The sequence below is a fragment of the Crotalus tigris genome, unplaced genomic scaffold (assembly GCF_016545835.1).
Source record: "Crotalus tigris isolate CLP2741 ecotype Arizona unplaced genomic scaffold, ASM1654583v1 scf7180000020955.813331, whole genome shotgun sequence".
In the NCBI taxonomy this organism is placed as follows: Eukaryota; Metazoa; Chordata; class Lepidosauria; order Squamata; family Viperidae; genus Crotalus; species Crotalus tigris.
This window is the reverse complement of record NW_024098276.1, coordinates 235,499-485,459: the sequence shown is the minus strand read 5'-3', so window position 1 is coordinate 485,459 and position 249,961 is coordinate 235,499. Positions and strand designations below refer to the sequence as shown.

The following is a 249,961-nucleotide window of genomic DNA, read 5'->3' as shown; positions in this document are numbered from 1 at the left end:
TAAAATAGTTCAGTTCCTCAGTCATAAAATTTTTATATATAATAATAACCAATGCATTGAATTATGCCTAGAACTACACCAGAAAAAAAGCATCTCTGCAAACTCAGCCTTTCACAAGAAGACAGGCTGTTAAAAGTAATGAAGAAAAGGGTTATGTTTGGGGACATGGCGTGCTGAAGGTATAAGTAACCAATAAGATTCTAATTATTCTCAATTATTCCAACCATTGCTATTCCACTGAGAATATCAGTCAATTCTGTCAAACTATCCCATCTTTGTTTTAACCAGAAATCTTTTAAACTGGACTGGATCTTGAAGTTTGGCTTCTCCTTCAATCCAGAAATCTGACAATTAACCTAAAATAGAAGTCCTTGAATTATTTTAAAAACAGGTCCACCTGTATATAAGTCACTAAACATTCTATTGATTGTTTATAGACATTAATGTACATTGCATTGATATAAAATATGTGCACTTTGTTTTGTGACTGATTGATTACATTCATATACTGCCTTCTTCTGACCTCTGCTGATCCTCTGTAAATAGTTGGTATGTAACAATGAACACCAGTCTTGCGTCATTGACACCAGTTAAGACATCAGGTTAGAAATGGGGAGATGGTGAGTTCTAGTCTTGCCTTAGGCATGAAGTCAGCTTAGTAATTTTGGGCCAGGCACTCTCTGTCAGCCCTGGGAAGGAAGTACTGTAAAGCAAATCATTTCTGAAAAACCCTGCCAAAAAAACTGCAGGGACTTGTCCAGTGATGGGATTCAAATATGTGAACAACTGGTTCTCTGTGTGGATGCTGCTTCCGGAAGTCTATTTTGTGCTTGGGCAATAAAAAATTAGCTACCGGTTCTGCCGAAGTGGTGCGAACCGGCTAAATCCCACCACTGGACTTGTCAGATAGTCTTTCAGAACTGGACATGATTGAAAGGAACATTCCATTTTTTCTTGCTTCTTTTCTTACTGAGGAACTGAACAGAATTATTCTGCATGAACTCAGTTCATCCTCACTAAGGAATAAAGGTCTGATTCATACAGTGATTCAGATCTCCCCTTCTGACCAAAGCTATTTCAAATATCAATTCAATACCTCCTGACATGAGTGGGAAGAGTTGACTGAAAATGTAATTCATGGTGCATTGACGTGCAAGCAAAGAAAAAGCAAATCTGCTTGCATTGATCAGTGCAGGCTCAGCAACATGGATATGGTTGGAGAAAGACTAATTGTGGATTCCAGCTAAGGCTATGTTTAGTTAATTGCATTAGGTCAGAAAAATTCTGCCAATATTTTCAGATTTAAGTATTTGATCATTGGAACAGCAACACAGATGCTGTAAGATTGACCAGTTTCTCTCTTTCTTGTGTTAGAGAGCTATCTGATTTCAGAGAGATACCTTCACAGTCAGTTCCCACTGACAAACTATTTCCAAATTCAGAAAATTCCAAACTTGGAAAGCTCCAAAGAAGAATAGTGGTAGGATCTGGACTAAGCAAGAGGTGAAATTGCTCATTAGTAGCAACTTGAGAGGGATCTCGAAGACCTAGTGGACAACAACTTAAATATGAGCCAGCAGTGTGCTACAGCTGCCAAAAAAGCCAAGACAGTGCTAGGCTGCATTAACAGAGAGATAGAATCAAGATCACGTGAAGGATTAATACCACTTTATAACACCTTGGTAAGCCACACTTGGAATACTGCATCCAGTTTTGGTCACCATGATGTAAAAAAGATGTTGAGACTCTAGAAAAAGTACAGAGAAGATGAATAGGGGACTGGAGGCTAAAATATATAAGGAACGGTTGCTGGAATTGGGTATGTCTAGATTAATGAAGAGAAGGACGAGTGGCGACAATATCTCAGGGGTTGCCACAAAGAAGAGGGAATCAGGCTATTCTCCAAAGCACCTGAAGGCAAGATAAGAAGCAATGGATGGAAACTAACCAAAGAGAGAAGCAACCTAGAACTAAGGAAAAATTTCCTGACAGTTAGAACAATTAATCAGTGAAACAACCTGCTTCCAGAAGCTGTGAATGCTCTAACACTGGAAGTTTTGAAATCATTTGTCTGAAATGGTATAGGGTTTCCTGCCTAATCAGGCAGTTGGACTAGATGACCTCCAAGGTCCCTTCCAACTTTAATAATAATAATAATAATAATAATAATTGAGGCACTACCTTGACGTGGTTGTGGGGCTTGTGTACTCTGAGGAAGATGAGAGCTATGCCAGAGGTTCAACCATACTGGACAGGTCTCATCAGAGGAGTCAGACAAAGAGTGTCTCTCCCATAAAAAATATGGTGAGACGTAATTTCAGAATGCCATACCGGCTCGGACGTCGCCCGGGTTAACAAGGTCCGCAGCTAGATATTGGAGTTCCTGGATATCTGGTGAAAAATGGGTTACAGGACTCAGGACTGTTGGCTGAGCAACCAGGGCCAGCAGCTGCAGAACTACTGGAAGAAAAGGTGTTTACCCGTCGCAGATAAACAGTGATGGAAAACAAAGAAATAATGATCTGTTACTACAGATCAAGTCCAACAAGAAGAGGATATCTAAAACGAATGCACCAGTTCTGGAAAGAACAACATCCAGAATCAGAAATAACAGAACATAGACTAGCAGATCAACGCCGATTTATAACACGAAATAAAATATTCACAGAAACAGAATTGGACGAACTGCAAAGGTTTACCCAGGGCAAAGAAATCAAAGCCTTACCAGAAGTAATTCAGAATGTAGAGGCAAACCAGGGGGAGTTGGCAGTGAAGGAATCTAGCAGAGATATACAACTGTTCTCATTTGGAAACCAGGCACCTCTACCTCAGGAAGAACACAACCCTCTAACTAAAGAAATAAAAGAATTGAAACAAAGAATAACTGAGCATCTAGAACAGCACAAAAACAACAGAATAAGGCTACCTGCATTGAAGCTTGTTCCAAAGAAACAGCTAGCACAAGCATTAAAAGATGCCAATATTGCAATATCAAGTATAAGCACCAATTCATTGCAAGAAACAAACCAACTAATGTACAGCACAGCTGCAGTTATAACAGAATACCTGGGGTGCAAAATCAACAAAGAAGAAAAACAAACAAACAGTGCACCAGACAAATGGAAGGTTAGACGAGAAAATAAGATCAGCAAGTTAAGATCACATGCAAGCAGCTAGAACAGATGAAAGAAAAGAAGCTGAAGAACAGAATACCAAAGAATCCTAATCAAGAAATACCACTTAGAAACAAGGAAGATCAAGGAAGCACTGGAATATAAGCAACAAATACGCTATAGCCAGGAAATCAGTAGATATGAAGCTCGAATTGCAAATCTATAGGCAGAACCTCCAATTTCAATCCAATCAGAAACGTTTCTACCAATCCATCAAGGGAGAAACTGCAAGGAATCAGTCAGTACCTGACAAGGAAGAACAGTGCAGTTCTGGAAGCAGATATGGGATAACCCAAAGAAATACAACAAGGATGCGGCTTGGTTAAAAGAGGTGGATGCAATAAAACAGAAGTTGAAATGAAAGAACTAGTAATAACAACAAAAATGGTAGAAAAAAGAGCAAAGAAAATCAAAAATTGGTCAGCACCAGGTGAAGATGAACTGCATGGGTTTTGGTTGAAACATCTAACTGTTATACACCCACTCATTGCCAAACAGTTCAACAATATACTACAAGGAGGAGAAATTGAAAAGTGGCTAACAACTGGGAAAACCTACCTAATAATGAAAAATCCAGCAAAAGGGGCAACACCAGGTAACTACAGGCCAATTACCTGCTTACCAACAACTTTCAAATTACTAACTGGTGTGTAGCTGATGCAGTACAACAGCATCTAGTTGAAAACAATCTCTTTCCACCTGAGCAGAAAGGAAACCGCCCCAATAGCAGAGGAACAAAAGATCAACTCCTAATAGACAAAATGATCTTGGAAAACTGCAAGAGAAGGAAGACCAACCTGAATGTGGCATGGATTGACTACAAAAAGGCATTTGACTCTCTGCCACATGATTGGATAATAAAGTGCCTAGAAATAACAGGAGTTCAGTAGAAACATCAGAAAATTTGTGCAAAGATCGATGGCACAATGGAAGACACAGTTGCAGATCAATGGTGAGAGGCTGGGAGAGGTTAATATCAAGAGAGGAATATTTCAAGGAGATTCATTATCACCATTACTATTTGTTATTGCACTGTTTCCTCTGTCAACAATACTGAATAACTCAGGACATGGCTATCAAACATCAAAAACATCTGCCAGACTATCCCACCTCCTTTATATGGATGATCTGAAGCTGTATGGAAAAACATCATCTGAAATAGAATCGCTGCTCAACACTGTCCGTATATATAGCCAAGATATTGTAATGGAGTTTGGCTTGGACAAATGTGCCACACTTACTATCAAACAAGGAAAAATAGTGAAAACTGAAGGAATCAAGATGCCCCACGAAAATAACATTAAGAGTCTGGATGAGGAAGAATACTACAAATACTTGGGTATCCTTCAAGCTGACAACATCAAGCACACTGAAGTCAAGAAAAAGATTAGAGGTGAATACATCAAGAGAGTGAAGAAGATCTTAAAATCCAAACTCAATGGAGGAAATACCATAAAGGCAATCAACACCTGGGCAATCCCAGTCATTAGGTACACAGCTGGAATAGTGGACTGGACTCAAGCAGAACTAAAAGCAATGGATAGGCAGACCAGAAAAATAATGACAATGAATCATGCCCTTCATCCACGCAGTGACATTGATAGACTTTATCTACCAAGGCAAATAGGTGGCGTGGAATGCTACAAGTACATCAGATGGTTGAAGAAGAAAAAATGGCTTTGGAAGAATATCTGAAGAACAATGATGAAGATGCACTGAAATTAGTATATCAGGAAGGCTTACTAACTACTGGAGAGACCAAACTGGCCTACAAGAAAGACCAAATGAAGAACAGAATAGAGGCATGGGAAGACAAAGCACTACATGGCCAATACATGAAAAAAATAGCTGGGAAAGCAGATAATAATAAAACCTGGCAATGGCTAAGAGCAGGAAAATTGAAGAAAGAGACCGAGGGACTAATTCTGGCTGCACAAGACCAAGCCTTAAGGACAAATGCATACAAAGTCAAAATTGAGAAGACAGCAACAGACAGTAAGTGCCGCCTATGCAAAGAAGCTGAAGAAACAGTGGACCACTTGGTAAGCTGTTGCAAGAAGATTGCACAAACTGATACAAGCAGCGGCATGACAAAGTAGCAACAATGGTGCATTGGAAGATCTGCAAAAAATATCATTTGCCTGTAAGCAAAAACTGGTGGGATCATAAAATAGAGAAAGTCATAGAAAATGATAAAATTAAACTGCTCTGGGATTTCAGAATTCAAACAGACAAGCACCTGCAACATAACACCCCAGACTTAACAATTGTCGATAAGAAAGACAAAAAAGTCTGGATAGTGGACGTGGCAGTGCCTGGAGATAGCAGAATAGAAGAGAAAGAACTGGAGAAGATAACAAAATACAAAGACCTACAAATAGAAATAGAAAGACTGTGGCAAAAGCAAGCAAGGGTAGTACCAATAGTCATAGGCTCCTTGGGTGCAATCCCAAAACAACTGGAGCACCACTTGAACACCATTGGCATTGACAAATTCGCTATTAGTCAATTGCAAAAGGCAGCCTTATTAGGAACTGCTTCCATCCTGCGACGATATCTGTAATACCATCAAACATCCACATCTGCCTATCCCAGGTCCTGGGTAAGGACTCGATAGGTAGACAAAATGCCAAATCCAGTCTGAACATCTGGCTGACTGTGCGATGATCGATAATAATGAGGAGGAGTTTTAGAACAATTAATCCAAGGCTCCAGATGGAAGCTGTTGAAAGCTTCTGGATTGTGGCATGGTACAAATGTGAAAAATAAATAAATAAAAGCTCTTCCAGATGCCCACTATATCCCCTTCCAGGGATGAGGAATGTTGGATCACAAATATCACTGGCCTAATAAAGAAATTCCTTTCTACTTTGAGCCATGGGAAAGATATTCTTGTTTGTTTAAAAATATAAGTGGATTTTTATTCAAAAAAACAGTAGATGGTTTTTCAAAATGCAAATATAAATGATCTGGCAAGGAAGGCATCCTAGTGTGCGCCTTGGACTGCATATGTAACAGCTAGGAAAAGTGGGATTTCACAACATAATATCTAAAAAATCTTCCACAATGAATAGAAAAGCCACTCCCTATGTGATATCTTTTTCTTGATCTAACTATGATCTTGACTTAAGCTGGCCAGCTTGCTAAATAAGAGTCATCTTCCTGTTTTATTTTATTCTTTTTCTTTAGTTGCTTGATTTCCTATCTTCAGAGCCTTTGCTAACATGCTGTCTAAGGAGACTAGAAATGGACAGGGGCTATGGGCATGTAGATTTATCTACCTGTTAGACCTTATCTTTCCTGGCCAGTCAGGACTTCCCAAAAGACAGTATATGCTTGAGTCTAGATAGTGATAAATTCAGTCTATCAATTCATCAAAAAACATCACTGGACCAAAGAGTACTGGGAAATTTTATTCCACTCTCCAATTTTAGATTTAAAAAACCATCAAACTCTTACTCTAAATTTACAATAGTCTATATTTCTATGGTCCCATAGAATTCTAATCATCAAATTCCAAAATCAAAAATTTATTTCAGTTTCCTGCAAAAAGTGATTTTCATGTAGAAATAAAATTAGTCAAAGCCTTTTCTTTAATCAAAGGCATCAATTTTGCCATATTTGCCAAGGTAATTGTTGTCTACTTGAATTAAAGTTCTAGATCCACTTTGGTGGCTGAAAGTTCGTTCTTGAAACTTACAAAACTTCAGATTTGAACAAGTTTGCATTTCTTACCGAAGAAAGCACATATTTATTTCTGGTTAAATTTTGCAGAAGTTCTGCAGCACTTCTTCAGTACCAGTAAACAATTGAACCCCCCCTTGTCCCCATAATAGGTGCAAATATTCATTGTTTCCTAGAAACTTGATAAGTTAAGGCAGCCAGTTCTTGACTACAGAATGACTGCTACAAGCTATAAATCTATACCGATATGTGAATTTTTCAGCCTTTATCAGATAACCCTAATTATATCAGATATTTAGTTGAGGGACATTTTTCTATAGGATATACTAGGATATTTCATAGTTTTTTTTAAAGAGTTGAAATAATTTAGTCAAAGTTCAGCACATGAAGTTACATTTATTACCAAGAGCATATGCCTAACTCTCAATTGCAAATGAACTGTACTTAAACATTGAGTTGCAGATGGCTTATGCTTGGGGATTTTACATAAGCAATTGCATTGCTCATTTCAGCTCTTAAACTATGCCACGTTTACAGTTTCAGAAAAAAAAACCAAGTATGCCAGATATGCTAGAACAGATTGTCCTGAGTAAAAGGTCTAATCCTCATGGGAAAAAGCAGTGATTTTTTCTAAATATTAGAGCCCTGCTTTTCTTTGTCTTCCCTTTTGATTTTCAACAAAGAAACTTGCCTCTGCATCTTAATCCTGCAAAGGGTAGCATTTTCCATGCCCCAAGCCAAATAATAGTCTGAAATATCATTGGCAGAGATCTGTAAATGCACTAGAGAAGTATAGGAAGAGTCGGAGTCAAAATGCTTTCCTAACTCCATCTGACACAAGAAGGGCATTCAAATATAACTTTGGACAAAAGATGGCTGCTTAGCAACCAAGTCTGTGAAGCCTCCGTTGATCATAGAGGAGGATTTACATTTTAATTCATTAATTTGAAAATGAGTGATTCAACTCCCCATACTGGTTTAATTTTGGAATGGATAGTGGAAAAATCCTTCATGTCTTTATTATTTCCTCTGGCTGCAACTTCAGAGTTCAAAAGTCTTACCAAATGAATTTACATTAACAGTCCCATTAAATCCCTGCATATGGCCAATATTTTTGCAGTCTTTAGCAAAAAACAATATGCTTGAACATCCTACTAGCATTTCTATGCTCCCCTATTCTACTTATTCCTGATCCTTCTCAAAAAAATAGATTCTTTTAAAAGCAATATGCAGTTGCAGAATATGTTATTGATTATTTCTGGATCACTTCTGAAGGCAGCCTTTAATTGTCAATTTGGTTGTCTTTAATTCCTACTTCTCCCATGTTATCCATAGAGACCTTATTAATTGTTCATTAATTTATAATTTTTAAGAATATACTTTTGCAATTCCAAATGCAATAAAATAAGAATGTTCAAATAGGTTAAGGATCATTTAAGAACACCATGACCTTGATAAATAAGCAAAAGGAATGGAAGGGCAAAATAACTTTAAAATGAAAGGGTAAAGAAGCAGCCACACTATAAAACTACCTTTAAATACCGATATCCCACTATTTTAAAATATTTAACAGAATAACAGAGTTGGAAGGGACCTTAGGGGCCTTCTAGTCCAGCCCCCATCTGAAGCAGGAAATCCTATACCATTTCAGACAAATGATTGTCCACTCTTTTCTTGAGAACCTCCAATGTTGGAGCATTCATAACGTCTGGAGGCAAATTGTTCCACGATTAATTGTTCTAACTGGAAATTCCACCTTAGTTCTAGATTGGCTCCCTCCTTGATTCATTTTCATCCATTTCTGTCTTGTTTCCTCTGGAAGCCTAGGGTGGTGTATGGAGGGATCTCAGATCTCAGACATTTTTCTCTATAAACTGATTCATAATCATAAACTGTATCTCTTGAGTGACCATAAGGTCCATAGTTTCATTTCTCTTATTTTCTTTCTCACTTAAGCTGTGCAGACTATTAACAGGAAATGCTACCCTGTCTTTTTTCCACTATGTTAATAGTCCTGTAGTAATACAACAGTAGTAACGCTAAAGAGAAACCTTCTAAGAAATGTAATCCTCAAAGAACACAAGTTACAACAAGGTAGCTGGAAAGACTTACAATGCTAGTCACCTTGAATGACCTAAGCACTTCAGGGATATACCGTTCAGTTCTCAGCACATAGCATGTTTTCCAAGCCTTACTGTATACTGTAAGCACAGTTGCCACAGTACTTAGTGAGAACTTTGCATGCGTTGTATAAAATAGCACCTATTACTGTGTCTCTGCTCTTCCAGCCCTGGCCTTTGCTTCATCTGAAGAACAGAGAACCAGACCAGGTTAAATCAAAAGGAATTGCAAGGTTAGGCTGGTTATACTGGCAAATGATAGAAACTGCAATGCAATATATCTGGCTGGTACTTGGTGGAAAAAAGATTGCTTCAGAGTGCTCACACATAAAGACAAAAAAGCCTTCTAGCCCTGTTCTTTTTATGTTTCTCTGCAAACTGCTTAATTACTTTTTAGCTGCAGTGTCCTTCAGAATGTGTTGATTACTATCATTTGCTGATAGTAATTAACTTTTCAGAGACTGTAAGAGGTTGTTAATTTCATTACTTCAGTCAATTTCATTCTGTCCCTTGCCTTCATAGTTTCAATTTAGGGGATGCAGCACACATAAAAATAGTCAGGGATATTATTATAGGAGCCTAATGAAGGCAATTTGCTTTTAGGTTGCAAGAACATGGGACAATAAAATACTGCAGCTTTTTTATAGTATAATTTATCTTTTATTTATAATATAATGTTATTTATTTATTTATTTATTTATAATATAATTTTATTAAACTTATTAGAGTGTAAAATACAAATGAAAATGAAAACAGTGGGAAAATATAAAAGGGGGAAAGGGAATGGAGGAAAGTGTAGGATAAAGGGAGGGAAAAAAATGATTAACTTCCAACTCTTTTCAATGCAGTAGAACAAACATAAAACACTTAATGTGGGTCTGTTCCCATCATGTAATACATATTGGTCTGTTCCCATATAGTAAATGCAAAGAGGAAAATCTAAATATATTCAATTTAAATAACCACAGTTCCCCAAGGTATCCACTCTAAGCGAAAAAGTTATTTATTTAAACTCTAATTAATGAACAAGCTATGCAACTGTTTCAGTTCCTGATTTCAAGCAAATCCTAGTTGTCTAAATCTGGACATCAGAAGAAACAGTAATTATAAATTGTAAGCCCCACCCTGAGTCATTAACTGAGATGGATGATCATAGAAACTGAACAAACAAAAATTAGTTGGAAAGGTAGAAGCAGCAACCAGCGGTGGCGAACCTATGGCATGTGTGCCAGAGGCGGCTCTCAGAGCCCTCTCTGTGGGCCTGCGCGCCATAACCTCTTCTGTCTCCTTTATAGGCCAAGAACTCTTTTGAACTTCTTGCCTTGTCTATATTTGTGTTGTGTTGTGGGCTCAGCTGCCTTTTATCTGATCATTCCATTGGTTGCATCGTTTCACCCTGTCTCTCAAGATATTCCCACATACCATTACAATATTTCGAACTTTAACATATGTTTTGACAGCCCTATAGGATTCTATGGTGGAGACAACAATTTCACCAATACATTTATATTTAACATTCCTATCACTATGATTGAATAAATATTAAGAATGTAAGTATTCAGAGCTATTCAAATTGTGTATTATCTGATGCACATCTCAGAGAATGGGATGTTTAATATACGTTTATTCTGAAATTCTGCCTAATTTGTAAAATGAATAGAAAACTAAACCTATTTATCTCCCTTGCTTGTCCTTTGCTTTATTATCTGGTCACATTATTAGATAATGGTCACATTATTAAGCTGATGAACCAGTCATTACACTTAGTATAACCCTATTTCCAATATGAGAGCCAGTTTGGGGTACTGGTTAAGCCATCAGGTTAAAAACTGGGAGACTGTGAATTCTAGTCCTGCCTTAGGCATAAAGTGAGCTGGGTGGCTTAGCCCAGTCACATTCTCTCAGCCTTAGAAAGGAAGCAATGGAAAAGTTCTTCTGAAAAACTGCAGGGATTTGGCCAGGCAGTCTCCAAGAATTTGACACAATTGAACAAAAGGAAAAAAAAAAGCTATATTATTCCCAAATCTTAAAGAATTTTTCCACTACGGATAGATTTAGCAGATTCCTGCACAAAGAAGGTTAGGTTCATCAGAACTAAATATTCATAAGTAAATAGGAGTTGAGCTTAATATGAAGGAGATGATCTCTTTTATATCTTTTAAAGAGCATCATTAGCATCCTTCAGTCTCGAGAGACTATGGTATCATGCTCTGGAAAGAGGTCCCAAGGCAGCATCTGGTGTGGCTAAAAAGGCCAATTCGAGAATGGCAGTCCCTTCCACATTGAGGGCAGATACAATCTGTCCCCTGTCCAGCCCCCAGATTTCGCTGGTTCCGGGACTGCCTCTTTGCCTCAGCCTGCCGCACAAGTGTCTCTTCAAATTGGAGACGGCCATGCTGCGTCTTTAGTCTCCAGGCTAAACGATCAGAGGTCAAGGATTCCCAGCTGTTAATGTCCATTCCCAAGGCCTTTAGGTCCCTCTTGCAGATATCCTTATATCATAGCTCAGGTCTCCCTCTGGGGTGCTTTCCCTGCACTAGTTCTCCATACAGGAGATCTTTCAGAATTCGATCATCAGCCATTCTCACAACATGCCCAAGCCAGCATAAACGTCGCTGTTTCAATAGTGTATACATACTAGAGATTCCAGCACATTCCAGCACTGCGCTATTTGGGACTTTGTCATGCCAGGTGATGCCGAGAATACATCGGAGACAGTGCATATGAAAAGTGTTCAGCTTTCTCTCCTGCCATACGTGAAGAGTCCAAGACTCACTGCAGTACAAGAGTGTGCTCAAGACGCAGGCTCTTTAAAGGGCACTTTGTGCATTATTCCATGCAAAAGTAGAATTAGCTATAATTTTTTAAAACACATATTTTTCAACTTTCGTTCTGCCTTTTTTGGCTCTGGCTGATACTCAGTGAAGCTTACATTCATAAAATAATTGCAATCCATTCAAAACACCCAATATAAGATGAGGTAAGAAAAGTGCTAAAACATAAAAATTATAGCAAAACAGTGCTGAGAATAAATTTCTCTACTGAATATTATAACATGTTGCCTTTTGATATGTCATTTATTGTCTTCATTCATAAAACTTAGAATGGCTTACTCAGAATACCAGATGGGCTGCCAACAGGCCTAGCTGCAGCAAAGTAACTGCATTTTTTGCATTTGGAGCATAATGTAAAACAAACCTGGACTAAATTAAGAATTCATATGCAATATTGAGCCAGCATATGAAAGCTGAAAGCTCAAAACACTGTGAGATAGATGGTCCCAGAAGTGCTTTCCAAATGGCAACTGGACTATTTTAGATTTTTTTTTTCTTGAAAACATTTTGCTTTTCATCCAAGAAGCTTCCTCAGTTTCTTGGATGAAAAGTGAAAATTTTTCAAGACATAACAAGAAAGTCCAATTACCTTCTGAAAAGCACCTTTGGCACAATCATGATCTGGATAATTGAAAATCTCCATAGAAGATTTTCTATGTTAGATAGATAGATCACATTGTTCCTTTTAGTAGTCCCCATGTAATGATTGGAAAAATGGGATCTGTGTTCATGCAATGACCGTGTGCTGCATTCCATAGTAGAGTGTGATGCATACTCCAACACAGTGAACCAAGTGGGGCAATCAATGAACATCTTATTGGGAAAGAATAGATAACAATACTTATTCACTGAGGAGGAATCAAACAAGAGCCTGGCATCCATGCTAGTTCCCTGGAGCATGTTGGAGGAATTTCCAGATTTTGTGGCATTTTTGAGCTGGTGGTCTGCCTTCAAATGGGGAGGGCACAAGCTGCACAGACTTGCTAAAGACTTCAATAAATGTCTAGGTCACCTTATAACAGGGTAGCTATAAATATGTTCTTAGTGTCAGTGCAAGCCCTGAGCATAAAGGTTAAATCCATTCTTCCTTGCTAAATAGCCAGATATTAATCTAGCTTTACAGAGGAAAGGTGTGCAGTGAGAATATGTGCCAGGATGACCTCATTCAACTCCTCCAGGGCTGTTCATGTTGTGACAGCTATGTGTGAAGAAATCAATTTTCATTTCAAGTCTGATCCCAGGGACTGCTTAGCTATAAGATGTGCTAATGAAAAGGAAAGTTTTATTAGAAGATATATTTCAGCTGCTTATGTGTTCAGATATAGGGAAGAAGGGAGGGAGCAAAGGAAATGGTGATCAGTAAACTTCTACTTTGTTGTAAAATTCAGTCTTGGTATTAAAGCAAGAATGAACAAACATGGGCAACCTGTGGCTCAGAGCTGGCATGTGATTCCTACCTTTTTTCATAATACCCCCAGGGATCTCATATATTCTTGCATGAAATTCATTGGCAGCTACTGAAAATCATCTATACTTTCCTTCAAATAGGCTGTACAACTATAAACACCTATAAACAAAGAAACAAAAACTTACCATTAAAATATCCAGTTTTATAAATTCTGACAAGATCACTCTGTCTTCTGAACCTAGATACTAGAAATAATACATAACCCAAAATGTTGTTCTGGTCTAAAAAAAAAGATTGCTTCATCCCATACCAAAGCATTTCTTCCTTTATTTAACATGCTGCTGCTTCAAAAATTCTATTATTATCTATGTTCAATCTCTGAATGGCCTGCTGTTCCTCTGAATGTTCAGTTATTCAGATGATTGCTTAGGCTTTCTACTAGAACAGCCTTTTTTCAAGTTGGCATCTGGTTACAGGGAAACAAATGCCCATAATTATTCCTACCAGCAAAGCCCTATGTTTTGACATGATGGGAATTGTCATTCAACAGGTATGGCCTGGCATTTGTGTTCCTATAAACTGTCTCTTCTACCCAGACTTGGTCTGCCTTGTGTATTTGCTTGAGCAGGGGGTTGGACTAGAACAGGGGTAGGCAAACTTGGCTCTTTTATGACTTGTGGACTTTAATACCCAGAATTCCTGAACCAGCCATGCTGATTCAGGAATTCTGGGCGTTGAAGTCCACAAGTCATAAAAGAGCCAAGTTTGCCTACCCCTGTTCTAGTCCAACCCCCTGCTCAAGCAGGAGACCCTATATACCATTTTGGACATATGGCTGTCCAACCTCTTCTTGAAAACCCCCAGTGCTGAAGCACCCACAACTTCTGGAGGCAAATTGTTCCACTGGTTAATTGTTCTCACTGTCAATGGGGATACAAAATACAGAATAACAGAGTTGGAAGGGACCTTCTAGTCCAACCCCCTATTCAAGAAGGAGATCTTGTACCATTCTGGACAAATGACTGTCCGGTCTCCTCCTCCTCCTCCTCCTCCTCCTCCTCCTCCTCCTCCTCCTCCTCCTCCTCCTCCTCCTCCTCCTCTTCTTCTTCTTCTTCTTCTTCTTCTTCTTCTTCTTCTTCTTCTTCTTCTTCTTCTTCTTCTTCTTCCAAAACCCTTTTTGTTATCTGGTGGGACCAGAGAAATCACTCCTTGCTTCTCCAGAGAAATGGGAGGGGCTTCATGTGCCTGCCATATTCCTGCCTGCCTGTTCTGAAAAACAGTGACAATCTAGAGGGTCTACAACTTTTGTGGGATGATATGAGTGCGGGCCTGGAGATGTGCCTTCTTGTTGATGATTTCCACTTTATAGAACAACTTGCTTCCTCACTTTTCATAAGGTGAAAAAACAACCCTGTTTTGGCAAGCTTTCAACTAGAAAAGTGCACCTGGGCTATCTTTATAAATGTTATAGAGATTATTTATATTTATTTTCTTGCCTACTGTGTTTTTGTTGGTGAATTTTGTGCTATGTCTAATCTGGTTAATTGGTGGTATAATTTGGTAGTACAATTTTTAGATGTTCATCTTTTCTGTTTTTATTTGTGCTGTTATAAAACAGCCTGAGTCTGTCAAAGTAGGGGTGGCTTATAAATAACTAAATAAATAAACAATATTTGGAGAATGTCAGTGTTTGGCAAGCCACAGCTTTTTTAATAAAAATAATTTGTTCTTGCTCTAAAGCAATGTTATTTGCATGATGGGACTACTACTGGGTGAGGTTTCTTTTGGGGGGGAGTGCATGTGTGTGTGCTAAGCAGAATTCCTTATTCTGTCCAAAGCACCAAATTGTCATCGGTGCTTTCTGTGGTGTCAGACACTAACCACCACTTGCTATTTCAGTTACCACAGTGCTGAAAAATGGGGGGAGGGGGAGGGACGGGGGGGAGGGAGGAAGAAGTAAACTGCAGTGCAAATTATTCATTCGACAAAAATGGAGAGAGAAGGCATAATGGCTCATTTTGTCTGAAGTAAAGCGAAGAATCTTAGTTTAGTAATAACAATAATCTTCACCTCTCAAAAGGTAAATTGTTTTAATTATCATGACCTTTCCCCAACAATTCTGGGAATTGCAGCTTTAGGAAACCCATAGCCGAACACAAAATATTTAATTTTTATTTTCCAAGCAATTATCTCACACATACTACTACCTGGATTATCCAAGCCCTCTTGTCCTAACAAACATTTGACCTCTACTTCCTTATCCTTGTTTTGATCAGAAGATGTAGGATTTTACTTGCAATGAATTCCCCTTTGTTTACAAAAAAAAAATCACTAACAATTTACTAGAGTCAAGAGTACAATGGACTTTTAGAATGCTTTCTTTTACATAGTGTTTTAGTGAGGACTGTTTCCATGGAGATCATGAAGAGTTGTGCCTAATTATACCTTGCCTTCTTGGCCTAACTGCCTAGTGACGTTGTTATGTGAGTAATCTGTTGTATTCTGCAGGCCCAGATTATAACAAGAAATGAGATTGGTTCTAGTCTGGGAGGATTGTGGCTGTTCTAGGGATTGTGGTAGAAGTACATTCTGTAATGCAGGGGTTCTCAACCTTGACAACTTTAAGACTTGTGGACTTCAACTCCCAGAATTCAAGCTGGCTGAGGAATTCTGGGAGTTGAAGTCCACAAGTCTTAAAGTTGCCAAGGTTGAGAACCCCTGCTGTAATGTCTGATAAGTGACATTTTCCCAGAACATCCCATATTTTAATATCAATTTCCCATCAAAGTATGATGCTCAGTGTTCCAGCAGTAAATGTTCTATTTTAAGATGACCTAGCTTTGAGGGTGTTTTTCCTGTTGGATCTTTTTATGAGGATTATCTTCCATTTGGGTTTAATGTTCTTTTCTTATGGTCTTCCTTGTCTGAAGCAATCTTTCTGATTAGTCATTTCATTTTCAGCCTCATAACATTCTGTTTCCATTCTTGTGAACGCTGTATGTCATTTTCAGAACAGCCATCTCTGGAAACTTTTATAATATCTGTTGAAATAAATTTTTTACATTTATTAAATTTTCAGTGAGATTATGACATTACCAGATTGATGCATGTCAACAGCTGCATTTAGGCAAATCTATGATTTAGCCAGTGAGCAATTTCTGGCCTCAGACTAATTTGAAAAGCTCTTCCCCATTCAGGCTACTAGCAAGACTGATCTGTCTATTCCCTGAAAACCTGCTATATGACAAAGAAGAAAGAAAAGAGAGTGACTGAAAGAAATAATAAAATAACAAAAACTATATCAGAAACACCCAGTGGCTGACTTTAAATGAACTTGAAAAACTAAGAAGGATCAGACTATTGAGTGTTCATATGGAAGACAATAAGAAGCAGTGGAGAAACGACCAGATAGACAATGACATTTCCATGTTGTTGTCAAAAATAAATATCTGTAAAGTTTCCTGCACTGAAATTTGATTTGAATGAATCTGTACATTACCACAGGGGTCCCCAACCTTGGCAACTTTAAGATTTGTGGACTTCAACTCCCAGAATTCCTCAGCCAGAAGCTGGCTGAGAAATTCTGGGAGTTGAAGTCCACAAGTCTTAAAGTTGCCAAGGTTGGGGACTCTGCGTTACCAGATAAGGAGGACATAGGAGCTTCAGTCATTTTTACTGTGGTCTCACCAACTGCTTCCTTCAGCCCAACCCCATTGACATGCAATGCTGTCCCAAAAGATTATTCCTATAGGATTGTGACTCTGAAGAGAAAAAATAATGCCTTTCCTTTATTTAGCATGATGAAACAAACTTAGGTGGCCTTGGACATTTCCATTTCCTTTGCCTCTCCTCCTTTAAAAAGTAATCCTTCCATTCCAATCATAGTCCATCACAATTTAATGCAGTCTTTCCCAAGCTGCTACCTTCGAAATATATTGGAATTCCAACTACCAAAAGTCACCATCAACACAAGAAGTTTCTGCTAGTGATGAATTCTGAGAGTAGCAGTCCAAGTGCATCTGGAAGATCATATGCTTGATCAGTCATTTTCAAACTTCAAAATTCTGGCAGTTGAAGTCCACTCATCTTCAAATGTGCTAGATTTTGGAAGACTGATTTAGTATGTCATTAACTAAACTAAGGAAACATATATTCAAGCAATCTTGCTGCCTAGTCCATAGTTTGACTTGTTACAAACTATCTGTAATTAAAATTGTTAAATTTAGATAACATTACCAACTGCACTGTAACCAACATTTTCTCCATCTGCCAAGATCTCTGCCAGACCAGGAGAAGAGTATAAGTGTACCTAAAGTTTACTGTTTCTCATTTTTTTATGGAAAATGTTTGTTTTTAAATTTGATTAAGTGCAACTTCCCATCTCATTTGTAATTACTCTTTACTTTCATTTGTTTGAAACAAGTCCCTTTCAAGCCATGGATTATGATGGAAGAGAAAGACTGTCCTGGTGCTTATTGAAAGATTAATCAATAAGGTAGTCTTAATGTTGAGCTTAATGCTATAATTTCATGAACACATTTGTACAGATTTTTGGGAACAGTACAGAAAAAGTAATTGCCTTTTCCCCCTATGCTGTTTGACTTCCAACTCTAGCCTAAAACCCTGATATTTCCATGTAACCTTGCATCTAAATGATAACCAGGACCAAACCTGTTTAAGCAAAGTCTTCAAGTGCTTCATAGCTAATTATGCTGGTTAAATAGGTCCCTCAGTTAGTTCCATATTTTCCCAAAACTTTTGCAATAGACACAACCTACTCTCTAGCATTGCTGAGGCACTCTGAACAACACAATTATGTCAGGAAACCAACATAACTGGTTCAGTAAAGCAATATAACATAGTCAGCAAAGCAATGCATTATGTCTGTGAATCTGTAAATCTATAAACATCCAGTAAACACCGTACTATGGTGTTTAATATCAAACACTGACAAAGCTGCTTTAAAATTTCAAGGGGAAAGGTGGCTAGAGCTGGGGTATATTTGCAGTACTTTCCTTATAAAGGTATAATGTGTGTGGGGTGGGGGAAGGAGGTTAATTTGAAAGAAGTCTTAGCCTACAAGGTTACTGTTGTAGAACTAAAGAAAGGGAAATGACATGAGCCAGTGGTTTCTTAACCTTTTTTTCACCACAGACTGCCTTAAACTACTTTTTGTGCCATTGACCACCAAGACATAACTCAAGATTTAAATCATAAAATTTCTTCAAGCCTTTGCAGATCCCTGTGATGACAGTGCGCCCTGCCCCCAGGAGTCCGCAGACCACAGGTTGAGAACCACTGCCATGAGCTACCTTGAATTCTTAGAAAAAAGGTCATATAAATCTAATCAATCATGGTTGGACCAGGATTCCTCAAAGTGGTCAGTATCAACCCCCAAGAGTTGATGTGACTACTCATTATTATTGATGGTCACAGAATTATTATTATTGTTACTCTTATTCATATTACTAATGGTTAATGAAGTATTTATTAAATTATTTTCACAATTGGGATAGACAAGCAATCTGAAACTTCATAAAGATGTCAATGAGTGTTAGACACTCAGGGTCACCTTTTAAAATTAAATGCAAAAAACAATTATTTACACAATGGCTAGCTAAAGTATAATTTGGTGCCATTAGATGTGATTATGACCACCAATTTAGATGGCTTAAAAGAGAATTGAACAAAACAAGGAGGATCAGGCTATCAATAGCTACTCATTTTGGTTTTTGTATACTTCATCCTGATCCAAAGAAAGAACACCACAAATACCAGGTACTATGAAACAACGGATGAGATATTATCCTTCAGCCTATGTTTATGTTTTTTTACACAGATCTGCTCTAGCCCCACAATTATTTTTTGTTTTGCACCTTTTCCAGCTTTGCAATTGTTTTCAAGTGTGATAACTAAAATTGTGTAGTGTGGTTCATTATATCATTATATGAGTTTTTTTTTAAAAAAAAATCCATATATAAAATAGGCTTTTTTTTTCTTTTAAAATTCAAAGAATCTTGTTTTCAGAAAATCTAAACCAGTGTTTTTCAAATTTTAAGATGTATGGACTTCAACTCCCAGAATTCCTCAGCCACCATGCTCTAAACCCTCAAAACATCCTAGACATCCCAGTTACTACCATGGTACCGGATTTTATTACATAACCACTTTTGTGCTGCAGTCCTTCAACATTTGTTTTAAGGCTCTTTGTAAGCAGTGAAAGGCTGTTTCTCCCGGGTTTGTAATGGGGATTTTTCAAGCATAGATTACCATAGCCTCTTATGTTAACTGACAGCTTCTGTTGCGTATGAGAAGCTAACATCACTTTGGAAGGGGACATTCTTATAAATTACTTTAGTAGATGAAGTTCGATTTGCTTCTTGAGCAGTTTTGATTTAAAAACGCAACTGTTCTCACCACTGCAAGTTAAAAGGCACCTACTGTCTCTGATCCAGTGAAAATGCAATGATTTATCCATTTTCAGTTTCTACATTTGGCCTTTAAGAATCCTTGTGACTAAAATGTCTGATACAGTTAAACTAGCAATATGCATATAGCACTGCCCCCTGCTGTGAATATAATTGTTTCACATTCCTGGATCACAAAACAGTTTTGTGAAAAGAATTTTGTATAATGCAAACTGTTTATTGCTGTCTGCATTATAATTTAACTTTATGGTGCTAGTTTATTGTATTACAATTATATGATCTCTTTCTACATAGAAATCTGAAAAAGTTTACCTTCAGAGGCCTTTTTCCAGGTCCTTCCGTCTATCAAACAAAGGTATTTTTTGCAATGACAGACAACAGTGAAATGTCTAATCTGTGTTTCGCAAACACGAGTCTGCTTTCAGAAGTTTCAGTTAAAACTGTAATTTAGATGCATCCAGATACTTTTAATTTCTTCCTCCAAAATTTAAATTCATCTTACTAGCATTAAAAGAATTGAGCTGCTGTGAGCCTTGGATTTGCTTATTCCTCCTTTCTCCTCTGAACAGATTGTTTCCTGGGTCATAATTCCATTTAAAACCCTTTCAGCAGAGCAGTGGGAGAACTCCAGTCCTCTGCTCTTCTCCTGAAAGCCAGGGGAAGTAGTTGATAGGAGACCAACCAGTACAGAATAGTGGCATTTGAGATTTTAAATAAACCAGTGTTAGATGGCTAGAGTATTCTGGGAGTTGAAGTCCATGCGTCTTAAAAGGCTGAGAAATACTGGACTAAACCACAGAAGTGGTTTCCATGGTTGAGGGTAGACTTGAAACTGGATTAAGTTTGTCCAGCCATGCCCCAATCTTTAACCACTATACAGGCAATCCTCAATTTAACAATCAGAACTGAGTCTAAAATTTCCATTGCTAAGCGAGACAGTTGTTAAGTGGGTTTTGCCCCACTTTAGGACATTTCTAGTTAAGCAAATCATTTCAGTTATTAAGTTAGTAACACAGAATCTGGTTTTCCCACTGACTTTGCTTGTCAAAAAGTCACAAAAGGGGATCACATGACCCTGGACACTGCAACCATCGTAGGTGTCAGTTGTCAAGCATCTGAATTTTGATCACATGACCATGGGGATGCTGCAACCATCGTAGGTGTGAAAAATGATCATAAGTCACTTTTTTCAGTGCTGTTGTAACTTTGGTTACTAAATGAATGGTTCTGAGGACTACCTGTATCACATTGCCTTCTACTGCTTAACAACTATATTGGAGGAATTAGACTTCTCCTTTGCTAGGCTGGCACAATAGTTTTTGTATAGTGGAGCAAAATAAAATGAGATCCACTCACTTATTTAACATTATATGATCGGTGTATATCTTCTGTCTCCTATCTTCATTCTTAAGAGTACAGGAAGCTGCAGGAAATCCTTGCAAATGGGAGCCCCAGAAAAATGCATTAATTTCTACCTGATGGCTATTAAAGATAATCTCATGACCAATGATAAAATTTACTCAATGACTTTTTAGGAATGGAATAATAGGATAGATAGATAGATAGATAGATAGATAGATAGATAGATAGATAGATGATAGATAGATAGATAGATAGATAGATAGATAGATAGATAGATAGATAGATAGATAGATATGGTACAAATAAAATACGAACACCAGGAGAGTATAAATATAAAAATATACTTTACTAAAAGCTGCCAAGCTTTCGTTTGGAAACTCCAAACATCATCAGGGCTAAGGAGCCAGTAAACAATGATGACTTAAATGGGTTTTGCCGGCATCTGCACCCGGCTCATGGACCGCGTCACCGGTCCCGGCCAGTTAATTAGTGTTCCAGATGTTTCTTTATTACTCTCCTTGCGCTTCCTTCTATGGTTCTTCCGGATCATTCCTTCCACTATCTCATTACTGACATTCATCTCCTCCACCACCCCTTTATCCTTATTTCCTTCCATAGTACTGACCCTCATCCCCTTTTTGTTTTCATTTTCCACCCTGGGGGTATCCGTTTCTCCTCTATCAGTGTTACAACCTTCCCTGGGCTCACAGACGCTCCCCCCCACACACGCTTTTCTCAATCCCTGCTCCACACCCTTTCTTCTCACTCCTCCACTGTCATGAGTAACTTTCATATGGGTGTTGCATATTTGGGGGTCTATGCCCTCCTCCTCCGTCCTGGCAATCTTCGTGTCGACAGTTCTCCACCGTTCCATTTGTTTGCTGCGTGATCGAGTGCTTACTCCGCCTCTCAATTCATCATCCCCCCTCCTCCCTATCGCACGCTCTTCCCCATTGCTGATAGGAACAGCATTCAGGCAGACACCAGGTCTCCGGATCTCTGCATTCTGATTCCCCGCGTTCTCACTCTCCTCTCCTGTGCTCGTCTTTGGGGGGACTTCAAAGTGTTCATCCTGGGGGGGGGCTGGATCGTTGGTGGGGGTATTCCTTATCTGCAGAGGGTCCAGGCAGAAAACCATGTCTCTCCCTTTCACCGTATGCCTAGGCAATCGAGCCGTGCTTTCGTTCTTCTTCTCCCCCCCTTTTTTCTTTTGATCTCCGTCGACGTTCCCCACAGCATCGGGCTGCAAACTCCTCATGCTGGATCTTCCACACTCTCCACAGTTGTTGTTAAGTTCCAGGGGTGGGGGTCTATCATGGTGATATTGGAGAAGGAGGAGGTCTTCCATCGGTGGATGATTACGTGTGTTTGACAGTGGTGGCCTCCTCAGACGTTCATTAGAGCGGTATTGGTGTTGATCGGGGGAAACGGGGCGCCCCTGGAGTGTCGAGGGTTAGCCAAAGTTCCATCTATCTGTTCAGGATGGAGGCCAGGTATCCCGTCACATTTACAGCTATACAAGCATTGTTCAGACCGCTTATAATGATTGGCATGGTGTTTAAAATCCCATTTCCTCAATGCTTGTTGTGCTGGATGTAAGTCAATGTGACGATTAACCACGTCTTTGTTGGAATACCACGCCTCTTTCAATAGCCGGCCTCCCTTAGTGGCATCCTCAGACATAACACGAACATTCACAAAGTCAAACTGGTGGCCATGTTGTGCCATATGCATCCACAATTGAGAATGCTGTTCGCCCCTTCTTATAGCTTCATGCAGGCGAGATCTTAAACACTTAGCTGTTTCACCCACATAATTGCCATCGCAGTTCTTGCAATTGATTTTATAGATTACTGCTGATCTATCCATGGCAGGGAGTGGGTCCTTGGGGCGAACGACTTTGGACCGTAATGTCTGATTGGGTCTGTGGGCCACTTCTATTCCATGGGGGGCCAGCAGTCTGGCTGTTGCTTCCGAGACGTTATTAATATATGGCAAAGAGACACACATTTTTTGTAATAATGGTTCCTCTCTCTTTTGGTTGTTCCGGGACTGGGGTGTAAGACCGTACTTACGGTTATTTGTACCATAGACATGCCCAGGAGTCGTATTTTTATGCAAATTTTCCAGCACACACACACACACACACACACACACACACACACATATATATATATATATTTAGGTTGCTAACAAAGAATAAAGAGAGAATTGGTATAGCTATTTCGAGTTCCGTTAACTCTCTTCAGCCAGACTTACTCTTCTGAGATTCGAACCTGGGCTTATCTGCATGTTAGGCAGTTGTTATAACCTCTAAGCCACAGGTTCTCTCCCACTCTGTTAGCTATCAGGAGAGAGACAGGGGGAGGAGATTTTTACCTTGAATGTACACCCTGTCAGCCCAAATATGGGAGAAAGAAATCTTTCTTTTTCTTTTTCTTTTGCCTGTATCAGCTCAATCTGTATCAGCTCAATCTCTCTGGCTGAAGAGAGTTAACGGAACTCGAAATAGCTATACCAGTTCTCTCTTTATTCTTTGTTAGCAACCTAAAAATGTAAAATGATGTCGCAGTTGGCGACTGCTGCTTGTGGATGGCTCTAGATTGAGCTGATACAGGCAAAAGAAAAAGAAAAAGAAAGATTTCTTTCTCCCATATTTGGGCTGACAGGGTGTACATTCAAGGTATATATATATATATATATATATATATATATATATATATATATATATATATATAAGCAATTAATAATTTATGTTAGTTTTAATTATACCACGTTTCATTGAATATGTGAATGACATCCACTATATCCAGTAAATGAAACTTATTTCCTAATAAGCATGATTTACATTAGGCTAAACTTCCTACTGTTATTTTTTTTAATAGGAACTTCTTTCATTAACTTTCATTACTATATCTGTTTTATCCTGGTCCAGAATGAATTGTAAGGCAGCAGCTATGAGATTATTTACTTAGGCTATTCAGTGTTTAATTCATGTGAGAAATGGATTCAGGTTGTTTGGGATGAAAATAATCTATTTGTAATCTTGAAATGAGCCTATGTAAACTATTTACAGAATGTGGAGGCATCAAGAATCTGCTTGATTCATGTACAGTTCAAAAGTCTGCATTTACATGTAAACAGCAAAGAAAAGAATCTTACTTGATGATACCATATGGCTTTCCTCTTAAAGTTTACCCAAATAAAAAAGTCTGAATAAACAGCATCTCTTGGGAAATATATTTTTAATTTTGTTCGTTATCAGAAATAGCTGCTTTATAAGACAAACCAGTGCTCTCTTCCACAGCTAGAACCTGATCTAGAAGCTAACAATTTCCAAGTAATGGAGAGTCTAATAGAAATCCTAAATTTAGCATTTGATCAGTACATAATATTGACAAAGAATCAAGATCACTTAGTCTCTGGTTCTGGATTTTATGATTGAGGTGGGGGAAAAATAAAACTTTGACTAAATGGCTAGTATAGTATAGTATAGTATAGTATAGTATAGTATAGTATAGTATAGTATAGTATAGTATAGTATAGTATAGTATGTAAAAGCAAAATTTTGAGACTGTATGTTACTGCCTTATTTTACTGCCTTAAAAAGAGTCAAAAGTCAATGCTTTTCTTTCTGTTTCCCCTTTTACGCTACACTTTTTCCTCTTCCCTTTTTTCCTCCCTTCCCTTCCCTTCATTTTCATTTTTCTTTGTATTTTATATTTTGATAAATTAATAAAAAATTAAATATGAGTAAAAGACCTCTTAGTCTCAGCATCATTTTGCAACTTGTCATATTCTGACATGACCAGCTTGTTTGGGCTCCTCCTAAGAGGAATAGCTGCAACTACTTGTGATTTCTGAGGTTGTTGCACTATTTGAACATGACAGAATGACTTTTTGCAGCTGGAACAAGCCTGTATGGAAACTGAAGTTTTGTTTTAAGTTTCCTCTTGTTTGCTTCTTCTTGCAAGAACAAACCACTTTGGTGAATTTCAGTGTCAACACCCCTCAGATTTAAGCACAGGCAGAGGATGGAGTTGCTATCTGCAATATCTTGAACTGCTGAAAGAAAGGCAAAACATAAATTTAATAAATAAGCTCTAATAAACATGTTATGGGCATTTGCTGTCTGCTTTAGGTTGTATATAAATGTCTGCCTTTCCTGATATGATTTAATTGCACATCAAAATGTAAAGAAAAAAATTATATAAACTGAAACATTATGCTACTGTTTGCAAAGCTTACAACAGCTAAAACTGATGCAGTTGGAATATCCAAGTTCACTCCATTCAAATGAAGTTAATCAAGTTCTGCATAATTCTAGATTCAAAATAGCCAATGAAGCAGAGTCCCTGTCTATTATTCATTACAACTTGTAGCCTTAAATATTTTTAACAAAAATAAAATGAAGTAAGTATATTAGGGCATTCAGGAAAAGTAAATAATGAAATAAAGAAACCAGTTCACTTAGTGATGTTTTGTCTGATGATATTTTATAAAGGAAGCAAATATAATGTATAAAGGAACAGTTCAAAGGGTGGGATTGTTTACTTCTTATAAATGCAGAGAGAATAGTTAAATGGGACCAAAGCCCTTGCTGTATTAAGCCCAAATATCAACTTTTGTCTGCCCTTCCCCTTATTCAACTCATTCTGTAGGTTGACACAGAAGGCCAGGAGAACATAATGGGTGAATAGGCCTATTGTTAAGTCTACCTCAGAAATTTGAACAGATTGCAGTTCATTAAGCATCCTTCTAGTAGATGGGGGGGGGTCTTTTCTTAAGCAGGCACATGCTCCTCTCTGCTTTTGTGACCTTCAACTGTTTGATCCTGTCCCTCCTGTTGTCAGCCAAGAATATTTCTCAACATTTTATGGGTGCTGAATGTCAGTGCTGTCAGGTTTAATTTTCCCAATCCTCCACACTATTATTTTTTGTAAATCAAACAACTGGGAAGAAATGTTTGTTTTAAGAAATAAAATATGGCCTGGATCAATAGCTAGGGATACAGTTTGCTTTCAATGATCCATCAAGAATCCATCATAGGCTGTTTTGCTTATACATGAGTCAATTAAAGCAGATTTAAAGCAAGAAAGATAGAATAAATATTGGTTACTCCTAACCTTCCTCAACAAGAAACTGGCTTCACTAGTCTACATGTTTCAACAAAGTAAATTTGTCACAATTTCAGAAGCCAATTTCCACTCTCACTTTAACCTCTGGAATGTCAGGAGCATCTGCATGAGGGTACAACCCCCCCCCAATATGACACCATGTAATCAAAAGCCTGCCCCTTTGAGGGTGCCCATATGTGGTGTGAAATGCTTCTATTCAGTTTGCACTTTATTCCAAGTCTTCTTCCAGCTATTGCATCCTTTTTTTTATTCCATCATATAGCAACAGCTTTAGGATTTTCCTGAACCTACAGATAACATCATTTTAAATGTGAATTGTCCAGTTTGACTACATGAAGATTGGCATGCTTTGAACATTTTAGTTTTAGGAATATTTAATGATTCCTGTGATTCAGACATATTGGATAAACCATTCTACATGACTTAGGTAAGCAGTAGTAGTCAGTTAAATTGTAGGCAAATATACATCACTTGACTTGAAAGGAAAGACATCCCAACAAAAGCAGTCTGGTAGTTGATCTAGAATTAAGGACCTGGCCAATCAATACTCAGGTTAAAGTGAGTTGCAGTGTGTATCTATTGGATAAGCAAGCATTACTATTGCAGCAGCAATAATAAAGTTACAGTATCATTAAGTTGGTCAAGTAAATAGGTGGAAAATTAAGTCCCTTTTAGGATGAAGTTGTTGAAGTGCATTATTTGAGAAGAGTTGTGCTCTTATACCACCCTTCATTTTTTTCTTCTGCATATTCATTTATTTTACCCATTCCTTTATCTATTTTTGACAGCCCTCTTACCATTTTTCTAGCCTTCTTCTGAGATCACTTCAGTTTGCCAATGTCCTTTCTAGACTGCAATACCCACAAAAGGACACAATAATGCAAGTGGGACCTGAATAAGACTGAATAGAGTGGGACAATTACTTCCCATGATCTGGACTTTATGCTTCTGTTAATACATTCCAAAATAGCATTTGTCTTTTTAGTCTCTGTATCATGCTATTCCATCATGTTTAATTTCTGAGCTACTAAAATATCCGGATCTTTTTCATATGTACTACTGTATTGCCAGACAAAGTCTCATCTATCCTTTACTAGTACTTTTTATATTTTCTGCCAAGATATATAGGGTATTGTATTACATCCTTATTAAATATCTTCATGTTCATTTCAGACATGTTGAAGCATGCCTAGATCTGCAAAGTTGATAATTAATCTCAATCTTACTGAAATTTATTCAGGTCACTAATTAATTAAAATCTTAAAGGATGTAGGACAGAGCCCTGAGGTATTCCATTTAATATCACTTTCTATATTGAAATAAAATAATTTATGAGCACTCCCTGGATGTGGCTATTTAGCCTATTATGAATCCATCCCTATCATATTTTACCATATTATTAATATTTATAGTATGATCACTTTGGCAAATGTTTTGATGAGTTCAGAGTACAATATTTTCATGGTATCCCCCTGATCTATCAAGCTAATGACTTCATCAAAAGAGGAGAAATAAAGGTTAGACGGATACAACTTGTTTTGACAAATCCATGTCGGGTATTATTGATTCATTTCTATGCAAGTGCTCACAAACATGCTTCAAATAATCTACTCATGGATGTTGTTCTCTTAGATATCTAGCTAACCATTCTGACATTTTCTGGGTCCTCTTCTTTCTCTTTTTTGAAGATAATGGCGACCTTTGCTCTCTTCTGGTCTTTAGCACTTCATCAGGTTTGCAGATTCTTCTCTACCATCATTTCATCTGCTGAAATTTAGTCCAGGGAGCCACATGCTGCAGGGATTAATATAATCACAGTTACAGAAGACCATCTTGTGCTCTTAGTAGGAAACTGGATAGGTTTGAAATTATTCTTAAAGTCATTTACATCCGCAAGCAGACTGAAGAAACCATTAGGGAAAATGGAAGGGGGGATGTCAAAGTATTGCCTTATTGGGTTAGGTTTTGCCTGAAAGTGGACAAGGTGCTCCAGTAAGTTCAGGCTATTACATTATCACTGGACCCGGTGCAGTTTGGCTAGTTCTGACTTGGAAAGATCTATTGGGAGAGATGTTACATTTTACAACTCCCTCTCCCAGGGGATGATACTATCTTGCTTGACCTCCCGCTGAAAAAAAGTCTGTTTGTAGAAGTTATACACAAAATTCTAATCTACCAATCTTTTTCAAGATGGTTGAATGGGCAAGGCTGAACAATTCAAAGCACTCCTGGATAATACTGATATATTGCAGGTCAATTTCATACCAGGATATGGCATGAAGACAGTTTTGATTGTTCTAAAGGGCAATCTATTGGAAAATCACAATTTAGGAGGAGAGGGCTTCTGTTTGATTCATTTGCGCCTTTTCATAGAATCAGTCAACCAACCCATGTAATCATCCTGAAGTACTTCAGAGAATCGTTGTTTTGAGATGGTTTCACTCCAAACTTGGCAGCTGGCTTTAGACGATAATATTGAGAGGTTATAGTTGTTCCCTAAAATCTTTGGGCTGGGGATTCTGTAGAGTTCTCTTCCATCCTCCATTTCAATATTTATACAAAGTAACTGACAGGGAATGTGCAGTTGGATACATCTTTCTTTCCCTTCTGTTCAATTGTATCCAATTCATAGAGACTGCCTAGACAAGTCCGTGAAGTTTTCTGGCAAGGTTTTTCAAAAGCGTTTTCCATTGCTTCCTTCCTAGGGCTGAGAAATATGACTGGTCCAGTTTCTAGCCTGATGCCTTAACTACTACAACCAACTGGCTCTCTACAAGAGTGATACCCAGAACTATTTCTATTTTTCATCTTCTCGAGGTGTTGGTTACAGACTGCCATACAGATAAGACGTAATAGACTAAAGCTGAGTCCAAAGAAATGTGGGATGTTAGCAATAACTTTATCTGAGAGGACTTTACCAGCTCTGAATGAGAAAGCATTCCCTCTCAAAGACTGAATTCGCAACTTGGAGTGCTTCTCAGCACCCTGAGAGCTCAGCTAAACACAACAACGATGGGCACCTTCTTTTATCTGTACTTGATCTGTCAACTTCGACCTTTGCTGGCAAAATCTGACTTAGCTTCCAGGATCTACACACTAGTTACCTCCTGAATAGGTTATTAAAATACATTTAAAGGAATCCCAGAAACTTGCTACTTTAATAATTGTACTGAAATGTTTAAGAAGTGAAAATAATAATTAAGTACAATCTTTATTTTAACCTGTTAAAGAAGAAACTATATACAAGAAAGAGTTTAAAGGAAAGTAGAAAATACAACAATAATAGTTTAAAACCAATAATTAAACTTTTTACAAATGTCACTATTTTTCTGTGACAAGAAAATAGCAATTTTTTGATCATACTAGCAGGTCAAGATATTTGATGGGAAATATCTTAATGCATATGCTTTAGAATTATCCAGTTCCTTCTTAGTTAGATAATAATAGCATGGTCAATTAAGTATGGTTATATTTTTATTATTCTTTATTTTGTATTTTATTTTATTTTAATGTTTGCTATAATTTTTACTTTTACCTGAAAACTGTCATTGACATCCTACACTTGCCCTGATAGATCTTCTGTCATAGTTTGAAGGAAATAAGTGTTGGATCTGAACTTCAAAAAGAGACCTTTCCCACTGCAGAAGTTTTCTATTTGTGCTTGTTAGATGCTTTGTTAAGAGCTGCGGAAGGACAGCTCCCTATAAACTTAGCTCCTGCTGGACAGCTCCTCAGCTGATTCAGGCTTTTGAACTCAATGTGTGTTTTGTGTTGAGATTGTGTTAGACAGCTTCGGAGTAGCAAAAGATTATAGGATAAAATGGTAAGGAATAATACATACACATGACATGCATATCAACATGCATACTTATCAAATTATTCCCTTTTGAGGTAAGCAATGGAATGCAAGGCACAAAAAGGGAATAAAAAATAAACCAAAGAAAACTAAAAGCATGAACTAAAAGGGAAAAAGACAACTGCAAATCTTATTTCCACTAACACCATTCAGTATAAATCTCTATGCTTTTTTATCCTTTCAAACTGTCCTTTCACATCCACACACCAAAATATTTATTGCCTTTGATCTTTAAGTTTCTCAACTCTCTTTTGGGAAATCTCATCAATAGCATCCATGATTTCTCAGTCCCTTCCCCTTCTGATTCATCCATTCATTCTTCCTCTTTCATCATCCCAGTAAGGTTAACCCACCTTTTGTACCAGTCATGACTCTATCTCTTTTTGTTTTAGCATGCACACTTCTTTACCATCCCATTTAATACATATAAACCTTGCATTTGATTTACTTTTTATATTTCTCCTGACAAATCCAGCTCCTGTGACTTGTTACTTCCATGTAAGAAGCTGGGCAGAAGCATGCTGTTATATACAGCCATTTGTTGCAACATATTACATACTACCCACTACCTTTCTACCAGCATTTGCATATGTTACAATATCTTCACCCACATTCCTGTTTTTAATACCTAATCTACCAAGATACACACTCTAAGTTATTAAAACTTATTGCTTTTAATATAATTGCATGAATTAAACATTCAAAAATGGGTATTATCAAACAATGAGATAATAAATGATAAATGTATTAGATGATCTTTTTAGGAATTGTGTGCAGATAGTACAAATAAAGGAATATGTATTTCAAAAAGAAGAAATATATACCTGCATTTTTTGGTTCATTTTTTCCCTCTGGCCCCTTGATCATGGAAAGCACATTTTACTTAGTTATTTAGTTATTGTTTTAAAGGTACTTTCCATTTATTTCATTTACTGCTCTGTATTGGATTGGTGTGCCAGGAACATACAGACTGTAGAGTCTCCCCAAGGAGTTGTAAATGTTATTTGGAAACTAGCTGTATAAGAAGAGAGCTTTATGATTCATGGGCAATTTGCTGACAGAAAACCAGTAAGACCATTTTTTTTTTACATTTGTTCAAAAAGATGCAGTTCACATGCCTCTTTAGCTTTGATAACTGCTCAATCAAATTTCTCTGATGATTAAAACTCTATAGAGGATGTAAACTGCAGAAATCTATTAATGTGAGAAAAAAACATGCCTAACAACACAAACAAGGAACAAAGCATCTTAATTGTAACAGACCAAATAATATTTAGTCCATCTTTTTTTATTCACAGTAGCTAACAAAAAAACCTCCAGGAATTCTAAAATAAGGACAAGAGAACAGTACTTGACTCCTGATGTTGTATTGCTCTGATTAGTATTCAGCATCATATTGTCCTGGACTTCAGAGCTAGCATATGGCTATCACGACCAACCACCACCGATTAGCTTTACTTTTTATGAATGCATTTAATCCCACTTCTACACCTTTTGGTGGCCATCACCATAGCATACAATATGCTAATAAATTCCATTGTTTAATTGTGTGGAGATCCACTTCCTTCTTATCTATCTTGGTTTTCCCATAACTTTTTTCATTGGCTGATTATAAGTTGTACATAATGAGTAAAGGAGAAAACCCTCCTCTATCTATTTGCTTCACATCCAGCATTAACAGCCCACGGTTCAATCATATATTTTTCCCGATTCATCCTTATTATAAGCTAGAAAGACCCAACTTCTGAAACCTTGTCTCATAAAAGCAGCATCTCAACCTGTTGATCTTTTAAAAATGACCATTTAAGCCAGGGGATGTCAAACTGCCGGCCCACAGGCCGGATGCGTCATGCTGAAACCGTGCCCACCCCATTGCGGGCAATGGAAAAAAATTCACGACACGACACGTCACGTTGCAAGTTTAACATCCCTGATTTATGCCATTGTAAGAGTCTTTTTGTTTAAGTTTGCAAAACTTGTAAAATAAAGAGAAAATTCTGGAGAGCAATCTATTAAAGCAGCGGTCCCCAACCTCTGAGCCATGGCCCACTAGTGGGCTGGGAGCTGTTTGCAACTGGGCCACGGAAATGCCAGGCAAGCTCTCGCACATGTGCATCCCCATTTGTGCTAGCAGTGGGTGAGCGTGTGCATGTGTGCTCCATTTGCATAAGTGGTGGGCATGTGTACATGCCGCTCGTGCAAATGGAGCTGTGCAGCCACTCACATGAAATCATTCACACACATCCCGTTGGTCCACAAAGCCAGAAAGGTTAGGGAACTCTGTGTTAAAGGGTTGCTGGGACTTTTACCTAAAGGAACGGGATGAGTGTGTATGAGTCATTTGGGACAAATTCACTGAGTTAACTATTATTCACATTAAACTCTTTATAACAGCCAAGAACCTCTATTTTTCAACTTCAAGATTTTCCCGCTGCAAATTGCAATTACCTGTTGGATTTTGATAGTATGTCATCCAGAACAAGGCCAAGACCTGTCCTCTCATCTCAGAGAGCAATCCATGGAGTAACAGATTTAAGCTGCTAAAAGACAGAACCCAACTGAATGTTAGGGGGGGAAACTGCCAGAACAGTTTGACAGTGGAATTAATTACCCAGATAGGTTATGGCCTCTCCTTCATGGAATGCATTCAGACAGAAGCTAGATAGCCATCTGTCAGAAATGTTTTAAATTGGATTTCTGCACTGAGCAGGAGATTAGGCTCAGTGACTTAAATAGTCCTTTCCAACATTGTGAAAGTAAGTTATTTAACAGCATATTGCTTTTTAAAAAATAATATGGGGGGATAAAAATAGGAAGATCTTTCAAAATAGAAGTCAACCTTCAATTTATTCTAATCATATTTATCTCATTTCCAAATACTTAAAGTAATTCTAGAACATCTGTCTAAGACTTGTTTCATTTGTGCCAAAATTCAATTTATCAGATGAGAATATTTTGTATAAATCCATATCAAGATAAACAAAGGAATGAGAATGCAGCTGTTAAGTCCTCCGTTTGCTTGCGAATGATGAATAAACATGGCGAAATTTAACAGCTCTTTATTCTTTAACCAACACACCCCAAACAACAGCAAAAGGCGCGCAGGCCTCTTTTAAGTGTCCAGAGACCCAGAAAAAAGCAAACAAAGTAACAGAGCGTTTTCGCGCCTTGCACATGCACACAAGACCGGCGCCGCTCAGTCTGGTCCCTGACAGCTTTTGGAATGCCCGGGACCAATGCAACATCCCAAGCCTGCTTTTGCAGGCTCAGGACACAACACCCCTCCCCCCTAGATGGAACATACCTGCGCACACACATGTACTTCATATATTGGAAGAGTGTTATATAGTTTCATTAATTAAATGCAAGGAATGTGGAATACTCGAGTCTGCCCTCAGGCAAAACCCCTTCACTTTGTTCATGCAATAAATGCATCCAAAATAAAAAAAATAGTCTGCTCGTTATTCAGGGCCTCATGAACAGAACCCCTTGTGGCTTGACAGCAACTTCACAAATTCTCTAAGATATTTAGGTGGGCACTTGGCCCGCTGTGACCTTCTAAGGCCAGGAGAGATTGCTTGGTCCACCTGCTCGCCTACCAGGCGAGGCAGGCCAGGGTGTTGCTGCCTTAAATTCCCAGGTGACCCCGGTGAGGGTGCCTGGCCTACCTGCTTGCCTATCAGGCTAGGCAGGCCAGGACTTTGCTACCCCAAATACCCGGTTGTCCTGCCCAACTGCTGGCTGGCTGGACCCTCTAAGTCCAAGCCAGCATACCTTGGAGGGGTGGAAGTCCCCGGGTCCACAATGGACCCTTCTTGGGAATACTGTCCCTCGAACCCAAGGCTAGCAGATGGAGAGTGCTGGGTAGCGGAAGTGCCCCAGTACTCTGTGGCCCCCAAGCACATGCCCAAGATGCCAGAGTCAGGAGTCGCCTCCATGGCAACCCCCCTTGCTGATGACCTCCTTTTGGGAGCAATTGCGGAATAGGGCAAGTGCCCCTGCTGGAATTCTTTTTCTCTTGCTACTTGTAATTTGTGTGGATATCCCCGGTCAGTCTCCCTGTATGGAGCACTATCTGACATATATGAATACTGTGGATACCCCCGGTGTGAATCCCTGTCTGGAGTAAATATGGATGTGTGGGATGACCCTCTATCCAGTGAATTACTGTTAGGAGCACTTACGGAACCTTGGGATGAATCCCAAATAGCCTCAGCAGCGGCTAGTGATGGCCTGTGAAACTGAGCCTCAGCATGCATGTTATGGTCCTCCTCCCCCCCCAGAGCAGAGCCAGGAGTGGAAGGGTAAGAGTCCAGTCTCCAACGCAGTTGATCTATGTGTCTGCAAAGAACGCGGCCATCTCCCAAGGCAACTTCGTATGACAACGGCCCCGAGAACTTGCAGACCACAGCTGGGACCCAGAGATGATCAGGCCCATAGTTTCATGCCCAGACCAGATCGCCCACTTGGAGTCTCCTAGGTGCCCGCAGTTGTGACACCTGTGAAGCCACCTGGTCAGGGTGCAGCCTGTCCAGTTTAGTGATAAGGCGGTGACCCCAGAAGGAGTGCTCCTTCCCTACTGCCAGCATGGCACTACAACGGACTTCTCCATGCTCTTCTACTGGGAAGTGGCTCCCTGCGGCATCCAGAGCCCTCCCCCGATCTCCAGCAACACAGGAGGGATGGCAGTGGTGAGACATGCCCTCCCGATGTCCAGCTGGCTTCTGGGAATTCCCCCCTGCGCCCAACGAGAGGGAGAGGCAGCCGCGATGGGAGGCGATCCCTCCGACCTCCGGTTGGCTTGCCTCTGATGCCCAGCCAGTTTTTGGGACCTCCCTGGCATCCGGCAACATGGCAGGAGGCGGCCGCAGTGCATGGCAGCCTCGCCGACTCCCAGCTGGTCCTCGGGAATCGGGCGGTGCATGGCAGCCTCGCTGACTCCCAACTGGTCCTCGGGAGTCAGGCGGTGCATGGCGGCCTCACTGACTCCAAGCTGGTCGGCACCTGTACGTTGGCTAGCCACTGGCTGCTCCTTCCCTGTTCCCCACCGGTTCGTGTCAAGCCCAGGGGCTTGACAGCCACTATGGCCAAGGCTTCTCTGTCAATTTGAGTGTAACTTCGCTCTGCAGAAGACAGAGTTTTTGAATAATAGGCCACAGGGACCTGTGTCCCATCAGCCTTCAGATGGCTGAGTACAGCTCCAACCCCATAAGGAGATGCATCGCATGCAATGCAAACAGGCAGTTGCTCATTGAAATGTGCTAAAACAGCATTAAAAGTGAGCAAGGCCTTAACCTCATTGAAACTCTTGTCATGGACTTTAGTCCACTGCCAAGGAGCTTGCTTGTCTAAGAGCCTGTGTAATGGCTCTGCCACTGCAGCTTTATGTGGGAGGAATGCATGGTAAAAATTTAATAGCCCCAAGAAGGCTTGCTGCTCACTCTTAGACTTAGGGCTTGAAGCCTGCTGAATAGCTTGCAATTTAGTTTCAGCAGGGTGAATGCCTTGAGCATCTATCCTGAATCCCAAGAATTCAGTAGAAGTGACTCCTATCTTGTATTTATCCTTCTTTAGTTTAAGGCCTGCTTTTCGAAAATGAAGCAAAACAGCCCTTAGTCTTTCTGCCAAATTTTGGGATGACTCCCCAGCAATGAGGACGTCATCGAAGTAGGGACAGACCCCAGGAATACCTCAAAGTGTCTCTCCATGACACTTTGGAATATGCCAGGGGCTACATTTACCCCAAATTGCAGTCTTTTGACCTTGAAGGCCCCCCTGTGAGTTACAATCGTCTGGGCCTCTGCAGCTGCCTCATCAACAGGTAACTGTTGATAGGCCTGTGCCAGGTCAAGCTTCACAAAAATGCGCCCCCCTTGAGGGAGGCCAGAATGTAACTTACCACAGGCACTGGATAAGTGTGCTGTTGCAGCACCTTATTCAGTGTGCATTTATAGTCTGCACATATACGTATGTCCCCATTAGCTTTTTGAGGCATTACTATGGGGGTTTCCCATGGACTTGAATCCACAGGTTCTAGAATGCCCTGCTGGAGCAATTTGTCCAGCTCAGCATCAATCTTGCCCTTGAGGGCAAAAGGTACTCTCCTAGGCTTAACCCTAATGGGCGTGATGGTTGGGTCTAACCGTAGAGAAATTGGAGGCCCCTTGTAGGATCCTAGCTCTGAACTAAACACATCTGCAAACTCCTTGCAGACTTCTGCAGGGCTCAAAGTTTGCAAATGGTGCAGCCCAGTGACCTGGATTCCCATTGCCTCGAACCAATCGAGTCCAATAAGACTCGTATGTTCACCCCCAACAACCACCACCTCTAGGGGACCCTCAAAATCCTTATGCTGTACTCTAAGGGTGGCCTCCCCCTTAACACACACCATAGAATTCTGAAAATCTGTGAGTATTAGATTGGATGGCCTGAGTTTAACTCGAAGGCCACTACAGCTGCATATCCTCCTGAATGTGTTAAGAGAAATAATAGAGAGAGCGGATCCAGTGTCCAACTCCATTGATAAGGGAACCCCTTGCAGCCTTACATTAATGGAAAGCTTCTTCTTAAGGGGCCTATGTGTCCCTGTCCTTAAAATACTCTTGCGCGATGCACAGAAACCCACCCTATGTTGGCTGGGGACCCTGGTACCTTTCAGATGCAATTCTTCACGAGGTTGAACCTTCTGGCGACCCAAACAGATGGATGCAATGTGGCCTTGCCTGCTACACGCTCTGCAAATGGCAGAGTGGAACCTGCATTCAGCTCGCTTGTGGCGTCCTCCACACCCGAAGCATTGAAGAGATGCTGGGGCCTTGTCCGGATGTTCCTTCTGCCTCCTTTCAGCTGGCTGGTGAAGTCTATCCACCTCTTCTTCAGGATCCGCTTCCGATCCTTGTCGAACGTCCTCTTGATGGATGGTAGCTGTCTCTGGAGGGCTCCTGGTGGGCCATAGGGTCTTCACAGCCCCACCTGCTGCTTCCTCAGCTGTCACCTCTCATAGCATATCTTGGAAAGAGACATCTTCTTTAGCAAAAATCTTCTGCTGCAAGTCTCTGTTCCTTAAACCGCATGCGAAGCGATCTCGCAGCCTCTCTTCCGGATCCTTGAACTCACAAGGTCTGGCTGCTCGCCTTAAGGCCGCAATAAAATCCGTAGCAGATTCACCTGGCCTCTGGTCTCTCTGCTCGAACGCGTGCCTCCAAGCAATAACGGATAACTTTGGCTGGAAGTGTTCCTTTAACTTTTTCTTCGAGTCAGTATATGTTACTGACTCCAGAGGTGCAGGGCCACCAGATTCTCTGTGATTTCAAAAGCTTCCTGTCCACAGACACACAAAAGAGTTGCAGCCTTCAAGCCATCTTCTCTAACTTGATTTACTCTGAAGTAATTCTCCACCCTTGCAATGTAGGAATTCCATCTCTCTGGGTGTGAGACATCAAAATCAGACAAACGACCAATCTTCGCCATCATACTTCTACTACCTTCACCACTTGCTCCTCTGCAAACTTCTGTTTGGGGAAAGGGTCTTTTAGCCAAGGTCACCCTCCAGCGACGCTGTACTGGCAGGCTGGGATGCTGATTCAGACGCTGTCTTCCCTCTGCAGGACTTCCTGGGTAAGTCTTTAAAACTTTCTCTTTAGTTTGCAAAGGATCCCATCTTCGTCGCCAGTGTTAAGTCCTCCATTCACTTGCGAATGATGAATAAACATGGCGAAGTTTAACAGCTCTTTATTCTTTAACCAACACACCCCGAACAACAGCAAAAGGCACGCAGGCCTCTTTTAAGTGTCCAGAGACCTGGACAAAGGCAAACAAAGTAACAGAGCGTTTTCGTGCCTTGCGCATGCACACAAGGCTGGTGCTGCTCAATCTGGTCCCAGGCAGTTTTTGGAATGCCCGGGACCAATGCAACGTCCCGAGCCTGCTTTTGCAGGCTCAGGACACAACAGCAGCCAGCAACAAATCAAAATTGTTAGTGAGACAAAATGGCAGCATATTTTTTACAATTTGTAAGTAATCAAATGTAAGTTATTAACAAGTTAAGATTATTTTAAACCTTTCTGGTTTATCTATAAAGTCTTATCTGCATTCAGCAGAATTTAACTCTGCCTTTCTTACTGTAATCTCTTTCATTTTTTTTAGAATGTCTTTAAAATGTACATATTGATTTTTTGAGTTCCCCCTTTCAATTTTTAATTAGTTCCTTCATTCTTTCAAAGTTTTTTTTCTAAATTTAAAAAAAATAAAATATCCAAATTGCTTCTCACATTGACACTATTTATAAATCCACTAACCATAATTATTGGAACTTTGTAATTGCTGCATTAGTCAAGTTGCCTAGTTTTGCACAACACACTGAGCTGTAAACTACCACATTGGTTACACTGAGATATCACACTGAGCTGTGAACCAGACAACCACATTTTTGTGTAGCATGTTGTCTGAATTGAACACTGGATTCCACACTGAACAACACAGTTTAAATATTGTATAGTTCAGTCAGTCTGAAAGTGAAGGTTCTTACTTATAGTTGCTCTTTACTCTGTAATAAAGAATTGTGTGTGTTGCAGTTTTAAAAACATTGTTAGATTTTTTTAGATTAGATCACTTAAACCACACACAAATCCAAAGAAGTTTACTGGAATCCAGATGCAACTATCTGTACTGTATAGATTTAATAACTGAATTCACAATCACACTAAAATATGGTTTATTTCTGTATTGAAAGAATTGTACATTGCTTGTTCATACCCTATTCAAACAAACCATGTTATGGCTTACTGCTGGGCATAAATTGTCAATACATTTCTAGGATGTTTTTAGATGAAGTTTCTTTGCAGACTTTGTACTCATGGTTTTAGCAATATTGCTCTTGCAACTAGTCTAGATGTGGGAGATTAGCATCACAACCCATTAACCACCAGAAACAGCAGTTGGAAAACAGGAGTATGCAGCTGTTACACATGGCCTAGCATGAAAATAATTAAGGCACTGGCACATGCCACAGATGACACTGCAAACTCTGACTGACAGCAATTTGCAAGTCTGGTTCCTTTTTGGCATCTATCCCAGTAAACTTTGCAGGGTTTGTTTCCCAACACTTCCTGTTTATTTTACTCTATTCTGGATTTTTGCAAACAAATAAAAAAACTGCGTGGTGGCTCAGACAGGGTCAAAGCTGGTACAAGTGGATTGGAGAAAAGTGATCCTTCTCCCAACCCCTTTATTTTCATACACAGCATGGGTCCTTACAAACTGTTAAAAAGAAAGGTGGAGGAGCAGATACACAGCTATTGGAGTGGATCCACTTTGTGACCCTCATTACCCCACATTGTTTTGTTTCTGGAGGAATAATAGAGCTGCTTAGCCATAAACTAATTATAAATCTAGTTCAGAAACACAGGAAGTCATTGTCAAACAGCAACTTCATCCCACATGAAGCTTGCAAATAACTTCAGTTTGATTTGGGATACATGGGAGTTCATGTTAAACTCTAGTCTAGTGTATGCTTTTTTTTTCTTTTTCTTTTTTTTACAATAGTGAGGCTATTCTAAATTGGACCTATTCCAAAAGTTCCAGAAGTCTCAACATCTGGAGAAAGCAATGGGTGATTGAAAAATTAAGCAAAAGATAGAATTTATGCCATTAAGTGGAGAAGGGAAAAGAAAGTAGTTGTTTCCCAAGGCACCAACAACTTCTGCTTGACTCAAAATCTTTTTAACTTCTGACCCATCCCACTATTCATATCACACAATGTAGCTTTACTACTTGTTTTGATCTGGAAAGATTCCAGCCCCTCATTTCTCAAGGGATAGAAACAACAGATATACAGATAGATGTAAATATATGCTTCTGATAGGCAAAGGCATCTTGCCATCCAAACTTAAATGGTTTACCTAGTTGTCTTAAATTTGTTGAGGGTATATGGCATGTAGAATAACTAAGATGTGTTTATTTAGTAGGAAGAATTTTATGTTAACTGAAAAGAGGACAACAAATTCCAAAGTTCTTATTACAGGCATTCTTGATACCTACAGTTAGTCCTCATCTTACAATCACAATGGAGTCTGCAATTACATCATAAGTCATTGCAGTCATAAATCAAGGTACCACATGACCAGACTCAATTTTTTTTATATTTTTTTACAATAATCATTAATCACATGGTCATTAACTGAAATATCTGGTTATTAAACAAATCCAGCATATCTAATAGGCATCTAATGTGGTCACAAATTGCAGTAAGATGACCACAGGACACAGGACAAGCCAGTTGCCAAGTGCTTAAAATGTGATCATGTGAGTATGAGGTGGCACAGCAGTCATAACTTAGAAGACAGATCATAGGTATTGTTATGTCCCGAGCCTTGCAAACGGGCTCGGGGCGTTTGCAGGCAGTCCCGGGCAGGTGCAAGCTGCCCGGGACCAGACAGGCTGTCGCCAGCGCCTGTGCGCATGCGCGGGTGCTGGCGCGGGAAAAGTAACACATTGACCCGGGAACTGCCTATATAAGAGGCTGGGAGCTTTTGGGCGTTGCTGAAGCCTTCACCTGTAAGCTGAACACAGAATAAAAGAAAACCTGAGAACTACAACTGCTTCTCGCGTCTGCTTTTCGCCAAGGACTCAACACTGGCGACGAGGATGGGATGCCTTACATCGCCTGGAAAGGAAGAGGTGTAAGCTTACCCAAGTGAGTCCTGAGCGGCGGAACAGCGTTGACTCGGCAGCTACCCGCCAATCCAGTGCGCATTCGGGGGTAGGCTGGCTGATAGACCCGTCTCCTGAAAATGGCAAAAGTCAGAAGGCTTTCGGAATTCGACGTCTCACATCCATAGCGGTGGGAGTCCTACGTAGCCAGGGTGGAAAATTACCTCAAGGTAAACCAAGTGAGGGAAAATAGCTTGAAGGCTGCCACCCTGCTCTGCGTCTGCGGCCAAGACGCCTTCGAAATCGCAGAGAACCTTGCAGCACCTGTCCCATTAGAGTCTGTCAGCTACGCAGATCTAAAGAAGCTATTGAAGGAGCACTTCCAGCCCAAGATATCCGTCATCGCATGGCGCCACACCTTCGAGCAGAGGGATCAACGATCCGGAGAGTCGGCCAAAGAATACATCGCCGCATTGAGGAAGGCCACCAAGCACTGTGAGTTCAAGGACCTCGAAGAACGACTGAGGGACCGATTCGTATGCGGCTTAAGGCATCGAGAGCTACAACAGAGGCTTTTCGCCAAAGAAGAATTGTCCTTCCAAGATGCCTTAAGAGAGGTCACCGCAGAAGAAGCAGCAGGCGGCGCCGTCAAAAACATGCGGCCGATCAGGAACAGTCCAGATGTTGCATCCGTGCACCAAGAGGACGTCCAAGGGAACTCCGAGGAGGACCCGGACGAGGAAGTCGAACGTCTCCACCCCACGAAGGAAGGGAATCAGAAAGGAAGCTCTGCAGTTCCCCTTAAGTGCATCGGCTGTGGAGGTCGCCACAGGAGAACCGACTGCAAGTTCCGCTCCGCTATCTGCTGGGCGTGCGGGAAACAAGGACATATTGCAGCTGTGTGTCTGGGCCGACGAAAGGTACAACCTCAGGAAGAACTGCGCCTGAAAGGTACCAGGGTCCCCAGCCAGAATAGGGTAGGTTTTTGCGCTTTGCGAAGAAGCATCTTCAGGACAGGCACACACAAGCCCATCAAGAAAAAGCTGTCACTCAAGGTGAAGCTACAAGGGGTTCCATTAACTATGGAACTAGACACGGGGTCTGCCCTTTCAATCATATCCTTACATACATTTAGGAAGATTTGTTCCGGCAGTGGAACTCAGGCTAAATTAAGGCCTTCTGACATTGTGTTAACAGACTTTCAAAATTCGAGAGTGTGTGTTAAGGGGGAGGCCACCCTTAACGTACAGTATAAGAATTTTGAAGGTCCACTAGACATATTAGTAGTAGGGGGTGAACGAACGAGTCTCATAGGACTCGATTGGTTTGAAGCCTTGGGGATACACGTCACGGGGCTCAACAGCTTACAAACACTCGACCTACAGGAAGTCTGCAAAGAATTTGCAGATGTCTTCAGCCCCCAGCTGGGCACATTCAAGGGACCTCCTGTGTCCTTAAAACTAGATCCCGCTGTCACATCCATTAGAATTAAAGCAAGAAGGGTCCCTTTTGCTTTAAGGAGTAAAATTGACACTGAGTTAGACAAACTGATCCAACAGGGAATCCTAGAACCTGTTGATTCCAGCCCTTGGGAGACCCCCATTGTCACGCCTCTAAAGGCAAATGGGGACATTCGCATTTGTGCTGACTACAAATGCACTCTTAATAAGGCATTGCAGCAACATGCCTATCCTGTTCCTGTGGTCAGTCATATTCTGGCCTCCCTCAAGGGGGGGCGCGTTTTTGCAAAGCTTGACCTAGCTCAAGCGTATCAACAGCTGCCTGTGATGATGATGCTGCTATAGCTCAGACTATTGTGACCCACAGGGGAGCCTTTAAGGTAAAAAGGCTACAGTTTGGAGTGAATGTCGCTCCTGGGATTTTCCAAAGCGTAATGGAAAACACACTACGGGGCATACCGGGGGTTTGCCCCTACTTTGATGATGTCTTAATTGCAGGAGACTCCACACACATTCTAGCTGAAAGGCTAAGGGCTGTTCTGTTAAGATTCAGGAAAACAGGCCTCAAGCTCAAAAAATACAAATGCAAATTGGGGTGCTTTCTACTGAATTTCTGGGATTCAAAATTGATGCTGCTGGGATTCACCCTGCTGAATCCAAACTAACTGCCATTTTAGAAGCACCTAGGCCAAAGTCTAAGGCCGAACTTCAGGCCTTTCTGGGCCTCCTGAATTTCTACAATTCCTTTCTTCCACATAAAGCTAGTGTAGCTGAGCCTCTTCACAGGCTATTAGACAAACAAGCAGTGTGGCAGTGGTCACAAACACATGAGGCTAGTTTCAATGAGGTCAAGGCCTTACTCACTTCTAACAGTGTACTTGCACACTTCAATGAGTCCCTTCCTGTGTGCATCGCTTGTGATGCTTCCCCTTACGGGGTAGGAGCCGTCCTGAGCCACCTCAGGTCTGATGGAACTCAGGTTCCTGTTGCATATTACTCCAGAACACTGTCTTCTGCTGAGCGCAACTACGCTCAGATAGACAGGGAGGCTCTGGCTGTTGTTGCTGGAATTAAAAAATTCCATGATTTCTTGTATGGCAGGCATTTCACGGTCTTCACTGACCATAAGCCTCTGCTGGGACTGTTTACCACACGTAAACAAACTCCCCAAATCATTTCCCCTAGAATGCTTAGGTGGTCTATTTTTCTGTCTGCATATGATTTTTCCCTACTCCACAAGCCTGGGAAAGAAATGGGCCATGCTGATGGCCTCAGTAGATTGCCCCTGCCAGTAGTAGAAGCTGACCCTGCGCCAGCTGTCAACATTCTATCCATCCAAGCCTTGCCCGAGTCCCCTCTGAATGCCAGGGATGTTGCCGCTGAAACAGGCACAGATCACACACTTTCACGTGTCCTTTCTTGGGTTTTGTCTGGATGGCCTGAGCACTGCCCTAGTCCTGAGTTTCAGAGTTTCTGGTCCAAAAGGAACGAGTTGTCCACTTCTCAGGGTTGTCTGCTTTGGGGAAACAGAGTTGTCATTCCCACCTCAATGAGGACTAGGATCTTAGAGTCCCTCCACGAGGGTCATCCTGGCATTGTTCGCATGAAGGCCCTTGCGCGCAGCCACTTGTGGTGGCCTGGTTTAGATAAGGACATTGAGGCTAAGGTGCATGCATGCCACCTGTGCCAGCGCTCTCGCCCAGAGATGCCCCAAGTTCCTGTGCATAGATGGGAAGAAACACAGTCCGCATGGTCTAGGGTGCACATTGATTACGCTGGGCCCTTTCAGGGCCAGTTCTTGGTCCTCGTTGACAGTCATTCAAAATGGCTTGAGGTTGTACCTGTCTCATCCACCACCACTGCAAAGACTATTCAGGTACTGAGGGGGATTTTTGCTGCACACGGGCTCCCAGATGTCATCGTGTCTGACACCGGCCCTCAATTTACTTCCTCCGAATTCCAAGCTTTCTTACAGGCTAACATGATTCGTCATGCCACGTCTGCACCCTTCCACCCGTCCACCAACGGTATGGCTGAACGCATGGTCCGCATCACAAAGGACGCCTTGAAAAGACTCACCTATGGGGACTGGCATCACAGGTTGGCTGACTTTCTCCTTTCTTACCGCACCACACCGTCCACTTCTACAGGGAGAAGCCCAGCTGAACTTCACTGGGGGCGCAAACTTACTACGAAGCTTGACCGGTTGCATCCGGACAGACTGCCTTCATCTACCTCACATCCTAGGGCACCTAGACAACTACTTGTGGGTGCCCCGGTTTGGACTCGCAATTACGGGCCTGGTCATACATGGGTCCCCGCTTCTATTTCCAGGGTCACAGGTCCTCTATCCTACGAGGTAGCCCTGGACAACGGTCGTGTCCTGCGTCGGCACATCGACCAACTCCGCCCTAGGCGGGATCTTTCAGATGAGACTCCTGGGTCTTTTCCAGGGGGGGGGGGGACCCTTTAGAGCAAAGGGAGGGGCACGAGCTGCTGCCCACCTCCAACGATGGAGCCACAAATGGCCCATTCCAGGATTCCGCGAGTGCCCCAAACAGGAATTCTAAGAGCCTATCCAACTACCAGGCATTCACGCCTACTCCAGCCAGGGAGTCACCCCGGGGGTACAATCACTATTCACCTGCACAGCACAGTACTCCAGTCAGGGAGGATACCCGGGAGCATCCCAATAAATCATACCCCGCAAGAGAGCTGGCACATAATCCCCAGAGTTGGCCTGACCTTACCCCAAGTCCTACAGGGGGTCAAACATACAGGGAGGTGGTCGAGGAACCAAGTCCCGACCGCAACACCTCTAGCCCAAATCAGGGAGTAACTGAGTTTTGGGAAGGTACAGAAACCCACACGAGCCCGGACACAGAACGGGGTTTAGGGAATGGACAGCCTCCTGACAGGTCTTGGACGGACCTGGGAGGTTCTACAGAGACGCCCAGCAGTGGCTATCACTTCAAGGGGCCCGAGGGCCTACAGCTAGGCAGGTCAACCAGGTCACAAAGTGACAGAAGCCCTGGCCTGACGAGCCTGGTGGGCGAGCAAGCAGGCCAGGCATTGGGGCACAGTCCTTGGAAGGCACCAAGGCATGATAAGGAGAACAGGCTCACGTCTCCCCTCAGTCAGGGAACACCTGTCAGAAACCCAGAGCTGAGAAGGTCACAGAGAGCAAGGAAATCTCCTAAATACTTAGAGGATTACATAACATTGCTGACCAAACAAAAGCCAGTAAACAGTAGGAGCACTGGGGAGTAGAACACTGCATCAAGAAATAATTGTATGTTGGTAGTAGTCTTAGCCGGGGGAAAGGGGTGTTATGTCCCGAGCCTTGCAAACGGGCTCGGGGCGTTTGCAGGCAGTCCCGGGCAGGTGCAAGCTGCCCGGGACCAGACAGGCTGTCTCCAGCGCCTGTGCGCATGCGCAGGTGCTGGCACGGGAAAAGTAACACATTGACCTGGGAACTGCCTATATAAGAGGCTGGGAGCTTTTGGGCGTTGCTGAAGCCTTCACCTGTAAGCTGAACACAGAATAAAAGAAAACCTGAGAACTACAACTGTTTCTCGCGTCTGCTTTCGCCAAGGACTCAACAGGTATCCTTTTTGAAAGCCATCATAACATGGAACAATCATTAAGCAATTTGTCACAATGTCACACTGGCCAATATAGCAAGCTATGATTATTATATTTTGGAACATCCTTTTGCAGGAACGTATTTCCAGGCTCTAAACAGGCATTGTCTGCTCAGGGTTTCTCTTGGGCATAAATATCTATAAATACTTGTACTTTAGACTGGAAGTTTCACTAAACAATAACACTTTTCTTGGCATAGTAAGCTTCTCAGCAGTGAGTCATTAACAGAACTTCCAGTTCTCCACCTCCAATAGACACAGCTGAACCCTGACACTATGACTGTCAAGTAATTTTTTTTTTTTGGATTTTTATACTTCCTTTTTTTCCTCATATACAACTCAAGGCAGCAAACATACCAATGCCCCTTCCTCCTTCTATTTCCCCATAACAACAAACCTGTTAGGTGGGTTGGGCTGAAAGAGAATGGCCCTAAGTTAGTCATGCCTAAAGCAAGATTAAAACCCATAGCCTCATGGTTTCTAGGCCAGGCTCTTAACCACTACACCATACTGGCTCTCAAATTCAAATTATTATTTAAATAGCCAATTTAAATAATCAATTAAATTTGAACTTCACTCAAAGAGCATACAGCTATTTATATCCTAACATTTTTCTAACATTCATCGTTAGAAAAAAACCCAGCCATAATTTAAAGCCAAATAAAGCTAAAAAAGTAAACTAATGTTAATTAAAATTTGTGCTACTGATTAATTCTGTAGTAAATTGCAACAATTTGAAACAATAATGTTTTTATTCAAACCGAACTTTGCAAATTAATCAGCTAAACTTCAGCTGATAGTCAACATCGTATTAGTTGTCACAAGGGAATAGTCAGTCCAAAATTTTTGCATGGTGAAGGGAAGTTATTATCAGGATTCTACGGGTAATTGAGTTGACAGTCTAATTGTAGAAGAATATTCAATTGTGTGATGATTTGGCAAATGGACATTACACTGAATGGGGATTTCTTGGTTGTTAATGATTGGTATCTAACCTAAGCATTGTCAAATGTTCTGCTGCAAACTGGATAATTATAGACAATTGCAAACTTTGTTGCTTCAACAGGCCAAAATATTGTTGATCCCCATTAACGGCTGTATATGCTGGTCTTTAAAGCAGATGAATACTACTATTCCTTTACTTCATGTCACTCGAATGGCAGAGTTCAGAAGCTTTTTCTTGGTAAGAGCTGACATGATTTATGTTTAATAAAGGTTACTTGGCTTCTGGAAAGCAGACTCAAGCCAAGTCTCAGGATTCTTCTATAGTCCTGTCTATTATCTTCTACCTCTGAGGTTACATCTCTCATCTTGGTAAACAAAGGGGCAGCTGTACGCTTGGCCAGCTCTGATGCAGCCCTTTGTCCAGCACTGGTACTCTGCTCACATTATTCATCACACTTGAATAAAAATGATCCCTTGGAGGACAAATCCAAGGGACAAGGAAGGGGGAGAAAGAGAGAAGAAAAAACAAAGCTTCTTTATATTTGCTGGCATTTGAATGGGGGCAGTAACAAAGCGACTGGTCCTCAGAAACCAGAAGCAGTAAAAAGTAAACAAACAAACTGCAAAGATTTTCCTATAAAAAGCAACTTCCGAAAGATTCTGTGTTGGAAGTGGGAGGAGACTCAGATTTATGCAAGAAGGCTGAAAATCAAAGATGCCAGAGAGAGAGAGAGAGAGAAATCTCTGTTTCTATTCCTCCTACTCCGTGGTGGGATTCAGCCAGTTTGCACTAGTTCTGCAGAACCAATAACTAATTTTTTGTTGCTCAGACCCAGAACAGACTTCCAGAAGCAGCATCCACACAGAGAACCGGTTGTTCACATATTTGAATCCCACCACTGCTTCTACTAGAGGCTGTTTGCCAAGCTGTACATGTTTTACATTGTCAGAGGTATATTATGATGTAGAAGGAAGCAGAATTAAATAATGGATATATGGAGCTGAAAATGAAAGCCTATCTATCATCTCATATTATATTACAAGTCTGCAAGGTCAGTTCTGTGATAGGTTGCTTTTCATGCACAGTGTGCAAAGCTATAGTACAAGGTATGAAACTCTAGAATACGTTTGTGCATCATGTTACATTCTTACATAAGGAAGGAGACAATCTGGGTGACATTGTGGAAGAATTGACCATGGATTCTGTTTCCAGCCATTCATATCCTCCAGCATCACATGTAGGCATTTGCAGACACAAACAACATGCTGCCTTTCCTGTCTCCTGTAAGCCTCCAGCCTTGCTGAATTGCTCAGATTTTTTGGGGGGAAGGGGGAGGAATCTACCAAGCAGGTACTTTTGGGCTTCTGGGGGGGCCTACACAGAGCTAAATCCTTGGCCTAGATAACCTTTCTGTGGTTTGGTTGCATGTGCCTAATTTTCTCTTTGGCAGCAGGTGCAATACTATACGCAGTGCTAGTGTTACATATTTTAATTTCAGGATTTTACGCAGTAATGAAATGCTGAGAAGCACACAACACGGAGTGGGTCTCTATGAAAACAGTTGTTTGAGCAACATGCATTGCCTCCCACATACTCCCTTGTCCTACTGCATCCTGATCAGGTGACATAGGGAGACTGGGAAAGACAAGAATTTCCCATAGATTATAGTTGTGTGTATTTAATGGAGGGTCTTTTGAATATTCCCTCTGCAACTTTCCTTTGTTTCCTTTCTTATCTGAATTCTTGAAGCCCTCTATCAAGCATAACCTCCTTTGGCTGTTACGTTGCAGGATCAAACATGATTTGCTGCAAGGCAGTGAACTAGTTATCTTTGGTTTATTTATTTGTTTGTTTATTAAATTTATATGCCATCTATCTCACTCCCAAAAACAATTCTGGGTGACTTGCTATTTCAGAATTGATTTCCTTATTGTTTCAGCTTTCTTCTTCTTCTTAAGTTTTCATTAATTTTTTCATACAATTCAGTAGTACTTGTTCAACAAACATGTTGTCTGAGTTTATCATTCACTAATACAAATTTAATTCCTAATCCTTTATTCCTTTCTCCAGCCATTGATAAAATAAGTCCCAAGTTTGATAGTATTCTGTTTCTTGTTTTTCTTTCAGCCTCAAAGTAAGTCTATCCATTTCCACACATTCTAGTATTTTTTTAATTATTTCTTCCTTTGGTGCTATTTCTTCATTTTTCCAATGTTGTGCAAATATGATTCTTGCCGTTGCTATCACATGTAGAATCAAGTATATATTTTGTTTGTCAATCTTTTCTGGCATTATACCTAATAAAAAAAAGTTCAGGTTTAAAATCTACATGTTTTCCCAACATTTTTTGTAGCCAAGTATGTATTTTTGTCCAATACCTCTTTGCTTTAACACATGTCCACCATACATGATAATAAATACCTGACTTGTTTTACATTTCCAACATCTATCTGACATATTTTTAAACATTTTTGCTAATCTTGCTGGTGGCAAGTGCCATCTATGAAACATTTTATATAGATTTTCTTTGTAAGAAGTTGACGTTGTCAATTTATAGTTTCTTTCCCACGTATTATAACCAAAATTCTTTGCCCGTGTTATCATTGTTTCTTTAACTTGTTCATTTTCCATTTTCAAATTCAATGAAAAGTTATAGATTTTCTTAATTAATTTCTCATCAGAGGTTAATAATATCTGATCAAACAAGGTCTGCTCTTTATAAAATCTGTACAGTTTAACATCTTTATCGTATCTAACTTGCATTTGTAAATATGCCCACTATGATAGATCAATACCTGATTTTCCATCTCTTGTTTAGATTTTAAATTCCCTTCTGAATTTAGAATATCTTTATATGTCCATATTTTCTCAAAACTGACTAAATCTGGATATACAAATGCTTCCACTGTTGAAAGCCATCCTGGAATTTTCAAGTATATTTTACATTTTATTTTTTTCCATGTTAGTAATAATGTGTTTCTAATATAGTGGTTTTGAAAATACTTATGAATTTTATTTTTTCCATACCATAAGAAAGTGTGCCAACCAAGTTGTAAATCATGTCCCTCCAAATATAACAACCTTTTATTTCTAAGAGTTTAAATCTTCATTTTATTTAGATTTCATGTAATACATTCTAACAAGCGTACCCTGGATATTGGTCAATTTAGATAGCACGTTTTGTCCAATCCATCTATCTCTTATAGCCTTCCCTTTACAGTTGCTTATATACATGCTATGATGATTAACAATTAAGAAACAAAATTGTTTTTCTTTCTGTACTGCTGCAGCAAACCATCCATTCATACCCTAGGCTATTTTCCTAGTCCCTTTTGGTGGTGCTGGTGCCCCCACCAATAAATGTTTGCTTAAAAAAAATTGGTTGCTGACGAAGCATAGTATCAAGTAGTGGGATTCAGTCAGTTCAGCAGAACCAATGTTGCCCAGGCCCAAAATAGATTTCTGGAAGCAGCATCCACATGGAGAACCGGTTGCTCTAGAACAGGGGTCCCCAACCCCTGGTCCGTGGACCAATACCGGGCCACAGCATACTAGCACAAACAAGCAAAGCCCCATCCCCAGGATGCAGGCAGCCCCCAAAACCATGCACCCTCTGGTCCACAGAAAAATTGCTCTCCGTGGAACCGGTCCCTGGTGGCCAAAAGGTTGGGGATCTCTGCTCTAGAACAGCGATGATCCTTTTGCAAACACATAACAGATGAACTTGTAGTGATGTTAGCAATTGGGTGACACTGGTCAAGTTATAAACTTACCTCACAGTTAGGCAAGTACATTATACCTAGCATAGGAAACTAGCTATACTCTGAATCAGATGCAGAATATAGAACATAGAACATAGAATAATAGAGTTGGAAAGTACCTCAGAGATCCTATAATCCAACCCCCTGCTCAGGTAGGAAGCCCTATACCATTTCAGACAAATGGTTGTCCAGTTTCTTTTTGAAAGCCTTCAGTGATGGAGCACCCACAACTTCTGAAGGCAAGCTATTCCATTGGTTGATTGATCTCATTGTTAGGAATTTTTTCCTTAGTTCTGGGTTGCTTTTCTCCTTGGTTAGTAATATATTTCAGCCTGTGATCTTGAGCATCAAAAAGATTGTGTGAGTAGCATCACAAAACTTAAAATGCATGAGGTATAGTATAATAATATAACTGAATTTCTGCTTTTAAAGGACAAAAACGTTTGACATCTAATGATGGTAAGGGAATAGAAGCAGAGGTTCAGAAAAATAGAAAAGGGGGAGGTGGGAGAAAGAAGAGAGTGTTAAATTATATGGTGGGAGGCATAGAAAAAGAAAGGAAGGACTCAAGGAGGGAGAGGAGATACAGGTAGCTGCCCCACATAATGTAAGGTGACTGCACAACTCATACACACATATGCAAATGCCCCAATGTTTCAAATTTGTTCATCTTCTGTCTATCCTGTTTGCTTGAAGGGATTGCATGTTGTGCTAATAGCAAAAGTCAATGTGTCATTTGTATTGTATGCATTATGTGTGCTCTGCTCTGGTCTGCTCTATAATGAATAACAAAACAAAGTTGTAATTCAGGTGCCCCAACAGTTATACAAATGAATCTTTTATGACACATATCTAGAGGTCTAATCAGCCACAGCTGTCTGATGTTGCAAAGTGAAACTAAGAGAAAAGCCATTTTGCACTTCTATTCCACAGTATGAAACCAAGAATGTTCTATTTTAAAATAGGGGGAAACTTACACATTGGTAAGGAGTGTGAACAGTAGAAATAAAATTTTCCTTTTATGGCTATTAAAAAAGAGACTAATTGTTGTGTCAACTTTAAAAATGAGCATGGCTGCAGTAATTTTCCCTACTCATTTTCGATTGACACATAGCACTGGAGGGAAGGGGGTTTACCAGATGCTTCGCTAAACTAAACAGATTTTCTCCCATCGGAACCAAGGTCATCGGCTGCTCCCGGGACTGCAGGCTGGGTGTTTCGTAAAAAGCTCACCAAGATGATGTATTGCGGAATGTAGTAGCTTGCATAGTTTTAGGGGTGGGATTTCTTAACTTTGTACTGTGGATTGTTACGTGTCTATTCAGACTTGGTTTCATTTTTGTTGTGCCGATACTTTGTATCGATAAACATGTTCTTTGAGGAACTTGCAAGCCTCGGAGTTCTGCTTTATTTCTCTCTGTCTGTCAGAACCATGACATGTTGCATACCTAATAAGACCTATTCACCATGTAAAATAATTAGTAAACATATTGTTCTCATATTCTGTTGAAACTCCTATCAGAAATACTGTAAATAGTTAAACTAAAACTTAGTCACATGCCCATCTGCTCTCATTTGTGTGAGAATGGCAAAAAAAAAATTCTACATAAGAATTGGTAGGTAGGGAAGATTCATATATCCACTTGAATTTCATACGTTCCCTCCAGTGACTTGCTTTACTTTAATGCACATGTAGGAACAATGAATTGGGTGGGACTAGAGGATGTTTGTTAGTTTCATTGACCCAAAACATCTATTACTAAAAAGCCCTTCCTGATGTCTTTCAATAGAGCTGAATTAAAACCTGTGAAGCCAGAGAGGTTGCAGAGCATTGATGTGATGATCATAAATGTTTTATTTGCACACATATGCAGAAGACACCTGAGAACTAAAATAAAGATAATGGCATATCTCACATTCAACCCATAAAATTTTCATCTGAAAAAAACAAAACACCTAAAACAAATGTTCCTTCACACATTTGAATGAGAATTGGTAACAAAAATAATGAATTTCTGGGACCATTGCAAATCCACTATTTTCTGTAATCTCTTATCATTTTAAAACTATTCAAAATTTAAAATATTGTTTATGTCTGTTTAACAAATCACTGAGCAAGCAACAGGTCTGGATCTTGAAGGAATCCTAATTTCCAGAAAACTTCCTGAGTCCCCTTTTAGGCTTTTGATATTTCAGAAGTAATTCATACAGCCAGGTACATCTTTAAAAACCAAATGACTAGAAATAACATGTATAAATCATTAAGATTTTCAAACAATTAAATTTGCACAAGGGCAGATCTTGTGATTGCCTGGGCTCCTATGAAATCATGGCATATATTTGGTCTAATGATGGCTGAATCTGCCATGTGCTTTTCTGCTTCTTCTGCTGTTGCTTTTTTTTTAATGGTCATTATAAAAACTACTGGCACAGGAGAGTTTAATGTTAAGAGCCCTTTCTGCACCCGTCAAGCCTAAGTGAAATAGCTCAACGAGCTCTGATTAAAAGCTGCTGTTCCTCCCACCTGGCCTCTTCTTCCTCTTCCTCCTCTTCCTCCTCCTCCTTTCACAAAGCAGCACTACATGCAAAGATTTGGTTCAAGGAGCATTCAAATCACAGCTGTCAGCTTGGAAACAAGAGCTTGGGTGAGATGAAGGGGGAGAAGTAGGACACTGACATTGTGAGGGAGTTGCTATGGCAATTCAAACAGAGGGGTTGCTTAATAGGTTTTATTCCCAGGAAACCAGGAGCATTAGAAGGGAAATAGTAGAGCTAGCACTCCACAAAAGCATTACCACATAGTTTTTAATGAATAGCATCTCTATGGAGAATATCTTGGGCTTCTTCTTCAAGAATAAAGGAAGAAGACCTCCTAGTGGCCATTTTAGATATAAACTAGTGGCTCAGAAAAGAAAAGTCCATTCCAGAGCAGAGCTACCTGGAAGTATATGAACCATGCACCGCAGTGTAAAGCTCTCCATTAATTTATGGCTGAGAACTCTTGTTGTGGCCAGAGGCACCCTGAATGGGTGGGGAGAAGCAAGGGCCCAGGAGATCAGGGAGTTATGCCAAGAGGTGGAGTTATATATTTCTGTTTTTGTTTGAAGGAAGCAAGAATTTTGATTTTTATTGTGTTTAGCCTAATTCAGGGGTCTTCAAACTTGGCCCTTTTATGACTTGTGGACTTCAACTCCCAGAATTCTTCAGCCAGCGTATGCTGAGGAATTCTGGGAGTTGAAGTCCACAAGTCATAAAAGGGCCGAGTTTGAAGACCCCTGGCCTAATTTAAGGGGCTTGACAGAGGAATGGAAGACTTTGCAAATTTGTAGCTGAAGGCTGCCCATCGGTGACATAACTGATGAGGCCACTTATTTTCCAATGCAACCTTCACTCCATATGAATTAGTGATGTGATTATTTGTCTAACTGATTATTCCATCTTTCTGCTCAGAAGCAAATTGGATGTTTTTAATTTTCCACAAAATTCAGCTTACCCTAGCCTTCTTAGCACATACTGAAGAATCCCAGATACTGGGACTTTGGCCTGATCTAACAAGGATGTTCTTATGAAACATTAAAATGTGGTTTTATTTATACGTTAAATTTATATTTCACCTTTCCTCAAGGTTTTCAAGGTTGTGTACTTAATATTGCCTTTTCCACATTTTGTCACAACAAATACCCAGTAAAGATTTTCTTTTTAGAAAAGTAAATTTCATTTCCACCTAGTGCTAAATTTAATATTTTATAGCCCAACCTTCATAAGCACTGATGGCAAAAAAAAAATATTGCGATAGTCCTCGACTTATAACCACAATTGGAACTGGAATTTCCATTGTAAGTCAATGAGGTCAAAAGCAAATTATCACATGACCAGACCCAATTTCATAATCATTTTTACTACAGTTGTTAATCACTTACCAACTGTATTAATCATGCCATCTTTAAGCAAATTTGGCTTCCCCAATTTATTTTGCTTCTTGGAAGCAAGCTGGAAAGGTTGCAAATTGCCATCATGTGACTGCAGAATATTGCAGCCATTGTAAATGCAAGCCAGTTGCCAAGTTCGGGAAGAGTGATCACATGATTGCAGACTTGGTATGACAGTCGTAGCTTCAAGGATGGATTGTAAGACACTTTAACTGAGACTGTCCTAACTTTGAACCATTGTCAAATGAATAGTCATAAGACAAGGATTTCTTGTAGTACCTTTCTGCTACATATAACTATAATACAAGAAACCACAGAAAGTTCTCTTGATTAGCATCTTTTTTTGTGACTATTCATTTATTGGATTCTTATACAGGATTACATCCTCATGGGATTTGGGGGGGGGGGCGATTAGTATCAGCAATGAATCCACCATCATGGTTTATGACAGAGTAGCACAATCAAACGCAGGGACTGAAATGTGGCTTCCCAATATCCCCAAAAGCTGTAGAAAGCCATGCAGTGAAGCTGTTACAAAGGTTCGGTGGCACGGATGTTGCAGCCATGCTGAAAATGATCTGTGAGTTGCCCATCCCTAATTTGCATTTTAGCCTGTTATGTAAATCTTGTGAATTTTAGATTATTCAATAAAGCATGATGAAACAAATAACTTAGAGGAAATATGATTTCTTCAATTGCCATTTGGAGGTCAGAAACAAGTGAAAATTGTAATTTAAATATTGCAACCAGTCAGTCAATCAATCAATCAACATCATAATTTAAAAGGAAAAACATCCTCCCTTTGGGGCAGGATATAAGTACTGAAAATGTTTAGATCCCTGCCTTCCTACTTTCACTGCTATGCCACTTTACATCTCTAAACCCAAAGATGTCAGGGTCACCTGAATAGTGCAAACGGGTGTGGAGCCTTCTTGGAACTGTTGAAAGGACTGTGTTGTAGACTGGAGATAGATGATGCCGGATCCCTCCACCTCTGTTGAGAGAGGGCTGTCAAAATTGAACAGCCCTCTCTCAACAGAGGGGGAGGGATCCAACATCATCTATCTCCAGTCTACAACACAGTCCTTTCAACAGTTCCAAGTAGGCTCCACACCCATTTGCACTACTCAGGTGACCCTGAAGACATAGATAAACCTCCAGGTGGCCTCAACAACTCTCTAAAAAATGCAAATGAACAGCTGTCTGCAGGAGTATAAATCTTTCCATTCCCCACCATCCAGTCAGGGCTTCTTGGATGAGAAGCGAAACATCTTCAAAGAAAAACAAGAGAGTCCAGTTGCCTGTGAAAAAAGCGTCTTTGGGATAACTATGACCTGGATGACTGAGAATCTCCATACATATCTTTAAACCCAATTAAATATATTCAGTACATTCCCAATTCAACAAATTATCTCATGTTAGGGAGATTTCTTTTCCCTTTTCTTGAAACCAAATTCTTTTCTGTTGGATCTACATACAATGGATTCTCAGAATAATTTTTTCTACCCTACCTGAATGGGAAATAATAGTGTCGTTAAATAAAAAGCCTTGAAGCAATGATAAAAGACACTACCAATTATTTTTTGCAAAAGGACATATGGGATAATCTGCACTATTATTACATATCAGTAAATTAAAATAGCTCATGTAGTATATTACCTCTTGTACCAGCATGCAAAGTGACCCTTTTTGCTAAAGAAAAGATTTATCTTCTCACCTGAGCTTTGTAACAGTAACACGTCAAATGGATGGTTAATTGAGTTTTGAATAGGGTATAAACATGCATGGGAAAGAGGGGGTAGATGCCTATATTTAATATTATGATGCAAATTCCATTACTTACAGTATTGCCTCTGGCATTTGGCAGAAGTATGAAAGACCCTGGATTTTATTGTGATATGCACATTTTCATTGTTTTTTTTACTGTTGTAGATGCCCAAGAATCTGATTTGAATATTTTAGATTCTATTACATTGATAAAATACCAAAATATACATATTCATTGGTTTTACATATACTATCAGGGAATCCATCTTGAATCTTTGAGGTGTTAACGGATTAGCATTTTCTCTCATGGAAATCCTTAGTGGTTATCTCAGTTAAACTGTTTACAAACAGTGCCATCTGGTGCTAAGAATTCTCGATACTGAAATTCTTCATGTTTAAAGTTTAAGTCTATAGTGGAATTATCTCTCAGAGATGGGGTTCACACAATAGATCATACTCTTGCATGATCATTATGCTTCACTACTGTGCTTATGCGTTGTATGTTTTTAATTAACTTCACACATTTATTAGGGAAGTTTTAATTTCTATCACAAACATCGTCCCCCTGCAGTTATTTTGTGAACTGATGGACCAAATTATGATTTAGTACAATATATGAACACAGCAATTAATCTGAATATCTACAAGACCTCAAAAGTGAAGCAGTCATTTATATCACTTTATCATATTAAAGTTGCTGAAGTACCTTTCCCACATCAAATTCTGCTAGATATATCAGAAGTTAAGTTTCCAGAACTTTTGTGACACATATACGAGGGCAATTTGAAAACAACCTCTGTTTGGTTATCAATGATAGACACTCACAGATACAAACTTTTATTATACACATTGGAAAACTACAATATTACATTACTTTTTGACATAATCGCCATTAAAATTGAGGCACTTGTCATAATGTCTTACAAGGTTTGAAATTCCTTAGTAATAGTTGCTCAGAGCCAAATCTGGGATATGAGGGAGGGAGTGATCAAAAACATCCCAAAAGAACTGCTTCAAAAGTTCTTGGATGCATCTAGTGGTGTGCAGGTGAGCATTATTGTGAACCAACATCACGCCGGAAGTGGTGCCATAGAAAATCTTGCCGAATGTGAAGATGCCAGAAGAGTACTGCTAGTGAAGTTCATGGACCGTGGTTTGACCATCAATTCAGAAGTCTACTGGAAACATTATGAAAACTCAGATGAGCCATCCATAACAAGTGTCAGGGCATGATGACTTCTGGTGTGGTGTTGGTTCATGATAATGCTCGCCTGCACACCGCTAGATGCATCCAAGAACTTTTGAAGCAGTTTTATTGGGATGTTTTTGATCATCCCTGCCATAGCCCAGATTTGGCTCCGAGCAACTACTACTAAGGAATTTCAAACTTTGTAAGACATTATGACAAATGCCTCAATTTGAATGGCGATTATGTCAAAAAATAATGTAATGTAGTTTTCTAATGTGTATAATAAAAATTCTGTATCTGTGAGTGTCTGTCATTGATAACCAAATGGAGGTTTATTTCCAAATTGCCCTTGTATATGTGTCACAGAAGTTCTGGAAACTTAACTTCTGATATTTCTAGCAGAATCTAATGTGGGAAAGGTACTTCAGCAACTTTAATAATTTCTAATGTGTATTTTAAAAGTTCTGTATGTTCGAGTGTCTGTCATTGATAACCAAATGGAGGTTTATTTCCTAATTGCCCTCGTAATTTTATAAAGCTGAAACAATACTGCAGCAAACAAAAATCTTATTGGGCTTTTAGAAAGGAAGGCTGAAAGGAACATCATAGCTGTGTATAAATCTGGTGAGGGAATTTTTTTTTTACTTAGCAAAGAGCCCTTTCTTTCTTTGCTGAAAATTGTCCATTTAAATTTCTGGATAGGCTCCTTCTAAATCAGGGCTTTTCAACCAGTGGTATGGGTACCACCTATGCAGGTGGTACACGACCATCCTAGAAAAGTGGTAGTGGGGGTGGGGAATGAGCTGAACCAATGGCAGCACCGCACAAGCCTGAGCGAGAGATGGCTGGAGATGCAGGGCTCAGTGGAAGCGCCAGGATCAGTGCCGCTTTCCAGCTGATCGGTGCTTCTTCAGGGCTGTCAGGGCTCAGTGGAAGCACCAGGATCAGCACCAGGCTCCAGCTGGAGCTCGGCACTGATCCTGGCACTTCTGCTGAGCCCAGAAGAAGCGCCGATCAGCTAGAATGTTGCTGCCTCTCCAGGGTCTTATGATTTCCATTCAGATGCTTGGCAACTGATTCATATTTATGACGGTCACAGTGTCCCAGGGTCATGTGAAGTGACCAAAACCTGCTGCAATCACCCAGCAGACGGGTGGAATAAAAACCAAACAACCCCCACCCCATTTCCTCTGCCAATCCCCAACAGAAATGCTCACAACAATGAAAACCTCGGACAGGAGGAAGAGTGCCGCCGGGTGGGCAGGCAGGTGTCTTGCTCAGCTGTGGCTTGGAGGGCACCTTTTTCAGTGCCATTGTAACTTCGAACAGTCATTAAGTGAACTGTTGTAAGTCGAGGACTACCTGTACTTTATCACTTTTTTCCTTCTTTTTTTTTTTGGTCATCAAGTTTTTGACACCTTGCTAGGTGACTGGTGGTACTTAGATGTTGCCATATCCTAAAAGTGGTACAATGGGTGAAAAGGTTGAAAAGCCCTGTTCTAAATGCAAGTAAAATGAGCACGATATTGTTCTTTGCTGATGTTATTGTGAGATATTGCTTGAATCTCAGGACAAATAACTATCAGCTCTGCTCCTAATCCTTTGGAATTCCTTTCCAATTAGCAGAAATGGCTAACCAAATGACTAAAAAAATTAAAAAGTAATTTATTTGAGAAAAGGAAAAAATGAAAAGAAAAAGTAGCAATCTGACCTTGCTTAGATTTCTGAGTTCAGCGTAGGCTATTAGCTACTATCATCTAGTTTGGACCCAAGGCTTCTGGTGTCCGAAAAAGAGATTGACATAAATATTTTACAACAACAATTCTCTAGTTAGAGTTTGTTATTTCCCCCAAAATGTTTGCTTGGTAATGATATAGCTATATGGTACATTGCTATCAGGAAAAGAAATGTATTTTTTGTTTAACAGTAAGTTAGTTTAATTTGCTTGTTTAAGGTTTCATCTGCTTTTATTTTTTGACTTTTAAATTTTTTCTTTTACATTTTTTTACAGTTTACTAATGTAAATGGATTCCTTTCCTTGAAATTAAATATAATGAAGGGAATTATCCAACTATGTTAAATAAAATTAATAAATACATTAAGGTCATGCAGCATCTTGCTTGTGATTTTATTTTTGAAGTCCACGACAAACCAGTTTAACACTTCCATGTCATCAGTGTCAAGCCACTTAAGATTCCAATCTTTACTCATAAACCTTAGGGACATAACTACATAAATTGTACTCTTTGAAGTAAAGCAAGTAATGTGTTATGCTAGATGTTTTATTTTCACAGCAGACAAATGTGTGGACTGTCAACTCTGACATCATTAGCAAAGAAGCTGCAATTGCCTGGCAAACTAATTGCTCATGATGTCATACATAGTCAAGGCAGCTGACAAGAGGTCAAGAAAAATTCACACCTGACATCCATCACAATCTGAATCCTTTTAACATTCTTTAGTACTTCTCTGCTAATGACTCAGAATTTGTTTGTTTTTAAACTCCTGATCTACTTCACATTCCCCAGTATACTGTTTGATTTAGATCTGTTCTGTTATCCACAATTAAATTCTTGGTCCAGGAAGGGAAAAGTATTTTAAAACAACTGTCAAATTTCCTTTGAATTGAATTTGACTCCCAATGACTTCATGAACAAGTCTATTCAGTTTTTGTTGTTGCAACAAGATGGAAAGTGGTTTGGCACTGCCTTCCTCAGGGTGTTTTTCAACTACCCAGTCCAACCTATAATCCTGATATTCCCTGGAGGTTTCCTATCCAAGTACTCACCAGGCCCATCCCTTATTAGCTTCCAGACCCAGATAAGATCAATTAGGTGCCGCTTGTTGAAATTATTAATTTTCTGGATAAGAACTGCATGAAAAAGAGGCTCCGCAGGTTTAAGCTAGCCTTATATGTTTGTAGAAAGTTTACCACCTTACCATACAGTTACTGTAGTCCTTGACTTACAATAGTTTAACAATAGCAATTAGGATGGCCTTTGAAAGGGTACTTTACAGTCTGTAATTATGATAGCCGTAAAGCACCTCTGGCTTTTGCAAAACATTGCACTACCACCCTAAGGTCACAAGGCGACACTCTGGTTGCTTGGTACCTGTTTGCACATATGACTTGTTGCCAAGCGCCTCACAATCCTGTGGTCACCATTTGCAATGTTCTCTGCCTCCCCAGAAAGTCAGTGGGAACCCATCAGGATAAGTTGTAAGCTGTTGTCACGTGCCATCTGCTGAGACAATTTCCTCTTATTTCTGGGGGCTGGCTGAAAGAGCTGCTAACCAAGGGGAACTGAACAACTCCTTCTCTTCCTCCTGTGCAGAAATACAGCTGTAACCCTGAAGATTTTGGTTTCGTTCCTGCACACCATTAAAAGAGTTTATTTCTGTGTGTGGAGTCAGCTGGGACAATGGCTGTGTCAAACCCCATATTTCATCCCCAGAAAGGGATGAGATAGAAAATGTTGAAAAATGGTTACATGCTTAGCGTCATCTAGAGAGCTTCTTAGAGTTTACAAAACCAAAATGAAGCAGAAAAACAGCTTATCAATTTTTGTCATCTCAATTCCTTCTTCACAGCTAACACTGTTCAGACAGCCAAAATGCCACCACCCATACATGGACACAGAATTATTGCAAATATAGTAAGTGGAAATCTGACATTCCAAACATTTGCTTCTTCAATTCTATGTTTATAAAATTGAATAGAATATAAAGATCTTTTTTTCCTGTATATGTTATTTTAACTCTCCCTTGAAAAATATTTTCTTGCTCCTAACTCCAGCATTTCAACTATTATATTATATTGGTTGTCAATTATGCCAAATAACATTTTCACTGGCATAAAATGTCAATGTTTTAATGAAATATTTTCCACATTTTCCTGACGTGGTATTACAGTGGTTCTCCTCTTTCCTTCAAGACTGATTCCAATTGGAGGTCTATGGAAATTCTCAATCATCCAGGACATGGTTGTCCCAAAGGTGTTATTCAAAAGGCAACTGGACCCCTCTTTCAAACCAGTGGCCCTCTCTGTCCAGAATGTGAACTTCACAGTAAATGCACAGTACAACACAGGAGAACAAACCCATCAGGATAAGATTCAGCAGTCCATCTGAAAGACAAAGTCCACTCTTTTAAAGACAGCAAAGTCCACATTCTGGACAAAGAGGGCCACTGGCTTGAAAGAGGGGTCAAAAAGGCCATTTATATTAAAATTGAGCAGCCCTCTCTTAACAGACGAGAAGGATACAACATCACCTATTTCCTGTCTACAACACCGTCCTTTCAGCAGTCCCAAGAATGTTCCATACAATTTGCACTCTGATTCAGGTGACCCTGAGGATCTAGACAAATCCCTAAGTGGCCTCAACTCTCAGAGAATTAATGACCAATATTCAGAGAACTGAAGAAGCTTCTTTGAAGAGAAGTGAAATGTTTTGAAGGAAAAAAACAAGAAAGTCCAGCACCTTTGGGATTCCAGTCAATGTTGATAGGTAGTGTGGTCAAGACCCCAGTCCCTGCTTTGTGGCATACCTCTGGGCTCAATTTTCTCCCCTCCTCTTTTTAATATCCATATGACACTGCTGAATAGGGTTATCCATCAGAATGGATTTATATATTATCAATATGCTGATTACCCTGTTATAATCTCAACCCTTGTCTATCCACACAATGCTGTTGAAGTTCTATCTTAGTGTGAGAAACCTGTGAGGATCTGGATTGTGAAAAATAGGCTCAAAAGTAACCCTACCAAAGGCCAAGTGTCTGAATTTTAGGGCCATGTAGATCCAGAGAATTTCTATCATTCATTTCATTCTGCATTAATTTTAATTATTCAACCAAGTGTGCAATTTATTGATCCTCCTGGTATTATCGCAACCATGGCTCAGATTGTCACTGCAGAAATCCACTGAAGATCAGCCACAAACAATAGGTGGTCTGGAATGCAACAGCATAAGAAATTATGAGCTATGATGCACCCATGTAACACTTACTCCATAAGCTGTACCAGGTACTGGTATCCTGGTCACCTAAAAGACCTTCATGGGACAAGAACTGGCAATTCACAAGATCACTTGTTTTCAATTACTACTGCCCATTTGATAAAATCTGGTAGCTCTGGGTCATAGCAATAGTGATAGTAATAGCACTTAGACTTATACCGCCCCATTGTGTTTTACAGCACTCTCTGGATGGTTTATAATGTCAGCATATTGCCCCCAACAATCTGGTTCCTCATTTTACTGACCCTGGAAGGATGGAAGATTGAGTCAACCTTGAGCCCATCAGGATCAAACTCCAGGCTCTGGGCAAGGTTGAATCGCTAAAATGCCTGCTAACTTCTATCGCTACTCAACTTGCCATAGAAACAGAGGGAAGGATAGAGAGCCTGGGGAGGAAACGGGAGTTTAAGAAGCCATCCACAGACAGTGACAAACTACAAGAATGCCAAGGTCACTAACACAGGTGTCTGATGGAGAAATGGACTGTCCTGATAACAAACCAAAGCTATATGATTGGCCAGCGTGAACACCTGGTGGGTATGGGTTAAGGGAAGCTATTAGGCAGATTTTCACATGGGAAAATCAGAGCTTATCTTGTTTCTTCAGTTCTGAAATATGTACTCAATAAAGATTTATTTTTAATGGCACTTCAAAGCCTTGAAGATTCCTTGTTTTTGAGTTTGTTAATCAGAGAGTTGACATAGAGTTTGCCTGCAATACTGCATTCTAACCACTGCACCACAAAGGCTGTAGGATCATGTCATCTCAGTGGTATTATCTGATGGACCCAAGAGACATGTCTTTTCTGTTACCACATGTACAATATGAAATAGTATTTCCACTGAAATCTGAATGGCTCTGACCCCACTTGCCTTTTGAAAGACCTGGTTTGCGAGATTATGTATCTGTCTTGATCACTTTTAAGTATTTTTGATTGATTGAAGCCACTTCAGGCATCCTTTATTGTTTTTATGTGAGACCAATTGTTACATTTGTTTTTATTTGTATAGGCTGCCTTGAGTATGTTGTCAGTTGACCAACAATATAAATTGATTGGATAAATAACATATTAATAAAAGTTAATAGTAAGATAAAAGCAGAGTGGTCACATCACTGAAGGATTAGCTTTCCCTAGAATAGCCAATTTTTAATGAATGCAACTAACCACTAAATCAATTATTCAATTGATTTGAGATATATAGATATGGATATATAGATATGGAGATGGAGATAGACATATATATTACAAATGAAGCACATCTATCATTAATAGCTTTTGATTCATTAAATATTTTCTGTTTTATTAGTACTATAAAATTTTGCTTCTATAAAAGAAAACTTTAAGGTAAAATAGGAGATCATGTCAACTGGAGGGAAATGTTGGATAGTGACTACCAAATATATAAATTGAGTTTTTTCAGCAATTTTTAATTTTATTTTGGAAATAAAAGTTTGCTTTGTGAGATATATCCTAAATAATAAATACTTCAACTAGGTACTCTTTAGATTAAAATTGTTTTAAAGTAAAAGCTGTCTTAAATATCAAGATGAAATGGTCATGCTAATTTTATTCTTTATGAAGCATAAATTACACTATCCTGACTAGTTCTAACTTTGAAAACTCAGGAATATGATTATAGCTTATGGTATTGTGAACTAGACAGCTTATATTGTTTGACTCAGAAAGATGAAAGACAAAAGATGAAAGCAAAACTGTCTGAATCTTGGATCTGTGTAATAGGTGCCAGAGAGTCTAATTCTTATTTATTTATTTTTTATTTTAGCTTAGGTTTAATGGCAAATTTAAAGATTTTACTCCACTGTGATAGTGACATCAAGTGCCAAGGTTGAAGAAATGTATGAAGCTTATTGCATATCCCAACATCAGTACACTGACTACCATAGTTAATTAAATTACTTAAAACTTAATTACATGCACTTACAGGAAGGAAATGCACGTTAATTGTATCATGAAGCCATTAAGGTACTCTCCAAAAAAAGCATAAAGTAAAATAAATAGGCATTCTTCATCCACGTGAACATGTTTTCTTTCCTGCCTTTGCAATTTTCTAGGGTGTGGGATTGTGGACATTCCACGGCATTATTATTGCTAAGAATTATTTACTAAGCTAGAATACATTGTGGGAATGAAAACATTGGTCTTTGTTATTATACTCTGTTATTCCACAGAATTCTTCAGTGATATCAGGGATAAATATGGTATTAGCATTTTCTACAAGACGGTATAGTTGGTGAAATCCTTGTCAAGCACAGAATTTTATATTATTAGTGGATGCTATGTTTAAGTTTTATTTTTATAATATATAGTTCACATAGTGAATGTACAACATAATCAAGTTTTATCTTTATATTTGAAATATTATTTGAGGGAGCATACAGTTACTTCATGAATCAAATACCACAATATGTTTATAAAATATTTGTAGTATATAATCAACTTTTCTTCAGGCATGGCTGGAAAACAAATTTTTGCTTCAGAACAGATTTGTTGCCAATATTAAGTAATACAATAATTTGTACTTTGTCAAGGCAGAAGATATATGTATTTCATGGATAGAGCGTTGCCCATGAGAAACAAGAATTTTAGGAAATATGTGGTGGGCTTAACTAAAATAAGCTCAATTACTACAAACCATATGCGTGGTAATCATAAAGATAAAAGATCTCTCCAAACTGGTATTTTTTTTAAAAAAAACAAACCAACCAACCCTGATTCTATCAAACAGAAGCCAATAAACTTTGTTCTTCAAAGTTGGGGGAAAGATGTGAGATATTTGTTTTCTATCATATTTAAGATAAACTTTATTGTCACTTTTTTAATGTGGGCACAACGGTACACATCAAAAATGAAATTTAGTTGCCCGCTCTCAAAGTGAAACACATACATGACACACACCTAAACATACTATGAACAACATTTGTATAGACCCACATCATCCCTATATATATGCAGCAAATAAATATTAAATACTGTCCATTTTGAATATATAACGGAAGGAGGAAGCTTGAGAGTTTGTGACATGTTCTCTTAGTACATGAACGTGGGGGCTGGGGCGTTATTTTTTTTATGATTGTGTATTGTATTGTGTATTATTTTTGTAAGCCACTCAGAGTCACTGAGAGAGAGTGGGCAGCCATATAAATTTCCTAAATAAGTAAATAAATAAGTAAATAAGTAAGTAAATAAATTAATTAATTAATAGTATGCTAACATCGTAGTAAAAAAATAGGTAAAAGTTTCCCCTGCCAGTCATGTCCATCTATAGAGGTGGCATTCATCTCCGATCATAGCCAAAGAGCCAGCATTGTCTGAAGACGCTTCTGTGATCATGTGGCCAGCATATATGCTGAAGGCGCATGAAATGCTGTTAATTTCTAACAGAGTGGTATCTATTTAACTACTTGCATTTGCATGCTTTCGAACTGCTAGACTGGCAGCAGGTGAGGCAAGAACAGGAGCATCATCTCCATCATGCAGTACTTGAATCTCAAACTGCCAAACTTTCAGTCAATAAGCCCAGCATCTTAACCGCTCAGCCACTGTGCCCCCATCATAGTACAGATGGACAAATAGTGAGAAGAATTATCAGTGAAATTATGAAATGGCATTACATTTTATCTCATTCTTGTATGAAATAGAAGTAGATTATTCATTTTATGAAATCTGATGGTCGTGTAAACAGATCCTACCTTTTTGCCTCACGTTTCTATACTCTGTTTATCCAATTGGCTTAGTTCTAGTATCACAAGTTGTGGATGGGACGGAAGACTATTTGGGCAATTGGACAGAGAAAGACAAGATATAATGAAATAAATTAGTGAGCATTTTCTTATACTTATAGGAACAAAAAAAATCCTTATTTCCCTAAGTTTAAATTGCTAAGTAGTTATAGATGCCATTTTTAGTTTTATTCAAGAATATATATTATTTTGACATGGTAAGGTTTCAGTGTGATGCATCTGGCCCATGGGCCGGCAGTTTGATATGCCTGACCTAGACTATTTCCAGTTCTTTCAAAATCTTACAATTTCCAAAATATATATTGATAATCATTGTATTAGCTACATACAATAATGTAATTAAATCATTCAGCTATAGAATATTCAGGGTTGCTTTCTTAGCTGCATAGTCACCATGTATTTTTTTCTTCTGGAATGAGGAAACAATATTAAAAGCAACATATGACTCCAACTTTAAAAGAAAAATAAACTAAGGAGATATGTATTAAAGTGACATATGGAACTATATTTTTCATATTGTGATGAAATTGCTACAGGAAATCGCAACAAATGAAATAGGAGAATCAACTATCTAAGATTATGGTAATCTTGGTTTAATAGGATATATTAATTATAGATTGGATAATAATAATAATAATAATAATAATAATAATAATGAGTTGGAAGGGACCTTGGAGGTCTTCTAGTCGAACCCCCTGCTCAGAGATGAAATCTTATACCATTTCAGACAAATGGTTGTCCAGTCTCTTCTTAAAAACTGAAGCATTCACAACTTCTGGAGGCAGGTTGTTCCACTGATTAATTGTTCTGACTGTCAGGAAATTTCTCCTTAGTTCTAGGTTGCTTCTCTCTTTGATTAATTTCCATCCATTGCTTCTTGTCCTGCCTTCAGGTGCTTTGGAGAATAGCTTGACTCCCTCTTCATTGTGGCAGCCTCTGAGATATTGGAACACTGCTATCATGTCACTCCTCGTCCTTCCCTTCATTAAACTAGACATACCCAATTCCAGCAACCGTTCCTTATATATTTTAGCCTCCAGTCCCCTAATCATCTTTGTTGCTCTTCTCTGTACTCTTTCTAGAGTCTCAACATCTTTTTTACACTGTGGTGACCAAAACTGGATGCAGTATTCCAAGTGTGGCCTTACTAAGGCATTATAAACTGGTATTAACACTTCATGTGATCTTGATTCTATCCCTCTGTTAATGCAGCCTAGCACTGTGTTGGCTTTTTTGTTGAGCATATTTTAATGTCGATTTTTGGTGCTGAGAAAGAGTCTGAACTCTAAACTATTGAGTCTTCATCTAACTCTGATTCCTTGAAGCATTCCCTTAATATAGAGAGATTACGTTGTCTCCTGTAAGAGCCTAGCACAAGACACATAGAAAATAGATTTTTGGAAACAATTATTGGAAAACCCCAAAAATGTCATGACTTGGATGTAATACCAGGTATCACTGCTGAAGATTCTTTACTTTTGACAATAACAATCAACAGTCTGTAATACAATTAGTCCACTTAATCATTATAAAGTTATTAGTGATTCTCAGAGTCTGTGTTGAATCTATATTGTTCTATAAACAAATATTAAGAGTCATTTTATTAACTATCACCATATCCAATAATGAGTCTTTAAACCAACCAGATGGTGTAGAAGCTCATTTATAGCATGAAAGATGGCCAGGTGCTGATTGTGGAACAGATCAAAAACTCTTCATGTGTAAGTTCCAAGGTAATAATAATAATAATAATGTTGGAAGGGACCTTGGAGGTCATCTAGTCCAACCCCCTGCTTAATTAAGCTAAAGAAGTTAAGCTAAAGAAGAAGAAGAAAACCAACTATTTTCCAGAATATGATCTTGAGCATATACCAACTTTTGTGTCCTGAGCCTGCAAAGGCAGGCTCGGGATGTTGCAATGGTCCCAGGCAGTTGCAAGCTGCCCTGGACCAGACTGGCTGGCGCCGGCTTCGCGCACATGCGCGAGGCACGGAGTACGCCAAATGTTGCCATTTGGTCCGGGGAAGCGTTCTTAAGAGAGGCAGAGAGGCCTGCGTGCCTCAGAGCTGAAACGGAGCTGAAACGGAGCTGAAGAAACAACAATAAAGGCTTCTTGACACTACAAGATGCTCTGTGATTTATTGCCATTAAGCTGAGGACTCAACATGGCGATGAGGATGGGATGCCTTACAATCAATTAAAAGAATTGTAAGCTTACCCAGGAGTCCGGAGAACAGCTAGGAAGACGGCGTTAAATTCAGCACCTGCCTGCCAATACAGCGTCATTGGAGATAAGCTGGCTGATAGACCCTTTCCTTACAAAAGAGAAAATGGCAAAGATAGGAAGGCTCTCTGAATTTGATGTCACGCACCCAGAAAGATGGGAGTCTTATGTGGCCAGAGTAGAAAACTACTTGAAAGTAAACCAGGTAAGAGAAGATGGCTTAAAGGCCGCTACTTTGCTCTGTGTTTGTGGTCAAGATGCATTTGAAATTGCTGAAAATTTAGCAGCCCCTGCACCTCTTGAATCTGTTACCTACACAGATTTAAAAAAATTACTAAAAGAACATTTTCAGCCCAAGTTGTCTGTTATTGCACGGAGACATACTTTTGAACAGAGGGATCAACGAGCTGGTGAATCAGCTAAAGAATACATTGCAGCTTTGAGAAGAGCAGCTAAGCCTTGTGAGTTTAAAGACTTAGAAGAAAGGCTGAGAGACAGATTTGTATGTGGGCTTAGAAACAGAGACTTACAGCAGAGACTTTTTGCAAAGGAAGACATATCGTTCCAAGATGCCTTGAGAGAGGTTACTGCAGAAGAGGCAGCAGGTGGGGCAATCAAGAATATGAGGCCTATCAGAAATACTAAGAAGCTGTTTCCGTGCACCATGAGGGAGTCCAGGAGAGCTCGGAAGAGGATCCTGAAGAAGAGGTGGATCATCTCTACCCAGCCAAAGAAAGGAAGCAGAAGGAAGGCAAAGAAAAATCTTCAGCTGTACCCAAGTGCTTCGGGTGTGGAGGTCGCCACAAGAGGACCGACTGCAGGTTCCGTTCTAGCAGTGGGTTTCAGGCCAAGCTTAGGCCATCCAATATAGTTCTAACAGACTTTCAAAACTCCAAAGTGTGTGTTAAGGGGGAGGCCACCCTTAACGTACAATATAAGGATTTTGAAGGTCCATTAGATGTATTGATAGTTGGGGGTGAGCGCACGAGTCTCATAGGACTCGATTGGTTTGAGGCCTTGGGAATACAAGTTACAGGGCTCAATAGCTTGCAAACAGTAGGTCTACAAGAAGTCTGCAAAGAATTTGCAGATGTCTTCAGCCCACAGCTGGGTACATACAAAGGGCCCCCAGTTTCCTTAAAATTGGACCCCACTGTCACTCCTATCAGAGTAAAAGCAAGGAGAGTACCTTTTGCTTTAAAAGGAAAAATTGATGCTGAATTGGACAAATTGATTCAGCAAGGAGTCTTAGAACCTGTTGACTCCAGTCCTTGGGAAACTCCCATAGTCACACCTCTTAAGGCTAATGGGGACATTCGCATCTGTGCAGATTACAAATGCACCCTAAATAAGGCATTGCAACAACATGCCTATCCTGTACCTGTAGTCAGCCATATTCTGGCTTCCCTCAAGGGGGGGGGTGTTTTTGCAAAGCTAGATTTAGCACAGGCTTATCAACAGTTACCTGTTGATGAAGCTGCTGCTGTAGCACAAACCATTGTAACACACAGGGGGGCATTCAAAGTCAAAAGACTACAATTTGAAGTAAATGTGGCTCCTGGAATTTTACAAAGCGTAATGGAAAATATCTTGAGGGGTATTTGAGTGGAGCTGGAGACTCCACTCAAAATTTAGCTGAGAGATTGAGGGCTGTCCTGCTGCGGTTCAGGAAAACAGGCCTCAAGCTAAAAAAAGACAAGTGTAAAATTGGGGTACCTTCTACAGATTTCCTGGGATTCAAAATAGATGCCAATGGGATTCATCCTGCTGAGTCCAAATTAAAAGCTATCATGCAAGCTCCTAGGCCTAAGTCCACAGCTGAACTACAAGCTTTTCTGGGCTCTTGAATTTCTATAATGCATTCATTCCTAACAAAGCTAATGTAGCTGAACCACTTCATAGGCTTCTGGACAAATAGGCAGTGTGGCAGTGGTCACAAGCACATGAAGCAAGCTTCAATGAGGTTAAGGCCTTACTCACATCCAATAATGTGCTTGCACATTTTAATGAAACTCTCCCTGTGTGCATCGCTTGTGATGCCTCCCCTTATGGGGTGGGAGCAGTACTTAGCCACCTTAGACCTGAGGTTCCTGTTGCGTATTACTCCAGAACCTTGTCTTCTGCTGAGCAAAACTACGCCCAGATAGACAGGGAGGCCTTAGCTGTTGTTGCTGGAATTAAAAAATTCCATGATTTTTTATATGGCAGGCATTTCATGGTCTACACTGACCATAAGCCTTTGTTGGGGTTGTTTACCACAAACAAACAAACCCCCCCCATATCATCTCCCCTAGGATGCTGAGATGGTCCATCTTCCTGTCAGCCTATGACTTTTCCTTAATTCACAAACCTGGTAAAGAAATGGGCCATGCTGATGGCCTCAGTAGATTACCCTTACAGGTAGTGGAGGCTGATCCTGCCCCTGCCATCAACATCCTTTCCATTCAGGCGTTGCCTGAGTCACCTTTAAATGCCAGGGATGTGGCTGCTGAATCAGCCACAGATTTCACACTCTCTCGTGTCGTATCCTGGGTTATGTCTGGATGGCCAGAGAGTTGTCCAGGTACTGAGTTTCAGAGTTTCTGGCTTAAGAAACACGAATTATCCACTTTTCAGGGTTGCCTGCTGTGGGACAGCAGAGTTGTTATTCCTATCTCAGTGAGGTCTAGAGTCTTAGGTTCCCTTCATGAGGGCCATCCTGGCATTGTAAAAATGAAGGCGCTTGCGCGCAGCCATTTGTGGTGGCCTGGGTTAGACAAGGAAATTGACGCTAAGGTGCACGCATGCCACCTTTGTCAGTGCTCACGCCCAGAAATGCCCCAGGCTCCTGTGCATAGATGGGAGGAAACACAGTCACCTTGGTCTAGGGTGCATATCGATTACACTGGGCCCTTTCAGGGTCAATTCTTCTTGGTCCTGATTGATAGCTATTCAAAGTGGCTGTCTCTTCAACCACCACTGCCGAGACCATTCAAGTATTGAGGGGGATTTTTGCTGCACATGGGCTTCTGGATGTGTTGGTGTCTGACAATGGCCCTCAATTCACCTCTTCCGAATTCCAAGCTTTCTTACAGGCCAACATGATTCGTCATGCCACCTCTGCACCATTCCACCTTTCCACCAACGGTATGGCTGAACAGATGGTCCGCATCACCAAGGATGCTTTAAAGAAACTGACCTATGGAGACAGGCACCACAGGTTGGCAGACTTTCTTCTTGCGTATCGCACCACACCTTCAACTTCTACTGGGAAAAGCCCAGCTGAACTTCGCTGGGGGCACAAACTGACTACTAAACTTGACCGGTTGCACCCAGACAGACTGCCTCCTAAGGCTACACAACCCAGGGCACCGAGGTATCTGCAAGTGGGTGCCCCGGTATGGACCCGTAATTATGGGCCCGGTCACTCGTGGGTTCCTGCTGTAGTATGCAAGGTTACCGGTCCCTTGTCGTATGAGGTCTCATTGGAAGACGGTCATGTCCTTCGGCAGCATATCAACCAGCTGCGTACAAGACTGGACTCACCCTCAGAAACTCCTGAGCCTTTTCCAGTGGGGGAGGGGGACCTCCATGGGCAAAGGGATGGGTGTTGGCAGCAGCCGGGCCCAACAGAGAGGCCACAGATGGCCTATTCCAGGATTCCGCAAGTGTTCCAAACAGGAATCCATGGGAACTAGGAAACACACAGGCACCAGTGCCTACTCCAGCCAGGGAGTCACCCAGGGGGCATACTCATCATTCACCAATATCATTCAGCACTCCAGTCAGGGAGAATAACCGGGAGCATCCTAATAACTCAAACATTGCAAGAGAGCTGGCACACAACTAGTCTAGTTGGCCCAGTACTGCTACTGTTTCCAGGAGGAGGTATTCACACAGGGAGGTGGCCGGAGAGGCACATCCCAATTCTGACACCTCCGGCACAGATGGGAGGGCAACTGAGTTTTGGGGAGACACTGAAGCCCCAGACAGTCCCGTTATGGGACTGGGGAGCGAAGGAATGCAGCCCCTTGATAGGTCCAGTGTGGGCCTGGGAAGCACTACAGAGTTGCCTAACAGTGGCAGTTGTATAAAGGGGCCAGAGAGCCTGCAACTAGGCAGGTCAACCAGGTTATTGGGAGAACAAAGTCCTGGTCTGACGAGCCCAGTGGGCAAGCAAGCAGACCAGGCATCGGGGCACGGTCCATGGGGACCATCAGGGTCCGAAAAAGGGGGCAACTTCATGTCACTCTCTGGGCAAAATGAAATTGGGGATTATCAGGGTCTAAGGAGATCACAGAGAGTTAAGAGATCTCCTAAGTACCTTGAAGACTTTGTAACTCTGCTGGCAAAGCAGAAACAGTGAGAGGGTGTCTGTTGTTGGGAACAATGGAAATACGGGCATTGTGTATTAATCCCCGGAATGTTGAGGTCGCGTGTAACTATTCATATAGTTTATTAGTCTTAGCCGGGGGGGAAGGGGTATTGGGTCCTGAGCCTGCAAAGGCAGGCTCGAGACGTTGCAACGGTCCCGGGCAGTTGCAAGCTGCCCGGGACCAGACTGGGTGGCACTGGCTTCGCGCACATGCGCAAGGCACGGAGCGCGCCAAATGTTGCCATTTGGTCCGGGGAAGCGTTCTTAAGAGAGGCAGAGAGGCCTGCGTGCCTCAGAGCTGAAACGGAACTGAAATAGAGCTGAAGAAACAACAGTAAAGGCTTCTTGACACTCTGTGATTTATTGCCGTTAAGCTGAGGACTCAACACCAACATTTTCAATTTCATCAGAAATTGCTTTGAAATCCAGAAACTCATTGATAGAAAACTAGAGGAACTATGGAATAAACTTAAAGATGCTGTTAAGAATGAACATGATCAGGTTGCCAAAGATGAAGAAACAGAAGAAAGCAAACTGAATGTCAGGAAAAAAGAAAGAAAAGAAACTGCCAAAAAGAGAAGAGAAGCCGAAGCCAAGAAGGGCAAAAATCTCAAGAAAGAACATAACAGTCTTGGAAGGTTGTCAGAAGAAACAGGAAGTAATATTATAACTGCATATGTAAACATATTGAAGATGGAAATAGAGACGGAAAAACAAGGAAAGTCTTTCACAAGACATTTGAACTCAGAAAAAGGTTCCAATCTTAAATTGGTATGCTAAAGGACACTTATGGACAGTAACTGATTCAAAAACTAGCATAGAAAGATTGAAAGAGTATACCGAAATATTGTATAATAGAGATGTCAGCATCCAAGATGCCATAAACTCTAGTATAGAAGAAACTAGACTAGCACTTTGGTCATTACTGGAACTGATAAAATATCTACAGAAATACTGTATAGCAAGCAACAAATAAAAAATTTGTAAATTATGTCAGTAAATTTGAAGAAAGAATCCAACATTGGAAGAGGTGAATCTAAATTCCAGTAAGGGAGAGGGAAAGGAAGAGGCAGAGAGAAAGGGTGGGGAAAGAAACTTAACAGTGTGTAAACTGTCATACAATATATTTATCTTTACATGCTAGCAAAATCATGCTTAGGATCATTCAGTGCAGATTGGAGACTTTAATGGAAAGGGAGATCTCAGATATTAAGTTGAGCTTAGAAAAAACTGAGGAACATGAGATATAGTATTATTGCTGATGCACATTGGATAATTGGGAAAGCCAAATATTTAAAAAGTCAGTCCGTGTTTTGTTTATTATAGAAAGGCCTTTGATTATCTCAGTTATATGAAGCTGTGGCAAGTGCTTAGAAAAGAGGGAATCCCAGAACATCTTACTATCCTCTTCCAAAATTGCACCTATATAAGTACAGTATGGATAGACCATGATGAAATAGACTGGTTCCTTGTTGGCAAAAGATTGAGACAAGATTGTATACTCTCCCCTATTCTATTCAGCTTATATGTTGAATATATATTAAGGGATGGATGTACTCAGTTAGCGTCAATAGATGCACACTAGGAAGATCTAAAATAGCAGTCCCCAATTTTCTGATTCCATGGGTTGGCAGCAGCAGTGGCAGTGGCAAGGAGGGAGGGAATGGTTTCTCAGGTGCAATCTAGTTCCCACACATGCCAATGGAGCTTTGTGTGCTCACCCATCTCTTGCGCAGCCCAGTTTCCAACAGGCTGTGAACCAGTACCAGTCTGTGGCTCAAGGTTGGGGACCCCTGACCTAAAAGATTAGGGACAGATCACGATGGAGAATATCAATGTGATTGCTATCAGTTGATGCCATCGTGATAGCTCATAATCAAGAGCACCATATTTATTTTATCAGAGTATTCTGAATATTTTCAGCTTACAGTTTAGAGTGGGGTTATTGAATTGAGCAATAAAAATCAGGCTATTCTACTATACTCCATTGTATTTCCTACATTTTTATATGTATTTCCATTGTCCTTTCCTTCGTTTTTCTTTTTCTTCTTTCTCTCTTTTTCTGTTTTTCTGTCTTTCTCTCTCCCTTTCTCTGTTTCTTTCTTTTCTACATTCTTATAGATACCTTATTTTAAACCAGTATGTGATGTTTTCATTGTCCAGTCCACTCCCTTAAGATTTCTGGCTCTTCTTGAAAAGTCACTTACTGCATAATAGTATAACTATTCTTGCTTTGTCAAGAGTTTTTTGTATGCATGCAAATTGTGCTAGAATGGCTTGATTATCTTGCTTCTTTGTTAGAGTTCTAACTTGGCAAATGAGACTATAAATGTAAGCTAGATATAATTTATGCCTTAATTCTTTTAATAAAATCCTTTTCTGTGTAGTTTTCATAAGGCAGATTTTCCTAGAGAACCCTGCCGAAACCTGATGGCTGCATGAAAAAGTGGAACAAAACAATCAGTCAGTCAGCCAATCAATCAATCTGCTCCAAGACTTCTGGCACTAATAAGAACCATACAATAATAGTAAAATATTCATGCTAAAATACCACCAAAGAGTTATATAATATAGCTGCATAACAGATGACAAAGGTCTCCTAACATCTCTAAATACTCTATGGAAGAGCTCCATTTTAACTTGAAAGGCAGGTCTGGCCAAGAGAGGGTATATTTGGTTCCTGGACTTTTCTCTTTTACTCCCCATCTACTCTTGCAAACGGAGCACAAGGTGATTGAACTGGAGTTGTATTTTAAGGTTTTCCAATAAAGAATTGAAAAACCGAGGCCGGAGGGAAATTATAAATAGCATCTAATATTCAATATATGCGGTTGAAGGAATCAGAATCCCAGAATATAAGGATGTCCTTGAGGAGGAACAAAGTTCATTATAATTACTTTGGTAATCCAATTCTTCTAACATATTTCCCAGGAAAAATGACAGTGCATGAAATTGGTTTAAGGAAGCCACTCTTCTTAATATACATATAATTAGGCTGATTTTAAAAAGGCACTTCTGTTTATATTGTCCCAAGGTGGTTATAGGTATATTTATTAGCATACCAATCTCTAAGTGAAATCTAGTTTCCAAATCTGAAAATGGTCTGATCCATGCTATGTTGACACTGCATAAAATTAATACAGAACTCCTAAAGCACCAAATAAATGAATTATCTGCCTTTTTTTTTAGTATTTTTCTTTCTGCCAACTATCTATAGTGCATTAAATAGAAGGTCTTAACTATGCAGGACATGCAAATATAAATTCCCCTCCTTTCAGTAAAATTTTATTCTGATAGGATCATTAAAAGAGTAGAAATAATTTAAATTTCACCCTATTCTATTTCTTATGCCAAATTCCATGGGGGGAAAAGCAGAAGAAAGGAATGTTTTAGAAAAAAGATGGAATTAGAATTAATTACTTCATTTGTATTCTGTTCCCCTTTTGAAAATCTTTTTGATTGGGAACGCCATTAAATTGCATATAGTTATTTGTTATAATCACATCATCTCTTCCATTCAAGAGTTCAAGTAGTTAAATCCTAAATAGTCTGATTCTAAGCTTACAATTTTACATTTTAATTTTAATTTTAATAATAATAATTTAATATGTGATGGTTGCTCACTTCAGTAATTTCTGGGCAGCTTACAAAATCCAAATAAACAATGAAAACAATTAAAAATATAAACAACCAACAGTCCAATTCCAAAACAACCAAACAATAAAAACACAAGCAATTAACCCAAAGTGTAGGAACAGAGTCAGGTCATAAGGGCTTTCCAAAATGACAGAATGGCGGTGTCCATATTTTGAGGGAGGGAATTCTTTTCCAGAAGTAGGGGGCAGTGACTTAGAAAGCATGCTTCATTGGTCCCACATGTTTAATTGAGGCGACCCAAAGCCTACCCACTCAGCCCAAACATAATGGGTGGGCAGAAACAGTTGGAAATGAAGTAACTCCCACAGATAACCAGGCTCTGTGCCATTAAGGATTTAATAGATAACAACTCGTACCTTGAATTGCAATTGGAAACCTACTGGTATCCAACACAACTTGGGACTCATGGGCATAATGAAAAGTGCCTAATAATAATAAAGATAATGATAGTAATAAAGTTGGAAAGGATCTTGGAGGTCATCTAACCCAACCCCTTGCTCAGGCAGGAAATCCTATACCATTTCAGACAAATGGCTGTCCAATCTCGTCTTAAAAACTTCCAGTGTTGGAGCATTCGCAGCTTCTGGAAGCAGGTTGTTCCACTGATTAATTGTTCTGTCAGGAAATTACTGCTCAAGTTGCAGCATTTTGAACCATTTGAGGCTTCCAGATGGTCTTCAAAGGCAAACTCATGTAGAACACATTGCCATAATTTAATCATGAGGTGATCAGGGCACTTATGACCCTGAGGAAAGGCTGCACATTTCATTATATTATTTTGTTACGTGTTATTTCTAAAACTGTATTTCTTAACTAAAAAGAAAAGGCCCATTTTTGATAATTACATTTTTATCAAAAAGAAGAAAAACCTAATTTAACATTCTAATGCCATCCATATATCAGTAATGGCTACAGACCATTATGTTGAAGTACAGAATTTTATACACACAACCCACCATACAACACAAGGAATTATTCTGTCCTGAAGTGAATTGTCAAGAAAGCAACATCCAGATAATTTATTGATTTCTGAATCTGTATATACTGAACAGTGCAATACATAAACATGAGATGATACACTTAATCAAAAAACAGCAAGCTCCAGCCATGTGGTAGCTTGTTCTCAAATTTAACATACAACAGAATATGTACCAACTACAGATCTAGTGCCCAGAGAAAGCTTAATTATAGAAGCTGATTACAATGGTTTGCCAATCATATTGGAATAGTTAATTTCAAACTGTTCAAAACAAAATTGTTTCATGTTTGCTAGCAAAAACATCAGAAAGCTATCAGAAGTCTTTTTAGAGCAACAGAATATCTAAAGCAATACAATCAAAATCATGATGTATTTGAATAGAATTACATGTTTCTTACCCTAAATACTATTGCACTGCGCAAAAGCCTTATATTAAAAAAATCCTCCAATCTGGTCCAATGCAGAACTGCAGAATAGACTGTTAAATCATTGCAATGGAAAATATGTGCTGTAACCTACTTGCATCTTAAGTAAAAAAAGAATATTCTTAAAAGTGCAAAACAAATTTGTAATGTTTCATTTTGGTTTATCATATTTATCATATTTATTCATGCAAAAATCAGTTCTATAGTTACACCAAGTAACTTTAAAATATAGATCAGCAAAGCACAAATTTGCTAGAGATTATTTTTAAATAGAAAAATGGGAAATTATGCTTTTACTACAATATTACTGTAATTTTATTACACTTTCTCTCTAAAACTTGCACCTTTTACAAGATACAAGAGTTATGAGAACCTTAAGAACGTCTCTGTGTACTAGAAGCCTACATGTTGAAGTTTAGAACAATAGCATTGCAGTTACATGTAAAATATGAGCAAAAAGTTAATAGAAAAATTTAAAGTTAAAATAACAAAAAACATCAGATGTATGTGGTGCAAAACAGAATGGCCTTCAGTTGCATCAGGGAAAGAGTTCTGAACTGTTTTTACAGTTTTCTATTCTTTTTAAATCATAAATCACTATGTGATTCTAGAAAGTTCCCCAAATCATTGCTTGACTTCTTCAGAACTGCATGGGAATGAAGAACTTTCTCCTCTTCTACTACAGTTGTTGGAATTTACTGAAGATTTTTTTTCATGCAAGTTGCTAATAACTAGTAACCAACATTAAGAATCTGTGTCTGAAGCATAAACAGCGTAAAAACTAAATCCAAATATAAACTTTCTTTTTGCTACAACTGCCAACACCACATTTAATGCTGCTCCCTAAACATTGGAGCTTATTTTATGGAAACCAAGGAGGTAAAGAGAGAGGAGAATCAGCAGTAATCATCTTTCTCTTTCTTTTACAAAAGTATCTTCTGGTGAAGAGTTTTCTGTGAGCTGAGGGATACACAGTAGATACACAACCAATTACTTATTTGTTCCCTAAAAATACATGTCTAATCTGCCATCTCATTTCAGAGTACTCAGATAAGCAATGGCTTCCACATGGAAGTTGAAGTCCTATATAGGGAAAAAGAGACTAGAAGAAAAACACTTGTATTATTGTTTTGAAAGTTATATTAATGGGGAATCCAAATCATGTGGAAACTTTACATATGCAGAGTTGGGAATCAAAACCATGTAACTAGAATGAAAACTTTCAATGAAAGTGAAAATATCTTAATGAAATACGCTAGACAATTTACTAAGGACCCAAACTAGAACAGTTACAAGCAGGTAAAATTAATCATTTTAAACAATAAGAAAAGGGACTAAATGAAGTCACTGATGATGAAGCTACTCAAATGCTTATTAGTTCATTGTGGACTCTATTAACTGTTCATTGACAAAGATACACCAAAATATCAGGACAACAAAAATACATCAAGCTTTAAAAAAACATTGTACAAGATCAAAATTAATTTTAAAGTAAATTGAGCCACTACTCCTTTTTTACGTCTCACAGAAATGACACACACAAGAGATCAGAGAATTGAGCCAATGAGACTAGGTCAAGGACAAAACTAAGCAAAATGGAGGTTGCAGTCATCAAGGTTTTAGGCGTTTGCTAATATCATAGTAGAGCCTTACAAATATGAAAAATGATAACTAATCCATAATACAGAAAAAACTTCACTGAAAAACACCATGAAGTCAACTACAGCAGTAAAAGCTACAAGGTGCTACAAATTGAAAGGTCATTTAAGAGGCACTTGTTTCTCAAGAATAAGCCTTATGCCTTTTAATTCTATACTAAAATTTTATTCACACACATCAATGTAATATCTCATCATGCATTAATCATGTATTGTATAAATAATCTTCTACAAGCCAATTTTGATTACTATATGGAGTTTGGATTAGAAACATGTTATTCTATATATTAATCGACTGCAGATTTCTGGATGATACTACTAATGCATTTTAAAAATATGATTGCTGTTGATTTCTCCTATTCCGAATTTATAAGCAACAGGGAAAAATTATAGTTAAACTGACTTAGGTTTGGTGTATTCAGAAATATTATCAGATACTGTTAATAAATTATGAAACTTTAGTGAAGACAAAAAGATGTGGAGGACAAAATGTTAAAAAACTAAAGCAACTTTTTCTTTTATACTCAGGAATAGTACATGTAACCTATTCAAGATAGTTAAAGTAATATATAACAATGCTTCTACTTTTTAAATTCTGTTTTCTGAAATGTTTAGTCATTCTGATGGATTGAAAGATAAAAAAGTCAAAAGAAATATCTGCTGTCTTATTAAATCATAAACAGCATTTGGAAAAAGAAAATTTTAAACAACACTCTAAGCTATAACAGCAGCACATGAAATCTTAGAAAAAGTAACAGTCTGCAAAAAGAAATGATGAATCTATCAAAAAAATGCAAAGGAATATTTGACAAGTTGCCAAATATCTACCAAATCACCACAAAATTAAAGGAAAATATCTCCACAGCTATTAAGATCCCAAATTCAGGATCATTGTTTGGTTACTGAAAACTTCACCATAATTCAGGAAATATATATTGTTCAACCTATGCTATGCATTCTATTTTTAAAGTCGAACCATTTCTATATCCTGGTGTTCCTCTAGTTTACATAATGAGAACTCCAGAATGTGCAAACTGATTGACTGTCTGTTAATTTTGAAATAATCCTATGGAAGTCAGAAGAAAGTACACAATTACAAATTTATATTTCAGATATGTTCATGTTTCATATTATGCCAAACTATTAAAAAAATCTCAGATGAAAGATCAGCAATATTAAATCAAACACACAAAACAGCCATGAGTAATTTGCATTTAATCCTTTGGATTGCACCTGGATTGAAGCAGTCAACTGCAAATATCTAAACTGGTTTAAGGCTGACTGACATTTGCTCTGGATTTTCTCATTAGTTTTACTTTGATTTTGCAAGACTGTATTTTGTCTTGATGTAGAATTTTATATAGAAAGCTTTAGGTAACAGCTGGAGATGCAGTTTTGGGAGTCATCTTCACAAATCATGCAAGCAACTGAAAACAGGCTATGACAAAAATTGTAACATAATTGGTACATGGACTGCCTTCACTGCCTGATTGCACAAGCAGGAAAAAAGTTGCTGCTTAACCCAATCCAACTTTTACTCAACCTCAAAGAGATGAGCAAATGATGGAACCGTTAGTCTTGTAGTTATGGGAGACTGACTGTTATAAAGTGCAAGAGAGAAACCAACATCTAGCACATAAGACCAATATTATTTTAGTACTCCCATTCATCAGTTTTCATGTCCAAATAGTAAAGAATGTTCTGTGCAAGCTTCACTGCCTGTTTTCTGGATACTTTTGAACACTCATCTCCTTGAGGATCTATAGCATCAAGTGCTAGAAGCTGTTTGGTGAGGAGCTCCTCTAGCCGCATGTAGTTCTTATCAGTTCTGTTCCCATCAAAAGACAACACCTCTTGTTGAATCTGAGCCACATTTCCAAGAATATTCCAGATTGCTTTTTGTGACGGGATTTCCATTTCTGTTTGCTCTACAAAAGTTTGTTGTTTAAGAAGTGCCTCCTTTAAGTCAGTATAAGTTATGAGGGTTTGCACTTCTATCACAGCTCGCCTCCTGGCTTCTCGGATGCAGGGATTGTTGCCTGGGCTTATTTCATCCAACTGGGCGATTAATCCCTGCAGCTCTGTCTTTGACTTTAAATACAAATCTGAAGCTTTCTCTATTTTTAAAAGGGAAGCTTTAACTTCTTTCATGTTCTGGCGTATTTCTTCTATTTTTATAATGGATCCATTTTGTGCCAAGTCATAAGCATAAGTGGAATCTGCTTCTTCTTCCAGATCCAGATATGTTTGCAATCTATTGATCTCTTCCACTACTTCTTTACGATAGTTCCTTATTTCTGGGTGGCCACATACATCTAAGGCATCCAGATCAGCAATCAGACCTGTGAGTACACAGGATAAATGTCTGCAGGTCTCATTGTTATTTACTCCCATTAATACAGCAATAAGAGTCCCTTTTGCTTTGTTCACATCTCCTATGACAGAATTAATTTTGGAAACAGAAGGATGTGCATCACTGGACAATGGCAGGGAAGGCTGCTGCTTTGTACAACGACTTATAATTTCTTGAACAGCACATATTTTGGTCAGGGTGCGATATCTGGCTTTCCGCAGAGAAATTTTCCCTCCAGTTTTTACCTGAGTGAGTCTAAATATTATATCCTGTAAACCTTCTTCAAATTCCTCAGTTACACAGTTGCCTCCTTTATAAAAAGCAGTGATTTCCTGTTCCACCAATGCCTGTGCCTCGTTAAATATGGATTCTATCTCCAGCCTTTGGGGATGGTTTGCATTCTGCTCCAGTTCCTTAAGCAGTTTCTCAGTTTCTTGGGCAGCCCTCTTTCTGGCTTGCTGAACATCACCTCTTCCTTCAGCATCCACAGAATCGATTTCAAAAAGCTGTTTAGTCAAAGTCCTTTCTAATTTCTTGTAAGCTCTATCACTGGACAAACCACTGAAGGCTACTACTTGAGATTCAAACTCTTTGACTTCTTTTTGTATTTCTTGCAGCCTTTTGATAGATGGATGTTGGTTACCCATATCCATTCTTTTTCTTCATCCAGTTTCAACAGAACTAAAAACAATGGAAAATACAATAAAATGTAACAGAAGGCTTGAAAATATTCTTAAAAAACATATATGAGCAGTTGGAAGTACTCAAGAAATATTCCACTATTGTTTTATTCGAGAGACAATATAGTACAGTAACATAACATCTTTTTGAAGATATAATAGCTCTAATCTTCTTGAAAGATTGTGCCAGTTGTTTGAACTCTGATGCATATTAATTAGGAACTTACAATATGCCTAACTAGTCTATCCCTTGCCAAAAGTAAAAAGTATGAACTAAAATGTTCCAAGCAGGGTGGTTTCTTTACCCAATCTCTTTAAATACCACAAGCAAGTCATAACAAGTGCTTATGTATTGGGAAAAAAACAGTAGCAACTGCCTGCCCAAGCATTATTCTAATATCAAAAGCAGGTAAAAGAGGGACAAAAACAGACACATCTCTCATTACCCTTCTTTGGTCACCCCAGGGAAATACAAAGTTATATTTTGCCTCTTTTCTCCAGAAATAAGACAGTCATCCTCTTAATTTCAAACTGTACTTTAGCTACTCAAGGTGACAATGCTTTGAGTCTGGTCCACCGATCCCATTCAAACACTACTTGGTATACTATAGAGCGAAGCTGCAACTCATTCTGTCTCACCACTTATACACACCAACCCTCCGTCCTATTCTTACCCGGTGAGAAGCTCTTTGGGGGAAGCGAGTACCCGTGCACAGAGCTTGATCCCCCGGCCCCCGTTTCAATCCTACATCCCTGCAGGAAGGTAGCCAGGAATCAGCCCCGAGCTCGGGCCGCTTCCCCCAGGTAGAGCGTGCGGACAACCTCCCCGCCGTCCTCAATCCCCTCCCCCCCACTCCGTGACTTCACAATGCTGCACAATCTAATTCCGCTTTGACCACCGGGCGCTTCTCCGGAAACGGCTGGAGGAGGGGGTCGCGGGGGAGGTCGAGAAGGCAAACGGGTTCTGGAGGAGACGAGAACAGGAGAATCCGGCTCACTGAGCCCCGCCAGGCCTAATTCGTGTTCCTCGTTCCCAAATACCCTTTATAACCAGGAGCTATTTACCGGGGGGGGAGGAGGGAGAGACCATCCACGCCGTGACAATCTCCGGCCTCAATTCGCCACCTCCAGACGCGACTGTTCCCAGTGGTGCTTCAATCCATCTTTCCTCCCCGCCGGGACTCCGTCGCCGTCAACTACGCTACGCTTAAATAATCGCCCGCCCCCTGCTTCACACCTCCAAGTAGTGCGGACTAGTCGCCTAATCTGACGCAGAGCGGTCTTCCAGGAAGCCCGCCCGCCCCGCTGCACTAACGGGGCTTAGACCCAGCACTACACCTCTTCGCCGCAGCCGGTTAGCAGGAACACGCAACGCGAGGCGAACAGCCATTTGGCCTACCCGCCTTGGGAGACCAGGCACTCCCCTTGTCCCCCCAACCCTTGCCTAATCCAGATTCGTCCCTCCACCGGCCCCAATAAACGAGGACTTCTACAGCCTTCTCCCTCAGCAGCCCATCTTGACCTCTGGAGAGAAAAAAAGGCAGGCTGGCGTAAGGTAGGACGCCACAGACCGACGGACTCGAAAGGGCGACAATTGGGGTTGTGTAGTGGAGCTTTCAGTCCACCTCATTGGCTGCAGGGCTGTTGAGCCTTTCCCTCTTTTCGATTCAACCGGTCTCGCCAACTTCACCGGAATGCCAGTCTCGCTGCTCTTCACAATCGCCCAGCAAGCAATCTTACCAGGCTGGCTGCCTTTGCTTTTTTCAGTTTGAGAAGCCTGGACCCACTTCCACGCTTCCCAATAAAAAACCATTGCCCGGGCGTGTTAACTCGGCCAGTTCCTTCGCCCCGTCGGCAAGGACCGGCTGCCCAGCTTTCCCTCCTTACTCGGCAAGTCTTCTCCCCTTCATCCTCACTCCATACTCCCCCCCCACCAAGACCCCACGAGTCAGGTAATTCCACTAACGTCGTCCTCTAGCTCCCTTCTTTCGAACCAGCGTGCGGACTTTCCATCATTCCCTCCGGCGGTCCAATCCCCACGATTGTCCTTGGGAAGCGCACAGCAGGCTGGAGCTGCCCGTAGCACCTTAGCCACCGCGTCCCTCCCTCTCCGCTCCCTTTCTCACCTCAAGCGTGGCTCGAAAATGAGCTAAGCTGGTTGCAACACTCCAGCTCCCAGCCCAGCTCGCGCACTCTCCCGGCGTTCCCTAACGCCGGCGCCATTTGAGGGAACGAGGAGAGCGCGCGAGAACTGATAGGGAACTCTCCCTCCCCCGCCTTTCACGACGTTGCCGTAAAGCAACGGGCGCGTTCAGTTCTTGGAGGCTGTGAGGGGTGTTTATCCTTGCCTTGGTCTGGCCTGGATGGCGATTGTCGTTAGTAGCCGAGGATTTCTATACAGCCTGAGCGGCTGCCCGTACCTAGTCTCGAGCTGTTTCGGCTGCAGGTTTTTGTCATCCTCAGTCTCCGGGGGATCTTCGCGTGGCGAAGACCCGGAGAGGCAGAGCGCGCCCTCGCCTCCCAAGAGAAAGGTAACGCGAAGGAAATAAAGGGCTACGTATCCGTGTGCCCTGCCAAGGTTTCATGCTTCCGTTCGAATCTTTCCCAGCCAGCGTGACGAGATCGTGGGAGGGCACTGGGTAACTTTCTGCTGTCATAGAGTTGGTGGGTTGGTTCACATAGCAGATGTTTTAACGATATTCTGATCGCTTTTGCGTGTTCTGTAAATCGAGCCAATTGTGATTTATTCATCAAATCTTTGTAAGCAAATCACAGAAATGAAGGAAGCTGCTTGGAATTAGTAAAATGATTGTTTCTTATCATGAACAAGGCACTGTGCATAACTTGTGCATTCTGGTATATTATTCCTTTTGGTTTTCTTTCTGTGAAATAAAAGGATCTGGTTGCATCTTTTGTTGATGTGAGATTCCTTTTTTTTTCATTAAATAAAAATGCTTTCTTCTGTTTAATGCACTTTTAACCACTTAGGTTGGCTTCAGTAATCAGTGCTCTGATAGCTAACTGCTTGCCTAGATTACCATTTTGCACTTTATGTAAAGCTGATTTTGAAGACAGTTTGGAAACTCTGATAGCCAGAGAACTACCTGGGACTGAATATTCACTTCATCATCAGCATGACTTTAATTTAAGAAACTGATTTTAACTCCTGAATCTCTTCATATTTTGGAACTGCCTAAAAAATACTTAGAATAGGGGTGTCAAACTCAATTTCATTGAGGGCCGCATCAGCATTGCGGTTGCCCTCAGGGGGCTGGGTGGGTGTCACCAGGGCAAGTGTCAAGGCATGGTCCACTGGAAGAGCCTCACTGTTCCTCTCAGGGCATGCAGGGTGGGGGCTTATGGAGCTAAGACTGAATGCGTTTCAGCATAGATGGCCACCACAAAATTGTACATTGGCTCCCAGCTGGCGTGGGCCAGGGCCAAGGCAGAGGGGGCTGTTCCCTCACTGTTTCCAAGATGGCTTCACGGGTCACATGAAACCACTTCGTGGGCCGCATCCGGCCCCCGGGCCTTGTGTTTGACATGTCTGACTTAGATCTTTAAACCATCCTTCCCCACCTGAGGCTTGACAAGAAATGAATGGAGCATACCTACTCACTGTGAATTCTGTGGGATAGTGGATATGGCATCATAATCTAAGTTCTGCCTTCTTTTCTATATGTGTGTATAAGAGGATGATGACTTGGGTCACCACATTAAGTACATTATTCTCACTTCTGGCATCCTTCTCCACCAATGCTACTACTTGGTCCATAGTAGTCCCTAGATCTGGAATGAGGCACACCTACTTTGCTAGCTTTTGAAACTTTAATACAATCCCCGAAACTAGGAGTAAGAGTCAATAACTATATTGCTGTTTCCATTTATCTCCAATAACATTTTGGTTGTTTTTGACATGTTAGATTAGTTATATTAGTCTCAAAATTACAATTTCAGAAAACTATTACAAGTTACCTGGAAAAATTATTTTGAAGGGCAGCTTACAAAATGATTTTAATATCCCCACAATTCTTCTTCTGCAGTTAAAATTACAAACAATTGCTTCAGTTTATCAGCCTTACATGAACTTTACTCCTTTGTAGTATTCTGTTTTGTAGTTTATTTTTTTTTTTTCTGATTCAGTTACTTCTTTATGAGGAGATCAGTTTTTCACTTGAAGTTTTCTTGTTAAAAAAAGGACCTGAAAATTACAGTGGGGATGTCCAGTAACGCATGATATCATGGTTTTGGAACTGCACATTTGGGCGTTCGGGGGATTAAGGGCAAACTAGAGATATTAAGTCTTACAGAGACATATCACAAATACCACAACTGTTTTCTATCAGGGAAAAAAGGGATCTATGTATGAAATTTGGAAAATTGTGTGCATTGTATTTTATTTTTTTTTAAAAAATTGTTCTGATTATTTCTTCATTTCACCACCTATTTGATGTTTGCTAAACTACAAGATAGATAGACATAAGATTGAATTTTGCCCAGTGTGAAATGTTATTCTTTAAAATTTTGCTTAATCTTATCTCATCTTTATAATTGTTTGTATAGCCTGCCTCTTTTCTTTGGGCAATATAATGTTGAAATAATTTGTGATGGTTTGTATTATTAATCTCTCCTCCTCTCTTTTTAAGGTTTCACATTTTCAGCCACCTTCAGATTCTTGCTGTGATTGGATTGGACCTCCTGATCAGTATTCCAACCTTCGACCAGTAATATTTTATATTCCTAAAGATGAAACTCCATTGGAACGAAGACTGAGAGAACTTAGGCAGGAAACTCAGGCTTGGAATCAAGAATTCTGGGCAAATCAAAATTTATCATTTAGAAAGGTAGAAATATAAAACCACTAGATGGCACTGGTTGTTCATTTAAGTCTTGTAGGAAAATTTGTTTTAAAGCAGTGATACTATTCAACTGTTCAATATACAATTCCTATTTTATATTTGTAATATTTTTAACTTATTTTTCATTTCTAAATTTCTCCAGTGCCAATTATGAAGTCTTACTACCGTAAACTTACTTATCTGTTTACGCTAACCTAGAGCCAGTGTATTTTTTTTTTTGTAGGGGGAAATATTGCTGTACAAGTGTGTTCTTCTCTCAGTTTTAATAGTCATATCAAAATGAATAGATAGCTGCTGAATTTTATGTTACATAATTGCTTATGTTGAAGATACCGTGTTTTCCCAAATATAAGACTCAGCCTGAAAATAAGCCCTGGCTTGATTTTGGGGGGTTGATGTAATATAAGCCCTACCCCAAAAATAAGCCCTAGTTTGGGGCGAGGCGCATGTCTAAAAATCAAGCTAGGGCAGGAGTGGGGAGGGTGGAGCTGCCCCACAGACCCCACACCCGCCTACCATTACAGCCAGGCTTCCCATGAATCAACACCTGCCTCGCCGGCCCACTTATTCTGCAGTGCCCCCCCAGCCTGCATTTCACCATCAGAGGCCTTTCCAGAAGACCTCTCATGGCGAAATGCAGGCTGGGGGGGGTGCCACGTGCATAATTCAGGAGCTCCACTCTCAGCTGCAGCAGCATTTCCTTCAGCCGCAGAAGAAGTGGGCCAGCTGAGCAGGGCTGTTGGTGCCGCTGCCACAAGGTGATACTGTGGGAAAGATCCCCCCCCCGAAAATAAGACCTGGTGCCTCTTTTGGAGGCAAAAAAAAAAGGACCGGGTTTTATTTTATTTTATTTATTTTTAAAATTTATAAGCCGCCCCACTCCCGGAGGACTCTGGGCAGCTAACAATAAAAACACATAAAACATAACAAAACAAACAGTACAAGAACAGTCATCCAGGGGTCAGATTTTATAAACCCCAGGACTGCCGGAAAAGCCAGGTCTTAAGCAGCTTACGGAAAACCAACAGGGTGGGAGCGGTCCTAATCTCCGGGGGGAGCTGGTTCCAAGACGTGGGCGCCATCACAGAGAAAGCCCTCCTCCGGCCCCGCCAAATGGCACTGCTTGGCCGACGGGACCTGAAGGAGGCCCAGCCTGTGGGATCTAACCGGACAAAGGGAACTATGAGGTAGTAGGCGGTCTCGCAAATAGCCTGGCCCTGAGCCATATAGGTAATAACCAACACCTTGAATTGGACCCGGAGACCAATAAGCAACCAGTGCAGCTCACGGAGGATAGGTGTAACGTGGGTGTATCGAGGAGCACCCACTATCACTCGCGCGGCTGCATTCTGGACCAACTGTAGTCTCCGAATACTTTTCAAGGGTAGCCCCATGTAGAGCGCATTGCAGTAGTCCAGACAAGGGCATTTTCAGGGGGACATGGTAAATTAATCTCTAATTGTTTTGAAGAGTATCTTTCTCATCAGTTAAAATATTAGATGGAGTTGATTTTTCAATCATAAACTATTATGATTGATAATTGTCACTTAATAAGATGATACCAATACTCTAAGAACCAATATATTGTAATATTATTGAATCTTATTTCAGGAAAAAGAAGAATTTGTTTGTTCTAGACTGAAAGCCAAAGGTATACAGCCAAGAGATGAAAAAGGTTAGATCATTGGTTTTACCATTTGGCATACATTCTTAAATGATTTATGTTACTTGTGGATTTTAAATCATAGAATATAGTCTAAGTCAAATACTTATATCCCACTTTTGATCAAAGAAATCATGCATATCTGACTGTATTTAGTAAAGCTAAAACAAAAATGGCTTGGAATATTTGCTGTAGCATAGCTTTATTTTATTATAGTGTTTCTAATCCTCAAATTTCATTAGTAATTTAAAATAGATTCTATTGCAGAAAGTTCAGTTTTGGAATAAGAACATTAGGCTCCTTGAGAATGAAGTTACAAGTTAGAGAGAGAACTCATGATAGGGAGTAATATAACTAAAATTTAATTACAGAGAAGCCTGGAAGAAGTCTATAATTTTCCATGAATTTGGAATGACTCTTAGCTACAAAAGAATATTTTTATTTCTCTGCTTAGTACTATATTATTCATTTAACCCAGGCATCCCAATCCATGGCCTATAGGCCACATGCACTCCTGAACAGCTAGTAAGGCATCCCCACAAGATTGCAAACTTTTAACAGGAAGTTTGTTATTTATATACACTAACTACATTATATATTTTATTTGTGGCCCAAGACTATTTCTCTTCACTCAGTGCAGTCCAGGCAAGCCAAAAGTTTGGACAACCATGATTTAACCAGTTATTACTAATGCTACTGTTTGTAATTCATACAGCATTTCCATTTACAGAGTTCATACAGATCTTTAATGTGAACATCCTTAAAATAATACAACTAATTTGTGGAGAGTTGTTTGTGTATAGAAGAGACAGTATATAGCCATAAATCCATAAATATGGATATCCTGGCTTCAATTTTAATTTGATATTAAACCTGTCATAATAAATAACAAAGAAATTAACGGTTAAGATTTTTTCCCCTTATCTATAGGCTGTGATTTTATTTCCCTTTCAGGTCAGAAAGTATCACTGACTGCAGAAGAAATGGCTGAATTTTACAAAGATTTCCTAAGTAAAAACTTGGAAAAAAATGTATACTATAATAGGTAAGAGATATTTTTCAGGGTAGTTTTCTTTCCTTATTTGTCAGATCAGTTCTACCCTTCTCTTTCATTGATTTCTTTAAACAATTTATTTAATAAACTTTTTGGAACTGTTTCCAAATCACCAGCTGACTTTCTTTGTTTCTCTGTTGCTATTCACTCACCTACCAATCTGCACCGTACTTTCTATATTCTTAATATTTCTTCATTGACTGCATTTCATCTAGCACAGTAGACAGTGTATCAGTCTCATACTCTACCTAACTGATCATAGAAGGCCTTGAGGCAGATACCTTGAGGCCTAAAACACTCAATTGTATTCACTGAGATTTGCAGCTAAGTGGGCATAAAATTGTAGATTTAGAAAGTAGTAGTTTGCATGCTTCCGGGTAAGATGTTGCAATCTTAAATAAACTGCATAAGTTCATTTGTCATTTAGAAACAGGATTTTAATCATTATTTGCATACAGTACAGTATTGCTACATGATATACCATATTAAGGTTAAAATATATAATCCTATTCACAATTTTAATTTAATAGGACAAAGATAGGCAATAAGAGTTACATTAAATATTGAACAGGAAACAATATAATTTATCTGGACATATTGATACAGCACTTCACATTATTACAATACAACTCTGAACATAGTCGGAAGAAAATCCAGATGAATTAGGCAAAGATACTTTTGAACACACATAAGTATAGCTGCTCTTTTAAACAGTTACTCTATTTTAAAAAGTATATTTTCAAGGTAGCTAACAAAATGAAAAAGCAAAACACCATTTTGAAAGAAATGTCCTAATTTTCTCTTTAGAAAAAATCCAGTGGTGTTTCTTGTATTACTTTAGTGGCTCTGTGTATTAAGATAGTTACATTGTAAGGATGCCCAAATATTAATTATAGACAAAGTATAGTCTAATTTCTCTCTTCCCTCACTCTCTTTAGTTTAATTTAAATATTGTATGCAATATTTAAAAAGATAAAATTTATCTGAGTGATAAAATCATTTATCTTATCTGTATTATCAAATTTTAATAATACAACATTTTTGTATTAATTTAATAAGTTGTTAATTTGCTGTTTATCAGCTAGGGCTATGCAACACCTTCAGAAGAGGACCGTACTTTGATCTTTTGATAAATTTGTAGAGTTAGAAACTCGTTTCAGAAATAAAAGAATGTCTCTTAACCTAATTTGTATTCACTGCATTGGTATATTACTGCAGTTTATATAAGCTTTATTAAAAGAGACCTTTTTCGGATTACAGAAGCATGTTAGCCTAATAAAGTAAAATAAATAAAATGGTGCTTCAAATAATGCAGCGTATGTTTTTGCACATACCTATATGCATATGGTACAGAGTAGAGTATTTTTCTAGAAAGGTACTTCCAACAGTACAAATTTGTTAGGGTTCACTTGAATTATGCAACAGAGAGAAAGATTTTTCTAAATATTTATCTTTAATATTTTTTTCAAGATGACCATGATTTTGTTATGTTCCCTTGCTTCTAAAATGTAGGGAATGGTACAAACGGAATTTTACCATCACATTCCTCATGGGACAAGTAGCATTTGAAAAAGCATGGAAGAAATTTGGACTGAAATGAAGTGCAAACTAACAGGCAGCAACATTGGGTAAATTTGATTCTTAAGTTGCAGCTTTGTCAATAATAATAATAACAACAACAACAACAAGGAGAAGGAGAAGTGGTAGTAGCAGTAGTAGTAGTAGTAGTTGGAAGGGACCTTGGAAGTCATCTAGTCCAAACCCCTGCTCAGGCAGGAAACTCTATACCATTTCAGACAAATGGTTGTCCAGTCTCTTCTTAACGACTTCCAGTGTTGGAGCATTCACAGTTCTGGAGGCAGGTTGTTCCACTGATTTGTTCTAACTGTCACTGTATATTTAAACTGTATATTTAAAAATATACAACTACAAATTTATGCTTCAGAGTGCATGCATGCAGAGTTATCAACTACTATTTACATTTATGTCATTATACTAATTTAAAGCTAACAAATTCTAAAAAAAATAACTCCAGTAGTTAAGCCTCAGCTTCTGCCCTTCTGTAGAAGAACATTCCTTTTGGGGGGGGGGGACTTTAAATTAAATATATTGCCAATTTCACTTATGGCTTACTGAAAATGGTCAGAATAACACCATTTTGAAAGAAATGTCCTAATTTTTTCTTTAAATAAATCCAGCGGTGTTTTTTGTATTACTCTAGTGGCTCTGTGTATTAAGATAGCATGCCCAAATATTAATTATAGACTAATTATAGTCTAATTTCTCTTTTCTCTCTCTTTTTAGTTTTTTCAACCAAAGATGAAATGATGAATTGAATTTCTGTCCTAAATTACATCAAAGTATTCTGATATATTTGTATATAGGTGCTTGTTTTTATTTATTTATTTTGTTCATTCATATACCAGATGCTTCCAGCTGACAGCAATGGTTAAGAAATAGAAGTAATATATAAGACTGGTAATTTTTTAATACTGTTTCAACTATAAATAATTCAAATAATTAAATATTTTCTATGGAACTCTATCACTCATGAAGATGCCAGCATTATACTGTAATACTTGAAGACAATACTGTAATTGCGTCATTTACATCATGATTAACTCTGCAAAGTTTATAATTTAGGAATTATCCTCCTAGTAGAGACTTTTGTTGCTGGGTATGAATTGCTTTGGCCTGTATTACATTATTTAAAAATTAGTGACCAAAATAAGGGTCTATGATGTGTACCGAACATCTTGCTAAATGGCTAAAGAGTGGATGTTAACAACACATGCTATGATGAGGCATGGGGAACATCTGAGGTGGACAGGTCCAAGGATTTGAGAAGTAGAAATGCCAAACCTGCCCCACAAGACACACCTAATGCCACCTTGCAACCTGCTTGGGCTGGTCCTATGACAAAGAATTATCTGGCTGCGTATGAAATACTTGTACTTAAGAAGTATTGGACCTGCAGCATGGATCCCAGGAAAATATAAAGAGGATTGGGTTGACAGCACGATCCAGATGATCTCTGCCAACAGTGTCCAGTCCTTTCACCTTTTTAATACATCATCAATTGCTAAATGATTGAAATATTTTAAGATGATTTTGTAATTAATGCTTCATTTAATTAAATGCAAACAACATGTCTCCATTTGGATGTATTCATTTTTTAAATCTCATACTCAATGAGTATTATTCATTCTAGAAGAAGTCATCCGTGTCTGTCAATCTAGTCTTACATAAATATTACCTTTATTTATTGATTGACACATCCAATAGATGTTTCTTTAATAGATATATGATAGATTGCATTAGTTTAATGGAAAAACAGCCTCTATTCCACAGTTCAAAATATATACAGTATGGCATGTCATATAATGATTTGCTCATGGCATTAGAGCAATTGACTCATCTATTTATTTTCAAAACAGGCTCATTGAGATCGACTTCTGGCTGAATAGAAAGGTTCTTGGTGGATTTTGCATAGATTAGTACTTCTAATGGATTCATATTGTGCATTCCTTCCACGCATGGAATGATTGCTTTTATTCACAGACAGTATATCCTCTAGTAAAGGAAACAAATAAGCAGGTGAAAGCAACTTCTATTATCCATTCCATCCCCTGAAGCCATTAGTATTCTAATAATTGGTCTGGCTAATTTCATATTTCTCTAGGGCAGATATTTAGAGGATGCCAGTAATTCCAGATGCAATGGGGGATTGGTGTACACAGAATGTATATGCACAGATCCACCGCAAAGGCAATTGGCTACAAGACAAATAAAGCCAGTACTGTACATGGCAATCTTTTTGTTAGACAATCTAAGAGTTACAGAACTGCATGTAAACAAGTTTCCAAAATTCTTCACTGGCAAATTAGTTTTTAAAAAAGGCTTCATTTGCTTTTTGTCCAATTATTTCCCCCCTTTTTAAACAAATTGCCTGGATGAAGAATTCTTCAACTCCTGAATCTTGCATTCTTTTGTAATTCTGATCAGAGCAGCTTCTGCATTATAATTACTGAAATATATATTATATATTCAGAATATTGTATGGATTTTTCAGAATTGATTTGCTGCTGAAATGTCCAAACCAAATAAAGGAAGTATCACTGACGTTGACTCTCTGTAGAAATATCAAAAATAAATGTTTGTTTTCCAATTAAATGTTTTTTTTTAATGTCTAATGTTTCTCAGTAAGATTGTGAATTCTATGAGGAAACAGTTTAGTGATACTTGTCTATAAATTCTACATGGTGTTTAATCTGATAGGAAATGATTATTGCATTCCAAGCATGTCTTTTATTTCCTGCTATTCATTGGATCTCTCCATTGAAGTATTCATTTCATTAGAATAAAAGAGGAGGATGAGAGGCAAGAAGAGACTGATTAAGGCTAAGCTAAAAGCTCTTATGAATGTCTCAGTGTGATTGCAACTGTTATTACAGAACAAGTGTTTATAGAGTATTTTTAATTATGTAAAAGAAGAGCGCCTTCACGGCATATTGTCAGTGTCTTAGTGTTTCAATTTTTATATTATCATCCTCACTTCTAATTTCTAACCCATTGGTTGTCTCATTTCCAAATAAAAAAGCAGATCTAAAAAGGATTGTGTGTGATTATTCTGTACCCTCTTCTCCCAATTTCCTGCTAATGTGAGTCAACACAGATGCCATTTGGCCTCAGATATCACTGAAATCCCAGTAGAAGAAGTTTGCTCTGTGAATCCAATTGATTCTGGTAGGGAAACAATAATCTGCATTATTAATAATTATGGTCTGATCCAAAGACCTTCTAAAGCAGAGGTCCCCAACCTTTTGGGCACCAGGGACCGGTTCCTTGGAGAGAGGTTTTTCTGCAGACTGGAGGGTGTGTGGTTTTGTGTGCTGCCTGCATCCTACAGATGGGGCTTTGCTTGTTTGTGCGGATCGGTTGCTGACATGCCGTGGCCTGATACTGGTCCACGGACTGGGGGTTGGGGACCCCTGTTCTAAAATAGATAATTCTCTTACCTGTCCACAAATACAGTGTGTACCAAGTGCTATTGTTTTTTTGTTTTTTATTTGAGTACTGTTCTGAAAAAGCAGAATTGTGAGACGACCGTTGTGTACATCAATGATTTTCAAGCTTGGCAACTTTAATATGTGTGGTTAGTGTGGAAAGTCTAGGACAGCCATGTCAAACTCCTTATGTCACGCAATGTATAGGGACGGTTTTGCCATTGCCGGCAATGTGGTAGGCGTGGCTTCCAGATGACACGTCCAGCCTGTGGGCTGGCAGTTTGAAACCCCTGGTCTAGGAGGACTTTCTCCTAGAATTAATTAGGCAGCCCTGGTGGCTGAGGAATTCTGGGAATTGAAGTCCACACATTTTAAAGTTGCTATGCCAAGTTTCAGAAACCCTGTTGCAAATGCTGCTGTTCAGTCATGCCATGAAATCTTACTATTAGAATTTTTTTGTGGTGTGTTTTAAGCTACATATCTGATATTAGTATAATGAAATTTCTAGAGTGAAAATAACTTGTTATAGTGTTAGTTTAATTAATGCATCAAAATCAGTAAAATCTAATTTAAAGACCAACATATTCTTGCAGCATAAAATTTTCCAAATTATATACTCTATGGATTCTACTGTATTAACAAGCATTATTCCAATTTATTTTTTTTTAACATTCAAATATTGCTTAATCAAAAAAAATGTTTCTGCCTTTAAGTAACCCTGACTGAAAGGAAGATTAGATACATTCTCTATCTTGTTATTAAACCCAATTCCTGAAGATGTCATCTTTTCTAGTAAATGCGTACACATAATAAATTTGTAAATGTGCATCTATATGTACTTTTATATACTAGCCGAGGTCACAATCCCCAAAAATGATGGGCAGATCAAAAAAAGTTTAATAAAAATTATTGTCTGAAAATGGGGGGGGGGTGTTGTTGCACTATAAAAAAACAGCACTCAGTATCAACTACACATATGTATATGTAATCTTTGTAATAGAATACCTGTATTGTTTTAATGTAGAATCCCTGGAAACTTTTCTCTCAACGTGCTCTGTCTAAATACAAAGCTGCCCTTGAGTCAAACTTGACTTCTTGCGGATACATGGAGACTATTACATAATTTTATGGAAAAAGATTTTGTACAGAAAAGATTTCTTTACAACCTTCATTGAGGGTTGCACTTGTTTTACTTTCCAACCTAGTTCATAGTCCTGGTAATCTGCCATCCAAGTAGTAGTTAGACATAATAATAACAACAACAACAACATCAACAACAACAGTAGTTGTAGAGTTGGAAGGGACTTTGGAGATCATCTAGTCCAACCCCCTGCTCAGGCAGAAAACCCTATACCATTTCAGACAAATGGTTGTCCAGTCTCTTCTTTAAAATGTCCAGTGTTCGAGCATTCACAACTTCTGGAGGCAGGTTGCTCCACTGATTAATTGTTCTAATTGTCAGGAAATTTCTCCTTAGTTCCAGGTTGCTTCTTTCTTTGATTAGTTTCCATCCATTGCTTCTTGTCCTGCCTCCAGGTGCTTTGGAGAATAGCTTACCATGCTTAGCTTCTGAACTACAGACAAAATTGATTTGGTGCTATCATCTGCTGAGTAATTTACCTTAGAATCAAATATAAAAATAGTTCATGTTACAAGATTTTCTTACACAAAAGCTGTATACTTGTACAGAGTAAGCTCAAAGCTGGTGAAGCCCAGGAGAAACATACTGTCTCTATTCACAAAATAGAATTTTTTCCAAATTAGTATTCACACTACTTATAGCAACTAGCCATCATTAGTGCTCTGTTTAGCCTATCTTTCTTTAATTATTTGAAAAATATTTCATTGTACTTCATTATACTAATCATATATTAAATGTATGTACAAATAAAATATATCCAATATATCAAATCCAAGCAGTCTTTTCCTGAAGCCAATGTTTTTCTTGGACTAGAAGGACAAATAATTTGAGTCAGGATTTCCTTCCTGTTTTGGGGGCCAAGTTAAATATTGTCTTTTTTAGCCAGAGTTTTTGCTATGCGTATGACTGAAAGCATAAACTAAATTCCTTCATCTTTTGCTGTGATAAGTTTTTTCCTCTGTCCCCTATTTATTGAATCATTCATAAGTGTGGTATTTCCAAAATTCAATTTTGGCATTCACAACTAAATATGAGCAAACTGTATTGAACAGAAATAACAAAGAACTGGATAAGAGAACAAAAGACAAGGAGAATATAGTGTGTGTGTGTGAGAGAGAAAATAATATAGTACCGTAGAAAAACTAATGTATAGATTTCCTTGAAAAGAGTATCAACCGTTTAATATTAGGCTTGCCTTGTACGTGGGAAGGCTTTGAAGGATTTGCCTTTTACACAGGAAGCTGAATCGTATCTTGTGGACTCTGGGTGTATCTGCTTCATTTTTCTATCTGCTGTATAACATTACACAGATGACTTTCATGTCTCTCAGTAGCAATCTTTTGAGTACACAGATTAGGAACACAGATGTTAAAAAGACCAAAGGAAATGGGCAGATGGGCTTGAAGGGAGCACATTCTATATGTAGACTACAACTTAAGTGTAATATTAATGTTTTACAGTTGAGTATAGGAGTTAAAGTGGAAAGAAAAATTTAAAATCAGCTTTTAATAGTTCCAAAATAAGCATCTCTAATAGAGGAATCTCTAGCAAAACATGCTAGCATCCCAGAGGGATAAGCTTTTACATTTCCTACGCATAAGGAGTCAGCCAGATATCATTGCAGGATAGCTGACAAGCCAGTAAAAAGCAGCTGCAAGATATAGTAAATATAGTATGAGGCTATTTGATGTTCTACATAGATACTGAGATAGTTCACACAATCTAATATAAATATAAATTTGCAAAGAGTCCATTTTTTTCTTCCTAGAAATTTTGTTCCTGAAAAGTCTGGTTGTTGATTTAATAAATGATTATATGCTGAGTCATATTATGTGTCCATTAACTTCCAAATGTTTTCTGATCCACATCATTGTCCAAGCTTTCTAATACAAAAAAGTGGACATTTATTATTCTTTTTTCCAGTTAACCAAAGTTAAGATGGTGCAATTTAGTGTGGATGTTTGTGCTTCTTTGGTATAGTCCCATCCTTTTATTTTTAAAACAATCCCAAGTTACCCTCCAAGGCAACCGTGAAATATTCCCTTGTGACCTTCAGGGAACTTGTAAGTTATAATGCCAGCAACTTGATTGGTAGGCAAGTGTTATCTAAAGACAACAAATCATTTAATTCAAAAAAGTAGAAGTAGGGCAAGCAATTGGAATGTCTAAAATAATATGTAAAACAAGCTAGCATTTTAGAAACATACCATTTAAAGGGAAAATGAAATGAATTTCTATGAGAGAAAATATATATATAAACTTCTGGATATACAAACAAAACTTATGTATCATATATACAAATTATATACAACCAAAAGTCAGGTCCCATAGGCCAATCACAATTTTTTTCAAAGAAATATTATTGTAAATGTTTACAGATAGTGTTTGACTTAAACCATGTATTCAGCCACCGAAATTACAAAGGTGAAGACTTAGGAAGCAAGCATTTGTTCATTCCTGAACCTGGTTCAGCAAGCAAGTCAGCAAGCATTCATTCACCCAGCTGCCTTCTCTCTGAGTTACCTGTATCAACCTTTTGCTGTCTCCTTTTCCAATCCAGCTTCTCCGACAAACATTTTGTACTTTAATTCTTTTCTTTCTTTCTGAAGACAGTGCTGTCTTCAAAAACAGGTAAGGAAAATAGAAACAGGAATGCTTCTATCTTCCAGCACAGATTATATTGACTTGCTAGTGTCGTGATTTTAAATATTTAATAGAATAGTTAAGTAAAATTAATATTTTTATTATTTGTAAACATACAGAAACATGTACAACTTTCTAGACTAATATTTATTTTTAAACGCATTGTATACATTCCCAGCATTTTATTTGACACAAAATGCTTCATTGTGTTGTAAAAGAGTAATGGGAAAAAAGATAGTCTGCCAGGATAAAATCAGAAGAATTAGGAAATTTGAGAGCTAAAATGAAGAAGACAATGAACCAGGAGTCCTGGGATCTCAGACATCAGAGATTTTTTCTAATTTAGAGGATGGTAGTGTTGTTGGCAACAAAACAGCAAAGAACTTTGGAACACCATAAAGATTAACAAATTCATTATTTTTGAAATGTTTGTGGATCATAATTCACTTAATAGGCACGTACAGTGGTTTAAGATCCGAGAAAGAATACTCTTAGCAGGGAATGGTGAAGAACTGAAAAATATTGTACTGGCTTTCCTACATTGTCAAGCTACTTATCACATGTACTAGGATAAACATTGTTTAGTCATACATCAGATTGTATATATTAACAGACTCAGTATAAAAGCACAACTGCTTTTAAGTTATTGTTCATAATTTTTTCTGCCCCTTTCGCTATTTTCTTCTTTCCCCACTTTGAAAACAGATTACTCCCCCCCCCACACACACACACATATTATTTCTTGAAGTTATACTTATTTGATGCAGTGGACTGAGATCCAGAACAACCGAGTGATCCAAATTTATGTAACGATAAATATGTGCCCTATGGAACATCTTATTCCCTGAGGTGAGATTGGCTCCCACCTTTCCGGAGGAGCCTGAAGACCTGGCTTGGGGCCCTAAGGGGCAGGGAGGAAGGAAACATCACATTGGAGGTGGTTGTTGAATTAAGAGGCAATCCCACCTCACACACACACATCGCGCATCCCGCTTCATTATTGGCATTCACGAAATGATCGCACCATCATCTACTAGACCAGCGGTTCTCAACCTGTGGGTCGCGACCCTTTTGGGGGTCACAGGAGCCTTTCACAGGGGTCACCTAAGACCATCGGAAAACACATATTTCTGATGGTCTTAGGCAGGGCTTGTTAACCGCCTTCTCTCCCTCCCCCCCTCCGCTCCACCTCACTTGTTTGTGGAAAATATGCTGCTCTACCAAATGTGCCCTGCAAGGGGCGCATGAAAAGCGCAGGCGCAGAGCAAGGCCCCGCCCTCCCCAGAGACTCATTGTGCAGCAACCAGATTGACTTCTTCTTGTGCACACAGGTCAGTGAAGGAGAGACCGCCGCAGCACCCAACTCCTGCGCCCGTCAGCTGGCGATCCCCAAACTTGTGCTTGTCAGCCGGGAGTTCTGGCGACGGCCTCCGGTCCCCTTTGCCACCCGCCCGTCCTCGTCTCCTCCTCCACCCGTTCATGTTGAGCCCACCGGGGCTTGACAGGGAGAGAGGGAGGGAAGGAGGAAGGGAACTCCTCCTCCTCTCCTAAGCTTCAAAGCATGATTGGCTTCCCAAGGGTGCCACAATCCTCACGAAAGCGGGGGGGGGGGGAGAAGCAAAGGGGGCGAGAAAGCACCTGTCAGCGTTGGTGATGAGAAATTTCTCACAAACCCAGGGAAGGGGTGGAGAAAAGGAGCCCCCTTTCGGAGGAAACTGCCACCTTCTTTTCCTTGGCTTTGCGCTCTTCTGTTCCTCGGCAGCCGGCTGGCTGGAACTTCATTTCCTTCCCTCCCTCTTGGTCTCTTCCTACTTCCCTCCCTCTCCCATTGTCCCTTCCTTCCCTCCCTTCACCTCCCTCTTTGTCCCTCCTTCCCTCCCTTTCTCCTTGTCCCTTCCGTCCTTCCTTCCTTCTCTCTTGTCCACGATTGGGGCGAACCTCTACAGCTGATCCGTGCTTCTGCAGAGCACCCCAGAAGTAGGTCAGCTGTAGCAGCTCTCCTTGGTTCCTGCCCAGCAAACTTGCTCGAGCTTTGCTAGAAAACATGCCGCTTGCTAATTTAGAAGAAGCTTGAATCAGCTGTAGCCTGGCGCTGATCCTGGGGCTTCTGCTAACTTACCAAGTGGCATGTTTTCTGGCAAAGCTGAGCAAGTGAGCTGGGCAGAGCTCTCCTCTGCCTCTGGCAACCTGTCCCCCTCCCCTTGTCCCTTCCTGGGCACGGAGGGGAGGAGGAAGGAAGGGACGAAGAGGGAAGGAAGTAAGGGATAATGAGAGAGGGAAGGAAGGAAGGAAGGAAGGAAGGAAGGAAGGAAGGAAGGAAGGAAGGAAGGAAGGAAGGAAGGAAGGAGGGTGGGAAGGAAGGAAGGGACTAAGAGGGAGGGGAAGGAAAGAAGGGAGGGACAATGGGAAAGAGGAAGGGAAGGAGGAAGAGATTAAGGGAGGTGAAGGAAAGGAAGGAAAGAAGGAAGGGACAATGGGAGAGAGGGAGGGAAGGCAGAAGAGACTAAGGGAGGTGAAGGAAAGGAAGAAAAGAAGGAAGGGACAAGGGGGGAGAAGGAAGGAAGGCAGGTATCCACCGCAGTCCCATCCCAGAGACCCACAGATTTCGCCCCCCCCCAGAGGCACTCTGCAACCTGAGTGATCAGCTGACCACACCCCCTGGCCATTGATCACGTGACCACTGTGAACGTCATAAGTATGAATCATTTGTGAAGCATCTGAATGTAAATCACATGACCCTGGGGATGCTGCAACAATCATAAGTGTGAAAAATGATCATAATTCGCTTTTTCAGTGCTGTTGTAACTTCAGTCACTAAAGCAAATAGTTGTAAGTCGAGGACTACCTATACTTTCCCATTTTTTCCTTTTTTTGGGGGGGGTCAAGTTTTGATACCCCCCTGGCCAGCTGGATGGGGGGGTTGGGAGTCACCACAACATGAGGAACTGTATCAAAGGGCCGCGGCATTAGGAAGGTTGAGAACCACTGTACTAGAGGAATCACAACGTAAGCCACAGAGAATGACAAATATCGATCAGCCACAATTAAACCCCAGATTTTTCTCCCCACCCGCAGTGTGGCGCATGCGTGCTATGGCAAAGCCTTCGCGTATTCCTCCCTCGCGCTTCTAACTTTTCCAGCTCTCTGTCCGCCCTGCATCCCCAGCTTCTCGGAACCAGTGACATCATGGCTGTGGGCACGCGCAGAATTGTGGGCCGGGAGGGAACCGCCATTTTCGGAAAGGAGAGGGGTGGGGCTAAGGCCGGTCAGTCAGGCTTGGGAAGCCGGGAAGAAATTGTCTCCCGGCCGTGAGAACGGAGGTATAGGGGGGCAACGGCGGTGCTGGGGTCTCCCCCGCCCCGTGATTGACAGCCCGGTCTTTCCACCCGGGCGGTGAAATCATAGCAGGGGTGAGTATCGGCACTGGGTCCCCGCCGCCTTATTAGCATCCTTTTTCCTTTCTTCGCCACCAAGTGAACGGGCGGCCTGCCGCCCATCATAAATGCTGATCGCTTAAGACTAACCGGCCAAAGCGGTGGCAGCTGCGGGCGCCAGCTGTAGGAAGAGCTCCGAGTGTGTACGTGTAGAATTGGGAGCCGCAGCACCGAAAATGAGAAGCAGTTTCTGTATGGGAGTGGATAGGTTCATGGGTGGGTGATGGAAGAAGGGATGTCACATTGGGGCGTGTTGAGCGCATCTGAGAAGATGAAGAGAGAAGAAGAAGAAGAGGAATAAATTCTGGAAACGGAATCGAATATTCCCAGACACATAAAGGTCATAGGAAGCTGATAGCAATTCTGTGTAAGGTGTCTTCTGTTGTCAATTTCTCATCTACAAAAAAAAGCTGATTTAGGTGTCTATAAGTGCTGGACTAATCTATGATGACAACAGCCATCCTTATTCTGCTGCTGATGTTGCTCTTCTGAATGGAAAAACAGCTAATTGAGGAAGGGAGATTGAAGAGGAAGGAACTAGTTTGTTAGTTGGGCATGGGTTTCTCTGACCTCCCTTTCCCCCCACTTGTGCTTACTGTCCCTTCCCTGCTTTTGACAATTTATGTTGCAATTTGGGACCTGACAACATCCAGGACTGGGGACATCTTAGAATAATGAAGTATGATCCTTTGGATATTCAGAGCTGCATAGTTATGACCTATTTTTCTTCTGCATTAGAAATCTCTTCAGGTTGGTTTTACAATTTTTTAAGTTAATAAAAGCTTGTGTCTACCAGTCACAACTTCACATAACACAGCTTTGTATGTAGATTTTTAATGTATATCATTATTGATATAAAGCTATGAAAACATGGTTTTCCAGGCATCTTTTTATTGGAGGGTTGGGGGTTTTTTGCATTCTATACTTCACCCTTGTTTTCTTCAATAGGTAGATATTTCTGGGGTTCATGTGTTTGTTTGCTTTTTCCAGAAATGAAATCAGAAAAATGATAGCAGTCTTCTTTTCCATTTTTCTGTGTTTTGAGTTTGTAGGCAGATCCAGCATTGTTTTTTTTAAAGGCTTTTTTATGGCTAGAAAATTTTGGTTGGGAAAACTGTAATAGCAAAGCTTATTATCCGTATGCATTATGATGGATAATCTTGATAGGATTTCAGCTTATTTAATAATTTATAGAGCTAAATTTTTAATATCTAAAACAAAGCTGCACCTTTTGCTTTAGGCTACTGATATGTAGGTTTTAGAGAACTGTGTGAAAGTATTCATTCCGCTTTGCAATGTGGAATAGTTTGGGTGGAGACATTTAATAAAATTTAGAAAAGCTGTAGCATTATAAGTCAAACTCAACTGTCTGATACCACAATAAAGTAAATATTAAACTCAGATTTCAATCTTGTATCTGCTTACCTGAGAGTAAACCATATTGAATTTGGCAGTTAATATGTCTAGGTAGGCATTTATACAAATAAGTTGTAAACGGAATTAAGTATGTTTTTGTGAGCTTATTTTGAAACTGTATATTAAATAATGATAGCATAAATGTTTTCCAAATAAATTTAAATAATGCAATATCATAGAAAATATCTTTTTCTAAAAATTGCCAAAACAAGTACTGGTAACAATTAAAAACCAAGTTATAACTCTTGGAATAATAAAGAGAAGACTCATGAACAGTAAAGATCAAACAGATTCATTAAACAAAGCCCTAATGTGTTATAAACCAGTAACTATATTGTAGCAAGCAAATAGCTGATCAGGAAAACTATCATGGGATGATATCAAGCTTGAAGCTTGGAATAGTGTAGCCCTAATGCATACCAATTTAGCAAAGTTTATATGCCAAAATTTAATGCAATCAATTTTTGGAAGTCAGAATTGGATAACATTTCTATATTATATTGCAGTAATCTATCTTCCATGAGCCTGATAATAGGATTGATATATAGAATTAATACATTTTTCAAATTGCTAAATGAAGGTTGCATTTGAAAGCATTAAAATAAAAATATCTAACTGTAAAATATTAATATTTTAACAATAACCATAGTGTATTTGTGGCTTTTTTAAAGTGGAAAGGAAAGCAAATACGGTTTAGAACAGCGGTTCTCAACCTTTTTATACGGCGACCCCCGGTCACACGGATGCGCCGCGCATGCGCGACACCACCCCCATGCGCAGCGCCACCCCCATGTGCAGCACGCATGCGCGGCCCCGCCCCCTGAGGGGGAAAAATGGCAGATCGTGTTGTTTGGCGACCCCCGTAAAATGGTCGTTTGACCGCAAATGGGGTCGCGACCCATAGGTTGAGAACCGCTGGTTTAGAACAAGAAGGCTAGGAAAAACTAGGTCATTAGTTTTTCTAATGTTTGCAATTTCAAATATGTAACCTTTAAATATGTAAAGGATATTGTTTAAAAAATGAAGAGATTTATAAAATGAAGATCAGCATATAATATAGTGTTTAAGTAGAAGCATGTTTAAAAATTGTTGCTTTCATTTTCTGATTAAGGAGTTCCCCATAAGGATCTAAACAAATCTGCACCTATTTCTCTTTCCTTTTGTTTCTTATTTTTTATCTGTTTATTTCTCTTACTTCCCTCAGTGCCCTTGGGATGTTAGATTGCACCCTGTAATGCAGTGTCTGGCTTCTTATTGTAGACTGAATTCCCTTTGGACATGTGGATTAGCACAGCTACTCTTCTAACTCCACTTTTTTTTTATCTGCTTCAAAGCCATGCTTTGATATCCACATTTTAATTTTAAATCTCAATATATACATTGTGACAACATGGTTTCAATATATTTCAGGATTATTTTAATGACCAGAATGAGTACTTCAGCACATAAGGCAATAGGAATCAAAACTATCTGAGCTGTTTAAATTTCTCTCTTCATGGGAGGAGGAAGGGGAAAAGATCTTCAATTTTTAGAACCTCTATAAAGTAAAATCTTTTTGCTTTAGATTATTCTTAAGAGGATGAAGTGTTTATAAGCTAAATAATATGTAGAGGAGTTTGAGTAATGAAATCGTTTAGAAAAATTGTCAGTTTATTTTCCATGTTTGATTACTGATGTGCAAATAGATGTTTGATCATAGAAAATAAGGATTTGTTTTAGCTGCTTTTTAAAACATCCTTAAAAATTGTTACACAGCCACTGATTCACTGGAAGAATTTTTTTCCATTTAACTATTTTCAAATTATGTAATAAACATTCTAGTCTTTCTTGTTTTATTATAGGTAATATAAGTAAGCTTTTTTAATTTAAAAGCTGGAAAAATTATAACTAGACAAAATTGTAGCTAGCGTATTATAAAGATTAGGATTGTGACATTTAAAACTACTTTGTAAACAGCTTCTTTTCAGCCTTGGATGCCATTTGTAATATTTAATACTGGCTATACAGGTAGTTCTAGACCAGTGGTTCTCAACCTTTTTATATGGCGACCCCCGGTCACACGGACGCGGCGCGCATGCACGGCGCCGTCCCCATGCGCGGCGCGCATGCACGGTGCCGTCCCCATGCACGGCGCGCATGCACGGCGCCGCCCCTGAGGGGGAAAAATGGCGGATCACGTTGTTTGGCGACCCCCGTAAAATGGTCGTTCGACCCCAAATGGGGTCGCGACCCATAGGTTGAGAACCGCTGTTCTAGACTTACAAGCATAGTTGAGACCAAAATTTATATTACTAAGTGAGACATTTGTTAAGTGAATTTTGCCCCATTTTATGACCTTTCTTGCCACAGTTGTTAAGTGAATCACTGCACTTAAGTTAATAACACAGTTATTAACTTAATTTGGCTTCCCCATTGACTTTGCTTGTCAGAAGGTTGCAGAAGATGATCACATAACCTCAGGACACTGCATCTGTCATAAATATAAGTCAGTTGCCAACATTCAAATTTTGATCACATGCAACGGTCATAAGTATGAAAAATGGTCATAACTCAGTTTTCAGTGCCGTTGTAACTTTGAACGGTTACTAAACACATTGTTCTAAGTTGAGGACTTTACAAGGCTGATATATGAATTTATTTAAGAAAATTTATATGGCTGCCTAACTCACTCTCACTCTGTGCAGTTTACAAGGATAAAAACCTAATATAAAAAAACAATAAAAAAGCAATAATCCCTAGCCCCTCTGGCAACAACTGTCAAGCCATTTGATGAGCTCCATCCCACTCTGGGGTCCCCAGGCCCATTGGAAAACCAGGTCTTCTGGGCCTTACAAAAGAGTGTCAAAGTGGGGACCAATCTTATCTCTGCAGGGATGTTGTTCTACAGGGAGGGAACCACTATGGAGAAGATCTTCTATGACTGCTTCTGAAATTCTTTAAATGCATTAAATACATAACATAATTTAAATGCATAAAATACCTAAAAAGAATTCCATGCATATTGCCAATTGCATATATAATTGCGTTATGTAATTAGGACAGACTTCACCTTTCATGTATTTGAAAGTAATCTATCTCTTAAATTGCATTGTTTTAGATCTTAACAGGTCTGTTGTTTAACAAATTTGTTTTTGGTAGTGTATAGCTATATGATTTAGAATAATTTCATCAGATACAACAGGGATAAATTATTGATCTCACATTTTTAGGAGACTTGGGGAGATGAGATGAGGAGGCATTACTTTTCAGTAGCAATGCCAACCCTATCAAGCAGTCTCTCAGAGTGGAGATCAGACTAGCTCTCTCCTTCTAAAGATGGAGTTATTTAGAAACTTCTGAAGATGGAGTTGTTTCCAAGAACCTTTGTCTGATTTTATCACGCCATCTTTCACATTTATTTTATTATTTGTGTTTTTATAATGGGTGTTTTTGTCTTTTTTATGGAAGCTTGCACCATATATGCTTTATTTGGTTTTATGTAAACTGCTAATAGTTTTTTTGATTGTGATGGACTATAACTGTGAAAAATAATTTTTTTCCCATAGAAATGGAAGATTCTATGAAAGGATGTTAGCCTTGTGATAAAGCTTTCAGAGTAGTCTTCTTGGAAAATTTTGGTTGTCCATAGACTTAACCTTGTTCACTTTCTCTTTCATTGTGCTCATTTTCCTCTTTTACCACATCCTAATTTTTTGGTACCTTTCTTTACTTTTAGGGTATAGTTCTTAACATATTACTGAAGTTTGAATGTGGCTTCAGCCTAAAATCATTGCGCACTGCTACTTAAATTGTGCCTAATTTGGATAGTGTTATTGTAATTCAGACTTAGTTCTGCATGACACGATGGTTTCTGTAAATTTTTTTAAAATGTACATATTTATTCAGCTATGTATTGTCCTATAAAAAAGTATATTTCTCTGTGAGTTTTGTGTAGGAAGTGATAGCTGTATTCAGACTTCATTTAACCTATTTGCCAACAGCCCCAAAGTCTTCAATTTGAGCAATCAAGAATGTTTAGGAAAGAGAGATTTCACAAGAATAGCTATGCTAGACTGACAAAATAATCTGACGTGGGCTTTCAGAAAATAATCAGAACTATCTAATTCTGAAAGGAATCTGCAGGGATTTTCTTTTTCACTTTTATGGGAATACTTTAAATCTGACTATTGGGAATATTTGATTATTTTAAGATTTTGCATAAGAGTTTGTTTCATGCATAATAATCCTCAATTAAGCTAAAAGAAGCCTCGCCTGCTTCCTTACTTCACTATCTCCATTTCTTAAAAGATGAGTTCATGCACAGATAGTGAATCAGATTCTAACTGGGAAATTAGTTTAATCTTCATTTACCAGCCAGTATCTGAGATCATCATTTAGAGTAAACTAAAGAAAGTTTGAGTTAAAGGGAAATTTGATTTGAAGAGGCTACATACTCCAAGATAAACTGTATGAAGACTTTGAATTCAGTTTAATAATGGGATTAGCTCCTCTGACTTTTTAAGTATTTGAATGAGTTGGATGCACACATCACTCTAAACTATAAATTGGGTTTTATCCACATATTTATCAAATCAGCTATTGCAGTTTGTAAATAATTTATCATATGTAGAGTTGGAACAACTCAGGGCTTCAGAGCTGCATGCCAAATTAAATGTAATTTTAAGGTAACATTCTGCTGTTGATTTTTAGAACAACTCAAAAGGCCAACTGTGGACTCCATCCTGAAAATGCATGGACTTCTGCCTTAGTGTGAAACATGATATTTGTTGATATCTCATAAGCATGATGTAGCATAAATAGATATTTCAAAAGCATGATAGTGTATGATAGTTCAGTAAGTTAATCTGTTTAAAACATTAAAGCTAACTGTATAATACTTCATCTATGATATAACTGTTGAAAAATAGTGATCGATACATGAATTAGCATAGTGATTTACTTTTTTATATCTTGCAAAAATCTACTACCATTAGTTCTTATTTACTGACCCCAGTTGGAACCAGCAGTCTATTGTTAAGCAAAGCGATTGCTATGTGGGAAATCATGGGACTGCTTTCTTTTTACTCATTCCCCTGCCCTGTGGGATGCTCTCTGTGGTACCACAATAGCTAGCTTGCAGCAGCTGCCCTTAACTGACAAGACTACGGTAATCAATTTAACATCTTTGACATTTGTTTGCCTCCTAATGATTTTACTTCAGCTTCTCTTCCCCCCCCCCTTTGGAGTGTTCTCTCTGGTAATGGGATAATTAGCAGTAAGGAATTATTGTTTATAATTAATTAATTGGAGAAGAAGTGATAAGAGAGTAAACAAGCACACAGTGGAGGAATGCACACTGGAAGGAATGCAGTGGAGCCAGCAGCAATTGTGCTAGGCAAAGAGCCTGTTCTATTCCCCTTTGGGTCCCTTTCTCTCCAGTCTCTTTAGTGTGTGTGTGTGTGTGTGTGTGTGTGTGTGTGTGTGTGTGTGTACAGTGGGTCAGTCATAGGACAATGTATATTGACTGTAATGGTGATCATGTAACTGAGGGACATTGGTTGTAAAGTTATTTTTTCAGTACCGTTTTAACATTGAACTCTCCCTGAATGAGTCAGTTGGTACATGAGATCTACCTATACAGTAGTTGTCTGGAAAGAAAAGAACATAGAACCTATTGCAGAATAATACCAAGGAGAGTGATAAGTTGTGTGCCAATGGTATTTGGTGTCTAGGTATTTTTTCATGTATTGATGTGTACAGATGTGTTGCTTTTACAAAGAATAAATTAAAAAAATGAATTGGTGTTTGCAAATTTGATTTCTCATCTACTCTAAAGTAAAATAAGTTTTTAAAAAATTGCCTCCAGTGAGATGGGCAGCCTACAAGATTGATGAATAAATAAAATGTTTTTCAATATTAGATTTTTGGTACTTTGGATATCAGCTTTTTTATCCCAACGAGTATGGCCAAATCATCTGGATGGTATCTGATTTGTAAATAGCTGCTGTAGAACGTGAAAAAAGGCAGTAGTTAAAAAGAAAGGAAGTAATGAGAAAAGTTCTTTTCCTGAAAAATGTGGAGAATTATCAAACATAGAAGCTGCATTTAGGTCCATGGTTCCCAAGCAGTATGCTGCGGTACGCTGGGACATTGCAGCAAAATCATAGAGCACTGTGGGATATTTTACTGCTTATTAAATGGAACTGTTGGTGATCTGGGCTATTACTATACATACGGTAGCTTGAGCATGGTGAATGATGAAAGTTTGGAAACTTCTGATTTAGATATTTTTAAGATTTGTCAAGATAAACTGATTGAACAAGAAGTAGATACCTTGAAGTTTCAATATTTTAAAATATTTATAAACATAATTGATTCTGGGAGTGAGGGGAATTACGTGGCAGGTTCATCTGCTTGTAACTTTCCCTGGGCCAGATTTGGGGATGACAGGCTTCACCCAGTGTTTGGTAAATTGGCATTATAAGTATTGTTAGGTTTAGTTTACTAATTTATTTCATATATTTGAATATGCTGCTTAGAAAAATGTATTTCCTGGGTTAACAGTCCAATATAACAATAACATAGATACTTACCAGCAAAGCAAGTAAATTGTAATAAAAAGAGCAATAAAGTTAATAGACCCAGAGGAACAAAATCTTTTCAGAGATAAAAAGGGCTGCTTACTGAGAAAGTAAATACTATGAGAACATGGATTATATTACATTTCTCAATACTGCATTGATAACTAATAGTTTTATAGTGTGTACCAATTACGGAGATTATGGAGGTTTATGCTAGGAGTATCAAATGATAGTCTAACATTCTGATTTTAAAGTCACCATTCCATGAAAATATATGAGGTTACCTGGAATTTAAAGCATATGTTAGCAGTATGGCAATTATAAGTCTTTTATTTTGTATGATCTGAGCCAGCCTATGTGACAAGGAAAAAACTGGACCAGAAATAGGAGCAACAAAGCATGGCTATAACAGGATTGAGAGATAGGAGAGCCACTCATTTCCCTATGTCCGAACTCTTGAGAAAAGTAACAAATGGAGCTAAGTCCAATAGTTGCTGCTGATATGCCTTTCTTCTACCTGTTTTTTCCATTGAAAGATAGAAAAAAGAAAAGATTTCAGACAATACATGGCTGGATGCCAAGTACCCCATGATCATGCAGTCACCATTTGCAATTTCTTTTCTGGCTTCCTCAGAAAGTCAGTGGGGAAGCCAAGCAGGGAAAATTGCAAAGTGCTTGAATAAGCCTTTTTCATCCGCGCACCCTTCCCCAGCCACTCTGCATTTGCTTTGTTTCGGCCATATGTGCACCTCCATACATTTTCCCCAAGCTGCATCTCTCACGTACCCTCCATGACCCTCCACCGCACTTCTCATGCACACTCATGCACTTTCCCTGACCTGCATGATACCTCTTGTGCATCCTCTTCGAACCTCCCTGACTCACGCAGGTTCTCTACTCTAGTTCTCCCTTATGCATCCTCTCCAACTCATGCCCCTCACACTCTCTCTCTGACCTGTGTGTGCCTGTCATGCAACCTCCTTAATTCTCTCCCACATCCTCTCTTCTTTCTTCCCCCGTGTGGCAGCAGCCATTACCTTCCTGCCAGGTTGGAATTGACTGGTTGTGGGAAGTGGCAGGAAGTTGCCTTGCCTAATGATTATGGAATTCAATTCATGACAGTAATCAGAACTGTAAGGAGATTGTCATTGCTAAGTGACCACATTGCTTAGCATTGGAATTTCTGGTGCCAATTTCTGTCATAGGTCAAGGATTACCTGTTTTAAATGTCAGAGCTGCATCACTGCCTATGGAATTATTTGTTGAGCACTTTACATTGATACGCTTATTTATCTTCTGCTTACAATTGGAATCCTATTCAATATTCAATATATAATTAATAGAACCATGAAATGTCTTTTGATACTATGCTTTCATGTTTATGAGTTTTCCAGAGAATATTGTATATAAACCACCACAAAGAGGTATTACATGATTGGATCATCTTATTTGGGGCTTGTGAAATATAGGTAGCTAGATATTATTCTGTAACATTTCTGTAATCCTCTACTGGAGATTGAACTCGTGAATTTTTCCTTTCATGAGTTTTAGGATCATATACATTTTATTAGCTTCAAGAGATATCCAGATCCTGGTGCTCAGTGGTTGTAAAAGGTGATATCTAGAAATTATCAGAATGATATACAGTCTACCTTTAATATACAGTGCCATAAACCATTTAGTTCCACAGAATAAGCAAACACAAATATCACATAGGATGTACATTGTATGAAAATAGAGAAATTTTCCCATCCCCAAGAGGGGTGAAAGCCATGTGAAGCTCCTTACATAGGGACATGACATAATGTAACAATAGTCTCTCTGCTCTGAGTTTAAGACAGGGATGTCAAACTCAATTTCATTGAGGGCCACATCAGCACTGTGGTTGTCTCGGGGATCCGGGTGGTATGGCTGGGATGGGTGTGTCCTACTGGTGGGTGTGGCTGGGGTGGGCGTGGTCCATGGGGTGAGCGTGGCAGCTTGACATCACTTGCTTCAGGGGTGCCTGGGCAGGACTGGGGCAGATCTGAGGGTCTCTGGTGGAGGAGGATGGGACTGGGGCGAGCGCTGGGACATGGTCCTTCCCTCCCTTCCTCTGTTCCTTCCTTCCTTCCTTCCTTCCTTCCTTCCTTCCTTCCTTCCTTCCTTCCTTCCTTCCTTCCACCCTCCATTCCTTCCTCCCTCTGTTCCTTCCTTCTTCCCTCCCTCCCACCCTCCATTCCTTCCTCCCTGTTCCTTCCTTCCTCCCTCCCTTTTTCCCTCCCTCCCACCCTCCCTTGTTCCTTCCTTCACCTTCTCATCTTTTTCCTTCCCACACACTCAGGAAGGAAGGTTGGGGGGGAGAGATTGCCAGCACTAATATGCTGCTGCTGGCCATTCCTATACCATGTGGGTGGGCGGGGGCGGGGGCGGTCCCTTTGAAAGGGATGGTTCGTGGCTTCGAGGCTGGAGGTGTTGGTGGGGGAGTGGCGCTGATCTACAACCTGGTTGCGTCCATCAAAGCCAGAACGTGCTCAGCCTAAGATCCACTGGAACCAGCAAGGAGCTGCCCCGCCACCTCTGTCCTGCCCCTCGGGTGTGCGCACAGGAGACAGTCAGTGCCAGCATCCTGGTGAAATCAGCCTGTGAGACAAGACAACCAGCAGGGACGCTGGACTCCGCTTGCGCACGCACCCAGGGAGCGGTGCAGGGCTGCCCCATGGATTTAACGCTGAGCACGTTCTGGCTTTGAAGGACGCAACCAGGTTGTAGATCAGCGCCCGGCCAGCCTGGGCCGGGCCGAGTTGTGGCGGGCCGGTCCTTCCCTTTTTCCAGAGCAAGTCCCCAGGCCGGATGGAACCACGTAGCGGGCCACATCCGGCCTGGGGCCTTGTGTTTGACATATCTGATTTAAGGGAAGATGAACGCCACATATCATTGTGATGGTTTCCAGAAAATAAATGCTGTTGGGCATAATTTTTAGTAAATAAGTTGCATTATGGGTATGTGAGCTAAAACTTTAATATTGAAACAATGTATTTAGATAGCATTTAAATAATATCTCTAAAACTTTTTTTTCCTAGAATGTATGACAACATGTCCACAATGGTGTATCTAAAAGAAGACAAATTGGAAAAGCTCACTCAGGATGAGATTATTTCCAAGACTAAACAAGTGATTCAAGGCCTAGAAGCCTTGAAGAATGAGCACAATTCCATCTTACAGAGTTTACTTGAGACACTAAAATGTTTGAAGAAAGATGACGAGACCAATCTGGTGGAAGAAAAATCAAATATGATTCGAAAGTCTTTGGAAATGCTAGAATTGGGACTAAGTGAAGCTCAGGTAAATAAAATTCATAAAAATAGCTTTATTTAATCTCTGATATTCAAAATCAAGGTGGAAGGTTGGTATTTTAATTCAATAAATATGATTGTACATGATCAATATATAATTTGTCTCTGTGCTTTGGAGAAATCTGTGACTTCAGCACACATACTCTTTCAGTGCAGTTTTTACAATAATTTACACTCTGTTTTCATCTGCCTTTAGGACAGTCTTATTTGTTCCTTAGTATCAGGACAAACCCTAATATCACTAGGAGAATTTAAAAAAATGAATTGACATTCCTATGAAGGAAACTACTTTATTTTCTGATTTTATTAATTTACAATTTTATTTTGTTCTAGGTTCCCAACATTGCATCTAGTTTTTATTTTTTGTCATATCTTATTTGTCACTAATCAATATACAGTTTTACTTATACACACTTACATATACACAAACTCATGTTCCTAGAGTCTTGACATGTCTACTTCATATGGCAGTCTATTTTTCAAAGGATAGAAATTTAATATATTATTCTTAAAGTATTTTTATTAAATTCATCATTTTTATCACAAATGATTTATTTTTAATATCCTGCTTTATACACTGACCTCTGGTGAACATCATAAATACATTAATAATAAATGTCTTATAAATGTTTTAGATTTTAAGGCATTTTTATTCTTTTTAGATTTAATAATAATAATAGTAGGAAGGGACCTTGGAGGTCGTCTAGTCCAACCCTCTGCTCAGGCAGGAAACCCTATACCATTTCGGACAAATGGCTGTCCAGTCTCTTCTTAAAAACCTCCAGTTTTGGAGCATTCACCGCTTCTGGAGGCAGGTTGTTCCACTGGTTAATTGTTCTAACTGTCAGGAAGTTTCTCCTTAGTTCTAGGTTGCTTCTCTCCTTGCTTAGTTTCCACCCGTTACTTCTTGTCCTGCCTTCAGGCACCTTGGAAAATAGCTTGACACCCTCTTCTTTGTGGCAATCCCTGAGATATTGGAACACTGCTATCATGTCCCCCCTCGTCCTTCTCTTCATTAAACTATAAGGAACTAGCAGCCGTTCCTTATATGGTTTAGCCTCCAGTCCCCTAATTATCTTTGTTGCTCTTCTCTGTACTCTTTCTAGAGTCTCAACATCTTTTTTACATCGCGGTGACCAAAACTGGATGCAGTATTCCAAGTGTGGCCTTACCAAGGCATTGTGAAGTGGTATTAACATTTCACGTGATTTTGATTCTATCCCTCTATTAATGCAGCCTAGCACTGTGTTGGCCTTTTTGGCAGCTGCAGCACACTGCTGGCTCATATTTAGGTGATTGTCCACTAGGACTCCGAGGTCCCTCTCACAGTTACTACTATTGAGCAAGGTACCCCCTATAGTATATCTGTGCATTTGGTTTTTCTTGCCTAAATGTAGAACCTTACTTTTTTCATCATTGAATTTCATTTTGTTAGATAGCGCCCAGTGTTCAAGTCTGTCCAGATCCTTCTGTATCTTAAGCCTGTCTTCTGGAGTGTTGGCTATTCCTGCCAGCTTGGTGTCATCTGCAAATTTTATGAGTTCCCCATCTATCCCCTCGTCCAAATCGTTGATAAAGATATTGAACAGCACTGAGCCCAGAACAGAGCCCTGGGGCACCCCACTACACACTTCCCTCCCTGTAGGTTCCATTGAGGACACACACTGAGTACGGCCTGTCAGCCAGTTACGGATCCATCTGGTGGTGGTGCTGTCTACCCCACATAATATTTATGCTTTGTTTCCTATGTCATGGCTTTCCATGTTTTGTTTTTAATGAAGTCAGCTCTTTAATTTATTGGTTGGTGGCTATTGTCTGTCTGTCTGTCTGTTTCTCTCTCTCTAGTTATCTATCTATCACCTGTCTGTCTGTCTAATCAACATGTGTTTTCTCATTGTTTTACAAAATGTTTAACTGCTAGAATTCTGAATCAAAATTTTTTAACAATTTTTGGTGCATTCTAGGTGATGATGGCTTTGTCAAATCACTTAAATGCCGTAGAATCAGAGAAGCAGAAATTACGTGCCCAGGTTCGTAGGCTATGTCAAGAAAACCAGTGGCTAAGAGATGAACTTGCTAATACCCAGCAGAAATTACAAAAAAGTGAACAGTCTGTGGCTCAGCTGGAAGAAGAAAAGAAGCACCTTGAATTCATGAATCAGTTAAAAAAATATGATGATGATATATCACCTTCAGTAAGTAGCTTCAGATAAATTACATGATTTTCTTTAAATTCCTTTCTGTGAATGAATGTCACTCTGAAAATATTTATAATTTTTAAGGTAGATTTAATTTCTTTAATATCTGTAAGTATTGACAAAGACTGTATAATCTTTGTACATGACATGAATCTTGCTTATATATTGAATTCCAAAAAATGTGTAATTTTGTAATATTTTTATAATACAGCCTCTTTTGAGTCCAGTATTTACTTGACTTCGAGTTGGAAGCCAAAGGACAAATATATGGGACAGGCCAGAAATTAAGGAAGTACAGTTATATCTTTAAAACCAGTTAATTTCTACTTTCCCAAATGCACCTTCTAATCTAACTATGCTATATGTGCTATACATTTTATTGATTTGATTTGATTTTTATCTTACTATAATCGTAACAACTGTTGGTGGTTACATTTTCACAATAAAAAGAACAACAGAATTAAAACAACATACAATCCAAAGTAAAAAAAGAATTTATATTTTGATTCAGCATTTTAACAGTCTGAATATTCGGGATATATTTTAGGAGGACAAAGACGCAGATTCTGCCAAAGAGCCATTGGATGATTTATTCCCCAATGATGAAGATGACCAAGGACAAGGAAGTAAGTTATAATTACTAGACTTACCAGGCTATACCCTGAATCTGCCCTTCATTTCTGAAACTGAATCTTGTGTTAGTAAGCCTCGACCCAAAATTTGAAATTGCAGAGAACTTTTGGTTCCTTCCATCCACCCCCAGTTGTGTTGTCTAACAATTACTAGTGAATGGGTCCCTAACATTTCTTCTTTTTTCATGAGCTGAGCTACATTTTCAAAACCAGGTAATTTGAAGAGAAAAGCAGTATGAAAGTACTTTAACTTTGTTTACAGAACATGTCCAAAAAGATGTATTCTCAAACAGTAGCATGTCATATTGTTAAGCGTAATGTAATATTTTATAGGTAAAACATTAGTGTATATGCTACCAATGAAGGTCAATTCAACTATAGATGGTTGGTTGATTGGTTGGTTTATAATGAAATACTGTAGTTATAGTCAAGGCTACTTTAAATGGTATACAAAATCCAACAGCTGCAGCTATTGCCACAATATTAATATATCATACAGTAAAATATAAAATGATGGGTGAAATTGTAATGAACATACAGTGTACCTGCACTAAGAAATTTATAGCTGTCAAGTCCCAAAGTCCTTCTGGAACAATCAGATTTTTATGAGCTTCCAGGAGATTGGCAACTAACCTTGCCTCAGAATTTAATGGGCTTATTCTGATTATTTTATTTCCAGTTCAACAGCCACATAGCAGTGCAGCAGCAGCTGCCCAACAGGGTGGTTATGAGATTCCAGCAAGATTAAGGACCCTTCATAATCTTGTCATTCAGTATGCTTCCCAAGGTAGATATGAGGTTGCAGTACCACTTTGTAAGCAAGCTCTTGAAGACCTTGAAAAGACTTCAGGTCACGATCACCCTGATGTTGCCACTATGTTGAACATACTTGCATTAGTATACAGGTTAGTAAAGTTAAGAATATAGTTTTAAAAATATTGCATGTTTAGAATGCTACAGTGCAATGTTTTATTTATAAGACGGTTAAAAATATCCCCATTTAGTCAACACCCAAGCCCAGATGCTAACAGGAAAGGCCAGGTTTTTATAGTTTTACAAAATCTTAAGTGTGGGTAAATTGGTCTAGAGAGGCAGGGCCAGCACGTTTTCTCCCCAAGCTCCCAAGGAAAGGGGATTTGGAGTGTCTGCTTGTGGACTGATTCAACAGGACTGGCAAATTCTGCTTGGAGTAAATGATTCTGTAGGTTATCTCAATCAAAACTAGATTTATAGACCCATTCCATTAGTCTTCTATTTCCTTCTCTAGAGCTTTAAGAAAGCCAAACCATAATTAGGCTGATAACCAAGTAATCAATTCAGATGACAGTTTTAGTCACAGGATTTTATTTTATAATGTCACAATATTTCCAAAACTATGTGGCAGAGATCTGAACCCAGGAGGCCTGTCACTATGTTCCCATATGTAGACAGAATAGCTATCTACAACGTCATTAAACACTGTAATCTTATACAGTGTCAACCTATTTAGGACTAAGCCTCATTAAAATGAATAGGATTAGACACAGACTCTGCTATAATTAACATTTTGTCTTGTCAAACCCAGAAAAAGATTAGCTATATTCTTGCTATCCATCTTTTTCTATGTCCAGACTGCTCATTTCTTTGATAGTTAGCCAGTAACATTAGTTGATAGATAGTGATCCTTATTTGTGTCATTCTCCAGGCATCTAAACTAGAATGTCCAATTTCTTGTTTTAAAGTAATTTAGCCTAGGGCTGCTTGGGCTGCCTGGGCTCTGATGTGACAGAATCTGACATGTTCTCCCTTGAGATGTGTTCAGTTAACTAAACATTGAAAAAAAAGATGTCTTCCCACTTATTAGTAACCTACAAGATTTCTCTCTCCCCCCCCCCCATCACTAAATGAGCTATTCAACCTGGAAGCTAGAATTTTATATATATACAAGTCTTATCAAACCTATTATTCCAGGATATATTACGGTTAATTTTTAAAAAAATCCTCTTATTTTTGTAGGTTTCCACAAGGCTAAGTAATACATAGTATTATTTCAGCTACTGTATGTCTGGTAGTTAAAACCCAGGAACTGGATTCACTTTTGTTTTAGTATTGTCTTTACAAATGCTTATGGTGGTTCCACAAAATCCAATAGTAAAGGTTTAGCTTCATTGTTAGCTTCACTAACAGCTACATGAAATATGATGAAGTGAAGTGTTGAATATTTATATAATGTTTATATAAAGCATTTATAAATAGTGTATGTTAATGATTTCTTCCCAATTTAGGGACCAGAATAAATACAAAGATGCAGCAAATTTACTGAATGATGCCCTGGCCATTCGTGAAAAGACCTTAGGCAAAGATCATCCCGCGGTCTGTATATAGTGCAGATTTTTGTTTTTCTTATCACATATTCTGTTCCTTAAAATTCATTTTAATGTTAAACTTGAAAAGAAGGTTTTAAAGTGTATTGTTAAACATAATTAAAGTTAGAGAACCTTCAATTGTTTTGAATTTGTAATAACTGAATACAAATCTTTTTAGCTTTATTTATTTACTTTCTTGATATATGTATCAAGTGTACAATATGTTCCTCTGCTGAAAATGATATTGTCTATAATTGTATTTCTTGAAGTATACTAAAATACAAGTATGTGAGCTATTTAATTTAAAAATCATTTCAGCAGGTGTACTAGTTGATCTAGTGTTTGGTTTTTCTTGCAGGTTGCAGCAACTTTAAATAATCTTGCTGTACTTTATGGGAAAAGAGGAAAATACAAGGAAGCTGAACCTTTATGCAAGAGAGCTTTGGAAATCAGAGAAAAGGTAACATTTATTTAGCTTTGGGTAGTGTAGAAAAATAATTCCTAAAATTGTAATAATAATAACTTGCCACATATTTTTACCAAATAACACAATAATTAGAAATGAAGCCAGTAAAATTAGCTTAGAATATATTAAATAAATATTAATATAAACCAGAATACCATTATATTTAAAATATTGCCCTCAGTTATTTTTGTTGAAGCTATCTTACAATTATAATATTGGTAGTACAAGTAGTCCTTAACATACGACTGAAATGGAGCTGTCCATTATGTTTGTAAGTTATGACAGTCATAAAGTGGGTCATCCACATGACTGATCAGATTTTGCAATCTTTTTTGTAATGCTTGTTAAGTAAACACTGTGGTTGTTAAATGAATCAACTATTTCCTATGGTCCAGTTTTGCCGAAAACCAGAAGTAATTACCAATTTGGGTAAAAGTGTCTTAAACTATGGTTATGTGACTGCAGGATTCTGCATACTGCCATGTAGGCCAATTCCCAAGTTATGTAATAGGGGGTGGGTGGCGGGCGGCTGTTGGAATTTCAGAGCTGGATTGTAGGTATCTTGGAGAGGTCCATCAGAATTTAAAAGTTGCTAAGCAGCCAGTGGTACATTGAGGACTACTTATATGCATGCAGACTAAAGAAGAAAACTATGTATGCAGTTAGGATTTTTGTTGTTATAAATATTTGGTGTAATATGGATATAAGGCAGTTTGTTAAGCAGTGATGGCGAATCTTTTAGAGATCAAGTGCCCAAACTGCAACCCAAAACTCATATATTGTCAGGTGCCGGGTGGGCGTGGCCCATTGGGTGGGTGTGGCTGCGGTGGTAACAGCAGACTGGGTGCGACTAAAAAGTTCAATCAATCAATTCCAACTTTGTGAGATTTTTTTTTTCCTGCAAGAATTTGAAATTGATTGATTGATTGAATCTTTTTTTTTTGCACACGGCGGCGGAGGCTTAAAGCGGAAAGCTTTTATAAAACTCAGCTGAAGGACTAGGCGAGGGCGTGCATGCCCACAGAGAGGGCTCTGCGTGCCACCTGTGGCATGCGTGCCCTAGGTTCGCCACCACAGTTATAGAACATTAAAATATTTGTAATAGGACAGGAACAGTTGTTAACAAGGAAGATTGTATAAACTTTTTTTGCAAGTAGTTTTATAAGATAATCTGCATACCAAAAAAACCCCAGTGAAAGCATTAGCACATGCTGCAGGGGGGAAAAAGAGCTAAAACATTTTTTAAAAATAGTTGTTACATGAATGAATATTTTTTCATTCACAGAATTTCTAATTTAAAAAGAAAAAGATTGGGAAGTGTTTCCACTTTGCTAGCTAAAATCTGAGAGCATGAGAGCAAAAGGGTATTCTGAAGAAAGCAGTAAGAATGCCATGATGGACGCTGGGAAGTTGAGCAATAGGGGACAAAGATAATTTCCTACAGGGCTTTTTCTATCAACATGATGGAATAAAAAAATTAATGAAGTTGGAGAGGTATAAATAAATGAAAAGAAAGTCTGAAGAAATAATATGAAATTATACAATCAGGGATTTTCAATATTTTATATGTGTGTGTGGTAGATTTAAATTAATATGATTGGCATATCACAACAAAATAATTGCCCAGTCTTTTGTTTACTGAAAATACTCTAGATTAAACCCTTCAGAGACTACAGGTAGTCCTTGACTTAAAATAGTTCATTTAGTGACTGTTCAAAGTTACAACAATACTGAAAAAAGTGACTTATGACTGTTTTCAACCGTTGCAGCATTCCCATTTGATGGCATTGTCATGTGATCAAAATTCAGACGCTTGGCAACTGACTCATATTTATGATGGTTGCAGTAGCCTGGGGTCACGTGATTATCTTTTGTAAGCTTCTGACAAGCAAAGTCAATGGGGGAAGCCATATTCACTTAACTGTGTTACTAACTTAACAACTGCAGTGATTCACTTAACAGCTGTGGTAAGAAAGGTCATAAAATAGGGCAAAATTCATTTAACAACTATTTCAATTGTGATCATAGGTCAAGGACTACATGTAGTTATTAACTTTTAAATAACTCTTGTGTTCTACGAAAGATTGTATTCCCCAAACAACCCATAATTGTGCTAGAAAATTTGCTTTGGCCTTCCAATATGTTTTTGTAAATAGAATCAATGGAAGAAGCATTCATGGTACTTTCTTTTCTTATCCAAAACGTCAGCCTTACCAGGTAGACCAGACAGGAAATATGACCGTAATTCTACTTTATCGTAAAGCTACATTAATAGAATCTTGCAAACCTGAAAGTAAAAATCTGCTGTTTCCTTTACAACCAAGAACCTAGGGAGGGGCCTTATGAGCCTCTTGCTCTGGCCCACTATACAGCTGAGAGCTATGCCCTCTCTTATTTGATTATTCCCATGCAGCTTTTCTTCACCCCATCTCCAAAGGTCTTTCCCACATACCGTTATATAAAACTTCCAAGTAAAGGCACTGCTTATTAGAGCTGTCCACACTTGTTTAACTCTAAGCAATTCTGTAAAGCAGGCATGTCAAACTTGCGACATCACATGACGTCGCGCAACGTATTGGATCTTTTTCTCCATTGCCGGCAGTTGTGGGCGCAGTTTTGGGATGACGTGTCTGGCCTGCAGGCTGGCAGTTTGACACCCCTGCTGTAAAGTTATACCTGAAAACTTTAAAGCATTTTAACAAGAAAATCATAAATCATTAACATCTGCATTGCATGTAAATAAATCCTGCTAATGTTGATTGACAAATTTTGGGCTTGGGATATAATTAAGTGGTTAATTTCAGAGAAAGATAGTTTGCAATATTTTTATATTAAAGTTCTCATTTATAATATTAAAAATAAAATTCATTGTAATAAATTTATTATAAGAATATAAGAAATATAAGAAAAATTAGAGAAGTGAATGTGATAGCAATAATTCAATCAGCCATTAATTGATAAAAAATTAATATACGTAGATCCGCTGATGAAAGAGTATAAAGATTATCTCCATACTTCAATCAAATGGATGTTAACTGTATCTGAGAAAGAAAAGTGTTAATGTGAAATTCCTCTTTATTTTTAGGTGCTGGGAAAAGACCATCCAGATGTTGCCAAACAGTTAAATAATCTGGCATTACTATGTCAGAATCAGGGGAAATATGAAGAAGTAGAATACTACTATCAACGAGCACTTGAGATCTACCAAACAAAACTGGGGCCAGATGATCCAAATGTAGCGAAAACAAAGAATAATTTGGTATGTTTGTATAGGAGAATAAAAAGCAAAAAAGCAACCCATCGTAGTTCTCCCTTGCTGAATATCTGAAACTGGTTTCAGAATACTGTGTCTTAGCTGCTGGTTCGGCCTACAAATGCTTACACAAGTGATAATACTGACATTTAAATTTAAAATATGCTAAAGTAATGGTTTCTCTCTTCAGGCATCCTGCTATTTGAAACAAGGGAAATTTAAGCAAGCAGAAACTTTGTACAAAGAGATTCTTACTCGTGCCCATGAAAAAGAATTTGGCTCCGTGGATGGTAAATGTTTATATTATGAAAAAATGTTAGACATGCAGATTTTTTCCCCCAAATGATATGGTATATGGCATGTTACATATTTAAAAATAATACAAATTTTAGACATTCTTATATTAAAAGTGTTTATTTCTATGTTAGTTCTGCAGATCTGACCACAGTTATTTTTTTCAAGTGATACATATTTCAAATTGTACTTAAATGGAGGCATACCCATTTAAGCAGATTTCTCTCCCCTCCCCCCCCCGATATATTACTAAAACTCTCATGCCTGCAACCATTAACTGGGCATAACAGTGCACCATAGAGCAAACATTTTTCAACCACGATATTTCAAATAGGCTAACTTACAGAATGCGTTCAAAATCCAGGAGCCATGACTCTTGTTGAACTGAAATTTGGCTAATTTTATAAAACATTTTATGTCTTATTTTATTTGTATTATAAAACATAATATAAAATGTCTTAAAACATTTTCCATGGTCAATTCAAATTTGACTGTGCTATAGAGTTCAACATGGGCTACTTTTGAGACAGGTACATTTCTGAATAACTTCCTAGTACATTAGAAGCCCTGCTATTGTTGAATGCATTGAGGAATCTAGTAAAGAAATAGCTCTAAAACTCAGGAGATCACGGGTTGTTTCAGTGCATAATAAATAAGGGATGGAAGAAGCATTTTTAAAAGCAAAACATTCAAATGACATTGGTTACAGTTATCTGTCTGCTTTTAGGCCTCTTTTCATAAGTAATAGAATTCTGCACAGTGTCGTAAAATATAGTAATAAAAATAAGTCAGCTGAATGTTGTTTCACACAAAAATACAGATTGTATATAGTAATTTCAGTATAGTGGCTTCATTGCACTAAATCGGTTATGTCAACAAGGATGCATAAGTTGTCAGAAATACTGTGATAAATGAAAAACTTCATATGCTTTAGCAGGCAGTAGTGTTCTCTCAACCTGCTATTTTTTTTTTAATTCATAATACAATTAAAACAACAATGGACAAACATGACATTCCAGAATGAATTTTCCTATCAGTTCCTATCATGGTACAAAAGTTTGATACATCGTTCTTAACCTCTATATAAGCCTCATCTTCTATACAATACAATTATATATACAATTATATGTACAGTTATATATATCTTTTAATTCTACCATTAACTTGAAGTCCGAGCAGTTCTTAATTCATACCAACGGTAAAATTTGCCCCAGATTTCGAAGTATTCGTGTTCTGTCTTGTCTTTCATAATCATTGTAAGCCTGTCCATCTCAGCACATGATAAAATTTTATGCAGGATCTCTTCTTCTGTTGGGGTTCCCTTATTCCTCCAATTTTGAGGAAAAACCAGTCTGGAAGCCGTTAAAATGTGTAGCATTAAATAAAGTACGCCTTTGTCATGCTTTTGCGTAGTTAAACCTAATAGAAAGAGTTCTGGTTTTGGTTCTACCACTTGCTCTAATATTTCTTCCAACCATACTTTAATCCTGTTCCAAAAATCACGAGCTCACGTGCATTCCCACCACATATGATAGTAAGTTCCACTTGTCAAATTACATTTCCAACATTTAGGGGAGACGTTGGTACACATTTTAGCCAATCTTGTGGGTGGGAGATGCCATCTATAAAACATTTTGTAAAGGTTCTCTTTGTAAGAGGTGGCCAAAGTAAGCTTCTTGTTTCTTGCCCATAGTTCTTGCCAGATGTGCAGATCAAAATTAAGACCAAAGTCCTTGCTCCAATTCAACATAGTCACTTTTACTTGTTCCTCGTACATTGCCTGATCTAACAAATAGTAGTATAATTTTTTAATCATTTTATCCTCCGACCCCAATATTATTTTATCCAATTCTATTGGTTCTAATTTAATGCCTAACTCTTTTTTGTCTTTCTGATATCTCGTCTGCAGTTGCAGGTATGCCCACCATTCTAATTCTATCCCTTCATCCTGGAGCGTTTTCCTGGATTTCAATTCCCCTCTTTCATCTAAGATATTTTTATATGTTATGGTCTTGTCTAATTGGGTAAATTTTCTCTCAACCTGCTATTTGAAGGCCGATTGAGATCAAAGCTACTTTAAATAGAACAATTTGGAGTTTTAGGTCTTTTTTCCACAGCTTCTAGTAAGCTAGATGCATTTTGACACAGTGGGATAAGACAACTTTCTGTGGCATTCACCTTATTTTTAAAAAATTAGAATCTTTACAATAATAGAAGTACAAGTTACAAGTTAATGCTGACTAAGATGTTTTAGAAACTAGCAGAGTCTAGGATAGATTTTTCTATATACCGTAAATGCCGGCGTACAAGGCGACCCGGCGTATAAGACGACCCCCGTCTTTATAGCCGGGCCGCATTCCTAGAACGTCGTCTTATACGCCGGAAACTACCAGTATTTCCGGCGTATAAGACGACTTGGCGTATAAGACGACCCCCGTCTTTGGCGCTGATTTCAGCGTTCGCGGAAGTCGCCTTATACGCCGGCATTTACGGTATTTATAAAATGTTTCCTTAACCATTATTCTGGAATGTGTGGTAATTTTATTTCACAATTCAATATTTTACTCTTATATAGATGAAAACAAACCGATCTGGATGCATGCTGAGGAGAGAGAAGAATGCAAAGTAAGGAATTAAAGAACAGAAATGTATTTATAAGTAAATACGTTGTTGTTTATTTGTATTCCACTTTTCTGCTCCTTAATATATTATTCTCACTTCAGGGAAAACAAAAAGATGGCACTACATTTGGTGAATACGGAGGCTGGTACAAAGCTTGCAAAGTTGACAGGTAGGTATATTCTCCCCAAAACATTTCTAGCATTTGGCTTTCTTCAAAACATTGTAGGGGATGTATAAGAAAATGATCATTTTATCAAAGCTACAGGTAGTCTTGAGATACCCCTGTAATGAAGGTTGCCCATTATGGTTGCAAGTAGTGATGACTGTTAAGCGAGGCAGCCTTGCTTAATGACTCCCCCACAGAGTGTTGCTCTGCCAAGGGTTTGATTGATTCAGCTAATGGATTTACTATAGGGATTTTGTGGCCTAAAGTGATTATGCCAGACAAGCACCATAGCCACTGTGCCTTGAGAGAAGGAGAATCAAAGGGAGTAGCACTTCGTATATTTGTGTTATTGCTATTGCTCTTTATTTCTAATAATTCCTATTTTTAATATTGATATGGCATTGAACTTGTAAAATGTTATTAAGGGGTGGTTTTACTTCATTTACTGGAATAAAAATGTTCACACTTGCTGTAAGAGCAAAGAATGATAAATCAATGCAGAGTATTATATATCAGATATTTTTATGCAGTTTTTCTTTTTTAAAAAAAACTGAACTAAGTTGATAAATGAAAATTGATAATACAATTTGTATATTTTAAAGCTATTGCTTTAGAACTAGTGTAACTATAAAATGGATTAAAATAACTATGAAAACAGTTTATGCCCTTTGCAAGTATGTTATTCAAAATCACTTATAATATTAAAACTGATTTCTGCATAGACATTTCCATAGCAAACAAGTATTTAAATTCAATGCAGTTAGGAAGTAAATGCCCATTACTTTATTAATTAGGCTTAAGATGAGCATTGGCTTTTAATCTTCCACTGCAATCTTAAGCAGGATTGCTGAAACGACAGGTAGTTGTGGACTGCTGTCAGAAAATAATTTTGATTTTTAATTAACAGTCCAACAGTTACAACTACTTTAAAGAATCTTGGAGCACTTTACAGACGTCAAGGCAAATTTGAGGCTGCTGAAACACTGGAAGAGGCAGCAATGAGGTCCCGTAAACAGGCGAGTACTATAACACAAAAAGGGTTTTCAAAATGTTTAAAGTGTTTAAATTTTTGATATTACATAATCATTATTTTAGAGCAGAACAAATATAAATTTAGAAACAACGGATGATATGTATTCCTCTATTGCATGAAATATTAAAAAGGCTGCCATAAACAGGCCAAACCAACAGGTTCAAGGATATCTTTGCAGCAAAATGCACCACTGACTACATCAGAAAATAACAATTCCAAGCGCTCTTAAAAGTCATTGACCCCAAGCCTTTGCCCAGTACAAGAATCTACTGCTAGCATCTTTGACAAATGACCATTCAGTATCAATCTAAGCACCTCTGTTTAATCAGTGACGCATAGGATCACAGTTTGCATACATAAGAGCTTAGCAGGCTGACCATAAAGGAGTCCTTATTACATTTTTAAATGAATACCAGTCTCCAAATCAATAAACAAAGATCACTAGAGAATGGAGCAGTGCATAGAAAACAAGGACAAATGATCAGCACCGAAGTAAAAAACTTGCAAGAGCTATCCAGAAAACTTACTTTTCAGATGCATCCAGAAAGAAACAGCAACAAATCAAGGTGATCTGCATAGATTTGGGAGACAAATTTGAACTATGTTGATAATGGTTAGCTTTATTCAGCTATTGCCCTTTTGTCTTGTTGATTATGGAGGTTTCAAACTATCTTTGAAAAAGACAGTTACTGCATACAGAAAGGTATCCTGTATTTCAGCATTGACAAGAAAGAACCAAAAACGTGTATGGAATGCACACACACCTAACCAGCAAAACAGACAGACAATTCATGGCATGATGATTTTGGCTGGGGAAGAATGGGCCTCCAGCCTGAGCACCAGTTTCATACTCTGTACACTGTTGCTTGTTCTTTGAGTACATGATGCCTCAGCACAAGCACAACCTGTTTGTGACCCATTTGGGTTAGGGCCTGGAGTCCAGCAACACTGTTACTGGCCATACATGTTTAAGATAGGCCATGTGGATGAATCCTGTTCTAATGTATATTCTGCATGGACTAGGCAAGCCCATGTGGACTCTGTTGAAGTATAATACTTATTTAGTGACTGCTTAGAGACTGAGGACTCCTGGGTGAGCCATTCAGTGTGATTGAAAGAGACACAACCAAATCTCTGCTCCAGTGTCAAGTCCTAACAAGTTGAACAAGATCAAGGAAGCGATTTTAGTAAAGGATATTTAGTACTACTCTGGGGATAAATATAGAATCTTGGAAACTATAGAAGGATTTTCTTATCTTCATTTATTGTGAGTTTTAGGCGGAGTTTCTGAATGATTTGATTTGAAAAGCTACTCGCTGATGTTTGTTTTGTCTTTCTTTGTTGTAATAGGGACTTGACAATGTTCACAAACAAAAAGTTGCTGAAGTACTTAATGATCCAGAAAGTATAGAGAGAAGGCAAAGCCGTGAGAGCCTTAATATTGATGTGGTAAAGTATGAGAGTGGACCTGATGGAGGAGAGGAAGTGAGTATGAGCTTAGAATGGAATGGGGTGAGTACAGTACACAGTGCAGTCAAGTTTTTATTCTGTTGGTGTTATAAAATATTCTTGATTTATATTTATCTGCAGATTTGAGTAAAAGAAAAATCCTGCTTTTTATATTTTAAAATTAATCGGATAATACTCAAATGGGGGAAATCTAGGAATTAATATTTGGATCTTGCTGTGCGTGCTTGAATGCTGATTGAATGTCCTAGTTAATATAGAGCCTAAATCAAGCTAATGGTTGTTTTTTTTTAGTGGAAGCAAAGTATGACAGTCACATGCTTGTGTTCTTTACTACTTAAAAAGTTTGCTGATTCAGGAAACAAACACTGCTGTAAACTCAGATGGAATGATATAAAAGAAAAAAATCCTTTGTGAAAACAAAGTGAAAAGAACTTGTGCATAAATGAAATCCACTTTTTTTCCATATAGGTAGTCCTCATTTAACAAATATTCATTCATGGTGCTAAATAACTGGTTTTGTCATGTGATTAAAATTTGGATGCTTGGCAACTTGGCTGTACTTATGATTGCATAGGTTCTTCAACTCCTTTCACTTTCCCATCCCCCAATCCGTTATTTGTCTTTTTGGTCATTTTGTACAATAGACTCTTTGATGGTGGCGGCACCGGTGATGGTGGTGATAGTGGTGGTACTAAAATAGGCCCAGCCAGCCACACCCAGGTCTACTTATGCCATTCCTCAGATAGGACTCACGGTTGCCTAAATTATGCACACCATTCTTATAATGCTTCGGAAGGCCTCGGAATATTTCTGAAGTATTGTGAGATTTAGAGAATGACCTTCAGGAACAAGTTCTGGCATAGTCAGCAGCTGCCTCACATACAGCCAGGTTGGGCATGCCTCATCAGCGGGAAGAAGACGGTAAAGATCAGCTGGGTGTGGTAGGACTTGCAGAGTGCAGGGCAGTGGTGATGACTGGGACTTTGTGCTGTGGCTCTAGTTGGCTTCAGGGTGGGCTCTACGTCGCGGGTGGTGCTGAGATTGAAGAACGGTTCCAGGGGGCAGTGATGGCTGGCTAAGACTGCTGAAGGCCTTGGGCCTCTTATTTCAGCCCCACTGTTGTTGCTGCCCCCGCCAAGGACTACTGCTGTGCAAAGTGGCCAAAGGCAGAGATGGAAAGGAGATAGGAAGGTGGGAGTGCTGAAGAGGAGACTCCCTTAACTTACCAGGGCTCAGGACAGGGAGGGATCAAGCCAGGAATGGCTTGGATGTAAATGGGTCCTTGCTTATTCACCAGTGGGATTAAATTAACAACTGCAGTGAAGACTGCCAGGATTGCAATTGCTAAGTGATGTGGTCACTTAGCATTGTACTTTACAATTGCATCTCTTAATGACAGAAATTCCAGTCCCAATTAACCATCGTAAGTCTAAGACCACCTATATGCTGTGAGCTGGCTGCAGAATCTACTCTGTATTCAACATTTCTGAAAGTTCATGGCACTAGAAATGCAAAAATAAAATCTGACTCTTACAGCTAGCTAAATTACTGCTTCCAAACATCAAGGAAGTCTGTTGTATTTTTAGAAAAAACTTTTTGTTATTTCATGCCATCTGCTTCCATTGGGTAATGCACAAAGTGTGCCATAAAATTAAAACAAAACGCACTTTCTAAAGCCAGTATTGATTGAACCTGTTTTTCTATTTGTCTGATAACTTTATCATTGTTATAATGATTCTTGCTTATTGTAGCAGCAGATAGTTTTCTAGCTTTGATTTGTAGCTGAATACCCTGAGCAGATACAATTATTATTCACGATAAGCGCATCATAATAATTTTGTTTTTATAATACATTGGAAACCAATAGCAATTCATCTTGCATTTGGAAGTATAGATTAGTTTCAATACTGGGATATTTTTTGGAGATGTCGTCTATTGCTCTAAAATCTTGCCTGAATTTTAGAGGTTGTGTGGTTCTACAGTATTTTGTTCCTTTCTTCTTCGACTTTTTCCCCGCTCGTCTTTGACTTTTCTTTGACTTTCTTTCTGATTTAGTATTAACAGTGCTAAGACAGTCAATCAGCATATAATAGAAACACCATTACCTTATTACTCTTTAATTTATCCTGTTGGAATTAGAACTGTGTACTGTACTCTTCCCTGATTTTTTTTTTCTCTGCTTGGCATGCCTTCAGTTTTCAAGTGCAGGAAGATGCATTTTTTTCCATGTGTTTTACTTTTTATTAAGATATATGCAGATTTGCAATTGATAACGCATTCAAAGAAATAAACAGTATTTCTTGGTCACAAATAGTCCATATTTTAAAATATTCTGATCAATAAATGACTTTCTTTAAAATGGAAATATTTGCTTTGAATAATATGTGGTCTTTGGGGTTGAGTAAACTAGATTTAAATCATGTCAAAAGCAGCTGTAATTTAAACACAAATTACAGCAGCTGTAATTTAAACACACATCATATTCTTATAAAACACTACTGAATTTGAGATTCTTCTCTAAGAATATTAATCATTTTGTATTGTTTAAAATGTTATCTTTGCCTGAAAAGTCATCTTTAAAATAATCCTAGCAGTTTGTGATATTGAAATAATTATTTGGACAGAAATTTAATACAATAGGGATTTTCAGCCTCTCTCTTTTACATTCCCAACTCATTTTAATATCTCACTAAACCTCTTCAAAGGGACTTTGTCTTTTTTAAAAATAATTTTATGAAAAGTTTTAATTACAATAATAAAAGATAATGCAAACTAAGAATGAAAAAAAGTGCAAGAAAACAAAATAGAAAGAAAAAATAGAGAAAGAAAAAGGACCTTTCCACTGTCATCACAAATATAAACAATATCACTATTTCTTCAGCTCCTTAATTAATACATATAAAGCTCTTCTCCCATATTTCATCTCTTAACTATAGGCAAATAAGTAAATAATGTCTTCTCCGATCCAGGTGTCAGCAAAAAGTCCTAAAATAATAACATTAATTAAGAGATGTAAAACTCAGTATTCAACATCTCAACCCTTCACCATAAACAAATGCACATTTAGAAGTCACAAAGCGGTCCCAATATTTTAGCTCAAACAAAAGACTAAAATTTAACATTAGAAAGTGGGGCAACTATAGCGAAAAAGGTATAACTCAGTGTTAACTGAAAGCAAATCAGTACAAAATATTTTTCATTACAGAAGTCAGCAAATCCAAAAAGAAAATGCAAAATAATAGCATGTCCGATTTTAACCCTGATCAAATAAACTGACTTTGCGTTCCTTTTTACATAAAACAATCTTTAATCCATTCAAATAATTGTTGATCCTTGTTTTGAATTTCTTCAAACAGCCTCTTTTTTAAGTACAACAAAAATAAATAATTCTAATTGCTCTCTGCGATTTTTTTATTTCATTTTTATTTATTTCTTAATTTTTAAAGCCTCATCCATTTACAGATTGTTCCCAACAAAACACAGTATTTGTATATTGCAATTTGTGGCTGCAAAACTCTTGCCATTTCTTCTACTTTTTAATTTAAAGGACTGGAGGCTTGCCTCTTTTGGGAAAGCTGGGCAGTCTGCATCCATTGCCTTGCTACTTTAACAGTATAATGAAGTTTTAGGAATATTAATGCATTTATTAGGAGCACATTTATTCCCATTGGTATTGTTCATAGTATCTAAAGGTTAAATTATTCTACCTTATTCTGATTTTTTCTTTTTGAGGTTTTTTTTGTTCCTTTGGCTATGTGCTTTTTTAAATGGAAATTCGTTGCCTATAAAATCTATATGTTCTCAATTATATTATAATCACAGAATGATGAATACTAAGAGTTTTGCAACAGAAGATAAAGGCCTGCCTAAAGGCTTTTATTTTCATTTTTAAAATATTAGATTTTTTTCATCTCTGCTAAGCATTTATACACAGCAATTCACATAATTATGTGACCTAGAAATACTGTTAACAAGTATTAACAAGCTTGAAACTGAAAACTGTTGAACTTCCTCCACAACAGTTTCATCCAGCTTTTTCTCTCTCCATTTCTGTCCGACAGGCCTAGATGCCTTTTCTGACTCTAATACTGTCTCCTGCATGACGGGCGTACACCATCTTCAAGCTCTAACTTCTCTCCACTACTGACTGCTGTGAATTTAGCAATCCCTTAAGATATTTGTCACAGCTATACTTCCTGTAAAAATGGCCACTTCTTCAGTGCTGGTGTCTCTTTCATTTGGGGCAGGGGATCTTTTTCTCTTGTATATGTGTCGCTTTGCCAGATATGTAGTCTTCTAGAATGTAGTCTTAATAACCATTTGCTGTGTAACAGATGAGTTAACAAAACTAAGAATGAAAATTCATAAGTAGATGTTTCACTATAATGAAAAATAGTTTAAGCTATTACACAAGAAATTAAAATGGCATGAAGGTTACTTTGACAGAGTAATTAGTTAAAAAACACTCAGAATGTAAGGCACATGCTTATATTGTATTTAGACTTATAACAGGGTTTAACATCAATATAGATGTCTTGACTTAATGCTTATTCAAAAGTAGCAGTGCTGTTTAGTATTCATGTGAAAATGCAATTATGCTTTTCTCTACTAATCTTGGTGATGGGTAACTTTGTGTATTTGTCTAATAAACTCAGTCCAACTGACGTCTGTCTCTGTCTTCTGCGTACTACTTTCTGAGCTTTTGTATATGGAAAGATTTAATTTCCAAAACAGCAAGGTATTAGTAACTTGAAGTAAAGCATAAACAAGTTACTTAGAGAATAAAGTTAACAAATATTTCACCATGTAAATTGGTCTTCTGGAAAGTGAACTAAAATACCACCAAATATATTATTGTAAAATTATGGACTTGCATCTTAACTTTTTAGAATACTGTTAAGGTTAAAGTGCAAGAACTTAAAAATGTTTTTGCTATCATATGCTTCTGTTCTTAATATCTGCTTGCTATGTATGAGCCAAATGAGATTGAGCCTCAATAAAATCTTGCTCACTCAGCTGTTACTATAATGCTACTGCTTGGTGGTGGACTTTTGTTGTATTCTTATTACTGCATCATGGTTTGCATGGACTGCAGTATAGAAATGTTGGCTATTGTGCAAGGAACTGCCTTTACCTATACTGTTTTAATACATGTTCATTTAATTTAAGTGGAAATGAGCAATTAAGTGTTCAGATAATTAAATCATTTTATCTTATTAAAATTATCTACCAAAACTTGCTTCATTGAAATGTATGAGAATTATAATTCTTGGTTAACTTGTCATCATGGTGAACTCTTTAAAGTGATGCACCCCTGACAGATAATATGCTCTGTGCTTATTTTAATCTGCTCATCTCAGAACCATTATCACAGAATCTTAGAATTAAGGGTTCAAAGTGATATTGTTATCTGTTAAGAATAACTTTTTATTAAATTTTGTTTGAAATTGAGATACTTGCTTATAACTTTAGTGACAGCAGAACATAACCAACTGGTGTTTAATTGTGATCGCTAAACTCTGACAAAGGATGAATGATTCGGTGGTTTTAAACATGCTCATTTTTTTCAGGATGGCAGTGGATCATTAAAACGCAGTGGTTCCTTTAGCAAACTTCGTGCTTCAATTAGACGCAGCAGCGAGAAGCTGGTTAGAAAACTGAAGGGAGGAAGTTCACGAGAAAGTCCTGGGTAATTATTTCTAGATGTGTTGCAACACATGGGAATTGAATTATGCCTAAACCTATCCTGCTGTGTAATGGGTTTATCTGTTGTGAGAATACACAAGTTTAATCAGGAAGCAGTTCTCACAAAAATGCAGTACATAGGATGTTCTGGAAAGTTGGTTTTAAACAGTTGTAAAAAGTTTGCTCTTAATTTGATTGTAAACAGTATTATGGCTTTGTAAAAATTTTGATATTATATAAATGACTAGTTCAAGAATTGACTGCTCTGTCTTCCCACATAGAATGACTAATGCATTTGGCTGGAATTTCAGCAGGTTCTCCTTAATAAAATATGAGCCTTTAATTTATTCTGAAAGAGTTATTAAGATTTAATTGGTACATGAGAAATTGACACATGTATATATAATATTTAATCAAACTAGATTATTGAAACTGTACTGATCTATTTAATTGGGTACTTGTTTACATTTATTAAACATGTAAACATGTAATATTTTTTTTCAGTTCTCCTATATTAATAAAAGCTGTTTTATCTACTTTGTCTAGAATTCCTGTGAATAAACTATTGTTATATTAAAATGGACTGAAATTCTTTATCCAGTCCGTGTAATGCATAAAAGATATACTTGCGACCAATATCATCATTTTGAAATCTATGCTCATTCTTCCTTATGGATCATATGGTTTGATTTATTTATTTTTTTTGTAAAAAGCATGAATAACTTCGCAATCTAAATATACAGAGACATGTTATTGGAATGTGTGTGTGTGTGTGTTTGTATGTATGTAGAGAGAGAGGGAGTGAGAAAGAGATTGAGTTGTTTTCAGGTCTAAGGAAATAAACTTACAGATTTTATTACATGAAAGTATTATTAACTGTTACAAGAAGTTACGCAATGCTATTTTCAATAAGAACAATGGAGACAATCCTTGTCGGAAATATAGAAACCAATCTTTATTTCTAACTATGGTGCTTTGAAAAACAGGTAACAGTAATAAAGGAAAGGAAAGCCTTTCTTTTAATAAGAATCTAGATTAGAGGTGATTCTTTTTTGCTACTTTGCTACTTTTTTGCTGCTTGTGATTATTATTTGGCTTTGACTATAACCATAAGGGCCTTCATCCCATAACCTTTTCTATTTCTGTCACTTTCTAGTTTGGAATATTTCAGTATTTAGGTTATTGAAAAGACAATTAAACTTTTTTGGGATACTTTTTCTCTGAACTACTGGATTTTCAGTCAATAAATAATAGCAAAATATTTCCAAAGCCACTTACTTCTTTCCTTAAAATATACTTAAATGTGCCTTCTGTTTCTTTTAAGCACATCTTGCCTTGTAAAACCAGCCTTTTCTCTTTGAAAACAACTTAAAAAATTGTATACATTTTGCAGGTCTTTTATATTGCTTTAAAATTTTGCATTAGCATATTCTTTCATCACTTTTAAAGAAAGTTTGTTTTACAGATAAAATACTTAATTACTTTCATTGCTTCCCAAAGAGCAACCCACTTTGTTCTGAAAATATACATTCTATAAAATATTGTTAAATAACAATATTATTTAAGTGCCCTTATTTTCATTAAGCGCTATTTCTATTAATTTGATAAATAAATCTATACTAATAAATCTACACAAGTGAAAAACGTATCAGTTTTTGAATAGTATTGGATATGGTGAGAAGGAAACAAATGAAGATTTGGTATTACTTTATAAAGTTCCATACTCAATTTTGAAAGAGAATTTCAATTTTCCTTTTTTAAGAAAAAGAAAAGTTTAGTGACTGAATTATCATTCATTTGTCCCACATGGAATTGCCTTTATAATATTTCAGAGTTTGTTTACCTGATCAAAAAACAATACTGGGGTACAAATACAATGTTATTTTTTAAAAAATTTCTTACAATTGAAGTAGTATCCTTCTAAATTCACAATTATTGTTGTTTTAATTGCTTGTTTTATTTTTATTCTAATCCAAGCTACAATATTTTCCCATCTCATTTATTCTAACTTTTCTTCCTTTTTTTGCAATTCCGTCAGAAGAATTGCAGTGTTTCCCTCTTTTAAATTAAAAAAAAAACTGGTTTTCCTTTTTGAACCATTGTTTTTATTTTTTTCCAAGATGGTTGTTTGCTTTCAAACCTTCCAATCTGTCCTAATTCAGTAAATCACAGTAAATGGGAGCACTCAACAAAACTTACCTGATCTCAGAAAAGTTAAGGATGGTCAGAACTTGTTAGTATTTGGATGGGAATTTATTAGGAAATTCCAAGAATTTAAATTCTGTACTATACCAAAAAAAAAAACACCCCACAACCGAACCCTACCTGCATATGTCCAGATAATTACCAGAACATGAGCTTTGAAGGAGTTTTTGCATTCAGAAAAAAATCTTAGGTAGCTACATTGTTTATTATCCAGTGTGAAACTTGGAAGTCTTACATTCTGAGTTAATTAACTTTACTTTGCCGTAATTAAGTTGGCACTGCTGGAGTTCTTTATAAAAAATTAAATTCTGATATTCAAACTGTCACTGTTGATAATAATATATCTTCTCTTCTATATTACTTTCATGTTCCTATATTACTTTCATGCCGCTTCATTTCTTTAAATAGGATTATTATGCTAAGATTTAAGAAACAATTTAAAACATTGTTTATATAAATAGCCATGATGATTTTTAGAATCAAAATAGCAGGTCTCAGAGCAGTATTACAAACTGCTTTTTACAGCCTGCCTTAAGAGACTTACACTCTTGGAAACTGCTGTTTGTGAATCATAAATCCATAGGTTCAACATGTATGATACCTTGAATATTGCTGCAAGTGGGAATTTGCCCAAAGAGAAGAATAACAAGATTCCAACCTACTTTTATTTAATACAAATTGCTATGCAGTTTAACCTCTAACTAGTATCTCATTTGACGTGATATCTGTATATGATGGAGTTTATGTGTGTTCAGTAAAATATTGGCTCATAATGTCAATTTTTAGGGTTGGATTTGTTTAGTTGTTTTTTTTATAGAACAATCTATACCAGTGGTTCTCAACCTGTGGGTCGGGACCCCATTTGGGGTTGAACAACCATTTCACGGGGGTCGCCAAACAAGGCTGTCCGCCATTTTTCCCCCTTTTCTTTGGCCACGCCCCTGGCACCCGGTGATGTATAAGTGGTTGGGGGTCACTACAACATGGGGAACTGTATTATGGGGTCGCGGCATTAGAAAGGTTGAGAACCACTGATCTATACCACTACCCACCTCCAACTTAGAATTTGGGGCCAATGGTTTATTGAACATGCTTAAGGAAATCAAATTAGCACTCAGCACTAAATAATAGCTTTTTCTTTATCCAATTCTAGCCTCCACTAGGCAGAATATGCTCAGATCAGATTGATTAGAGTTAATTTTTTATTACAGACAAGAAGCCATAAACAGTGGTTGCCCAGTGCAGTGCAAAGAAGTCACAGACTGTGTATATCTGTACTCTATAGCCACAGTTAACTTTCTAGGCTTCTTGCACCCACCTTTCTAAATTAACTGGTAGGCCTCTAGATGCTAATGTCCTAGATGCTAATGTGGCATGCTGCAGTCTCAGCCCTTACATGTTTTACACAGCCCTCTAGTGTCTTTAGTGGGCTATCTAGTGCTGATACTAGTTAAAATCTTCAGTATTTTTTCTGTACTTTATTGATTTGTATTTGAAGGAATGGTGCTGCAAGAATAATAATATCATGACCTAGTTGCAGATTTTAATGCAAAAGGAAATTTTGAAAAATGTAAAAACTGGATTTTGTCTTGCCAAAGGCTTCCCGTATTTGCAATGGTCATATACTACTTGTATTCCAAAACAATTAAATTTATATCAGAAAAAACCTTGGGTATGAAGTCAATTTTTAAATTGATTGTTTAATGTTTCAGTGTCATCTGTGGATAATTTTCATTTAAAAACTGAGTTTATGTACATATTTGTGCTGTGTTATACATTTTTGGATTAACAATATGTGTTTAACTATATATTTATAAATAAATAACATGTAAATATTGCATGACTTACTACTTTATGTTGATAACACCCGTGTTTTAATATGCATGCATTGAAGTTCTTGAATATGCTGGAATATATTGTTATTGTTGGCACTAATGCAGTGTAAATATTTCTTATTTTGTATACCTTAGTTTATAATAAATTTTCTTGAATTTCTAAGGCTTGTTATATTAATGGTACTACTTGCCATTAGGAATGCATAGGTGAGAACAATATATATGTGTGTATTGCTGGGACTGTCCTTTGGTTAACCTGTGCCAAAAGATACAATGTGCCTGTCTACTAATATACACTTGCTTTACTCACAACACAAGTCTGTAAGATCAAGTAATTTCAGCCACCACAATCTGGCCTTGCCAGTGCAGGGAAAACTTGCAAATTTCTCATAAAAAATTTATTATCTTATAATTTATCAAATGACTACTGTAAACTGACTGGGTAGTAATAGCCAGCTATCTCAAGTTTTTCATCCCAAAACATCGAAGTTTAATTAGTCACTCGACTTTACTGTTTTAGACCTTAAAGGTTCATAAGAATCCTAGCTGGCATATGTCCAGGTTTTGCCTATATTTACTTCATTTAAAGTTAGTGCAAATATTTGCTGTGCTAAGCACACCCGATATAGAAAAATAGTAATTTGTGTATTATGATACTTAAATCTTAAGGGTAAACTCTCTTAAATTTTAGAAGCCCTTAAATTATTATAGCTGTAGTTCAATGTAGGGTAATTGTTCAATAAATCTTGGAATATACCATGGAAATTCTACAAGGTTTTATATGCATTATTACAGCTAAATATGTTAATAATATCTTTGGGGGCTTAAGATTACATTGGTTAATACAATAAGATTTACTACTAAATCTCCTCTGCAGGTTATGGACTTCAGTTGGCTAATGTTGGAATATTAGGGCAGAATTTTGGCAATGCCTCATATGTATTATATTCAAAGAAACTAACTCCAGAAAAGAGACTCTCTAAAAACCAATAATTTAAATTATTTAATTTAAATTAAAGCTATTAAGGGACTAGTCAAGATGGGCAATCGTTTGTCCATTCAGTTACCAAGAATGAATGGCACATTCTTAACTAAAGGATTTTTTTAAAAAAATGTAGATAGTACTATATCTACTTTTAAAATAATGGTTTGAAACAATTTGATACAGTTTAAGTTTTAGAAGCTCTAGAATTGGATTGTCCAGTTAAGAATAAAAGAATTTGTTAAGAAAATGATACTTAAAATAATCTTAAATTATATGATCTTTTGTGATAAATACAGGAAAATGTGTATATACTAAATTGTATTTCTTTCAGTCATAATAATGTTATTAGTGTAGGAGTTATTTTCTTGTTATATATGTTTTGTGTATTCAGAGCTTTCCATTTTCAGCTCTTCTGATTGGTTTATCATTGCATGTTTACTGTCCAGCATGAAGCGTGCCAGTTCAATGAATATTCTTAACGTGGGTGGCAAAGCAACTGAAGATCATTTTCAAGTAAGAAGCCCTATAATATTTTTATGCAATTAGATGTTACTGGCAGGGCTTAAAATAGCTATAGGTAAAATGACGAATTCGGGCATATCAGAACTCAAACTCAGACATGGAAATAAGTTTGATAGTGTTTCATTGCTAATTTTATGTCACAACGCTGCAAAGCGTCTAGTATGTAGGCCACCAACATTTGCAGTGTTACCCTTTTATATATGGTTGACTGCTGCTAATTCATTGCTCTTTCTATTCTCTGAATATTTTAGGGCAGAAATTCCAGTGTTGTCAATAGAAACAACAAGTCTTTCATACATAAAGCAAATAAGGTGACAGAACCATGCAGTTCAGACGACAATCAGGTGTTCTGTGACTGAACATATCTCCTTGGGTTGTGGATTTGCATTTCTTGCATCTGTCTATGTATGCTTTTTTTGTAGTGAAGAAAGTAAGTCATAAATGTATGAATGAAGCTATCTGGAGAGTCTATGATGAAGATAATTGGCTATATGTGAAAAAAACACATACTGTCTTTCCCATTATAGGGAAGCAGAAGCTAATAGAGTTGTGAGAGGTGTCTGTATGCTTTTTATAAATAATTTCAGATTGCAGACATTATCTTTACTGTCTTGTGTATGGATAGTGTTATTCTGTAATGGCTTGTAGTATATTAAAGGCATTAGAAATTACACATACATTTTTTGATGTTCAAGTCCCCCTTTTCCGGAACCATCCTTGTCTTCAACCTTGATTATCAAGAGAAAGCAGACAAACTGTTGTTGACTGCTTTATATTAACATTTTCTGAAGTTTGCAAGGTTATCTTCACTGTCCAGGCATTTTAAGTGGCTATTGGAGTTTAGTATCACACTGATTAGGATTAAAATATATCTGAACAACATCCAGCATACCGATGCACTTAAATGTCAATCCACAATAGTTTCTCAGTTGCATAAGTTGGAGAGTTAGTCTAGAACAGTGGTTCTTAACCTTTCTAATGCTGCGACCCCATAATACAGTTCCCCATGTTGTGGTGACCCCCAACCACTTATAAATCACCGGGTGCCAGGGGTGTGGCCAAAGAATAGGGGGAAAAATGGCGGACAGCCTTGTTTGGCGACCCCCGTGAAATGGTCGTTTGACCCCAAATGGGGTCCTGACCCATAGGTTGAGAAGCACTGGTCTAGAAGGAAATTAACAGTGGATGGAATTCTGTGTGGCCTTTCCTATTTGTCAGCTTTTGCTAAAAGTCACAGATTACTGACAGAGCTTGGAATACTCTCTGGGGCAACTTTCAATCTGTCCCAAGGGGTGATAAATAAAAATAAATGCAAATTGTGCCCCTGAGTAATTACAGGAAGATTAACACTGGAAAAAATATTTTCAAACTCCAACCAATATTTTTATAAAGATTGTTTTTAAAAGTTCAATTTCTATATAGTACTTGCTAATCATTGAGTAGGGCTACAATCCAACATGGGAAAAAATGAGATCTCAAGATATTAACTCAGTCACGTTTTAATAATGTCTGCATGAAGACTCTCTTTCACATGTATTAATATTTGTCATATTTGATTTAGTAGTCTTATTTAAATGACAAGTGTTATGTTGTGGCTGTTAACTAACCCTATAATTGCAACTAACATATATGACAATGTAGCAGATGTTTCAATACTAATGTGTTACATCAGGAGAGTAAAAAACTATATACGGGTATTTTCAGTTGTCTGAAATATTCTTACATTCTCATAAAACCCAAAATAAAATACCCAAAGCAAGAAAGAACTTCACAGTTTTAAAAATGGAATTATTTATAAATGCTGCCAACATCTAATAGAACATAATAAGGGTTAATTAAAGTAAAACAATCGGAGGGATAAAGTCTTCAGTTGGTGAGACATTTGTCTTAATAAGGTTGTAAGACTAAATATTTAATTAATAATATGGCCAGAATAGCGTCACAGGGACCCCTCCCTTTGGCTTGAATCTGTGGAGAAGCTTGATCATGGCAGGCATGAGCATCGATATGAAAAAATGTAAAATGGTTCTATTTTTATAATTTAAAAATATAATATTTGGTGTGCATTTTATATTACAAATAATCATCGCTCTTAGCATTTTCAGGATGCAACACTACTTTTTTTGTTTGTTGAAGTTGCTATATTTTCATGAGTTTATTATCCTGTGGCAGAACTCTTTATCAGTAATGTTATGATACAAACTATAGAATTTTTTAAAACTTCTAAGATATCTTAAGTTTCTGAGAAGCCAGTTTTGAAGATCTTTCATGCTCATATGCTACTTTAGAAACGTATTCTTTTTACTTGCTCGTCTCCTAAGATGACCATAATAAAAAAAAATCTGATAGTACAGTTAGCTTTTTGTCTAATAAAGCAGGGCTTTTCAACCTTTTCAGATTGTACCTCTTTTAGGACATGAGAATATTTGAGTACTACCAGTGCTTAGCAAGTTGTCAAAAAAAGGGGGGGGATTTTGGTTTACTGATTAGATTCATTTGTTGTTATAGAAATGGCTAGTTTATAATATGGAAAAGTAAAAAGTTGAGGTTCAATATTAATGCTTCCTTCTACTGCAACAGAGGAAATCTGTTCTTTTTCCCTTCTCTCCCTCACTTTTCCCCCCTTTTTCCTCCCCACTGTGTCCTACTATTTGCTTTTGTATTTTTGTATTTTATTCTATAATCTAATAAAATGTTGCCAACTATAGAAAAAAGGAAAAAAAGTACCAGTTTTAATTTCTTCAGTGGCTGTTCCTTTGCTGAATCACTTTCCCTTCGCACTGACAAATGTATGATGAATTTATCCATGTTTATTAATATGCACCACTACCAGCTAGCTCGAGTCTTCAAACTTGGCACTTTTAAGATTTGTGGACTTCAACTCCCAGAATTCCTCAGCCATCATGGAGGAAGAAGCCCTTCTTCCTTTCTCCCTTCTGAGCTCTTTCCACAGTGTAGTAAGAATGCACCCTCCCCCCAATCCCTTCCCTGTACCCTTAAAGACATAGGAATCAAATGCAAAACAAGAAAGGCTCACAAAATAAAGAAACACATAAACTCAGGGTGTTTTTTTTTGTTTTGTTCAAGCTACCTCAGAGGTGTCATGTGTCACAATGTTGCAATCTGGCAGTTGTGAAAAGCTTTAGCCTTAAATCAGACATGTCAAACTCGCGATGTCACATGATGTCGCGCAACGTATTGAGACGGTTTTGCCGTTGCTGGCAATGGGGTGTGCGTGGCTTCTGGATAACGTGTCTGGCCCGGGGGCCGGCAGTTTAACACCCCTGCCTTAAATTAAGCTTGTTTACCTTCAAAGAAAACTTTCTAAAAGCCATAGACAGACTCAAGATAAGGGGGTAAAACTAAATACATTTGTTTAAAGGGATTAAACCTACAGAAGTCAACACTTTGGACTCATTGCTAGCCTAAAATACAGACTAAAATATTCCAATAACCACAGCACACAAACCAAGCCTCTGAATTACAAAATGCTGTAAAAACTGTACAAAAATCCTTATGGTAACCCAATCAAGCTGCCAGCTGTTCCAGAACTAAATAAACCTACCTCCTGCTCATCTGCCGGCTTTTCATTTCATCAGCGCTGATTGCATTCTCCTGGCTGGAGAAAATGAACCAGGGGACTTTTTCTTCCAGCAACAGCTGCTGCTTCTTCCCTGTCCCTGTTTCCTCCCTGCCTGCTAAGCTCTCCTCTTTCCCTGTTGTCTTTTTTCCCCTTTCCCTCCAAAACCACCTCCTTTTATAACCTCTCCTCTCCTCCCCCCACCTTTTCTTTAGTTCACCTCCAGCTCCGCACTGCTTCCAGAAGCGCCAATCAGCTGGAGCCAATCAGCTGGAGTCCTGCCAGCTCCTGGGGCTTCTGCCAAGCCCAGACAGTCCTGCAGCTGCAGCTGCCTCTCCTCAGGCTTGGGTCACTTCAGCTCATTCCCCTCCCCCACTACACTTCTCTAGTACGGTCATGTACCACCTGCCACATGACAAAGTACACAGGTGGTACATGTACCACTGGTTGAAAAGCCCTGTAATAAAGAATTATTTAATTGAACACGTGTTCTTTAGATAGTCACAATTTGAGAACAGAAGCAAATGCTTCGAGTTTTATGCTTGTGGTGGAGAAAGATACTTTAACTTGGAACTTTTTGGATTCGTCTTTAAGGAACTGAATCAGGCACTGATAAAGCTACAAAATGCTCTTGTTGCGTGTTGGAATAAAGCCTACCTAGTTAATTGAAAGTGTGCTGAACAATCTTGAAATTCAATTAAGATCCTAAAACTAATTTTAGATAAACAGTATCAATCTTTGTTTTTCATTTTGGATTACCATGCATTGTTCAGTCAGAGATTGTATTTTTAAATGACTGATTGCACAGTATATAAATTCTTTCTGTTCTCTTTCCTATGCAGGGACGAACTAATTGTCTGACAGATTCAAGAGCTAAGAGTGTCAGTCACACTGATTTGGCCCACTGAGGTTCTGGAACAGATGCTAGCTAAAAATGTTCGTATGAATTATGAAGCACTGAGATTCACAGGTTTTGGTGGTTCCTATTAATTTTTTTAGCACTTTCTAGGTTAAAGACATAACAGAATGGACTATTTCTAGGTTCTCTTAAAATAACTGGCATTTTAAAGAATCCTAGAGTTAGCAATTAGCTTCTTTCTGAAGCATGCTCAGTTTGTTGCATTTTTACTAGCAATATGGAGTTGTGTTACAGATAGCTGTATAGCAGTATTCATAAGCAGAAGAAAATATGCCCACAAAATAGAAAAAGAACTGAAGAATAAAAAAATGCAAAAGCTTTCTTCAACATGCTGTTTTAAAACTGTTACAGGAGCATCCATTATTAACAATGTATGCATTTGCTAGAATGAGGTTTACATTAAGTTCATCGCTATATGGAATAAGGATTCTGTACACACATTAAAGATTACAGATACAGAAATTGTCAGGTATCTTATGTCATTCGGGTTTTAAATCAGGAAGACAAGATACTGGTTAATTGGAATGGACGAACTTTGACATCTCTTGAAAAATGACAATAGCCAATTGTAGCTTGATGAAATTGATGAAAGTGGTGCAATTTACTTTAACCTGGAAGAGAAAAGCAGAATAGGCTAAAAACCCATCAGGTTTTCAGTCTTTTCATTTTAGTCCCACAGAACACCTTTTTTTTTCTCAGTCCAGAATTATAAGTACATAACTGCCTCTTGAATCTGACTTCTATTTCAGTTTGGATTAAGAAAGGGGAAAAATAAGTACTGTACTATGAAGTTGTGGCTTGCAAGAGGGTCTCATAAGAAATTTGTCAGGATAAAAAAAAAAGCCTAATAGTGCAATTTGTTTCAATCTTCCATTGATTTATTACTCTCTTGGGTGATAAAAATCTTTCTTCTCAGGGAAGGACAAGTGTTTCAGCATTTGGTTTTGAAGTCACATTTAATGAAATGTGTTTATCTGTTTCCATTTGGCAATACTATTATTTGCAAGCAGGAAGTAGGAAATGTGTGCAAGACATGATTGAATACTAAGAAAATTAAATCTCTGCCCAGTAGGAATAACCAAGCTAAATTAATTTTGCTTACTTTTTTGCAGTACAATCAATGTTAATGTGGATTGCAGAGGTTAAAGCTCTAAAAGGAATATATTATAGTTTTATAAAAAATTACATGTAACAAGATTTGTGGTGAAACTACATCACTCCAGTGTTTAAATGAAAACACAAATCTGGTCACTGCTGCTGACTATGTCGAGGTTTTGTGAGAACATTATTGCATATCATTTGTAAATCTGAGTGAATTCAACTTGCTGGTTCACAATGGAGTTGGTTATATTGTTCTTAACCATCTTAGTTAAATTCTAAAATTCTGAACAGATTTTGGAAAGCAAGTACAAAGAAACCAAAAAGCTAAACTAAGATACAATGACTCTCCATTTTTAAGTTGTTGTATTTGCATTCCTGTCTGAAAAGACTTTACATTGGTGGTATGTTCTAATAAAATTTCATCTGTTACTCAAAGTGGAATATAAATATGCCTTATTCAATATATTTTTGAGAATAAGAGCATTAGATAAGGTTTAAAGCTCTTTGAGATGGTTAGGTTATTAATATAATACTAGTCTCCCTTATTTTTAACAATTTTTCCAATTTTTGTTTTTTTAAGGAGAAAAAGATACTTAAATAAAATGTTCTTCCGTATGGAAACATGGTTATGAGTTGCATTGTCCTTCGTGTTTAATGTTTTTTTTCAAATGAATATTCATATTTAGCTTTATATTGTTATAAAATTACCTCTTGCATGCATACAGCTTAAATGAAAGTTGAAAATATTTGCTGCCAAAAAGTTGAAGAGGGGCAGCGCTTTAATGCCATCTTGTTTTGACCTTATAACAAACTTTAGTAGTATACTTTGATAAATGAACCACAACAGCCGTCTCTTCATTTGGTGGGACTAAAATTTTTATCTCTCGAGTAGAATTTATGAATATTGTTACCTTATCTCCTCCAGATGAGATGAAATAAATTCTCAGAATTCTCAAGTCATCTAGACTTTCTGGAAATTGTAGAGGAAATTTACTTTTCGAAGAAAAATCTAGGTGTATGTTATGTATTATGAATAAGTGAATGACCTAAAATATTAATATTCTCACATAGGAAATAAATATTTATGGATAATCTGTATGACTGTGCTAAACTTGGTTCTTAGTCACCTGACTATCCTGCCTTGCTTATGGATCTATAGAAAATGAGAGACAATTTACCTCATACTTTTCTTTGAAGCAGTTTACTCAGTACATTCGATTAGGAAAGTGGATATAGACAAACCTATGGCTGGGCCATGCTGTGCGATGGACAGTTGTGGTAAGCTATCACTCTAAGGATATACTATTGAGCACATTATGGATATAGTATATCTTATCTTCTGCAATGTTACAAAAGAGTTACCATATATTTCCAGCTCATAACAGAAACAATTCAGCTGTTCACTAATTTAAGTGATTATTGTTGAAAGATAAATCATTTCATTAGAATCTTGCATTTGGTGCAGAAATAACTTTTGTTTGTGCATCTGTTGTACCTATTCGAAAAACTGAGTCCTCACCAGCAAAAGCTCCTATTATAAAGGGTTCCCCCCTTCAGAAGTAGCTTAAGCAACAGTCTGTGTGGTTTTGTATAAACTCTAAAGCATGATTCCTTCCCTACCAAGTAGGCTTCTTCATAATAAATGATTTAATCCTATCTTAGAAATTTATCTATGGAAACAACAGGGCCATCCAATTAAGTCCACATCTGTGAGTGAATCCCTTTTAGACCTCATAACTGCAACCTGAAAAATAAGTTTGAGGAGTCCAAGTGAAACAAAGGGAAGGCAGTCTGAGCTGTAGTCATGTGGATTCTGCCTGTTGGAAGATTGTCATTTATCACAACTCGGGGGGTTTTAACTAAAACAGCAGTGAATTGAAAGCTCAGTGGCAATATTAATCTATGTGACATTTGCACATTTAAATGTATTGGCAGCAGCATTATTCAGTTAAATTTTTTCTTTAATTTTAAAATAGTATAAGTGATGGTGATAATCTAAATTGCCCGTCACATTATATACTTTCTTAGACAATACTGTTAATTAGTACCCAAGTCACAATTTCATTTGTCTTCTAAAATAAATAAGTTGCAATATTAAATATAATTTACTTAAGCTACATCTTTAATAGATGTTCCTATATCCATTTAGAATGCTCAAGAATACAGTTAGCCCCAATACAAGTCTTTGAAAGAAACATTGGGGTTGGACTAGAAGACCTCCAAGGTCCTTTCCAACTCTGCTATTCTGTTAACATGGTGAACTAGAACAGTTGCCTTGATTCAGTAGTTATTTATATATTTACATATGAAAAATTGGCATTAGTAGTATCTGCTTTCAAGAAAATGCTTCATGCAAAACAATTCAGATAATGTTTACTATAGATATCCCTCTTTGCAAGCAGGAATGCTTTTTAGATTTAACATGTTAAATCAGCTAGCTAAAAGACGTTTTGTGTTAAACTAGTAATTTCACTGATTATGGAAAATTAAGTATTTTTATTATATATATTTCTGAAAACAGATTGTGTAGTGTTTTACTGAATTTGTTTACAATGTTGAAATACACAAATTTGTTAACAAGGTCAATTTTCCCACTGAATCTGCTACTATAAAATCTGCTGAAGTACAAAATACATACTTGTAACATAAATTCATGTAAAAAATATTTTACCAGAACGTGTTTATATTTTGCTGAAGTTATGAATACTCCCTTTTAAAAATATGAAACTTTATTTCATTATTGTATATCTCTAAATCAGAAAAAAATGTTATTTTAAAAGCACATTACTGTAGTTCTTAATCTGTAATATCAATGTGTAGTTTTATGGCTTCAAATAGTAAATTAAATAGTTTTTGTACCCTGTATGTATGACTTACCCCAAAACTGGATGTAACTAATGGCATTTCATCTGTGTACTTTATGTATGGCAGCACTGATGGGGCTGTTGTATAATGGCAGGATATTCAGCTAAACTGCTGAAATGGAGTAATTCATGTACCCTTTCGAAAATCACTTCAGAGCACTTAAGGATACCATAGTCAGAGAAAAATCAACAAAGTAGCAGTTTAAAAAAGGAAATAAATGGTACAGGTAGTCAACAACAGTTCATTTAGTGACCGTTCGAAGTTACAACGGCACTGGTTTTCACACAACCGTGACAGCATCCCCATGGTCATGTGATCAAAATTCAGACTCTTGGCAACCGACTCCTATTTATGACGGTTGTAGTGTCCCAGGGTCACGTGATTACTTTTTCTGACCTTCTGACAAGCAAAGCAATGGGGAAGCCAGATTCATTTAATAACCGTGTTACTAACAATGGCAGTGACTTGCTTAACTGTGGCAGGAAAGGTCGTTAAATGGGACAAAATTCACATAACAACCGTCTTGCTTAGAATAGAAATTTTGGGCTCCATTGTGATTATAAGTTGAGGATTACCTGTAGTTCTAAATAGTATAGTTTTAACACTGGAAAATATTAAAATGGAAACAGGCTAAATCAATCTTTAAGATTTGATTCTCCATATTTTATTTTTAAAAATTGCATTTACTCTTTAAAACAGAACTGTTCTAATGGGAATTTTATTCTTACAGGAAGAAATAATGTACGATCAATTTATCTGAAAAACTAAAAAAATGGCTCTTTTAAAAGTCACAAAGTCTGTTTTTTTAATTGGAAAAGCATATTTTCAATTTGCCACAGCAATTTCCCTAATCTATTTTGATTCTTAAATGAATGTTAAATTAGAGCAAAAGTATTTGCTTTAGGCTGTTCTAAAGAAGCAGATTTTCTTCAAAAGTGTATAGCATGGTATCTTTTTTTTATTTTGTTTTAATGTTACAGAATTGTAAAGTATTTGTTTAATTTTTAAAGCTTTCTTGTTACTGTCCAAGTGTAAAAATAAAGTATCAAACAGAGCTACATAAATGTGATTTCTTTATTAAAGAGGTGGAAATGTTCTGTATATGAAATGTTTAGTTAACACTGATTGTTTAGCAATCATTGGAAGTTCCAACAGATCGAGGGGGGGAATACTTCAATCCAAATTTAAAGTTCCAAAAGTATGTGCTCCCCCCACAGCCACACGAGTGCAATTTGGGCACTCAGAAATCAGGTCACTGTTACAGCCATTTGCAATGTCCTGTGGTCACATGAACACGTTTTATGAAATTTTGCTAAAAACCAGCATTTACTTCTGGGTTTTGACAAAACCATACCTGTAGTGAACCAGTGGTTCACTTAACAATCACTGCATTTACTTAACCACCATCACAAAAAAAGGATTGTTTAAAGTGGAGATTCGCTTTATGGCCATCACGAGTTATAACATAGCAACCAGCTATGAATTCTGGGAGTTGACGTCCAAACATCTTAAAACATTGTCTTAGGAAATAACTATGTTCACAGAATATTGTCTCCTTGTTCTCTCAAACCATCGTTTTTGTAATTCTGCCCCATTACCTCATAGGATTGCTATATCCAATCCATTATTTTGCAAATTTCTCTACAGAGGACTGCATCCCCAACTTCTGCATACCTAAAAAATAACTTGTGCTTCAAGATTATTGTGTACTGCTCCGTATTTCAAATGAACCTTTGGGAAATTTATGTAAGAAATTTATCCCACAAATGTACAATCTTTAGTAATGCCTGTTTCCCCTTTTCCTTAAAAATGTAGCTTTAAAATGGGAGAGGGTGGTATTGTCATAAAATACCCTGAAGAATATTGCATTGGAGATAAGAACATATTGTTGTTTAAACTGAACTTTTTATTTTATTCAGGCCACCATTCTCTGAAATTATTATGGTATTTCTAGTAAGCTAGAAACTTAAGACAACATGATGAGACACAAAATTAAATATTTCCAGGAAAACAATCGAGCCAAAGTCAAGTGTATTTTACTACTTTGGAAAATTTCTAAACATATACTCAACTTTTAATACGCCTGTAAAGTAAGTAAACATAGTTTATTAGGAAAGCTAAATGATTGCATTATAAACTTAAATAACATATTCATCTTTAGTTATTTAACCAATCATCTAAATTTTTGTGGTAAAATAATCAGAGTTCTGCAGTCTGCTTAAAATGAAGTCTAATAAAAGTTGTATCACTTAATTCTTCCAGTCATGATGTTGGGTGGAGATTCCCCACCAGATATTGCCCAAACATTTCTGACATAATTAAAACTTAAAAAAGATGCAGTGTAAATGAAAATTTAAGATTCTCCATTGCTGCTGCGGTACTCAACATTTGTCTGTTCACCGTATGTTAAAATGTTATTACTATCATCTATTTTAGTATTTACACTGCTTTTTGATAATCATTTTTATTATAAAACCATGATTTAAAGTACATGCAAATTGCTATATGGTACTAATAAAAACTTAAAAGCTTTAAGTTAAACAAAAGCTTAATTAATAGTTATAGATTATTAGAAAAGAAAACAGTCTTGTATATTCTTACAGAGAAAATTTATTGGCAAGGCAAATACTTCATTCAGACAAGAAAGAGTCCAGGATTTTCTATCTTTGAATAAACTGCGGCCACAAGAAGCTGCTATGTTCTCCAGCAGCATGACTGTAGAATCCACTGGATCGGTTGTTACAGCCTTCCTCCTCAGCAGACTAGGTCAGAACTTTGGCCACGCCTCTCCTTTGGGCGTGTCTCCCCAGTTTTGATCTAGTCTTATGCTCGGCAGCACGTAATTGTTAAGGCTCCGTAGACAGATTAGTTTAAAAAAAGTAATTTGATTTAAATTGGCAATGTTAAATTCCGACTGGTAAATTGACTAAATTTAACAAACGGAGGCAGCCGGTGCCTGGCCTAGTGGCTTTGAGCTCCGGGCCTCCTGCTGATTCATTCCGCTTGATTCACGAGCATCTTTCTCTCATCGACCGGTCTCGGACTTCGAGATTCAGCCTGTTAGCTAACTCCGACAGTTCTCCATCAGGAGAGCTCTGGATTGCAACCGGTAACAACAGCGGCCAGCAGCCGCACAGCTAAGGGTGGAGAGTCCTTTTTTTGGCGGTCGGAGTTGATCAGAGGAGCCGTGCGGAATACACATTCCAGCTGCAAAAGCGATGCGGAAACGCAAGTGGCTCATTGGGTTCCCTTTGGCCCTGTCTGTTATTTCACTTGTCTGTCGCCCTTTTCGCTCCATTCTAGCCCTAATTTCCATCATCTGGGGAGTTTCTAATAAGGGGCGTGGGCACCATTTTGACCACGTGTTTCACTGGCGGTCACCATTTTGAGGGCATTTTCAACATCGGACGCCATTTTGGGTGTGTTTTACAGACGTCCGCCATCTTGGGTGGGTCTACCGGCACGGAGATCCCTATTTCTCCATTGAGTGAGGGGACATTAATAGTCCTTGCAGAAAGGATATCCGAGACACCCCTGGGATCTGACTTGTCAGCCCCATATGGGGGGGGGGGAATTAAGCTCAGCCAGTCACATTTACTGAGCAGTATTCCTTACTCTCAGCATATCCGTGTTCTTGCTGCACTGGCAATACTGATTTCCTGGAGAAGGAGCGAGAGGGAAGACCCTTTTATTTCCCAACTGTTCCAGTAGGGTGGCATTTGTCACCGGCCTGACAGGTGTCTTAGCGAAGCGCCTGACTGTCCGGCCATTGCGGTTGCACAGAGCGAGGATTGTGTTCTTTCCACCTCTGTCAACTGGTCTGCGTACTTGGGTTTTTCCCCCCACACCTCCAGGTATTTCCTACTCAGTATATCTGGTTCGCAATGGCAGACAGCGCCGTGCCTTCAGCTTCACAGGGCTCCGGAATGCCTCCCCCACAACAAAAGCGCAGATCCACTGAATCAGAGTCGGGGAAGAAAAAAGCCAAAACAAAACACATATCACAGAAGGAACCCTCCAAAACAGCTGAGCGAGAGGCCTCGAGGAGACATTTGGCATTGGAAAAACAGTTCTCTAAGGCCCAAAGACTCAGGTCCAATGAGGCTGAAATTGTTTCCCCCGCCCCATTGGATATCCATATACATGACCCCACATTTGTTCCTTCTCAGGAAATTCTAAGGTCTTGGTCTCCTCGGGGGGAAACTGAGCAGGTGGGTTCACCTCGCTCCTCATCCTCATCATCACCAGATCAGGTTCCGGCTGTGGCTGGCCCTAGTGGCAGGTCTCAGGAGGATATGTGGTCTGCTCAATTCTAGTCTTTCATGCAAAACGCATTCAATCAGTTTATGGCCTCCAAGGGACAACTGACCTTTCAACCTCCATCCCATTCAGGGATAGCTACTGTCTCCGCTACAGGCGTTTCAGAGACCTCTTCACAGCTGGGAGAGGCGGAGTCAGTTGACCTAGACATAGGTGATACACCTTTGTTGGAGGATGAGGAGGCTGCTCCTGAGCAGACTCCAACTTCAGGCCTCTTTGACCCTTCTCTCTTCAAATCTCTCTTGTTCAAGGCAATTACTACGGTTAACCTCACTTCGGTGCAGGAGGAGAAACCTTCTACCAGTCAGGAGCCTAACCCTCTGTTCGCGGAGAAGGTGGTGGAGAACAAGTATATTCCTTGCCCACAGGTTTTTCGCTTCTGTGGAAAAACAATGGTCTTCACTTGCAGCTCCGCCTGCCCCTAACAGTGTAGAAAAGAAATTGTTTAGCGTTTCTCCTTCATTTGTTTCACTCTTGGAGGTACCCACCGTTGATAGTCCTTTGATCTCTTTGTTTTCCACATCTGCTATTCCAGGGGACATGGCGGAGGCCCTGAAAGCGGAAGACAAGAAATTTGAATTCTCTCTCCATCGGGCACACCTGGCCTCGGCCTGGGCAGCCAAGGCTGCAACTTCTTCCTCCTTTTTCGCCAAGGCATGTATCGTGGCTTCGCGAGCTACAAGCCAGCATACCACCAGATCAGGTTAGAACACATCAAACACTGGCCAAGCTTGTGGCCGCGTCACAATACATGGCTGATGCTTCCCTACATTCAACTAAGTATTCTGCAAGATCTATTGCAGCCACTGTTGCCTCGCGAAGGCTGCTATGGCTGAAACATTGGAAAACAGATTTGAAGGCCAAATGGCGCCTGTCCATGTCCAAATATAGCGGGACATTGTTGTTTGGATCTATCCTGGATACACACGTTAGTGAAGGCAAGGACAAGCGCAAGATTTTAGTCCATCCTTCCAAGAAACTGGACAGTAGACCACCACAGGAGCTCCGTAAACAAAGTTTCCGTCCCAGCAGCTCCTGGGAGTGGAGACAGCCCTTTCAACCAGGGCAATCCTGGGACTGGTCAAGAGGCTCGCGATCCTTCTACTCCAGACAGGATCGTTCCCAGGATCGCCAAAATATTGAAGCCAGAGGCCAATTCCAGTCTAAGTGTCCCTTCAGGGGATCTGGAGGCCGTCCTTACAGGCGGTCAAAGTGACGCCAGGGAGGGCTCTCCCATCGGGGGTCGTCTGCAAAGGTTCAGCGACGTCTGGGAACTGACCACCTCCGACGCTTGGGTAGTAGAGACCATCAAGTATGGTCTCCACTTTAGAGTTCTACTCTCCCCCACCGGACTGCTTCATAAGGTGTCCAATCTCCCGGAACACTACCAAAGCAAACTTTGGCCATATCTCATCTACTAGAAATCTGAGCCATAGAACCAGTACCAAGGAATCAAGAAGGAAAGGGGTTTTACTCCATTCTGTTCGTGGTTCCCAAGACCTCAGGAGGATGGAGGGCAATACTGGATTTAAAGGGACTAAATTATTTCGTAACCTACAGAAGGTTCAAAATGCAGTCCCTAAAATCCATATTGGCCAGCATCAGGAAGGGGGATTTCCTTTCTTCAATAGACCTCACGGAGGCGTATCTACATATTCCCATTCACCTGCAATATCGCAAGTTTCTCAGGTTTTGCTACGCGTACCGGCATTACCAGTACAGGGCCCTTCCCTTCGGTCTATCCTCAGCCCCAAGGGTCTTCACAAAAATATTAGCGGTAATAGTGGCCCATCTCAGGTTGATGCCGGTGCGCGTACAATTTTACCTGGACGACATTCTAGTTCAGTCCAGTTCGTTCCAGACAGCGCAGTTAGACATTCAGACCACAATACTCACTCTTCAGAATCACGGGTTCTCTGTGAATTTCAAGAAGAGTCACACGACTCCCACAAGGAGACTTCAACACCTGGGGGCAATAATAGATTCGACACTTTGCAAGGTATATCTCTCTCTCTCAGGAGCGTCGGACCAGCATCAGGAAACTAGTTCATCGGGTTCAGAAGGACAAGAGGGTGCCTCTGGCATAGCTGTCAAAGCTCCTGGGAAAGACGGTCTCTTGCTTGGGTATCGTTCCGTGGGCCAGACTCCACTCCAGGCTCCTACAATGGTTCTTACTTCCCTATCAGAGACAGAACCTTAGTTCCTCCAACAGGAGGGTCACAGTCCCACATCACACCTTACTGTCTCTGCTTTGGTGGACATCATCCGCGATGACCAAGGGAACTATATTCAGAGAGCCTACCCAGATCACCCTCACAATAGACACGAGTCTGTTCGGTTGGGGAGCCCACCTGAGGACCCCTCTGGCCCAGGGGCAGTGGTCACGACTGGATCTTGCCAACATCAATTGGCTCAAACTCCGGGCAGTACACCTAGCGCTCCTTCAATTCTCCCCTCTAGTAAAGGGGAAGCATGTCCTCGTCCTGACGGACAACGTGGCAGCAAAGGCTCACGTCAACAAAGAAGGAGGAACCCGGTCCTGGGAACTGATGTGAGAAGCATTGGCTCTGGATCTTTGGGTGGAGTCAAATTTGGGTTCCATCAGAGCGGAGCATATTTCAGGGGAGGCAAATCGTCAAGCAGACTCCCTGAGCAGAGCCAAGGTGGACCATGCAGAATGGCGACTGGATCCAACTCTGTTCGAGGAGATCTCATTGAGGTTTGGGCGACCTCACCTGGACTTATTTGCCACCCCGACAAACACGCAGCTTCCCAGGTTCATATCAAGGTTTCCGACATGGGGAGCGGAGGGAACGGATGCCCTCCAATGTCGGTGGCCGGCGCAGCTCCTGTACGCCTTTCCGCCACTTCCTCTGTTACCAGCAACCATATGCAAACTGATTCTGGAAGGAGCAGAGGTAGTCTTGATTGCTCCACATTGGCCAAGGCATCTGTGGTTTGCCAACCTTGTGGATCTTTCGATCTCACCTCCGTGGAGAATCCCTCTGGACCGAGTGGTCCTCAGTCAGGGCAACCTCCTATATCCCGACCCGCAGTGGCTCCAGCTAGCCACTTGGCACTTGAGCAGGAAGGTTTAGCCAGGCAGTCGTATTCGTCTGGGGTGATCTTGATGATACAAGCATCGAGGCGCCCTTCGACGAATAGGATCTATGACGCCACTTGGAAGAGATTCTGCAAGTGGTGTTTTATACAAAAGTTGGAACCACTTTCGGTCACTGTTCCAAATATTCTTGATTATCTGTTGGAAGGTTTGAATAAGGGTTTGTCATCTAGCACTATCCGTAGACAACTAGCGGCCCTGTCAATGGTTCTTTCCTGCAATAATTCCAGTCCCTTGTCGCAACATCCGGCGATCAGTGCCTTTCTAAAGGGAGCGGTTAACACCAGACCTCCCGTGGTACATCGTTATCCATCTTGGGACTTAACCAAGGTGTTGCAGGCTTTGATATCACCTCTGTTTGAACCTCTCAGTTCATGCTCTCTCCAATTCCTGTCCTTAAAGATGGCCTTTCTGGTGGCTATTACCTCAGCTAGAAGGATTTCGGAATTAGCCACGCTAATTTGTGCACCTTTTTCGAGGACAGGGTGGTCCTTAGACTGGATCCCTCATTCGTTCCAAAGGTTAACACTATCTTTCACAGGTCTCAGGAATTAATCCTTCCCAATTTCTGTCCCAATCCCACACACAGGTTGGAACGACAGTGGCATAAGTTAGATGTACACAGGGCTCTGTGTTACTGTGTGAAGCATATTTCATCCTTACGTAAGTCGGAGTCCCTATTTGTATCTTTCCAACCTTCGGCCATAGGGAAGAAGGTTTCTTCTTCAACCTTAGGTAGGTGGATTAGGGCATGTATAACTCGAGCCTACTCTTCTCAGTCACTTCCTGTCCCTTCGCATGTTACGACTCATTCGACACGAAGTGCTGCCGCGTCGGCTGCATGGTCCACGCAGGCTTCAGTGGTCTTCTCCTTCGGCATTCGTCAGACATTACCGGGTAGATGCCTTCGCAGCGGCTGATGCTGCATTTGGCAGGCGTGTACTTCAACAGGTCATTTCTTCTCAGGGTTCGCAAGCCTAGACTCTCCCTCCCGAGGGGACATGAGCAGCTTTGGTATGTCCTATCCAGTAGATTCTACAGTCATCCTGCTGGAGAAGGGGCGTTGTCTTACCTGAACGCCTTTTCTCAGCAGGATGATGTAGAATCCACACCCTCCCATGTAGGTAGTCTAGGCAGGTGTTATGACAGATGGAGCCATTGTGTTGAATTCGTCAGAGCTGCTTCGCCTCGTCAAAACTGGGGAGACATGCCCAAAGGAGAGGCGTAGCCAAAGTTCTGACCTAGTCTGCTGAGCAGGAAGGCTGTAACAATCCATCCAGTGGATTCTACATCATCCTGCTCAGAAAAGGCGTTCAGGTAAGACAACGCCCCTTTTAATAATTTCACAATCTACTGGAAAGTATGCAATATACTAATCAAACGCTGCGATCTGAAGATGTCTTAATAAATAGGATCAACTAGGCTAAATATTATTTGAACAGGACTTCCACTGATAAATGGAAATCTTTGTTTAAATACAGTATAATAAAAGATTTCTAGACAAATCTTTTACAAAGTGAAGGAAAACTTTCATATTCTCCATTTAATCATCCATAAATTGAATTGAGAAGATTCTTCAGGCAACTGTAGAAATTAATTACAGCATTAGGAAAAACATCTCCCAAAATATGATGCTGGAGAAAGTGTATAACCAACTTAAGTATATAGGCACAATATTTGACAATGATATGGGAATAAGTGAAGTTTAATCAGCAGAGTATCTCTAAAATAGTGTCATCTATCAGGATTTAGAAAGTTTACAACATTGGCCCTATGGAATTATATTCCCACGAGATTTGGATTATCCCAACTCGGTTGGCTTTCCAAAAGACCTTGACAAGTTGTTTTTCTCCCAAGTACTGAGCCAATGCTGGATAAGCTCATTCTGAAATGACTTTTAATTGGAATCATTGGGATTTGGCCTTAATTAATCTCTACTGTGAAGGATTTTTTAAAATGTTTTTAGCCATGTATAAGCTGCCCAGAATTGCAAATTGGGCAGCCACACAAATCATTTAAATAAATAGTAAATAAATATGGACATTTAAGTCTTATTATCTTTTCCTCCTAAGATAGGGGTCATGGGGACTTAATCTAGTAAGTTTCATCTCTTGGGGTTCTTGTGTATTTTTATATTTTTTATTTTTAGAAATTAAAAAAAAATATTTTTTCCTGTGTAGGGACTGCAGTGGAAGTTATATATTTTACATTTAGTGCACAGGAAGAATATAAATATTTCTTCATAAATTAAAAGAAAACAGCAAAAAAAAAAAAAAAAAATTAAAAAGACATTTTTAGGTTTGTCAGCTTAAAGGTAAACATGGGACCCAACTAAATCTCCCCAGGAAAAAAATTCCCTAGCCATGTAAATAAATTGCATCACACCATTAATAGTCTACCCTGACTTTAAAAGAGTGCAGCATGTTTAAATGGATCTCGTAACTTATTATTTCAGCCTAAGCACTGTCAATTCAGCATGTTAGTCCTGTTGAATACATGTAATTGCTGACAGAGAATTTCCTTTCTAGAAATACAGCTTAACCTTCAAAGGTTTTTCAGTTCAAAATTATTTTATCAGATGTTTGTTACATATGTTTTATATTGCTAAAGGGAATTCTTTTATAAACGGAGGTTTTCTGTTTTTTGTAGTTTAAACGGGTTCAAGTTATTGTTTGTTATCATTCTGAGAGCACAATCCAGATCAAATAATACTTTGCTGAGCAGACAGGATAATGCAATAGATAAATAGGATGATACAACAGCAGGAACAGATTGAGGATTTTTAATATATTAGCTCCATTTTATACTGAAATAATGGTAAAAAAACCTGCTTTACGTTTTTTCATAATCATGACTCGTTTTCCTTATTCCTTTTACACCTTCCAAATTTACAGTATAATAGCAAAAACACTGAGGCAAATGAGGAGCAAAAATAATTCTTAACATTCGTAGCTCACTTCTACTATACAATGTTTCTCCACTAGTCGGTGCTTGGTTTACAATGCGACACACCATCAATCTCATCAACAGCTGATTAGACCAAGTTATTCCCAGTGCTGGAACAACAGTCCTGGCTGAGCAGCTGAAACACAAAGCCTGTAATTACAAAATATTCTAGCAATTTGAGCTAGGGGAAGCAAGCTTGTTTTTTAGATTGGTTTCTTGGGCTAGCTACTAGGCTCATAGAAAACCTGCAGCAGTTTTATTGCATTTGCAATAAAAGAAATCTTACTAAACACAGAGGAAATAAATAGTATTCGTTTAACTATTACATTTAAATTCCATTGTTAAATCTATTTTTTGTTGTTCCAGAAGTGTGCAGCCCCCCCCCAGCCAAAATTTACATAATCCTAGGACAGATGAATTAATAATATGGTTTGATCTAAGGTAATTTTGCTGAGCTCTTTAAAGATTATTGCACTAGTCTTTTCACGTTTATAAGAGAGATCCATCCTAGCAAATGTTATACCATATTAGATGCTTCAGAATCACATTAAGGTAATATGATCCATTGCATCATATTAATCAGTGAACACATGCTCTCTGTTATAAACTTATTTTAACTAAGAAGAAAGTTCTGTTGGGTAGAGGTGTAGTTGGTCACAGCCTCACTCTTCACAGCCTCACTCTTCAATGAAACAGAATCCATTTAAAATCAGGTGTTTTCACCTTGTGTTTGGGACTAGCCATAGAATCCAATAGCAGTTCTTCCTTACAGCATTCCAACTCAAAATGAGTTATTCTAGGTAGGGTTAGAAGAACCCAATATCAGCGTATATACACTACCGCACACATACAACATATATGAGATGTGTATTTAGATTCACTTTGTGTGTATATATGTGCGCATGTGTGCATACATGTGTTTGCTGAATTTCTTTTTCCACTCACCTTTGAGTATTCCAAACAGCATCTTCCTTCTCATTCATTGCATCAGTTACCTAGATTACAAAAAAGAAATCAAGAAAAATGCACATTCAACACTTTGTCAGAATATAATAATGGGAAAGAAATGATTTTACATCAAATAAAATACTTTGGCTAGACCAGAGTTAATTAGCCAATCCTAATTCTGGTGATCCACAGGAACAATAGCGTTTACTTGGAGAAATTTCATTGTTAACTATTACTTTCATTTAAGTGTTTAAATCAAGGTCCAGTTAAATATTAAAAACCAGTTAGGTGCACATAGCTCTCCTGAAATTAGTGGGATGTTGCTTAGGCTAAGCAAACTCAACTATCTTACCTGATTAATGCATACGATGGGGGTCTGGAACCTGCAGCTTAATCTATGAAGTTTTGCCCCAAATCTCTGTAAATATTTAGCTTTCAGGAGAGAATCTGTAGCACTGAATTCACATCTGAATAAGGCAGCAATGGAGTCAATAATGACTAGCCGCACCATGCCTCTTGAGAGCAGCAAGCTAAGTCTCTTAGTAATGCACTCATGGAAAGTGTCCTGTAATAAGGAAATACAGCAGGATGTTTGTCAAGAACAGCACCGTTGTAAAAAAAAACTGTGCTGGAGTGGATGCACAGTAATTATTGCAATAGCTAGAGTAATTCTTATTCCAAGCTTTTGTATTTGTTTGCAATGCCAGCAAACAGAAAACTGTATACTCAAATCAAGTAGTTTTACTGAGTCAGGAAGCTGAGTGAGAATTAACAGCAATGTTGCAAATCTATGCACATTATCTTGAGACTAAGTCCCAATTAACCCTTCTGAATATATAATAGGATTACATTAAGATTTTTACAACAGGGTTATTGGTCCTTATTCTAAAACAATATCTTGCTAGAATATCCTTTTTCTATGCTTGGAAATACGATTATTCAAGACTTCTTTCTGCCAAAGCGGGCTAGCATTTTCTAAACAGTGATATCTTTCCAGGGTTTCACAGTCCCCTGGACATGGGTCCTGCCTAATGTTTCCATCAGCAATGAAATAAATACTAACAGGAAAGGGTTAATTGTGGCCAGCACAAATTGATTTAACTCTTCCAAAAAAATTACCCCACTCCAAGTTGAAATATATCCTACTAACTGTATAGCTCTGCTGCATTATTAACCGGTGCAATCCATAAGCCATTTGTAAGGTGGTATAGAATTAATATGTTTTCCTCTGCACAATTTTTATTGTATGTTCCTGATGGAACATCAAACTGGGAAGTAGCGAAGTATAGCTGACACACATTCCAGTGAAAAACAAAATGCGGGAGAAATGCACTGGAAAGCAAGTTCTTGTCAATAATTTATTCATTTTCCCTTCTGGCTACTGTTCTAGTAAGCTGAAACAACCTCCATCCCCAATGACCCATTCCTTATTAATATTTAGGAATGTGGCTAAAATGGAGTTATTCAAAAGCACTTTTAATGTTTATATGTTGTCATTGGGAAATGCTATGTCAATATCATCCTGGATACATTATCCTGTAATTTTTATTCTATACTTTATTATCTGTTTTTATGCTGTACACTGCCAGGAAGAGCAACAAAGATGATTAGGGGACTGGAGGCTAAAACATATAAGGAACGGTTGCCAGAATTGGGTATGTCTAGTTTAACGAAGAGAAGGACAAGGGGGGACATGATAGCAGTATTCCAATATCTCAGGGGCTGCCATAAAGAAGAGGGAATTAAGCTATTTTCCAAAGCACCTGAAGGCAGGACAAGAAGCAACGGGTGGAAACTAATCAAGGAAAGAAGCAACCTAGAACTAAGGAGAAACTTCCTGACAGTGAGAACAATTAATCAGTGGAACAGCCTGCCTCCAGAAGCAGTAAATGCTCCAACACTGAAAGTTTTTAAGAAGAGACTGGACAGCCATTTGTCCGAAATGGTGTAGGGTTTCCTGCCTGAGCAGGGGGTTGGACTAGATTACCTCCAAGGTCCCTTCCAACTTTACTACTATTACTATATGGAGTATCAATACATAAAATAAATATGGAGGAGCGATCAAAAAGGGGGTTTAAAAAAGGTGCATTTACAAAGGCTGATGCGTAGTTATGAAAGCTTTAGGAAACACTCGGGAAAAAATATTATTTACTGACCTTGTATTTGTGGTAAATGCCTAACTTATTTTTTTTAAATGTCTTTTTCATTTCTCTCCAATTTTTTAGCAGCATTTAGGAGGCATTTGTATTTTCTTCTGTTTAAAAAAGTAATGTGTTCCATGTGTGCACATTTTTTCACCCAGACTAATCAGGGTATGTACAACTGCATTGCCCATCTGTTTGTGTCAGATATCTAATTAGGATAGATACATGGGTGTTGCCTCTGAATATAAATTTCTGTTCTTCCTTCATACTATATGTTTGACTTTCAATATTTGTGTGCATCAAAAAGCTCAGGCCAGGCAACAAGCATGCTGCCCTGGGTTATGTGATCAAGAAAGAAGGGAGGGGCTTAGAATAGAGGAGTGGCAGCATACTGAACCATTAGCCATCTGCCCCTCCCAAATGGATGCATGGGGGGGGGTTTCTTTGCAGCCCCTGGCTATTTTCTAAATCAATATTTTTTTAATTTCTTTTTTTCAGCTTCTTCCACCACATCAAATATGGTTATATTACGTTCTGTTTAAGAGAATTATTCTGCTGACAGACAGATAGCCATCATTTTGAGCCCTTTTAGGAAATGACTTTCTAATCTGCCATTGGGTTGGAAAGAACAAAAGGAAAGCATTTGACTACATTTTTCTCTTGGGCATTCCATTTTTGTTTTCCTTTCCTTAAAAAAAATTAAAAATAATGTTAAGCAAAAGGTATCCTGCGGAATTCCAGTGTATTTTCTCATAAAGACAACACTGAATATGCCAGAGGAAAAGCAAGCAAATAATTAAGCCAGATCAATTTCTCTTTAAAAACGGTATAATGCAATGCCTAGTTGGAAAGATTTTCTATGCCTGCAGCATAATAACCAAATGCTAATCAATTTCCCTCTCTGCCAATTTTGAACCAGCAAATGAAGTCTCCTCTGTGCTTGATTCCCTTTCTAGTTCAATTTGTCCTCATTGAGGGCAGCGATGCCACACCTTTGTCTCCAGAGTACAAGTTGGTGGATGCCCGCAGACTGGTTTGATCACAGTCTCTGAGCTTGACTGCTGTCCACCATTTAATGGATAAACTATTCTAACATCAGAGGTATGCTGGAGAAAAAAAAATGTAAATTAACATTTAATCAGTGAGGCAGACTGTAACTTGCATTCTATGCCCCAAATTTAAATACAAGACAGTAATATCATTTAAGACTATATATATATTTATAAAAATAGGCAACCAATGATTCCGTGACTTGGGAGTTATTATTGATGGATTAAAATCTGCTTTTATTCACATTGATTTTTTTTAGTTTTCTATAGATAAGCAAGATGTGCAAGACGGTTGTGCAAGAAACCCGAAACAAGTTTGGTTTTTTTTTAGAAATCTTTATAATTCAGTTGACTTAGTGCCAAAAAAGTAAGCACATAACAGCACTACTTTAGCTTCTGAGAGTCCTTCAACTTAGCCAGCATAGTTTCATAGCCATGAAAACAAAAAGCTTACTTTTTTATTAAAAAATAGAAGAAAAATGAACACTCATTTTTCAGAAGTTCTATACTGCTTTTTACAGTATTGAAGTTCAAACCTGACCTGCTGAATGGGTTCTATAAGTTAAGATCTTTTTAATGACACCATTTTAAATGTTTTGCATAGTTTAATTAATGGATGTTCTATATGTGTTGTTTGCAGCCTTTTAGCTTCATACTGATAAAATTTGAGGAGGAAATAATCCTCTTTTTTCTGTAGAGATTTGCTGAGAAATGACATCTTTGGAAACAGTACTATAAAACTGATGTTAAGTGTGAGTAATTGTCATCTTGATTTACAAAATGCATATTCTATGTTGGAATGTAGCATCACAGCTCCTTTTCAACTGCATAGATTGAATTTAACATTTTGAAGCATTAACAGCCAGATAAAATACTCACCAAGTCTGCTGCATGTTCAACAAATATTCTGTTTCCGAATTTTATCTTCTGCATCACCTCAGATGGAACATCACTCCTCAATATGGGCAGCTGCTCAATCAATTGCTGCAGACGTTTATTAGGAAAAACATCTTCTGTGCAAATGTAAACTGCACCTGTAATGAAGGCCAAGCCATCTGAAATTACTGTTTTCTCTTTGTGGCAGTTGGCTGGAACACACACGCACACACACATACATGTACATGCTGGGAAGGGATAATAATTTCCTATTTTAAAAAAAATTACTTTATATGGCTACCCATTTTATAACTGCAACTGTGGGTGGCTAACAAAATAAAAATTCAGTAAAAGCAAAGTAATACTAATAGCAAAACCCACTATAAATAGATATACAGAATGTTTGTTGAGGACAACAACATGCAATATAGTGAAAACCATCTCACACACTGCCTTAACCTCATGACCCCAATGCCCAGGAAAACAGTCAAACAGCCATATTTTTAAGGTTATCTGAAATACCAGCAGTGTCTTGCTGGATCCTGGGAATTATGGTGTTCCAGATACCAGGCGCTGCAACTGAAAATGCCAATTTCCAAAGCTGCAGTGGATATTAGTACAGATATTCATCAACTTCAACAGTTCATTTAGTGACTACTTGAAGTTACAGTGGCATTGAAAAAGGTCACTTATGACTGTTTTTCACACAACCATTGCAGCAGTATCCCTGTGGTCATGTGATCAAAATTCAGACACTAGGCAACTGACTCATGACAATTGCAGTGTCCTGGGATCATGTAATCACCTTTTGCGACTTTATGACAAGCAAAGTCAATGGGGAAGGTCAAGGATGACTCAGCCTTTCATCCTTCTGGGGTTGGTAAAATGAGGACCCAGATTGTTGACGGCAATATGCAAATACTGCTTACATTGTACACTGCCCAGAGACTGCTGTAAAGCACTACAGGGCATTATATAGGTCTAAATGCTAGTAATCATAATGCAATAATATGCAACACTGCAGGGAGTGAAGAATTCTGCTCAAAATCATTACAAGAGTATCATGGTTCTGATAGATGAGACCAATTAAAGCAGAACTCCGAGGCCTGAGTTTTCCTCTAAGAACATGTTTATTGATTACAAAGTATCGGCATGGTCAAAATTGAAACCAAGACTAAAGTTCCCTCCCAAAAATAACAGTATTATAAAGTTAAACTTCCCACCCCATAAACTATGCAATCAATTCCACTTCCCAATCAAATTTTTGGTGGGCTTTCTAACATTAGGCTCAACCCCCAGTCTAACAAATAGAAATGACCTTGGTTCTCACGGGACAGAGAATTGTTTAGATTAACATAAAACTCCCCCTCTCTCTTCCCAATCTTGTGGCAACCGAAAAGGAGCAAGATGGCTTCAGCCAGGTTCATTGCAGAGTTGACAAAGAGATTAAAAGAGTATATTTCTTACCAGATTCTAGTCCACCATATGTGTATGGATACTGCACAGAAAGACATAGCTGCAAAGCAATCTGAGTCTTCCCAGCAGAACTTTCACCAGCAATTTCAGTAATTCCTGTACGGGGAATTCCACCTTGGAGCAAGCCATCTAGAACTGGGCAACCTAGACTCAGCTTCTGCCTTTGGGAAGAGCTCGGGGCTTTGTTTTGAAATAACTGGAGTGCTAAAACAATTTGACAAGAGGTTTACTTAATGTCACTTGTATGCCACTTTCAATGTAATTATCCTGAAATGGTTCACACAATAAAGATACGGAGGCTCTTAATCACAGCTGATTCAGAAATCCTCAGCAAGCATTCAGTTAAGACATCCAGCAAAAGCACAATGTTTTATTTCGGCAGCAGGAAAAGAATATAAGGTGGAAAGAGAAAGGGAATAAAAGAGATTATCAATTTTTTTTTATAAAAAAGGTGCCGTTACCATTTTATGACATAAACACATCAAATGTTATAGCATTTTAAAGGGTTCAATTAGATTTTAACAGAAGTCTGGAAGATCAAATCCCATTATATATTCAATTTATAGGTTTATAGTAGTGTAATTTTTTTTAAATTGATTGTTTAGAAAAAAGCTAATTGAAGACTTACCTGTAAAAACAGAATTTTTTCTCAAAGTACTAGAAATTGTTCTTAGTAGATATTGTACATCTGTCTTGGATAGCTTTGTTAACCTTTGCAAATCTGATCCCGAAAGATGAAAAATGTCTTTAATTGATGTTATATTTGCTGAAATAAGAAAATTGATTCTATAACCTACATAGACTTATTTGAAAAGTGGAAATATTACAGGGCATAGGCTAGTTATTATTTCATTCTCTTGCTCTAGAATCCTTTATCATATACCTAAGTATGTCCCATTCAACGCAATGCAATTTACTTTTAAATAGACATGAACAGCATGGCAACATAAATACAGAGGTTTGTTTTTATGCAAGCACTTTTTTCTAAAGCAAAACTGTGAAACTATAATTGTTCACTGTTGCTCAACTATTCAGAACATCCCTTACCACTGGCATTCATTCATTCATTTATATTTCACCTTTCTAAACAGCAGTTTAGAAATGGTAACTGGTAACTAGTTTAGCAATGAGAGCAAAGCTAAAAATTTCCCATCAATTATCAGCTATAGACACATTCACAGATATTTATTCAGAAGTGAGTCCAACATGGCCTGTTCTTAAAAAATTAAGATTGCAACCTTAGCTTCTTTTCAGATCTGGATATACCTAACCTCATCACAATCAGCATTTACCTACTTGCAATCATAGTCTGTAGAAATCCCTAGTCAAATGCAGCAAGACAAAGATTTTTTACACAATCAATATATAAAAATGATAGAGGGGTGGCATATAACATGAAAACAAGGATTTGTAGACAGTTAATGTACCTTTTTTAATAGCTGCAATCACTCTGGGGTTCATGTCAAACTTATCCCAGTCCATTTCTTCACAAATGCAGAGCCAAGCATAGAGGAAGAAAACTGAGTAAGATATAGCTTTAGAAGGATACTAACAGAAAGACTTGAAATAGTTTTTCACATTAGCCTTGCTCCCTGGTGTCAGTATTATTTTTCCAATTTTTCTTTAATGCTTTTATATTGCTAGTGTTATATACTGATTTGCAATTGCTAGACTCCTTGGCTTGTTTTAGTTACTTTCAGGTTATGTAGCATGTGAAAAAATATCAGGGGTGAAGAATGGTTCACACGTAATCTGCATGAGACAATGGTACTTAGGTGAAAAAATATAAGGATATATGAGATTGGCCAAAACATGTTGTGAAAGTGGATGCAAATGCTATTTTTACAATCATCACACAGAATAAGATACCATGAATAAGGGGCTTCCTTCCTCTATTCTTCTGGAACTCAAACAGCCTAACCCTGTGGTGGCGAACCTATGGCACACGTGCCACAGGTGGCATGCAGAGCCCTCTCTGTGGGCACACGCATCGTCATCCCAGTGCTAGGCCTTCATCTGGGTTTTATAAAACCTTTTTGCTCTAGGCCTCCGCTGCCATGTGCAAAAACAAAAAGGTGCAATCAACCAATCAATTTCAACTTCTTGTTGGAAAAAAAAGATCTTGCAAAGTTGGAATTGATTGATTGAACTTTTTAATCCCACCCAGTCTGCGGTTACCACCACAGCCACGCCCACCCAATGGGCCACGCCCACCCGGCACCCGACAATACATAAGTGGGTTTTGGGTTGCAGTTTGGGCTCTCCGTCTCTAAAAGGTTCACCATCACTGGACCCTAGCCTCCCTAGCTTCCACCTCTATAGATTAAAGTAAGAAATTTTAATAAATGAAAAAATTATTGAAATGAACTCTTTTGTTACCTATATTTACTTCTTCATAGGATCTTTATTTGCTATATAGTTCCACCCGAACACATTTGTGATTATAGACTCAAAATTGCACACTAGCCAGAAAAAAATGCTAATTTTGACAGCCAAACGAATTCTCAAAAACTGACAGTCGGACAAGTCACCCAACTCAAACTCCATCGAGAGAAAACTAGTAAGCAAGAGTTACTTTTAAATTATTCCCTACCTTCAATGAACGATCCCAGCCTTCGAAAAGAGAAAGGCACTAACAAGAATCATCCTAAACCGCGGAAAGCGTGGGCCAATCACAAAAAGCTGGAAAGAATTATTAACCAATCAGATGCCCCGCTCGTCATTAAGAACACAGCTTTTCTCAACTTCGCTGTCAATGTAAAGGGCGCATGCGGCATTATAACGCTAGTCTCTGCGCGCACGCGTGCGAGACTCCTCTCTCTTTTTCCCTCCCCTTTTCCTTTTCCTATTTGCCTTGAAGGGGATTGGTTGAGAAGTGTATATCAATGGGGAGGGGAGGTCGGCCCACTATTGTAATGTTGAAAACAACAGCTCTGCCCCCCCAAGAGAAACGTTTCTCAACTTTCATTGGTCAGGAGAGACGTCTATCTTTAGTGAATCTGATGGCGATTGGATGGTTGTGGCGGGGCAGTGGCTTCGGATTGGGTGGTTGGGGTGGATCGACGGTTTGGGCGCGTCGCCGTGTGGCGGCGGCTGTGGTACGAGCTCTGAAGTGAAAATGTCGGGCCGCGAGGCCCCTGATGGCAAGAAGTTGATTCGCTCCCCTAGTGGGCTCCGAATGGTCCCCGAAAGCCGGGCTACGCAGAGCCCTTTCGGATTGGAAGAGCCGCCGTGGGTGCCGGATAAGGAGGTAACGGTGGTAGGGCTGCTCAGCTCTGGACTCTGTTCAATATATCTCCTCCCTCTTTTCAGGCTCTGCCGCCCTCCGCCAGAGCCTGTCCCATCAGTCCCTATTCGTCATGAGACGGTTGGATTGTGGAAAAACCAGGATTGTGGAAAAACCTTCGCGGAACTTCAGTTGTGCTCTACGCTTCACCTCCCATTTTTTACCTTCAGGTCTTTTCCCCCTTTGGAGAGCTTTCCCCCCCCCCGGGATGAAAGTCCTGCTGCGACGCTCAAAGCTCGCCCTTCAGGCTTATTGGACCGAGTCTCTGAACGTCCTGCCTTAAAATCACCCTCCTAGCAGAACATCAGAACAGTTTGCTAAAAACGGGGCTAGAACTTGATGTGCTGTTCTTCTGTTCGCCAGCAGGGGGTGTCTGAGTAGAAAACAATAGTGGCTTGATTAGGGGGTTCCTGATTGCTGCAGTATTGGGAGCTACCCAAAGTTGGTTGTAACATACGCGGCTATATAAATGCTTTAAAGAAATAAAATAGTGAAGTTTTCTATTTGAAACAATTATAAGGTTTACTTTCAACAATGGGTGATGGATTAAGTATATGTTTCATGGAAGAAATTAGTTTGGGTGAGGGATTTGAAGGGAGAAGTATTCTGCTCATTTATGGAATTCCCATTCATGGAAATAATAAGGAAACTGATCACACATAGCTAAAGAGACCTAGAAAACAAATCATGGCTTGGAAAGAAAAGCTGAGGTGAATGTAGAAGCTGCAGGATCTTAAGCAGAAGGTGGCAGAAGAATAGTCAGTGTTTCAGACTTACAACAAGAAAGGTGCAAATGTACTCAGTAGAGCAGTGGTTTTACAACATACTATATACACCAAGAATTGACAACTGATACATAATAAATCATTCTTTGCAAATGTTAGGTTGAAAAAAAACCCAAGTGCTTAGCTAAATGTGTTGTGCATATTTTATCAAATACTGGAAAATCATGAATTACCAAAGTTTCAATAACATTGCAAACAATATCACTTCTAGGATGCTTGTTAAATGATGTCAGAAATAGATAATATTTGTATAGCAAGTAGGTTGAAGCTTGTTGAAGCTTAGAATGTCATCCAAGAACAATAGGATAAAGTACATTTCATAGCAGCCCAACATATTTTATGTTCCATGAATTATGAAAAATATTGGCAGTATATATTGTCCTTATGTGGAAGAACAAAACTTTGTGATTGAGACTCTTGTAAAATGCAAGTCTTCATAACAATATATGTGAAGAATAACATTCTTTAGTAATCTTTGTTTCTTCAGGGCTTACCTCCCCTTTCCCCATATAACATATTTTTATGCCCAATATAAATTGGTGTTTTTATCCTTTTACGTAAAGAGATATTTCAAGTACTGTCTGGAAAATATGCGGTATAAAGGTGAAGAAAATCAAGTGGACAGGAATCAGTTGTTAAAGTTCATTAGAAGAAATGGTAACATCGAGATTGATTTCAAGCAGTTTTAAATCTGGGGTTTAGATATGATCTCAGAAAGTAGTCCTTAGATGGATCATGCTAATTGTGCTTGAATTTGAACTACAGATGATCTTGTATTTTTTTTGTTTTGTTTTAATAGGAAGATATGGTACAGAAAAATGATCTCTGTAGAAGCATTTTATGAGACTTACTCATGTAAATCAATGAAGCTCTTTAGAATTGTGTCACATAATATATGCCATGTATTCTTTTAGTCCTTGGCTGAAACAGTCAAATTTTAATATGTTTGTATTATTATTTTATAGTGTCCTAGATGTATGCAGTGCAGTGCAAAGTTTGACTTCATAACCAGAAAGGTAAAGAGTTTGGATGCAAATTTATTGTAGAGCATTCTCCCGAAAGCAATAAAATGTCCTCCCCACAGTCATCACCATTGAATAGAATGTTCTGCATACCAAATGAATATGTTATACTGATAGCTGTAGCATTTAGGAAAGCAGTAGTTTGTACTGAAAAAACTTAGTGTAGCTTATACTGAACATAATAATGATACCAATTTTTCTTTATGGTTTTTCTATCTTCTTGACATTGCATTGTGAACACTTTTAAAATTTTCAGTAGATGAATTTATTTATTTTTTCAACTTCTACAGCTGCACATCTCAACCAACGACTTTGGGCAGCTTAATGATAAAAATATAAAAACAAAACCTTTAAAAACCTTTAAAACAATAGAAACATCCAAAAATAAATATATACAGCAGATAATTAAACAACAGGAAATCAAAAAATGGGGTCTTTAACCCATTCAAAGTCCTAGGCTCAAGTTTAGCCGGATAGCACCTTCAAAATGTATATCATTTGCTTTAAGTATAAACCAGAATTACAAATCTCGCTATACATGACTGTTGAACACTACATATGCAATAAGAAGTACTTTCACAAATCTGGCTCTTTTCTACATTGTTATCCTGGAGGCAATTACGGTTTATTCTCTAATTAGATTTCTTTTTAGTCAGGCCATGCAAGCAATACACATTACAGTTGAAAACTACATATGCTTTTTGATGCTACAGATTTGCTGTGTCCACATATTAATTCAGGGTGTATTTGATTTTGATTTCTTGAATAAACCAGTTGGCCAGGTTGTACTTATGTTTAACCTTGATTTAAAAGTCTCACACACATAATTTTAGGGCTAAATGAACAATTTTAGGCCTAAATGAAATAAAAAGTTTGCATGATGCAGCTGTTTTGCTTTACAATTATATCATGAATGTTATATGATTATATAAATTATGTATTTATATAAATTATATGCTTTACAATTTCTCAAACAATGTAATTGCTTTCTTGTGTTGCAACTTCACTGAGTTTTTGATAAGCAATTACAGTAACAAAAATCGTTTCAAAACTATAGTTATAAGGATGGAGTATTGCATAGGGCTGCCAGAATAAAAATCTGGATGATCCATTAGATGGCACAGTAGTTCTACTATCTAGTGTTCATTTAGATCAGTGGTTCTGAACCTGTGGGTCGGGACCCCATTTGGGGTCGAACAACCATTTCATGGGGGTCGCCAAACAAGGCTGTCCGCCATTTTTTTCCCCTTTTCTTTGGCCACGCCCCTGGCACCCGGTGATGTATAAGTGGTTGGGGGTCACTACAACATGGGGAACTGTATTATGGGGTCGCGGCATTAGAAAGGTTGAGAACCACTGATTTAGATTATTGCAATACTGATCTGATAGCCCTAAAATTTCATGTCACAAAGATGTTTGTTTGACAAACATAATTTGGATAGACAAATTATCCTTTAGATAGTGAAGGAAATATTTGGGCTGATCAAATGTCATTTTCACATGGTATGTGACGCTGTGGATAGCTTAACTATGGACTAATGAAAAAAACCAAGCTATCTAATTCATAGAGTATGTTGTTGTTGTTAGTTGCGAAGTCGTGTCCGACCCATTGCGACCCTATGGACAACATTCCTCCAGGCCTTCCTGTCCTCTACCATCTTCTGGAGTCCATTTAAGCTCATGCCTACTGCTTCAGTGACTCCATCCAGCCACCTCATTCTCTGTCGTCCCCTTCTTCTATTGCTCTCAATCTTTTCCAGCATTAGGACCTTCTCCAGGGAGTCCTTCCTTCTCATTAGGTGGCCAAAGTATTTGAGTTTCAATCATAGAGTATATTAAACCTTATATTGGTAGAATTTTTGCAATTCTTTAAGGATAAGATGTGATTTGTTTGTGGGCTTTATATGTTACATGAATCCTTCCTTCCTTCCTTCCCCCTCTCTCTGTCTCCCTCAGTTTTGTGATATGGAGATTACGAAATTTATTCAGTACTGTTTATATTCTCTAAATATATAACTTTTAGCTCAGTTAAGTACTTAAGCATTAATTCTTGTTCGCTGATAGTTATTTATATTTATTATATTTCTACACCATCCATCTCACCTAAATTACTCTGCGCATTTGATACTTGAAGCTTGCTGACTGTGCTTTTTTGTTTAGAACAAGCTGCTTGTTTAGAAAATGCTGCTTATTGTACTCTGCATTTTCATGGACTGATTGCTAGACTTCCATGAAAACTAAGGAAGTAGTGCAATGTGATCTGCAAAGACAGCTTCCTCTAGCACATGAGAGTTTAGACCTAATTCAGACATTTTTCTCAATTTCTTTTTGCAAACATTCTGGTTTTTTTTTAAAACATGGCCTATCAGGATTTTATCCTCTTTATCCTCCTTGTACGTCTGCTGCAGTATTCTATCTGCCTGATAGAATTTGCAATAGATCAAAAACAAATATTTTAAATGTAATGATCCAATTTTGGTTAATCCCTCTCTCTTTCTCTCTCTCTTTCTCCTCCATTCCAGCATCATTGCAGGAGATGTGGAAAGTGCTTTTGTGATAAATGCTGCAGCAAGAAAGTGCCTCTGCCTCGTATGTACTTTGTTGATCCTGTACGCCAGTGTGCTGAATGTGCTCTCATTTCTCAGAAAGAAATGGAGTTCTATGACAGGCAACTCAAAGTGCTTATGAATGGTAAGTATTGAATATAGATTCTTATTTGACTTGCTAAAAGACAATATATAAGAGTTTGTTTTGGGTGATACACTTAATAATAATAGTAAATAAATGACATAAAACAGGATTGTGAAATTTGAACCAAAAATTATGCTTGGCTATTAAGTGGTATATCGAGGGCAGTAGTGGATAGTAGAAGGCAGAAACTATATCTGATTTTGTTAAATTTGGGTAATATCAGTACAAGTTTAGTCATTATATAGTAATTTTCCCTTTAGTGATTACACTTCAGTAACAATACTTGCAGGTCTTAGGGAAATGTACTGAAGGTTTGGGGTCAGCATAAATTTTGGAGCTTCAGCTTGGAATTTTTTGGTATAAGTACATGTTTGGATTCCAGAATGAAAAATGAGAAACCTCTGTCCCATTATAATAAGAATAATCTAGATATGCCCAATTTCTTTCCTCTTAATAACAAAAGTTCTGAGAAAGGTTAATAAACATTAACTCTGTATAGTAAGATTGAGAATTGCACATTTAAGCTTGTTTTAATTTTATTGTACTTTTAAAAATGTATCTTTTAATTCTTTTTCTTCCATTTGTGCAATGTTTAGGTGCTACATTCTTCGTAACTCCAGGGACATCAGAAACAACAGAAATGATGGTTTGTCGACTTTCCAACAACCAAAGGTAAGAAGAGTGAAGTGTTTGCTAGTACAAATTGAATCAGTTGAAATCTTTTTCTGAAAAAATATTATCTTTGTTACATATTTTGTCTTAACATTTTGAAGAATTACCTAAGAAACATCCCAGCTGTCATTTCCAAAGTGTCATCTGAGCAATATTGCTTTGATTTGCTCTTAGCAGAAAATTGATACTTTTTCAGTTTCCATTTTTGAAGCTTTTGGCTGTGGTATGTATTATTTTTTGTTTTTCTTATAATTTAACAAGTAGTCTAGTGCACCTTATTAATTTTCTGGTATTGGTTATTGTATAAGCATGATCTTACTGGAGGAATACATTTTAATATTTCAGAAAAATATTTTTCAACTCATATCAGTAGATTAATCTTCTTTAGCAAGTTGGGAAAATCAATACTTTTCTTTCATTATTTTATAAAGCTTTAAGGAGGTAGTTGTTTTGACATATAATAATTTGTTTACAAGTATAGAAGTGATGACAGAATTTAGGAGGAGGTTTCCTTGGATAGCTTTTCCTATGTTAGAAACACTTACAAAAATGTTGTTTGAGAATGAATTGTGTGTGTGTGTGTGAAACAGTTTTAGTATATTGCTGGTTTTTTTTAAATGATACAAGACTTCAAACTATTATGAAGTGATACAACAAAACATAGGTAGTACCAATAATGAGTAAGAAAATTTTTAACAAATGTAATGTCTTATAATTATATAAATGATTTATTTTCTAGTATGGGACTTAGTATTGTAAGAATTACTAAATATACATGAAATGAACATCATTTTTTCTCTTTGTGCAGATATCTGTTTTTGGATGGAGAAAGCCATTATGAAATAGAAATTTCACATATTTCCACTGTCCAAATTCTTACTGAAGGATTTACTCCTGGAGGTAATTTTTTTATTAAGCATAAATAGTAACTAGAAACCTGCAGCTCAGATCACTGGGTTTTGCTTTTCATAGTTTAAGCCTTCCAGATTATAGTGTTTGTGTGATTGAAACCATAATTTAGAGAATTCCTCTATCAGTATCTGTATTCCAGGTCAGGCAACACAATACATTGCTTCTCTCTTCCCTACCTGATTCCTTATTAGCAGTACATATTTCCTCATTGCTTCTCTTTAGTCTTTTTCTATTGCCATTTTTTAACTTTGCCTTTCAAATGTCTATTATTTTATCCAGCTTTCTTTACCTAGTGTCTTTCTTGTCAAATCTTCTTAGATTTCTATTCATATTAATAGTTAACGTCTTGGGATATTTTCTTAAATATTGTTTCTTAATGGCAAGCATTCTGCAACATATTTGTCTCTGAGTTCTTTTCTTCTGGAATACATATCTTATATGAAATATAGGATAAAAATCAGGATGGCCTAGTAGTTAAACTGCTGCAACAGGATTGGACAGTCCTGCTTTAAATATGCCTCAGCAAGAGAAGTTATTTGGGTGTCCTGGGGCCGGTCAATCTCTCTTAGCCCAACCTACCACACAGGATAATTGTTGTGGAGGAGAAAAATAGAAAAAAAAAAGTTTTTTGAATCTCTGTAGAAAATGTATGATACAATCAAATAAGTAAAAATGGGAACTGGCTGCATTTCTTCAGGAATCATTTTAGTATTATGAACAAGGGGTGGTGGTGGTTATTTAGATAGCAATAGTTCAGAAACATCCAGTCCGAGAATGTTGTGATATAATGAACTTATAATTGTTAATACAATAGTGAGCAATTACAGGGCCACACAGTACACATAGGTCTGTAGGAATTTTTTTAAAAGAATGTGATTGCTTAGACATCTCTATTTTAGTTCAGTTTAGAATATTAGTAGCTTTTGCACTTTCCGATTAATACATATGTTAATGAACAAGATTTTTTATATAATTAAGTATAATTATTGCATGTGTCACATTTGTGCACAATGAAAGTATTGTTGAATATATTAACTGTCAGATAATACTTATTGCTATCATACTAGAGCTTGCAAATATTTATTTATTGTATTTCTTAACCACCCATCTCTCTCAGAGAGGGACTGTAGGCAGTGTACAATATAATGAATAAAATTTTAAAAATCAGAATTAATTTAAGATTTAAAAGGTTTAAAATTATAAAAAATACAAAATTTCAGAAGGTGAAAAATTCTAAGATGGGGGCTTAGCAATTGTTAATACAGGTGGGAGAAATTCTCAAGGAGCCAGCCAGCTACACAGTTGTATGGACCTCTGTGTCCCCCATGTCTAAGGCTGGTTAGCCAAGTTTTGACTCCTTTGAGGAGTGCCAAGAGATTGGGGGCTTTCCTCATCTCTGAAGGCAGGGTGTTCCACAGTGTAGGGTAGTGGCACAGAAGGCTGTCCTGTAGACCCTGCCTGTCAAAATTCTTTGACTGCAGCGTACTTTCCTTGCCTGAATGAGTGAGATGGGCTGATGTAATGGGATGAAGCCAGCTCTGTAGGTAGCTTGGTCCTTTGCCATATAGGATTTTATAGGTGATGATCAACACCAAGAATTGGACCAGGAAGCAAACTGGTACCTAATGCAGTTTGTGGAGCAAAGGTGTTTTATGGGCTCTTCATTGGGCACCCAGTATGGTTTGCACAGCCGATTCTGCACTGTTGAAGCTTCCAGATACTTTTCAAAGGTAGCCCCAGGCAGAGTGGGTTGCAATAGACCAATTGGGAGAATGACAGAATGGTAGGCCTCCCTGTCCAAGAAGGGGCATAACTGGCACACAATGCAGCAGGAGCCGTGAGTCCAAGAGGTTCCAAGTTACACACCGGGACTAGTATTTATTGCTAGTATTTACACTTTTTTTGTAAATAATAAAATAGTTATTTTAGATAGTAGCTTCTGCCACAGATGTAAGCATGTAATTAGGACTTGTTTCTCACTTCATTAACCTAGCAAAAAAGATTTATACTGGCTGTATTTGCAATATGTCACAAAGTTACAAGTATTCCATGAGAAACTCAATCATTGTTTCATTCCAAACCTTGTTTTTAATGTCTAATTATGTGTGTGTGTGTGTGTGTGTGTGTGTGTGTGTGTGTGTGTGTGTACACACACACACACATACATACATACATACACACACATACATACATACATACAAAATTACAGGATATTAGCAATATAAAAATGGAGAGAACTACTAATTCAAAATAAACTCAAAATAAGAAACATGATGGGGAGCATGCTGCAAATCAGATACTCTAATTATTTTTGGAAAGTCTAGGAATTACTTTTAGCTGGTATTAACAACAGGATGACTTCCTAAAGATGTGACTGGTAATTAAACAAATCAGTGTAAAACCTGTTGTGTTCAATTACTTAGAATCATTGAGAGTCTAGTTATATGCATAATAGTTTATAGAATGTAATTTTAAAATATTTCTATTTGTACATTTTAAAGTAATGTGGAACTGTATTATGAACAAATATTACACCAGCCCATTATTAAATCACATAGTTTTAAGAAAATTTTGGATTTCAATAGCTCATTTTTTATTTTTCCTTAACATTGTGTTAGTCACAAAAGTAACTACTATGTAAGAATTATTTCATTAATGCCGGTTCTGAAAAATACAAGATTTTGCTGACCTTTAAACCATTGAAACTAGATTATATAAAAATGCGGTGGTGAGAATTCAGGGAAAAAGAATAGTAAAATCTGAGACCAGGGTTTCAAGTATTCTGTCACTGGATTAAATTGCATCCATACCCATTTCTGGTCTGTAGCTTTCTGTATATTTTCCCAAATGACTTAATCCTATCTGTTCATTTTTTATGGCTATAAATTGAATCTTCATTTTAAACCTTCTGTATTTCTTTTTATTAACATTTCTCTTCATTGCTTGCCTGCTTCCTTGATGTAGAAAACGACACTCATACTTATACCTGCCTCTTGGAAAGTGAACACATTATGGAAGGTCAGCACTGGAACTCATTACTCCTAAGCATGCTTTTTATATTATTTCTTCAGGATGTGAGGCCTACTGCAGATAGTTTTTTTATGGGAATGTTTCCTTAGTGGCTGAACGTTAGATCCATTCACGATCAACTATCTTGATGGCCATCTAGCATTCTCCAGGCTACATCTAGCGGCTGTTCCTTTTTTCATCTCTTTGTCTGATAGCTAGGCTTGGGTTACAAAAGTTAAACGTTAAAAGAAGTTGTGTTAGGCTGAAATATTAAAAGTAAAAAATATCTTGCTATTTTTTTATTGGAGTAAGTCAGATGTGCTTTGCTTTTCTCCAAAATTATGTATACATTTACTTATTTGGGTTCAGCGAAGAGATTTATCTGTCATGAATGAAACTGTCAAAAGTTTTTTTGTGAGTAGGGATTGGGTGGTTTCGGCTTAAGAAAAAGAGATTTGATTATTTCATAATTCCAGGTAAGATGGGGAAAGTCATGTAAAAAGGAAAACCTTTTCACTGGATGAATATCATAAATCCAATAGATGATGGTTTCAACTTTGCCCCCCCCCCAGCAGAAATGTGGAACTATTTTAGGCCAAGGACCTGATTTGATGTTGGAAAAAATGGGAAGGATCAGGATTAGGAAGACAGAAGAAGTTATATTTGATATCATTTATGATAACACTGTGGGAAAGATGTAATACACCGCTTAGCACAGCCATAGCAGCTGTGTATCCTATCTTTCTACAGAATTGCACCTAAGGAATCTGAGCAAATACTTTAGGCAGGGGTGTCAAACTGCCGGCCCACAGGCCGGATGCGTCATGCCAAAATTGCACCCATCCCATTGCCGGCAATGTAAAAAAAGTTGTGATATGTCCTGACATGTCACGTGACATTGCAAGTCTGACACCCCTGTTTTAGGCTATGACCTCACTGTGGAAGTGGCAGCACTTACTATTGTTTCTGGTTGCTTCATTGCCTTTCCTGACTGATATGTCACATTGAGAAACCTGTAATACCTCTCTGTTTGCAACACTACAGTCATCTATGGTCACTTCCCTTGCATGCATTGCTCTGAGAATGGGGTTGGGTAGATGGTAGCTTTGAGTAGATGAATTAAAATGACAGTTTTTCAGGAAGTGGCCACAATTAGTTACTCAAGGTAAAGGATTCATTCTGCCTTACCAATAGACCAGTTCTGATTACATCAGTTTGAACACAGTGTATAAAGTTATGTAGGAGCTGATTTGTACATTCAGCTTTTTAAATATCTACAATAAACTTAAAATGTAATATGGCTTTATACTATTTGAGTAATTGGACTGTGCAACTGTTCAGATTCAATTCCAAAGGGTGATTCAGATTTCTTGAGGGAGAAAATATAGTATCTGTTTGCAATTTTTAAAGCAGCCATGTCTTTCCCATGATTGCTTTCTGCAGTTGCCAAGTGATCCTGGGAAAACATGTATCTGCTTTGAAGAGCTTCAGCAAAAATACTAAATTTATGTCTTGCACCCGCTGAAATACTATTTTGGAATATACTTCAAAAATCAAGTAGCCTTGTTGCTAGATCAGTGTTCAGAAATAGCCATTTAAAAAAAATATTTTTGTCTCAGGATTATTTTAGCATGTTGACTTTTTTTAATCAAACAAAACTGAAAAGAATGTCGCATTAGTTTTACCTGTTGAATCACCTCTATGCTGTTTAAACTATTAAATCACAGTTTAGATATCTCAGAAAGCTCACTTACTATGGTTCATATTCACAATTTAATTATTATATTACTTTTCACTCAAATACATTTATCATTGCATAAAATAGAATAATTGACTTGTTTTAGTATTCTCACATTAACACAATTCAAGAGCTGTGCATTAGTTATGTATTTCTTAATATATTCTGAGAAATTACAATCCCAAAATTATTTTTGATACTATTTCCATTAGTTAAGTGAGCTTTATAAAATGCTAATCTTCTAGAAATGAGAAATATGTCTACAGAAAAATATGGCAGAAGAGAATTCCAGTCTTACATCACTAATGAAAGAGTAACAACATCAGCTCTTTCCCACTTCTCTTTTGTTTTCACGGTTAGTCTTTCACTTACAACTGTAATGGTTCGAAGTTGTGACAGTTGTAAAACCACTGTTTTGCTGAAATTTGGAAGTAAATGCTAATTTTTGTCAAAACCATCATAAAAGACTGCTGCCTGATTGTGGGATGCTGCAAACAGCCATAAATGTATCTTGGTTGCCGAGTATCTGAAGTACTGTCATGTGACCATAGGGGGGCGACCATCATAACTTTGAATCTGGGTCATAAGTAACTCCCCATTGTAACTTGGAACAGTCGCTCAGGTTATATGTCAACGTTTACCTGTATTCTTTCCAACACAGTAGAATCTTGGGAAAAAAATATGTAGATGGACTTGAGAGCAGGATAACCGAATAGGACTAAATTTGATATTATAGGAGGAATTGCAAAAGAAAGATTGAACAGTATCAGGCAGGGGCTGCAGAGAAAAGAATCTAGAAAAAAAAATCTCCCAATGCTTTCCTGAAAGAGGCAGTTGGGCAGAAGGTTGACATGACATTTTCAATCATGTGATCTAAAACACAACTGTTTTAAAGTGTTGGAAAGAATTCAAAGAGCCATCCTCTGTATGTGCTTTGTTAGTCTCAAATCAGCAGTTTCTGCATTTGTGCAACAGTACAAATACAAGGATTTTGATTTTTTTTCTACTAAAAAGGAATAAACAGGGACTTTGCCTTCGTAATATTTCTTGGACACGTCTAATGTTACAAACACATGTAGATTTTTTTTAAAAAATCTAATTGTAGATTTTAGTGGTTTTAGTTGGGGTTTTCAAGTCAACTCTCAACCAACAATCTCACAGGAAAAAAAATATTCAAAATTGTACCTTCAAAATAGATGTCAACTTGTAATGGAGGAGATGGGTACAAGTATTTTGTTTTGTTGTTGTTGAAGCAGTATTGAATTTGGGATGTAATCATAAAGGTGGACTGACTTAAACATTATGACCAAGTCATATTTTAGTTCAGTTTAATATTTTAAATAAATCTGTATTTTGCAGAATCCATATACTGAAAGATGGTTAAAATAATTTCTGTATTTAATGGATTGAATTATTTTATACTACTCCATCTTTTTTCCATTGTTGCAAGCTATTTAAGGTTTGTCTCATCTACTGTATTTTGTGACTTTTTACTAATAATTCAAGGGCATAGTTTTGTTTTGTTTGAGCATACATCATCCAAATAAAAGTCTTGTGTAATGCACATTCTTCACATGTACTCTTGAATATGAGGCCTTTAAAAACACTAGTTCGGTTAGACATTTGTCTTGTAACCTCAAAGCTACCCAGTCTGAATACTTGCTCAGCCATAGATGTTTTGCATGTGGCTTTCTCCATATCATTATTTCTTGATGTGACTATGCAACCTAGAGTTTAATCCATTACTCCATATTCTTTCCTGTATTTATCAGTGACTGGGGTTAGAAAGATATGAAAAGTTAACCAGCTACTATTGTAGGGATAAAGCTGTATTTGCTTTGGAGTGTAAATCTGGATTACATCTAACACCACTTGAGTAAACTTCCACTTGCATAATGGAATTTCGTCTTGTTCTCCTTTCTCTAAGTCTGGTTCAGAGATTTACTCAAAAGTTTGGATTGCATTTTGGGATGTGTAATTTTTCTGGTGATAGAATCCATTCTGTCAAAAAAAAAAAAAGCAGCTATGGTTTGGTACAGTCCTTTGTATTTGTAACAAATAAAGTATTTTTCCCTTATTTGTTTTCCCTTAGGAGGCAATACTCGTGCTACAGGTATGCTACTTCAGTACAAAATACCAGGATCAGATGAATTCAAACAGATTAAATTTACTGCTGGTGAAGATTTCAATTCCAATAAAAAGCTAGCAGCTACCTGGCTAGCAGCAATGCATAAGGTAACTAAAGCAATTGTTAATTAAATTATGCCTTAAACGCCTATAAGAGTACTTTTAGATAAACCTAATCCACTGTTCAGTTATCAGCATCCAAAATGCCAATAGGAAATTGGCAAGAAACATGGTGTTAGCAATGGTCTCTTCTACTGGGAGAATCCACTGAAGTTCAGAGTCAGGATGGCAGGTATGCCATTGTAATCAAAACCACATCTTTTAGAAGAGTGATGTTTAGCTACCAAAGACTATTAGTCAAATACTAAGTTGAGGTAGTCTTTGACTTATGACAGCAACAGAGACCAGAATTTCCATTGTTAATAATGTGGTCATACAACATGACTGCATCATTTAGGCTGGCAGTGTTTGCAATCCTGTTTGCCATTGTTAACCTAATCCATGGTATTTAGGCAGTTCTAGCTGCTGTAAAATGTCACAATATCCTCCCACAGTCATGTGACCACATTTTTGGCATTTGGCAACTGGTTTGCCTTTGTTGCAGTGCCTTGAAGTCATCTTACCATGATTTGCAATCTTTTTTTATCTGTTTAACTGCTGCTGTTTAGCTTAATGGCTTGCAAAAAAATGTAAAAAGATGGGTCTAGTCTCGACCTACAACTGCAGTGACTAAGATTGAAATTTTGGTTCCAATTATGGTAATAAGTTGAGGACTATCTGTATTATGGCCATAAACCAACATAAATGTTTGTGTACAGATTTTCATATAAAGAGAATCATAATTATGGGGCTGCCCATAAAGAAGAGGGAATTAAGCTATTTTCCAAAGCACCTGAAGGCAGGACAAGAAGCAACGGGTGGAAACTAATCAAGGAGAGAAGCAACCTAGAACTAAGGAGAAACTTCCTGACAATAAGAACAATTAATCAGTGGAACAGCCTACCTCCAGAAGCAGTAAATGCCCCAACCGAGCCGAGGTGGCGCAGCAGTTAGAGTGCAGTACTGCAGGCCACTTTAGCTGACTGTGTTTAGCAGGTCAGTGGTTCAAATCTCACCGGCTCAAGGTTGACTCAGCCTTCCATCCTTCCGAGGTAGGTAAAATGAGGACCCAGATTGTTGGGGGCAATGTAAATATATATATACATTGCTTACTGGTGTACACCGCTTAGAGAGTGCTTGCACTTAAAGCGGTATATAAGTCTCATAAATAAATAAAATAAAATAAACACTGGAAGTTTTTAAGAAGAGATTGGACAGCCATTTGTCCGAAATGGTGTAGGGTTTCCTTCCTGAGCAGGGGGTTGGACTAGATGACCTCCAAGGTCCCTTCCAACTTTACTACTATTACTATTTATCTTATGAAATTCTACAAAATTTTCCATGTGCCATTTGATGAATCAGAATCTTAACATTTAAAATATCTTGCTTTGTGTTTTTCTTCTATTATAACAATTTGAATGCATTCAGAAATAATTCAGCCCCAGTGCTGAATTGCATGTGCAATTCCAGTAGCTTCAGAAAATGACAATTCATATGTTATTCTTCCTTTTTTGTCATCTTACAGGCAGCAAAACTTCTTTATGAATCTCGGGATCAATAGGGAGTATTTTGGAATTGAGGGAAAAGATTTGCTCTAAAAATAAGCTTACTACTTGCTATTTACACATGGTATAGGGATTTTCCTTCCTCCTTTCCTACATTAAATGTGGTTCATCATGTGAGCACTGGCCAATTATAATGTGAGTATTTGGACCTATAAGTATTCACTTATTTAGTGTGCAATATGTATACAGTGTATTAATGCTTTAAACAGACCACTGCAAGTCTGCATCTACGACTTTATTTTGTTAAATCTTATCTGCACTTAATATGTAAAATGAAGTGTGACCTGCACTATTGCTAAATATATAGCACAACTTTTATAATGAAAATTATGTAATTCACTTAAAACCAATCCTCACTGTTCCAGAAAAAAATTCTTCAGAAATGTAGATCTCAGGTTTCCCCCCGCCCCCAGATGATCTATCAAATCCACCTTAGGTATTATTTTATATAGAATCTCCCTGTCTTCTGGTGAGGGGTTTGTATCATGAGATTAAAGTTTTTTTTTGTTGTAAAATTAAGATTTACCAAATACTACAAATAGTGCTGTATAAATTGGCCTTTTTGAATGAAACTGTCAGCAAAATTGTTTTTGAGATTTTATAGACATGTTTTGTGATAATTTGAGATTTGGCTAATAAAATCTTATTAAATACTATGTAAGCTTGTCTGATGTAGCACTACTGAGAATTCATTTAAGTAATATGCAGATTGGTGTTGTCAATTTGAACTTGATATGAAATCAAGTACAAATTAAGCAGGAAAACTGTAAAAGATAAATACAAATACAGAAAGTTTCTAAAGAATTCTGTTTGAAGACTTGATTTAGCACATTATTCTCAAGGACATTCAGAGAATATATAACAGCATAACACATGTAATATGTGTTGTATGAAAATTTCATAAATGACTTTAAGAAAAATCATACATGTTAAAAACAAACACCCAAAATGTCAACAATATCTTAGTAGTAGTTTATTGTGCACACTGGATTAGCAGTGTATTGCAGGCTTTTAACTTTTAATTTCATTTAGCAAATATTCTTTTACAATACCCTTTCACTTCTCATCACACAATATATACAATTGATGCTAAACAATAATAAAAGCAAGTCACAGCACTGCAGGAATGGTTATAAATTATGCACAATGTATAATGAATAAAGCCAATTGGTCTAGAATTTACTGGCAAAAAAACAAGCATGGTTACAACATAATGGGAAATTCAAAATAGACTTCTGCATATAAAACCATGTACAATTAGTATTCCAGTGAAGTGCTTCTTCGCTTGAAAGTAGATACTGGGTTTATTGCATATCACACCCTGGTAAGCAGGGTCACTAGAATCACAGATACTATTTCAGTCCAAAAAGTAAACCGTCTCTCCTTTCTCAGCCTCAGTCTATTGAACCAACATGTCTTTTTATTCAACCTTTTAATCACCTTCCTACTTTCACAAATAAAATTTAAATGTCCTTAAAGTAAATCTTCTAGCTTTTATAACCTACCTCTTACCATTTCCAACTATTGCACTTTTCTTTCATAAGACATACAAGTTCCTTAAATCAGGATTGTCAAGGAAATAGAAGTCAGGATGTGTTTGAGGAATGGTAATAGAATATTGGGAAGATAAATTTGTACTGTAAGCAGAATATTAAGCAGAAACATCAAGTGAAGGAACAAGTGCAGTTTTTAGAAGTGTGCAAAATCTATTCAGGATAAATGCTTCTCTGTCCTGTCAGAAACACCTTTTATATCAGAAGATTGTTCATTACTCTCAACTTGTCAACTCTTACAAGATCTTTAAGGATTTACACATTAAAATCAACATTCAATTGAATATTTTAATTGTAATGTTCTTGACATAACAGGGCAGCTACAGTGAACTATGACAGAGTAGACAGCATATCTGCATTTTACAAAGGTTTTAACATCTAGCACTTTTAATTCAATTGGCAAAAAATACTGTAGACTGTTTGAGTACCTCTCTCAATGATTGGCATATTAATATGGAGCAGACCTCACTTACAAAACTGCAGATCGAAAATCTCAAATGCTGTCTATCATATTAAACAAGAGCACCATTTAAAACAAGAATAGCTTTAATTTGTGGTGAAATGTAATTGCAAATGTCTCCAGTGTATACTTTCCATCTTTCAGTTCCCAGAAAAAAATATTGACAAATCAAGTGATTCAGGCAAGTGTTCGCTGTCTTGGTTTTATCCTTGGGTATAACTGCAATAACATGAAATTGGAAGTAAACTTTAAAGTGCAAAAGAATGATGAGCATGTAAGGACAAAGCTGTAATATTTCTAGAAATTCTGAAGCATTATAAAAAAATGGGTATGAGGAGATGAAAAATACTTCTTGGCTTTTTTACAGAAATAAAATCACTTGTTACTATATAAAATATGTACTGTATATCTTGGTTTACTTAAAGTAATGCGAAGAGAAATAGCTAGTACATCATAAATTTATTAATTGACTTTTACTTTAGAATGTTTCAAATGCTACTATAAGTTACTAATATCTAAGGAATGCTGTTCTTGTCAGGTTTGCCTGATATCAGAAGAAACACTGAATAGTGCAGTGAACTAAAGTTAATGGGTTCTGGCTTTTGTACAGAAAGCACAAATTTTCATTAAAAAGAAGGGAGGGGGAGCCAAGGTATAGAATATCCATTTTCCCATGTGAAACTTATATTCACAGTCATTTTCTGGATTTAAAGTGCAATCAGTATTAGCAGTTTTTACTTCTAATTATTTCTCCAAACTCCTGAAAATAATCAGTTATCTACTTGCAACTTAGATATTCAAGTGGTCATCAGTGAATTCACATAAACTCTGTACCCATGCAGAGCTCTGATCAAAACCTTTGAAAGCTTTAATAAACTTTGGCTTGAGTCTTTCTCCCATAAACATCTGCATATATATGCATAATTCTTGCTAATTGCTTTTTTCTAGGATCACCACAGAAATTTCTGGAGCAAACCATGGGCCTTATCTTTCTTTTCTTTTTGCTCTGCCATAGTATGACAGCTGACATCTTTTTCAAGCCTTTGTCAGGGACAAAAAAATCCCTCCCTTTTGAGTGGCCAAACAACTTATAAACAAAAAAAGTCATCTGCAGCTAAATCTGCAAAGTAGCCTGAGAACCATTAATCACCAATTTTGCACAGTTATATCTTGAACTAAGAGAAAGAAAGAATGAGTTTTGAGGAAAATGGTTTAGTAACTAGTCTAAGAATCTATGGTCGTCAACACAAACTTCCAAAGTGTAATTGTTGGATGAGAGGACCTATTGTATCAGATGTGATCAAAAAAGACTGGCAATGTTTATAGAAGTCTACTACAAGCAGTTCTGGACTTACAACTGGTTTCTTAGTGACCTCTCCAGGGTACTTACAATCTGAATCGGATGGCAGGTGTGTGTGTGTCACATGGCTGCATTTGGGGCACTAGGCAAGGGGCCATTTGCAGTGCCTCATGGTCATGTGACTGCATTTTATTATGGGTTTTTGCAAAACTGGCCCCTAGCATATGGTTGGTTCACTTAACACCTTGCAAAAAAGGTCCTGATGCTCTTAGCATCTTCTTTAGTAACAAATGTAAGAAAGAATAAAATAAAGTATGCATGAGATTATTGCATGGATATATTACTATTCTGATTATTTAAAAGCAAAAACTCCTGAGATTGGGGAGAACTATATGGTTCATAGAAACCATGATTGAAGAACTGAAAGCTTCCTTCCACTGACCAGGATTCCCTAGCCCTTCATATGGATTACTCTTACACTATGGTAATTGCACATGTACTTATTTTCTAATGGTAGGCTTTATGATAACTATTTCAAGCTATTAGAAGGTGAAGCAAAATACATATAAAGGTGTAGATTAATCATTGGTGTTAATGGTTTCTAATGTGGTTATTCCTTTTTCAAAATAAATACTATAATTTGTAATGGCTTTGGTATGAACAATCATATATTCAGCCTGGGCACTATGTCACAACTTAGGATAAAATATGTATCATACTTACCCCCAAGAGATTTTTAGGCACATAGCCTTCCTTGTCATTGAGCCGAGCCCACCACCAGTCTGTCTCATTGTCATCTTTGCGTCGCAAAATTGTAAGTGCATCTCCTTCATGAAATGACAACTCATCGTTGTTCTGAGCTTCATAATCCCACAGGGCATAAACTATGCCTTTGTTCATGACTCCTAACTTCTCCTGTACACCTGTTAACAAATGTTTTAACAAAAGAACAATTTGAAATTAAAAACTGTATAATTTCAATTATGAAATTAAAATTTAATCCCTTGCTTCTGGCCAGGAGGAACAAAAATGTAAAGTTTGCATAATTATAACCTATCCCTACTTCACTGCTTCATCAGTAAAAATATCAGCAAAATATCCAATGGACTCTGGGTGGGGTATAAACTCCAACTGACTCTGGGCAGTAAAAAAATAAACAATAAAAATCATTTTTAAAAATTGATATCTTGTTTCCTTTGGCCCTCAAGAAGAGGAAGTTTAATGTAGGGGACCTGGAACACAACCACTCTGCTGAAATATCCTAATTGTGCAGAAATGGAGACAAGCATTCTTTCAGATATTTACATCCTATTCCATATTTGAAGCAGCTGTAATTTCCAGCTGATCTTCAAACACAGCCCCATGATTACATTGCAATAATCCATTTGTGAGGTGATCATGGCACGAATAACTATCAGAAGGGCCTGCCATGTAAGGAAGGAGCACAGTGGGCACACAAGATAGACCTGTGCAAAAGCCCTGGCCAGAGCTGCCACCTGCTACTTGAACAGTATTTATAATTTCAGAAGGACCCTAAGTTGCACACCAGTCTTGAACGGAGAAATGCAGCTCCAGCCAATATCAATAATGGTCACTATGTCTTACCAGGATTGAATGAAGTCTATTCTCCCCCTTCCAGACCTGATCAGCTTCCAGAAACTGAGTACACTGATAGCTTCAACTATGCATCTCAAAGTTGAGACGTAGAGCTAAGTAATATTGAACCCCAAAATGGCAGATGCTCTTATCCAGTGGCTTTATGTAGATGTTAAACAGGGGAAGGGAGGGGAAAGTATCCCCACATGTGAAGGGCTAAGGGTATTCCCTCAATACCCACTGGAACCCCTGCAGTTGGTCCAGAAGGATATTGTGATTGATAGTATCAAAAATTGCTAAGAAATCAAGAGCACTTGTTGCGTAACAGGAAAAAAAAGAAAAAAAAGGCGAGTGGATAAGCGCATGACACTCCATTTGTGCAAGCAGTGGGTGCACACATTTGTGCGGAACCATCCTGTCTTTCCCCCTCCCGCCATCTCCACTGGTCCACAGAGGTGGAAAGATTGGGGACCGCTGCTCTAAAGAACCCACCTCTTCCCTTACTACTTGGTATGATTAGTGCATATTTGTATTATATAGTGGAAATACTTTGGTGCCCAGAGAAGAAATTCCTATTGATTGGAGAAGTAAATTCCAATGATCTTTTCTTTGATGCAGCTGTTTCTAGCCCAGATAAGTCTTAAAAATACAGCCCAGTGATGAGAGCAAAAAAGTAAATGTCTCCTAAAATCAGATCTCATCAGATCTCATTTCTAATAAAAAGACTATATTTCCTGTTTCTTAATAGCCAAACTCCCTCAAAGATAGAAATGAATATGGGAAAATAATATATCCATCTGCTTTATAATCTCTCCATTCTCATTTAAGCCCTCTTACATACTGACATAATACTTGCATACACACATTTTCTTTGAGAGAATTAAATCCTGTCTATTCACTGGCCATACTATGTAAAGGTGATATTTTAAAGTGGCAAGTACCTGAAATCTTGAACACCAGTCAAAGTACTGAGCAAAGGAAGAGGAACTATTATTCCTACCAACTGTTACAGCGACCAATCTAAACAAAAGTTTTCTTCATCTGACAATATTGTGAGGGTTGTACTGCACTCTTAACATCTAAAGGGCACAGATTGGGACAGATGGCAAGTGAACTTAGGTTTTTCATTTCTCCATTTACAGAATCAAATTCAGATAAGAGTGAGTACTGTTCATGAAAATTTATGTCTTATGTGTGCAAATATTCAAAATAAATAATTTTTGTAATAATGTAAATACTAATATAGATCTTGAAATGAGCTAAGAAGATACATTATTAAGTTACGAATCTTCAAATTCTACAGGGAAACATGAAACCTACCATATAGGAACTGGGAACACTGAATATATCCTTCTTCCATCTCCTCACATTTATCTGCTGCAGTTTCTATATCACTTATAGTTGAAGCAAAAATTGCTGCTCCAGATTCAACAAGTAACTTACAGAGGTGAACACTGTTGCAACTGGCAGCACAATGCAAAGGCGTCCTGAAACAAAGAAGGTATTGGAAAATCAATATAAATAAAGGAAATAAAGGATATAAACATATATGTTAAGATGAAACCAACTAGCATCTGGCTGCTAGTTTTTCTTCTCCAATTGTTAGAAGGGTTATTAATACACCTTATTAATACCATACCATCCATCACTGTCTGCTGCATTAACGTTGACCCCAAAATCCAACAAAAATTTAACTATGTGGTGATGGCCAGCACAAACTGCATTGTGCAGGGGGGTGATTCCTTCATCATTAGGTTTGCTGGGATCATCCACCTAGGGCAAAAAACAGGCATGACTACATGAAACATACATTTGTTTATTTATTAAACAAAACTGATGAATTTGATCCTATTTCCAAGCTTACCTCATATATGATCCTTTGCACTAGATCAAATTCTCCCTCTAGTGAGGCATCCAACAGCAGGGCCAAGGGATTGAATTTTACCCTCAAGGTATGACCAGTTCTCTCTGAGTCTGGTTTCTTCAGGTTGGTCCTTTTCGCCTGAACAACATCGTGAGAGTTATCTTTAAATTACTTTATTGTGATAATATTCAACTTATTGAAATCCAAATTTTATGTATTTATTAAATTTATATATCATTAAATATATTAAATGTATATATATATCGCTATCCAGAGCTATCTCATTCTTCATTATTAAATTTATATACTGCTCAACTCACTATCTCATTATCCATGAGCTAATTAAGATTCAATTTTCATTTCTAATCTGCCAGAGGCTAGAAATGAACACAAGGAAGAACAAATAAAAGATGTATTCCAACTTAATCTTTACCTTCTTTTAAGTATGTATAAAATCATTACCATATTTTCTCAATACAACTGAAAATCTACTTGGGCTATTCTAGGATGTTAATAATCTTCAACCACTACAGAGAGACTCAGCTTTTCATTATATTTCTCTCTCTCTCCTGCTTAAAAATGTGTTGAGTTATTGGTGACCCACTTTGTTGGCCATAAACCCACAACAGAAAGTTTTGAAGTATGGCCTCTAATTTATAACTCATAAAAGACAGATACGGCTCATCAGCAAACTGCTAGACTTCCTGTCAACCTATTTAAGGATGCCAAAATAGGAATATTGTTAAGCTGTAGCAAGCCAACATTATTTGACTGATGAAATATCCTTTCAGCCTTCCAAGTCACATGTTAAGTCACCACTGGAGAAGTTTGCTATAAAAAGGACATATGGCATTGACAAATTAAAAACACATTTATTAAAAATATGGTTTTAAATATGTTATTCCTGTTTTGCTGTAACTTACCACAGGAAGCAGAGGTGTAGGAGGAAGAACAGGTAGCACCTGCACTTCTTCGTCATCTGGGGATCTGCCCATGGGTATTGGACTAGGAGGCCGCTCAACAGGAGGAGCCACAGCAGGGTTGTTGTTGTTGTCATCCTCAGTTGTCTCAGGAATTTGATTTATAGTTTCTACACTGATCAACTCCTCAGTTGCAGGAGAAGGTAGTTCATTGTCGTTAGCATCTGATGAAGGCTCATCAGAAAGAGGAACTGTAGAAGGTACTGAAACTGGATCCTCAATATTGCCATTAGTGTTCATATTTCCATTATCAACATCTGCCAAGGTACCGATGAAATCTTGCGAGTTACTTGGCTCATAAAAAGGGGCACTTTCTATTCCTCCTGCCAAGGTATTAAAGCGCTGGTATAAGAGTTTTTGAATATTTGGTCCACTGGGGCCCTCTGGCTCTGTGATAGAACTTCGCTTCTTCAAAGGCCTAGGAGCATTGGCAAGTTTCCTGCGAAGAGCTTCAAGATCAGCATCACTTTGGTAACGAAGGGGTGAATGAACAATAGGAGTGAGCTTTGTTGGACTGAGAGGACGAGGAATGTTTTCTACATTACTGTTATCACCAGAGGATGGAGTGACTTCCTGCTCTTGATCTTTTTCATTCGTATCATTTGGTGCTTGAGACTGTGATGTACTGGCAGGCAAAGATCCTTGAAGGAAGGGAAGTGGTGAAGGAGATGTTGAGCCAGACTGTACAACAGGTTTCCCATAGACTGAGAAGAGAAGGCAAGAGAGGGACAGTTAAAAGTAAAATAGAATTATATATAATTTTAAATGAAAAAAAATCAAAATTACTTATGCCAGTGGTTGACTTTGTAACATTTTCCAATATACATATATAACTCTCCAATCCCTTCTAAAATCTTCAGAAATTGAAGTATCCTGAAGAGAAAGAAATTATAAGGCCAAACATGTCTGATTATTTCCCATGTTTGATTTATTTTAGCCCCCTGCAACAGGCACATAAACAGAAATAAGACATATTTTAAACAGGAATCACAACAAACAATCACACCAAAGGTTAAGTGCTTTTTAGAAGTGTGAATGAGAGAAATTAAAAAATTAATCATTTATTTTCTCCCCTTGAGGGTCAAGATATATTTTAATCCTAGTTCTATTATCATTCTAGATCTTCCTTTTTATCCTCTTTTAAACTAAACTAAGTCTCACCAAGGCTTTTTATATATACAGAGACATTAAAATGTCCTTTTATTTCATATATTCATACACTGAAATAAGAACAAACTCCAGTCCCTACTAGCACTAATAGAGCCAATCTAGTGGTTAAGGCAGGCGTCTTCAAACTTGGCCCTTTTATGACTTGTGGACTTCAACTCCCAGAATTCCTCAGCCAGGCACGCTGGCTAAGGAATTCCGGGAGTTGAAGTCCACAAGTCATAAAAGAGCCAAGTTTGAAGACCCTTGGGTTAAGACACCAGGCTCGAAAGCAGGAGACTTGAGTTCTAGTCCCACCTCAGGCATAAAAGCCAGCTGGGTGACTTTCTCTCTTAGCCAAACTCACCTCACACAGTTGTGTGGATATGTTTGCTGCTTTGAGTTATTTGTAAAAATAATAAAGGTGAGATACAAATAAATTTAAAAATGTTACTTAGTTTGAAAATGTCTACAAGGAAACAATCAAGCTCAGAGAGAACCAAGGACCCCACTATATACAGACATACATGCATATCTTCTTATCTCTTTTTGATATACTTCTCAGAATCACTGTCCACAATTATTAAACTGTTAAACAAACCAAGTCTGATTCCTAAAGGGTTGCAACTTCTAAAGCATAGCCAAAAAAAGTAGCATAAAATTATTCTACCTGCTTTAACTGACTTATTTAGCGTACTATACACAGCTTGTTGATAGTTCTTTGGTGGAGTTGCTTGCTGCAGATAGACTGAATATATGGAACTCGAATTCACAGTTTGAGGCCCTTTCCTAGGAGACTGGGGTCTTGAACCTTTTTCAGCTAAGAAAGGCCTAATGGCCACTGTTAAAGGGAGATCAGGCCTGCTATCACCGCCTGGAAATAATGGTGCATTAGAAGGTTGGTATGTTGGACTTGGAGGCACAGATATTCTCTGCTGTATCTGCTGTGAAGAACCTGGTTGGTGAATGCCACTTGTGGGTGGTAAAGGAATAGGTCTTTGCCGGTTCACTGCTGTAGAACTAGGCCTTGGCAGGCTGCCATCTTTTCGTCTTTCCAAGGAATTAGTGGAGCCTGGTCCTGAAGGAACAGAGCTTGGATAGGTCCCATAGTTTTGAGGCAATTGTTTATTTACACCAGGAATAGTTGGTGGCATTTTGCCCACATCAAGACTCTAGGAAAAAAACGTTTTAAAAGCCTGGTTAGACTGCTCTATTCCACACTGAAAACTAGGTAACTGAAATATAAATCTAATGACAAGATGCATAAAATTTTGCCAAGGAGCTCCATAGTATAACATTTTAACAAATGAGTTGTATAGAGATTCTGTAGCAAGTTGTACAAGCAATGAAATTTTTAATATTATGTGAAGCAAAAGGGAGGGAGGGAGGCAGGGTGGGAGGGGAAGGAAGGAAGGAAGGAAGGAAGGAAGGAAGGAAGGAAGGAAAAACCCACCAGTTTATCAGTACTTCCTAATCCTGAAGATGACAAAGGTTGACTGGATATAGTTCCTTGTTTTAAACTTGCATCCATGTTTGATTCCTTCCAGTCTGTATTAGAGAGTTGTGGTGGTTTTACCACAGCAGTTTGTTTAAGTGCAGGCCATGTTCCATCATTAGCTTGAAAGAAAGGAAAATATTTCATTAAAGATCTGCTTGTAGAATAAATCAAATAGATCTAGAAAAAAATTACCGGTACATTAAGGAAATAAAAGTAATAATAGAGAAGTCAAAAACAGGTGTACTTTTAATTCTAAAGGTTCATTATTTATGCACTGTTCTATTCCATACCATGATCAAATTACAAGAGGTTATAAACATATTCATGTCAAAATAACTACCTATTTAAAATGGCTACATTCAGAAGACACAGTTTCTGAAGCATATTAATAGCTGATAAAAAGCAATTCTATCATAATCAGCTATACACATTGAAATTCTCTCCTAGGGTCATTTCTTGAAAGGGGCAAAATAGTTAATGCATTTATAATCAGTGCTTTTGCCCAATGAATTGCGCAATTTTTGCTTGCTTAAGGGTGCAATTTAAATAAGGCCATGACATTAATTCTACAGTTAGAAATTACTTACAACAGAATTATCAAAATATTTAATGGCATTAAAAATGTCTAAGCATATTAAGTTCATTAAGAATTTCTGCTTTAAATTTCTACCTATTTTTAGTTCAATAGGCTAAAAGCAGAGCTCCCTAATTTTTTTAATCATGATTTTGTGTTGAGAAGAGAAAAAAGAAAAAAATTCCGTTCATGGAATCTAAATTGAATCTAATAAAATAGTAATTGCAAGAATTTTTAAAGGATTTCCCCAAAATGTAATTAATTACATGTAATACAATACTCATGTAGGAGTAGCAAGTCATGGTGTAGTCAAATATAAAAGACTCTCCTTTTTAATTGTAAATGTTTAGGAGAGGATTTCAACAACTAATAGCATGTGATAGAATTGTTGTAGGCTATCTGCTCCAAATAACCCTTTAATATCCTTTAATTTAGTATTATTATTAAATAATGTTAATTAAACTGAATTTAAGTTGATTCATATAATTTTTCGGGTTCATTGTTACAAATTACAGTTGTGAATTGGTCCTTTGTCAGTCTTAGGATGTTATTAGAAGAGCCATGAAGGCCCAGCTCTTTACTCAGACCTTTGGGGGAAGGAGAGAATGAGACCTCTTGCTTCGTTCCATCTGTCTGTCACACTTGCCATGTTTAACTTCTATCTTTATCTTTTATCAGTTTTACTGTAATGTCTTTGATTGTTGTGAGTGCCCGAATCAGCATCATGCAAGTTTAATAACTTATTATATTACTAAGGAGAAAAAAGACTGATTGTGCAAAGAAGCAGAAGAAACAGTAGATCCTTATACTCAGCTTGTGCAAGACACACACACACACAGATTGAAAGGTATGTTTGGAGTAAACATTCTATTCTAAAAACAAGCAACTCCCATATTCACCGTTGCTCACAAACGTATTCATGCTACTGTACATGAATTCCAGGAAAACATTCTGCTGAAGATGAAACTTAGAATATACCATTCTGTGTCTTAATTTAACTTATTTAAATTAAAGCTGCAATAAGCCACACTTTTTAGTTAATAAATGAGAATGTAGCATTACTGCAGAGAAATTCTATACCATTAAAATATGTATTTTCTTATAGTTTTGATAAATTAACAATAACTACATTTCTCTCCCATACACATGCACGAGCATGATTTTCAATGTCATTAAATATCCATTTTGTGATCCTCTACTCAATCACCCAATGTTTATATTATCAATTACTAAATAATCTTATTTTAATTAAATATCTTCTCAGAAATATAAACCTTTCAAGAAGCTGACTAGAATGCAAAAAATGGAATAACAATATATTAAAATCTATATTAGAATTTTAAATGTTATAGATTTATCTTTAAATTTAGCATGCTGAAAAGTAATCAGTTGTGAATAAAATGACTTGATTTTTGATTGGAGAATTAAAATCATTGAAGGATATATTTGGTTTAAATATATTATGATTTGTAAAACATACATTTCCAAAACTGATTAGTTTTGTTTCTTGGATACCATGTAGAGCTGTATTCAGGTCTGACATCAAGGTCTGATACTGTCCATGACCACCTATTACCATCATCTAGTAGTACAAAGAATCAGAAAATCAACTTTCTCTACCCACTCAACCCCCCCCACCCCACCATTACAACAACAACCACATTGACTTCATGCCTGCTTGCCTAATATGAGGAAATGTTGTGGTTTTTAAATCATAGCTGACGCAGCAGCCAAAATGTGTTCCATATTTAAAGAACTTTTTTCACATGTAAAAAAATCCCATGTAGGATTATAAGCCATCTTGAAATCAATTTCTGGAGGCAAATACTGTATATGAATGTATATAAGAAATATAAATACATTATGCTGACAAGATTGCTTTAATTTAGACACATATCTAAAAAAAGTGACCTCAAATCTATAGCTTAAAATCTGTCTTGGAAAGTTTCATAGTCAATTTAATATCAGAATATATATTAAAATGTAGAATAGAGACAAGGCAGAATTCTGGCTTTTTTACCTATTAGCAAAACACAAGAGCAGAATACCTACTGCAAAAAATGACTGAATGTTAAAAGATGAATCGAGTCAGTTATTTCTGCATTCTATAAGCTACAGAGCATAATATCCAATATATTCAAATACAAGCGGTATACTGGTGTAGTTCTAGGTTTTAATTTAATTATATGAAAAAAATTAAAGTAATAGTTATGAGATTTTTTTCCTCATTTTCATAATGTCAAACTTGACTCCATAGTTGCCTGCGCCTGCCTTCGCTTGCAGTTTGCCAGTGATAGGAGGAGGGTGGTGAATTCCCAAGGGAAGGGGGAGGCTGTGGAATGCACGAGAGCCTTCTGTTGCCAGCAAGACGTTATCCGCCAAGGTCAAGTTATGAAGAATGTTTGAGTGGCACAGTTTCCCCCAAAACAAAAGAACTGAACTCAATTGGTAAACTATAAACTGTGAGTGGCCTGGAGGGGAAAAAGAGGTTTTACCTATGTGGGCATTTGCAGGAAACTCCCAGAACTGACTTTGCTTCTGCTGTGCCTAGATGGATTTTTCAATAAAGCTACACTCTTGGTCATCCTAAAGAGCCTGTTATGTGTCAATGGGACGATTGACACATAACAGGTGAGACATATGCACATAGTCACACAGAATAAACCTAAGACAACGCAGTTTCAAAGCCTCTTCAGTTTGAAAAATAGTTTGCCCTATTGGTGCCCAGTTATATGGCAACAGATGGCCAACCTTAAAAAGTTAAAACTTGGTTATTACTAGATTAGAAGACACCATCAGAAATTCTAATGGTTATAACTAGATTAAGAAGTTGAGAAAATATCCTAGAAGACAGTGACAGAACCCTTTTGCACTGCTTCCAAAAAAACTCAAATTTTATTTGAAAACTTTATTTTTCTTTGCCCTTGGTATGGGTGACCTGCTTTCTGAAACTACCAGTGGAATTCATAACTGAGATCAAGAATGGAAGTGTGAACTTTCTTTTATTCCTGATTTAATTATTTTTTTTAAAAAAATCCCCAAACTATTCTAGTTAGAAAGACATCTAGGGTTTACAAAAATATTAGTTTAAAACATTCCTAAAATTATATCATTTGTTTAGCTTGAACACAGCAGAGAATATAAGTAAAGGTAGGATGAACAATGCATGTCTATGGAGATCTCAATCATCCAGGTCCCAAAAGTGTCTCAAAAGTGCTTTTTCAAAAGGCAACTGGCCTTTTTTTCCTTGAGGAAGAAGAACAAAACATTTTGTTTCCTTCTTCCTCAAGGAAAAAACAGTCCACTTGCCTTTTGAAAAAGCACTTTTTGAGATGAACAACACATGCATTCATGTTTCTTTGGAAACAGAGATTACCCCAGTATTTTGAAAGTTGAATCACAGTTAATGTTAACAAGCTATTCTGTTTCTTCTAGATATATAAAGAGAGTATTAAAATTTGCTAATCACTGAAATGTCTGAATCATTCTTTTTTCTTTCCTCCTCCCAAAAACTCATATACACATTTATCTAAAATACACAGTTGGATATTACAAAACCTCTAAACATTCTTTTCTGTTTAACATGTATCTGTATATAAAATTTCACATATCCATATTAAAATTAGAATTTCTTAATTTGTCAATAATTTACAAATTCACAATGCAAAATTTTAGAACAAATAGGTGCTGAGTGAATATCGTGTGTAGCAGATTGAAGAGATAAGAGAATACAATACAATTATAATGTTTAAATCAGAAATCTTCCATAGTCCTGGAGTTTGTCTACCATACCTATAGTTTGTACAGTAAATAACTAGATATACTCACAAATAAAAAGAAAAGAAAGAACAGGTTATGGATAAAAATTCAAAAATAAATGATAAGTGATAGGTAAAAAGAAAAAAAAAACAATCCCACCCCAGAAATTACACGAACAAAAATGTGACATTTGATATATTCTGAATAAACCTGTTTTATATACTTAATATATAATCTTTACAGAAATTGTTTTTGATTTGCTGGAGAAAAAAGTTAACTTTCAAAAAAAAGCTTATGTATAAATATAGACATAATTGAAGATCAATCTTACTGTTTTTGAAAAAAATATTCATCTTATAACTTTTTAATTCTATGCTTCTTGCAATTAACTTTTCATAGCAGAATTGCATAATACTGCACATCTAGAAAATCCATAGGGATACCAAATAGAAATATGAGACAGAGATATTTATCTCAAGATTATTAAAATCAAAGAAAGTTGCAGGAGCCATTTTGTTTTATTTCAATATTTTATCCCATGAGATAGAGGGCCATCTCAAAGAAATACTCCTTTATCATCTCCCTCTGCACAAAACAAATAGAATCAATAAGAGCTACTTACCAGATTTCGACCTTCCATGAGTTGTGCTAGTAGTAATTGTGAGGGACTGTGGTTTTACTGGGTCAAGTGGTACAGCATAGTTGTTGGAGCTAGGAACCTGAATGTATGGCCCAACTGCTGCAACTCTGCCTGAAGCATTCAATGATGACTGTGGGGAGGACGTTCCATTTATTCGGTTTAACTAAAAAAATAACAAATCAAAAGTTGGGTTAATATGCATTTTTAAAAATAAACAAAAGCTAGAATTGCTTCATTGAAGCTCAAAAGTAATTAGTGCCATCTACTCCACTTCCTTCATCTCAATCTTATTGGATAGCATGTTTTTAGCAATGATTTTATGATAAAGGCAGGCACATCTTTAGAATTTCTATTTCTTAATATTAATGCCTTCAATTCTGGAAATCTTAAATCATTCACTGTCTACTTCAATATAAAAAGAATGATCAGACATTATCTCAGATATGATCCATTTTCTTCATTTGAAAATTTGAAGAAACTGTAGCCTTTCATATGTTATAAAAGCACGCCTGACAGATTTCTCTCATGATTGCCACAACAGCTGAAGGTTCTGCAAATTGTGGTTCAGCAAGATATAGTTCATGGATATCAAACTCGATTACATCACATGACGTATCACATTTTTTGCCTTTGCGGAGTGGGGGTGGGAGTAGTTTGCGCGTGATACATCCCGCCTGCGGGCCACCAGTTTGTCACCCCTGATAGAGATGGTCAGAGGTTTCCCGCTCACATTCTATTGATTTTAAGCAACAAGAATGTGGCTAGAAATATTAATAGATAGCTGATAGGAAAATCAAGAGAGAAGGAGGAGATCATTTTTCCTTTGGCAAGATGGATGGCAAGTACGTTTAATAAAAAAGTAAATACAATATCTATTTTACTGTTCTAATTATAAGAGCATTCTGTGCAAGAATTAGTACTTTTCAGATTAGAGCATTCTCTCTAAGTTGTCATGTATTTCACAGTATTGCAACTATTGCAATCTTTTATGTAATACTGAAAATAAACACCAGATTTGCCAGCGTATATAACACATTTTAATCACACATGTGGTATGAATAGGTATTTTAAAAAGTTATACATTTCTCACTAACTTAAGAATATTTCCAGATATTAGAATGCTACAGCTGTATAAAAATGGAATTTCATTGGGCTTTACAGAATTCACTGAAATGTGGCCCTTTTAATAATTTATCTTACAGGGATGTTTTCTTTTTGACGTGCCTCAACTTTTTTCTTGTACAGGCGCTCACGTAGCTCATTGATTCGTTTGTCCATCATAGCCACTTCCATGTTACGTTTGTTCAAAAGTTCTTTCTGTTGCTGAAGTTTAGTATTCTGTTCTTGATTAAGCCTGTTGCGAATCTATTTAAAAAAAATAATTATTATCATTCAAAGTTGACCCAAATTTATTCACAGATCTTTAATGTGAAAAGAATTAAGATCCAGCAGACAAGATCTAAACATGCATGTATGAAATTTGTTTCATTTAAAAAAAAATGAAATGACAGTAGTTCATGTGTATCTCAGAAATTTCTGAAACTCAGTGGTTTGGTAAGAGACTGTTGTTTAAGACACCCAAACCTAAACCTTCTTTTTCAGGAACTGAGAGAAAAGTAAGGGGATTTCATTCATTTAAAGTGTATCTATGCAGGGGGATTCAATCCCATCAGATGGTCTGCCCACTGCAGACCAATTTTTACAGAGCTAGAAATCTATGTCTGATGTACAAAGACCAAAAAGGGGCGTTGACTTACCTGAACGCCTTTTCTCAGCACGGAGATGGATAATCCACGCAGTGGGTTGAGACTGTATTCCTGGCCAATCAGATCAGTCAGCCAAAGTTGCCACGCCCCGTCTTGGACCATGATCCTTTAGTCTTGACTCGAGCGCAGCCATTGACTGACAGTAAGACGTTTTGGCTCCACTAAATATACCCTATTATTCTAGTCTATAAGGGTGGGTGTGGATTATCCATCTCCGTGCTGAGAAAAGGCGTTCAGGTAAGTCAACGCCCCTTCTCCAGCACTGGAGATGGATAATCCACGCAGTGGGACATACCAAAGCCTATTGTCCCTTGGGTTGGGGAATAGACTGGTCCCGTGTGCAACTTTGGTCTAGCACCTGCTGGAGAACCCTCCTACCGAAGGAGGCCTCTGCAGAGGAGTACCTGTCGATTTTGTAATGACGAATGAATGGAGAGGGCGAGGCCCAAGTGGCTGCCCTGCATACCTCTTCAATAGAAGCCTGCATGGCCCATGCTGCTGAGGTGGCAGCACTCCTTGTGGAATGGGCTGTGATATGCTTGGGGACTTGCAAGGACTCCGCCTGGTATGCCCCCGTGATGCATGCCCTAATCCACCTACCGATGGTAGAGGACGAGACCTTCCGGCCCCTAGTAGCAGGGTGGAAGGATATGAAAAGCGCTTCCGAGCGTCGGAATTCCGCTGTGCGTGAAATGTAATGTCTTAGTGCCCTGCGTACGTCCAAGGTGTGCCATTGTTGTTCCAGGGGATGAGCTGGGTTTGGACAGAAGTCTGGTAGGACTATTTCCTGTGATCTGTGAAAAAGGGAGTTGACCTTTGGAATGAATGAAGGGTCTATTCTTAGGACTACCTTGTCCCTGTGAAAATGGCACAGGTCCTTCCTCATTGAGAGAGAAGCTAACTCGGATATCCGCCGAGCTGACGTGATGGCTACCAAGAATGCTACCTTATGGGTCAGATAGCGAATGTCACATGTTTTGAGTGGTTCGAAGGGCGCTCTGGTAAGAGCTTGTAGTACTCGTGGTAGTTCCCACGATGGATACCTGTGCACGGTTGGCGGTCTGATGTTTGCAGCCCCCTTGAGGAAGGATCGTATTAAGGGATGCTTGCCCAAGGATTCACCGGGGCTGGCAGAAAGTATAGTTGAGAGGGCGGCGATTTGCCTGCGCAGTGTGTTTGGCGAGAGGTCCCTCTCTAGGCCATCTAGTAAAAATTCTAGGATCTTGGGAATTGTGATCCCTTCGAGTAACAATTCCTGTTTAGAGCACCATGATTGGAAGCTTCTCCACGTGGCCTCGTAGATACGGTTCGTGGAGGGGCGCCTTGATGCCTGTATGACCCTAATTACACCCTGTGAGCAAGCCCCCTTGGCTAAAATTGACCGTTCAAGAGCCAGACGGCTAGTTGTAGCCATTGTGGCTCTGGGTGGGAGATCTCCCCCTGCTTGAGGGAGATCCTCTCCGGAGGAATCCGCCATGGATTCGTGCGGGAGAGACTCCTCAAGTCTGCGAACCAAGGTCTCCTTGGCCAATAAGGGGCCACAAGGATTACCTCGGCCCTTTCCCGCAGAATCTTGCGTACTACCGCCGGAAGGAGAGGTAAGGGTGGAAACGCGTACAGGAGCCCCCTTGGCCATGGGCTCCGTAACGCGTCCGTCTGCTCTGCTCCCTTGGATGGGAATCGGGAGAAGAAGCGAGTTAGGTGGGCATTGGAAGGAGAGGCAAAAAGGTCCACCTGGGGAAGCCCGAAGCGGTGACAGACCTCCCTGAAGATCCTCGGGTGTAGTTGCCACTCCGAGTGATCTATTGTTGATCTGCTCAACAGATCTGCTTGGATGTTTGCCTCCCCCGATATGTGGTCGGCCTTTATGGAGGCCAGATTTTGTTCCGCCCAGGCCCCCAGTAGGAGGGCCTCGGCCGAGAGCGAGCGAGAGTGTGTGCCCCCCTGACGGTTTATGTGGGCCTTGGCTGTCACGTTGTCCGTCAGGACCAGTACGTGCCTGCCTTTTATGCTGCTGTGAAAATGCCTTAACACTAGGTGAATAGCCCGCAGCTCGAGCCAGTTTATGTTGTGTCGGAGATCCACCGCTGACCAGCGGCCCTGTGTCCACTTGGTCCCCAAGTGGCCTCCCCAGCCGAATAAGCTTGCATCTGTTGTGACTACTACTCTGTCTGGTTCCCTGAAGGGGGACCCCCTGAGGAGAGCTGGAGATAGCCACCACCTGAGGGAGTGTCGTACTCTCAGAGATATGCCTACCCTCTTCCGGGATGCACTGATTTGTTGTCTCTGAAACGGGAGCATGAACCATTGCAGTTCTCTTGAGTGCAGCCTTGCCCAAGGAACTATTGCTATGGTCGATATCATCTTCCCTAGCAGCTGGGAGAGGCAGACCAGCGTCACTGACTGCCCGCGGCTTACCTGTTTTACGGCTTTCTTTATGCTGCTGAGGCGTTCCTGTGATAGGTACACCTTGCATTCCTTTGTGTCTATGACCGCTCCCAGGTGGAGTATTCTCGTAGTTGGGGTTAGATGGCTCTTTGGAAAGTTCACCGAGAAGCCGTGGTCCTGCAGCATTTTTATCACTAACTTTAGGTCCGCCCGAGACTGCTGGGCGGACGATGACTGGATTAGAATATCGTCCAGGTAGCACTGGACTCTGACTGGTACGTTTCTTAGTTGTGCTGCCAGAACCGCCAGAATCTTGGTGAACACCCTGGGCGCTGATGACAGGCCGAATGGAAGTGCCCTGTATTGAAAATGGTGCCCCCTGTAGGCAAACCGTAGAAAGCGGCGGTGAGCCAGAGAGATAGGGATGTGCAAGTATGCCTCCGTGAGGTCGATCGATGCCAGAAAATCCCCTTTCCTTACGCTTCCAAGGATGGAGCGTAGTGTCTGCATTTTGAATTTGCGGTATTTTATGTAGAAATTTAGCCTTTTCAAATCCAAAACGGCTCTCCAACCCCCTGAGGGTTTTGGGACCGCGAAGAGGATAGAATAAAACCCCTGGTCTCTCTGGTTCATAGGCACCGGCTCTACGGCCCGTATGTTTAGAAGGTGCTGAACGGCCTCGTTCATGAGCCTTCTCTTTGTTGGGTTTGTGGGACAGGGGCACGGGCGGAAGCGGTTCGGGGGCTTTGAGAGAAATTCTAGAGATAGACCATGACGTATGGTGTTCCTGACCCATACGTCCGTGGTGGTCTCTTCCCACTGGGGAGCAAACCCTGCTAGTCTGCCCCCTATGGGAAGGTCTGGGCGGGAGTCATCTGGTACGGCGGAAGGGGCGGTTGTTCCCCCGAAAGGGCCGTCTTCCCTGTGTTTGCCTATGTCTTGTGTTCTGTCTGTCCCCCTGTCTTTCCCTATCCTGTCTAGCTTGGAAGGGTTGGGAATTTTGAAAGTAGTTGACCCTGGCTTCCGTACGAAAGGATTGTTTCCTTCCCCAGGAGCCGGGTCTCTTGTCCTGCCTTTTAAGCATGTGTTTAAGGACCTTGCGCTTGTCCTTGTTCTCTGTCAGGTATGGCGTTAGTGCCTCACCAAACAGCTTTGCCCCTTGGTACGGAGCCGAAGCCAATTTCCACTTGGATTTGGTATCCGCCTGCCAGTTCTTTAGCCAGAGGATGCGCCTGCTCGTGTTGTTTGCCGCCATTGCCTTGGCTGAAAACATGGTCGCTAAAAGTGTTGCGTCCGACGCATATTCCGTGGCCGCTACCATTTTGCTGAGTTCCTGGTGAGTGCGTATATCCTCCATGGGAACCCGGCCCTGTAACTCACGGAGCCAACAAAGTGTGGCTCTGGAGAAAAAGGACGCAGAGGTAGACGCCCTGGTAGCCCAAGCTATTGCCTGGTGCGTTCTCCTGTAGTTGGACTCACTCTTTCGGTCCTCGGCTTTAAGAGCCTCAGCAAAATCTCCTGATATGGCCGTGTCCGATATCAGGGGACCTATGGGTTCGTCCACCACCGGCACCTCCAATGTTCCCTCTAGCTCCCTTGCTACGTTAAATAGCTTCCTCTCCGCATTGCTAGGAAGCGGTAGGGAGGTTGGCGCTGCCCACTGTTTCCTTATTGTGTTTAGGAACATGGTCGGGCATGGTATGCGGTGTTGAGTGGTTACCTTTTCGGCGAACGTCGGCTCAGCCTCCGTGTCAACTGTGACAGGCTCCGCTGGTGTCCCATGCCCCAGATGGGCTGTGGCCTCAGCCTTGCGCAGAATAGTAACAAAAAGAGAAGGGTTAAACAGGCCGCTGAAGGACGGCCCTTGAGGTGAGGTGTCCTCCTCCTCCTCAGACATTTGAATCCCTTGTGACGTACCTGGCTGGTCCAGGTAAGCTTCCTCAGAGACCGACGAGTCTGAGATGGAGGAGAGGTCCTGATGGTCCTCCGTTTCCTCCCGATGCCTCGTTCTAAGTCCTAGAGGCTTGGCTTTTGAAGTTTGAGCCCTGGCCTCAAATGCACGGTCCACTGCCTGTGCTATTAGGGTAGCTAGCAGATCCCCCGTCAATGCAGGAGGAGTGACCATTGCCTGCGACCCTGCAGGTGCTGTGGTTAGCATGGTCCTCGGGGTTTCCTGTAACCTCCGTGGGGAGGGGGATCGGGAGAGCGATGAGAATTCGCCTATCCCACCCTCTGTTTGGGACTGTGATGAGTTCCCTAATGACCAAATGGCCCGTGGGGATGAAGGGAGACCCAGCGGTAGATCAGGACCTATTCCCCCATTCTGCCTATTTTCAATTCTGGCCCTTTTCTGGGCTCTGTCGAACTCTTTTTCTAGGGCTTGGTGTCTTCTGATTGCCTGTTTGTCAGCCTTCTTTGATGACTTCCTTGCAGCCTTTCTAGGGGCTGCAGAGGATTCCGAATCCTCTGAAGCAGGTGCTCCAGAGGATGAAGGCGGGGCTCCAGTGGAGGGAATGATTGCTTCCTCCATTCTCCACTAACGCTGGGCCGCGATAGGGGGGACCCAGGTAGTAGGAGAGCTCCAACTTTGAGTAAGGACAGGCGCACTACTGGGGGCGTCTGGAACTCAGGAGCAGACTCTGCAAAATTGTCAGAGTTAGTCACTGTGCACGGATAAGAACAGGCACGCTAATGGGAATGCCTGGAACCCGGCTTGACTATGGTGGGTAAGGACAGGCACGCGACTGGAGATGCCTGGAACCCACCACTAAATCCAGAGGCGTACGGGCCACTAATGGGGGACCCGAAGTCTGGGAGGAGCCAAAGGCAACTAAACACAGTTAGTTATGAAAGGTTCTTATTTACTTTAGGTAGAAGACACCAAGTCCTGGAACCAGTAGCTATGTGTCTGATTTGAATGTTTGAATGAATAATAGATGCTTTAGTACCCCAGTACTGCTTGCCTATTAATTCACTCCAGCGGCTGAACCTAGCTTTCTTAAGGAACTTTAACTCCCCTGTTTGGACAAAAAATATGGCCGCCGCTGCCAGGAAACTACTGCGCATGTGTTAACAAGGCTGCCTATGCCACGTGCGGTTGTAACAAAGAGCTGCGCGTGCTTCCAGCTGTGCAGACAATGGCGCCTCGTTTAAAAAATCCTGAGCAGCCTGGAGTGAAAAGACTGCTCCTTCGCACGCCAGCTGTTTCCCTTAATCAATCTCCCTCCCAGCATGCGTCCCCTTTGTCCTCCGCTTCCCTTGCTAACTGCTTGCCTTTCTGTCTTTTTTTTTGTTTGTTTGTTTGTTTTAAACGCGAGGGGTTGCCCGAGCCTCCCCGTTTGTTTAAGGCGGCTGCCGGCTGCTGGAAGGTGGCTGGGGTTGGTTAGGGAGGGGAGTTAGGGATTTCCCCCTTTTAAGTGGGGGTGGTTTCCCCTGTAGGAATCTGACTTCCTGAGTTTTACAATTTAGCAAGGAAATTTTTGAGTGGTCAATTAAATTGAATTAAATTATCTCTAATTAACTTTTAAACTAAGCAATTTCAGCTACTAGAAAAAATCCCCCCTAATGGAAAGGAACTATACCTGCCCAGGAGCCAAAAGTTGTAGATGTCTCGCATGGCCAGATCAGTCAAGACTAAAGGATCATGGTCCAAGACAGGGCGTGGCAACTTTGGCTGACTGATCTGATTGGCCAGGAATACAGTCTCAACCCACTGCGTGGATTATCCATCTCCAGTGCTGGAGAATAATCTATATATGATCGTGTGTGATTTTAAGCTAGTCAGACGAAGTCAGTATACTACCTAAATTGTGTGAGCTAATATCAAGATGCTCATTCCAGATCTATTGTCCTACTGCTACTGTTCAGCTCATTTCAGAGTGAGCAGAAAAGTGCTGGCGTGTAATTTCTCCTCTTATTCTCTGCTTATTTTTGATCTGAATATACTGAGGAGCAGAAAGGCATGTTAAAACAGGATTTAAAGTAATTTTAGACTACAGTCTCCTTTTCCCCTAATTTGAAGACCTGTGGTTTCTCCAGAAAAGCAATTTGTAGCAAGCATACATTGCAGATTTTTCTATATATATTAAACTTATATCCTTGTGTCTCACTTACGATTTTAGATCAAAAGCCCCAGCTGGCCTTTAAATGATATGCCGGGGAACACATTCTGAAAAATAAGTTGAACTAATAGGTTTTCTAATACGCTGGCCCTGACACGTGGAGAAAAAAGCCTTTTCTGGAAAGCCAAGACAGATGAGATCATCTAAATCTCAGGAAGAGGCAGTGCCCAATCAACAGGGCAGGCCCTGTGACATAGAAGCACACATTTTCATTTCGGCAGGATAACAGTTTCAAAGAAAGGACCTGAATATGCCCATCCTATTATATCTAGTGGAATGGGAGAAATGATCAGAGATACAAGTAGTTCTCAGAATTGTGGTCATTGCAGTGTCTCTGGGGTCATGTGATTGTGATTTGGATACCAGGCAACTGTCTTGCAATTGCAACAGTTGCAGTATTCCATCCCACATGGTTCCATTTGTGACCTTCCAAATTAGTTTCCCACAAGCGAAGTCAATGGGGAAGCCGGCGGGAGTCTGCAAATCATTCCCAGCACTTTTTCTCATGATCTCACTCTGCAGAGGCCACGCACAGCACTCACCTGCCCACCTGTAGCTCTCACCCACCAACCTCCTTGCCTGGACCTCTTCCTGCCTCTCCCCATGTTGCAGCTACATGATGTCCTTAATTAGTCAAGTGGTCTTGGGGGTAGAATGGCACTCAAGGCTGCCATTACACTTTATGACGAAATTGTTTAGTGATGGAAATTATGGCCCCAATTGTTTTCATAACTCAAATATTATCTGTAGGAGTTACCCAATAAATGTCTATGGCTGAACTATTATTGCAACATAGTGATGGGTCCTGTTCAACTCTAATGGATTATCTATTTTTGTTTTATTTTGTTATAAATGACCAAAGGAGCTAGAAAAAAGGCTACACTTCTGCTAATCATTATTTACCTGTAGCTCTTGATATAATTTTTTTAATTCTATAGCTGCAGGTCCTGTCATCTGTCCATTATAAGACTGGAACCCATTCAATTTCCCTTTTCTTAGGTCTTCTAATTGTTGAGTAAGCTGGTCCACTTTTAACACTGCAGCTTGTAATTCTTGTTGCTTCTCCTGGAACATGGTGCTGATATGTTCAATTTCAGTAGCTACAATTAAAATAAAAACAAAGAAAATATCAATGAGCATCAGAAATTACATGCAATACTTTAGAATTATATGCTTGCAATCTTTGCATTTTATGAGGGGTCTTTAGTGGTCTCTGAGCTTGGTTGTTTTCTTGTAGTTTCTTGCAGATTAGCACTGATGATGTTACCTAGTTTGGGTAATGAAACATCTGCAAGAAAACAACCAAGCTCAAAGAGCACCAAGGACCCCTCATATCAACCCAGAGTTACAGATATCATCCTTTATTGGTTTGCATTATATCTCTAGGAGCAAAATAAGAATGAAAAATGTAGAAACTGTGATCTGACAGAAGTTCATTATGGTATTCTCATGCCGTAAGTTTTCTGATCCCTAAATACATAAATAGGCCAATTTATTTCTGTTCCCTACGCTCAGGACTTATAAGCATTAAGGGACAAATGTGAGAAGCTAAGAATATTGACATGAAAACTTAAACCCTAAGTTGTACAGTCCAGCTCTATGTTCAAAGCGTAGGATGCTCACTATGCCACAACCAGCCTATAAATGTCATAAACAAACAAGTCTCCATTTATACTTAAGGACTTAAGAAAATCAGTGTATGCATTTGTAAATATGTTTGAAAGAAAGAAATAGTATTAAGAGATTCTCTAAAAACAGTAAAAATTGAAAATATTAATACTGAATAACTCTTCTGATTTGAATATGATTGATCATGTGCTTTCCTTTAATGTATCAGAATTATATTTATTTAACTTATTGTATTTAAAACATTTGTAAAGATACCTATCTTAAAATCGAACTATGTCCCCTCCCACTATGACCTCAGCCTATCTCAGCGCCTGGGGCAAGAGCCAAGTCTTGGGTGCCTTCTGGAAGATTAAAAGGGTGGGAAACTGTCAGACCTCCATCATGGTGAGCTATATGCAAACTAGATCATTACAGCTCACATAATAGGTGACATTTTTTTTAAAAAAATCCTGGCTTACTGAAATATATAAATGCCTTGCATTGCTCAGATAATTCATACCAAGTTTAAAGTTTTAACTGCACATAAACTTTTATATTTCATTCTTAATTAAGTGTGTGGTCACAACGTGCTGAAAAATAAGGTGAACTTGGCTGTCTTCTGATACAGCAGTTGTTCTTTCTATCATGAAAAATGGATGGGGGTAGAAAATAAAAGTGTAATAGAAGAAATGACTTCCATGTTCAAAATGGCTCAGATGATTGCTTTTCCATATTTGAAGTATCCACAGTAGTTTGACAGGCATCTCGGTACATGACTATATCTAAATCAAATACTGGATTTAAAAAGTCAAGTAACAAGCATTACAGAAATGGAGAGAAATTACTCATACACAAATTGCCATTCATAATTTTGCTATAGTCCACCTGCCCCCTCATGGCACGGATTTTTTTCAGCTTGGTTTCTTGGGTCTCTACTCGTTCTTTAAGTTTCTGAAGCTTTTCACTCTCAGACACAGACTGTTGCTGACGGCGTTCCTGTTGTTTGAGATAACGCAAACGTTGTTCCTATCAAAACAAGTACAACATGTAATCATGCTGTCTTATTTTTAGAAAAATATTACCAGTCTCTTAGTATTAAAAGCATGTTGAGACAGCCAGTCTTTAAATTAGTTAATAGCTTCCTTGCCTGTTGATCTTTTTTCTTTTGAGTCTAGAAACAAATAATAACTCCCTATCAAACCTGTAAGAAGATCAAACCTCATATACACTTTAAGAATTGAAGTGAACTATTCATTCCAACATAGTTGCAAGTTTCCGTAATGGGTACTTCCTGCTACTTGAACATGCTTCCTTCCACTGAAAAACTGGTCCCAACACTCCATTACACAACTTCCTAAAGGAAACAGTGACTATCATAGGATTACAAACATATAAAGATAAGGAGATCCAAAGCAAGATAAATATCACTTCTTTAGAATCACAGACTATAAACTGAACAAATGCAGGAAATGCTTCCTTTTTTTCTCTTAGCACTTTTTTCTTACCACACAAAACAAAAACTAAAATTCATTTCTGTCCTGTAATTTGGCACATATTTTCAGTAACATATGCTAAAATACTGCAATATGAAAGTATATATCAATTATGTTACAATTGGGAAGGGGGTTGGAATTTTAATACATAAAATGTTCAGACAAATAGCCTATACCATGAACAATTTTTACATATCAATTATGTTCACTTATTTACTCCTTTTCTGAACTAAATATGCCATAATCTTTGCTCACTGAGGATTCATTACAGTACCTTCATAATATAGGTTGTTCTTTCTGCACTAGAACTCAACATGCTATTCATGTCTAGCTGTACTGTAAGCATGTTTAAAACCGTATACTACTGGTAATTATATATTTTTACTTTTTTAAATTAGTCTGAAATCAGTTGGTGCAATTTAACTATTTATTTATGATTCCAAAAAATGGAGAATAGAATCTTGTTATCTCTCTATTCTTATAATCCCTATTCATATAGCTTTCTATTCCAAAACCTTTGGAAACTCTTATCATTCTTGACATTCACAGAGCATTCCATGCTTAATTTAAAAGCATCTATATTAAATTTGTTGAGCTCAAATAAACAGATGAAACTGGGCCAGTCAAAAGAAAAAAGAGGAAGAACCAGAGGTGTTATTCTCAGAGATGAAATAAATAATCTGGGCAGTTTAAGCCATACTACCACCAAAAAGCTATTGATAAAACAAAATAAAAACTAGCTATAAAATGTCTGTTATGTTTCAACTGCTGCCTTATAAAATATCCTGGCCATTTTTGCTGCATTGATGCACTTATCACCAATTATGCTACCTTCACTAAGAATCCAATCCACTTTTATTTCGAGAGTATAATATAAGGTCAGTTGCATATGTTCGCTTGTAGCAGCATTTTAAGCAAGGAAAAATGAATTGCAGCAATTCTTGATTACATCATTTTCTATATTGCTCAGATTTAAAAAATCTTCTAGAGAGTATATTTTCAAAGTCTGATAGTTTACCTTGGCAACCAACATTTGCTGCTGATTTTCAATTTGCTGTTGCTGCCTAGCAGCCATATCCTGAAGTTCTGACAGTGTGAGTTCAACACGTGGATTTCCAACCTATAAAGGAAAAAAAGATCAATTGTAAAAAAGGAAGAGCACTAGAGACATAATATCATAATTTCAGTGAAAATAAATTAAAAGCAAGCTATAATTTATTACTTGATCTCAAGACAAAACAGAGCTCCAAATGACACATACAGAAATATGTTTGAAAATTTAGCTTCCTGAAACCAAATATATATTTTACATACCTAACACATCAAGGTTTAGCAAAAAATAGTCAATCAACTATAAAAAACACGAAAACCAGTAACATACTAAAAAATCTAGAAAAATCCTAAAAAGAAAACCCCAAAATTTAAAAAACCCCAATAATAAATATTTAAACATTTCACATCCTGTATATATTGTACATCAGATGCTGCACATAAATTATTGGTTTACAAAAAATCTGGGTGTTATTAAAACTCTCAGGTCTGTTTCTAACTTTTAAATAGTCCAACTGTGCATCATTGCACAAACCTTTTTGAAATACCTCAAATCTGATAACTTAAAACGTATGCAAAATCTGAGACCCATTACTCCTGTGTAACTGAAATTTCAAAAATCTTCACATCATTTGTATTTGCAAAGTTGTAGCCACTGCAGCATCACCATGGTTAGCCACAGTCATGCGACTGTGATTTCCAAAGCTCCCTGCAAGCTTCCCACAAGCAAAGTCAATAGGGAAGCCAGCAGGAAGTTGGAAGTCACTCCCACTCCCATTGCTTTTTTGTCCACATGTTTTGTCATTCTGTTTCGTTGTTTATATAATGAAATATATCTGAAAGGATGAGCCAATGGTTCATAGTTCTGTTATAACACTAACAGAAAAATAACAAAAATGATACTACTACTCTATGGCTATAAAATATGAAATCTGCACCAAACAAAAACATTGCTTCATTTTTTTTATTAGTGGAAAACACTAATTTTTAAAAGATAAATAAATTACACATTTACTAAGTAAATATTTCTGTTTTCACAATTTCATGTAGAATATATTTTCTGTTTTCATAAAGCAGAAGACTCAACTAGCCTGGTCTGCTTACCAAACAAAATTATCTGACATTAGTGTGGTATCATAATTAATGAATGCATATGTTTTTTCATTACCTTACTTTAGTTTTCACAGTTGAACAGTATCACTAGAACTATTTTACCATCAAATAATTGTGCATAATAAAACAATGTAGCTTTCAATTACTGAAAGAAAGTCATCAGAAGAATGCATCATAACCCAATGGCTTAAATATTACAACATTTGATAAAGCATATCAAAATCCATGAATCTGAACTACACTAAATCAAAAAATACAAAAAGGCTGAGGGAAATAAAAACACTAGCCAGTAAAAAGAAAGTTACTTCTGTCCAGATCTATTGAGCCATGTCCTGAACTCTTTCAATAAGGTGTTTTTGCACAAACACCTTAAGAAAAAGTTTAATTTATGACTAGGGTATAGTTCCAACTTAACTTCTTCTCATACAAAAATCAGTAAGACATTAAAGAAAATCTAATTTAGATTTTTCCCAAAATATTACAGTTAAGTGCATACATTCCATAATACTGAAGGGCTAAAAATAACTGAAATTTCTCCAAAATATAGCATTTCACCTTCTATCCACACCGGTAACAGCAAATAATGACAATAACCTTTTACACACAAATATACTTTCTACATATTTAGACAAATCTTTACCATCAATGACTTTTCTGAAGTGGTATATGAACAAAACAGAAATAACAACAACAAAGGTTTAAACCTGTAGCATTATGCTTGGCTGTTTCCTCTTTCTCCATGAGAAAAATAAGGTTGTAGAAGAGCAAGACGCTCAGCTTCAGAGCTGCAAATTTTGAAGATCAGAACCAGAATGTTTGGCCCATCAAAATAGGGCAGCTTTGAAAATTAAATAACTTCATAATAAATTTGTTCTCAAGTAATACAAGTTTTCCTGAAAAGGATTCAAGCTTTTAATTCTAATTCTTTTTAATTCAATTACAATTCAGATAAAATGGCTGAAAAATATCTCAACTTCTCCTAATCCAAAATCCTCTATTTAGAAACAAAGCTCAAAGAAAGCAATAGTAAACATTTCTAATCCTGTTAAAGTCTGAGAGCTCAAATAACTAAATATTATACTCATACTACTTATATAGTTGTTCTCTGAATGACATCATTTATTTTTCAAAACAAACCTGAGCCTATCACATGTAAGACACACTTGTGGCACTCACTGACAATAATATAATACTAATGCATTTCCAATGTTCAGAAAAGGCTTTCTACATAGATAACTACTCCCACACATTCCAAAAATTCATTTTGAGCTTCACTTTCTAACAAACTATTGGCTTCTTTTTATTAAGTGAGAAATGTCTTAAAATAGAACTGGTTCAAATATAATTCTGTCCATACTAACCTATGAATTAAAAACCTCTATAAAAACATAATATTTATACTTCAACTTCTTACATCTGAGGAATCTTTTAGAGCAAAGTATCGTCTACTGGAAATATAGCCAGTGAAATCTCACTTTATTTTTAGTTCTATCATATCCCAGTGACAAAGATGTGGAAATAAAATTATATATCATAATTAAAATAATTATATTATTCAACAAAAGTGCCTGCATGCTTTATTATCTTCATTTATTTAAAAATGATCAGCTGATATACACATAGCTCCCAAAGATAAGTTTCTATGCACACCAGTATTAGAAACAGCAGTCTTAAAAAAACAGTGAAACAGAAATATGAGAAATATACAGTTCCCTGGCATGTGATCGTGCCTATCAACCTGTAATCTTCATATTTTTTGTCACTGCAGCGGTATATGAAGAAATACATGTGCCAAATAAGTTGCAGACTGAAAACTTGAAGATAAGTGTTTTCATATCTGTTTAAAATCTGTTATATAGATCTGTAAAATAATTCATGTATGGAATAGTTGATTTTGTTTGTCCAAACTGAAACCAAAGTACATGACTTTGATGTTTCATGTCCAGAATGCAACAGACTTGTTTTTTATTTATTCCTACAATGCAAAGAAATATTTTGATCCATGCAGGGTTGGTTTGTTGGGACGGTGGAAAAGAAGATAGACAAATGAGAAAGAGATAGAGATAGAGGAGAAGGAAGACAATGAAAAAATGAGGATAGACTAGCCATTGGGATATACTTAATTTGAGACTTATCAGAGATAACAAAGGCTAAGAAGAAGAAAAGAAGGTGCTGGGAAGATAAGGTAATACAGGGGACCAGTAGGACATGCCATACTAGAATTCTTAAAGTAGAAGAGGACAGAGAGGGGATGAAGTCCACCAGCCTTGCCCTAACTTTAACTGTAATCTGTAACAGTTTGACCCTGTTGCTACTGAGAGATAAAATAAATAAATAATATTGAAATAATCACTGATGCTCAAATCTGGGAACTAGAACAGGGGGCCCCAACCTATGGGCCGTGGCTTGTTTGTGCATGCACACAGGCCCTAATGCCACCGCCGTGCGTGCACAAGGTGCACGCACACACATTTCCCTGCTCCTCCTTTCCCTCCAGGCCGCCAACCCAGAAAGGTTGGGGAGCTCTGAACTAGAAAACCCATATTAGGTTAAATTCACATCATCATCATCATCATCAAGTTGGAAGGGACCTTGGAGGTCATCTAGTCCAACCCCTTGCTCAGGCAGGAAACCCTATACCATTTCAGACAAATGGCTGTCCAGTCTCTTCTTAAAAAGCAGAAGCATTCACCGCTTCTGGAGGCAGGTTGTTCCACTGGTTAATTGTTCTAACTGTCAGGAAGTTTCTTCTTAGTTCTAGGTTGCTTCTCTCCTTGCTTAGTTTCCACCCGTTGCTTCTTGTCCTGCCTTCAGGCGCTTTGGAGAATAGCTTGACTCCCTCTTCTTTGTGGCAGCCCCTGAGATATCGGAACACTGCTATCATGTCCCACCTCGTCCTTCTCTTCATTAAACTAGACATACCCAATTCCAGCAACCCTTCCTTATATGTTTTAGCCTCCAGACCCCTAATCATCTTTGTTGCTCTTCTCTGTACTCTTTCTAGAGTCTCAACATCTTTTGTACATTGTGGTGACCAAACCTACCCTCACATTCTTCCTTAAAGAAGATCTCTGTACTCTTCTACACCACTATCAGATTTAGTCTACTCTCCTAACTGTGAAGGATAGGAAGGTCCTATAGAAACCAAATACAGAACAAACTCTTGCTCCCCACATTTGTTTGGCAGTTCTTCAAGACCACTAGACAAGTTTTACCGCTTAGGGTCAGACAGCACTGGAAAGTGCTTGGACTTGGAAACAAGGGTTGAATAGAGCAGCATTACCCAACCTTTCCGGGTTGATGGCCCAATGTGAGGCGGGAGAGGGGGGGAAGAGGGGATGGTTTTGTGCAAGGCGTAGCCATGCGCATGCGCGCACACAGCTTCATTTGTGTGAGGGGCGGCATGCGACAACATGCCACTCATGCAGGCCATTGCAAATAGGCCACATCCTGATAGTGGGCCATGGCCCACAGGTTCAGGACCCCCGGAATAGAGAATAATGATACTTTCAACTCTGCCAGATAGGCCAGGACAAAATACCACAAGAGCTACAGAAACTCAATTGGGTAGGGTATTTTAATAGAACTTTGAAATCTCAAAACTCTACCCCTTTTTATACCAAAAAGAATCAAAAGAAAGTAATCTTGAATATTTTTCTTGTCACTTCCTCTGTATATCAGACTGTACTTCTTAATAATCCATTTAAAAGAATTGGTTTTGTGACAAATATTTCAAAACATGAAATGCATTTTTCTCTAATAACTTATAATCAGTTCCAAAGTTGTAATAAATTTAATCTAATTTTATAACAAATAGAAAAAAATATATTATATTGACTGCACATCTGTTCACTGTAAAATATACAAAAGTTACTACAAACTGAAGACTGCTCAGTGATGAAATGATTTCCATTCTCCTTTTAATGAAACTGGAAAGAACTGCAAACCAAAATATGAATGTTGTGTTTATTATAATTCATCACACAAAAGCAATTACAAATAATAGAAATGCTTCATTAAGCACTATAAATAAATATTATTTCTTTTAATTGTGACTTGTGAAACTGGATTGGACTTGTGAAACCACTAGACTTTTTCATTCATTGATTTCTGATGAATGCTCAGAGGCAGTTCTCCATATTGAAAAAGGATTTGGGTAGGAGGAAAAGGAGGAAACAAAGCCATTCTAGTTTGATATGCTCTAACCTGCGATGATTAAGGCTCATTAAAAGATTCTGGAATACCATAGGCTTTACTTTATTTTTGTTTTTCCAACATTGTGGTTAATGCAATGTTTATGAAGATGACACAACCTCAGAAAACAGACATTCAAAACAGCACAAGATTAAATTTAATGCTGTAGGCATCATAAAGCATTTACATGCCTCACATATTTTCATAACAACATTATTTCTTTTTCAACTAAATTGTTGACAATGTTCCATAAGAAATCTGTACAATTCCAAATGTAAATATAAAACTTGTACTATTATTTCTATTTAACCATTTATTTTCACAGCTAAGTATGATTACTAAAACAATAATCAAATGTTTATTGTTAATATTAATTGTAAAACCAATGAACTGCAAAAATACTATTCACAAGCTAAGTTGGTCAATAAGTCCCAAATCTCATAAGAAATAAGTTCTCATCCTCAGTTTGTATAGATCTAATAAATCTCAGCTGGTTTTTTGTACCTTCTTCAATCAAAAACAAAAGTCTCCTTTTCCTCCTACCCAAATCCTTTTTCAATATGGAGAACTGCCTCTGAGCATTCATCAGAAATCAATGAATGAAAAAGTCTAGTGGTTTTTGCCAGCAGTGAAAAGCCTAATCATGATAAGATCACATCAGCTGTCAGGTCTAATTAGCTTAATGCATTGTCCTTTTCATATTAAATGGAGAAGTTTAAGCTAGTTCCATTTTTACACTTGACTGTGGATTTAAATTCAAAACACAAGCAATGCAGAATAGAAACTTTTATGGATTGTACATCTCTGTACATCTCTGTACAATTTTTAATTGCTTTTACTGTTTTTTAAAAAGTTTCTATGCTGTCCAGAGGCGTTGGATAACTGTAATAAACACATTTATCACTGAAATAAAATAGATACCTTAACCTTTCTAAAATTTCTACTTTCCAAACAATAAGAATAGAAATAAACCAAATCAAACCAAACAAGTTTTAGCAAATAAATGTAAAATCCAGAAGCATATGATTATTTTTATGCTATTTAGCTGAAATATGCAGCACGGGGTTTTAACTTGTGTTATTGTTTATTTCTATATGTATTACTATTGTTTTATTTTTGTAATCTTAACTTCTCAGAGTCTTTGAGGATGGGCAGGATATAAGGGTAATATGTTAATAAGCCTACATATATAAAGACACTAGAACTCTGATAAAAAGAGTCCATTTGGTGCAGTGATTAAACCACTGAATTAGAAACAGAAAGATCCTGAGTTTTAGTCCCAACTTAAGCACAAAGCCAACTGAGTGATTTTGAACCAATCACTTTCTCTTAGCCCCAGGAAGGAGGCAATGGCAAATCTTTTCCTAAATCATATATTGCTATAGATTTGCCTAACGTTTAAAAAACAAATCTAAAGCTATTTATTCAATAGTCATATTTAAAATATTATAAAAGCAGTATTTAAAACTTGTTCTAATAGTCTAATGGTCTATAGTCTAAATTACTACTATCAGTAGATTGTTGCCAAATAACATAGTTTTGGAATATATAACATATATTGAAAACTTTTTATATATAATAGAAATATCAGTGGGTTAAATCCTTATAAATATTCTACATAAAATTGTTTTTTTATATTAAATTCAGGAGAGGAAAAAAGTTAGGCTGTCAACTGCCATAAATTTTATAAAAGAAATCCTTGCTAAATTTGTAAAATGTAAAATTGTTTGCCTTGGGGAAATCTATGTAAAATACTTTAAAATGTGTTTCAGAAATTTTAAAATATACTGTATGTTTAGAACTGTATGAGAAAGCCAAAGTAGGCATAACTTCCCAAGACAGACTAATTAATCCTAATGTTTTAAAAATAATTTCTTATGAAGAAATGCGAGATTTTGGTATTCTCACATTAGACTGTGAAAGATTCCAAAAGTGAAATTACCAAAATTACACAAGATATCGCACTCTTACAAAATGTTGGTTGTTATTTTATGTTACTTTATTTTACTTTGTTTATTTTTGTCTTAACTATGAAACTCACTTGAGGATGCCAAAATTCCAGGTTTAAAAATACAAATCAACTTGAAAATACATATACTTTTAATATGCAATTTGCCACCTACCCCATTTTCTGTACGTTTCTCCACAGGTATAGAGATTCCATTTCTATGATTTTGAATCTGACGTCCTGGGAAAAACACAATTATAACATTTAGGTTTCCCATTTAATAGCTATTTTTAGCATTAGTATACATTTAGACAATTTAAATATAATGCCCAACCTTGTGTGTGGATTTGGCCAGCACAATTTCAGGTGCTGAAGAGGACAGTAAAATGTTTTCTATCTTTTTAGGTGTACAGAGCTTTGTTTTTCTACATCTCAATAGAACCTCAGTTCAATAACAACTAAAGAACCACTGGAATTGACATTATCTGAGTTATAATTACTATGTTGTTTTCCACAGTTATATAGCTAAGGTGGTAAAGTGGTAAAGCGTTTATTCACTATACCCTTTCCACAAATACTATCACCACTGGTGTTGCTAATTTCAATGTTTTTCACACTTATAACTATTGCAGCATCCCCATGATCACATGATTAAAATTTGATATTTTGGCAACTGGCATATATTTATAATGATTGTACTGACATGGTTCAATGATCACCTTTTGTGATCTTCTGACAAAGTCAATGGGGAAGCCAGATTCACTTAACAATCGTGTTACTAACTTAACTATAGTGATTCACTTAACAAATGTGGCAAAAAAGGTCATAAAAAGGGCCAAAACTGACAATAACTGTCTTGCTTAGCAACAGAAAGTTTGGACTCAATTGTGGTCAAAAGCCGAGGACTATCTGCATACCTATTTGTAAACTACACCAACCGCCATACCATTTTATTCACAGAAGAGAATGTTAAAACTCTATTAAGCCTGAGTTTCCAACAGGCACTGTAAAGAATTCACTGTCTAATCTTTTCTATGTATCAACTTGCTTGCCATGATTGCTTTATCTCCATGAAGAGTAACAGTATGCCTAAGATTATAAAAACAAGCTGCTGACCTAAACAGCCAGACTTTAATTTTGTGCAAATGCAATCTCTGATAATTTTTTAAATTAAAAAAAGTGGGAGCTGGTGTGGTGGCAATGGACCAAGGGATTGGAAAGCCAGTGGAGCCCTGTTGATATTTCCCTGGGTGGCAACCAAGTGAGATTGTGTCAGGGGGTGACACCCCATAATGGAGGCTCCTTGGTGAGCATGAAGTAAAGCTCAGTGGTGCTGTGGATATGCTGCCTTTGTTCTAACTGTGGAACAGACACCAGAGGACGCAGTAGCACAGTAGAATGAGCAGAAATAAATTAACAGATTAGCTAGTTGGGTCTGCTGCCCCAGAGAATATAAACACACACTCAACTGGCACAGGATTAGGAAGTGATGGTGGTTATGGGGTTCTGTTCATTAGAGTCCCCGGTGGAGTAGAGGATTCACATGGCCAGGTGGTTTATGGCTGCGGGTGCAGGAGCAAGGCAGTGGAACCGTGGGAGGACTGCCATGTCTGTTGCAACTGCTGCTCAGGTGGCCACATATAAAACAGTCATTTCAATAGATTCCCTTGCTTGTCTAGGAATACCTGGGACTGAAGTTGCTGACACACAAAATTAAGAATATTTGTATGAACCAGGGGTTTTATAAGATTTGGTAGCTAGAGGTGGGGGTTATGCCTAGTTGTCTTGCTATCCTCATATGGGAGACAGGAATGGGTTGGGGGTGCTGCCTTTCAGTCCTTTTTGGAGGATGTCTTCTCTGCTGCTTGGGTAACACAGAGGGGCAGAAGGTAAGGGAGTAAAAGAGGATAGTTTGGTTTAGGATACTGAAGAGTTGTGTGAAGGAAGGTATGGGTGAGATGGTTGGATGGAGGACCTGGTCAGGTGGGTGTAGTGAGTGCCAGAACCTGAACAGAATCTGTTTTGTCTTTGTTAGGGCTGGATGTGGGTGGCTTCCAGTGCCTAATGGATGGGAGCTCGGATCGGGAAACAAAGCAAGAAAGGAAGAGAGGGGAGATAGTAGGGGAGGGCATTGCAATCATGATGGCATCGGGAATATGACAGGAGACAGGGGGCAGGGCTCTTTTGGAGAAGGTTGCCCCAGTGTTTAATACCAGTACAGTGTTCTGGCCCCTTATGCTTAGTTCCAAGACCTGGTTTCTAAAGCTTTGGTGGTTCAGGTCTCCATCTGTTGCTGCTTAATGCCAGGTTGACCTGCAACAAAGCTCAATTCATCCACAATTTGATTGTGGATGAGAGAACCAACCTGGTTTGTATCATTAATACCTGGATGAGCAATGTAGGGGGGTGTCCTCTCTCTGAAATGTGCCCTCCTGACTTTCAAGTGTAGCATCAGCTGTGACTCCAGCACAGGTGGCTGTGGTGGTTATTTGTGAGTTTTTGGTGGCCTCTAGTATACCTTTTTGTTTAATGTATTTATGAAGAAATGTATGAGAAATGGTTGTGACATTGAAGTGTATCATGTTGTATATAGTCTGTTGTGAACAATGTAGAAAGAAGCAACAATTGCTGTGCACAATGTTTATGTTAAGCAGACATGAAAGTTGGATATGTCATAAGACACATAAAAGTTAAATGAAATGGAAATAATGGGTACTTAAGAAGCATGTGTGATAAAACTAAAAATATAAAGTCAGATATGAATGTTGGATGAATGTGGATTGAACACAAAATGAACCATAAATTTGATAGAAGTTGCAGCTTTTTGTTCTGTAATAATACTGGGAATGGCTGCTTTAGTGATAGTGTTGAAAAGAAGAATGACTAGAAATAAGAAATATTTTAAGTTACAGTTAAGAATAAAAGCTTGGAAAACACAACTGCAAAGAAGATGAAATACAGCAAGGAAACAATTTTTATTTATTTATTTATTAAACTTATTTGCTACTCATCTTATCACAGGTAAGTAAATATACTGGTTTGAAAGAGGGGTCAAAGAGGCCATCTATATCAAAATTGAACAGTCCTCTCTCAACAGAGGGGGAAGGATACGACATTATCTAGCTCCAGTCTACAACACAGTCCTTTCAACAGTTCCAAGAAGGTTACACAGCCAACTGTCTTCTAAAAGAATGCAAATGACCAACTGTCTGCAAGGAGTATAAATCCTTATATTCCCCACCATCCAGTCAGAGCTGAAGAAGTTTCTTGGATGAGTAGCGAAATGTCTTCAAAGAAAAACAAGAAAGTCCAGTTGCCTCATGAAAAAGCATCTTTGGGATAAATAATACTTACAGATTAAAATTTAGAGCAGTGGTTCTCAACCTTTCTAATGCCGCGACCCCATAATACAATTCCCCATGTTGTGGTGACCCCCAACCACTTATACATCACTGGGTGCCAGGGGCGTGGCCAAAGAAAAGGGGAAAAAATGGCGGACAGCCTTGTTTGGCGACCCCCGTGAAATGGTTGTTCGACCCCAAATGGGGTCCCGACCCACAGGTTGAGAACCACTGATTTAGAGATTGATAAAGAAGAATATTTAATGTTGTTCAGTGTTGAAATGAGAGCTCCCTGGTGCTCTCTGAGCTTAGTTGTTTCCTTGAAGATGCAAGACTGGTTCCTATTTTTCTTTATTTCTTGTATGATGTCCAAATATGCAAAGAAGGATTTCCATTCTAAACTGATACACAATCTCTACCTTTATACAGAGTACACACTTCTCTTTCAAGTTAAGAGCTCTTCTTGATATATTAAATCAAAAGCTCAAAAAGCACTTACTAATTTTTAATCAACACCCTGAATTGCATCCGGAGACCCACAGGAAGCCAGTGCAGCTTGCGGAGGATAGGTGACACGTGGGCGTACCTTGGCGCACCCACAATCACTCTTGCGGCTGCATTCTGAACCAACTGCAGTCTCCGAATGCTCTTCAAGGGTAGCCCCATGTAGAGCGCATTACAGTAATCCAGTCTTGAGGTGACAAGGGCATGAGTGACCGTGAGTAAAGCCTCCCGGTCCAAATAAGGCCGCAACTGGTGCACCAGGCGAACCTGGGCAAAGGTCCCCCTGGCCACAGCCGATAGATGTTGTTCCAAATTTAGCTGTGAGTCCAGGAGGACACCCAAGTTGCGTGCCTGCACTGAGGGAGGTAAATTTGCCCCCCCCCAGGACTAATGATGGACCATCCAGTTGCCTTTGGGAGGCAAGACCCAGAGCCACTCGGTCTTGTCAGGGTTGAGTCTAAGCCTGTTCACCCCCATCCAGACCCTCACATCTTCCAGGCACCGGCACATCACGTCGACTGCTTCACTGAAAGGACACGGGGTGGAGATATATAATTGGGTATCATCCGCGTACTGATGATACCTCACCCCGTGTCGCCGAATGATCTCACCCAGCGGTTTCATGTAGATGTTAAAAAGGAGGGGGGACAGGACCGAGCCCTGAGGCACCCCATGATCGAGGCGCCTAGGGGTCGATCTCTGTCCGTCCGCCAACATCGACTGCAACCTGTCAGAGAGGTAGTAGGAGAACCACCGCAATACCGTGCCGCCCACCCCCACCTCTCCGAGACGACGCAGAAGGATACCATGGTCGATGGTATCGAAAGCCGCTAAGAGGTCAAGAAACACCAGGATAGAGGAATGACCCCTATCCCGGGCTCGCCAGAGGTCATCGGTCAGTGCGACCAAAGCAGTCTCAGTGCTGTAGCTGGGCCTGAAACCAGATTGAAAAGGGTCCAGATAATTCGTTTCATCCAAGGATCGCAAGAGTTGGGACGCCATCACCTTCTCTACAACCTTCCCCACAAAGGGGAGGTTGGAGACAGGACGAAAGTTCTTCAAAACAGCTGGGTCCAGGGAAGGCTTCTTGAGGAGGGGCCTCACCACCGCTTCCTTTAAAGATTGCGAGAAAGACCCCTCCATCAAGGAGGCGTTGATTATCACCTGGAGCCAGCCTCGTGTCACCTCCCTACTGGCAGAAACCAGCCAGGAGGGGCACGGGTCCAATAAACAGGTGGCGGCATTCATTGCCCTCATGCCTTGTCCACTTCATCAGGGGTCACAGGCTCAAACACGCTCCAGATAACATGACTAAGACCAGCCCCCGGCAACTTGGCTGGCACTGCCCAGTCGGAGTCCAGGTCTCTCTGAATCTGAGCGATTTTGTCCGAAAGAAACTGAACAAACTCCTCAGCTCTCCCCTGCAAGGGTTCCTCCGCCTCCTCCACTTTAAGAAGGGAGCGGGTCACCCTAAACAAGGCGGCCGGGCGAGATTCTGCGGACGCAATAAGTGCGGAAAAGTGAACACGCTTTGCCGCCCTTATCGCCACTAAATAAGTCCTAAGATAGGCTCTTAATAGTGATCGGTCAGATTCAGAGTTACTGGCCCTCCAACGTCGCTCTAGACGTCTCTTGTGGCGCTTCATCTCCCAGAGCTCCTCAGTAAACCAAGGCGCCCTCCGGGGACCACCACCATAGAGAGGTCGCAAAGGCACAATTCGATCCAGGGCCCCGGATGCCGCCTCATTCCAGGGACCCGGACAAGTTGTGGACAAGGGAGTCAGGTATTTCCCCAAGCTCCTCCTGGAACCGATCTGGGTCCATTAGGCGCCTGGGGCGGAACCACCTAGTCGGCTCCCTCTCCCTGCGATGGGGGAGTGATGCTCTGAAGTCCAGCCTCAATAGGAAATGATCTGTCCATGACAAGGGCGAGATCTCTATTTCCCTTAATTCCAGATCATGCCTCCATTGCCCCGAGAGAAACAGAAGGTCGAGTGTGTGACCACCCCTATGAGTTGGATCCTGAATTACCTGGGTCAGGTCCATGGTTGCCATGGAAGCCATGAACTCTTGCGCCGCCTCTGAGCGATCGCCGAGTGATGGTAGGTTAAAGTCCCCCAGTACCCTAAGTCTGGGGAACTCCAACGCCAACCCGGCTACTGACTCCAGCAACGCAGGCAGGGTTGTTGCAACGCAGCTGGGAGGTAGGTATGTCAGCAACAAACCCAACTGAACCCGTGAACCAAACTTCAATAGGAGGGACTCACACCCAACGACCTCCAGGGCAGGAATCCCACGAGGACTCAAGGACTTCCGAGCGATGACTGCCACTCCCCCACCCCTGCCCTGATGTCGAGGCTGATGAAGCACCACAAACCTGTCCGGGCACATATCCGAGAGGGAAACACCCCCCTCAGGGCCCAGCCAGGTTTCGGTTATACATGCCAGGTCCGCCCCACTGTCCAATATTAAATCACGGACAAGGAGGGCTTTGTTGACAACGGACCTGGCATTAAGCAACAGCAGCCTACAACTAGGGCCCTGTACTCCCCTGTCACCAGTACTACAGGATGAGCTTTTTGAGGGGCCGGAACAAGGAATTGCTCTAATATGGCGAGTCCTCGTTCCCCAAAGATGGCCTGCCCCTTGGCTCCTGCCATATCTGCCCATCCCAGTCATAACCGGGATGCTCCGACCTTCTCCCCTCCCCGGAGTACCCCCACCCTCACCAGCCTTCTCCCTTCCTGACCAGACTAGCTTTCCATACAGACCAAGCCCAAGGGTAAGTCCTGCCCCCCCTACTTTTGCTATTGCACTCAGCAGAGGGGGTACCAGGTTCCGCTCCCGACTCCACCATCCTCATACCCCAAACACTCAGTACACCTTCACACTCAATTTATATACATAAAAATAAAAATATTCACATTCATACGCCCTAAATACAATAATAAAATTTATACATAACAGGGCCACCATTCATCTACATACATACACATACCCACAACAAACATTCTCTAAAAAATATTGCCCCTCTGTGTCCCAGGCTGGTCCAATGTGGTCCAAATGGATCCTAGCTTCTTAACTATTTGACCTTAGATCTTATTAGTTATTTTTTTGGTTCTTTTTCCTTCCATGTAATGTCTAACTATTAATTTTTTTTGTTATAAAAGCATACTTAAAACTTGCTCCTTCAGTTATTCTGAAATCTTCAGTCTTAGTATTAGATTTTTAAAGGTAGTATGTGTTATTTATAATTTCCAGAAGAAGAACCCACTTTTTCCTACTAACCTTTGATGTCTAAATTTGCCCTTATCCCCTAAAGCAAAATGAAGGCTTTTATCTGTATATTTTAAAAGTCCTGCTTCTCCATTCCTTTTTCTAACTAAGAAAAAAAAATCTTAGTTGCTTTTAAGTAAAATATGTTACTGAAACAGAAATTAGCTTGTCTAGGGCCTAAAAGTACTAAAAGTATTGGAAATCCACAAGCTGACAATTGCAAACAAAATGAAAAGCTTTTAGATAAGCATCCTTAGGACTGTAGACTAAACAAGTTTAAATCAGGATTATATGTAGTGTTTCAGACCTACAATTACACTGTGGGCCAAAGGTATCAGGTCGCAAAATAAGATTCTAAATATAGAATACATAAATGTACAATGTTCAGTCCCAAAAAGAATGAGAGATTTTTACAAACCCACAAGGAAAATGTCATAAAGCAAAGCTAAATATTTTAACCATTATTTTCAAGCACTAGTAAATCCTGATATTACAGTGGTAATTACAAGGTAGATTATTTTCAATTAAAGCATTTACTCCAAGTTTTCCACAATTAAAAATTAGGAATTCACTTGTAAGAATTAAAATCAACTTTACAGTTCTAGGAAAATGTACTTGTACTCTCTTGAATTTTCTTATCTTTGCCACTGAATATTATTATAAGTTTAATGTGTCCTAATAATATATAAATTGAATGATTGGAGAAATAACACCAATATTTGATATTTGTTTCATATATTTCATAAACTAAGTTATTCATTATACAATGTGAAAATATAATCTAAGAATTTAAGTAATCTTAAATTAAAAGTAATCTAATTTCTGTTTGAGTCAAACAACTGAATAGGTATAAAACATATAATTAATGAATCAATTTCCCCTTAGGTTCAGAAACTGGTCTCATCACCTTCAGCTGCAATAACTAAGAACAAACATTTATTGTAATTTGTCATCAGTATCTCACATCGTTATATAGGAATGTTTGCCCAATCCTCACACAGAAGGATAGGAAGCATGGAATATAGAATATATTTTTAAGGATCTTTATCTATAGAAATACCTGCAAATAACCTTTACCTACAGAATTAGTTAAAAATCAGCTATGCTGGCACATTTAATTTAAACTGATAAAAGTTGGGGCACATAAAAATTATAACCACGATACAGCAACAAACATAGAATAAAAGAGTGCATACCCTGTTCACTGCTTTCTGTTGGGGATTCTTCATGTCGGAGAAAAAATTTCACTTCCTCTCTACGAGGTCCCCATTTTTGTAGATGGTCATACATCATATGATCAAACGGTATGTGTCTTTCTGTATACAGAATCAAATGTCATTCATCAGAGCACTTCACTGGCAATTTACTTAAAATAAGAGTAAACAAGTACTGTATATAACATAAGATATATGTTTTATTTTCCTGTCATTTCCCTCCCCCCATCATAATTATAATATTCTAGGGTTCTAATGGATAACCTAATTCTTTCTTCCTCCCAATTACAGAGTAACCTTTTTGAAAAAGTTTACAAATTGAAATTATATAATCTCTAAAAATAATGACAGCAGTGCTGAACTGGATTGTAGCTTGCACAAGACTGTAGTTTCATGTGATTCATTCCCATGTTTATATTTTTAAAATATTATTATTAGATTTATATTCCACTTTTTCATTCAGAAGCTCAAGGTAGTGTATACAGCACTCTCTCATCCAGTTTTTGCCCAATATAAGCATACTGTGTGATAGGCTGAAGTAAAAGGGAATAACTGGCCCAATCATCCAGTGATCTTCTGAACGCCATAATTATTTTACTCTTTCACAAGCCAATACATTAGAAAATAACAATGAAGGACTAGTGTCTCAGTGTTGGAATCACTCTCAACACTTTTAACAACTACACCATACAGTACTGAATCTCATATTTTGCAACCAAACTATTATAAATAGGACTTTAGTCACTATCACTCTAGAAACAATTACATTCGAACAATTTGCAAGCCACCACATTCCACACAGCCAAATCAGCCTAACACAAAAGCAAACGAGATATTATACCTCTATTTTGCTATCTGACAAAATAAGTCCTTGATGAAAATATGAAATAGTACTAAGCAATGCAATGATTTAAAGAATGTCATTAAGGTGTAATATCCCCTTGTTTCTTAATTCCTAAATATTTTTGTTCTTTACCAGTTTTTTAGGATCATGCCAGTTTACTATGTTTAACCACTGCTAATTTATGATAATCAAGATAATCATATCATCTTTTTTACCTTTTACCAAGAACAAGCAGGCAGAAACCTCTTCCATTCAGAATATCCCATCAGAATTCTATTAAGAAGTATAGGTTTAAGGCTAAATATGCATATTTAACTCTATTCAGGTTCAAGCTAAAAGCATGCCATCTACACAAGTACAGTAATGGTATTGTGCTAGATTGCTGTGAAAATTTAAAGAGAAGGAAGTAACTAGTAGAATACTGTGGAGTTCCATTTGTCTTCATGTAAGATTTACATGAATTAATTAATTACATGAATTAATTAATTAATTACATGTTGTATTATCTATCTATCTATCTATCTATCTATCTATCTATCTATCTATCTATCCATCCATCCATCCATCCATCCATCCATCCATCCATCCATCCATCCATCCAACCAACCAACCAACACCTCTAGCTGTGTTTGCCATATCCTGCTCCCTGGACAACTATAAAACTCTGGAATTAGAAAAAAAGCTCAATCTCTGTGGAAACAGAGGTGGCAGAAACGTACCTACTTAGCTATAACAAAACTAGGTTACTGTAATGTGCTTAATTTAAAAAGCTATAGCAACTTCACTGACACATAATATAGCTGTTTTAGTTCTTCTTAAACAAGATAGTCAGATCCTGTTTATTAACTGCATGATTTGCCAATTTTGGAGTTAAATTCAAAGTGCAGTCCTTTAAGGACAAGTTCCCCAAATTGCATCCAGATTTGTTAAAATTCTACAAAATCCACATGGATGTGTGATTTATAATAACCTCTTCCAACCATACCTGACTAGCTTCTAAGACCAGGCAGGCATCATTAGGACAAATACCTCAAATTGGCTCTACCTAAGGAATGTTATTCGAGTGTAGATAATTGCACCTATATGTTTCTTTTAGAGGGCTTTTAAACAGATATCTGTTTTCCCTAGTTCTTAAGCGTTGTAGTGTTTACTGCTCTTTAGCTTTGTGGCATATACTGTAGATTAATTTATTCAGACTTTTAAAATTGCTAACTATGTAATGGATATTTTAAAGCTGTCATTTTCTAAATGGATTTAAATATGTGAATTTTATTTAGTAAATATAATACATATATGAATATATATTTTGATTGATTTATACCAGTGGTGGCGAACCTATGGTACGGCTGCCAGAGGCGGCACTCAGAGCCCTCTCTGTGGGCACGCGCACTGTTGCCTCAGTCCTAGGCCTTCAGCTGGGTTTTATAAAACCTTTTCGCTTTAGGCCTCTGCCACCATGTACAAAAAAAAAAAGGTTCAATCAGTCGATTTCAACTTCTCGCAGGAAAAAAAAGATCTTGCAAAGTTGGAATTCATTGATTGAACTTTTTAGTCCCACCCAGTCTGCCGTTACCACCGCAGCCATGCCCACCCAATGGGCCACGCCCACCCGGCACCCGACAATGCATAAGTGGGTTTTGGGTTGTGGTTTGGGCACTTGGTCTCTAAAAGGTTCGCCATCACTGATTTATGCTGTAATTCATTATTATAAAGATATAACTGAAAATGAAACACTTTCATTGTTTACTGATCTTCTGATTTTTCATAAGACCACGAATTCCCACATAGTCTGGAAAAAAATGTATAGTTTTAGCCTAAACTGGGGATAATGCATAATCACAAAGTAATGTTTCTTTTAAACTGTTGTTGAAAATCAGTTGATAAATGATAATGGTTGACATAATGCAGCATAGACAAATATGGAATCCCAAAGTATTGCTTACCATTTCCACGCCACACTTCAGAAAGATGGCAGCTACCTTCACCAGGTTCTTTGCAAAATTCTACCACATCTCGACAGGTTGTTTCAGGAGTAATTGGTACTTCAGTCAAAATTTGTTCATTATTGCTCAGGAACACAGTCAATATCATCTGAAAAACAGGAAACCACTGTATAATATAGATCAAAACTTTTTACATCATGCAGTCTGATCTGTATAATTTGGTGCACTGTCCTGAGACAATGAGTTTTTAAACTACAGAACAAGGGCCCTTTATAAAATTCAGCAAACATTCACTAAAAAATGAAACAGAATAAAGATATGCCCAAAGATCAACAGAGTTAATAAAAGAAATTACAACTCGCATCTGTTTTCAAATAATAATGCTCTGGTGACATGTTATATTTAGTTACAACAGACTGGAAAGAAATAAAAGAATGTTATGCTCACAGACTGGCAATCAGAATACAAGCCAGCAAAAACAATATATCTGATTTTCAATCAACGCCAATTTAAGCAGTGCATCCCATTTAATCAAGAAGCCGTAATATACAGTAGTTTTTTATTATAGCTTGTATTGTTAAATTGCAATGAGACCTTAGATAAATGTGGTTGGATCTACAGAATGAGTGGAACAAATCCATTCCCTAGCAGTCATCCAGTAATATTATCACCGCTAATAAAAGAACATTGGTTTCAAAGGGAACTTGGGAGTTATTCCTGAGACTCTGGTGTATGATTTGGCTGCAGCTGGAATGAGCACATGAGGACCTTGGGATAGGATCGCATCTATATAGACACTTTGTGAACATGGATCCTATAGGGCCCCCAGTTTATGGCAGAGCTCCAGGTAATGAAACAACACAAGAAACACCTAGAGCATTGTTGGAAGAAGAGAAGGGATGAAGCCAATCAAGCTAAGTAAGAACCTTTGTTAGGACTTAGCTTGTGGCAGTAAGAGTAGTGAAGTACACTTACTTCTTTGCTCTTATACAGCTGCAGATGATCAGAGACTTTTACAATGCCCTATTATCAAAAATGTACATTACAACTAAGCTGACAAAATGTAAAATAACACACCCAACATTTTTAAAAAATATTTTAAGAAGATGACCCTAAACAAATTTGATAACCTATTACAATTGGCAACTTTTTATATAATTTAATCTTCCTAGGAAATGATAAAACAATGCATTTTTAGTCAGGAGAACTGTTTGTGATCAATTATGTGTTAGCTGGAAAAATGTGGATCAATAAAATTGTATTCTGATAAAGCATACACCCTATTTAACGCCAGTCTCTTTTTGTTCAGCAATAGCAGTTTTGCTAAAAGAGAGGAAGAAGTAACTAGAAGTGTCTAGTTGCAATATACAGACTTAAACTTACAAAATGTAAGCAAAGAGAAATATGAAGTACAAATAATAAATTAAGAACAATTGCACAAAGCAATGATAGTGTAAAATGCCCTTAAGGGTATTTTTATAAGAGATATGAAAAGTGGCTTTCACTTTGAAATGTGTCATGAGGCTGCATTAAAATGTTTAGGCAGACATTTTAAGATTTAATGAGTAACCTAGAAAATTCAAATGTATTATTTCATCTACAAATTCAGGTAATGCAAGAGTCATTTAACTGTTATTAGTAAAAATAACCTAAGGCATGACTTTTCTAAATTACAACTCTAAGGTCAGACTATGAAAACTAACCTTCTAAAACTCTCTGACTATACAGGACACAATCAGTAAACTAATATACAGGTGCCAAGGCCACCAGAGAATCCTCCAGATATGCATTATTTAAGTGCAATAAATAAATAAAATAGCAAAAAAATGAATTTTCTACCAAATATTCACACATAGGTATTAAAGCAAAAAAAAAATCTATTTTCTAAGAAAAGAAAAGCAGAAAGCATTTAATTATGGAATATTATAAATATGCAAGGAATGTAGAAAAATATGCTACTTTTCAAAAATCTCTGCTGCCCTTATCAATATTTATAATGTATTTTTTAATTTGTAAGCTAGTATCCACAAGACAATGTGATTGTAACAATATTCTGAAAATATTACTTAAAAAAACCTCAAGCACAAAATGTAAACATGCAAGTGAAAACAAATTCATGTACAAACAGTACATTTCTAAACATGAAAACATTACTGTCTGTAGTACATAATTGCAAACCGCCCCACTAACTATGAATTGTTGTGAGAGCATCACGATAATGAAAAAAAATGTTTTCATTCTCACCTTTTTTTTCATTATTTTGTTTACTTTTCTGTTTCTCTGATTTATGCTGCTCCTGTTGTGTTGCAAATTTTTGTCTTTTGATAAGTCTAAGAGGCTTTGAAGAATCATTCTTAAAGGGTTCCTCATATGTAAACCACAGAGAAAAAAAGTTTTTTTAAAAAAACAGAAGAAAACAATATACAGTGAAAACTAGAATCTAAAATAGTCCCTGTGCATAGGCTGCAGTGAGAATCTACTTAAATGGGCATCTTCTGGATGCCTAGTAAATGAATACAAAAGATAATGACGTGTGAAGATAAGCCAGGCTAGTGAAGCAAGACAGAGCCTAGTGACAACAGATATTGTGGATTCGGTTTCACCTAATTAGGTAAGTTTAAAAGAAGAATTCACTTAATCAAATGTGTAGTATTAACCACTGGGTCAGTTTAAGAAATGCATGTCTAAATAATGAGAGAATTTAAAGTTGTCATTGAATTAAACAGAAAATAATGAGGTTTTAATACAGTTACAGTGGGACAAAAAAGTATTTAGTCAGCCACCAATTGTGCAAGTTCTCCCACTTAAAAAGATGAGAGAGGCCTGTAATTGTCATCATAGGTAGACCTCAACTATGAGAGACAAAATGAGAAAACAAATCCAGACAATCACATTCTCTGATTTGGAAAGAATTTATTTGCAAATTATGGTGGAAAATAAGTATTTGGTCAATATCAAAAGTTCATCTCAATACTTGTTATATATCCTTTGTTGGCAATGACAGAGGTCAAACATTTTCTGTAAGTCTTCACAAGGTTGGCACACACTGTTGCTGGTATGTTGGCCCATTCCTCCATGTAGATCTCCTCTAGAGCAGTGATGTTTTGCGGCTGTCGCTGGGCAACACGGATTTTCAACTCCCTCCAAAGGTTTTCTATGGGGTTGAGATCTGGAGACTGGCTAGGCCACTCCAGGACCTTGAAATGCTTCTTACGAAGCCACTCCTTCGTTGCCCGGGCAGTGTGTTTGGGATCATTGTCATGCTGAAAGACCCAGCCACGTTTCATCTTCAATGCCCTTGCTGATGGAAGGAGGTTTGCACTCAAAATCTCACGATACATGGCCCCATTCATTCTTTCCTGTACATGGATCAGTCGTCCTGGTCCCTTTGCAGAGAAACAGCCCCAAAGCATGATGTTGCCATCCCCATGCTTCACAGTAGGTATGGTGTTCTTTGGATGCAACTTAGCATTCTCTCTCCTGCAAACACGAGTTGTGTTTCTACCAAACAGTTCTACTTTGGTTTCATCTGACCATAGGACCTTCTCCCAATCCTCTTCTGGATCATCCAAATGCTCTCTAGCAAACTTCAGACGGGCCCGGACATGTACTGGCTTAAGCAGGGGGACATGTCTGGCACTGCAGGATCTGAGTTCCTGGCGGCGTAGTGTGTTACTGATGGTTGCCTTTGTTACGTTGGTCCCAGCTCTCTGCAGGTCATTCATTAGGTCCCTCTGTGTGGTTCTGGGATTTTTGCTCACCGTTCTTGTGATCATGTTGACCCCACGGGGTGAGATCTTGCGTGGAGCCGCAGATTGAGGGAGATTATCAGTGGTCTTACATGTCTTCCATTTTCTAATTATTGCTCCCACAGTTGATTTCTTCACACCAAGCTGCTTGCCTATTGCAGATTCAATCTTCCCAGCCTGGTGCAGGTCTACAATTTTGTTTCTGGTGTCCTTCAACAGCTCTTTGGTCTTCACCATAGTGGAGTTTGGAGTGTGACTGTTTGAGGTTGTGGACAGGTGTCTTTTATACTGATAACAAGTTCAAACAGGTGCCATTAATACAGGTAATGAGTGGAGGACAGAGGAGCCTCTTAAAGAAGAAGTTACAGGTCTGTGAGAGCCAGAAATCTTGCTTATTTGTAGGTGACCAAATACTTATTTTCCACCATAATTTGCAAATAAATTCTTTCCAAATCAGAGAATGTGATTGTCTGGATTTGTTTTCTCATTTTGTCTCTCATAGTTGAGGTCTACCTATGATGACAATTACAGGCCTCTCTCATCTTTTTAAGTGGGAGAACTTGCACAATTGGTGGCTGACTAAATACTTTTTTGCCCCACTGTACATATTGTACATGTAACTCTGGCTTTATATTCCAATTTTCCATCATTGTATCCCAATAATAAGAAAAAAATGTAACAATGGTAAGAATTTGCACAAAGATCAGGAAATCTCAGCTAATGTTAAGTTTAGTTTAGCCCACTTCTCTAACTTACCAAGCTTATTTTGCATTTTATTTTTGTTTTTTACGTATTTGCTATTTCATCCAAATTTTAGCATTTGCAAATGTGATATAAATTCAATTCACCTCATTATCCATGTGATTAATAAGGATGCTGAAGAACATAGTCCTAGACTAGCATCTCACTTGATACTTTTCTTCAATTAGATGAATGAGCATTGACAAATGCTCTTTAAGTATGCTTTTTGTTATTTTTATATATACATCTAATTATTATGCCTTCTAGCCCATATTTATCTAATTTGCTGGAGTTCTTTCTGTTGCTGTAACCAAGATATATTTCATCTAGAGCATTCCACAATCTACTAAGAAACTATTTGATCCTGTAATCTAAGAAATTTATTTGATCAAAAAGTGAGATTTGGTTACTGTGACAAGACTTGTTCTTGACAAATCCATTCTAACTTCTAAAAATGGCCATACTGACTATTAAGTACTGAAAACAATTGGATTAAGACCCTTTTTAGAAATTTCCAGGTCCTCATGCCAGATTGTTCTTATTTTAGAAATCCTTTCTATTATTTTTTATTTTATAACACAGAAAAAATATTTATTGTCCAATTTCAGGCTTCAACTGGATGGGGTGCAGTATCATCAGTATGCTGATGATACAAACTAATATAATCTCCACATTTAGGTCAATCAGAATAGAGTTGGAAGGGACCTTGTAGGTCAGGCATGTCAAAATTGTGACGTCACGTGACGTTGCGCGACGTATCGGAGCTTTTTCGCCATTGCCGGCAATGGGGTGGGTGCGGTTCCAGTATGATGAAAACGGCCTGCAGGCCGGCAGTTTGACACCCCTGTTGTAGGTCTTCTAGTTCAACCCACTGCTCAAGCAGGGCACCCTATACCAGGGGTGTCAAATTCGCAATGTCATGTGACGTGTCGTTACGAATCATGACTTTTTTGCCATTGCCAGCAATGGGATGGGTTTTGCTATGATGCATCCAGCCTGCAGGCCCTGCCCTATACCATTTCAGATAGGGTCTGTCCAGTCTTTTCTTAAAAACTTCCAGTGATGAAGCACCTACAACTTCTGAAGGCAAGCTGTTCCACTTGTTAATTATTCTCACTGTTAGAAAGTTTCTCCTTAATTCCAGGTTGCTTCTCTCCTTGATTAGTTTCCATCCGTTGTTTCTTATCTTGCCTTCTCGTGCTTTAGAAAATAAGTTGACCCCCTCTTCTTTGTGGCAGCCCCTCAAATATGGAATAATGCTTTCATGTCGCCCCCTAGTCCTTCTTTTCTCTAGACTGGCCATATTCAATTCATTCAACCGTTCTTCATACCGTATTTTCTGGCGTATAAAACGACTCGGCGTATAAGACGACCCCCGACTTCGGAGAAGATTTGCATGGTTAGAAAGTCGTCTTATATGCCAGAAAATACGGTATGTTTTTGTTTCCAGGCCCTTACTCATCTTAGTTGTTCTTCTTTGCACTTTTTCCAAAGTCTCAACATCTTTTTTGTGATGTAGTGACCAAAACTGGATGCAATATTCCACATGTGGCCTTACTAAGGCTTTATAAAGTTGTACTAATACTTCATATGATTTTGATTCTATGCCTCTGTTTATACAACCAAGGATTGTATTAGCTTTTTTGGCTGCTGCCTCACACTGCTGCCTCATGTTTAAGTGATCGTCCATTAAGACTCCAAGGTCCCTCTCACAGATACTGTTTTTTGAGTCAGGTTTCACCTAATCTGTACTTGTAACTTTCATTTTTCCTGCCAAAGTGTAAAACCTTGTTCAAGTCTGTTAAGTCTTTTTGGATTCTGAGCTTGTCTTCTGGGTGGTTGGATATTTCTGCCAGCTAAGTGTCATCTGCAAATTTGATGAGCTCCCCTTCTGTTCCCTCATCTCAGTCATTTATGAAGATATTGAAGAGTACTGGGCCTAAAACAGAATCTTGTGGTACCTCACTGCTTCCTTCCTTCCATGTAGAAGTAGTACCATTAAGGGCTACTTGTTGAGTATGGTTTGTCAGCCAGTTACAAATCCATCTGGTGGTGATGCTGTCTAGCCCACATTTTTTTAGTTTACCAAGAAGTTTTTTAGTTTATTAAGAAGTTTGTGGTCTACTTTGTTGAATGCCTTGCTGAAATCTAAGTATACTTTGTCCACAGCATTCTGCTGGTCTACTAATTTAATTACTTGATCAAAGAATGAAATAAGATTGGTTGGCAAAGCCAAACAAAGCCGTGCTGGCTACTAGTTATAACTTTGTTTCTAGATGTTCACAGATGTTTTTTGATTATTTTTTTCAATATGTCCCCAGGTATTGATGTTAGGCTGATTTGTTTGTAGTTTCTTGGGTCTGTTTCCCCCTCCTTTTTTGACTATGGTGATGGGTATAGCAGATAGGTGATGCTATGGCAGTGCAGGCTGAGTGCCAGGAGGCTGTGAGGATCTGGATGGAGAAGAATTGGCTTCACCTCAATCCTAACAAGATTAAGTGGTTTGGGGTTTTTGGTCCTCCAAGCCCAGATAATATTTCATGACTCTGGATTGGGTGGCACTCCCCCAGATTAAATTGGTGCACAATTTGGGGGTCTTCCTAGACTTATACCACTCAAAACGCAGTTGTAACTGGGGGAGGGCTTTTGCACAGGTTTGCACATCTCTTTGTACCCTTTCCTGGATTGGGAGGCTTTGTTCACAGTCACTCATGCCTTTCTTTGGCTTATTGCAATATGCTCTAGCCGGGACTGTCCTTGAAGACCACCTGGAAGCTACAACTAGTCCATAATGCAGGAACACATGACAGTGATGGATGCACCTAGGTTTACCCATGTAATAGTTCTGTTGTACAAACTGTCCTGGCTCCCAGTTTCCTTCTGTATGTAATTCAAGTTGCTAGTCATTACATTTAAATCCCTATATGGTACAGAGCTAGATCAGACAGGGTAGGTGCGCTCCTAGTCCCTTTGCTGAAATATTACTATCGTATGAGTTCTAGGAAGTGTGCCTTTTATGTGGCAGATCTTGCCCTAAGTAACTTTCTTCCCCTGAAGTTTGGCAAACTTCTATCCTCCTAGCTTTCTGAAAAGCACTTAAGACCTGTTTTTTCTCCCCAAGCACTGGGATACGATGCTACGGTTTAGTAGATTTGATGATAGACTGCAGGTGAAAGCTTAACTTTGGTGCCAGGTTTTAAAGTCTGTGAGTTTTAATAGATATATGTATGTATAATGTTGTTTCAGGATTGATGTTAGCTGTTGGATAGGAACTGCCGAGAGTCTGATATAAGATGGATAGCTATATAAATTAATTAATTAACTGATGGATTTTGTCTTTTAATCCAGGGGCCCCAACCCCTGATCCGTGGACCAGTACCAAGCTATGACATGCTGGCAACTGGTCCGCACAAGCAAAGCCCCATCTGCAAGATGCAGGCAGCACACAAAACCATGCCCCCACTGGTCCGTGGAAAATCCTCTCTCCATGGAACGGTTCCTGGTGCCCAAAAGGTTGGGGATCCCTTTTTTAATCCTAGTCTTCTCAATCACATTTTGGAACATATATGTTATTTTCAGAGAAGACTAAACCAAAATAAAGAGTTGAATAATTCCATCTCGTCTTAGTTACATATGTTTATTAAGCAGATGATCTGTTTCTTTTCTTTTTAAATTCTGAACACATCTGAAGCTTTTTATAGTTGTTGAAATTTATCACAATTGTTAGTTCATTCTCGACTTTTTGACAACATCTCTATCCTTCTGGGTTAGTTATGTATTCTTCCTTGATGACTGTCCCTTTTCCCTCTTCCTGTTATGTAATGTTTTAGGTTTCAGATTTTCACTGAGTTATGTGCAACTGTACAAGTTTCTTCTGCTATCTTCCAATTTTTTCCTCATTGGCATTATTTTCAGTTGTGCTTTTAATAATTATTAAAATATAAATTTATGTATTTATGTATCTATACAGTTCCAAATTAATAAAGCTGTTCCAGCTCAAAATATAAAATAAAACCAGTACAATACCTAAAGAAAGCAAACTGAATAAACAGTTTCTGCTCTCATACAATTGTCTCCTCTCAAACAAGTCCCCTCTTTCACTGAGTCAAAACTGCTAGGAGTTAAGCAGTTGGGTAATTTATGCTAGTAAAGCTATTGCAAATGAACTGCTGAAAAAGATGTGAGGTATGCGGATACATGCAGTATCTGCTGGCTCTCAGATGCATTCAGTATTTAAATAGAATATTCAATAAATCAAATATTCTAATCTATCTTCCTGTACTGAAAATAAAAAATAGATGCATCATCCCAGATGTGAGCGGGTCTGGCAAATAAGAAGCCCAGCAGACTTTCCAGGATCAGACATTTATAGTGAAAAATTGGATGCACTTTCCAAATGGCTAGAAGCATACAGCTTTTTTAGACAGTTATGTAGATTTAAGGAAAATGAGAGGCCCCTGCAATGGGTGAGGGCTAAGAAGCATTTGAGAATAATAACTGTCAGTGTGGCCTGAAAAAACAACATCAGAATGAAGGTATGAAATGAGTTATAAGCAACTTCAACCACAAAAAAAGATCAGATGAGCTGTTTTGCTGGTAGTTAAAGAGAGCAAGAAAAGAAATTATTCTAAGATGGAATTTGCCCTCTGTTTCACCACCTATCTGTGGATGGTGAGCAAATAATGGTACATATAATACATGAAATAAGGTAGGGGTCAAAAACTTTTTCTTTCATATAGGAGCCAGAAGCTGCTTTGTCCTCCATTTTCCAGGCAGACCCAGGTGCTGGGCTCATCTATGTGCCTTCCTCATTGGACAAGATGAAAATAGGGTGCACAGAGACTGGGAAGGAGGAAACAGGAGCGGTCACTGCCGCTTCTTCGGCCACAAGAGCCAAGATGCAGTCTGAGAGCAGCTGCCACCACCATTTCTTCCTCCTTCCTTGCTCCACGTCACAGCTTGCTTTCACTGGGCAGGGCACTTGTTGCTCTGAATGTGCCAAGCAGCTGGTAAACCCATTACCAAAATGGCTGCCTTTTTTTAGCACTGTTGCTTCCAGGTGGATAAAACATTTATTTTAGGGAGTATGGGACAGATGATTTCAGGTAGTGGATCACATTTGACCGTGGGCCATAGGATGCCAACTTCTTAAACAAATCAGTCAAAAGTCTGCTATTAACTGTAGTTCTCCATCAGAAATGATCTGACTGAGCAAACCTTGGTTCTGAATACTTAAAACTCGAGATTCATTTAATGACTGATAAAAACAACAGTTCAAACCATTACTGTTTTCATGTTAGCAAGTCAGATTAAAAAGGAAACCATTTTTTCTGTATCCAAATGCCAACTATTGTGCCAATGATTAAATACGTAATTAAAACTTGATATTTGTAACCATGGAGAAGATAATTTTAAAGATAGCATTTTCTTATATTACTACTGTTGCTCAAATATTTTTCTATCATGAACTAAAACTATGCAGTATAAAGTTCTCAATCTCTTCTGATGCATAAAACATATCTATTGGGCAGTTACCCAGTACTGTAAAAGAGTTTTACAGAATATTTTTAAATTACTTATTTATAAGTAGTCTCCTACTCTGTTATACAGGGATATTTGAAGTTTCAATTATTAAGAGTTGTTGTTATTTGGTGGTCATGCAGAGAGATAAAAGCATTTTGGATCAAAATATGGTGGAATATCCAGAGAATTTTTAGAAGGAGGGTAAAATTCACTCCGCAATTATTTTTGTTAGGTATTGTTACAGATTGTGATACAAAGGAGGTTGTATTGATGTTAAATTTGATCACAGCCGCGAGGCTGTTAGTTGGACAATATTGGAAGAAGGAATCTTTGCCTACATTGCAGGAATGGTTTTTTAAAGTAGCTTATCTGGCGGAAATGGCAAAGATTTCGGCTTTCTTAAAGCAACAAACGCAAGAGAAGTTTTTTGCTATCTGGGACAAATGGATAAAATTTATACAATTTAGATTGGGTATACAAAAATATTATATAGCCTTTTCATAAGTTTTATTTTTATATATATTATAGATATCTTTTTTATATATATAAATATAAAGTTTTTAATTTAATTTTTATTTTTTTTTTTTTTATTATTTCTTAAGCCTATATTCTGCTCTGGGAAGCTCAGGGGGGGGGAAGGGAGGGTTTTTGGGAGGGGTGTGGGGTGGGGTTTTTTTTTTATATGTATTGTTTAATTTTTTTTTCTTTTGTATATGTTGTTTTTTGTTTTGTATTGTTCTTGTTTTTTTTGTAAAATTTATAAAACTTTTAATAAAAAAAAAAAAAAAAGAGTTGTTGTTATAATTAAATAATAACTCATTTACAATGTAGAAGATTTTAAAATATAAATATAAACTGTTGCTTACTCTATCATTAGTATATAGCGTGTATCATCAGATATTCAAAATCAGTACATAAAAATTATATAAAATTTAGCCAAATTTTCTGTGCTTGGACAACACGCTAAACTAAAATATACTAAGCTAATTTCAATCCTTATGTGCTAGTAAGGATTGAAAACATAATCACATAATCAGCCAATCAGTTGTAATCACACATACTAATCACTGATCCAATCATTATTGAATTTGTCCAATTTGTTGGGTTCATACAACCCAAACCATAATTAACTACATAGGCTAAGCTCACAAAATACAATTAAATTTGAATCTAATCTGTTGTATAAATCCAACAATACTTTACTCTTCCATGAACATAGCCAGCATTTAAATTTTAATGTAAATCATCCCATCTTTATGGTCACTTTCATGTAAAGCATCTAAATAGGTGATAAAGATTGAAATATTTTTTAAAAAATATGAACTATTTAACAGACATTCAATAGTTGAAGTAACATTCAATTAAAAATGTTCTGAAAAGGTCATAGACAGATTTACTGCATTTTTATCACATACTGCAATTTATCACATCTTAGAGGTTATTGCAACTATGATGAACCATATAATGTAATAATAGTGCCAGCTTTGCAGGATGAAATTTCCACAGTAATAACATCAAGATGTATTTTAAAATTAACAACAATTAGTTTTACAAAAGTAGACAGATAAAATGGAAAATGTGATTGAGGATCAGTTTATGATATTAAAGAAAAAAGAAGTCTCATTATAGTTGAACAAATCCACAATTATGAACAATAAAGCTATTTAAACAGCCTATGTCAGTGGTTCTCAACCTGTGGGTCGGGATCCCATTTGGGGTCGACCATTTCACGGGGGTCACCAAACAATGCAGTCTGCCATTTTTTTCCCCTTTTCCTTAGCTGTGCTTACTCCCTTTTATTCTATTCGCTTATGAAAGCCAATAGAATAGACTCTCTTGAATAGAGTCTAATTCTATTGGCTTTCAAAAGCCAATAGGAATTGTCCAGGCTGTCTCTGCCCTGCTGAGCCTGCCAAAAGTCCCATTCTGCAAACAGTGCTGCACCAGTTGAGTAGTCTTCGACTTACGACCGGGTGAGTAGTCCTCGACTTACGACCGGTTGGGGGTCGCGGCATTAAACAGGTTGAGAACCACTGGCCTATGTACAACATTTTATTCAAACTTCATAAGAAAAGAAAGCGTTCTTTCAAAAAAACTCTTAGTTAATACAAAAAGAAATGAATTTTTACTATATTAAAACCATTTTCTGAAAAGGCCAATATTCTACTCATGAACATTGTTGTCCATGCATCTGATGAAGCTCCATTTATGCTAGAAAATCAGAGCAATATTTTTGAAAAGGGAAGTTCCAAAAATGTTATGTACTCATTATGTAACTTATCGACAACATTATGTTGCTAAATATTTAAGTCCATGTTTACATATTTCACTAATGTGAATACAACAACATTAAAATCAGTTTCAAGAATGAATAATAATTTTCACATCTTTGTCATAAAAGTAATGACCAGTGTGTTTCTATGTTATTATACTGGGTATTATGTGGTTTTCTAAATGCAACTTTTTGACACGTCTTGTTGAATTATTCAGAAGAGTATTAGAGATTTATCTTTACAAACATAAGATTGATTTCTGAATTAAGATTGAAAAAGGAAATTAATTTCTCTAACGTATTTCAGAACCTTAATTACATTAATCTAAAATTTCAGGATAAGCAAGTACTGCAACAATTATTAATTGCAATAGCAAATTAGTTAGATCTAATCACATATCTTGCAGAAATATTTCTATCAATTTCCTAAAGTATTCTCAAAGATGAGTTTAATAGGGCTGACAGAGAAATTAAATTTGGAGGTTATTTACATGTTCGGAAAACTGACAGGATTATGATTCACTGACCTAATAAATTTGAAGATTGATGTATAGATAATGAATGCTTTCAAATAAGTGTGCATAATATACAGTACATGTTAAGTATAAAGAAAGAAAATGGAATTATTCACAACAAATGCAAATTTGATTTTAATAAAACTGAATACTGACAATTCTGGCAGAACAAAATGATTTTAATCAAACTACAAATGAAAAATAAAATTTAATTAACATTCATATTAACTTTTCAAACTTCATAACTTGCTGGATTGTTTTTAATGCAGTCAATTGTGTTCTCATGAAAGAAAAAAAGTCACTTGGCTGTAGCATTAAGAGATCTTTGTTTGACCCTATCAGTTTTAAAGTCTGATAATGAATTGTGGTTAAAGGACATCAGCCACAAATATGACATTTAAATTAAAAATAAAATAATTTTAATATTTCATATTTTAGGAATATGTTTATATGCATGTTACTTTATCACATTCAGAAAATTATCATCCATTCTTGAAACTTATTTTATTCGCATTTAGAATACTTTTTGTGATCCTAGTTAGAGTATAATTATTAACAGTACCAAAAACTTTTAACAACTTTGTCACTTTATTAAAAAATAATATTGAAAATAGCCATTTCTATAGATGTGCAGTAAACCTATTCCAAATGATGATCCAAAAAAGGTTAACCATTATAATGGACCCTGCCCATTACTGTCTAAACTCAGGATAAATGTTAAATAAGCCACATCATTAATGATCCCTCATCCCTGCTTTCCCCAATGCATTTGTTAAATGAATGTGCAGGTCATTAAGTGTGCGTGAGGTGCCTAAGGGGTGACCCTGGAGGGCCTAGTGCAGGCACAAGCTCACCTGCCTTGGGCCTCTCAAGACATCCCCCGCCCCCTGAAATACCCATGCTCCACTTCCCATCCCTTGGAGTCCCCACACCCATTTGGACCTCCTCTGCCCCTCACAATTGCTCACTTACCTTGCAAACATCTGCAGAGCTCAGGAGGAAGAGGAAAGGAAGAGAGCAGGCTTTAAAATCTGAGCTAGATGTGGGCAAAGCAACCCTTTCCCCTCCATTAAGGGAAACCTCTGCATTTTGAAATCTGAGCTAAATCATATTTCACAATGGCTAAACACTATGATTGGTTAGCTTGAGAAAGAACTATGGTTTACAAAGAAACGTTTAATTCATCAGCAAAGCAGCCTTTACCCCTCCACACATCAAGGCAGACCAGAACTAGTTCAGATTTCAAAACACAAAAGTTTCTCTTTGCGGAGGGGGAAAGACTGCTTTGCTGGTGAATTAAACATTTCCTTGCAAAGCACAGGGCTCTCCCTGATGATGATGCTTAGCCGTTTTGTTGCAAAGCTGTACGGGTGGCTGGCTCGAAAAAGACGCTGCTTGTAGCATTCTCTCACATGGTCCAGCAAGAGAGGCCTCCTCTCCTTCCCTTCCCCCACCTCCTGAGCTCTGCAGATCTTCACAAGGTGAGTGGTTGTGAATCATGAAGAAATGTGTGGAATCTAATGGGGCAAAGCAGGCCTAATGCCTTTGGGGACCTGGCAGGACCAGGATGGGGGGAGAAATAGATGGGCACACTGCAGTATCTCTGCAGTCAGTCATAAGGGCAAACATCTGGGTGGGCTCTGTAGATTTCATAACTTTGAAACAGGGTCATATATAGCTTTTGGAAGGGTCTATTATAACTTTGAACAGTCATTAAATGACCTGTCATACCTCAAGAACTACTTTTAACTGTAGAGTTAAGATTTTAGCATTTCTCCCTACAATTTCAAAATGTATTTTAATTTATACCTCTATTCTGTATTCAAAATAAAGTTTTGGAATATATGGCATTACTTTGAAAAGCCTAGATCGTGCCATCTTTTCCAAACTTTATATTGCCCTAAGAGAGTGGTGGCGAACCTATGGTGCCAGAAGTGGCACTTGGAGCCCTCTCTGTGGGCACATGTGCCATTGCCCCAGCCTTGCCTCCTCCCGTGATCCCCTTACCAGCAGCCTCCCTGGAGGAGAGTTGCCCCCAAGTGTGGCCCATGCGGAGCAGCACAGCCAAGGACATGGCAGCCAGGCAGCACTGACAAGACTCTACCCTCACACCCCATTGCGCACAGTTGATGCTGCGGGGCGCGGGCAGAGGGCATGGCCACAATGGTGCTGCTGGGCTGCCTGGGTGATCTGCAGCAGGCCCTGGAGGTGGTGAGTAGCCCTGCGGGCAAGCAGGGTGGGGGCAGGGCAGGGGGTGGAGTGGGGCGGGGCCAGTTATCATTAAAACAAACTCTTATAATAACAAATTATTTGTTTTTTCATCCTTCTTTATTATGAGAAATATTACCTCAACATTTTCTGTGGCTACTTTGTTACAGTATATCTAACTTCCCTGTCCTTGAAAGGAACTGTTTATGTCTGGTGGTGAATGCTCAATTACAGGATTATATTAAAAATGCAAACAATGCACCAATTTAAAGATAAAGCCTTTCGGGAAAAATGCTTTTTAACCTACAAATTCAAACTGAAAACTTTGGTAAAAAAAATTGATAAAATAACAATAGTTCAAATCAACCTAAAGAGAATATCCCAACTTAAGCACTAGACTTATCATGGAAGGATTTGAATCTAAACTGCATTTAGCAGATTTAAAAGGAACTTGGTTTGGAAACTGCAAATTTGTTAAAGAAGTCTGAAAGAGATATGGATTCTACAGATTTGGAGTTAACAGTATCAATGAATAATGAACTGGACTTTCTTAAGAAGATTGATGGTGATTGGGAAATGGACTTGCTACACTTAACTGGAAAACAATTTGGACTGGAGTTTTTTGGGGGAAGATGGATCAAAAATAGAAGTTTATGATTCAGGAGAATAAGATACAATTGTTGGAAAAATTTCCAACCAAAATTTTAAGGAAAAATTTTCTTATTAAGAATAAATAAGGACATTTGATCCTGGGCAGATCAGAAATAATGATTGTGGTGATTTATGGTAGATAAGCCACTGCAGACTATCTATGAGTTAAATACAAAAATAAATTGTTAACAGAGGACTTTTAAGTTTAATTTTAATGTTGATTCACCTGTTAACTACTTTGCTTTTATATATAGTAGATAGATGACAGGTCAAATTAATTGCAAATAGCTGTTGAAGTTTATAAATTTTGGGCATGCTTCACAAGGGGAGGAAACTAATATTGTTGCAATATATTTATCAGCATTCAGCTGGGGGGACAATATATGTATATGTGATTTTGTTCTATATCCTTTTAATGCACATTCTGTTTTTTGTCATTTTTAATGTTTTCTCAAACTTTTGTTTTGTTTTTTACCATAACTTTCTGAATAAATATTTACTCAAAAAAAGTTATATAGAAAAATTTCTCATTGATATAATTTGAAATTAACAATGGGAAAACTGAAAAAACAAAAGGCAAAAGATTAATAATTCTAAAACAACTATCATAGTAGTAGAGCATATCACAACACTTTGAGAATAAGTATACATCTACAGTAACTATATTTTTAAAAGCAGTGTAAGGAAAAAAACTGAAAAAGCATGGTGAATTTGATTTTTTTACCATATCAGAAAATGCAAGTAATTTTTCTCAATATTAGTAAGATGGTAGTCACTATATAAGGTGGGATACATGTTATTGTAAGTTGCTATTTTGTGACTGAAACAAATTAATTGAGAAACAAAAGAGAAGTACTCAACATTCCACTAACACATACATTATTGCCCCCTATATGTGTGAGAAAACATTGTTGGGGAAATATAGCATATTAATACTTATATTTTATTATGGATCCACATTATTATAAACCAAGAAATGTATAATAATTCCTTCCTAGTATCCCCAGATTTGTATAAATTCCCAATTCAGTTCTAACTGTGGCAGCTCAAGTCCTTTATCCAAACCCAAAATACTTCTCAAATGTTGTTATAGTGTTTGTTCTAGTATTGATGTTTGTTTTAAGCCCCAAACTTCAGCTCAATATAAGAGCACTGGAGTAGACTTATATAAATTAATAATTAGGGATAAGGAATCTGAATAACTATGTTTATTTTTTTAATTTAGGGAGTAGATTCACTCCTGCTCTTGTTCTAAGTGAGTTTCTTTGATGATGAAGGAGCCAAGATCCAGCCTCAGAAAAAACTACCCCTAGGTAAGGAAAGATATTAACTTGCTTTATTGGCTCATCATATAATAGCCACCTATGGCTATGGTGTTGTTTTCCAAAACCCTTAATTTTTTTACTTTGATTTATTAATAATTAGAAATTATAACAATAGGAGCCAAGTCTTCTTAACAACCTACAGAATCCCAATTGTAAATATGACAGTAATATATTACCAGTGTATACTATTACAATGTATATAGTGTATGATGCCTTAGGCATGCGTTCTTCAGGATACTTCATTACTCTTAGTAAGTCAACCTATAGACTAAATAACAATGGTGCAGGTTGAAACTAAAAAAAAGTAAAGAAGGCAATAATTGAGGGGTCTTCACTACAGAAATGGGTGAGACATCTGTTCCAAATTTATGGAAACTATCTTCCTTGCTATTATTTTTTCCTAAAAGATCTGAAGCATTCATTCATTAATGTAACTGTGATATCATATTACTATAGTTGATGTATGAATTTGTGAATATAAAATATAGAAATATTAAAAAGTAGAAACATTGGAAAAATATTAAAATATAAAAATGCTAAAACCTTTATACAATAGAACAATGTTTCTTAAAGTGTGGTCCTAGGACCTAGGGGGTCTCCCAAGAATCTCCCAGGAGTCCTCAACATCAAAATTATTTGCCAGCCTATGTTGAAAAATAATACAATATTAAAATCCCCATCAAACAATTGTGAGAAATGATGACATCAGTGAAGGTGTCTATTTTAATTTTTAATATAATAAATATCAATAAATACAACCAAAAGCTCTTTTGGGATTCCGCATAATTTTTAAAAGCAGGAAGGGGATCTGAGAAAAAAAAGGTTAAGAAACACAATTATATAGAAATCATACAGTATTTAGAAAATGGAAGTTCACTTCAATTGTACAATGCCTGTAAAGGTGATCAGGTTTCATTTTATATCTGCTTTCTAATAATGTTATGATCATCTTGCAAGCTAACACTTTGAAAGCAAAAACTTCTAGATGGCATATTTCATAAAACTACATCCAGTGACATGCCATACTTATTAACTGAATGCAATCTAAAGAACAATCTACTGAATGAAGTCAGGAAGTGTTCTTGAACTGTGATGACAGTCATTAAGTTTACATACACCCAAACAAAAAGATAGCCATGCTGATTCATCAGAAAAAAATAAGTTAGATAATACCTTTACTAAGACCAATCAAAATGCTACAAAAATTACTCATGCTTTCTTAAAAAGTTGAAACCATAAAAAATATTTTGCAACATTTTGGTTCAGTCTAATAAAGATATTTCCCAATTATGTATTATACTTGAAAGTGTTTTCCATTCCAGAGATTTACAATCATCTGCATGTTCTATAAACTCATTAATTATAATATCCCTGTTTTTGACAACTGTAATATACCATCATAGAATCAGTGGGAGTTAACCAAATAGGTTTGTCTCATCCTTACCAAAATGCTTTATGCTAAAGAAATTTAATCTAAACTATTACTTTATAATTTTACCATGCACAGTCAACATTTATTTCTTACTCATGTTCTCATGTTCAAGCAGTTTTTCTTATGGTTAGTAATACAAGAAATCCTGCCCCTCCCTTATTTATTAGAAGATATATTAAGAAATGTTTAGATATACTTCTTTCTAAAAACTATGTGATTTCTTTTGCATATCAAGAGCAATTCAGGAAAAATAATTTCCTAAGCCAAGCAAATAAGTATTCTATCTTTACAGATTATTATATATAAAAATAAAGTACAGCCAACTAACATAGAGAGCATATTGCTAATAAATATTATTTTAAAAATCCTATCAATGTTGGGAAAGATAAAACACCAAAGCAAGGTCACATTGTTTTATGTTGAGATGAGCAGCAAAACACGTTGCAAGCATGTTTCCAGGAGGCAACAAATTATATATTTAAATAAATACAGAGAGTACAGAATGAACTATGCAGTCTGATCTAATACTTCCTGTTTCTGTTACATAGAAATCCAACTATATTCACTCGTAAGGCTTCCTGGATTGGGATTTACTCATAAAAAGTAGACATAGGATTGCAGCAAGAATGTGTCTTTCTAGCCTTTCCCCATACATATTATATTTTCTTTGAAGCATATTCAGATTACCCCTTGATTGTGCCAGACGAAAGGCCAGAGAACTCATACACCTCAATTTTTCCCATCTTAATTCTCTACACAAAACGCATAAAGGACACAGCATTCCCATGACAAAGAACAACCTTTCCCTAAGCATGAACCTAACATAGCAATGTAAGGTTGTGTAAGAACCTTGTAAGAATGTAAGATGTAACCACTGATGGTTTGGGGGTGTGGATTGGCAGCAGTGGTTTAAATCCTCCTGACAGGCTGACCAATCTTTTCTTAGGAAGGGCTGAGAGAGAAACTAACCATATTTAAAAAAAAAAGGAAGGGGGATTATAATCCGACCCGTCCTTCAGAAAACCCCATCATCTAACCTTATCACCTACAGGAAAACCCTGAACGGCCTGGTCCCGTCACATTCAGCTGCTTATGGCACAGAAGGGGGGGGGTGGAGGGAGGGAAAATCCTTCCTGCATCTGTTGGGAAAGGGGAAAAAACAAAACGTGCAGCGCGGTGCTCCCCACAACTGCCTCTAATCGAATCAAGGTCTGTGCAGGAATAGGCTAAAGATCCCAGATACCGGATCGTTACTAAGGCTGTTTCGGCGGCTACCTCTGGTCGGCCTTTCGCCGCAACGCCCGGGACTATCCCACTATGATTCCTCCTCCTCCTCCTCCCCCCCCCCCGATAAATTGTACCCCTCTTTTCTACCCCCCGCAATCCTGCTCACCGGCATCATTTCCGGCGCTGTCACTCGTGCTAATCAAGACGCCGGTCAGAGGAACGAATGAAAGGGGGGGCAGGGCGACCGCGGACCAGGCCTGGCTGCCGCTCCTTCTGGCTCTCGGGACCGGAATAGAGGCTGGCTTCGAGGACGGTGGCCAAGCTCCGTTGTCCTATTTGCCCCTCTCGGAATGATCTCCTCGTTTTGTTTTGTTTTTTTTCTTCCCGTCCTCACTTCACGGGCGGTGATGACAGCAGCAGCAGTATCAAGAAAGGGCAATGCAAGCCACGGCTGCCGCCGCCGCTGCCGCCTCGTCCTCCTCTTTTCTCCTCAGAGTTTTTTCCTCAGCTCCGCTCTATTCCGCCTCGCCAGGGGTTAACGACGACGCTTCCCTATTGGCCGAGACAGGAGAGAAAAGGGGGAGGGGTTTTCCCACTGCCCTTGGAATGAGCAGGAAAAGGGGAGGAGGCAGAGAGAGGAATGCGAGGCGCGCTGAGTGCGTGCCCGCCTACCTGCTCTTTGGGTCGCACGTGACACAGCCCAGGTTATTATTGCTGGTGCTTTTTAGGATGCCGGAAGGAGCCACCCTTTTAAATGCGCCTGCAAGATTTTCGCCATAGGGGGATGGAGTCTAGTGGATTTTACACGAGCTTTGCGTGCATAGGAGAATCGACCCATTTCCCCCCCCCATTTTCCCGTGGGCGTCCAGTGATGCGTCACTGCAGGATCGCGGAATTCAGCTTCCTTTAGAGATCGTATAGATTCTGAACCAATCTTAAGGCAGCTTTATACTAAAGTCAGTCCCACGGTTCTCAAGTCAGCGTAGGATGTGTTTCTAATTTAACAAAAATATGACGGCATCATCTTTCCCCAGTTTGATACCCTTCAGAAGGACATTAGAAATGCTGTATTCGATCATCTCCTGCCAGATTGGGGAGGTTTAATGTAAATTCTGTACATTTGGAAGGCACCAAGTTGAGAGACGATGGCTTGCGCTTTAATGGTCCCAGTTTGTTCTGAATTTGCTGTGTTCTAGCTGTTTTTCCTGTTTTTCCAATTCTGTCTTGAACTAAATACTTCTGGCATCCTACTAACTTCCTTCCCCTTCTAGTAGGATTTGCTGCTCTGGGCAAAGGCCGCCTACAAATATTTTCCTCGTGTCTTTTTGCATTTACTAGCAGGACCAGCTGTATAGTTGTTAGGGCGGAAAAATCATTTTCATATCTCTTCTCTGCATGCTCCTCTTCTAGAATAGATCATGAGCATAGAAAAAAAGCTATTTGAAGATTAAGCCTCCTGTTATAGATTTATATAGGTTAATAGAGATGAGGGTAAACAACAACTTTGAGAAAAAAATCCCTTTAATCATCTTCAATATCTCCTTATTTTACACATCTCCATTCATTTGTAACAAATACTAAAACCGACTTAATATAAAAGTCTGATTTTTCTT

At 38.3% G+C, this 249,961-nt stretch overlaps 6 protein-coding genes across 26 annotated transcripts; 3 read left to right on the top strand and 3 right to left on the bottom strand.

Annotated features, from left to right (window-relative positions):
- Window positions 1–77,356: 77,356 nt before the first annotated feature.
- Window positions 77,357–84,714, bottom strand: BAG5 (BAG cochaperone 5). 5 transcript variants are annotated; one of them, XM_039368921.1, is made up of 2 exons: window positions 84,586–84,714; window positions 77,357–82,460 (listed from the first exon to the last, which is right to left on the bottom strand). In XM_039368921.1, exon 2 carries the CDS (start codon window positions 82,430–82,432, stop codon window positions 81,080–81,082), a length of 1,353 nt encoding a protein of 450 aa, XP_039224855.1. In that variant the 5' UTR covers window positions 82,433–82,460; window positions 84,586–84,714; the 3' UTR covers window positions 77,357–81,079. The 5 variants fall into 5 exon arrangements, with proteins under 5 accessions (XP_039224855.1, XP_039224856.1, XP_039224859.1 ...); XM_039368922.1 differs by lacking the exon at window positions 84,586–84,714 and adding an exon at window positions 84,426–84,566; XM_039368925.1 differs by lacking the exon at window positions 84,586–84,714 and adding an exon at window positions 84,200–84,363.
- LOC120319753 (cytochrome c oxidase assembly factor 8) lies at window positions 84,691–94,647 on the top strand. 2 transcript variants are annotated; one of them, XM_039368927.1, is made up of 6 exons: window positions 84,691–84,990; window positions 87,106–87,183; window positions 88,930–88,993; window positions 89,936–90,026; window positions 91,548–91,663; window positions 92,340–94,647. In XM_039368927.1, the coding sequence occupies exons 1-5, from the start codon at window positions 84,823–84,825 to the stop codon at window positions 91,633–91,635; spliced, it is 489 nt and encodes a 162-aa protein (XP_039224861.1). In that variant the 5' UTR covers window positions 84,691–84,822; the 3' UTR covers window positions 91,636–91,663; window positions 92,340–94,647. The 2 variants fall into 2 exon arrangements, with proteins under 2 accessions (XP_039224861.1, XP_039224860.1); XM_039368926.1 differs by having other exon boundaries at window positions 87,106–87,303.
- Window positions 94,648–102,056: 7,409 nt separating this feature from the next.
- KLC1 (kinesin light chain 1) lies at window positions 102,057–147,955 on the top strand. 10 transcript variants are annotated; one of them, XM_039368913.1, is made up of 17 exons: window positions 102,058–102,235; window positions 113,298–113,559; window positions 115,535–115,765; window positions 116,316–116,394; window positions 117,080–117,305; window positions 118,665–118,752; window positions 119,104–119,205; window positions 122,297–122,470; window positions 122,655–122,754; window positions 125,334–125,383; window positions 125,482–125,549; window positions 126,454–126,562; window positions 127,930–128,091; window positions 133,620–133,738; window positions 139,206–139,272; window positions 143,704–143,797; window positions 145,807–147,955. In XM_039368913.1, exons 2-16 carry the CDS (start codon window positions 113,299–113,301, stop codon window positions 143,767–143,769), a joined length of 1,902 nt encoding a protein of 633 aa, XP_039224847.1. In that variant the 5' UTR covers window positions 102,058–102,235; window position 113,298; the 3' UTR covers window positions 143,770–143,797; window positions 145,807–147,955. The 10 variants fall into 10 exon arrangements, 9 of the variants coding, with proteins under 9 accessions (XP_039224845.1, XP_039224844.1, XP_039224851.1 ...); XM_039368911.1 differs by lacking the exons at window positions 143,704–143,797; window positions 145,807–147,955 and adding an exon at window positions 139,533–140,292 and having other exon boundaries at window positions 102,057–102,235; window positions 127,930–128,064; XM_039368910.1 differs by lacking the exons at window positions 143,704–143,797; window positions 145,807–147,955 and adding an exon at window positions 139,533–140,291 and having other exon boundaries at window positions 102,057–102,235.
- Window positions 147,956–154,734: 6,779 nt separating this feature from the next.
- XRCC3 (X-ray repair cross complementing 3) lies at window positions 154,735–167,525 on the bottom strand. The gene is made up of 8 exons (XM_039368949.1): window positions 167,220–167,525; window positions 166,054–166,110; window positions 165,255–165,392; window positions 164,618–164,830; window positions 163,154–163,308; window positions 159,434–159,646; window positions 159,079–159,128; window positions 154,735–158,269 (listed from the first exon to the last, which is right to left on the bottom strand). The coding sequence occupies exons 2-8, from the start codon at window positions 166,106–166,108 to the stop codon at window positions 158,020–158,022; spliced, it is 1,074 nt and encodes a 357-aa protein (XP_039224883.1). The 5' UTR covers window positions 166,109–166,110; window positions 167,220–167,525; the 3' UTR covers window positions 154,735–158,019.
- Window positions 167,526–167,661: 136 nt separating this feature from the next.
- On the top strand, window positions 167,662–183,198 carry ZFYVE21 (zinc finger FYVE-type containing 21). 2 transcript variants are annotated; one of them, XM_039368950.1, is made up of 8 exons: window positions 167,662–167,876; window positions 169,663–169,713; window positions 172,242–172,410; window positions 173,007–173,082; window positions 173,891–173,982; window positions 176,959–177,012; window positions 180,834–180,976; window positions 182,493–183,198. In XM_039368950.1, exons 1-8 carry the CDS (start codon window positions 167,745–167,747, stop codon window positions 182,526–182,528), a joined length of 753 nt encoding a protein of 250 aa, XP_039224884.1. In that variant the 5' UTR covers window positions 167,662–167,744; the 3' UTR covers window positions 182,529–183,198. The 2 variants fall into 2 exon arrangements, with proteins under 2 accessions (XP_039224884.1, XP_039224885.1); XM_039368951.1 differs by lacking the exon at window positions 176,959–177,012 and having other exon boundaries at window positions 167,663–167,876.
- Window positions 183,199–183,490: 292 nt separating this feature from the next.
- PPP1R13B (protein phosphatase 1 regulatory subunit 13B) lies at window positions 183,491–248,890 on the bottom strand. Of its 6 annotated transcripts, none has more exons than XM_039368946.1 (18): window positions 248,515–248,890; window positions 228,706–228,853; window positions 225,901–226,020; window positions 217,759–217,823; window positions 210,297–210,398; window positions 208,637–208,811; window positions 207,081–207,277; window positions 199,103–199,267; window positions 197,885–198,065; window positions 194,984–195,085; window positions 192,885–193,048; window positions 192,102–192,603; window positions 190,229–190,989; window positions 189,306–189,443; window positions 189,081–189,214; window positions 188,762–188,928; window positions 186,569–186,768; window positions 183,491–184,764 (listed from the first exon to the last, which is right to left on the bottom strand). In XM_039368946.1, exons 1-18 carry the CDS (start codon window positions 248,521–248,523, stop codon window positions 184,723–184,725), a joined length of 3,372 nt encoding a protein of 1,123 aa, XP_039224880.1. In that variant the 5' UTR covers window positions 248,524–248,890; the 3' UTR covers window positions 183,491–184,722. The 6 variants fall into 6 exon arrangements, with proteins under 6 accessions (XP_039224880.1, XP_039224877.1, XP_039224876.1 ...); XM_039368943.1 differs by lacking the exon at window positions 248,515–248,890 and adding an exon at window positions 230,950–231,200 and having other exon boundaries at window positions 199,127–199,267; XM_039368942.1 differs by lacking the exon at window positions 248,515–248,890 and adding an exon at window positions 230,950–231,198.
- Between the last annotated feature and the right edge of the window lie 1,071 nt (window positions 248,891–249,961).

What these genes read in the sequence shown, in the direction of transcription:
- ZFYVE21 (XM_039368950.1), top strand. Translation starts at nt 167,745, where the DNA reads ATGTCGGGCCGCGAGGCCCCTGATGGCAAGAAGTTGATTCGCTCCCCT. An exon ending in TTGACTTCATAACCAGAAAG is followed by an intron (nt 169,714 to 172,241) that starts GTAAAGAGTTTG and finishes CCTCCATTCCAG; the next exon opens with CATCATTGCAGGAGATGTGG. An exon ending in CGACTTTCCAACAACCAAAG is followed by an intron (nt 173,083 to 173,890) that starts GTAAGAAGAGTG and finishes CTCTTTGTGCAG; the next exon opens with ATATCTGTTTTTGGATGGAG.
- PPP1R13B (XM_039368942.1), bottom strand. Translation starts at nt 231,075, where the DNA reads ATGAGGAACCCTTTAAGAATGATTCTTCAAAGCCTCTTAGACTTATCA. An exon ending in AACTAATCAGTTTTGGAAAT is followed by an intron (nt 193,049 to 194,983) that starts GTATGTTTTACA and finishes CTTTCTTTCAAG; the next exon opens with CTAATGATGGAACATGGCCT. An exon ending in TAGGAAGTACTGATAAACTG is followed by an intron (nt 192,604 to 192,884) that starts GTGGGTTTTTCC and finishes TTTTTTTCCTAG; the next exon opens with AGTCTTGATGTGGGCAAAAT.
- LOC120319753 (XM_039368926.1), top strand. Translation starts at nt 84,823, where the DNA reads ATGGCGATTGTCGTTAGTAGCCGAGGATTTCTATACAGCCTGAGCGGC. An exon ending in AAAATTTATCATTTAGAAAG is followed by an intron (nt 87,304 to 88,929) that starts GTAGAAATATAA and finishes ATCTTATTTCAG; the next exon opens with GAAAAAGAAGAATTTGTTTG. An exon ending in ACAGCCAAGAGATGAAAAAG is followed by an intron (nt 88,994 to 89,935) that starts GTTAGATCATTG and finishes TTTCCCTTTCAG; the next exon opens with GTCAGAAAGTATCACTGACT.
- XRCC3 (XM_039368949.1), bottom strand. Translation starts at nt 166,108, where the DNA reads ATGGACTGGGATAAGTTTGACATGAACCCCAGAGTGATTGCAGCTATT. An exon ending in GATTGCAGCTATTAAAAAAG is followed by an intron (nt 165,393 to 166,053) that starts GTACATTAACTG and finishes TTCTTATTTCAG; the next exon opens with CAAATATAACATCAATTAAA. An exon ending in GCTGTTTGGAATACTCAAAG is followed by an intron (nt 158,270 to 159,078) that starts GTGAGTGGAAAA and finishes TTTGTGTTTCAG; the next exon opens with CTGCTCAGCCAGGACTGTTG.
- KLC1 (XM_039368919.1), top strand. Translation starts at nt 113,299, where the DNA reads ATGTATGACAACATGTCCACAATGGTGTATCTAAAAGAAGACAAATTG. An exon ending in ATGATGATATATCACCTTCA is followed by an intron (nt 115,766 to 116,315) that starts GTAAGTAGCTTC and finishes GATATATTTTAG; the next exon opens with GAGGACAAAGACGCAGATTC. An exon ending in AGGAGAGAGAAGAATGCAAA is followed by an intron (nt 125,384 to 125,481) that starts GTAAGGAATTAA and finishes TTCTCACTTCAG; the next exon opens with GGAAAACAAAAAGATGGCAC.
- BAG5 (XM_039368921.1), bottom strand. Translation starts at nt 82,432, where the DNA reads ATGGATATGGGTAACCAACATCCATCTATCAAAAGGCTGCAAGAAATA.